The sequence below is a fragment of the Balaenoptera borealis genome (genome assembly GCF_965194805.1).
Source record: "Balaenoptera borealis genome assembly, chromosome: 16".
NCBI classification, from domain to species: Eukaryota; Metazoa; Chordata; class Mammalia; order Artiodactyla; family Balaenopteridae; genus Balaenoptera; species Balaenoptera borealis.
Window position 1 is genome coordinate 82296726 of NC_138872.1, and position 287736 is coordinate 82584461.

Genomic DNA, 287736 nt, shown 5'->3' on the forward strand with positions numbered 1-287736 from the left:
CAATGAGAAGCCCGTGCACTGCAACGAAGAGTAGCCCTCACTCACCACAACTAGAGAAAGCCCACGTGCAGCAATGAAGACCCAACGCAGCCAAAAATAAATAAATAAAATAAATAAATTTATTTAAAAAAAAAAGTGGAAAGGAGATACGATGAAGAAATCCAGGTAACTGAAGAATCATAAGAAATTTTGGAAAGCTGTTTGTCATAGAATATCCATGCTGATGACTTAGAAGATAGACTACATTCAGGCAGCCAACAGAGACTCTCAGGAAAGAGAGAAAATCAGAGCTGCTCTGGAGTCTGGATGCTGGGAGTCCAGCCTTTAATTCTTGGTAACCTGGGCTCATTTCAAGTCTAAGAGAAAGAATGCAGGAGACAGGTGATTCTGAAGTGGGAAAGATTTCCAGAGTCGAAAGGATCATGGTCCTCTGAATAAACTTGAAAGTATATCTTATCTGTTCTTCCTCACAGTTTTGCCATTATTGGTGTCATGGTGTAGACCTACAGAATGCTTGCTGACAGATGATCTCATTTTTGGTTTCTCATTTAGCATGATGCACACCCTTTCAGGTCTTGCTTCTTTATCCACTGTAAAAATCTCTGGCTTTTGATCTGAATCTACCTTCAAACAATATGTCACTTCATGTGTAGTGAAAGACTTTAGTCCATTTATACTTAATGAAAATTGATATCTTTGAGTTTAAATCTATCAACTTGCTTTTAAAAAATTTGCCCTTTCTGTTTTTTCTCTATTACTCTTTTCTTGCCCTCTTTTGGTTTAATAGAATATATTAAAAGTTTATTTTATTTCAGCTATTGGCTCTTTAAAGAGCTACACCTCCTTTAAAAATAATTTTAAATTTGACATTTTGGTTAACTATTCTTCAACACAATGGGGAAATTAAAAGGCTTTTCAATAAGTGGCTTTTGGAAAACTGGATATCCACATACAAAAGAATGAAGTCGAATCCTTATCACACACCATACACAAAAATCAACTCAAAATGGTTTAAGTATTTAAATGTAAGACCCAAAAGTATAAAACCCCTAAGAAGAAAACACAGAGAAAAAGCTTGAAATTGGCCTTGGCAATGATTTCTTGAATATGACACCAGAAGCACAGGCAACAAGAGCAAAAATAAACAAGCGGGATTACATCAAACTAAAAAGCTTCTGCACAGCAAAGGAAATAATCAACAAAATGAAAAGGCAACCTACAGAATGGGAGAAAATATTTGCAAAGCATAATCTGATAAAGGGTTAATAACCAAAATACATAAGGAATTCCTACAATTCAATACCAAATATTAAATGACCCTATTAAGGATGGGCAAAGGATCTGAATAGACATTTTTCCAACGAAGACATACAAATGGCCAATGGTTAAAATATGCTCAACATGACTAATCATGAGGGAAATGCAAATCAAAACCATAAAACTCACACTTGTTTGGATGGCTATCATCAAGAGAACAAAAGATTATGACAAACAGTATGGAGGTTCCTCAAAAAATTAAAAATAAAACTACCATATGATCTAGCAAACCCACTTCTGACTACATATCCAAAGGACTTGAAATCAGTACCTCAAAGATATACCTGCACTCACATGTTCATTGCAGCATTATTCACAATAGCTAAGACATGGGAGCAACCATTATCCATTATCCATTATCAGGTGAATGGATAAAGAAAATGTGGCATGTACATACAATGAAATATTATTCAGCCTTACAAAAAAAGGAAATCCTGCCATTTGTGACAATATGGATGCACCTGGAGGACATCAGCTAAGTGAAATAAGCCGGACACAGAAGGACAAATACTACGCTATATCGCTTACGTAACAAATCTTAAATAGTCTACCTCATAGAAGTAGAGATTAGAATGGTGGTTGCAAGGGGCTGAGGGAAGGAGAAATGGGGAGGATTAGTCAAAATGTACAGTGTCAGTTATACAAGATGAGTAAGTCCTAGAGATCTGTACAGCACAGATCCTGTAATTAACAATACTGTATTGTGTATAAATTTGCTAAGAGGGAGATATTACGTTAAGTGTTCTTATCACACAAAAAAATAATAAGGCAGGAGGAAATTTTGTAGGTGATGGGTATGTTTATGGCATAGATTATGGTGATGGTTTCATGAATGTGCACTTATCTGCAAACTTATCAAGTTTTACTTCTTAAATGTGTACAGCTTTTTGTATGTCAATCATACCTCAAAGTGTTTTAAACAAAATACCCCCTTATTTCTCTTTTGACTTATCCTTTGATATGAGTTATTTAGAAGTATGCTATTTAGTTCCCAAATATTTGGGATTTTTCTGGAGATCTTTCTCTTATGATTTCGAATTCTGTTGTGTTCTGAGAAAATACTTTGCATGACTTAAATTCTAAATTTATTTATACTCTTATTATGGCCCAGAATATGGTCTATCTTGATAAATGTTTCATATGCACTTGAAGGATGTGTATTATTCTTTTGTTGAGTGGAGTGTTCTCAATTAGGTCATTAGTTAATAGTGTTCTATTATTTCTTCAAATATTTTCTCTGTCCTTTCTGTCTCCTCTCTTCCAGTAATCCAATTATACGTATATATTAGGCCATTTGAGGTTTTTCTAAAGCTCAGATACTCTGTTCATTAATTTTTTAGATTTTTTTCCTATTTTGTTTTATTTTTGATAGTTTCTATTGCTGTGTCCTCATGAATCAATATTTTCTTTTGCAATGTCCAATCTGCTGCTAATTCCTCTGTGTGTTTTTCATTTCAGACACTAGTTTTCAACTCTAGAAACTCGTGTGTGTTTGTTTTATCTTCTTTGTCTTTATTAACGTGTTTAATCTTTCCTCTAGAATTTTGAACATATGGAATATGTTGTAATAAATGTTTTAATGTCTTGTCTTTTTTTTTTTTTTTTTTGTCTGTGCCTCATGGCTCATGGGATCTCAGTTCCTCAACCAGGGATTGAGCCCGGGGCTACGGCAGTGAAAGCCTGGAATCCTAACCACTAGGCCACCAGGGAACTCCCTTTGTCTTCTAATTCTGTCTGATCTAACCAACATAATCAATAAAATACCTCAAATTGTCTATTGAGTATCAGTTCTGAGTAGACTTCAAGTCACTGATTTTTCTATTCATTATATTTAATTGCATGCCTAGTTATTTTTTATTGAATGCCAGACATTGTAAATTTTATCTAGTGTGCTGGATATTTTTGTATTCCTATAAATATTCTTGAGCTTTGTTTTGGAATGCAGTCATTGGGAATCTGATCCTTTTGGATTTTGCTTTTAGGATTTGTTAGGCAGAACTATAGCAGGGTTTAGTCTAGGTCCAATTACTCCTCACTACTGAGGCAAGACCCTTCTGAGTATTACACCCAGTACTCCAGACTGGTTTTCCAGTTTGGCTGGTGGGAACGGGCACTGTTCCTGGCCTGGCTCAGGTCCAGGTCAAGGTAGTTCTTTTCCCTAGCCTTGAGTGGTTTCATGAAGCACATGTGCTGAATAATACTCTGCTAAATACCCAAGGGAGAGCTCTTGCACATGTCTGGGTTTGTCTCTCTGTGCAACTTTTTTCTCTCCATTACTCTGCCCTGCAAATTCCTGTAAGCTTGATCTCCCCTAGACTCTCAACTTTATCTTCTCAACTTTATCTCCTCAACTTAGGGAGGTGGTTTGGCTTTATCTGGTTTCTTCCTCCCGACACTGCAGCCTGAAAACTCTCAAGACAATAATATGAGACAACTGTAGGGCTCATCTCATTTTCCCCCAGCTCTCAAGGATCACTGTCCTATTTTGTCTGATGTCCAGTGTCTTAAACTGTTGTTTCATACATTCTGTGTAGTTTTTTTTTTTTTTTTTTTTGGGTTTGTCATATATGGCCTTTATTATGTTGAGGTAGGTTCCCTCTATGCCCACTTTCTGGAGAGTTTTTATCATAAATGGGTGTTGAATTTTGTCAAAAGCTTTTTCTGCATCTATTGAGATGATCATATGGTTTTTCTTCTTCAGTTTGTTAATATGGTGTATCACATTGATTGATTTGCGTACATTGAAGAATCCTTGCATCCCTGGGATAAATCCCACTTGATCGTGGTGTATGATCCTTTTAATGTGTTGTTGGATTCTGTTTGCTAGTATTTTGTTGAGGATTTTTGCATCTATATTCATCAGTGATATCGGTCTGTAATTTTCTTTCTTTGTAGTGTCTTTGTCCGGTTTTGGTATCAGGGTGATGGTGGCCTCATAGAATGAGTTTGGGAGTGTTCCTTCCTCTGCAATTTTTTGGAAGAGTTTGAGAAGGATAGGTGTTAGCTCTTCTCTAAATGTTTGATAGAATTCACCTGTGAAGCCATCTGGTCCTGGACTTTTGTTTGTTGGAAGATTTTTAATCACAGTTTCAACTTCATTGCTTGTGATTGGTCTGTTCATATTTTCTGTTTCTTCCTGGTTCAGTCTTGGAAGGTTATACCTTTCTAAGAATTTGTCCATTTCTTCCAGGTTGTCCATTTTATTGGCATAAAGTTGCTTGTAGTAGTCTCTTAGGATGCTTTGTATTTCTGCAGTGTCTGTTGTAACTTCTCCTTTTTCATTTCTGATTTTATTGATTTGAGTCCTCTCCCTCTTTTTCTTGATGAGTCTGGCTAATGGCTTATCGATTTTTTTTTTTCTTCTCAAAGAACCAGCTTTTAGTTTTATTGATATTTGCTATTGTTTTCTTTGTTTCTATTTCATTTATTTCTGCTCTGATCTTTATGATTTCTTTCCTTCTGCTAACTTTGGGTTTTGTTTGTTCTTCTTTCTCTAGTTTCTTTAGGTGTAAGGTTAGATTGTTTACTTGAGATTTTTCTTGTTTCTTTAGGTAGGCTTGTATAGCTATAAACTTCCCTCTTAGAACTGCTTTTGCTGCATCCCATAGGTTTTGGGTTGTCGTGTTTTCATTGTCATTTGTCTCTAGGTATTTTTTGATTTCTTCTTTGATTTCTTCAGTGATCTCTTGGTTATTTAGTAACGTATTGTTTAGCCTCCATGTGTTTGTCTTTTTTACGTTTTTTTCCCTGTAATTCATTTCTAATCTCATAGCATTGTGGTCAGAAAAGATGCTTGATATGATTTCAATTTTCTTAAATTTACTGAGGCTTGATTTGTGACACAAGATGTGATCTATCCTGGAGAATGTTCCGTGCGCACTTGAGAAGAACGTGTAATCTGCTGTTTTTGGATGGAATGTCCCATAAATATCAATTAAATCTATCTGGTCTATTGTGTCATTTAAAGCTTCTGTTTCCTTATTTATTTTCATTTTGGATGATCTGTCCATTGGTGTAAGTGAGGTGTTAAAGTCCCCCACTATTATTGTGTTACTGTCAATTTCCTCTTTTATGGCTGTTAGCAGTTGCCTTATGTATTGAGGTGCTCCTATGTTGGGTGCATATATATTTATAATTGTTATATCTTCTTCTTGGATTGATCCCTTGATCATTATGTAGTGTCCTTCTTTGTCTCTTGTAACATTCTTTACTTTAAAGTCTATTTTATCTGATATGAGTATAGCTACTCCAGCTTTCTTTTGATTTCCATTTGCATGGAATATCTTTTTCCATCCCCTTTCAGTCTGTATGTGTCCCTAGGTCTAAAGTGGGTCTCTTGTAGACAGCATATATATGGGTCTTGTTTTTGTATCCATTCAGCAAGCCTGTGTCTTTTGGTTGGAGCATTTAATCCATTCACGTTTAAGGTAATTATCGATATGTATGTTCCTATGACCATTTTCTTAATTGTTTTGGGTTTGTTTTTGTAGGTCCTTTTCTTCTCTTGTGTTTCCCACTTAGAGAAGTTCCTTCAGCATTTGTTGTAGAGCTGGTTTGGTGGTGCTGAATTCTCTTAGCTTTTGCTTGTCTGTAAAGCTTTTGATTTCTCCATCAAATCTAAATGAGATCCTTGCCGGGTAGAGTAATCTTGGTTGTAGGTTCTTCCCTTTCATCACTTTAAGTATGTCATGCCACTCCCTTCTGGCTTGTAGAGTTTCTGCTGAGAAATCAGCTGTTAACCTTATGGGAGTTCCCTTGTATGTTATTTGTCGTTTTTCCCTTGCTGCTTTCAATAATTTTTCTTTGTCTTTAATTTTTGCCATTTTGATTACTATGTGTCTCGGCGTGTTTCTCCTTGGGTTTATCCTGTATGGGACTCTCTGCACTTCCTGGACTTGGGTGGCTATTTCCTTTCCCATGTTAGGGAAGTTTTCGACTATAATCTCTTCAAATATTTTCTCTGGCCCTTTCTCTCTCTCTTCTCCTTCTGGGACCCCTATAATGCGAATGTTGTTGCGTTTAATGTTGTCCCAGAGGTCTCTTAGGCTGTCTTCATTTCTTTTCATTCTTTTTTCTTTAGTCTGTTCCGCAGCAGTGAATTCCACCATTCTGTCTTCCAGGTCACTTATCCGTTCTTCCGCCTCAGTTATTCTGCTATTGATTCCTTCTAATGTAGTTTTCATTTCAGTTATTGTATTGTTCATCTCTGTTTGTTTGTTCTTTAATTCTTCTAGGTCTTTGTTAATCATTTCTTGCATCTTCTCAATCTTTGCCTCCATTCTTATTCCAAGGTCCTGGATCATCTTCACTATCATTATTCTGAATTCTTTTTCTGGAAGGTTGCCTATCTCCACTTCATTTAGTTGTTTTTCTGCGGTTTTTTCTTGTTCCTTCATCTGATATATAGCCCTCTGCCTTTTCATCTTGTCTATCTTTCTGTAACTGTCGGTTTTGGTCCACAGGCTGCAGGATTGTAGTTTTTCTTGCTTCTGTTGTCTGCCCTCTGGTGGTTGAGGCTATCTAAGAGGCTTGATGGGAGGCTCTGTTGTTGGGTAGAGCTGACTGTTGCTGTCTCTGTGTAGTTTTTTTAGTTGTTTCAGGCAGAAGGGAAAAATCCCCTCTCCACCACCATGTTACTCCATCTTGGTCAGAAGTCCTTACACGTATGTTTTAAGCAATTTGAAAAGGATTCTTTTCTCACACTCAAACCATCTCTTTCCCTCTTGTTCTGATTCTATTTTCACTACACAACATGTTTTATTTAATTGAAATTCTTGACTACACTAATGCTTGTCATATTCTAATTAAATTACATAAGTTTAATGTGTAATATACACCATTATAAAGTGAATTCTAATGTGGCTGTATGATCAGAGAAATTCAAACAAATGTGTTAAACTTCTGGTTTGTTTTCTAACCAATCCTGGTAATATGGTTATATAAAATTGCTTGTGGTTAGAAAATTCAAATTTCGTTTTAGATACTGGGAATGCATCAATGAAGAAAACAGACCCCGCCCCCCAAAGAAAAAAGAAAAAGAAAAAGCAAAAGAAAAGAAAACATAACTTACTGGTCTCATGGAGTCTACATTCCAGTGGATAATAATAGCTTACTCTTACGTAGCACTCACATAGGCATCGTGACATTATCTTGTGTGTTTTAAACATATTGACTTACTGAATTCTCACAAACCCTATGAAGTATATATTATTTTTGTCATCATTTTTCAAAAGAGGACATAAGCACAGATTATTGAGGTAACTTGCCTGAGATCATATAGCCAATAAGTAGTAGAATTGGGATTTGAACTCAGTGTCTCTGGCCCTGTCATCCTGTGCTTGCTTAACTATTACAACACCCAGGTTCTCTCAGTAGACCAGTGAGAGCTATCTTATTGATTACGTTGGTTAGGTATCTCTCTCGCTCTCTCTTTTCAATCTTTACTTATATTTTTGTTCACTTAAATCTTTCTTACACTGAGAGAGGTAAAGTTTTCTTCTTCCAGTGAACTTCTGTTTCTCCTTATAGTTCCTGTAATTTGCTTTATTAAATATTGCTGCTCTGTCAGTGCTTACATTTTCATAACTAGTGTATCTTTATTATAGATTGCACCCATTTATACAGTCTTTTACAGATTTTAGTTTCACTGTTATATACACTTCAGAAAATGCCCTTTTAGAATTACAAAATTTTCTTTGTCTTTCATGTCTTTGGAATTGAATTCCAGTTTTTTAGATGATAAGATTAAAATCCTTTATTTTTTAAAATTTTAATTTATCTCTGCCCATTCTTTTATTTTTAGCTTTATGAACTACTTTTTAAGAGATAATTCTTTTATACTGTATAGAGTTCGATGTTGCTTTGTGACCTAATTTGAAAAGGCTTTTCTGTGAATAACTGGGTTAAATTCATTTATATTTATTAATAGTCCAGGTATCTTTGTCCTGAATTCTGTCACATTGTATTCATATGCTTTCTGCTCTTATTTAAAAAATATTTCTACATATAACTATTTTTTTTTCTTTTTTTAAAGGAACTCCTTTATTTATTTATTTTTTTTTGGCTGTGTTGGGTCTTCGTTTCTGTGCGAGGGCTTTCTCTAGTTGCGGCAAGCGGGGGTCACTCTTCATCGCAGTGCGCGGGCCTCTCACTATCGCGGCCTCTCTTGTTGCGGAGCACAGGCTCCAGACGTGCAGGCTCAGTGATTGTGGCTCACGGGCCCAGTTGCTCCGCGGCATGTGGGATCCTCCCAGACCAGGGCTCGAACCCGTGTCCCCTGCATTGGCAGGCAGATTCTCAACCACTGTGCCACCAGGGAAGCCCTGTCTTTTTTTTTTAATTATTAGCACCTTTAATTATTATTTATTTATTTATTTATTTATTTATTTGGCTGTGTTGGGTCTTCGTTTCTGTGCGAGGGCTTTCTCTAGCTGCGGCAAGCGGGGGCCACTCTTCATCGCAGTGCGCGGGCCTCTCACTATCGTGGCCTCTCTTGTTGCGGAGCACAGGCTCCAGATGCGCAGGCTCAGCAGTTGTGGCTCACGGGCCCAGTTGCTCCGCAGCATGTGGGATCTTCCCAGACCAGGGCTCGAACCCGTGTCCCCTGCATTAGCAGGCAGACTCTCAACCACCGCGCCACCAGGGAAGCCCCCTGTCTTTTTAATAGTTCTGAAATTTAAGAAAGCTGTATATTTTGTCCTAGTTTCCTTCATAATTAATTTTACATGATACTCTTAATCCTCTGTTTTTATTAAAGCAGTTTTATTAGTTTCCTATCATGAGATTCCATTATGTTCAACTCTCCATATTAAATCAATCGTTATACTAGGCTAATGACACTCTCCTAAAATATCTGGAAATTATTCACTGCTACGATCAGTCCAAAACACTATCCTCTTTTCTTTGGATGTAGCAGTAGCCTCATAATTGGCTACACTGCCTCCAGCCTTACCCAGTAATATATATCCACTATCATACATCATCTAGTGTGAGCTTTAAAACATGTAAGTTTTATCTTGATGCTTCCTTACTTTAAAACTTTCTAAGAACTCACATTCTACTTTGAATAAAATTTACTAGACCTTGCTTTCCTCCTTTCCCTTTCTTTCCTAACCCTAACCTTCCCTTCCCTTCCCTCCCTCCCTTCTTTCCCTTTCTCCTTCTTCTCTTCCTTCCTCCTCCATCCCCCTCCTTTCTTTCTTTATTCCATCTTCCTTCCTCCTTCCCTTCCTTTCTCCCTCTCTCTCTCTCTCTCTCTCCCTCGCCTCATCCTCATGCTTATATCCATCATGGCTTCTCCTACTTTGCTCCTCATTGTACCTACTGTCATACTGGCTTCCTTTCAGCTCCTTAATTACATCAAGAGTTTTCTCAGCTTAAGGATTTTGCACGTCTTTGACTTTATCTAGACCTCTTTTCATTTTCAATTTCCTGGATAACCCTTACCTCAATTTAGAGATCTTAGCTTAGTTGCCGTTTTTAAAAGAGGCTTTCCCTTATGACCCAGTTTACTGCAGTGACCTCCCTGTTTTACTCTAGCATAGTAAATTCTTTTTCATCATAGTTTAGCAGTGGACATGCATTGTTTTGTCTGTCACGCACTCCTTCCCTACTTCTGCTAAAGTCACCCCTGCACAACCACACTTTCTTCGTAATATTACGCCATTCCAAATCCATTCCAAATCCATGTTTTTCCTTTTTCTTTTTTTAAAAATATTTATTTATTTATTTTGGCTGCACCGGGTCTTAGTTGTGGCATGTGGACTTAGTTACAGCACGCATGTGGGATCTAGTTCCCCGACCAGGGATCGAACCCGGGCCCCCTGCATTGGGAGCGTGGAGTCCTATCCACTGGACCACCAGGGAAGTTCCCCCAAATCCATGTTTTTCTTATTCTATCACCACCCTACCTCTCCAACCCCTGCAAGAGATGGGCACCTGTCCCAGGGAAGTCTATCCTTTCACTGCAGGCTTTGGCACACAGTGATTGCTCCATGGTGTGGCCACAGGGCTAAACTGTTGAACAGATTTCTTCCCTGGAGTTTTCTCAACTGGAGGTGGAGGAGTATTAGATTTCAAGCCAAAAGTATGGCATCAGAGCTTCCAGCTGTATGGGTACCCTGCATCTAAAAATGCCTGAGAGAATGAGATCAAAACAGAGACCCAAGCCAAGATGAAAGATGGAAAAAGAAGGCATTGACATGATTCAAGTAACTGGCTCTAGCTGATTCTGAGATTAGTTCTACCCTAGTCATTGCTGTGATTCCACACCCTTCCCTTAAGATAGTATAAGTTTTGTTTTAATGTCGTTGGCATTTGAAGAGTATTGATCAATACAAATTATTAACCCAATATAATATAGTATATTTGTTTATTTATTTATTCTATCTCTAGGTCCCCCTGGGGGAGGGGACCATGCTTGCTTGTTTGTCACTGTACACAATACAGTGCTTGGAACTTAGCAGATGATCATCAAATATTGGTCAAATAAATTAATGCATTATATAAATGCCATAACTGCTTTAACTAGAGGGATATTATATTCTGGCAAGAATGAGAGCACCAAGTAAATCATTAGACAGAAGTTTTGAAGAAAGTGATGATACACTGAATCTACTCAAAGAATAAACAGCAAGATAAACTCAGTGAAATAAGACATTTTAGTATCTGAGTTGAGATGGAGAGCAAAGAATAGCTCAATAGATCCTTTAATGGAGAGGAAGAGCAGGTCATAAGACTGAGATGGGAGTAAATAAGGAGGAGATGTATAGATACGCTACTTTCTTTTCTTACTTCTGTATCTGAAGTCTTTGGCCATGTTCTATGAACGTAGTCTATAAAATTGGAGTATGACCAACAGAGAGGGTGGGAAGTACTAGTGGTAATCGCCTGCCTCCATTCCTTGACTTTTTCCTATGATATGGCACAGGGGGAAACCTCCACAGGCCCCCATGGGCAATAGAGACTATATCTTTCTCAGATTGTCTTCTCCAAAGGGTTGGATGGAAAGGGGCAAGAGTGATCTGGGTTCCAGGATGAAAAACAAGCCAGGGACTCTAGGAATTGCTTCTCTCCACGGCTAATTGGCCCTTGGAGAAGGTATTCCCATGTTATTTTCAGAGCCACAGTCCTCAAAATATCTCAGTCCCCTGACCCCTACAAACAAACTTCAAGCAAAGCCCTTTGGGAATGCTTATCTCATGCACAATGCAAGTCTAATTGGCATCTTGAGTAATGGTTTCCAGAAGAGATTCAGGATGTGTCCTTTGGGTGGGAATCCCTGATGCCATATGTTTAGTGTCCCCAGTTTGCCTCAGCTGACATAGGTCCTCTGGGTTGAGGGGTGTTTCATTTCTCACAGATGATGCTACTCTTCCTTCATGATTGACTCCTGTCAGGCCAAGTCTTTCCTCATTCTAGCCCCTATGATTCCTGCTGAGGAAACATTCATGCAGTCAGGAAGGGGCTTATTCTAAAAACACCAGTGCTAGAGCCAAATTCTTACTTTATTAAAATGGGAAAGGAGGTGTAAAGCTAAGAAGAGAGTGCCTTGAGTGATCCAATAGAGAATGAAATCCAAAACAGATTTTCTTTTGACTCTGGACTCATTGATGATTAAGCTGGTATTAAATGTAGCTTCTTAACCAGGTAACATTAATGCAAATTGTTATGACCCAGGCTCTCATTGCTATTTTTGGATGGAGAGGTGGCTCAGATATATTTTTGGAGGCAGAGAAATCGTATGCATGATTCAAAGGCTCAACTAATAGAGATTAAACAAGTTTACTTAATTTGTCCTAATGCATGCTGATGGAGTTCAAAATCTGAACACATTTTGCAAGAGTGTTTCAGAATTACACCTTCTATTGCTCCTGGTGATGCTCTGTCACGAAGAGAATTAGTGTAAACAATAAAGACTGTGTAGGACAATATCCTCTATGCTATTCCTCAGTCAAAGGAGATTTTCAGGGTTATGAAGGGAGTCTGATGAGCATCTCATAAAAGACTTGTTTGGATGTTCAGTAGCTAATCTGTGAGTCAGCGTGGATCTATTCTGCCCTATTCCACTTCTGTACTTGTTTTTCCCACAAGTCTCTGCAGAGGAAACTCCAGGCAAGGTAATGCTGGGGCTTGAAGTATTCAAGAAACCTTTATTTGAAACTAGGGCATCCTCTGGCATTGTCAGGGTCTTATTACTGGACCCCTCAAGTCAGAGGGTGATAATTGGTGATTCCATGAGGAAAGCAGCCTGAGAAGGCAGAGGAAAAGTCACTTGAGAGTCACAAATCAGAATGGGAAACTATTAGGAAAGTTGCCTGTGGGAGGAAGAGAGGCATGAATCAGACGATGGGAAAATGTTCTATGCTATGGAGATTTCCAGAGAAAGATGGAAACTAATGAGGAAAGAGAGGGGGAAGTATATAGATACCTAAGTAAAGGGAAATCTGTGGATGCGTTGACGGGGCTGGAGTGAGTAGAGGAAGCGTGGGGGAATGCTGGGTTCTTAGTCCACAGGAAGCTGAGTTTGAAATAACACTGTGAGGTGACAGCCCCAAAGATGCTCCTACGCTGCATAAAATGGAGAGTGATTACTGGTCAAACTATACTCGGAAGAATACATTCAGTTCTGAGTTCTTCACTCTAAAAAGTAAGTAATCTGGAATGCATGAAGATCCAGGGAGATGCTTAGAAGGAAAAACACAGAGAGGAATAGAGTGGATATTTGGGGATCAATTTAGAGTATTTTTTAAAGTTCCTTCTGATCAGTGTTCATATGAGAATTAGGTAAAGGACCGATTGGGAAATTTGGCTGATTAAATGTTATCATCCTAGTCTTATCAGCCTGATTTGTAATTTTCAGGCTCTCAGGTCTTCCCAGTCAAACACATAGTTTTGGTGGGTTTGTAATGTGTCAGCTTGGCACCCATGCACATTTCTTTAAACTAAATCTCCAAATAAAGACAGTATCACTTTATCCTTCCACCTAACTGGATACAACTACCCCATGTACAACCAAAAACATGTAACCCTCTCCCAAGAAGAACATATAAAACACACCAACGCTTTTCCCATAAAAAAGGTGAAATTAATTTTACTCCTATCTGATTCATACTTCCCCTTTTATATTCTGTGACTTGAATACTGAGATATGAAGTTAACTATATTAATATATCTTATGTTAGACAAGGGGATGACTGAGTGGGAAAAAACAGAAATATTTGGTAAATATATCTACATACAAAATATTCATATATAAATAAGAAATGCCTATAACTATTTCAAGTTTTGATTCTCCAGCTGCTCACATGGTCATGGCTGGAGCTCCTAACTACGTTCCTTCGCTACCCATTCCATATTCCCTTTGTCCGCAGTTGGTCATGGTTACTTGTTGGGTTGGGGAGTGACGCTAACCTTCATTCCTGAAGGATCTGGGCCATTAGTAGTCCTGTTTGAATTGGGTTGTTGTAATTTTCCACTGACTTTCTTTTTCTTTTTGGCTGCGTTGGGTCTTTTTTTTTTTGGCTGCGTTGGTTGCTTCACGCTGGCTTTCTCTAGTTGCTGTGAGCGGGACTCCTCTTTGGTGGGGTGTGCAGGCTTCTCACTGTGGTGACCTCTCCTGCTGTGGAGCATGGGCTCCAGCCACACGGGTCTCAGCAGTTGTGACACGCGGGCTCTAGAGCACAGGCTCAGTAGTTGCGGCGCACAGGCTTAGTTGCTCTGTGGCATGTGGGATCTTCCCGGACCAGGGCTGGAACCCACGTCCCCTGCATTGGCAGGCGGATTCTTAACCACCGTGCCACCAGGGAAGCCCTCCACTGACTTTCATCACAGGACATTTGAGTACAAGATGCACCCTAGAAAATCTCCTGAATTCCAGACATGTTCCCCCTCATTCCCATGGAGTAGTAGCAACTCAATTTCCCCTTGCTAGTCAGGATCAAACACAGCAATTAGTGTAGTAACTTCCTTTGCTTGTTGCTTCAGTGATATGAGGAGTCCAAAGTGGCAAGGTGGCAGTCTCAACTCTCAGTAAATGAAATCGTGTTGCCTGATGAAGGAATTCCTTTCTTTGTAATGAAGACCTCTAAACTAGCAGAGTCTAAATGTGTGAGAGCAAAACTTTGGTTTATAACGTCTGGTTATAAACGTTATAGTGGGAGGCTCACTCCCATTTCCACTTCTTGATTCCTGATCCCATGAACTGTTACGATAGGAGAAACAACACCATAAATTGATATAGAAATTTAGAGCATATAACACTTCCTGGAGGACATTGTCCCAGCAATGTGAGGTGTTGCCAACTAGCTGTTGCTGTAACTGAGTCTTCAGAAGTCTGTTCCACTGTTCTGTCAAGACAGTTGTTTCAGGATGCTGGATAATACGGTAAGACCAGTGGATTCCTTCAGCATGGGCCCACCCCTGCACTTTATTTGCCATGAAATGAGCTCCTTAGTCAGAAGTAATGCTTCATGGAGTACCATTATGGTGCATAGAGCATTGTGTGTGTCCATAGGTGGTAGTTTTGGCAGCAGCTCTGTGGGGAAGGGAGGCAAACCCTTACCCAGAGTGTCAACTCCAGTAAGAACAAAGTAATGTCCCTTCAATAATGGAAGTTATCCAGTATGATCAGTCTACCACCAAGTGTCTGTCCGATATCCCTATGGGATGATGTCATATCAGGGACTCAATGTTGGTCTCTGTTTTGGGCAGATTGGGCACTCAGTGGTGGCTGTACCTAGATTGGCCGTGGTGAGTACAAGTCCATGTTGTCGAGCCCATGTAGAGCCCACCATATACACAACATCACCTTCTTTAGATGAAGACCGGCCTTTGGTGTGGTTGGTGGTGGTTCATTTCGCTTGCCCCACGATCTCTTCTGTTCCACACTGTTGTACAGTGTTGTACAGTATCCACTTTTCATCACCTCTCACAATTTGTTTTAAAGACGGAACGTTTTCATTACGTTTCAGTAGAGAATCACATGCAGAAATATGGTCAAGAAGGTTTTTTTCGCCTAACTTATGTGGAACCCGAACATCAAAGCGATTAACATAACCAAGCTGGTGCAAATGATTTTCAGCGCTTGATTTGGACATTTTGAGCTTCGATTTGATTGCTACCATCTTCAACTGGTCTACCCAACCGTGGACCATCGTCCAGCGAGAAATCTCCAGCACAAAACTTTGCAAACCACTTTTGACATGTTCGATCAGTCACAGCACCTTCTCCATACACTGCACAAATCTTTTTTGTGTGTGTGTTTCAGTTGCGTTTTTTAACCTTTCTTGAAATAATAAAGCATAATATGCTGAAAATGTTGCTTTTTTTCTTCCATCTTCAATATTAAAATGGCCACACCAAAATTCACCAATTTTGATAAGTCTTTTTTTAAATGTACACTGATATGACACCTGTCACATACAATCTAACAAAATTGTTTTGAATGAAGTTAAAGACAACTAAGTGCTACTAGAGCCATCTTACAGAAAAACCAAATGAACCTTTTGGCCCACCCAATAATAGCCAAGATATGGAAACAATCTAAGTATCTATCTATGGATGAATAGATAAAGAAAATGTGGTATATATATACAATGGAATATTATCAGCCATAAAAAATAAGGAATTCTTGTCATTTGTGACAACGTGGATGGACAACGAGGGCATTATGCTAAGTGAAATTAGTCAGACAGAGAAAGACAAATATTCTACGCTATCACTTGTGTGTAGGACCAAAAAAACCCCTCAACTTTTAGGTACAGAGAACAGATTAGTGATTGCCGGAGTTGGGGCTGAGGGTGGGGGGAATGGGTGAAGGTGTTCAAAAGGTAAAAGCATCCAGTTGCAAGATAAATTAGTTTGAAGGATATAATGTACAGCATGGTGACTACAGTTAACAGTACTGAATTGTATATTTGAAAGTTGCCAAGGGAGTAGATCTTAAAAGTTTTTATAACAAGAAAAAAATTGTAACTATTTGAGGTGAATTGACTAAACTCATTTTGGTAATCATTTTGGAATACATACATCTTTCAAATCAGTGTGTTGTACACCTTGGACTAATACAATGTTATACATCATTTACATCTTAATAGTGAGGCAGGAGACAGATGGGCTCCAGGCTAGGCATTTACAACTGGCCTCTTGTTTACATTTCTTGGGGTGAGAAAAAGATGGGCTTCAGGCTGGACACTTAGAACTAGCCTCCTGTTTGCATTTCCTGAGACACGAGATAGGTAGGCTCCAGGTTAGATATTTACAAGCAGCCTCCTGTTTGCACTTCGACATAGAAATAACAACGGAAACAGGGTAAATAGCCAGACTTTGTCTCCTGAGGGCACTTTAATATAACAGTCATGGCAGGAACATAGAGGGGCTAAACCCTTTTGAGTAAAAGATCAAGACGTCATATATTTCCCTTCCTTGGGGCAAGGGAGACATTGCACAAGTGCAGAAAGGCTCCTTGGAGGTCAAAAAGGAGGGGGTACCACCCCATAATAGGTGATGTCAAGGCCCCCCCAGAGGGTGGGCTGTAATCCATCTTGGAAAAAAGTCGTGCACGCATGTTGGGGTGGATCCTAGGGTAGGGCAGGTGTGGAAAAAGAAACCAGATAATTGGCCAAAGGTAAACAAAGGCCCGGAAGAACTGCCCTATATAAATGAGTTAACCGCCTTTTTACTGGGCTTCTCCTCATTAGGGAGGACGCCCACACCCTTTCTCTCTGGGTGTGTATCTCTGCCTTGCGTTGGTCTTAACTAAACAAACTCTTTCTCTGTGTGCTCTCCGACTTGTGCTGTCTCTAATAATAGACTTTGTACCTGTTTTTATAGTTTTTGCCTCCTTGAGAAATGCATTTTTCAGTGGGGGGGCAAGGGCCAGGGAAAATTTGCTTCAGCCTCTAGCCCTTGCTAGTCTAGTGGCTAGGATTCCTGGTTTTCATCCAGGCTACCCAGGTTCAATTCCTGGGCGGAGAACTAAGATCTCCCTTCAAGCCAGCGCTCACTGCTGTCTCTCTGAGATCAATAGCAGTAGGAAAAATGAATCTCACCCTTTAATAAAAACAAACAAACAAAAACCACGATGAGATACCACCTCATGCTATTGAGATTGCTATTATTAAACAGCAGAGAAGGGCAAGTGTTGGTAAGGATGTGGAGAAATTGGAACGTGTGTGCACTCTTGATGGGAACGTAAAATGCTGCAGCCACTCTAGCAAACAGTTTGGTGGTTCCTCAAAAAAAAAAAAAAAAAAAAAAAAAAGGAATTACAGCAATTCCATTTCTGGGTATATGCCCAAAAGAACTGAAAGCAGGATCTCAAAGAGGTATTTGTATGCCCTTGTTCATAGCAGCATAATTCACAAGAGCCCAAAAGTGGAAGCAACTCAAGTGCCCATTGATGAAGGAATGGATTAGCAAAATGTGGTAAATACACATACAATGGAATATTATTCATCCTTGAAAAGGAAGGAAATTTTGACACATGCTACAACATGGATGAACCTTGAGGACATTATTCTAAGTGAAATAAGCCAGTCATGAAAACACACATACTGTATGACTCTACTTCTCTGAGGTACCTAGAGCAGTCAAATTCATAGAGAAAGAACCTAGAATGATGAATGCCAGGGGGTGGGGAATTGTTTCATGGGTGTAGAGGTTTAGTTTGAGAAGACCAAAAGTGTTCTGGAGATTTGTTGCACACAACGCCAAGGTACTTAAACACTACTGAAACTATACACTTAAAAATGGTTAAGATGGTAAATTTTATGTTATGGGTATTTTATCACAATTTTAAAAATTTATGTAAAAAACTTAGGTTGGGTTGAATACAGGCCACTCTCATCATTAACGAGATATTCATTTGGATTAACAAAAAGGTATGATCCAAAGACCTACCACAAACATAGATTTTAATGGAATAAAAAAACATTAGAAGTTTTCCCACTAAAGCCAAGACACAAAACTACAATTACTGCTACGATTAAGCATTATATTAAAGAATCTTGCCTATACACTAGGAAAGAAATGTTATCCTGAGCAGAAAGAAACCTTACAGTATTTTTCATACTTTAGAAGACCAAAAGAATCAATTTACAGTTAACAGGAGCAAACAAGTAAGCTCAAGAAATGTACAAGAAACAATACATTACTTAACAACCCAAATAACCAGTCAGAAACTATAATAAAACGTTAATAAATAAACTGAAAATGCTAAGATAAATAGAGATAACGCACATTCCTGAGTGGGAAACTTTTAATTGCAAAGAGGTCAGTCCTTCTTCAAATTAATCTTTGAATTCAAAATGATTCCAATCCAAATCTCTTACTGTGTATTATGGAATTTGCCAAGACCATTCAAAAAGTCAAAGAGAAAACTGTAAGAATAAACAGAAAATAACAGAAAAACAGCAATAACGAAGAACAGGTATTATCAACTGTCAGAACATACCATGAAATCCAGAAAGTTAAAACAGCATGGTATTAATTCAGAGAAAGAATCAATGAAAGAATAGTGAGTGCAGAACACAGATTTATATCTAGGAATTTAGTTTATAATAACCAGGGCATTGCAAATCAAGGAGGAAATGATGTTAGAACATTTAGGTACTCATGGCAGGGTGTGAGGCGTGAACTCTTCAAAGTATTGCTTAATTTAAAGCTTTCTAAATGTTTTATGAAATCCATGAAGTAAAGCCTTAAATATTTATTTTTACCCAGAGTTTGTTTTACCCCTTAATCTTGGCAGGGTATTCCTATCTTGCTTAAGGAGAATATTATAGCACTTGGAGGCAAAGATGCATCCTAGTAACCCAGCACTGGAAGCCAAGAAGGAAAAGATCTCCACAGCCACCATGACCTTCCCCTTGGTGCTATTATACACAAGGAGGAAGGTGATCCAGACACCGCAGAACACCAACACGCTGAATGTCAGGAACTTGGCTTCACTGAAAGTGGCAGGCAGGCTTCTGGCCAGGAAGGCCAAGGTGAAGCTCGAGAGGGCCAAGGAGCCCAAGTATCCTAAGGAAAGTTAGAACATGACAACGGAGCCCTTACTGCACACAATGATTAGGAGGGTACGCTCTGAATGTGTATCCATGTCAACGGAAGGGGGAGAGGTTCCCAACCAGACAGCACAGAGGGTCACTTGAATCAATGAGCAGATGGGAATGATCAAATTGGGTGCCCCTGAAAGCAACCACTGCCTCATCTTTCTCCCTGGGGTTGTGACCTTGAAAGCCAGGACTACAGTGATGGTTTTAGCCAAAATGGTGGAAATAGCCCTAGTGAACACGACTCCAAATGTCATCTGTTGGAGGATGCAGGTGGCAGTGTTGGGATGGCCAATGAAGAGGAAAGAGCAGGGGAAGCACAGGATGAGGGAGATGAGCAGGGTGCAGCTGAGAGCCCGGTTATTAGCTTTGACTATGGAGGTGTCCCTATACTTCACAGAGACGCCAAGAACTACAGCTGTGAGGACAGACAGACAAAGGGCAGTGCAGGCAAGGACCATCCCCAGAGGATCTTCATAGGACAAGAAGGTCACAGCCTTTGAGAGGCAATGATCTCGATCACTATTTGGGTACTGATGGTCTGGACACTTCATACACTGCTTTGCATCCAGCAAGAAAAGCAAGGTGCCATTACCTTGGGTTCAGTGATTCTCTTGAGCTCCCCAAATATTTACATGTGGTCAAATTTCTATAATTCGACACCAAATAAAGGAACATTACAGAGTGAAGAATTCTGAGTTAATGCTGTCTAGTGTTTCTTAGTATATCAAGGACCAAGGAACCTAACATCACCTCTTTTTTTTAATCTTACATATGCAAAGGAACATGTTCTTTCATATAAACAAAAATTACACCCAACTATTTGACTTAGATATGGGCAGAGTAGGACATATCCTGGATTCATTCACTCAAAAACAAACGTTTATTGATAACCTGCAGTGACCTAGAGAATATCCCAACTGTTGCACATATAGAGAGGACCAAGGCATAAACACTCACTTAAGAAGCTACAAATTTACATTATTTCTGTTATCCACATCATTGCAAGCCTATGTCCTGTTCATTATCACTTTCACTCTGTTGTTCCAATTTGAATAACTTGTATTTTAACAGAATAATGAGTCTCCCTGTCTTCTGTCTTGAATCCCTCTCATCTCTCATCCATTCAGTCACAGGTATTATTGTTTCTATTATTTAAATCCTTTCATACTACTTCTTGATTCAAATGCCACAATTATTCTCATGTTCTTCTAGATCAGTGATTCTCAGACATTAGCATGCATTAGAATCATATGCGGAGCTTGTTAAAGCAGTTTGCTGGTCCCTCACCAGAGTTGCTGATTGGGAAACTCAGAATTTACATTTCTAACACGTTCTCCAGCGATGCTGATGCCGTTGGTGTATGTACTACACTTTGAGAATCACTGTTCTAGATTGAGTCCAAACTCCCAACCACGCAAAAAGCTCTGTTATTATCTACATTCTACCTACTTCTCCTGCAACACCTTTTTTTTTTTTTGAGACTGTGGAGTAGGGAGGCTAAAGAAACCAATTCTAATGTGTACCTGTGACACTCCAGGCAATTTGTTTCATATAATATCTCCCCTTCAATTTTCACAGAATCTCGGGAGGTAGGTAGATAGAAGCAACCACTTTGCAGAAGAAAACTGTTGAGGCTTAAAGAGCTGAAGTAACTACCTGAGATCTTGGAGATAGGTAGAGCAGGGCTAGATGTAGACTCGTGACCAGGGGGCTGAATTAGGGTGAGCCAAATAGGACACCCACCGGGGCAAAATTCAAGCAGGACTCTGTTTCAGGTGCGAACCCTGCCCCTGCAAGACCCCGAGTGCCTCATTAATGTTTGTACCTCCTGCACCTCACTTACCTTACCGTAGTCTGGGCCCTAATCACGTTTGTCTGATTCCAAAGCCTGTGATCTTTCCCTTATACACCTTTTGCTAGTTTTCATGTTCATTACAACAGTTTCTCTTAAAAAGCTGTCATTCTCTTAGAATTACAGGGTTTAGAGAAATTTCTGTATTTTGATATTTATCTCAATATGAATTTCTCAAGATTTAATTTCATAAATTTATCATCGAAAAGAAAACCATAGGCCAATCTCATTTATAAAATGCTAATAAATTTTAAATAAAGCCTTAGAAAAGATTTATCAAGTACATTAATTAAATAGCACACCACAGCCAACCGGGGCTAAAATTTTTAAATGTTTTCTAACAAAAGAACTTGAAAGAACATTAGAGTCAGGCAGACCTGAGTTCACAATAGTCCAAATATTGGCAAGAATTTTTTACTGAATTATAATAAACAAAAGCAAACCATAAAATTTATGAAGCTTTCCTCTTTAAAAAAATTATGGTACCATTAAATTGAGTGAAAATTACCTGTTTCCTGAAGGTTTAGTGGAATCTTCAGCTCAACTGATCAGAACCTGGTGCCCTGTTGGGTGAGCAGCCCTTTGAGATCCTTCATTACTATCAAAACCTTGAAAGAAATCTACCTTCAGTTCTCAGAATGCTCCTTTGTCCTCATACCCGTGTGTCTCACACTTGCGTTCTCTTCTTCCTGGGGCATCATTTCCTCCCTTCTCCACGTAACTAACTATAAACACCTGTCTCTAGATTGCGCTTGAATCATCTCACCTGAGTAGCATCCCTTGCCTGTGTCAGGATTATCGACTCCATATTTCCCCAACAAATAATTTTAGAATACTTTTGTATCAGACTTGTGCACTTGCAGTTCATTACTACATATTTTAAATGCGTACCTACATTTTGGAATATTTTTCTGCCATAGAGTTAATACGGTTATTATTTGTCCATAGGAAAGCTACTGCACTTTTGTGTACTTATTTAGAGACTGGACTTACCCAATTGTGGCAAAATGATCATTTTTGTCTTGTTTTTAAACAAGAGTGCTTTAACGACGGTGAAGAAAGAGTAGTTTTAAATAACCTTCAATATCTTAAATGGGGTTTTCACCCTAATCACTCTCTTATATAATTATTTTCTTGGAATTGGTTTTTCTTACAAATGAAATTTGGAATGATTTTTGCCTGATTTCAAAATGAGGGTTCTGGCATTGTTATTTAAAATTTCTTTAAGCCTACTAATTATTTCTGAGTAGATTAGGATGTTTCCAAATTCCAAATTTGTATTCTGTAAAATAAAGAGATGTTATATAGACAGGAAGGGGGATCTATTACACAGGAAAGAGGAAGGTCATTGAGTAAAGCAGATAGAAGTAAGAGGAGTTAATTAGTGAATTCAGGAGAAATTATACTTTACAGCCTGATTTGTGGATACAGGGAGAGAAAACTGGCAGAACTTTGCAGTGTTCGGTGTACTTTTGATTCCAAATGTGTGCGAAGCCCAGAACATAGTAAAAATCGGATCAAGCAAAGCAAAGGGCTCTTTTTCAGGGCACAGGATCCACTGCAAGCTGCTCTGGCAATGACCCCCCAACTGATGACAATGAGCTTCTAATGAAAAAAACGTGCAAATAAAGCCAACACTAATTCGAAGGGAGCTAGTCAGCAGCCAAGTTTGCAAAGGGTTCATGCTGAAGAAGAGGTTGAGTTTCCCTAAAAGGATTCATTTGAGCTTGTGTGCTCCTGAGAGCTCCTGGGTGCACACCTGACCTAACAGTCAATTACCCGAGAAGTAAGTCATATCCATGGCATTTTCTATTTTACACTGTCATCACTGCTTGTAAGCAAACTTCAAGAGGCACGGAGTAGGGGCATGAGGAATTCTGCTCTTGAGGTATTCTACATCAATTTGCCAGAACTGAGCAAGCTAGACCACCTACTGCTTTTATAACTTTCCATGCTTTCACCATTGGCCCGAGGGTGAGCCCAGTCAGGGGGTGTAAAGAAGTCAAGGTTGGTTCTTTCATTTAATCAAGATATATACCTCTCCAAAAGTTTGCATTTCGATGATATAATTACCATGCAGTTCTTCTTAAGGTTATCCCGAGATATACTGTACATTGCTACTATCCGAACAGAATACTTTATCATTTCATCTACTTGATTATTTTTATAAAAAAGAAAAATCATGTATTTTTATATATGTATCTTGAATCAGGAGATTTTACATGAAAGTTTTAGCAATTACACTGTTTCAGTTGATTCTTTGGAGTAGTTTTGGTACAAAAGGATGTACTTTAATCTCTTGTATTTTCCTTTTCTATAAATATGACCCCTTTTGTTCCATGCATTGTTGTGCTGCTCAGAACTTCAATGCTAAATAACAGGAAGGAAAGTGACCAATTTATGTTGTCCACAAATTTAATTGGTGGGGGGTGTTTTCCCTCTCTCATCATTTAATTAGCTTGTCTGTTGGCAAATCCAAAATACTAACTATGGTGTGAAAAGTCTCCAGTGCAAGACTGTTGTCACTTCCCATCATGGGGTCCCACCATCCCACGCTATACTTGCTGTTTTTCAGCCACATTAGACTTTTTTTTTTCAGGTCCCTGAAGAGTGGGAAAAATGTGCCACTTATTTCTGACAAGGAATTCTTCCTCCCTTTATGTAGTTGATACAATCCTTTTCAACTTTCAGAAGTCAGTAATAAAATCTGCACGCTTTGTGGAAAATTCTCTGCCCTCCCAAAGTAATGTTAGATCCTCCCCCACATCTTTGTATAGTGGCCATGGTCCATGTGGTCAGCTCTCAGGTTCATCTCCTCTCCTTGCCTCTGAACTAGCAGAGCACAGGCATGATTGAACAAAGAGGGGTACCGGAATTTATCCTCAGCACAATATACAATACAGGCTCACAGCAGCAATACAGGATGTTTTTTCATTTGTGAAATCACACAAATTATTTCTGAGCACTTATTTGTGTTATGAATGGTGCTAGGTACGTGAGAAAGGAAGCGGAATAAGATACAACCTTCAGTGTGGTCAGGGTTTGGTTGAGAGTAACATATACAATAAAACCAAGATACTCATAATACTGTGTATTAAGTTTCCTGGTAGAAACAAACATAGGTCCTTCTGGGATGGTCCTTAAAAATATTTTCTTGAGAAGATAATGCTAAGGGTCAAAAAGATGAGTAGGGGGCTTCCCTGGTGGCGCAGTGGTTGAGAATCCGCCTGCCAATGCAGGGGACACGGGTTCGAGCCCTGGTCCGGGAAGATCCCACATGCCGTGGAGCAACTGGGCCCGTGAGCCGCAGCTACTGAGCCTGCGCGTCTGGAGCCTGTGCTCCGCAACAAGAGAGGCCGCGATAATGAGAGGCCCGCGCACCGCGATGAAGAGTGGCCCCCGCTCGCCGCAACTGGAGAAAGCCCTCGCACAGAAACGAAGACCCAACACAGCCATAAATAAATAAATAAATAAATAAATAAATAATAAAAAGAAACGTCAATCTTTAAAAAAAAAAAAAATGAGTAGGAATAAACCAAAGAGAAGAGTATCCTTTCATAGGGATATTAATTCATATCCCTTTCATAGGGATTGTTAACTTTAATAGTTAAATTGCTGAGTAAATGAGGGAACTAGAAGATTTCAGTTGTATTCTAGATCCTTTGCTTTGGGGGGACAAATAAGAATGTAAATGAAAGGGTGGGAAGGAAATTCTTCCTGATCGGTGCCTGTGTGATTGGAAATCTCCTTGTCTGGGCAGTGCATGCAGTCAAAGCAGCAGGCAGCCTGTCCCCACTGGGGAGCTTTCCTCCATCCAGGGCCACCGCTTTTGCTGCACACAGAGCGAGGAGTCTCGAGAAATCAGAGGAAAGACTTGTTGAAACCTGCACATGTGATCTAGTCCTGTGTAACCAGAGTGTTTCAGGGACAACCAACAAGTTTTATTTTGAAAAAGGAACCCATTCACTGACTGGATTGGATGCTCTTCTCTACTGCATGACACTAACTCTACCAAACGTTAGGAGCATATACTTGATTAGATGTATTTTTCCCAAATCCGTTAGGCACTAGGAAGGGAAAATTGCTCAAATTTGAAGGAAACTTAGAAAATTACTCAAGCTAGAAGGGGGGCGCTCGGTTTCTCATGTTGACCTGGAGGAGGTCACCAAAGTGCTCATGACCCAGCTCTGTTCTAAATACCTAAGTGTCATAAATATCCAGCAACCAACCTCTTTAAATCTGATGGCCCAATCGATCAACTCTTCATAGATGGAAAAATCTTGTCCAGGTGGAGCCTGTGGGACAAACTGTCCTACTTTCACCTGAAGCCCAAGTCCATCAGGAAAGTTCCACAAGTTGAGAATATCATACTGTTTCTCAGACATTCTTTGCTGATCCAAATATACCTGGTCCCTAGCACTGTTGTTAAAGTGAATGCTCTTCAGAAAGGAGTGGAGCTGGAAGAGATGTGGTTGGGTGGTAGAAAGAATTCTGATGAGGACACACAACATCTGTCAGCTGTATGACTTTGGAAAGACTCTTATCCCTTTTAAACTTCAAATTTAAAAAATTACACAATTTTTTGATTAAAAAATTGAAAAAATAAAAAAATTTTATTATAAAAATCAAATGAGGTAATTCCTATGAAAGCAACTTCATAAACTATAATGACAATATATATATCTATGTAAATGCATATATTCAATATTATATGATATGTATATTAATTGCATGTGATATGATATATATAGTACTATATATAGTATATACTATCAATAATATATATGTACTTAGATAAATTTTGTAAATTAACAACTGTAGTGTCAAACCCAACATAGGTATTTTTTGTCAGTTACTTCCTTGATGAAGTACTTGAGAACATGAGAACTGAAAAATATCTATTCACACAATTCAGAAAATATTGACCAGAGAGTCAAATTCAGCCTCATTTAGCTGTCATTATTAGTGTCTTATAACTTCACTTTACTCATCGGCAAAATGGGGGTAAGATACTGTCTAAAGTAATTATACAAGAAATCATATACATATATATGAATTACATAACACATACACACACACACACACACATATATATGCATAGGATAAAATTTTTAAATTTGCCAATATAGTGCCAGACCTGACACAGGCATGTCAAGAACTCTTGTTTTAAAAATTTCACAATTTGTATGGAAACACAAAAGACCCTGAATAGCCAAAGCAATCTTGAGAAAGAAAAACAGAGCTGGAGGAATCAGGCTCTCTGACTTCAGACTATACTACAAAGCTGTAGTAATCAAGGCAGTATGGTACTGGCACAAAAACAGAAATATAGCTCAATGGAACAGGATAGAAAGCCCAGAGATAAACCCACGCACATATGGTCACCTTATCTTTGATAAAGGAGGCAAGAATATACAATGGAGAAAAGACAGCCTCTTCAATAAGTGGTGCTGGGAAAACTGGACAGCTACATGTAAAAGAACAAAATTAGAACACTGCCTAACACCATACACAAAAATAAACTCAAAATGGATTAAAGACCTAAATGTAAGGCCAGACACTATGAAACTCTTAGAGGAAAACGTAGGCAGAACACTATATGACATCAATCACAGCAAGATCCTTTTTGACCCACCTCCTAGAGAAAGGGAAATAAAAACAAAAATAACAAATGGGACCTAATGAAACTTCAAAGCTTTTGCACAGCAAAGGAAACCATAAACAAGACAAAAAGACAACTCTCAGAATGGGAGAAAATATTTGCAAATGAAGCAACTGACAAAGGATTAATCTCCAAAATTTATAAGCAGCTCATGCAGCTCAATCTCAGAAAAACAAACAACCCAATTCAAAAAATGGGCAGAAGACCTAAATAGACATTTCTCCAAAGAAGATATACAGATTGCCAACAAACACATGAAAGGATGCTCAACATCACTAATCATTAGAGAAATGCAAATCAAAACTACAATGAGGTATCACCTCACACCAGTCAGAATGGCCATCATCAAAAAATCTACAAACAATAAATGCTGGAGAGGGTGTGGAGAAAAGGGAACCCTCTTGCACTGTTGGTGGGAATGTAAATTGATACAGCCACTATGGAGAACAGTATGGAGGTTCCTTAAAATCTAAAAATAGAACTCCCATACGACCCAGCAATCCCACTACTGGGCATATACCCTGAGGAAACCATAATTCAGAAAGAGTCATGTACCACAATGTTCATTGCAGCTCTATGTACAATAGCCAGGACATGGAATCAACCTAAGTGTCCATTGACAGATGAATGGATAAAGAAGATGTGGCACATATATACAATGGAATATTACTCAACCATAAAAAGAAACGAAACTGAGTTATTTGAAGTGAGGTGGATGGACCTAGAGTCCGTCATATAGAGTGAAGTAAGTCAGAAAGAGAAAAACAAATACCATATGCTAACACATATATATGGAATCTTAAAAAAAAAAAAAATGGTTCTGAAGAACCTAGGGGCAGGACAGGAATAAAGACACAGATGTAGAGAATGGACTTGAGGACACGGGGAGGGGGAAGGGTAAGCTGGGACGAAGTGAGGGCGTGGCATGGACAAATATACACTACCAAATGTAAAATGGATAGCTAGTGGGAAGCAGCCGCATAGCACAGGGAGATCAGCTCAGTGCTTTGTGTCTACCTAGAGGGGTGGGATAGGGAGGGTGGGAGGGAGACGCAAGAGGGAGAAGATATGGGGATATATGTATATGTATAGCTGATTCACTTTGTTATAAAGCAGAAACTAACACACCATTGTAAAGCAATTATACTCCAATAAAAATGTTTTTAAAAAATGGATGAGAACCAGTGCATTATTTCAAAAAAAAATTTTAAAACTGAGAGGGTTTAAGTGAGTGTCATGTGCATTTAGTGTTGAAGCAGTGACAGAAGGGATTGAGGAGGCATTTAATCTGCTTTTTCATCTGATTGACCATATTTCTCAGATGATTTCCCTTCTTCCCATCATGTTTTTTCAATAACACCTGGGTGGAGAAGGGATAGTGGTGTGGGGTAACTCTTTATATTCATGATATCACTCCAGCCTTAGTATTTCTTACATTTCCAGTTAAAATTCAGATTCTTGGGCCCCATCCCAGATCCTCTAGGTTCAGTGTGTTGGTGGGTGGAGTCAAAGACTGTATTTTTTTTTTGGCTGCCCCACGTGGCTTGTGGGGTCTTAGTTCCCCAAGCAGGGATTGAACCCGGGCCCATGGTAGTGAAAGTGCTGTGTCCTAACCACTGGACTGCCAGGGAACTCCCACAAAGTCTGTGGTGTTAGTTAACAAGCCCTCCCAGGTGGTTCGTATTTATACCCAAGCGTGAGAACCATTTTCTAGAGAGAGAACTGGGATCCACGATGAAAAAGTGACTCCATCCAGAGCTGCAAAGTACTAAATGTTGGAGTGGCAGTTGGAGCTGGGCCAGTGGTAATGCAAGGGCGATGTGTTCTGTCCACTTGATCATGTTGCCTTTTGGGGCTGTGCCAACTCAGCAGGGCCTGATGGTTTGTGAGGACTTGTTGGGAGAAGATGAAGAGGTACGGAGACGTAGAGCCTTCTCCCACTTGCTTCTGGCAAACAAGCACTACATGACCGCTCTCCTGCTGCTCTCACCAAACCTCCAACAGCTCTGAAAGGGAACTCCTGCTGCAATCAATCCTGGCCACTCTACAAGATCATCAAGTCAATTAGCCCACCTGGAAAAAATGTGCGCTAGAAATATCCAACAATTCTTCAAAATCAGAGGAATAGAATAATGAAGTAATTATACACAGTTCTACTGAAATTCTTGGCTTAAAAAAAACCCCAAACTCCATACTTGTAGACAGTGAAAAAAAAAAAAAAAAAGAACATAAATTGTTTCCCATTCTATTTATCTGTGCCCCCCAACCCTGTTTCCATAAAAACATATTAAATCCAAAACTTACCAAAAAAATTTCTGGCTTATAATTAAAAGTGAATCAATGAGAAAGGTATAATGACATAAATTTATGAGCACATATTAGAAGGGTCTGGAATTATGCATTTTATGCAATTAAAGGTGCCCTAAGGAAGAAAAAAGGAGAAAAGGGGGAGAGGGAGACACTGGACAGAAAGTGATGCTAGGAGTCCCTGGGCCTCAAAGCCTGGAGCAAAGTGATGACCTGTGACTCTCCAGGCCTGATTCAGACTGTGGACCCGGATACCTGGCGACATCTGGGATCCCTGGAGGAATAAGCCTCCAAAGCTTTACAATAGATGACTTCATCCTAAGAAGCTCTGGACTGAGATTGTCTTCCACACCACAGGGGGCACCTCATCATAACAAGTCTATCCAATGGAAGCTTCCAGAATACTCACCCACGCATTTTTCCATACTTTAAAAAAATTTTCTTGTCAAAATCCCAAACACCCTGTAAGAGAAACAGAATTAGATTATTAGTCTAAATATATTGAGCCCTACCTTTAACTGGGATAAAAATGATGTGAATGCCATGAAATCAGTCTTACTATTTTTCATTGGAAGTTGTAAGGAAGCTCTCATTCAGAGATATCTTAGGGGAAAGGAGGGTAAATGGAGGACGTATTTGAAATGGAGAATTTAGTCACTCTTACCCTTGTCTGTAAATACTAATTACTCCTTGTCTTTCTGAAGTGTTTTTGCTTGTGCATGTGTGTCTCCAAGATCTTATAACCCTCTGAGATAATCCTCCAGGGAAGCATGAGAAAACTGAAGCTGAGAAAAAGTAAGAGTTTCCTACGCACACTTTGATCTCCTAGTTAAACATCCTTTTCATTCATCTCTTGAGCCCTTTCTCGAATTCTTAAGAATCAGGAAGTTAAAGCACCAGTGACCTCTAGTGTCTAGCAGATTTAAATAAGTCTAAGCCATGTGTGTTGACTGAGAAAGTGAGTGAATGAATGAATGACAAAGTGGACTCACTTTCCTGTTTTCCAGCTCAACACTGAAAAGAAGGGGAGATGCCACAACTACACAAAGGACAGTGCAATGAAAACACTTGCCCTGAGTTTTCACCTCAGCGAATAAAAAATCTTGTTGTAGGGCTTCCCTGGTGGCGCAGTGGTTGGGAGTCCGCCTGCCAATGCAGGGGACACGGGTTCGAGCCCTGGTCCGGGAAGATCCCATATGCTGCGGAGCAAATAAGCCCGGGCACCACAACTACTGAGCCTGCGCTCTAGAGCCCACGTGCCACAACTACTGAGCCTGCGTTTCACAACTACTGAGCCCACATGCCTAGAGCCTGTGCTCCGCAACGAGAAGCCACCGCCCTGCAACGAAGAGTAGCCCCTGCTCGCCGCAACTAGAGAAAAACCGCATGCAGCAACGAAGACCCAACACAGCCAAAAATAAAAATAAATAAAATAAATTAAAAAAAAAAATCTTGTTGTAAAGTTGAAGTTGTGCTATTTTAACAAAAAGAAAGTCTAAGGAATGTGAATCTTGGTGTCCTTCAACTAAGGGGTTGACCTGAGAAAGCTGGAAATTTGCTTTTTCAGAGGGAAATAAAATTCAGGAAGTTTTTAGGCAATAATGAGACAATTTAGGCCTCTGTTGGGAGAATTAGAATCTGAGGAACAAGCCCAGGGCTGCAGGGAAGGAAATTTGAGGCAGAGAGCAGCTGGCACGGAAGTCTCTGCCTGATTTCTGTCTGGATGTGAACTTGAAACCTTCCATCCAGGGGTCAGGCCATGGGCAAAGCATTAGAACTGAATTAACCACAGAGGCTCCACTAAAATTCACAGTCTATGTCTCACCTAGCACATTCTGTTCCCTGATTTAAATTTCTAATAATATCATCAAATCACCTCATTTTTAGTGATTTTGTATAGGTGATTCTGCCTTTGTTTTAAAAAACCCCACACAATTCATTTAGTGGTTAAATAGCTGAAGTTGACACAGCATCTTATCTCAGTTATACTCACTTTCTGCTCTGACTCACCCATGAGGTGCCCCTTTGAAGGCCGAGAATCAAAGCAGAAAGCTCTTGTTCCATCTCTCAAACCCCAAAAGATGTCCTGAGTAGCAATAGAGCAGAGTCACAGAAACAACTGCAGGACTTAGCAGTTCTTGAGAGAATTTGAGTATGTGCAAACTACCTGATGATGAATACTCAGACTGCCTTAGACAATGAAGTTTCCAGTCAATCCAGAACGAAGAATAAAAGAGTACCCAGAGCTTATCCTACCAACAGGAAAGTCTGACTCTCGTTTACACAGCTAATGAGCCATAGTTACACAGCTAACCCCTCCATGCTTTTCTCCTAATGCTAAATAGGACTGATCCTTCCTGGGAATCTGAATCTGGCAGAAAGAAAATCCTCTTCACAATACTCACACGTTGGAACATCAAATCCCGTGCTGAATCAGCTAGAGAGCTGGGCTGTCTGACTGAGGAAAAAGTGAGGCTCCTAACAGCTGACAATAGATAAAACTGGCCATGTGCTGGGTGGGGCCTATGATGCTATTTCTGAAAAGTGTGAAACCTCAGAACTTTCTCCTGAGAAGGTACATTTTTGGGATGGAACTCAGCTGGGATTTGCAACCATAAGAATCAAAAGAGGGAGTTCAAACAGCACATACCTTAAGGTAGGATGGAATATTTCCAAAATAAGGCAGAGGTGTTGGCCCAGGAATCCCCAGCTTCTTAAAAAGTCCATGTGAATAAGTCCCATATCTATAAAGAAAGAGAAAAACCAGGTCACAGGAATTGTGGAATAAGTGCTGGAGCTGGCCAGTCACTGACTCAGAACTGGAACAGTCAACCTTGGGAGGTAACATGTGGGCAATAAATAATATCAGCAACTCCAAAAGCATATTATCTTCACTCATCATTTCCTTCCCCACCTCCACGGTGAGACCCACGGAATGATTGTGGGTGATTTTAGCTAATGATGATTAGCTAAAAGCAGCTGAAGTCTCCATGATCTCAATCTGAGATTGAATACTTGATAAATGTTCCCAAATTTGAGTGTTCCTGAGAAGCTGAGGCTGGAATTCTTCCAGAAAATTCATTCATCCTTATTTAGATTCTCATTCTAGGTTGAAAGGGGAATTTTTTTTTTTTCAGTTCTGATAATGATATCTTGCTTAACTTCATCCACTCGATAACAGACAGTTACTGAGAGCCTAATGTGACATTGTTCTTACAGATTGCTTGGAGACTTGCTTTTCCTTACCTCTATGCCCTGACCCCATTTTGGGATCTGATTCTTCTGAAATCTATTTACAGAAATAGGCCTTGGAGCAACCAGTGTTTTTATTTCTATAGAATGTAAACTGCGTTCAAGGCTTCCATTGCCATCGTAGAAATATGAGCCCCTTTCGGCTACACCCAAGTCTCTGTTGTCAGGCAATGTGGTCGACTTGGGCTACAGAGAAGAGTGATTAACCATATGTCCCATGAATGAAACTGTACAAAGGAATCAAGGACTAAGGGATCCATTTCCAGATCATTCCCCCATCATGGTACCTGGGCTTCCAACCAGTGACACTTGCCTGCTAAGTGCCCCAGGCACACTCATCTTTTGGAAGATACTCAGTAACAAAGCAGTTACTTTACTGACTCTCTGTGTTAACTGTCTCCACAACCCAGTAGGTTCTGGCACTCCCTGTGACAGACCTGCTGGCAACGCATCTTTACGTTTCCTGTGTGGAATCCCACAGCTGGGGGTTTTGAAATTTTGCAACCATTCTCATTCCTGTGTTTCTGAGAGATAACAGAGTGGAGGAGAAGAGAAGCTGAGCAAAGAGATTGCCAGCAAAGGTTTTAAACATGAACTTGCTAGGCCTCCAAGACTAACACCGTAGAGGCAAATTAAGAAGGTATGCTATGTATAATTGGTTCAACATGCTCTACAAGCGATTTTCCCTAAAAGATAAGGGGTCCTTCCAAACTTCAGGTACCTTCCTGTGGATAGCAAAAGACGTATCATGCAAGATAGAATGAATAAGCATAAAATATTCCAGAATGGTTGATTAAGACTTTGTCTCTTCCTCTTTGGAGTTTAGACTTTACGGTAGTACAAGACTCAAATATTCTCTACAAATCCAGCAAACCTTATAATACGTGATAAAATAAACCCCCAAATTGCATGAAAGGACGTGCCTGTGGGACAGGCCCAATAGGTACTTTGGCCAAGCCCCACTGGGTGTTTCGATCCTTCCTCCAGAGCAGTTGGTGGAGGTGTGAGCACCAACTGCCAAAAAAGGGGGTGGCCTGGGCTATTCCGCCCAGGTCCTTCCTTTGCCATCACAACCAGGGCAGATCAAATTCTGCTTCTGAACTTTCAGTGGGTTACATGAATTCAAAAGTGATACCAAGGGCTTCCCTGGTGGCGCAGTGGTTAAGAATCTGCCTGCCAATGCAGGGGAGACAGGTTCGAGCCCTGGTCTGGGAAGATCCCACATGCCGCGGAGCAACTAAGCCCGTGTGCCACAACTACTGAAGCCTGCGCTCCTTGAGCCCATGCTCTGCAAGAGAAGCCACCGCAATGAGAAGCCCACGCACCGCAACAAAGAGTAGCCCCCGCTTGCCGCAACTAGAGAAAGCCCGTGCGTAGCAACGAAGACCCAGTGCAGCCAAAAATAAATAAAGAAATAAAAGAAATAAATAAGAGAAAAAAGTCTCCAAGTATTAATAAAAAGAAAAAATGATGCCAAGCAATTGAGTGACCGTGTCAGAACACTGATCGCAAGGAAAGATCTCGTCTAGTGTCTAAACTCACAAGGCTCTACATCAAGGCAGAGGGTGGGCTCGGTGAATTCTTTGCTTTCTTTCCAGCTTCCCTCTTTTTGGTAGAGTAATGCTGCTTCGGGTAAAAAGGAAGGGGCTAACAGTAAAGCCAATCATTTTTATAGTCTTTACATTGTGTTGGCATTATGGAGAGCTTTGCCTGCAGCTACTGACTCTTGGCTGCACCACTGTCTTCTAAGGCTGCAGGGATGTTTGCCTCATGGTGACACTGTCTAGTGCTGGACCCGCTGCCAGATGGACCACATACAGTGTGACTTAGATGGTGTCCCTTCTCCCAGGCCTCAAGCAGATGAAGTGCTAAACCTGCTGACCTCCTGTGGAACCAAGGGAGGTCTGCTCTGAGGAATATTCTCCTTCTTCATCCTGACCCCACCTGGATGCCTCTCACATCATCACTGCCTCCCAGGCACAATTACTCACCTGCCCTGAGAGATTAAAATAACCTGTTGTCAGGTATATTTAAAACAATCTGTATCATAGATGTACATATGTATTTTACACTAGATTCATTTTCCTCACTTTGTTCTAGAAGTGTGAGTTTATATACCTACTTTATGGTAAAAAATACTGAACAGCAGCCCTCTTTTATCCCCCAGAAAGAATATGCTGGAAATAGTTTTACATCAATAAAAAAACTGGTATTAAATAGAATGAAATTAAACCATATCAATTAATTTTATAATGTTATCAGAAGGAAAATTTGTCACCACAATGCCTTGAATTCTAACCCATCTTTCAAAGAAGCGAAATGACGTATATATTATCTATGTTCATGTCATCATGATTTCCTACACTCAACGAAATTGAAGTGGAGAAAGAGGTCAAATGTGACATGGAGGAGGCTTTCCCTACCCACTCGGCTCTCCTACCCTGCTCCATGATGCCAGGAAAGGAATTCCTCTGCTAGATGGTTTGGATTCGTCCTCCTGTACTGTATTAAAGGGAAATAAATACTTTAAATACAAACTGGCTTTTAGGTCTCATGCCTTTGCAGGCTGTTAGCAGATTTCAGATCAAGGTGAAAATAAATGTATATACTAATGCTAACCCTCCCAGAGACTGGAAGAAAAGGTGAAGGAAATGACTAAAATTTCCAGATTTCTGCCGTGACTCCTCTGATCTAAAGACGTCTCATTTGGGGGTAGATAGTTCTGCATAGTACAGGGTGGGGGACTTAAATCCTAGGAAGGGAGTGCAGGTGGGCGCAGAGAAGGGGAAGGGCTGAGTCTGAAGAGAAAGGTGATCAGTGTCCAGCCCCACCCCCAACAAAGTCAGGGTGCACCAGGTGCCTTGTGTAAACGATACCTGTGATGGGAAGGAAGGAAGCAGGAACCCCCGAGTGGCACAGGGGCCAATCCTTCTAGAGGTCTTCTGCAGCAGACACAGAACCCAGAAGGTGAAAGTAATGAGACAAAAACCCAAGTTCCTTCTTCCTGCCTCCAGGATCCCGAAGCTTGGGAAGGCGTGAGGACTCCACTGCACATGGGCCAGTTGTTTCAAATCTGCCTTTGCTGGATTCTGGTTGGTTAGTCTAGGTCTATGCAAACTGGCAGTCAATCAGCAAATCATCCACAGGAGTAAATAATTGTCATTAAACCCTCTTAACTACAATAATAGGAACTTGGGGGTCTGGGTGGGCGTCAACTCCTTCAACAGATCTGGGTAAGGTCAATAGTAACCTTTTTGGCTTGTAGCACACAATTATTAAGCAACTTCCCTTCCACTAACATTGATCTTCAAACAGTAAAGGGAAAGGGGGACAAGATTAGCACACCAAGTCCAAGGTTACAGAGGACATGAGCCTGGACAGTTACCCACGAATTGAGGAGCATCAGGCTGGTTGCCAGGAGAACCCAGGTTTCCATGGAAAAGCTTGGGATCAGGTCCATGGCCACTTTCCTCCGTGCTTCCCTCCTCCGAGTTTCCCTTCAGCTGCACGTGCTGCTCTTTGCCTGCCTCTGAGTGTGGAGCTTCGGTCATGTCAGGTGGAGATTCAGTGAGGCTGGAAAGTTTGTGCTGAGAAGGGAGTGGAGCTGGAGCTGCAGCCAACAGAAGGGCCACCTGTGCTCCATCTGCAGAGCTCTGTGTGCCTTGATAGTTGGCAAAGCATCATGGACACTCCAGTTTGACCTCTCTTGAGTTCTTACTCTGTGGAAAATCAATAAACAACTCAATCAGTGTCATCAATAAGCCCAAAGGTCACAGAAAGTCAGCTAAACCCACTGGCCTTGAATCACTACTAATCTGCCTTTGTCTCCATGGCTGCCCACACTACAGAATACTTGAAATCCTTCAAACAAGAGAAGTCTACAGATTGTTACCCACGCAGCTGTTTTCTTCCTAGAAATGCCCCTGTGTCCCTTGTAGGCTCCTAATTATCCTCCAAAATGGAGCTCAGATGGAACTTTCTGTGTTAGGGTCATTGCTAACCAACCTCCTTGAGCAGATATAACCATTTCCTCCTCTTGGGACTCCTGTCCCCTGCACACAATCCTATTATCTCCAGCACCATTGTGGGTTTCCGCACGTAGTTCCCTCACCGGACTGAGAGCTTGGCCACAGTCTGGGTATTAGCCACAGTCATGTTCCTGGTACCTAGTAGAGTGCTTTCTGCAGAATTGGCATCCAGAAAGGTTGATGGAATTGAGTTGGTGGAGGTAAGACCACTGGACGCCTGCGTGTCCTTTCCCTGTGACTCTTTGGTGACCATGACATCTTCCTGGACTATTAATACAACAAGAGAGTCTGGCTGTACCTTGGCCACCATCCCTGCACATTCAGGGTGATCCATCAAGGTTCTGTCTACAAGAGGGCCCCTGAATAAGAGACAGGACATGGATGGGATGGTGATGGTTACACCAAGGAGTATAGATTTAGGCTGATTCACGTCCCGCTGAGAGGGTCCCGCAATAGACAGTAAGTTAGACAGATTCTAGACCAAAATATGTCTCCCTGCACTCGCTGGGAAGACCGCCAGTTCGCGAACAGTGGGTGTGAATGGAGAAAAGTGGAGAAAGCAGCCTGATGGCCAAGTGGACCCCAACCTCCTTATCCGCCAGTGATGTGGCACACACAGTACACAGGACTCCAAAAAGATCACATGAGGGCACGTTATCTCTGGGGCAAAGAGCTTCAAGAGCAAAGAAAGGCTTCTTGCTTTTAGATGAGTGGGGAATTTAAAAAATGGAACTGATAGGAGGAGGCCTATAGGAGAAGTCAGTGTCACCTGTGAGCACCTGCCACATACCTGATGGGAGAGACCCAAGGATTGAGGGACTGAAGATTACACTGAGCCAGGTTCTCTGTCTGCTTGGCAGAGAAACTGTGGATTATGTAAAAAGCAAAACCTCTGAAGTTCTTAAAACTCAACAGAAATGGAAGACATTTCAGCTGTGTTTGTGCACTTCCTTCTCCCTTTATCCTTTCTCACCTTCAGTTCTTCTGAAGGTCCCCAGGGCTGCCCAACACTGGCCTGAGTGGATGGATCTCACTGGTAAAATGCAGTAAGTCCCAACTGTCTCTCCTGCCCTCGTTTATTTCCTTGGGAGCTTGTCATGCAGCATGAAATTTCTACCGTTATAATTTGTCATCTTTGGGTTCAGGCTTTCTTGAGAAGGCAGCTGTTAAAATCCATAGCTGCCACTGGAAATCGTAATGCATGAAAATATCTATTCTTCCTTCCACTGATTCAAGTCCAAGTGGGCATATGCCTTGTGCAGGCATTTTGCTGGTCTAGAAGCCATCCATGCAGGTCGTTTCTTGGAAGCAGTCTCTCAGTGGAGGGAATGAGATAGTCAACCGAGCTCAGTATGGAGCATACCTCTGGAGTCTCTGGGATAATGGAGCCCTACAGAGAGGTGACAAAGGAGAGAAGTGGCTGTAAGCTTCCATACCAACAAAGGACAGACCTGGGAAGCTGGAAGATGATTCCCAGGAAAAGTAGGATGGAAAGTCCTAGGAATTTTGATTTGTTTCTGGCCCCTCATGGTGCCTTGTCTGGACACGTTTAAGTGGGGTCATGCTACAACCCCCAGTTTACAGATGTAGAAACTGAGGCTCAGGGACTGCAAGTGGCTTCCCAACAGCTTTGATCACAACCTGTCATATGTAAGCTAACATGAAGATAGATTGGCAAGTCTGCTGCTCTGAAATGTCAGTATTCAATGTTTGCTGTTTTGTGATAAGGGTCACTATGGGAAACAGTGAGACCCGAGGCTGCAGCAGCAACTTGGTTACAATTCTGGCTCCTACCTCCATGGCTACCCCTGCCCAGGAGCTCCCCCACGGGTCTCCAGAACCAAGGACTCTGCCTCACCTCAGCAGGAACAGAGACAGGTGCAGGTCATGAGGACACTAGGGTCTTGTGTGTAGGCTCCACCTCTGTATGTTCCCAACTGAGAGGAACACAAAATACATCCCGCATGGGATGACTGGGGTGTCGTCTGATAACTACTGACAACTTAATTCACTCAACTAAACCCACAGCCTTTCTTAGTCTTCTTAAAAACAAAACCCTTGTGGAAAGTACAAGCTTTCATCTTCCTCCAAAATATGTACTCGGCTACAATAATTTTCTCACTAAGCCTTATATGACCATCACCTGCCCTATTCACCTCAGGACCTGGTCCAGCTGGTTGGAATCTATCCCAATGGCGATAAGCTAGTCATTTCCTGGGAATAAAATGTAACCAGTGCCACGTCCTAACCAATACAAATGGCCTTGCTCTGCAAAGGGGAAAACTAGATGGCATGATCTTTGTGTCCCTTCATTCCACAGCAGGGAACACCTAACGTGAAAAGTCTTACCTACTAAGATTGTGAAGGAAGACATGTGTGCCTGAAGATCACCCCACACCCCACGTCTCTCATCTATTCACCTGTGTACTAATGGGCTGGGCATGTACTTTCAAAGCTCTGTTCTCATGCTTAGCATGCAGATATGACTAAGACCCAGATAGTATTCAGTTGAAGAGAGAAACAAACAGGTAGTTATAGTACAGCCAGGGTAAACTAATTATACAGGTAAGAGAACATGGTTCCCTCATCAGGTGTAAATGGCTTCTCAGTCCTTAGCACTCAAAGTTGAACCTTAAATAGCATTCTGGGCAGCATTAGGCTCAGATATCAGTATAGATGAAGCATCATGGTCTTATATTCCTGTCCTTTTATATTGTTAGCCCAAGTAACTCCTCTTCTGGGAAGCCTATCTAGACTTTCACGGCCGAGAGAATTGCTCACGGTATGAAGAGGCAGTGTTACTCTGGAAGGATTTGTGCATTACATTCAAATTTCACAATCTGGAGTGTGCAAACAATGGAAGCAAGATTATGTGTTTGTAACTCTGCTCCTAAGCCCTCATGCTTCTCAGTAGGGAAAAACTTGATCCTGCCATTTGGGGGTAACCAGGTGGTATTTAAGTTTTGGCAGCTGGGAGAAGGGAATAGCCAACTTTTCTTGGTCTCCTGGTTTGCAGGTGGTGCTGAGTGACAGGACATTCTCTCTTGGCCTTAGAGGAGGTGGGCTGTGCAGTCACTGTGGAAAACAATATGGATGTTTCTCAAAAAACTAAAAATAAAACTCCAATATGACCACGAAATTCCACTCCTGGGTATATATCAAAAAAAAGCAAAACAAAAATAGTAATTCAAAAAGATAAATGCAGACTAACATTTTTTTAAAAAATAAATTTATTTATTTATTTTTGGCTGTGTTGGGTCTTCGTTGCTACTTGTGGGCTTTCTCTAGTTGCGGCGAGCGGGGTTTACTCTTCATTGTGGTGTGTGGGCTTCTCATTGTAGTGGCTTCTCTTGTTGAGCACAGGCTCTAGGTGCATGGGCTTCAGTAGTTGTGGCACATGGGCTCAGCAGTTGTGGCTCGTGGGCTCTAGAGTGCAGGTTCAGTAGTTCTGGCGCATGGGCTTAGTTGCTCCACGGCATGTGGGATCTTCCCAGACCAGGGCTCAAACCCATGTCCCCTGCATTGGCAGGTGGATTCTCAACCACTGTGCCACCAGGGAAGCCCTGGCCTAATATTACTAGCAGCACTGTTTACAATTGCCAAGATATGTAAGCAACCTAAGTGTCCATCAATAGATGAATGGATAAAGAAGATGTGGTATATATAGACAACAGAATATTACTCAGCCATAAAAAAGAACAAAAATTTGCCATCTGCAGCAACTTGGATGGACTTGGAGGGCATTATTCTAAGTGAAATAAGTAAGACAGAAAAAGACAAATACTGTATGATACCACTTATATGTGGAATCGAAAAAAAAAAACATACCAGTGATATAACAAAAAAGAAGCAGATTCACAGATATAAAGAACAAACTAGAGGTTACCAGTGAGGAGGGGGCTGGGGCAAAATAGGCCTAGGGGATTGGAAGGCACAAACTATTGGGTATCAAAAAGTCTCAAGGATGTATTGTACAACATGGAGAATATAGCCAATATTTTGTAGTAACTGTAAATGGAAAGTAACCTTTAAAAATTGTATAAAAATAAATTTAAAAAAATAAGATGAGAATTAACTAAGAAAAAAAATGGTGGAACCAAGACTAGAAACAGCCAAATCTGTAATAAAGGCCTAATTCTGTGTAGGTAATGAGTTTTTATTACTATGTAATAATAACTGTGTAACAACTAAAAACAAAAAATCTGCTAAGAGACTGAAAAAATAAAAAATATTACCTTCCTGAAATTTGCTTTTTAAAACCATGGCCTAGATAAGAGTTCCTGGAGAAGACCAGGTAGAACATTTACACCTCAAAGGCATAGGAAGAGAAATGCAAATTCCTCCTAGGAGGAGTTTTGTTCCCTTAAGGGCTGATTTTTTTTTTTTTTTTTTTTTTTAAACTTATAAGCCTCTTAAGATAAATAGGGGAGGTTTGGGAGTGGTAAATAAAGATTGGTGGGCTTTGACTTGTTTCTGGAGCCACCCCTCTGGTCCTGTTAAGATTTATAAAACAATGTTGGTCAGCTGTTTTTAATTCCTCCGAGAATTGGGTTGCCCCCTAATGATATCAAAGGTCTGATATACCCATCCACCTATGTTTGAATGTTTTCTTTCCCTCTGGGTACATTTAGCTTAATGGAGAAGGCCAAAATTTTTATCCATTCATCCATGGATTTTCCTTGTTTCCACCCTTCTGCCTTTGTGAATAGTGCTGCTACGAACATGCAGGTATAGGTATTTGTTTGAGAAACTGTGGCAATTCTCTTAGGTATCTACCCAGGAGTGCAATTGCTGGGTCATATTCTATGTTTACCTTTCTGAGGAGTTGCTAAACTGTTCTCCACACTGGCTGCACCATTACATCCCTGCCAGCAAAGAATCAGTGTTTCAATTTCTACCCATTCTCACCAACATTTGCTTTTTTTTTTTTTTAAACAACAGCTCCTGTTTATTTTTTAATTTTTATTTATTTATTTTATTTATGGCTGTGTTGGGTCTTCATTTCTGTGCGAGGGTTTTCTCTAGTTGCGGCAAGTGGGGGCCACTCTTCATCGCGGTGCGCGGGCCTCTCACTATCGCGGCCTCTCTTGTTGCGGAGCACAGGCTCCAGACGCGCAGGCTCAGCAATTGTGGCTCACGGGCCCAGTTGCTCCGTGGCATGTGGGATCTTCCCAGACTAGGGCTCGAACCCGTGTCCCCTGCATTGGCAGGCAGATTCTCAACCACTGCGCCACCAGGGAAGCCCCCAACATTTGCTTTTTATCTTTTCTTTTTTGATAGCCACCTAGTGGTTGTGAAGTAGTAAAATTTCTGGAATTCTGACATTTGCAACTGCAGAGTCAAAATGGTTAAGAATCTGTGAGAATTTGCCAGAGATAGAGGAAGACAAGCAAACGTCGTGGTTGCAAACGTGCCCCACGGTGGCTCTTGAGCTTTCTATGGACTCCAGGGATATCTATGCTCCTATTGTGTAGACAGCTGGCTAGTAGGGATCCACTGAATGTGACTGATATGCAGGCCCTGGGTGAGTTATTTAAACTGTCTCAGCCTCAGTTGCCTAATCTATAGAATGAGTGTTAATTATGTCTTTCCCGGGACTTCCCTGATGGTCCAGTGGTTAAGACTCCACGCTTCCAATGCAGGGAGCAGGAGTTCGATCCCTGGTTGGGGAACTAAGATCCCACATGCCGCGGGGCATGGCCAAAAAAGAAAAAAAGAAAAAAAAAAAGTTATGTCTTTCCCTCCTAAAAGGGCCCAGACCACACCAGTCCCCGGTTCCATGACCCAAGGGGCTTGGGGCCTGGATCTGCAAGTCGGCCTCCTAGTGGCTTTGAGTGAAGAGAACATGTGACCTTGCCCATCAGATACCTGACCCTTACCAGACCCTCTAGAAATGTTCACTCAATACGAGGTCAAAAAGTTCAACTAGTGGCTAATACACAAGCGTTATAGTGTAGTCCAAGTTATGAAATGCGTCTTTTGTTAGCAAGAGGAGGAGACATGAGTTCAAATCGGAGTTGAAAAATAATTAAAAGGTTGGGAGTTTGCTGACTCTAAACTCCTTATTTTTTTCCTTCTTATTGATTGTGTTTAAATGACTCTTTTGCCACCTGCTGTGTGTGGAGCCACTGAGTCATAAATGTTCAGGACATTATTTCCTGGATTCTAATTAGGGCTGGGGGTGTCTGTCCAGCTGTGTGAGCTCAGGGCCCTAAGCAGGACCTCCAGCCCCACCTCGCCCCACCTCTGTAGGACCTCAAAGCCCCCTGGGATGATGTCCCTCCCACTCTACTCCTCCTACCCCGGGGCAGAAATTGTTTCTAAAAAGTTCCCAAAGTTGAGTCCATTGTTGGCAGAGAAAAGATAAATCCCAAAGGAACAGCAAAGAGCTCATTCCCTCCTTACAGACAAGGTGTGTTCATGAAATTCAGCCAGGACTTCCAGGCAATTACCAGATCCCTTACCCCGAGCTGCACGTTCCTCCCCCAGTTACTGGGAGTATTGGCTGCTACTGATTAAAGGCTGCCCTGCTCTCTAGAGAATCTCCCGGGGCCAAACTGAAGCCACTTCACCTGGGAGTTTGTTCATCCTGGGGGATGGGAGGACTAATCAATGACTCACTTATGGGGTGCAGAAGGCTGGCCCCTGCCTCCAGTTTGGATCCACTCTGGATTACAAAACTGTCTCCGAGCTCTCTGTGGGATTGGGCTCCAGAGTCCACATCTTCACTCAGCTTTTCCTCTTCCTGCACCCAGCTCCCTTCATCCAATTATCCTGAGAGCACTTTCTCAGCAAAGTATTTGTGCTAGAACCCCCGTCTCAGGCTCTGCTTTTGGGGAACCCGACCTAAGACAGTGGCTGAGCCCGAGCTAATATGTGCACAGTGGCATTCAGCTGAGGGGCACAGAAGCACTGAAATACAGCCAAATTCTGTGGTCCAAGCTATGCAAGGGATGCGGGGCTTGTCTCATTTGCCCAAAGCCACTGATTAGTCTAGACTCAGCTATGGAAGGTGCTAGGATTTGAAACCCAGGAGCTCCAGCTTCAGATCCCCCCATCTCTCAGTCACAGTGTGGTGCTGCCTCCTTAAAATAGAATAAGACAAAGAAAACTAAGGTGAGAGAGTGGGGAGAGCTGTATAAGCCCAAAGAAAGCGGCCTTTGTGACCCTCCCCCACAATCACAAACTTACTGAAGAAGCTGTTGAAAGAACCATTTTCCTGACCCATCTCAGAGTAAGTCGCCAACCTGATATTTCACACCCCCTGAATGACCCACAGACGACGACATCTCTACATGACTACAATATGACCTCCAAGTCAGGAAGTTAATGCTGACACATCACTGCCGTCTAATCTCAGAGCCCCCAGTTCCCCACCTGTCCCAACAAGGTCCTTGTAGCAGAAGGACCTGGCCCTCGAGTTGTGTTTAGACGTCGCCTCTCTGTAGTCTCCTTCTTCTGGAACATTTTCAGTCTATCTTTGGTTTTCATGACGTTGACTCTTTCGAAGATTCCAAACCAGTTACAGACGAGAAGGAGAATCTTCCTCCGCTTGGGTTTGTCTGACTCTTTTCAGGATTTCCTTCAGGTTTGCCTCCTTGGCAGGAATATCACACAGGTGAGGTGAGTTCTTCTCACTGCGCCCCATCAGGTGAAGCACGATCAAGTCATCGCATCCCTGACGCTGCTCTCTGATGAGGAAAGGGCTGTCTGCCAGGTTCCTCCACTCTGAAGTTACCCCTTCTGCTCTATAATTAACGCGTATTTTGAGCAGCACTACTTTGAAGCTATGTAAGTTTCCTCGTCAAATTGCAATTCATCCATTAACTTATTTACATATATCTGTATCTACTCATGTTTTCCTATTTTCTTGAATGGTGTAACAGCTCTTACTATCCTTATTTGTTATGATTCTCAAATGGTCCCTGATTGGTCAGTAGAAGCCCCTCAGGCTGGCTTCTGTGTCCTTTTGTCATGTCAGTGTTTAACATTTCCTTGCCTTCTAGCCCAAGATGTTCCATGGGCACCATGTACTTTCCCAGCCCTGGAATCAGCCATTTCTCTAAGAAGACCTGGCTCCTTTCAGTGGGAAATGATATTTATAAGCCAAGATCTGGGCACGAGGTGTGCTTATTGCTCTTTTGGTATTCTGTTTCTAAACCATATCAGTAGAGAAAAGTAGGGAATATGCATTTTTGTACACACACACATACACACATTTCTATCTATCATCTCTCTCTCTCTCTATCTTTCTATCATCTGTCTATATCATCTAGCTAGCTCTCTTCTATATATGTAGAAAAGCATGGATTTACACTACACATTCAGTTTCAATTGCTGACTCCACGGGATTTATTCTGGTTTCTCCCTCTCTGAATCAGTGACTCTCTTCTCCAACAGTGAGAACTCTGGCTTCCATCATCCTTTATATACTTACTTACTTGATCACTCCCCCTTTATATAGCCAGTCCTCACTTCATTCCTTTCCACTCATGGATGACCTCCTCAACCTACTTGCATTCTCCACACCCTATTTAGCCTCTGGCTGTCCTTGCCAGGCCACGCATCTGAGTGGGCAACATTCTCACCTTGCTTGGGTTCCCACACTCATGCCAGGCTGCTCTTCCTGTGGACACTTTCCCCTCCCTACTCAGTCTCTGACTTGGAGCCACTGTGCCTCCCTTCTCTGCCCCCACCCTTCATTGTGTGCCTGCCCACCTTCTGTCACCCCACCCCCCAATGGCTGTAGGACTGGATTATCCAGGAAGGGAAGGCAAGGCGGGAGAGGAAAAATGGAGGGAGGGGGCAGAAAAGGGAAAGGAAGAACCCTGGGCAGCTTCTGATACCAACTGAAACTGATCAGTGCTTGTAGCCTTTCTGCCTGAACAACTGACCAATTAACCGTCTGTTATTCCACATTCATTGTGTTAAGACAGTTGGGAGTTGAGGATGGAATGCAAAGAGGTGTGAAAAACATCTTTCCTGCCTTCCAGAAACATCAGGGGAGATGAGATGAAAACATTAAATCAAAACAAATAAGTTTCTCAGTTGAGTGTTACAAACAATATGTGCTCCAAAAAAGGTAGGTATAAACTACGAATATACTTTCTAAGCAATAGGCAAAGTCGCAGTGGATTGGCTCTTACCTATTTAGTAGGAGTCAAATTGGAGTTTTGATAAAGGCCCCAACCAAGCAGTGATTTTGATGGTCAAAAGCAAGTAGTCACTGAATCTCCCTGATTCAGTTGTGTACATTCCCCCCTAATGTGCACAAAGGCATCAGATTATACTTTTGTAAAGAGATGTTTATTGACTTGCTCAATACAATATTTAATTTAGAATATTCAAAATAAAATCTGTGATATAAATGTCACTACTTTAGTCATCACAATCATTCTTATTTTCATTAGAGTTTGTGAGAAATTTTCATTCTGATCAGTGCTCAGGAGGAGTAGATGGTACTAAGTGGGGTGTGGTGGGGTAGAGATAGTTCTGTGAGAACCAGATAAGCTGAGTTTGCATATCTGGCACTTATTAATCACCTCTTTTATATGACGCAATATATAACACTCTACGTAGACAGTGAGAAAGCTAAATGAATGTGCAGAATCTCTAGTCATCCATCAAGTGCAGTAGGTGAATCCCATCTTCATTTCTGTGTTTTATCACAAAGTAAATCAAGGTCTCTGTTGTCCTGGGACGAAGCTTCCTTGAAGAACAAAGCGCAAGTCCTTAGGGAAAGTCAGGCTCCAGTTAAGGTCCCATCTCTGGGCTCAACCATTAGAACAATGGGTTTTTCTAGTTGAATAAGTACCTGAGGGCTTAATGTCAGGGGGATCTGCAACAGTTAAACAAACACGTGAGAATCGAATAGTGAAGCACCGCCAGCAAGAGAAACAAAGTATTGATATATAAGATACATTATGGACAAGAATGCTTTACAAACATATAACAGCTAGTTTTAGCATCATATACCTTTGATTCTTTTTTAAAAACTACAAATTCCATGTATTTAATAGATACAGGGATGGTCAGCTTATCTGTTTTTCGTAGGGTGAACTTTAATAGTTGTGTCTTTCAAGGAACTGGCCACATTTATGTATAAAATATATGGAGTAAAGTTGTTTGCCACATTCCCTTATTATCTTTTTTATTAAATTAAAATTTCCACCTGTTGAGACATAGCCGTCTTACAGGAGTGCATAAGTTTAAGGTGCACAGCATAATGATTTGATGTACATATATCGTGAAATTATCACCACAGTAAGTTTCATTAACATCCATCAGCTCATAGATACAAAGAAAAAATATTGTTTCCTTCAGGTGATAGCTCTCAGGTGATAGCTCTCTTAACAACTTTCCTATACACCATACAGAAAGGCTAACTACAGCCATCATGTCGTACGTGGCATCTCTAGTACTTATATATCTTATAGCTGGAAGTTGGTAGCTTCATCCAATCTTCCCTCCTTATCTTTGATTGTTTATACTTATTCTTTAAGTTATGTCAAGACGAGATAGTGAAAGCATTCATCCATCATTCTTTCCACAAAATATCTATTGAGCGCTTATTTCATACCAGGCTAGAGACAAAAATCTGGTTGGCTTGTGTTCTTTTTTTGATTTAAATTTTAGGTACAAAGGATGAAGTTTTAAAATTTACCAGATTCTTAGGCATTATGGCCAACTGTCTTGAGCCATGTAAAGATAATTTTGTGTCCATTGAAACTTGCAAGGTAATCCTAGTAGGAATCACACATGTTAATTACATGGGCTTTCCTCAACTTCTGCAGAGTCCGATCACCTCTCCCAGTAGAACGCATCCAGTTTCATGATCGGAAGAGGTCGTTGTGAAGCATTATGCCTGTTTTTTTTTAACATTGCCTGTCTCCCAAATGTAGTGCAAATGGTGAACTTCTGACGACCTACAGTGTTTGGTCCAGTACTTTTAGCCCTTTTCTCACCCAGTCACTTCTTCAGTGTTGGGGGAACCAACAGAGTGACCTTCTCATCTCAGTTGACTGAAGGGCAAGCAAATTGTCGTGGAGGGAGAAGCCCCAGCCTGTGGATGCCTGGGTGGAGCTTCAGGGAGCATCTGCCCTTCCCAGGTGTGCCAGAGGCCCCCTTTCTCTCAGGGCTGAGTCCCCTGTCTGTACACACCTACAGGACGGCCACACAGATGCCCACAAGTAAAATGGAAACCGTCTCTATCCTCCTCTTCCCTGAGAAAGCCTACCCAAGGGGAGGAGCTGCTTATTAAATGTGTGACTCCTAGAAATAAGCCTTCTTATAGGGCCGTGTTTGAGATGAAAAAATGGTAACTGTTCTTTGTGTTCTTCAGAGGAGAGATTCCAGATCTTTCTATAAATGTAACACCTTGTTATTTTAAAATTTCAAATGACACTCATATATGTCCCCTGCAGATAGACATACACACGTACAACAGGCATGTACACAAATGTCATTTGTTAAATTTCAAAAGTTCAAATTATTCAAAATTTGTATCCAAGAACTCTAATCAACTGCACATCTAACTCCTTAAACATTTGCTGGGTGACTGGGAGGCATTGTTCAGAGTTTACAAAAGGAATAAAATGAGAGGCTACAGTTAAAGACGTTCATAGGTGTAAAGAAAACATAGGAACCAAACTGGATGGTTCCATGACAAAGTGTTAAGTTAGGTGGTAGAATCCATGATGCCAGACTGTGGGAACTGATAACAGAGCAGAGGGGAGAGTGGGCTCTGGACTGGGTGGGGAAGGCTCCAGGGAGGGGCTCGGGATTGAACTAGAACTTGAAGGGGGAAGAATAGAATGGGGGCGGGGAAGGGCACACAGAGAGTTATTATTAGAATGTAAAGGGAGCCCATCTTGATGGCAGCAGGACCCCTGGAAAGTGAGGGGGCTGTGGGAGTCCTTCACATCTGGCAGAAATGCTTTCCATCAGGGGTTCTCACCGTGACTGCACAGGAGAATCTGCGGGGGTGTTTTGAATGCCACACTCTGCGCGAATTATTTTAGAATGAATGAGATGACCTAGGCATCAGGATTTTTTAAAGCACCACAATAATTTCATTATACAACCAGTGGCTGAGGACCACTGTCAGGAGAGATTCTGTAAGTTCTGATGGAGAAGAGCATCCCTGAAAAGTCATGATGTGGTCATCACTAATCTCATGACCGCACACACTTCCCCTTCCTTCCGGTGGACTTGAAATGAAATTTAAAACATTGCTGAGGTTCAAAAGACTGCAAATAATCATGTCATGCTAACTGCATTGACTCTAGATGACCTTTAGAGTTGGGTCATTACAAAGCCACAGGCTTAGCCATCAGAGCTGAAGGACCCTTAAAGGTCACAGATGGCTCCAAATACATTCATGTCCAATATGACAAATTATTCCTTGAATAGAACACATTCATATATATGTGTGTGTGTGTATATATATAGATATTTGATATCTATCTATCTATCTATCTATCTATATCAGTTTTAAAAACGCACAATAAACACAATTAATGCAGCTAGGTAACTGTCTGACCTGTGTTTCTTTGCAAGGTTTGAAGGAGAACTTCTGCAGGACTTTGACAACAGCAAGTTTCACGTTCATGATACCAAGTCTCATACCAATGCAGTTTCGGGGTCCAGTTCCAAAAGGCATGTGCGTGTAAGGATTTATGCTCTCCTTGTTCTTCTTACTGAACCTGGTTCCACAACAGTAGATGAAACAAATTAATGAAATGGAAAAACCACAAGAGCTCAAAGTCTGAGGCTTAACACTCAACTAGTAGCATTAGGGATGCCTGTGTGAGCTAGTCATTGAATCCTGCTGTGATGATTTTGCTATGAGAAAGGTAAGCTCCAGATCCTTCCCATTCCCCGGACCCTATAGGAGCTTTCAGTCCTGTTGAGGAGATGAGATGAATGCTGTTTAAAAAAAAATTTATCTCTAAACACTAAAATTACATTCAGGCAGTAAGATGTTCATGCTCTGAACGGCAGCGAGGAAATGAGACTGATTGAAGGAAATGTGGGTTCCTGCCTCCACGCACACTTATGTCGGTCATGTGCTCATGGGGGAAGGAAGCAGGAGAATCATCTCCCAGGATTTAAATTGTCATTTCCCCCTTGTATTCCCTTCCTTCCCATCCCCTTGTGTCTGTCTGTCTGTCTGTCTCTCTCCCCCACAGCACAGAATGCTTAGGTCACATTTACATAACTATATGACGCTACTGTAGAATAACCACTGATTTCCTTGTCTATCTGTTCCACTAGCCTATAAATTCCCTGATGGTTAGACCTCTGTTTTATTCAAATTTGACTCCTCAGTATTTGAATATATTAAGGAAAAATATGGAATTGTGGAAAGTGATAATAGCATTGTGATTATGTATATTTTAAAGATCCCTACTTTGCAGAACATTTTGGAATATTTACAGACACTGTGACTTCAAATAATATGGGAAGATGGAGGAGGGTAGCAGTAGCATGTGGCTGGAGCAGAGACATGGGGTGGTTGTTGGTCAGGGAATGGGCACATATAGATACATTAAAAGTCTTCCACAGACTAGTGCCTATAGAATATACTTGTGTATATGTCAAAAATTCTCCATGATAGGCTTTTTTGTAAACATTTGGATTTCTCACTGCCTGGCCAAATCCCTGACACACAGGTGAGCACTAACTCTCTGCTTGACGACTGAATGAATCAAAAACGAATTGGGAGATTAGGATTGACATAAATACACTACCATGTGTGAAATAGATAGCTAGTGGCAACCTGCGGTATAGCACAGGGAGCTCAGCTCTGTGCTCTGTGATGACCTAGATGGGCAGGATGGGGGAAGATGCGGGGGAGGTCCAAGAGGGAGGGGATATAAGTATACATACAGCTGATTCACTGTGTTGTACAGCAGAAGCTAACACAACATTGTAAAGCAACTATACTCCAATAAAAAATAAATAAATAAATGAAGTGAACCAAAATGAACAACAGCAACAGCAAAAAAGAAATAACAGTGAGTGGTCTCTGGTTTTAGGTTCGTGAAGCTGCAGGAGAGGGAGCTACTGAGCTTCAGGGAAACACAGAGGTTCCCTGGGCCAGAAAACAGAGGATTTGGTCCACTCTGACTTCCTGTTTCAAGAAGTGCTATGTGTAGAGGCTATGCTAGCACTCAGGACACTAGGGCGAACAAGACAAAGTCCTTGCCATCAGGGAGCTTATAGTCAGGGGCTCATAAAAGTCTAGATCCCAGCTAGTGCCCTAAAATATTCATCCCAAATTTTGCTCACTGTACAATAAGTGGGAAAGCATCAACTCTTTCCAGAGTCCAATCTGTACCGAAACCAGACCTTGACTTTGAATTCCCAAAAGAAGATGCTCAACCCCTCCAAGGAGGAAGTCTCAGACATCTAGAGAGCAGAGGACTTCTCTTTGGAAGGTCACCAAGTACTGAGGTAGAAGGGAGCTGGCCCAGGTCTGCAGCCACAGACAGAACCAGGGCACCTGAGTGCACCTCCATCCTCAGTGAGGCTGCCTGAACCACCAGGGACGAGAGACCTCTAGGTCCCCAGCCTGCACTCTCACAGTAATTCTAGAGGAAATGTAGCCAGTGTTTAAAGAAATGGAAATGTGGGAACATTAGCGATGAATTCAAAGAGGTAAGGAGAACAGACAGAAAAACTTAAAGGAAATAAAAAGCCTATACACCTAAAATAAGATAGTGGTTAGGTAAATTATGGCATATGCATACAATCACTCATATACATTATATATATAGATATATAGATAGATACACACACAAATTCACATAGAATGTTGTTTATAGTTTACTGTTAAATCAAGTAAGCAGTTCAAAACCAAATTAAATATACTACCATTCTAGTTTAAAAAATCTATATATGCATAGACAAATGTCCAGGCGGACATACATCACATTATCAATGAGGCTTATCTTAAGGTATTAGGAATGTGGACAGCTATAATTCTTTTTTCTAGTCCACAGTTTGTAAAATTTGATTCAAACAATGATCACTCTTATAATAAGAAAGAACGTCAAACAATAAAAAGATGCAGAAATAAATGATTGTACAATCACTCATTTGTCTCCTACAGTAAGAGGCGTCTAATATGCTGGAACCACTCTGGATCAGAGAGGGTTCTCTTCCCTGGGTTCTCCTACCTTTCAGGATGGAACTCCTCAGGCTCTGGCCAGTGTTCCGGATCTCTGTGAATAGTGAAGAGTGGCACCATCACCACTGTCCCTTTGGGAATCAACACCCCATGGATTTCCACATCTTTCTTACAGACTCTCTCAAGTCTAGCAGTAAGTGGGAATAATCTGAGAGATTCATTCAGCACCATGTCAAGATATTCCATCTGTTCCAGGGACTCATAGGTGGGAGGCGCCTGGAAGAAAGAAATAGATTTTGATAAACTGAGATTGGGGATCAAACTTCAACTCAGTCTACATAGTCCTATGGAAATGGTAGGAGCTCCAGAGAATAATTTCAACTGGTAAAGGACCTTAACATTTATAGATGTTTTAATATCTATCATGTCCTTTGACCTGCTCAGTGGCCCACTGAGATGTGTGGAGTGGTTATGACTACACAAGAACATTGGGACAATCCCCTAAACAGGGCCTGAAATCCCGCACATTATTATGCAGTGTATTTTCTTTCTCACGAGAACAAACATGACTAATAGACTATGACCCTTAGTCTTAAGTGAAATGTGCCAAAGTCACTGTTTTCTTTCAAATGCGAGGCCACACATCTGTACCAAGGGAAGAAATGTATAAGTGCAAATCCTCTATTCAACATAAATTTTTTACTTGAGAAATCTCGTTTACTAATTCTTTTGACTATACCTATAAAATCTGAAAATACTTTATGATATTAAAACTCTATAAATAATTTAGGGAGAAACAAGTTGCTTTTTAAACCAAATATGCAAAAGAAGGGTAAAATGGGTGCTACAAGGAACACAATTTCAGATCCAGGGAAAGTTACAAGAGGATGAGACCCCTACCCTCAGCCACAGCCTCTGTTGCTGGAACAGTCTCCTATTGTCCCTTCAGGGGTGACTGTAAGGTCTGAAGGTCTAAACAAGCCACTCCAGCCCCAGAGGCCAGCTCTCCTCACACCACAAAGAATTCCACTTTTGGCAGAGATCTGAGACCAGTGGGGGTGACACGTGACTGTCACGTGGGGTTATATTTAAGGGGCAACATTGTAGAGGGTAAGAGTTGGCTCAGGAGACAGACACCCTGGCACATAGGTTGGCGTTTTCACCACTAGGTACACGACTAGTATGTGAAAGTATTTCATCTCTCTGTTGCTCAGGTTTCTGAAATGTTACATGGAGATAATTAGAGTTGACACTTCGTAGGCTTGTGTGGCAGAGACACTCACTGCTCACCCAGTATCCATGTAGTCCCTGTATTTCCCAGCCCACTTGAAGTTACAGGAAACCAGCTTTGCCAATGGGCTGTGAACTGAGGCGATTATGTCAGTTCAGGGACAAATCATTTGAAAAGCCAGTGAGCAGCGCTCGAGTCCCTTATTCCCCGGACAACAGGAAGTCCTCATGTTCCAGATAAGGCAGCTACAGGAAGGTGGAGACTCTTAGCCTGTATCCCTGAGTAACGTTGTGGAGCAGAGCTGCCCGCTCCCATCCTCCGCTAACAAGCCATGTTGGTCATGTAGACGTGGGTTAGAAGGAAACCTTTGCTATGAAAGCTCTGAGATTTGAGAGCTCATCTGCTACTGAGGCATAACTTAGCCTCTCCTGACTTATACAGAATTTTATGAAGATTAAATTCGTTTATAAATAGCATCTAGAACAGACATATAGAGTAAAAAAAGCAGATGTTGGCCAATAGTGTTCTAGTCATTGTATTATTATAAAAGAGGAAGAAGACAATGCTTTAGCAATTCTCTCTTGCCTGGTGACCATCTTATTACAATGAAAAGAATTGCAATATGTGGTTTATCAGAGAAGACAGATCATCTCTAATTTAGTTAGGCACTACGATCTATCCTTACCTTGTATTTGAAGGACCCAGGACTCTGAAAGGTCATAAAATTTGTCCAAAACCACAGCCAGGACTCAAACTCATGTCCTCTGTTTCCTACTTTAAGCCCTTTGTTGTTTAAAGGCTCCTCCTAGTCTGCAGTTTACCCAGGGCAGTAGACTGAATTAATGGTCCCAATTTTCCACCCTTTCCTGTGTCCATGCCCTTTGCCATCTACCTTTGTGGTTCCCTCCCATTCTGACTCTGGGGTTGGCCAGGTGGTTTGCTTTACACCAGTGGAAATTTGGCTAAGTGTGATGCTAGGAGAGTTTTGAAAATCACCCATATGATTGGACTTTTGGTTCTTGCCATCTACCATTGCCTTGAGAAGTAGACATGTGGAGATTGAGAGGCAGGAGAAGCAAGTGTGGAGTTGAGTCAGCCTAACCAGCTTAACCAAGGCCAGCCTAGATCAGCCAACAGCCAGAACCAAGCAAGTCCAGCCAATATCAGCAGATAACTATGCAGACACTAGAGCAATAGATGCTTACTGTTAGATGTCACTGAGGTTTTGTGATTTTTATGTGGCATTATTGTGATAACTGATATGCCAGGACCAGCACTTGTTTCAAACTACTTATATTTCTGTGAGTAGTACGCATTACCTATGTTTTCCCCCTTTGTGTTTGACTCTTGAGATCCTTCCTAAATAGCGCAAGTGAAAATTTTGATACTTATGCTTTTTGCAAAAATCTCCTGAGAAGTGGCAAGGAGACATTCGTACTAAGGCTTCACTTTCCCCCTCCCTCTCCAGGTATCATCACTCACCTTACTGGGGAGAGTTGCATCAATCTCCTCCTGCAGCTTCTGCTGGATGTCAGGGTGAGTGGCCAGTTTATAGAAAAGGAAGGAAAGAGCCTCAGTAGTGGGCTCATAGCCACCAAAAATAAAGATAATACCTTGGGCCACCATTTCTGGGTCAGACAGAGCTAAAAGGGGAGGAGAGACATTGTAGGTAAAGCATGTCAATATAAAACATCACAGGTTAGAGGATGAGACATCCAAATGAGACTCCCAAATCCCTAGGGAAAAAAATGTAAAAGCAATTCAGAGCAAAACTGGTAGTGGTTTGCACTCTCATGTCTGTTTTACAGAGCCAGAAACAGGCAAAACGTGTCTTAATCCAGTTTTTCCTCAAGGTCTGTACTATACTTGGCCCTCTGGCTCCTGGTTATGCCACACTTTCCACAAATACAGCTGAGTAATTTCAAGAGAAGCATTTCTGTCTAACACACACAGCATTATCAGTATGTCCCTTGGAGAATCCTAAATGTACTTTAGCTAGAAACAGTATGGGGTAGCCATGTTTTTCCTTTAAAAAATTATATTATTCTAGCTAAAGTATAACATGAATTTTTTTGAGAAAGTTTGCAATACTAAGGCTATACTGTAGGGAAAATTAATAGAAGACTTGGGGCACAAGTCTTCAAATGGATGATCACAGATATACAGAAACTACAGAAAGAAAAAAAAAAAGCTAGAAGAGTGCTGATTGATCCTAGTCTAATCAATGGCATTAAAATAGCAGAAGAAAGAATGTGTCCTTAGAAGGGCATTGGCCAGCACACAATATAGAAAAATAAGATCCAGGGAGTGGAATTAGCAATGCTTATTCAGTCATGACCTGAATGTCACCTTCCTCAGTACGAGCCCCCTCTCTTTGCTCTCCTTTGTGCTCAGCAAACAGCCCTTGTGATTATAAATTGGTCTCCATTTTTATTTTCTCCTGAGAAAATCCAAGCATGGTCAGGCTCCAATCTATTTGATGGGACTAGACTAGATACTTAGAGCACTCAGATCCACATGGTACCTGCCCAATCATGTAATTCACAACTAAAACAATACAAAATGAGTGGAAGAAAGATCTACAGAGTTCTGATTTCCCCATGATGATTTCTGTGAAGCTGTTGTGGGTAAATTCAACTATCAAATTCTTTCCCCCAGTTAGCATAAACCCTAGGATACTAAAAGTTTAGAGCTGTACTGTCTAATATGTGGCTATTTAATTTAAATTTTAATTGATTAAAATTAAGTACAATTTAACATTTAGTTCTTCAGTGGCATTACCCATATGTTCAATAGCCATATGTCTAGTGATTACTGTATTGAACAGTGCAGATATAGAATATTTCCTACGGAAATTTGTATTGGACCACATAGTTAGATAGATGTCAGATAGATAGATAGATAGATAGATAGACAGACAGATAGATAGGGACATAGTTGTGGATATATTTATAGTGGTGTGCTAGAGTCATCTCATCCCTCTCTCAAGAACCAATCTGTAAAAATCCAAGAATATTGTGAGATGGTTGTCAAACCATTGGTACCTTGAAATTAACCAAGTGGGAGTATTCATATCATGGAAATAAACTAAAAACCAGGGCATTCTTGTTTTAAAGAGACGCTCTGTTTACATCACTGGTTATGAGTAGATATAGAAATACTTGGGGCTTCCCTGGTGGCACAGTGGTTAAGAGTCCACCTGCCAATGCAGGGGACACGGGTTCGAGCCCTGGTCCAGGAAGATCTCACATGCCGCAGAGCAACTAAGTCCATGAGCCACAAATACTGACCCTGCTCTCTAGAGCCCACGTGCCACATCTACTGAGCCCATGCCACAACTACTGAAGCCTGTGCACCTAGACCCCGTGTTCCGCAACAAGAGAAGCCACCGCAATGAGAAGCCCGTGCACCGCAATGAAGAGTAGCCCCCGCTCGCTACAACTAGAGAAAGCCCGGGCGCAGCAACAAAGACCCAGAGCAGCCAAAAATATATAAATAAAATAAATAAATTTTAAAAACCAAACAAACAAAAAAAAGAAATACTTATGTTCATCAGTCTTGTGTAAATATATTTGACGATATGTTTGATGGTCTTATCTTTGTCCACCAAAAGGATGTAGAAGCAAAGAAACCATAGTAGAAATGACCATTCTTAGATCCCAGGTTTTGATTTCTAAATACCATTTCTCACTAAAGGAAACCAGAACTCCTTTCAGGGCTAGTCAAGGGAAACAGAATAGATACCTGGAATGTCTTGCATCAGAATAGAGACACAGATGTAGAGAACGGACATGTGGACACAGAGGGAAAGGGGAGGGTGGGACAAATTGGAAGATTAGGTTTGACATAAATACACTACCATATGTAAAATAGATAGATAGTGGGACCCTGTGGTATAGCACAGGGAGCTCAGCTCGGTGCTCTGTGATGACCTAGTTGGACGGGATGGTGGGGGATGGGAGGGACGTCCAAGAGGGAGGGGATATATGTATACATATAGCTGATTCACTTCATTGTACAGCAGAAACTAACACAATATTGGGCAACTATTCTCCAATAAAAAAAAAGAAAGCGAGGAAGTTCTCAGAAAATGATACTCTATATACTATAATGGTGGATACACGTCATTGTACATTTGTCAAAACCCATAGAAAGGACAACACCAAGAATGAACCCTAATGTAAACTATGGACTTTTGGTGGTAATAATATGTCAATGTAGGTTCATTGACTGTAACAATTGTACTTTGATGTGATCTTTTGATAGTGGAAGAGGCTGTGTGTAGGTGTGGGGAGGATGTATGTTTGAAATCTCTGTACTTTCCCCTCAATTTTGCTGTGAACCAAACTGCTTTAAAAATAGTCTATTGGAAAAAAAAAACATTTAAGAATAAAAAAAGACATAAAAAAGGATACAGGAGCCTACTTAAAAGGGATCCAGTGGACAAACCTGAGAGAATTTTAGAATCAAAGTTAAAAATGATAAGAGAGTAAATTACACATGAGAATGTATTGATATAGATAAATAAATAAATGATGGGGGAGAATGGAAAGCTCTCCCTTAAAATAGAACATCAACTGATAAATACAGAAGAATGATGAAATTACAAATTCATTTTGCAAACATCACAGTAATGAAGTTTTCAGTCAAAAACCATCCATGGATGATAAAACTAGTAGGTGACAATTTGAAGAGGGACACTATATTTCCAGTCTCAAAGGTTTCTCCCACCAGCTGCTTGTTAATGACAAAGGAAAAAATTGAACTTTACAGTAGACTAAGCTAGTGAACACAACTTTAACCAAGTGTTCCAAGTTAAGGTCATCAACACTGGGGCAATGTGCCTCCTGATGGGATGAAGCCTTGATGCAAATTTCCAGGCAGAGGTTCTGACTCATTGGGTCTGAAGGAGCCTGAGAATTGACATTGGAAACAAGCTCCCCGGAGGTTCGGCTGTAGGTGATCCACAGACCATGACTGACTTCTGGGCAAGACATCTTTGTTATACTTGCCCTTCGAGCTCTGAACAAGGTTGTGCCTGTGTACTTCTAGAAAGTACCTCTGGCTACCATTTCTGTCTGACCATGCGTCTTCCTTCAATTTGGCAGAAATCCCCAGCTGCCTGGAAAACATCCTGCACATTTTCAGAACCAACCCCTAGCTCTGCGCCTCCCCACAGCGGCCCCTCGTAAGCTCTCCCTGGTTACCTTTACGGGTGTCCACATCTTTGGAATTCTGAGAGTTAATCATCAGCTGAAGAAGATCCACTCGGTTCTAGAAGCAGAAAGAAATTTCAATGACTGAAAGTCATCTGTGAAGTCAGAAATAAATCAGGAGTGTATATTTCACCTCTTTCCTGAGAATACGGCCCCTTAAAGAGCTGAAGGCTGACGAGTACTGACTGAGGCCTCAGTGAGCAAAACATCCACCTACAAATCTTGGAGAGCATGATGTTTCCTTGAGAGAAACCCAGCCATCACGCCCAACTGCTTTTTGGTCCTCACTCCCTAATCTTTGTCTTCTCTGGCTTTTGAAACAGCTTCTTAACCAAAGAGTTACCTGCTCTCTCTCCTGTCATACCTGTTTGCTCAGGAGAGCAAGAAGAAAAAACCTCAATCTTTTTTTCCCTCCAGCTTTAATTCTTAAGGAATGGCCACATAAATTAATACCCAGACATTTGCAGAGTTCACTGGCAGCTTTTGTAGAAGCAGCTTCAAGAGCCCCATCCTTCCAGAATGCTACACAACTTTCACTGCTTTCCTGGGATACCCAGCCCTGTCCCCCTGACCTGCAGACATCCTTGTGCTGGCCTCCAGGCCTCATGAGGCAAGGCTGGCTTAACCAGCTTGCAGTCTCATTGCCAACAGAAGACCCCTGCCCACTCTAGCCTATGAGAGGGCTCAAATTTAACACAGACTACACTCCACCAGGTGCCTGATGGGGCATTCCATTGGAAAACCTGTAAAATAGGAGGCTTGGATTTGAAGTGATTCTTTGCCAATCTAATATTTGGTGAAATATGAGTAAAATCATTTATAAACAGTAATTTTTATCCTTTGACAATTTATTGAAGGGAAATGGTAAAGTCTTAACTCAACAATATTTATGCAGTGATATACTAATTGGCACACCTATTTTAAACTTAAACATTTCTCTCTGACTCATTTTCTTATCTTCTTCCCCAAAGAACTTACCCCCAAAGGTAAATTATATATTTATTTACCCCCAAAGTTTAGAACTCTTCTGCTCTAAAATCTATAGTTCTCTACCTACCTTAAAAAATGCTGAGGTGTGCATAAGTCATGTGTATACAGCTCAATAAATTACCAAAAGGTGAACACCCTCATGTCACCACCACCAGATTTTACCGTTTCTTTATCTTTGAGGCGACTTTCCTTGATCCTTTTTATAGATTTTGTGATAAAATTCACAGCATTTTTTGGAAACACAGAGAGATTTAATATTTCAAAGACTGGACGAAGGAACGGAAAAAGTGCTGTAAGGGAAAAGATAAAAGGAAAGCAGAGTAAAAATGCAAAATTTACCTGGAGCAATTATAATTTGCACTACCAATCAGAGAGTAAGAGACACCAGGGTTCTCAACCAGGATCAGTCCCTCTATGACCTTTGCTCAGACTTCCAAGCCAAGGCCTGAGCAAGGGCAAGTCCACATATAGGGGTCATCACTATAGTCATGAGATCAGTGGTCCTCCCTCTATCTTTTGCGTGACCAGAGGAACAGGATTACATTTTGGACTTCACTGACTTTTATCTACTGAACTACAGTTTCTTTGGATAAAACAGACCATAGTCTGCTACTTCAGTTAATCATGGTGTTCAAAAAAATAATGGGATAGATTTAATACAGTGTATGTCTTTCAACCATAATGGAATGTAATTTGAAATCAATAATAGAAAGAAAATTGGGAAACTCACAAATGTGTGGAAATTAAACAATACACTCCTAAATAACCAATGGGTTGTAGAAGAAATCAAAAGGGCAATCAGGAATTACTTTGAAGTGAAAAAAAATGAAGTCATGACATACCAAAACTGATGGAATGTTGCAAAAGGAGTGCTCAGAGAGAAATTTATGGCTTTATTTATCTACATTTTAAAAGAACAAAAATTTCCTATCAATAACCTAATAATTTTCCACCTTAACATTCTGAAAAAAGAGGAGCAAACAAAAACTAAAGCAAACAGAAGGAAGAAAATAATAAAGATGAGAGCAGAAACTAATGAACTAGAGAATAAAAAAACAATAGAGGAAAATCAATGAAACAAAAAGTTGATTCTTTTAAAAGACCTTTTTCGCTAGATTGACCAAGAGAAAAAGACAAAAGACAAATTGCCAGTGTCAAAACTAAAGAAGGGAGACTACCACTCACATTAAACAAATGAGAAGGACTATAAAGGACACCAGAAACAACTCTATGCCAATAAATAAGATAACTTAGATAAAATGGACACAAAATACAGAAACAGATGCAAAAAAAATAGACAAGCTGAATAGACCTGTAAGAAGTACAAAGTTTGAGTTAGTAATCAAGAAAAAAACCAACAATTTGACAAAGAAAAGCTCAGGTCCACATGGTTTCAATGGGGAATACTACCAAATATTTAAAGAAGGATTACAACAATTTTTCACAAATTCTTCTAAAAAATAGAAGAGGATGAAACACTTTCAAACTCATTCTATATGGCCAGTATTAATCTGATACAAAAACCAGGCAAAGATAGCATAGGAAAAGGAAACTACAGACCAACATACCTTATGAACATGGATGCACAAATCCTCAACAAATGAATCCAGCAAAATATAAAAAGAGGTATACACCACAACAAAGGGGGGTTTAATTCAAGGAATGCAAGGTTGTGTAATACACAGTTTCAATAGCATAAAGAACAAAACCATCTGACCATCTAAATATACAGTAAAAGCAACTGACAAAATCCAACACCCTCTTGTGATAATAACACTCAGCAAAAAGGAACAGAAGGGAATTTCCTCAACCTGATGAAGGCCATCTACGAAAAACCCACATATAACACCATACTTAATCGTCAAAGACTGGATGATTTCCTCTAAGTTTAAGAGCAAGACAAGGAAGCTTCTCTCACCACTTCTTGACTTTGTACTAGAGGTCCTAGCCAGGAGAATTAGGGAAGAAAAAGAAATAAAACGTATCCATATAGGAAATGAAGATGTAAACAATCTCTATCATAAGATAACATAATCTTGTATATAGAAAATTATAAAGATTCCACTAAAAACTTATTAGAACTAACTAACAAGTTCAGCAGGGTTTCAGGATACAAGACCAATATACAAAAATCAATTGTATTTCTATATCTTGCAATAAGTAATCCAAAAGTGAAATTAAGAAAATAACTCCATTTATAATAATGTAAAAAATAGAATACTTAGAAATAAGTCAACAAAAAAGTGCAAAATTTCTACTCTGAAAACTGCAACTTTGTTGGAATAAAGATCTAAGTAAATGAAAAACATCCCATGTTCATGTATCAGGACACTTAACATTGTCAAGATAGCAAATCTACAGATTTAACACATTCCCTATCAGAATCCTAGCTGGCTTCCTTGTAGAAATTTACAGGCTGAATTTAAAATTCATATGGAATTTCAAGGGGCCCAGAAGAGCCAAACCAATATTGGGGGAAAAAAAAAAGGAAATAAGTTGCAGGATTCATACTTCCTGATTTCAAAACTTATACCACAAAGGTGCAATAAGCAAAGTTCTATGTCCTAGCAACATCCAAATATATCATACAGCAGTTTTAACTGTAGTCACCTTGCACATTATACCACCAGTATTTATTTATGTTATAACTCAAAGTCTGTAGCTTTTGACCACCTTCATTCAATTCCCCCACCACCCAACCCCACTTCTGGTAATCAAAAATATGAAATAGTTCTTCTATGAGTTTGATTTTCTTCTTTTTGATTCAGCATTTAAGTATTTGTCTTTCTCTGTCTGACTTATTTCACTTATCATAATACCTTCAAGGTATATCCACATTACGCAAATGGCAGGATTTCCTTCCTTTTGATGGCTTAATAGAACTCCACTGCACGCACACACACACACACACACCCACACACACACGCACATACATATACATACCACATTTTCTTCATCCATATGTCAACAGACACTTAGGTTCTAAATATTATTGAATTGTACATTTTAAATGGGTGAATTACATGGTATATAAATTATATCTCAATATAGATATCTATAAAAGGAAGAAAGAGATGGAAGGAAGGAAGGAAGGAAATAAAGAAAAAGAAATATAGTAGTCCACGTACCTGAAAAGATAAGGAGTGGATCAAGGAAATCAAATCTTAAGAGCTTCTTAGTATGTTCCACAAAGGGATCGTGTGGGTTGCTGAGGGAATCAATCTTCACTCCAAATGCTGTGCTAGTAATCACATCCATGCTGTAGGCCCCAAAGAAGCTGAGTAGAGAGAGAAAGACATGGACAGTTCAGATCAGCACCTCTTCACCATCCTTGCCCAACACATGCAACAAGAAGTCCACGTAAAATCAGATGCCCAGACAAGACAGGTAAAGAGCCACACTCTTTCAGAACTACCTGTTGGACCATGGAAGAGTCTATGCTACTATCACTCACTCCTGAGGTGTGTCTGAGGTGCCAGTGATGCAGCTGGCCCTGTGCCAGGAGGGATGGGGACACTAAGGCAAGTTAGACATCCTCCCATAAACTCAAGGAGCTCAGTCATAGAGGGATAGACACCCATAATCAGACAAAGTACAGTAGCATGTTTTGACTACAGGCCATAATAGGTGTATAAGGACAGTGTCTGAGCAGAACCAAGGGTGTAAAATTAACTCATCCTGGGGGAGTCCAGAAAGGGGACGTTGATCTGGATCTTGCCTCAACACAGAACCTGTGCTCAGAGCTGATTCCTCTTCAGTGAATTACAGAAGAGCAGCACCCTGTTCTGAGTTGCCAGGAACATCATCCCTCACTGTCTTACACCTCTGCTAAGGATCCTGAAAGACCCACACTTCCTCAACTCCAGTGGTCTGTGGTTGCCCTGAGGGCAGACTCATTTCTGTAAAAGGTAAAGAGTAAAAATGTTTCTCGTTAAAAATAAATCACTCTAAAATTGACTTAGGGGATTGAACAGCTAAGTGATCCTATGTCCCCAGGTTTTCCAGGGCAGTCCCAGTTTACTTGTTCCTGCATAGTGAAAAAAATCCCAGTTTAGACGATCAATTCTATGGTCATCCTACCCACAGCCTGTACAAGGCCTTCTGTCTTTTTGGACTGACGGAAAGGGGAGTGGTGGCAAGATTTAACATTCAGTATTTGCAGGTGTCCTCAGCCAGATTGTGAAGAGATCTAAGTTGTTCCGAGTTCCATATTGTGATGATTGTATGTCACCCACCGCCTACCAGTATGCACCAAGTCCCTTCCCTGCCACCATTCCATGCCATCCACACTCAAAATTGGTGCAGTCACATTTCTTCCTTCTCTCCTGGCTGTCCTGCTTTATTTGGCGAGCCACCTCTCTTTCTGGGATGGGCCTTTGGGAGTTGTACCACCACATACCTACTTCTGTCTGGTCACTACAGTAACTCAGCAGTGGGAATCTGGCTCGCTGGCAGGCATCTGGAGGGTCTCAGTGGAGCTCATGTACCAGCAGCTTCACCCCTACTTACTCTTTCACGGTGATGGGCTTGCCTTTCTCTGCTTCCTTGCTCAGGTTCCTCACCAACACGTCTCCATACGTGCTAACGATGGGGAACATCTAGACACAAAATAAACACCACTCGAAGTTAAATGTGGAGACTCAAGTCCTAGAAGGACCTGGCTTTCCCATGAATGGAGCAGTGACATTTGATAAGGAATCTCATAAGGTCTCTTCTAGGAGGTGAAGATAAAAGGCTATTTTAGGAAGCTTGAATTTAGTAGCCTCCTCCCTGGAAAAGGACTGTGATTTTATTTTCTACCTTATTCTTTAAGTTTCTAATTGAAAGTCCTCTTCTTTTCTTACCTCCTTGAGCTTTCCACTGGTGAAGGTTGGACACAGCAATGTTCGTATTTTCTTCCATTGTTGATCCTCAGCCAGCGAGATGGCATTTTTCATAACTCCCACTGGACCAAACGTCTAGAGTTGAAAAAAACACATTTTATCCTACATAAGTTTTGAAAGTCTTGACATTTTTGGAAATTGTGTTAAATGTGCACCAATTATTCAACAAATATTTAGTGACTGTCTACTTGGAAGCAGGCCCTATGCTAGATGCTCAATAAATATTTTTCCCAAATTCATAGCTTCCTGTGAGGGTCAAGGAGACATGCAGCCACCTGACATCATTTCCAGACTTTATATGCCAATCTCCTTTTAAATGAAATGACCCACATAATAGGAAAACTGTTCTTCCAGAGGAATAGACAGGCATAAGACCTAGTTCATCCTCCTGGGCTGTGCAAAGTACAAGGGTATTGGTGATAGCCAGATAACCTTGGCAAAGTGTATGTTGACTCAGACAAGTTCTGTCTTTACATATATCTAAAGCCTGAGCAAGTGGAAAAAGGGATGTCTTGATATGGTGATTGTTTCTAAAAACAGTGCTTAGCACTTGAAAGATTAGGAATCTATTTACTAGTCTGAAGAAATAATGCAATTACACAAAAAAATTTTCCCCTACATTTTTTGCCCAGGATAAGAAGGAAAAAAGGTAATTCTATTTCTCAACTTGGGACTGGCCTATCAAACCAACCTGCTTGGAAATTTCCATATTCTTCCAAAATAAAATTTTGTTTTAAAATGGATATTTCCAACACCCATTCATGATGAAAACTCATAAACTAGGAGGAGAGGGAAACTCCCTCTACTTGATAAAGGGCATATGCCAAAAACAAAACAAAACAAAACAAAACAGAAAAACTATAGCAAAAAAAAAAAAAAAAGTCAGTACTTTGCAAAGATCAAGTAAATAATTTGAATTACTAACTTAAAATCTCTCCATAAAATATCCCAGGCCCAAATGAGTTCATTGCTAAAATATATAAAACATTTAATGAAAAAATAACCAACCAAGGATACTTTTCCCAAAAAAGGGATCCTTCAGAAATGAGGGAGAAATAAGGACATTTTTAGACAAACAAAAGCAGAAAGAATTTGTCACTACTAGAACAGCCTTACAAGGAAGGTCTTCAAGCTGAAAAGACAGAACACTAACTAGTAACATGAAATCATATGAAATAATAAAACTCATTAGTAAATGTAAATATACAGTCAAATTCAGAATAGAGTAATATTGTAATGGTGGTGTGCAAATCACTTATGACTCTAGGGTAAATGTTAAAAGACAAAAGAGTTTTTAAAAAGTATAGCTAAAATAATTTGTTAATAGATACACAATATAAAAAGATGTACAGAAACAAAGACCCAACACAGCCAAAAATAAATATAAATAAATAAATAAATTTATAAAAAGAAAAGATGTACAATTCACCCTTAATCAATTCAGGCTTGAACTATGCAGGTCCACTTACAGGTGCATTTTTTTCAATAGTAAATACTACAGTACTACATGATCCATGATTGGTTGAATCTGTGGATATGAAACCAGGGACGGAGGAACCTCAAATACAAAGGAACCACATAACAGAGGACGGATTATAAGTTATATGCAAATTGACTACAGGGAAGGTTAGCGCCCCTAACCCCAACACTGTTCAAGGATCAACTGTAAACTATGACATCAAAAACATAAAATAAGTAGGGGAAGGAGAGTAAAAACATTCAGCTTTTGAATGAGAAGAAATAGGCTGTTATATGTATATATAAGATGTTTTCTGTAAGCTTCACTAACCACTAAGTAAAACCTATAGTTGATAAAGAGATAAAGAAGAAGGAATCAAAGATACCACTATAAAAAAAATCATGAAATAACAAAGGAGACAAGAAGAGAAAAAGAATAAACAAAGAATCTATGAAACACCTGGATTAAGAAAATGGCAACAGTAAGTCCGACCTACAATCACTTTAAACGTAGATGAACAGATGAATGGATAAAGAAATGTGTGTGTGTGCATGAATAATTATATATATAATGGAATGTTATTCAGCTTTAAAAAAGAAAATCCTGCCATTTGCTACAACATGGATGAACCTTGAGGACAACACGCTAAGTGAATTAAGCCAGACACAGAAGGATAAATATCACATGATCTCACTTATATATGGAATCTAAAAAAACCAAAAACATTCAAACTGAGAGTAACATAGAGAAGAATGGTGCTTATCAGAGGCTAGTGGGAGATGGGGCAGGGGGAGGGGGAGAAGATATTGATCAAAGGGTACAAATTTTCAGTTATCAGGTGAATAAATGAAGACCTAATTTACAGTATGGTGACTCTAGTTAATAATACTGTAATGCACACTTGAAATTTACTGAAAGAGTAGATCTCAAACGTTCATACGACTCACACACAAAAGGTAACCATGAGGGGGGATGTATGTGTTAATTAGTTTGTGGTAATCATTTCACAACATATACATATATCAAAGTATCATGTTGAGTACACCTTGAGTATATACAATTCTTTTGTCCAAAATAAATAAATAATTTTAGGAGGTGAAAGACTGTATGCTTCCCCTTAAGATCAGGAACAATGCACCATTCTTTTCCTACATTATAAGAAGTTTGAACTAGTGCAGTAAGTTCTAGCTAGTGCAGCAAGACAAGAAAAATAAATGAAAGGCATACCGATTGGAAAAGAAAAATGTGTTCCTATTTTCAGCTGACATAATTGTCAATATAGAAATTCTCAAGGAAATAATAAGGAAACCTCTAGAACTAATAAATGACCTGAGCGAGTTTGTAGCATATAAGATCAACACACAAAACTCAACCCCATTTCTATATAATAACAATGAATATGTGACAACACATTAAAAACTCAGTACCATTTACAATCACTCTAAAGAAAATGAAATAATTTAGGTGTAAATAAAACATGTATGAAATCTCTATGCTGAATACTACAAACTGCTGTGAAAGGATCAAAGAAAGCCTAAATAAATTGAGAAACAATACTATGTTCATAGATTCAAAGATGTGACCTAGTAAAAATATAGATTTTCCCCAAGTTGATGTAAGGGTTAATTCAATTCTTATCAAAACCTCAGCAAGTATTTTGCAAACATAGATTAGCTTATCCTAAATTTGTAGGGAAAGGCAAAGGACCTAAAATAGCTAAAACAATTCTGAAAAAAATTAAGTGGAAGGAATATTCTACTTGCTAAGACTTACTGTGCAACTACAGTCATCAAGATTGTGTGGTACTGGGGGAGGGATAGATACATAGATCAATGAACTGAACAGAGAGTAAGAAATAGACCCACAGAAATAGGCCCTAATGATTTTTGACAATGGTGCAAAAGCTATTTAATGAAGGAAGGAGTCTTTCCACAAATGGTGGAGGAAAAACGCAGACATTTACAGGCAAAAAAACCCCCAAAAAACAAAAACCAAAAGAACTGTGACCTAAGCGTCACATGTTATACAAAAATCAACACAAAATGGATCATAGACTTAAATGTAAAACATAATACTATATACTATTTAGAGGAATAAGGGAGAAAAACTTTGGAACCTAGGACTAGGTAGAGGTTTCAGACTTGACATCAAAGGTACAACCCATAAAAGAAAAAATTGACAAAATTGGCCTCTTCAAAATTTTTAAAAAAAGTTTGCTCTGCTAAAGACCCTGATAAGAGGAAAAGACAAGCTACTCACCATGACTATAAAAGAATAGTAGGAGGGAGCCTTATGGTGATGGAACAGTTCTGTATATTGATGGAGGTAGTTACACAAACCTAAATACATGATAAATTTTCATACAGCAACACACGCACAAAAATGAGTGCACAAAAAACTGATTAAAACTGAATAAGCTCTGTGGATAGAATCAATGTCAATTTCCTGCTTTGATACTGTACTATAATTTTTCAAGATATTATCATTGGGAGAAACATGACGAGGGTACATAACATGGGATCTCCCTGTATTTTTTTCTTTTGAGAACATGCTGTGAATTTATAATTATTTCAAAATGAAACTTTAATAATTAATTAATTAAAAATTTAAAATGCATGCCTACCCGCCGGTTTGTGAAGACAGAATAACATTCTTTCACTAGCACTGTTTTGATCATGTCTGGATCTGTGATAGCCAACACAGGCTGTTGACCATCAAAAAACCTGTGTAGGGAAAACAGAGCTGATTAAACTTAATGAGCCAGTGTCTGCAGCTGGAGCCACAACTAGAAGTCCAGATTCTCAACTAGATGTTACATAATCCCTACTCCTAGAGATCATGGTTAGAAATAACATTAAAACATGGGTTAGGTCTAGGTGGTGTGTGTATGGGTATTTCCTATACCAACTTCATAATTCTTAGGGCTTTAAAATATTTCATATCAAAACATAAGTTAGCTTAGTAAATAATTGAAGGCAAGTTAATTAACTGGAAACAAAAAAATAATTAATTACGGCGAGTCCACCCACTCTGTCATTTTTGAAGATATATCAAAAGCATGAAAAATGCAATGATGTAATATCTGAAACTTGTAGACACACTGATCATAAATATGTACAATGTGTCTGCAAGTGGAAGAAGATTAAGAATGCTCAACAAGTGAAAGTAGGATTATGAAAGGTTTCTTTGCTTTATTTTTAAAAATATGCTTACTTTATACTTCTTTAAAGGAAATCATATTTTAAATAACAAGGAGATATCCTTGGTAGCATCAAGGATTTGAAACAAAAGGACTGAGAGAATAAAGTAATTCAGAGGAACAGGTATAAATTCATTTTTAAAATATTTTCTTTTCACTATTTATATTTATTCTTCGACATGGGTCCCAAGTGGGCCTAGGGCCCCATGTAGGTGACATCCATCAGCAGCTAGGCAGGCCCACTTTTGACACATGTACCACACAAAGCCAACTCCTCAGATGCGATACATCCCAATTTGGCCTGATCTCCTGACCGTCAGGATGCCCATTCATGGGAATGGGCCGCTGGCATGAGGCTGACTCTAACTTAATCACACTGTCTTCCGGCATTTTGTTTCCTCTGTCAATCAGTTGCAGTGGCTAGAACACAATGGAAGGTTTTCTACATGTTACCTATTATTCCTCTGACTTCACACAGGAATTTCAAATGGTTTTGTGATCACATATAAAAATGGATGAGAACTAAAACTGAGAGGGTTTAAGTGAGTGTCAAGTGCATTTAGTGTTGAAGCAGTGACGGAAGGGATTGAGGAGGCACTTAATTTGCTTTTTCATCTGATTGACTATATTTCTTGGATGATGTCCCATCTTCCCATCATGTTATTTCAAAAACACCTGGGTGGAGAAGGGATAGTGGTTTGGGGTAAACCTTTATACTCACGATGTCACTCCAGCCTTAGTATTTCTTATACTCTGAGTTAAAATTCAGATTCTTGGGCCCCATCCCAGATCATCCAGGTTCAGTGTTGCTGGTGGGTGGGGCCCAAGGCTTCATTTTTAACAAGCCCTCCCAGGTGGTTCTTATTTACACCTAGCATGAGAAACATTTTCTAAAAAGAGAACTGGGATCTACTATGAAAGAGTGACTCCATCCAGAGCTCAAAAGTACTAAATGTTGGAGGGGCATTTGGAGCTGGTCCAGTGGCAATCCAGTGCTATGTGTTTTTCCACGCAGTCACGTTGCCTTCTGGGGCCATGGCAACTCAGCAGAGCCCTATGGTTTCTGAGAACTTGATGAGAGAAGATGAAGAGGTATGGAGAGGAAGAACTTTCTCCCACTTGCTTTTGGCAAATAGTCACCACATTATACCTCTCCTGCTGCTCTCACCAAACCTCCAGCAGCTGCAAAAGGGATCAGCCACTGCAATCAGCTGGGGCCACTCTACAAAATCATCAAGTCCTTCAGCCCAACGGAAACACTCTGGGTTAGAAATATCCCACATCTCTTCAAAGTCAGAGGAATAGAGTAGTTAAAGCAATACCACTATACACTTCTACTGAAAAATCTTGACTTAAAAAAAAAAACTAAACTACGTAAGTGCAGAGAAATTTTTTAAAAGCTGAGCAGAAATGGTTTCCTTTTCTTGTTACCTATACCCCTGAGTCCTTCTTTGAAAAGGACATATTAAATCCAAAATTTAGGTAAAGGAATTTTGGTTTTTAATTAAAAGTGAATCATGTGGGAGATGATAAAAACATACTTTTGTGAGCAGATATTAGAATGTTCTGGAATGATGCATTTTATGCAATTAAAGGTGCCCCAAGGAAGGAAAAAATGGCGAAGGGGGGAAGAGCAAGATACTGGGCATAAAATGATGCTAGGAGTCCCTGGGCCTCAAAGTCTGGAGCAAAGTGATGACCTGTGACCTTCCAGGCCTGACTCAGACTGTGGACCTGGATACCTGGTGACATCTGGGATCCCTGGTAGAACAAGCCTCCAAAGCTTTACGATATATGACTTCATCTCAAGAAGCTGCCGACTGAGATTGTCCTCCACACCACAGGGGGGCGCCACATCATAACAAGTCTATCCAATGGAAGTTTCCAGAATACTCACCCCCACATTTTTCCATACTTTTTAAAACATTTATTGTCAAAATCCCAAATACCCTGCAAGAGAAAAAAATTTGGATTATTAGTTTAAATGTATTGAACTTTACCTCTAATTGGGACAAAAATGACTTGAATCGCATGATATCAGGCTTACTATTTCCCACTGGCAAATGCAAGGAAACTCTTATCAGAGACATCTTAGGGGAAAGAAGACAAAATAGAGGAGATATTTGAAATGGAGAATTTAAAATCACTCGAGGGCTTCCTTGGTGGCGCAGTGGTTGAGAGTCTGCCTGCCAATGCAGGGGACACGAGTTCGATCCCTGGTCTGGGAGGATCCCACATGCCGCGGAGCAGCTAGGCCCGTGAGCCACAACTACTGAGCCTCCGCGTCTGGAGCCTGTGCTCCGCAACAAGAGAGGCCGTGATAGTGAGAGGCCCGCGCACCGCGATGAAGAGTGGCCCCCGCTTGCCACAACTAGAGAAAGCCCTCGCACAGAAACGAAGACCCAACACAGCCAAAAATTAATTAATTAATTAATTAATTAAAAAAAATCACTCAAATTTTCTTTGAGTATTGTAGTTACTAAACACTTACCCTTGTCAATGAATACTAATTACTCCTTGTCTTTCTGAGGGGTTTTGCTTGAGCACGTGTTGTCTCTAAAATCTCATAACCCTCTGAGTTAATCCTCCAGGAACAAGTGAGAAAACTGAAGCTGAGGGTAAGAGTTTCCTACACACACTTTCATCTCCTAGTTAAGCAGCCTTTTCATTTATCTCATGACCCCCCCTAGAATTCTAGCAGAATAAGGAAGTTAAGGCACCAGTAACCTCTTTGGGTCTAGCAGGTTTAAAAACATCTAGGACGTGTGGTGAGTGAGAAAGTGAGTGAGTGAATGAATGAATGACAAAGTAGATCGCCTTCTAGTTTTCCAGCTCAGCATGGAAAGATGGGGAGATGCCACAACTACACAGAGGACAAAGGACAGTGCAATTAAAACACTTGCCCTGAGTTTTCACTTCTGTAACTTAAAAACAAACAAACAACAACAACAAACACCTTCCTGTAGCTAAGTTTCTGCTGTGATATTTGATGGTTTAACTATGAAAAAGAAAGTCCCAGAAATGTGGGTCTTGGAGTGCATCTACTAAGGAGTTCATCTGGGCAAGATGGAAAATAAATTATTGCTTTTTCAGAGAGAAAAAAGTTCAGGAAGTTCATAGGCAGTAATGAGACAATGAAGACCTCAGGTGGGAGAATCAGGATCTGAGAAACAAGCCTTATGTCTGCAGGAAAAGAAATCTGAGCCAGAGAGCAGCCTGCACACAAGGCTCTGCCCCCTGGACACATGGACGTAGCTCACGACCTTCAGTTCAGGGGCCAGGCCCTGGGCAAGGCATCAGAGCTGGATTAATATCAAGGCTCGGCCAGAATTCACGGTCCACCTGTCACCTAGTACATTCTGTTTGGTTAAATTAAAAATTTTTTTTTAAATTTTTATTTATTTACGGCTGTGTTGGGTCTTCGTTTCTGTGTGAGGGCTTTCTCTAGTTGTGGCAAGCGGGGGCCACTCTTCATCGCGGTGCGCGGGCCTCTCACTATCGCGGCCTCTCTTGTTGCGGAGCACAGGCTCCAGACGAGCAGGCTCAGTAATTGTGGCTCACGGGCCCAGCTGCTCCGCGGCATGTGGGATCTTCCCAGACCAGGGCTTGAACCCTTGTCCCCTGCACTGGCAGGCAGATTCTCAACCACTGCGCCACCAGGGAAGCCCTAAATTAAAATTTTAATAATTTTGCCAAATCATGTCCTTTCTAGTGATTTTGCATAAGTAATTCTGCCTTGCTTTTTTGTTTTTTAACCCACAGTTCATTTAGTAGTTAAATATCTGAAGTCGAAGACAACCACTATCTAGTCTCCATTATACTCTCTCTCTGCTCAAACTCATCCATGAGGTGCCTCCTTTGAAGACACAGAAGTAAAACAGAAAGTTCTTGTTCCATCTCTCAAATCTCCAAAATAGTCACTGGTACAAGAGGTGGATTAGAGCATGGAAATAACTGCTGGGGTTAGCAGTTCTTGAGGGAATTCAAGTATGTGCAAATTACTCAATGGTGAATACTAGGGTTGCCTCAGAAAGTGAAGTTTCCAATCAATCCAGGAGGAATTTTTTTTAAAAGGGTACCCGCAGCACACGCTAGCAAAAGGAAATTCTGACTGTAGTGTACACAGCTTAATGAGTCATGACTGGTCACCCCCTTCATGCTTTTCTCCTAAGGGGGATTGTACCTTCCTGGGAATCTGCATCTGGCAGAAAGAAAATCCTTTTCACAATACTCACAAGATGGAACATCAAGTCCTGTGCTGAATCAGCTAGAGAGCTGGGCTGTCTGAGGCGGCAAAACCTGAGGCTCCTAACAGCTGACAATGGAACCATGGGGTAAACTTGGCCATGTGCTGAGTGGAGCCTATGGTGTTGTTTCTGGAAAGCGTGAAACTTCAGACCTTCCTCTTGAAAAGGGGAATTTTTATTATGGGACTCAGCTGAGATTTGCAACCCTAAGAAGCAAAGCTGGAGCTCAAACATCACGCACCTTTCGGTAGGACAGAATATTTCCAAAATAAGGCAGAGGTGTTGGCCCAGGAATCCCCAGCTTCTTAAAAAATCCATGTGAATAAGTTCCATATCTATAAAGTGAAAAAGAAAACTAGGTCACAGGGATTGTGTAGTAAGTGCTGGAGCTGGCCAGTCACTGACTCAGAATTGGACAGTCAACCTAGGGAGGTAACATGTAGGCGATAAATAATAACAGCGATTCCAAAAGTGATATTACACTCACTCATCACCTCCTTTCCCACCTGCACTGTGAGACTCACAAAAAGTAATGATGATTAGATAAAAGCAGCTGAAGTCTTCACGGTCCCAATCCTAGAATGAATACTTGATAAATGTTTCCAATTTGAGTGTTCCTGAGAAGTTGAGGCAGGAATCTTCCAGGGAATTAATCATGTTTATTAGTTACTTGACTCTTCCATGATTTGGAGATTCTCATTCTAGGTAGAAAGGGGAAAATTTTTTTTGGTAGTACCCAAAACTTTAGCAACTTCCATTCCATTAACTTGGATCTTCAAAACAGACAAGGAAAGGGAGACCTGATTAGCACCCCAAGTCCAAGATTACAGAGGAGACAAGCCTGGACAGTTACTCACATATAGAGAAGCACCAGGATGGTAGCCAGGAGAACCCAGGTTTCCGTGGAAAAGCTTGGGATTAGGTCCATGGCCACTTTCCTCTGAGTTTCCCTCCTCTGAGTTTCCTTTCAGCTGTGTGTGCTATTCTTTGCAGGCCTTTGAGTGTGGAGTTTCCCTTCCTGGCCAGTGGAGAGTCAGTGAGGCTGGAAGGTTTATGTTCTGGGAAGGGGGTGGAGCTGGAGATGCAGCCAATAGAAGGGCCACCTGTGCTCCACCTGCATGAGCCCTCTCTGCCTTGATGGTTGGCAAAGCATCAGGGACACTCCAGTTTGACCTCCCTTGAGTTTATATCTGTGACAATTCAATAACAACTCAGTGTTATCAGTAAGCCCAACCATTACAGAAACTCACATAAAGCCACTGACCATATCTCCTCTAAACTACCCCTGTCTCCATAACTGCCCACGCTTTAAAATACCTGAAATTCTTCCAACAAGCTAGGTCTACAGATCTTTACCCATGCAGTTTCCTCTGCCTAGAAATGTCCTTATTTCCTCTATAAGTCTCCTGTTCATCCTTCAAATCCCAGCTCAGACAGAACCCACTGTTTTAGAGACTTTCCTAACCAACTTCCTTGAACAGATATAACCTCTTCTTCAACTGGCAAACTTCTGTCCTCTGCACACAATTCTAATATGTCCATCACCATTGTTGGATTCCTTGCCTAGTTCCCCCACCAGATTGAGAGCTTGCACACAGTCTGGATATTCGTCACCATCATGTCCCTGGAACCAAGAGAGTGCTCTCTGCCAAGTGGGAATGAGAAAGTTTGGTGGACTTGAGCTGGTGGAGGTAAGATCACTGGGCCACTCTATGTCCTTTTCAAGTGGCTCTTTGGTGACCACACCATCCTCCTGGATTATTAATACAACAAGAGAGCCTGGCTGTACCTCGGCCACCATCCCTGCATGTTCAGGATGATCCACCAGGATTCTGTTGACAAGAGGGCTCCTGAGGGAGAGACAGGACATGGAGGGGATGGTGATGGCACACTAAGGAGTATTGATTCAGGCTGATTCCTGCCCTGCCCTCAGAGGATCCTGCAATAGACAGCAAGTTAGACAGATTCTAGACCAAAGAATGGCCCCCTGTCTCTGGAGAGGCTGCAAGTCCAAGATCAATGGGTGTAAAGAGGAGAAAGCAGCCTGATAGCCAAGTGGGCCCCACCTCTTTATCCACCAGTGATGTGGCACACACAGTACATAAGACTCCAAAAAGATGGTGTGAGGTTTTTCTATGGGGCAAAGTGGGCTCAGAACAAATGGCTTCCTGCTTTTTGACAAGTAGGGAATTTATAATAGGTATGAGGACCTGGCAAGGAGGAGGCTTATATTAGAGGTCAGTGTCATCTGTGAGCCCGCACCCCATTCCTTATGAGAGAAACCTGAGGATTGAGGGTCTGGAAATTACATGGCCTCGCTGCCATTACTCTGACCCAGGTCCTGGGATTGCTTGGCCTGGGAAACCATGAATTATGTAAAAAAAAAAATCTCAAAGATTCTTAAACTCAACAGAAACACAAGACATTGAAGCTGTGCTTGTGCACTTCCTTCTCTCTTTATCCTTTCTCACTTCAAGTCCTTCTGCAGAAAGCGATACCCACCTTTCACCAACTCTTTCCCTCCCTCTGACTTGAAAGTCCCCAGGGCTCCTGGACAACAACCTGAGAGGGTGGAGGTCTCATTGGTCAAATGCAGTAAGTCCCAACTATGTTACCTGCCCTCTTTTGTTTCCTTGGGAACATGTCATACAACATGAAATTTCTACCATCATAGCTTGTCAAGTTTGGGTTCAGACTTTCTCCAGGAGACACTTGTTAAAATTCATAGCTGCCACTGGTAAGTAAAATGCATGAATACATCTATTCATTCGTGCATTGATTCAAGGTCAAGTGGGTGAATGTCAGGTGCAGGTATTGTGCTGGGCTGGGGGCTAGAAGCCATACAGTCTCCTTCCTTGAGAGCAGCTTCCAAGTGGAGGGAGTGAGACACACAACCATGCTTAGTATGTGACATACCTCTGGAATCTCTGAAAAAAAACATGGAACGCTACAGAGAGGTAGTGAAGGAGGGAAGTGGCTGCAAGCTTGAATACTGACAAAGGACATACCTGGGAAACTGGAAGATGATCCCCAGGAAAAGTAGGATAGAAAGTCCCAGAAATTCTGATACATTTCTGCCCTCTTTCAGTACCTTCTCTGGGCGCTGTTAAGTAGGGTCGTGATACAACCCCCAGTTTACAGATGTAGAAACTGAGGCTCAGGGACTGCAAGTGGCTTCCCAACAGCTTTGATCGCAACATGTCATATGTAAGCTAACATGAAGATAGATTGGCAAGTCTTCTGCACTGAAATGCCAGTATTCAATGTTTGCTGTTTCGTGATAAGGGTCACTGTGGGAAATAGTGAGACCCAAGGCTGCAGCAGCAACTTGGTTACAATTCTGGCTCCTATCTCCATGGCTACCCCTGCCCAGGAGCTCCCCCACGGGTCTCCAGAACCAAGGACTCTATCTCACCTCAGCAGGAACAGAGACAGGTGCAGGCCATGAGGACACTAGGGTCTTGTGTGTAGGATCAACCTCTCTATGTTCCCAACTGAGAGGAACATAAAATACATTCCACATGGGATGATTGGGGTGTCATCTGATAACTACTGACAACTTAATTCACTCAACTAAACTCACAGCCTTTCTTATTCTTCTTGGGAACAAAACCTTTTATAGAAACTATATGATTTCATCTTCCTCCAAAACACATAGTTGGCTATGATGATTTTCTCACTAAGCCTTATATGACCGTCACCTGCCCTATTCACCTCAGGGCCAGTCCAACTGGTTGGAATCTATCCCATTGGCGATAGGCTAGTCATTTCCTGGGAATAAAATGTAGCCTGTACCACGTCCTAACCAATGCAAATGGCCTTGCTCTGCAAGGGGAAATAATAGAAGCCATGATCTTTGTGCACCTTCATTCACAGCCAGGAAGACCTAACGGGAAGCGATGTATATACTAAGATTGTGAAGGAAGACATGTGTGCCTGAAGATCACCCCACACCCCATGTCTCTCATCTAGTCGTTTGTGTACTAATGGGCTCGTCATGTACTTTCAAATCTCTTTTCTCAATGCCTAGGGCACAAATATGACTAAAATCCAGACAGTATTCAGGTTGAAGACAGAGACAAATAGGTAGTTATAGTACAGCCAGGGTAAACTAATTATACAAGTTTTAGAAACACAGTGTCTTCATCAACTCTAAATGGCTTATCTTCTCAGTCCTTAGCAATGAGTCAGAGTTGAAAATCAAATAACACTCAGGGAGGCGTTAGGCTCACTTATAGGTGAACAGGGTGTCAGGGACTCAGTGATGCAAGAGGCACGGTCAGTCTGCTATTCCTGTCCTTTTATATTGTTTGCCCAGGTGGCTCCTCTTCTGGGAAGCCTGTCCTGATATCCACTGGCTGAAAGAATTGCCCACCGTATGGGGAGGCAATGTTGCTCTGGAGTGAGTTGTGCGTTAGACTCAAATTTCACAGGTCACAATCTGGAGTGTACAAACAATGAAAGCAAGATTATGTGTTTGTATTATATCTCTGCTCTCCCACGCCCTCATTCTTCTCAGTAGGGCAAAACTTGAGCATGCCATTTCAGGGTAACAGGTGATAGCTAAGTTTTGGTGGCTTGGGGAGGTGAGTAGACAACTTTTCAGGGTCTCCTAGTATCAAGGGTGGGGAGATAGTGACAGGACATTCTGTCCTGGCCTTAGAGGAGGTGGGCACCTCACCCCAGTGTCACTGTATGTTGGTTGGGATCCATGCCTGCTGTGTTCAGGCCACATGCCAAGCCCTGATTATAAAAAAGTCAAAATCTTTGCTCTCGTGAAACCTACACTTAAAGGGGAGAGAGACATAAACAAATAACTTCTCAAATAAATATTGAGTTACATATGAGGACATGTATTATGAAGTAGAAGAACCCCTTACTTAAGCTCCCTTACCATTGATATAGTTTTTTCTTTCTTTCCTTAAACTCTGTTCTCCTTGAAAGATATGAAGGCAACAGAATAAGCAGGACTTGATGCATTGGGAGTGTGTGACCTTGGGCATCCCTGGGCCTGTTTCCTCATCTGTCCGTGATGGAAATTGACCAGAATTCATCTAAAAGGACCTTATTTCAACCACGTGGTCCCTTCACTGCCTGCCTCTCTCAGCCTCTGTGACTGTGGAGGATTTTCTAAACATTCCCTCCATTATTCTTCTTCCCTTATATGTCATTGAGGGTCCCCAAGTCCCCCAGCCCAGGCAGGAACCAAGGGTTCTTGAGAGCAAGATGGAGAGCCAAGACGGAATAGGATGGACCTGGGAGAACACAACCAACCATTTAGGTCTTGAGCTCTAAATTCTAGAGTGGTTTCTCAACTGGGGCTGCAGAGAGGGGCACACACACCACACACACACACACACACACACACACACACACACACACCACACCACACCACACGCACGCATAGAGCAAGACCTAACCTCAGGCAAGGAAAGCTAACAATTCTTGTTATAAGTACTCAGGCTTCATTAAGTGATTCAATTCCCCCGACAAGCCCATGAGGTAGGTGTTGTTATGATCTCTCTTTTACAAATGAGCAAGCTGGGACACAGAAAGGTGAAGTGACCACTCAAGGATACATCACTAATTACTCACAGAGTTGGGATTCAAATTTATCTAGCTTTAGAGCCCAAGGTCTTAAATTAAACCAGGCTCAGCCTTGTCCAAGAATTTAATGGGAGGCTATCACTAAAACCCGGATCTTCCAAGAGGGTGGTGACCAGTGCTCTGCCCCAAACCAGAGACAAGGTGACGTCCCCTTGCAAGCCCATCGATGAGAGCTGGGGTGAGGTAGGAGAATATTTTTTCAGACCCACACACATTGCACCATAGAGAAAGCCCCTCCCCCATGCCCCGAAGCAGAAGCACTTCCATAGACTTCACAGCAAAGGGAAGAGGAGGAGGAGGACTTCCTCTGGCTGTTCACTTTCTACTCCATCCTGGAGGGTCTCTTTCCTGATAAACTAGCCACTAACATCTCTACCACCCTGTATACCATATAAAGTTCTTTCATGTCTCTCTTAATTGATCGTCATGAAAACTCTGTGAGATAAGTAGTATTGGGATTATTTAATTCCCACTTGACAGATGTGAAAATAGAAGCTCAGGGTTCAGAAAAGTCCTGCCCAAGCAATTAAACCATTAATACAGATCACAGAGCCAGATCTTGCGATTCAAAATTGTGCCTATGGCTTGTTTGCTTAGATTCAAGGGGCCTCCTGAAATAACTTTGCAGGTTATGTCATCTTCCCATGGGATAAATATTTCCTTCCACACATCCCATCATGCTTCCACTCTTGTTCCAAATGCTGCACAGCTGGTTGTGACTACAAAAACGATATGCACATCTTTCTACCCATTACTAAGTTGGGTATTCACTGCACTTTTGGTGTCAGCAGTTAGAGGATGTAGCAAATGGTTCAGACATGTCACAATCAGAATCATTTAGGTTTCCAGGAGAGCAGAAAGTAAAAAGTGATGAAAAGGAGTAAAAGAGGAATCAGAGAATAGAGGCAAATATCGTACAACCATATGGAAGGGAATGAATGAAACAGGAAGTGTAAGATGAAGGAAAAAAACGAGGGTCTTGGGGTATGTTGGAAAAGAAAGGAAAAGCATTGGTCTCTCCTCATTGCTGCAGTAACTTCCTAACAAGTTTTGCTTGACTGTGTGCTGGCCTCATCCAGGGAATTCCCTTCTTAAGCCACCTGACAGAGCCTGGTAAAACACAGAGCTTGCAACTTTCCTCTGTGGTTCAAATCCCTACAACCACTCCCATCATCCCCAAGATAAAATCTAAGTGCCTCAGGGTAGTATCTGAAGACTCTTCTTCATCTGGCCAAGAGTGGCTTCTTCAGACTTGTCTTGATCCCATCTCCTCATGCATTTGGCCAGAAGGAGAGAAGGGGAGAGGGCATTTCAGGATGTGAGAGTGGCCCATCTTACCATCATTATCATTGTTGAGTATGCTTCTCATTTCTTGGTTGAAAAAGACAGGGTCTAAATCAAGCCAACTCTCTTACTGCTAATAAAGGAGTGATCAGATCCCAGGCCAAGATAGGGATCCTCTGCTTCTAGGGTCGATGTCCCACCCTGGTCTGGTCAACAGGGGGCTGGAGAGCATGCAAGGCCTCTGGAAAGAGCTACTGGGCTTTGCAGGCACCATAGTGACCTGTCTTGTACTTGTTAGGGTACATTCCTGGGATTTGAACATTTTAACTGAGGTAAAACTCATATGGCACAAAATTAACCATTTTAAAGTGAACAATTTAGTATCCTTTAGCACATTCATCATGTTGTGCTACCGACACCGCTATCTAGTTCCAAAATATTTCCATTACACCAAAATAAAATTTGTGCCCATTAAGCACATACTCTCCACTCTCCTCTTCCCAGGCCCTGATAACCACCAACGTACATTCTCTCTTTATGGATTTGTTTATTCTAGATGTTTCATATAAATGGATTCATGTAATATGTGGCCTTTTGTGTCTGGATTCTTTCATTCACGTTTTCAAGGTTCACCCCTCTTGCACCATGCATCAGTACTTCACTCCTTTGATGGCTGAATACTATTCTATTTGTTTATGAAAAAATTAATTAATAGTCAATCTAGGGCTTCCCTGGTGGCGCAGTGGTTAAGAATCCGCCTGCCAATGTAGGGGACACGGGTTCGAGCCCTGGTCCGGAAGATCCCACATGCCGCGGAGCAACTAAGCCCATGTGCCACAACTACTGAGCCTGCGCTGTAGAGCCCGCGAGCCACAACTACTGAAGCCTGCGCGCCTAGAGCCCATGCTCCGCAACAAGAGAAGCCACCGCAATGAGAAGCCTGCACACTGCAAGGAAGAGCAGCCCCCGCTCGCCGCAACTAAAGAACACCAGTGCAGCAAGGAAGACCCAATGCAGCCAAAAATAAACAAATAAATAAATAAATAAAAATTAAAAGTGCCCTTAAAAAAAAACAGTCAATCTAAGAAAGAAATAGAAAATTTTATTCGCACCAATCTGAGGATTATAACCTGGGAGACAATCTTTCAGAAAGCTTTGAGGACCGTTCCAACCATTAGAGGTCAAAGCACATTTATGTAAGTTTTTGAGTCAAAGGGTTATACATCAAATGACATACTGACAGTTTACACAAGCCAGATCTGCACATTGCAACCCCTCACAAGATTAAAAGGATTGTTATCTCTAAGGAGTTATCTTGCTGGCACCAGAGAAAATTGCTCTTGACTATGAAGCAGGCATTCCTGTGTCTTCTAAGGAGGTCTGGTTAATGCACATGCACAATGCACTCTAAAGGGGGAGCGTGGCCCAAATGGCAGAGAGGGAATTTTTTTTTTTTAAGATTTTTTTTTTCTTTTGATGTGGACCATTTTTAAAGTTTTTATTGAATTTGTAACAATATTGCTTCTGTTTTCTGTTTTGGTTTTTTAGCCACGAGGCATGTGGGATCTTAGCTCCCCAGCAGGGATCTAACCCACACCCACTGCATTGGAAGGCAAAGTCTTAATTACTGGACCACCAGGGAAGTCCCGGCAGAGAGGGAATTTAATGTATGAAAATTTTTTTCTTGTCTTGCCTTAAAAATAAGTTTGTTTCATCATATTGTATACAACATATACAACCATTTGTTTATCCATTCATCCATGGATTTTCCTTGTTTCCAACCTTTTGCTTTTGTGGATACTGCTGCAATGAACATGAAGATACAGGTACTGGTTTTGAGAAACTGTTTCCAATTCTCTGTTCTCTCCCCAGGAGTGCAGTTGCTGGGTGATATGGTAATTCTATGCTTACCTTGCTGAGGAGTGGCCAAACATTTTCCATGATTGTTGCACCACTTTACAACCCCACCAGCAATGAATGAGCCGTCCAATTTCTACACATTCTCACCAACACTTGCTTTTTACCTTATTTTTTATAGCGTCCTAGTGGCTGTGATGCAGTAACATTTCTGAAATTTTGACTTTTTGTAACCACAAAATCAAAACGTCCAAATGGTTAAGAATCTGTAAGAATTTGCCAGGGATAGAGGGGGAAAACGGGGAGGAAAGAGTATGGATGGGAACCTGCCCCAGGAGGTCCCTTAGCTTTCTATGGACTCCAGGGACACCTATGCTCTCTGTTGTGTAGACAGCTGGCTAGTAGGGATCCACAAAATGTGACTGACATGCAGGGGCTGGGTGAGTTATTTAAACCCTCTCAGCCTCAGTTGCCTAATCTATAAAATGAGCATTAATAATTATGTCTTTCCCTCCTAAAGGAGCCCAGATCAGACCAGACCCTGGTCTGTGACCTGAAGGGCTTGGGTCCTGGATCTGCAAGTTGGCCTCCTGGTGGCTTTGAGTGAAGAGAACATGTGACCTTGTCCATCAGATACCTGACCCTCAGCAGACCCTCTAGAGATGTTCACTCTTATGAGTTCATAAACTGTTCAACTAGTGGCTAAAAAGGACAAGAATTATAGCGTAATCACAAATTATGGAATGTATCTTCTGTCAGCAAGAGGAGGAGACCTGAGCTCAAGTTGTAGTGAAAAATCATTAAAATGTTGGGAGTTTGCTGAACGTGAACTCTTCATTTATTTCCTCCTTATTGTGTATAAATGGCTCTTTTTACCACCTGGTATGTGTGGAACCACTGAGTCATAAATGTTCAGGACATTATTTCCTGGATTCTAACTGGGGCTGGAGGTGTCTGTCCAGCTGTGTGAGCTCAGGGCCCTAAGCAGGACCTCCAGCCCCACCTCGGCCCACCTCTGTAGGACCTCAAAGCCCCCTGGGGTGATGTCCCTCCCACTCTCCTCCTCCTACCCTGGGGCAAAAATTGTTTCTGAAAAGTTTCCAAACTTGAGTCCATTGTTGGCTGAGAAAAGACAGATCCCAAGGGAAAACAACAACAACAACAAGAATCAAGAGAGCTCATTCCCTCCTTACAGACACGGTGTATTTATGAGATTCAGCCAGGACCTCCAGGCAGTTACCAGATCCCTTACCCTGAGCTGCACGTTCCTCCCCCAGTTACTGCGAGTATTGGCTGCTACTGATTAAAGGCTGCCCTGCTCTCTAGAGAATCTCCCGGGGCCAAATTGAAGCCACTTCACCTGGGAGCTTGTGCCTCCTGGGGGATAAGAAGACCAGTCTATGATGGGGTACAAAAGGCTGGCCTGTGCCTCCAAGTGGGATCTACTCTGTATTACAAATCTCTTTCAGGCTTCCTGTGGAATCAGTCTCCACAGAGACCACATCTTCACCCAGCTTTTCCCCTTGCCAACCCAGCTCCCCTCATTCCCTTCCCCTGAGATCACTCTCTCAGTAAACTATTTGTGCCAGAGCCCTCAGGCCCTGCTTTTAGGGAACCAGACCTAAGACAGCGGCTGAGCCCGAGCTAATGTGTGCACAGTGGCATTCAGCTGAGGGGCACAGAAGCACTGAAATTCAGCCCAAACTTTGTGGGCCAAGCAATGCAAGGAATGGAGGGGCCTGTCTGATTTGCCCAAAGCCACTGATTAGTCTACACTCAGTCCTGGACGGACGGTCCTGGGATTTTAAGCTCAGGAGCTCCAGCTTCAGAGCCACTCATCGGGCACGGTGTAGTGCTATCTCCTTAGAAAAAAACAAGACAAAGAAAACTAAGGTGAGAAAGGGGGAGAGCCGTATAAGCCAAAAGGTACCCTTGTGACCCCCACCCTAAACAAACAATCACAAACTTACCGAAGTGTCTGTTGAAAGACCATTTTCCTGACCCATCTCAAAGTTGTCAACCTGATATTTCACACCCCCTGAGTCTCCCACAGACGACGACATCTCTACATGACCACAATATGACCTCCAAGTCAGGAAGTTAATGCTGACACATCGCTGCCATCTAATCTCAGAGCCCCCAGTTCCCCACCTGTCCCAACAAGGTCCTTGTAGCAGAAGGACCCAGCCCTCGAGTTGTGTTTAGACGTTACCTCTCTGTAGTCTCCTTCATCTGGAACATTTTCAGTCTATCTTTGGTTTTCATGACGTTGACTCTTTCGAAGATTCCAAACCAGTTACAGACGAGAAGGAGAATCTTCCTCCGCTTGGGTTTGTCTGACGCTTTCCAGGATTTCTTTCAGGTTTGCCTCCTTGGCAGGAATATCACACAGGTGAGGTGAGTTCTTCTCACTGTGTCCCATCAGGTGAAGCACGATCAAGTCACCCCATCCCTGACGCTGCTCTCTGATGAGGAAAGGAGTGTCTGCCAGGTTCCTCCACTCTGAAGTTACCCCCTTCTGCTCTATAATTAATGTGTATTTTGAGCAGCACTACTTTGAAGCTATGTAAGTTTCCTCCTCAAATTGCAATTCATCCGTTAATTTATTTACATATATCTGTATGTACTCATGTTTTCCTATTTTCTTGAATGGCTTAACAGCTCTTACTATCCTTATTTATTATGATGCTCAAATGGTCTCTGATTTGGGCAGTGGAAGCCCCTCAGGCTGGCTTCTGGGTCCTTTGGACACATCCCCCTCAATGTTTACATTTCCTTGTTTTCTAGCCCAAGACGGTCCATCGTCATCATGTACTTTCCCAGCCCTGGAATCAGCCATTTCTCTAAGGAGCCCAATTCCTTTCAGTGGAAAATGATATTTATAATCCAAGATCTGGGCACAAGGTATGCTTATTGCTATTAGGGTGTTACTGTTTCTACACTATATCAGTGGAAAGCAATAGGTGTTATGTGTTTTTGTAGCTACACAAACACACACACATACCTATCTATCTATATCTGTATCTCTCTCTCTGTCATGTCTATCTATCATCTATCTATCTATCATCTGTCTATATCATCCAGCCTGCTATCATCTATCTACATAGAAAAGCATGGATTTAATATGACCCTGCAATCCCACTTCTAGGCATATATCTGGAGAAAAACATGGCCCAAAATGATACATACACCCCAGTGCTCATTGCAGAACTATTTACGATAGCCAGGACATGGAAGCAACCTATGTCCATCGACAGAGGAATGGATAAAAAAGATGTGGTACATATATACAATGGAATATTACTCAGTCATTAAAAAGAATGAAATAATGCCATTTGCAGCAACATGGATGGGCCTAGAGATTGTCATACTGAGTGAATTAAGTCAGACAGAGAAAGAGAAATATCGTATGATAACCCTTATATGCAGACTCTAAAAAGAAATGATACAAATGAACCTATTTATAAAACAGAAACAGACTCACAGACTTAGAGAACAAGCTTATCATTACAGAGCGGGGGGATAGTCAGGGAGTTTGGGATTGACATGTACACACTGCTATGTTTAAAATGGATAACAAACAAGGACCTACTGTATAGCACAGGGAACTCTGCTCAATGTTATGTGGCAGCCTGGATGGGAGGGGAGTTTGGGGGAGAATGGATACTTTATATATATGGCTGAGTCCCTTTGTTGTGCACCTGAAACTATCACAACATTGTTTTGTTTTGTTTTGTTTTGTTTTTATAAATTTATTTACTTAATTATTATTATTTTTAATTTTTGGCTGCCTTGGGTTTTCATTGCTGCATGGGCTTTCTATAGTTGCGGTGAGCGGGGGCTACTCTTCGTTGCTGTGTGTGGGCTTCTCATTGTGGTGGCTTCTCTTGTTGCAGAGCCCGGGGTCTAGGTGCGCGGGCTTCAGTAGTTGTGGCTTGCGGGCGCTAGAGCTCAGGCTCAGTAGTTGTGGCGCACAGGCTCAGTTGCCTCGCGGCATGTGGGATCTTCCCGGACCAGGGCTCGAACCCATTCCCCTTGCATTGGCAGATGGATTCTTAACCACTGCGTCACCAGGGAAGCCCTCACAACATTGTTGATCAGCTATACTCCAATATAAAATTAAAAGTTTAAAAAAAAGAAAAGCAAAGCATGGATTTACACTGATACATTCAGTTTCAATCACTGACTCCACGGGGTTTATTCTGGTTTTATCCCTCTCTGAATCAGTGACTCTCTTCTCCAACAGTGAGAATTCTGCCTTCCACCATCCTTTATATATTTACTTACTTGATCACCTCTCCTTTATGTACCCAATCCATGATCCATCCCTTTCCACTCATGATGCCCCCTCCCCTTACCCTACTTGGGTTCTCCACACCCTAGTTAGGCTCTGGCTGCTGTTACAGGCCACCCCTATGAGTGGGTTATTTTGGGTTCCCACACCCATGCCGGGCTGCCATCCCTGTGGACACCCTCTATTCCCTACTTTGTCTCTGACTTGGAGTCACTGTGCCCCCTTCTCTGCTCCCGCCCTGCAGTGTGAGCTGCCCACCTTCTGTGTCCCACTTACTGGTTTAGGGCTGGATTATCCAGGAGGGCAAGGCAGGGGAAGGAAAAGGGAGGGAAGGGGCAGAAAAGGGAAAGGAAGAGCCCTGTGCCGCTTCTGATACCAAATGAAACTGACCAGTGCTTGTAGCCTTTCTGCCCAATCAACTGACCAATCAGCCACCTTTATTCCACGTTCATTGCATTAAGACAGTTGGGAGTCGAGGATGGAATACAAAGAGGTATGAAAATATACGTGCTCCGGGACTTCCCTGGTGGTGCAGTGGTTAAGAACCCGCCTGCCAATGCAGGGGACATGGGTTTGAGCCCTGGGTCCGGGAAGATCCCACATGCCACGGAGCAACTAAGCCCGTGCTCCACAACTACTGAGCCTGTGCTCTAGAGCCCACAAGCCACAACTACTGAGCCTGCGTTCTGCAACTACTGAAGCCCGTACACCTAGAGCCCGTGCTCTGCAACAAGAGAAGCCAATGCAATGAGAAGCCTGCACACTACAATGGAGAGTAGCTCCCACTCGCCGCTACTAGAGAAAGCCTGTGCGCAGCAAAGAAGACCGAACGCAACCAAAAATAAATAAATAAATAAATTAATTAATTAATTTTAAAAAAAGAAAGAAAGAAAACATATGTGCTCCAAAAAAGGTAGATTTAAACTATAAAGGTAGATTTAAAAGGCAGATTTCTAAGCACTGGGCAAAGTCACAGTCAATGAACTCTTACCTATTTAATATGTCAACCTGGGGTTTTTAAAAGGCCCCACCCACCAGGGATTGTGATGGTCAAAAGCATTTAGTCCCTGAATCTCTCTGATTCTGCTGTATACATTCCCCCTAATGTGCACAAAGGCATCAGATAATACTTTTGTAAAGAGGTATTTATTGACTTGCTCAATATAATATTTAATTTAGAATATTCAAAATAAAATCTGTGAGATAAATGTCACTACTTCAGTCACCACAGTCATTCTTATTTTCATTAGAGTTTGTTGAGAAATTTTCGTTCTGATCAGTGCTCAGGAGGAGTAGATGGTACTAACTGGAGGTGGATGGAGATGGTCCTAGGAGAACCCATGAAGTTGAGTATCCGGCACTTACTTGTCACCTCCTTTATATGACACAATATATAACACTCCACATAGACAATGAGAAAGCTAAATGATTGGGCAGAATACCTAGTCATCCATCAAGGGCAGTAGGTGAAGCCCATCTTCATTTAATGGTTTTATCACAAAGTAAGTAAAGTCTCAGGTGTTCTCAGATACAGCTTCCTTGAAGATCAAAGCCCACGTCCTTCGAGAAAGTCAGGCTCCACTTATGGTCGCATCTCTTGACACAACCTTTAGGACAACAGGTTTTTCCACTTGCGTAAGTCCTTGAGTGAGCAATTTCAGGGGGATCTGCAACATTTAAACAAACACATGAGAACCGATTAATGGAGCGCCACCAACAAAAAAAAGCAAAGTAGACGAGATACATTATGGACAATAATGCTTTACAAACATGTAAAAGCTACTTTTAGCATCATGTATATTTGATTTTTTTAAACTACTGATTCAATATGTTTGATAGATAGAGGGACAGATATAGGGACAGCCAGGATGTCTATATTTTCTTGATTGAATGTTAATAGTCTGTGTCTTTCAGAGAATTGGCCTATTTAACGTATATTATAAAACATATGGGAATACAGTTGTTCACAGTATTCCCTTATCATGTCCTATCAGACTTTAACTTCCATTTTTATTGCAATATAGTTGACTTACAGCAGTGCATAAATTTAAGGTGTACAGCATAATGATTTGACTTACATATATCATAAAATTATTACCACAGTTTTGTTAACATTCATCATCCCATATAGATAGGAAAGGAAAAGAGAAAGAAATAAATATTATTCTCCCTTTGTGAGAACTCTTAGGACCTACTCTCTTATACCATACAGAAATACTAACAATAGTCATCATGTTTTGCATTATAGCCCTAGTACTTATTTATAACTGGAAGTTTGTACCTTTTGCACACCTTCATTCAATTCTCCCTACCTATCTTTGATTCTTTATATTTATTCTATAAGCTGTGTCAAGAGGGATAGTGAAAGAATTCATCCATCATTCATTCTGCAAAGTATCTATTGAGCACCTATTCTGTACCAGGCTTGATACAAAATCAGGTTGGCCTGTGTTCTTTATTGATTTAAATTTTAAGCAAAAATACTGAGTTTTAAAAACATATCAGATTATTCGGCATTATGGCAAAATTTCTCGGAAATGGATATAGAGGTAATTTTGTGTATGTTGGAACTTACAAGGTAATCCTGAGTAGGTATTACAATTTTAATTGTAAGCACATTCCTCAACTTCTAAAGCGTCCAATCACCTCTCCCAGTAGAATCCACCCAGTTTCATGATGGGAAGAGGTCGTTGTGAAGCATTATGTCTGTTTCTTAACACCTCCTGGCTCCAAGTGTAGTGCAAATGGTGAACTTCTGATGACCACAGTGTTTGGTCTGAGACTTTTAGCCCCTTTCTCACCCAGTCACTCCTTCAGAGTTGGGGGAACCAACAGCGACCTTCTCATCTCAGTTGACTGAAGGGCAAGCAAATTGTCGTGGAGGGAGAAGCCCCAGCCTGTGGATGCCTGGGTGGAGCTTCAGGGAGCATCTGCCCTTCCCAGGTGTGCCAGAGGCCCCCTTTCTCTCAGGGCTGAGTCCCCTGTCTGTACACACCTACAGGACGGTCACACAGATGCCCACAAGTAAAACGGAAACCGTCTCTATCCTCCCCTTCCCTGAGAAAGCCTACTCAAGTGGGGCAGCTGCTTACTAAATGTGTGACTCCTAGAAATAAGCCTTAGTACAGGGCCGTGCTTGATATGAATGAACAATGGCAACTGTTCTTTGTGCTCCTCAGAGGAGAGATTCCAGAGCTTTCTATATATGTAGCACCTTGTATTTTAAAATTTCATATGACATACATATATTTCCCCTGCAGACAAATAGACACACACACACTAAGCATGCACTTACATGTCATTTTTTTATATTTTAAAAGTTCAAACTGAACATAATTTGTGTCCCAGAACTCTAAATCAACTGAAAGTCACTCTTCAAGCATTTACCGGAAGACGGCAAGGCAGCATTGGGAGTTTATTAAAGGAATAAAATGAGGAGCTAGAGTTAAGGGCATTCTTAGGGGCAAAGAAAACATAAGAACCAAACTGGATGGTTCCATGACAAAGTGTTAAGTTAGGTGGTAGGATCCATGATGCCAGCCTGTGGGAACTGATAACAGAGCAGAGGGGAGAGTGGGCTCTGGACTGGGTGGGGAAGGCTCCAGGGAGGGGCTCGGGATTGAACTAGAACTTGAAGGGGGAAGAATAGAATGGGGGCGGGGAAGAGCACACAGAGTTATTATTAGAATGTAAAGGGAGCCCATCTTGATGGCAGCAGGACCCCTGGAAGGTGAGGGGGCTGTGGAAGTCCTTCACATCTGGCAGAAATGCTTTCCATCAGGGGTTCTCACTGTGGCTGCACAGGAGAATCAGTGGGGCCGCTTTGAATGCCACACTCCGGGTGAATTATTTTAGAAAGTCTGAGATGACTTAGGCATCAAGGCTTTTTTAAAGCTCCCCATCAATTTCATTATACAAGCAGAGGCTGAGAACCGCTGTCAGGAGAGCTTCTGTAAGTTCTGGTGGGGAAGAGCATCACTGAAAAGCCATGACTGTTCAGTGTGTGCTCTCATGACTGTGCACACACTTCCCTGCATTCCGGTGGACTTGAAACCAAGTTTAAGATGTTTCTGAAGTTCATTGCACTGTGTATAATCATCTCATGCTAACTGCATTGACTCTAGATGACCTTTATAGTTGGGGCTTTATAAAGCCACAGACTTAGCCCTCCATGGATGATTGACAATTAAAGATTTCAGATGGCTCCAAACAGATTCTCTGGCTAATAGAATAAATTATTCTTTGAATTGATAACATGCTTAGATATATAGAGACCCATCAGTTAAAAAAAAAAAAAACTCCCAATAAAATGTTATTCATGCAGAAAATTAACTACTGACCTGTGTTTCTTTACAAGGTTTGAAGGAGAAGTTCTGGAGGATTCTGACGAGAGCAAGTTTCATGTTCATGATAACAAATCTCATGCCAATGCAGTTTCGGGGTCCAGTTCCAAAAGGCAGGTATGTGTAAGGATTTATGCTGTCCTTGTTCTTCTTACTGAACCTGTAATCATAAAAGTAGATGAAACAAGTTAATGAAAGAGAAAAACCACAAGAGCTCCAGATCTGAGGTTTTAACTTAACTCTTGGACCAGTAGCATAAGAGATATCTGTGTGGTCTAGTCATTGAATCCTGCTGTGGTTATTATGTGTGAGAATGGAAAGTTCCAGGTCCTTCCCATTCCCCTGACTCTACAGGAGCTTTCAGTCCTGTTGAGGAGATGAGATAAATGCTGTTTAAAGAAAATTTATCTTTAAACACTAAAATTACATTCAGGGTGGTGAGATGTTCACACTCTGAATGGCAGTTAGGAAATGAGACTGACTGAAGGAAACATGGGTTCCCATCTCCACACACACTTATGTTGGTCACGTGCTCATGGGGGAAGGAAGCTGGAGAAACGTTTCTGAGTATTTAAATTGTTATTTTTCAATTGTTTTCCTCTCCTTTCCCTTCCAATTCCCTTGTGTCATTCTCTGTCTGTCTCTCTGTCTTTCTCTCCCACACACAGGGGATGCTTAGGTCAGAATATGTACATGGGCATATGACTCTACTCCAGAATAATCACTGATTTCCTTGTCTATCTGTTCCACTAGCCTATAAATTCCTTGATGGTTAGACATCTGTTCTATTCAAATTTGACTCCTCGATATTTGAATATGTCAAGGAAAAAATGTATATTTGGGGAAAGTGATAATGGCGTTGCAGTTATGTATATTTTAAAGAGGCCCTATTTTGCAAAACATTTTGTAATATTTACAGACAATGTGACTTAAAATAACATGGAGAAGGGCAGCAGTGGCATGTGGATGGGACAGAGACATGGGCTGATGGTTGTTAAGCAGGGAATGTGCACATACAGGTACATTGAAAGTATTTCAGGTGGCTCCGCCCCCATTTCTCGCGCTTCAGCTGGGCCCGCGCTTTTTGCGTGTCACCTCAGGGAGTGCTCGCCTAGTGAAGAAGCTCAGGGTAAAGGCACAGCCGCCAAAGCAGGAGTGAGAGCCAGTTGACGCCGGGAGGGAGACCCCTAAGAGGCCACAGCTGCAGGAGGCCAGAGGCTGGGCTGCCGTTGGCCTTCCCCGAGGGCTTCGACCGGCCCCCTCAGGCCACGCACCAGCTGAGCGCCGCCCGCCTCACGGACCCCACCCTGCCTCGCTGACCCAGTCGCCCTCTTGCCAGAATGAGCTGAAGTCTGAAAATTGCTCAGCAGGACCAGGCATAGCACGGGCCTCTTCGCTTGTGGTTTCACTTGCCAGTGACCACTATCTTGATAATTCCGTGTGGCTGACAGGGTCTTGGTGCTCCGGACGGGTGTCAGGCCTGTGTCTCTGAGGTGGGAGGGCCGAGTTCAGGACACTGGTCCACCAGAGACCTCCCGGCTCCACATAATATCAAACGGCGAAAGCTCTCCCAGAGATTGCCATCTCAACACTAAGACCCAGCTCCACTCAACGACCAGCAAGCTACAGTCCTGGACACCCTATGCCAAACAACTAGCAACACAGGAACACAACCCCATCCATTAGCAGAGAGGCTGCCTAAAATCATAATAAGGTCACAGACACCCCAAAACACACCATCAGATGCAGTCCTGCCCACCAGAAAGACAAGATCCAGCCTCATCCAGCAGAACACAGGCACTAGTCCCCTCCACCAGGAAGCCTACACAACCCACTGAACCAACCATAGCCACTGGGGGCAGACACCAAAAACAGCGGGAACTATGAACCTGCAGCCTGCAAAAAGGAGACCCCAAACAAAGTAAGTTAAGCAAAATGAGAAGACAGAGAAACACACAGCAGATGAAGGAGCAAGGTAAAAACCCACCAGACCAAACAAATGAAGAGGAAATAGGCAGTCTACCTGAAAAATAATTCGAGTAATGACAGTAAAGATGATCCAAAATCTTGGAAATAGAATGGAGAAAATACAGGAAACGTTTAACAAGGACCTAGAAGACCTAAAGAGCAAACAAACAATGATGAACAACACAATAAATGAAATTAAAAATTCTCTAGAAGGAATCAATAGCAGAATAACTGAGGCAGAAGAACGGATAAGTGACCTGGAAGATAAAATAGTGGAAATAACTACTGCAGAGCAGAATAAAGAAAAAAGAATGAAAAGAATTGAGAACAGTCTCAGAGATCTCTGGGATAACATTAAACACACCAACATTCGAATTATAGGGGTCCCAGAAGAAGAAGAGAAAAAGAAAGAGACTGAGAAAATATTTGAAGAGATTATAGTCAAAAACTTCCCTAATATGGGAAAGGAAATAGTTAATCAAGTCCAGGAAGCACAGAGAGTCCCATATAGGATAAATCCAAGGAGAAACACGCCAAGACATATATTAATCAAACTATCAAAAATTAAATACAAAGAAAAAATATTAAAAGCAGCAATGGAAACACAACACATAACATACAAGGGAATCCCCATAAGGTTAACAGTTGATCTTTCAGCAGAAACTCTGCAAACCAGAAGGGAGTGGCAGGACATATTTAAAGTGATGAAAGGGAAAAACCTACAGCCAAGATTACTCTACCCAGCAAAGATCTCATTCAGATTCGATGGAGAAATGAAAACCTTTACAGACAAGCAAAAGCTAAGAGAATTCAGCACCACAAAACCAGCTTTACAACAAATGCTAAAGGAACTTCTCCAGGCAGGAAACACAAGAGAAGGAAAAGACCTACAATAACAAACCAAAAACAATTAAGAAAATGGTAATAGGAACATACATATTGATAATTACCTTAAATGTAAATGGATTAAATGCTCCAACCAAAAGACATAGACTGGCTGAATGGATACAAAAACAAGAACCATATATATGCTGTCTACAAGAGACCCATTTCAGACCTAGGGATACATACAGACTGAAAGTCAGGGGATGGAAAAAGATATTCCATGCAAGTGGAAATCAAAAGAAAGCTGGAGTAGCAATTCTCATATTAGACAAAATAGACTTTAAAATAAAGACTATTACAAGAGACAAAGAAGGACACTACATAATGATCAAGGGATCAATCCAAGAAGAAGATATAACAATTGTAAATATTTATGCACCCAACATAGGAGCACCTCAATACATAAGGCAAATGCTAACAGCCATAAAAGGGGAAATCAACAATAACACAATCAGAGTAGGGGACTTTAACACCCCACTTTCACCAATGGACAGATCATCCAAAATGAAAATAAATAAGGAAACACAAGCTTTAAATGATACATTAAACAAGATGGACTTAATTGAAATTTATAGGACATTCCATCCAAAAACAACAGAATACACTTTCTTCTCAAGTGCTCATGGAACATTCTCCAGGATAGATCATATCTTGGGTCACAAATCAAGCCTTGGTAAATTTAAGAAAATTGAAATTGTATCAAGTATCTTTTCTGACCACAACACTATAAGACTAGATATCAATTACAGGAAAACATCTGTAAAAAACACAAACACATGGAGGCTAAATAATACACTACTTAATAACCAAGAGATCACAGAAGAAATCAAAGAGGAAATCAAAAAATACCTAGAAACAAATGACAATGAAAACATGACGACCCAAAACCTATGGGATGCAGCAAAAGCAGTTTTAAGAGGGAAGTTTATAGCTATACAAGCCTACCTCAAGAAACAAGAAACATCTCAAATAAACAACCTAACCTTACACCTAAAGCAATTAGAGAAAGAAGAACACAAAAACCCCAAAGTTAGCAGAAGGAAAGAAATCATAAAGATCAGATCAGAAATAAATGAAAAAGAGATGAAGGATACAATAGCAAAGACCAATAAAACTAAAAGCTGGTTCTTTGAAAAGATAAACAAATTTGATAAACCATTAGCCAGAGTCATCAAGAAAAAGAGGGAGAAGACTCAAATCAATAGAATTAGAAATGAAAAAGGAGAAGTAACAACTGACACTGCAGAAATACAAAGGATCATGAGAGATTACTACAAGCAACTATATGCCAATAAAATGGACAACCTGGAAGAAATGGACAAATTCTTAGAAAAGCACAACTTTCCAAGACTGAACCAGGAAGAAATAGAAAATATAAACATACCAATCACAAGCACTGAAATTGAGACTGTGATTAAAAATCTTCCAACAGGGCTTCCCTGGTGGCGCAGTGGTTGAGAATCTGCCTACCAATGCAGGGGACACGGGTTCGAGCCCTGGTCTGGGAAGATCCCACATGCCGTGGAGCGACTAGGCCCATGAGCCACAATTGCTGAGCCTGCGCGTCTGGAGCCTGTGCTCTGCAACAAGAGAGGTCGCGATAGTGAGAGGCCCGCGCACTGCGATGAGGAGTGGCCCCCACTTGCCGCAACTAGAGAAAGCCCTCGCACAGAAGCGAAGACCCAACACAGACATAAAAAAAAAAAAAAAAAAAAAATCTTCCAACAAACAAAAGCCCAGGACCAGATGGCTTCACAGGTGAATTCTATCAAACATTTAGAGAAGAGCTAACACCTATCCTTCTCAAACTCTTCCAAAATATAGCTGAGGGAGGATCACTCCCAAACTCATTCTACAAGGCCACCATCACCCTGATACCAAAACCAGACAAAGATGTCACAAAGAAAGAAAACTATAGGCCAATATCACTGATGAACATAGATGCAAAAATGCTCAACAAAATACTAGCAAACAGAATCCAACAGCACATTAAAAGGATCATACACCATGATCAAGTGGGTTTATCTCAGGAATGCAAGGATTCTTCAATATATGCAAATCAATCAATGTGATACACCATATTAACAAATTGAAGGATGAAAACCATATGATCATCTCAATAGATGCAGAAAAAGCTTTTGACAAAATTCAACACCCGTTTATGATAAAAACCCTCCAGAAGGTAAGCAGAGAGGGAACTTACCTCAACATAATAAAGGCCATATATGACAAACCCACAGCCAACGTCATTCTCAATGGTGAAAAACTGAAACCATTTCCACTAAGATCAGGAACAAGACAAGGTTGCCCACTCTCACCACTATTATTCAACATGGTTTTGGAAGTTTTAGCCACAGCAATCAGAGAAGAAAAAGAAATAAAAGGAGTCCAAATCGGAAAAGAAGAAGTAAAGCTGTCACTGTTTGCAGATGACATGATACTATACATAGACAATCCTAAAGACTTTACCAGAAAACTACTAGAGCTAATCAATGAATTTGGTAAAGTTGCAGGATACAAAATTAATGCACAGAAATCTCTTGCATTCCTATACACTAATGATGAAAAATCTGAAAGAGAAATTAAGGAAACACTCCCAGTTACCAGTGCAACAAAAAGAATAAAATACCTAGGAATAAACCTACCTAAGGAGACAAAAGACCTGTATGCAGAAAACTATAAGACATGGATGAAAGAAATTAAAGCTGATACAAACAGATGGAGAGATATACCATGTTCTTGGATTGGTAGAATCAACACTGTGAAAATGACTATACTACCCAAAGCAATCTACAGATTCAGTGCAATCCCTATCAAACTACCAATGGCATTGTTCACAGAACTAGAATAAAAATTTTCACAATTTGTATGGAAATACAAAAGACCCCAAATAGCCAAAGCAATCTTGAGAAAGAAAAATGGAGCTGGAGGAATCAGACTCCCTGACTTCAGAGTATACTACAAAGCTACAGTAATCAAGAAAATATGGTACTGGCACAAAAACAGAAATATAGATCAATGGAACAAGATAGAAAGCCCAGAGATAAACCCACGCACCTATGGTCAACTATGACAAAGGAGGCAAGGATATACAATGGAGAAAAGACAGTCTCTTCAATAAGTGGTGCTGGGAAAACTGGACAGCCACATGTAAAAGAATGAGATTAGAACACTCCCTAACACCATACACAAAAATAAACTCAAAATGGATTAAAGACCTAAATGTAAGGCCTGACACCATCAAACTCTTAGAGGAAAACATAGGCAGAACACTCTATGACATCAATCACAGCAAGATCCTTTTTGACCCACCTCCTAGAGAAATGGAAATAAAAACAAAAATAAACAAATGGGACCTAATGAAACTTCAAAGCTTTTGCACAGCAAAGGAAACTATAAACAAGACAAAAAGACAATCCTCAGAATGGGAGAAAATATTTGCAAATGAAGCAACTGACAAAGGATTAATCTCCAAAATTTACAAGCAGCTCATGTAGCTCAATAGCAAAAAACCAAAAAACCCAATCCAAAAATGGGCAGAAGACCTAAATAGACATTTCTCCAAAGAAGATATACAGATTGCCAACAAACACATGAAAGAATGCTCAACATCACTAACCATTAGAGAAATGCAAATCAAAACTACAATGAGGTATCACCTCACACCAGTGAGAATGGCCATCATCAAAAAATCTACAAACAGTAAATGCTGGAGAGGGTGTGGAGAAAAGGGAACCCTCTTGCACTGTTGGTGGGAAGTAAATTGATACAGCCACTATGGAGAACAGTATGGACGTTCCTTAAAAAACTAAAAATAGAACTCCCATATGACCCAGCAATCCCACTACTGGGCATATACCCTGAGAAAACCGTAATTCAAAAGGAGTCAGGTACCACAATGTTCATTGCAGCTCTATTTACAATAGCCAGGACATGGAATCAACCTAAGCGTCCATCAATAGATGAATGGATAAAGAAGATGTGGCACATATATACAATGGAATACTACTCAGTCATAAAAAGAAACGAGATTGAGTTATTTGTAGTGAGGGGGATGGACCTAGAGTCTGTCATACAGAGTGAAGTAAGTCAGAAAGAGAAAAACAAATACCGTATGCTAACACATATATATGGAATCTAAAAAAAAAAAAAAAGGTTATGAAGAACCTAGGGGCAGGACAGGAATAAAGACGCAGATGTAGAGAATGGACCTGAGGACACGGGGAGGGGGGAGGGTAAGCTGGGACGAAGTGAGAGAGTGGCATGGACATATATACACTACCAAATGTAAAATAGATAGCTAGTGGGAAGCAGCCACATAGCACAGGGAGATCAGCTCGGTGCTTTGTGACCACCTAGAGGGGTGGGATAGGGAGGATGGGAGGGAGACACAAGAGGGAGGAGGTATGGGGATATGTGTATACGTAGAGCTGATTCACTTTGTTATAAAACAGAAACATACCATTGTAAAGCAATTATACTCCAATAAAGATGTTTAAAAAAATTTTTTTAATGAAGTATTTCATAGGCTTGTGCCTATAGAATATTCCTGTGTATGTGTCAAATCACACATACTTGTGAATATTTAAAAAATTCTCCATAATGGGCTTTTTTCCTAACCTTTGGATTTCTCACTGCCTGGTCCAGTCCCTGACCCACAGGTGAGCATTTATTCTCTGCTTGACGACTGAATGAATCAAAGGGAAGTACAGTGAGTGGTCTCTGGTTCCAGGTTCGTGAAGCTGCAGGACAGGGAGCTACTGAGCTTGGAGGAACTGCAGAGGTTCCCTGGCCCAGAAAACAGAGGACTTGGTCCACTCTGACTCTTCTGTCAATAAGTGCTATGTGTCACCACTGTGCTAGCACTCGGGACACCATGGCAAACAAAACAACTCTTGGCCATCAAGGAGCTGATAGGGTGTAATAAAGGTCTAGATCTCAGGTACTGGCCTAAAAAGTTCATTCCAAATTTTGCTTACCATACAGTAAATGGGAGAGCATTACCTCTTTCCAGGGTCCAATCTGTACCCATACCAGATCTTGGCTCTGAATTCCCAGAAGAGGATGCTCAAGACCCGTCCAAGGAGGAAATCTCAGACATCTAGAGAGCAGATGACTTCACTTTGGAAAGTCACCAAATACTGAGGTAGAAGGGACCTGACCCAGGTGTGCAGCCACAGACAGAACCAGGGCACCTGTGTGCACCTCCGTCCTCAGTGAGGCTGCTTGAACCGTCAGGGATGAGACCTCTAGGTCCCCAGCCTGCACTCTCACAGTAATGCTAGAGGAAATGTAGCCAATGTTTAAAAATGTGGAATGTGGGAACATGGGGTGAATTCAGAGAGCTAAGAGAGAACAGAGAGAAAGGCTTAAAGGAAATAAAAAGACAGTGGTTAGGTAAATTATGGCATATGCATACAAACATATACACATAGAATGTTGTTTATACTTTACTGTTAAATAAAGTAAGAAGTTCAAAACCAAATAAAGTATAATACCATCCTGTTTTTAAAATCTGTATATGCATAGAAAAATGTCCATAAGGACATATATCACATTATTAATGAGGCCTATCTTAAAGTATTAGGAATGTAGACAGCTATAATTTTCTTTTTCTAGTCTATAGGTTGTATAATTTTGACTCACATAATGAACACCCTTAAAGAGAAAAATCTTCCAACAATAAAAAGATATACAGGGCTTCCCTGGTGGCGCAGTGGTTAAGAATCTGCCTGCCAATGCAGGGGACACGGGTTCGAACCCTGGTCTGGGAAGATCCCACATGCCACGGAGCAACTAAGCCCGTGAGCCACAACTACTGAGCCTGCGCGTCTGGAGCTTGTGCTCCACAATGGGAGAGGCCGTGACAGTAAGAGGCCCGCGCACTGCGATGAAGAGTGGCCCCCGCTCGCCGCAACTGGAGAAAGCCCTCGCACAGAAACGAAGACGCAACACAGCCAAAAATAAATAAATTAATTAATAAATTAATTAAAAAAAAAGAGAGAATACTATGAACAATTATAAAAAAAAAAAGATATACAAATAAATTATTGCATGATCACCCATTTGTCAACTATAATAAGAGTTGTCAAAATATGCAAGCACCAAAAAGGATCAGGGTGGTTGTCCTTTCCTCAGGGTCTTGTACCTTTCAGGACGGAACTCCTCAGGCTCTGGCCAGAGCTCTGGGTCGTTGTGAAGAACGAAGAGTGGCACCACCACTGTCGTCCCTTTGGGAATGAACACCCCATTGACTTCCACATCCTTCTTACAGACCCTCTCAAGTCTACCAGCAATTGGGAATATTCTGAGAGTTTCATTCAACACCATGTCAAGATACTCCATCTGTACCAGAGCCTCGTAGGTGGGAGGTGCCTGGGAAGAGAAAAAGAGATTTCGATAAATTAAGATTTCGGATCAACCTTCAACTCCATCTGTGTAGTCCTATTGAAATGTTAGGAGCTCCAGGGAATAATTTAAATTGGTAGAGGACCTTAGCATTTATAGACATTTTAATATCTATCATGTGCTTTGACCTGCTCAATGGCCCACAGAGGTGTGTAGAGTAGTTATGACTATGGGAGATGTTAGGACAATGCCCTAAACAGGGCCTGAAATCCCGCACGTTATCATCTAGTGTATTTTCTTTCTCATGAGAACAAACGTGACCAATAGACTATGACCCTTAGTCTTAAGTGAAATAGGCCAAAGTCACTGTTTCCTTTTGAAAGTGAGGCCACACATCTGTACCAAGGAAAGAAATGTATAAAAGAGCAAATCCCCTGTTCAACATAAAGGTTTTTAGTTGAAAACTCCTGACTGCTAATTCTTTTCATTATACATATAAAGTTTGGAAGCACTATATTATATGAAAACTCTATAAATAATTTGGGGAGAAACGAGTTCCTTTTTAAACCAAATACGAAAACAAAGAGCAAGATTGGGTGCTACAAGGAACACAATTTCAGATCCAGGGAAAGTTACAAGAGGATGAGACCCCTACCCTCAGCCACAGCCTCTGTTGCTGGAACAGTCTCCTATTGTCCCTGCAGGGGTGACTGTAAGGTCTGAAGGTCTAAACAAGCCACTCCAGCCCCAGAGGCCAGCTCTCCTCACACCACAAAGAATTCCACTTTTGGCAGAGATCTGAGACCAGTGGGGGTGACACGTGGCTGTCACGTGGGGTTATGTTTAAGGGGCAACATTGTAGAGGGTAAGAGTTGGCTCAGGAGACAGACACCCTAGCACATAGGTTGGCGTTTTCACCACTAGGTACACGACTAGTATGTGAAAGTATTTCATCTCTCTGTCGCTCAGGTTTCTGAAATGTTACATGGAGATAATTAAGAGTTGACACTTCATAGGCTTGTGTGGCAGAGACACTCACTGCTCACCCAGTATCCATGTAGTCCCTGTATTTCCCAGCCCACTTGAAGTTACAGGAAACCAGCTTTGCCAATGGGCTGTGAACTGAGGCGATTATGTCAGTTCGGGGACAAATCATTTGAAAAGCCAGTGAGCAGCGCTCGAGTCCCTTATTCCCCGGACAACAGGAAGTCCTCATGTTCCAGATAAGGCAGCTACAGGAAGGTGGAGACTCTTAGCCTGTATCCCTGAGTAACGTTGTGGAGCAGAGCTGCCCGCTCCCATCCTCCGCTAACAAGCCATGCTGGTCATGTAAACGTGGGTTAGAAGGAAACCTCTGCTCTGTAAAGCCACTGAGATTTGAGGGCTAACCTGTTACTGAGGCATAACCTAGCTTCTCCTGACTTATACAGAATTTTATGAAGGTTAGATTCATTTATAACTAGAAAGTACTTAGATAGACATATATCGTAAGAAGCAAATGTTAGCCAATAGTGTTGTTATTATAAGTATTATTATAAAAAGGGGAGAACACAATGCTTTAGCTAGCCTGTCTCTTAGTGACCTTTTCACCTTATTGCATCAAAAGAATCCCAATATGAGATTTACCAGAGAAGACAGATCATCTCTAACTTAGGTAGGCACTGCAATCTATCCTTATCTTGTATTTGAAGGACTCAGGATTCTGAAAGGCTATAAAACTTGTCTAAAACCACAGCCAGGACTCAAACTCACATCCTCTGTTTCCTACTTTAAGCCCTTTGTTGCTACAAGGCTCCTCCTAGTCAGCAGTTTACCCAGGGCGGTAGACTGAATTCATGGTCCCAGTTCTCCAGCCCTTCCTGGGTCCATGCCCTTTGTCATCTAACCCAGTGGTGCCTCCCATTCTGACTCGCGTTGGCCAGGTGACTCACTTTGAACCAGTGGAAAGTTGGCTAAGTGTGGTGCTTGCAGAAATCTGAAAGTCACCCACATGATTGGGCTTCCTGCTCGTGCCATCTGCCATTGCCCTGAGAAGCAGACATGTAGAGTATGAGACACATGTGGAGCACGTGTGGAGCTGAGTCACCCCGACTGCGTAGCCAAGGCCAGCCTACATCAGCCAACACCTAGAACCAAGGAAGTCCAGCCATATCAACAGATAACTAACTATGCAGACACTGGAGCAATAAATGCTTACTGTTAGATGCCACTGAGGTATTATGATTTTTACATGGCATACTGTAATATATGATATGCCAGTACCAGCACTTTTTCCACAGTACTTATATTCCTGTGTGTACCACACACAACCTATGTTTTCCCCTTTGTTTTGTATGCTTTAGATCCTTCCTAAATAGCACAGGTTAAAGATTTGAGGTTCATGCTTTCTGCAAATATATTCTAAGAAGTGATGAGGAGGCATTCTTGCTAAGGCTTCACCTTCCCCCTCTCTCTCCAGGTATCATCACTCACCTTATTGGGGAAAGTTGCATCAATCTCCTCCTGCAGCTTTTGCTGGACATCAGGGTGAGTGGCCAATTCATATATAATGAAGGAAAGAGAATTGCTAGTGGTCTCGTAGCCAGCAAAAATAAAGATAATACTTTGGGCCATGAGTTCTGTGTCAGACAGAACTAAAAGGAGAGAAGAGACATTTTAGATAAACCACATCAATATAAAACATCACAGTTTAGATGATGAGAAATCCAAATGAAACTGCCAAATCCCTAGCGGGAAAATGTAAAAGCAGTTGAAAATTAAACTAGTAGTACTTTGCATTCTCATGTCTTCCTTAAAGAGCCAGAAAAAAGCAAGAATTGTCTGAATCCAGTTTTCCCCAGTGTCTATACTCTCCTCGGCCCCTGCTCCTGACTACGCCACCTCCCTCACGGCACAGCTGGGTAATTTCAAGAGACAGCATTTTTGTCTAACTTACACAGTACTATTAGTATGTCCCCTGGAGAATCCTAAAAGTGCTTTAGCTGTAATTAATATGGGGTAACATTCTCTTCCAGAATAATTTAAATTATTCTAGCTAAAGTAAAACTTGATTCTTTGGCAGATTTTACAAGACTAAGGCTATATTATAGGGAAAATGAATTTATCTTTTATCTAAACATGTTTGTGGGAACTTAAGAGAACAACATAAGGCTGTTTCTACTCAAAGTCTGTTGACGGACCATGAGCATCACCAACATCCGGGAACTTATGAGAAATTCAGAGTCTTCAATCCTAAACTAGAACTACAGAATCAGAGTCTGAACTTTCATACATATATATATATATATATATATATATATATATATATATATATATATATATATATATATATATATATGATGATTTGCGAGCAAAACCTGGCCTGAGAAGCATGGATTATACATTTGACAGGCATCAGGCAATGGAAGACCTGGGGCATAAGTCTTCTCTGGGGGATCTCAGATATGTACGGAAACTACAGAGATTGACTAAAAGCTAAAAGAGTTGTGATTGACCCTAGTCTAATCAATGGCATTAAAGTAGCAGAAGGAAGAATGTGTCCCTAGAAGGGTATTAGTCAGCACGCAATATAGAAAAATAGAGTCCAGGGAGTGGAATTAGCAACGCTTATTCAATCATGGCCTGAATGTCATCTTCTCAGCACACGCCCCCTCTCTTTGCTCTCCTTTAGCCTCACTAAACAGCCCATGTAATTATAAATAGGTCTCTCTTTTTATTTTCTCCCAAGAGACCAAGCGTGATCAGGCTCTTATCTATTTGATGGGACTGAAGTAGGACCTTTAGTTACTTAGAGCACTCAGATCAACGTGGTATCTGCCCCAACCAAGCAATTCACACACACACACACACACACAAACAATACAAAATGAGTGTGAAAAAGATCTACACATAGTTTTAGATATATTTATAGTGGTGTGCTGGCGTCAGCTCGTCCCTGCTCAAGAACAATTTTTTAAAATTCAAGAATTTTGTGAGATGGTTGTCAAACCATTCATAGCTTGAAATTAACCACATGGGAGTATTCATGTCATGGAATAAACTAAAGATCAGGGCCCTCTTGTTTGAAAGAGCAAGGCTGTTTATATCACTGGTTATGGGTGATATAGAAATCCTTATGTTCATCAGTCTTGTATAAATATATTTGATGTTCTTAACTTTGTCCATTGAGAGGATCCAGAAGCAAAGAAACCCTAGTAGCAATGAGCATTCCTAAGATCCCAGATTTTGATTTCTAAATACCATTTCTCACTAAAGGGAACCAGAGTTCCTTGGGAAAAAATGGCTGATTCCAGGGCTACTCAGGGGAAATAAAAGAGAAACCTGAACTGTCTTACATCAGAAAGTGAGGAAGTTCCCAGAAAATGATAGATTAAAGAATACTGGATACTCTGTGTGCTGTAATGGTGGATATAGCTCATTATACATTTTTCAAAAACCCATGGAATGTACAACACCAAGAATGAACCCTAAGGTCAACTATAGACATTGGGTGATAATAATGTATTAATGTACGTTCATTGATTGTAACAAGTGCACAACTCTGGTATCATCTTTTGATAGTGGGGAAGCTGTGTGTAGTTGGGGTAGGATGTATATACTGGAAATCTCTATACTTTCCACTCAATTTCGCTGTGAACCTAGCTGCTCTAAAAAATAGTCCGTTAAAAAAAAAAAAGATTTAAAAAGAAGAAAGAAGAAAAAAGAATACAAGATCGCACTTGAAAAAGCTCCAGTGGACAAAACTGAAAGAACCTGAAAATCAAAATGAAGAATGATGTAAGAGAGTAAGTTAGTTATACATGAGATCATGCTGATATAAATAAACAAATAAATGACTGGGGGAGAATGGAGAGCTCTCCCTACAAAAGAACATCAATTCATAAATACAGAAGAATGATGGAATTAGAAAGTCATCATATTGCAACCACCATAGTAACAACGGTTTCAGTCAAAAACCATCCATGGATGGTAAAACTAGTGGGTGACAATTTGAAGAGAAACAGTATATTTCCAGTCTCAAAGGCTTCTCCCATAAGGTACTTGTTGATGACAAAGGAAAAAATTGAACTTTACAGTAGACTAAGCTAGTGAACACAACTTTAACCAAGTGTTCCAAGTTAAGGGGCAACCAACACTGGGGCAATGTGCCTCCTGATGGGATAAAGTCTTGATGCAAATTTCCAGGCAGAGGTTCTGACTCATTGGGTCTGGAGGAGCCTGAGAATTGACATTGGAAACAAGCTCCCCGGAGGTTCGGCGGTAGGTGATCCACAGACCATGACTCACTGATGGGCATGACATCCTTGTTATACTTGCCCTTCAAGCTCTGAACAAAGTTGTGCCTGCATACACCTATGAAGTATCTTTGGCTACCATTTTTATCTGACCATGTGTCTTCCTTCAACTTGGCAGAAATCCCCAGCTGCCTGGAAAACTTCCTGCACATTTTCACAACCACCCCCTAGCTCTGCGCCCCACCGACAGTGGCCCCTCTGAAGATCTCCTTGGTTACCTTTATGGGTGTCAGTTTCTTTGGAATTCTGGGAGTTAATCATCAGCTGAAGAAAATCCACTCGATGCTGGAAACAGAAAGAGAAATGTCAATGGCAGAAAGTTACTTGTGAAGACAGAAATAAATCAGGAATGCATATTTCACACCTCTTTCCTGAGAATATGGCCCCTTAAAGAGCTGAAGGCTGACGAGTACTGACTAAGTCCTCAGTGAACAAAATATCCACCTACAAATCTTGGAGAGCATGATGTTTCCCTGAGAGAAACCCAGCCATCATGGCCAACTGCTTTTTGGTCTTCCCTCTCTCTGATCTTTGGTTTCTCTGGCTTTTGAAACAGCTTCTTAACTAAAGAGTTATGTGCTTTCTCTCCTGTCATACCTGTTTGCTTAGGAAAAGATCCATGACTTCAGTCCTTGTTTTCCCTCCAACTTTAATTCTTTTATTTATTTATTTATTTATACAGCAGGTTCTTATTAGTTATCCATTTTATACATATTAGTGTATATATGTCAATCCCAATCTCCCAATTCATCACACCACGCCTGTGAAGCCATCTGGTCCTGGGTTTTTGTTTGTTGGAAGATTTTTAATCACAATCTCAATTTCAGTGTTTGTGATTGGTATGTTTATATTTTCTATTTCTTCCTGGTTCAGTCTTGGAAAGTTGTGTTTTTCTAAGAATTTGTCCATTTCTTCCAGGTTCTCCATTTTATTGGCATAGAGTTGCTTGTAGTAATCTCTCATGATCCTTTGAATTTCTGCAGTGTCAGTTGTTACTTCTCCTTTTTCATTTCTAATTCTATTGATTTGAGTCTTCTCCCTCTTTTTCTTGATGAGTCTGGCTAATGGTTTATCAATTTTGTTTATCTTCTCAAAGAACCAGCTTTTAGTTTTATTGGTCTTTCCTATTGTGTCCTTCATCTCTTTTTCATTTATTTCTGATCTGATCTTTATGATTTCTTTCCTTCTGCTAACTTTGGGGTTTTTGTGTTCTTCTTTCTCTAATTGCTTTAGGTGTAAGGTTAGGTTGTTTATTTGAGATGTTTCTTGTTTCTTGAGGTAGGCTTGTATAGCTGTAAACTCCCCTCTTAGAACTGCTTTTGTTGCAACCTATAGGTTTTGGATCATCGTGTTTTCGTAGTCATTTGTCTCTAGGTATTTTTTGATTTCCTCTTTGATTTCTTCTGTGATCTCTTGGTTATTAAGTAGTGTATTGTTTAGCCTCCATGTGTTTGTGTTTTTTACGTTTTTTTCCCTATAATTGATTTCTAATCTCATAGCGTTGTGGTCAGAAAAGGTGCTTGATACGACTTCAATTTTCTTAAATTTACTGAGGCTTGATTTCTGACCCAAGATGTAATCTATCCTGGAGAATGTTCCATGCACACTTGAGAAGAAAGTGTAATCTTCTGTTTTTGGATGGAATGTCCTACAAATATCAATTAAATCTATCTGGTCTATTGTGTCATTTAAAGCTCATGTTTCCTTATTAATTTTCTGTCTGGATGATCTGTCCATTGGTGTAAGTGAGGTGTTAAAGTCCCCCACTATTATTGTGTTACTGTTGATTTCCTCTTTTATAACTGTTAGCAGTTGCCTTATGTACTGAGGTGCTCCTATGTTGTGTGCATATATATTTATAATTGTTATATCTTCTACTTGGATTGATCCCTTAATCATTATGTAGTGTCCTTCCTTGTCTCTTGTAACATTCTTTATTTTAAAGTCTATTTTATCTGATATGAGTATTGCTACTCCAGCTTTCTTTTGATTTCCACTTGCATGGAATATCTTTTTCCATCCCCTCACTTTCAGTTTGTATGTGTCCCTAGGTCTGAAGTGGGTTTCTTGTAGACAGCATGTATATGGGTCTTGTTTTTGTATCCATTCACTGAGCCTGTGTCTTTTGGTTGGAGCATTTAATCCATTCACGGTTAAGGTAAATTATTGATATGTATGTTCCTATTACCATTTTCTTAATTGTTATGGGTTTGTTTTTGTAGGTCCTTTTCTTCTCTTGTGTTTCCCACTTAGAGAAGTTCCTGTAGCATTTGTTGTAGAGCTGGTTTGGTGGTGCTGAATTTTCTTAGCTTTTGCTTGTCTGTAAAGCTTTTGATTTCTCCGTTGAATCTGAATGAGATCTTTGCTGGGTAGAGTAATCTTGGTTGTAGGTTCTTCCCTTTCATCACTTTAAATATATCATGCCACTCCCTTCTGGCTTGTAGAGTTTTTGCTGAGAAATCAGCTGTTAACCTTATGGGAGTTCCCTTGTATATTATTTGTCATTTTTCCCTGGCTGCTTTCAATAATTTTTCTTTGTCTTTAATTTTTGCCAATTTGATTACTATGTGTCTCAGCGTGTTTCTCCTTGGGTTTATCCTGTATGGGACTCTCTGCGCTTCCTGGACTTGGGTGGCTAATTCCTTTCCCATGTTAGGGAAGTTTTCAACTTATAATCTCTTCAAATACTTTCTCAGGTCCTTTCTCTCTCTCTTCTCCTTCTGGGACCCCTATAATGCGAATGTTGTTGTGTTTAATGTTGTCCCAGAGGTCTCTTAGGCTGTCTTCATTTCTTTTCATTCTGTTTTCTTTATTCTGTTCCGCGGCAGTGAATTCCACCATTCTGTCTTCCAGACCACTTATCCGTTCTTCTGCCTCAGTTATTCTGCTATTGATTCCTTCTAGTGTAGTTTTCATTTCAGTTATTGTATTGTTCCTCTCTGTTTGTTTGTTCTTTAATTCTTCTAGGTCTTTGTTCTTTAATTCTTCTAGGTCTTTGTTAAACATTTCTTGCATCTTCTCGATCTTTGCCTCCATTCTTTTTCCGAGGTCCTGGATCATCTTCACTATCATTATTCTGAATTCTTTTTCTGGAAGGTTGCCTATCTCCACTTCTTTTAGTTGTTTTTCTGGGGTTTTATCTTGTTCCTTCATCTGGTACACAGCCCTCTGCCTTTTCATCTTGTCTATCTTTCTGTGAATGTAGTTTTTGTTCCACAGGCTGCAGGATTGTAGTTCTTCTTGCTTCTGCTGTCTGCCCTCTGGTGGATGAGGCTGTCTAAGAGGCTTGTCTCCAACTTTAATTCTTAATGAATGACCACATAAATTAATCCCCTGATATTTGCAGAGTTCATCAGCAGATTTTGTAGAAGCATCTTCAAGCCCTTCACCCTTCCAGAATGCTACACATTCTTCAGTGACATCCTGAGTACCCAGCCCTGTCCCCTAACCTGCAGACATCCTTGTGCTGGCCTCCAGCCCTCATGAAGGCAAAGCTGGGTTAACCCACTTGTGGCTTCATTGGCCAGAGAAGACTCCTGCCCACTCCAACTATGAGTGGGCTCAACTTTTAAAATGACTACACTGCATCAGGTGCCTGACAGGGCCTTCCACTGGACAACCTGTGAAATAGGAAGCTTGGAACTGAAGTGATTCTTTGCCAAGCTAATATTTGGTGAAATACCAGTGAAATCATTTTTAATCAGCAACTTTTATCCCTTAACCATTTATTGAAAAAAAGTGGTAAACTCCTTATCTCAATAATATTTATGCAGTGACATACTAATTGGCATGCCTATTATTATATTTAAATATTGCTCTCTGGCTCATACTCTTATTTCCTCCCCCAACTTCCTCCTTATTCATTCCCCCCAAATTTTAGAGTTCTCCTATTCTAAACTCTATAGTTTTCTATCTACCTTTAAAAAATGTAGAGATATGCATAAGAAATATGTGCACAGCTCAATAAATTATCAAAAAGTGAACCCCCTCATGTAACCACCACCAGACTTTACCGTTTGTTTATCTTTGAGGCGACTCTCTTTTATCCTTTTTACAGACTTTGTTAAAAAATTCAAAGAACTTTTTGGAAACAGAGTAATATTTAATGCTTCCAAGACTGGGGTGAGGAATGGAAAGAATACTGTAGGGAAAAAGATAAAAGGAAGCACAGTGAAAATGCAAAGTTTACTTGGAGCAATCGTAATTTGCTCTACCAATCAAGAAAGTAAAACCACCATGATACCCAATCATGACCCATGGCCTCTATGACCTTTGCTCAGACTTCCAAGCCAATGACTGAGCAAGGCCAAGTCCACATATAGGGGCCATCACTACAGCAGTGAGATCAGTGGCCCCTTCTGCATCTTTGGATTGACCAAAGGAACTGGATTACATTCTGGGACCTCATGGCCTTTAATTCTTGGACTAGCATCTCTTTGGATAAACCAGACTGTAATCTGTTACTTCAATTAATTGTGCAGTTTAAAAAATAAAAGTCATGATATAAATAATATGGTGAGTGTCTTTCCACCACAATGGAATGTAATTAGAAATCAGTAACAGAAAGAAAATTGGGAAACACACAATATGTGGAAATTAAATAACACACACTTAAATACCCAATAGGTTGTAGAAGATATCAAAAGGCAATCATAAATTACTTTTAGATGAATAAAAATGAAGACACAATATACCAAAACTGATGGGATGGAGCAAAAGTGGTGTTCAGAGAGATATTTATGGCTATATGTTTAGATATTAAAAGAACAGAGATCTCAAATCAAGAAGCTAAATTTCCACCTTAATACACTGAAAAGAGAAGAGCAAACAAAACATAAAGTAAGCAGAAGGTAGAAAATAGTAAAGATAAGTGAAGAAACTATAATGAACAGGAGAATAAAAAACAATGGAGGAAATCAGTGAAAACAAAAGCTGATGTTTTGAAAAGGTTTTTTAGATAGATTGGCCAAGAAAATAAGAGAAAACACTCAAATTGTTAGCATCAGAAATCGCTACTGACATTTTAAAAATGAAAAGGACTATAAAGAAATCTACATATACTCAATAACTTGTAATAACCTATAGGAAAAGAATCTGGAAAAGAATACATATACAGGGACTTCCCTAGTGGCGCAGTGGTTAAGAATCTGCCTGCCAATGCAGGGGACACGGGTTTGATCCCTGGTCTGGGAAGATCCCACATGCCACAGAGCAACTAAGCCCCTGCACCACAACTACTGAGCCTGTGCTCTAGAGCCCGCAAGCCACAACTACTGAAGCCCATGCACCTAGAGCCCATGCTCCATAACAAGAGAAGCCACCACAGTGAGAAGCCTGCGCACCACAGTGAAGAGTAGCCCCACTCACCGCAGCTAGAGAAAGCCCGCGCGCGGCAACGAAGACCCATCGCAGTCAAAAATTAATTAATTAATTAATTGCTTTTTAAAAAAGAATACATATACGTGTGTGTGTCTGCATAGCTGAATCACTTTGCTGTACACTTGAAACTAACACAACATTGTAAATTAACTTAACTTCAATACAAAAGAGTAATCTATGAACAACAGTATGGCAATAAATTAGACAATTTAGATAAAATGGATGGATTCTTAGAAAGATACAAACTATAGAAACTGACTTAAAAAGAAATAGACAATCTGATATACCCATAAGAAGTTCAAAGTTTTAGTCAGTAATCAAGAAACCACCCACAGTTTGGCAAAGAAAAGCTTATGTCTAGATGGTTTCAATGGTGAACACTACCAAATATTTAAAGAATTAACACCATTTTTTTTTAACAAACTCTTCCAAAAAGTGGAAGATGTTGGAACACTTCCAAATTGTATGAATCTGTACTAAAACCAGGCAAATTGGATAAGATGGTTCTCTGGGACACTAGTCCACCATCTTCCTGGTCTATTGGCTTTCCAAATAAAGTCACTATACCTTGCTTCAATCAGTCAATCAATCAATCAATTAATCAATCAATCAAACCAGCACAAGTAAAGAAAGCTACAGACCAACATACTTTATACCATGGGTGCACAAATCCTCAACAGAATACTAGCAAACTGAATCTAATAATATTTAAAAAGTGATACACACCATAACCAAGTGGGGTTTATCCCAGGAATACAAAGTGTTATAATAAACCATGTCAAAGGAATAAAAAACAATGACCACATGATTATCTAATAGATGCATAAAAAGCATGTGACAAAACCCAACACTCTCTTGTGATAAAAAATACTCAACAAACAGGAACAGAAGGGAATTTCCTCAATTTGAGAAAAGACATCTACGAAAAACTAAGCTAACACTATACTTAATAATGAAAGACTGCATGCTTCCCCTAAGCTTAAACTTTCCCTAAGTTTAAGAACAAGACTAGGAAAATCATAAAGACAGAAAGTAGACTGGTGGTTACCAGGGGCTGGGAGCAAGGAATAACAGGGAGTTATTGTTTAATGCATATAGAGCTTCAGCTTCACAAGATGGAAACAGTTATGGGGATGGACAGAGGTGATTTTTACTCAGCGATGTGAACGTATTTGATACCGCTGAACTGCACACTTAAAAAATGGTTAAGATGGAAAAAAAATGTTTATCATGAAATATATCAAATACAAAGTGTAAATAAAATACATATGTATAATTTAAAGAAGAAGAAAAAAAAACAAGACTAGGAAGCCTCTCTCATCGCTTCCACTCCACATTGTACTAGAGGTTCTAGCCAGGGTAATTAGGCAACAAAAGGAAATAAAATGCATCCGTATAGAAAATGAAGTAAAACTCCTCTACCATCAGATAACATGATCGTGTATATAAAAAATCCTAAATAATCCACTAACATCCTATTAGAACTAATACACAATTTCAACAGGGTTTCGGGAAACAAGGTCAATATACAAAATCAATTCTATTTCTACACACTGTAATAAATAACCCAAAAGTGAAATTAAGAAAATAACTCTATTTATAATAACATAAAAAAAGAATATTTAGGAATAAGTTAACAAAAGAAGTGTAAAACATCTACCCTGAAAACTGCAATATTGTTGAAATAAAGAAAATCTAAGTAAATGAAAAACATCCCATGTACATGTATAAGAATACTAAACATTGTCAAGACAGCAACTCTACAGATTTAATGCATTCCCTATCAGAATTCTGGCTGGCTTCTCTGTAGAAACTGAAAAGCTGAATTTAAAATTCATATGCAATTGCCAGGGGCACAGAAGAGCCAAAACAATCTTGAAAAAAAAAAAAAGAATGAAGTTGTAGGACTCGTACTGCTGATTTCAAAATTTTTCATAAACCTATAATAATCAAGGCAATGTCATACTGGCATAAGAATGGACATATAGATAAATAGAATAAAATTTAGACTCTGGAAATAAATCCACTTGTTTATGGTAAACTGAATGTTGAGAAGGGTTACAAGACCATTCAATGGAGACAAAATTGTCTTTAATAAAAGGTTCTGGGATAACTGGATAGCTACATGCAAAAGAATGAAATAGACCCTTACCTTACACCATATACAAAAATAAACTCAAAATAAATCAAAGACCTAAACATATGAGCTAAAACTATACAACTCTTAGAAGAAAACCAATGGGTAGATCTTCATGACCTCAGATTTGGCAATGGATTCTTAGATATGACACCAAAAGCACAGGGAAAAAAAGGAAAATAAAGAATTCGTGCATGATGAAAATAAAAAATTTTGCACTTTAAAACAAACTATCAAGAAAGTGAAGAGACACCTACAGAAAGGAAAAAAAAAAAAACAACTTTCCAAATCATGTCTGATAAGGGACTCTTACCTAGAATATAAAAAGAACACTTACAACTCAACAACAGAAGTACTGAATATAATCCAACTATAAATGGGCAAAATATTTGAATAGACATTTACCTAAAAAAGACTGTGGGGAAACAGTTTGGCAGTTACTTATAAGTTAAACACAGAGTTACTATATAACTCAGCAATTTCACCTCTGACTACATACCCAAAGAATTGAAAACAGGTATTTAAACGAAAACTTGTACATGAATGGACATAGCAGCACTGTTCATAATAGCCGAAAGCTGGAAATGACCCAAGTGTCTGTCAACTGATGAATGGATAAACAAAATGCAGAATGTCCATATAATGGGATATTATTTGGCCATACAAAGAAATGAAGTACCGATATATGCTACAATTTAGATTACCCTTGAAAACATCATGATAAATGAAAGAAGCCAGCCACAAAAGCCCACATATATGATTCCATCTATACGAAGTGTCCAGAATAAGAAAATCTAAAGAGGTAGGAAGTAGATTAGTGGTTGCTTAGGGCTAAGAGGAGTGAGAGGTGACAGTTATCAGGAACAGGGCCTGTGAGTTGACAAAAATGTGCAACAATTGACTGTAGTGATGGTTGCACGTATCTTTGAATGTACTAAAACCCTTTTTTTTTCAACTTTGCTGAATTATAGTTGAGATACAGTACTGTATTAGTTTGGGTACAGCATAATGACTTAACATACGTATATTGTGAAATTAACCCCATAAGTTTAGTTAACATTCCTCACCTCATATAGTTACAAAAAAAATCTTCCCTTGTGATGAGAACTTTTACGATTTACTTTCTTAGTAATGTACAAATATATCATACAGCAGTGTTAACTATACTCACAGTGTACATTACACTTTCAGTACTTTTTATGTTACAACTGAATATTTATACCTTTTGACCACTTTTATCCAATTCTCCCACCACTCAACCCACACCTCTGGTGACCAAAAATCTGATCTTGTCTTTCTATGAGTTTGGTTTTCTTCCTCTTCTTTCTTTTTTTTTTTTTAGTTTAGTTTTTTTTTATTCTACATATAAGTATTTGCCTTTCTCTGTTTGACTTATTTCACTTAACGTAATACCCTCTAGGTCCTTCCACTTTGTGGCAAATGGCAGGATTTTCTTCCTCTTCTGGGTGAATAATATTCAATTGTGTGTGTGTGTGTATATATATGTATATGTATATGTATATGTGTATATATATATATATATATATATAGAGAGAGAGAGAGAGAGAGAGAGAGAGAGAGAGAGAGACTCAAGTCCTAGAAGAACCTGGCTCTCTCATGTATATATATGTATATATACATATATATACACACATATATATGTGTGTGTATATGTACACATACACACATACAATATCCAGTTGTGTATATTGAATGTTGTATATATTTTGCCTGTCCATTTCATCTGTTGATGGGTAGGTAGGATGTAAAAACCAATGAATTATACATTTTACAGTGGTGCATTATATGGCATGTGAATTGTATCTCAATAAAGCTATTATTTAAAAAAGAAAGATAGGGCTTCCCTGGTGGCACAGTGGTTAAAAGTCCGCCTGCCAATGCAGGGGACATTGGTTCGAGCCCTGGTCCAGGAAGATCCCACATGCTGAGGAGCAACTAAGCCCATGCGCCACAACTACTGAGCCCGTGAGCTACAACTACTGAGCCCGTGTGCTACAACTACTGAAGCCCACACGCCTAGAGCCCGTGCTCCACAACAAGAGAAGGCACCACAATGAGAAGCCAGTGCACCACAACAAAGAGTAGCCCCCGCTTGCCACAACTAGAGAAAGCCTGCGTGCAGCAATGAAGACCCAGTGCAGCCAAAAATAAATAAATAAAAACAAAAATAGTTTAAAAAAAAAAAGAAAGATGAAGAAAGGTGGAGAAGGAGGAAATGAGGGAGGGAAGGAGGGATGGAAGAAGGAATAAAGAAAAAGGAATAAAGTAGTCCACATACCTATTGAGAGAAGTAATGGAGAGAGGAGATTAAATTTTAAGATCTTCTTGCTATATTCCACAAAGGGATCTTGTGGGTTGTTGAGGGAATCAATGTTCACTCCAAATGCTATGCCAGTAATCACATCCATGCTGTAGGCCCCAAAGAAGCTGAGTAGAGAAAGATATGAACAACTAAAATCAACACCTCTTTACTCTCCTTACCCAACACATATAACAAGAAGTGCATGTAAAATCAGATGCCCAGACAAGGCAGGTAAAGAGCCACACTCTTTCAGAACCATGCTGGACCATGGAAGAGTCTATGCTACTATCACTCACTCCTGAGGTGTGTCTGAGGTGCCAGTGATGCAGCTGGCCCTGTGCCAGGAGGGATGGGGACACTAAGGCAAGTTAGACATCCCCCCACAAACTCAAGGAGCTCAGTCATAGAGGGATAGACACCCATAATCAGACAAAGTACAGTAGTGTGTTTTGACTACAGGCAATAATAAGTGTATAAGGACTGTGTCTGAGTATAACCAAGGGTGTAAATTTAACACATCCTGGGGGAGTCAAGAAAGGGGACGTTGATCTGGGTCTTGCCTCACCACAGAACGTGCACTCTGAGCTGATTCCTCTTCAGTGAATTACAGAACAGCAGCACCTTGTTCTGAGTTGCCAGGAACATCATCCCTCACTGTCTTACACCTCTGCTAAGGATCCTGAAAGACCCACACTTCCTCAACTCCAGTGGTCTGTGATTGCCCTGAGGGCAGACTCATTTCTGTGAAATGTAAGAACTAAAAATATTTCTAGTTAAAAAAAATAATAAATTACTCCAAATTTGACTTAAGGAATCCCATAGCTAAGTGATCTTATGTCCTCAGTTTTCCTGTGACATTCTCAGTTTATACCTGTTGTTACAGCAGAATAAAAAAAAAAAAAATCTCAGTTTAGACAACAAATGCTATGATCACTCTACCCATAGCCTGTACAGGGCCTTCTCTCTTTTGAGGCTGAAGGAAGAACAAATGGTGGTTAAGAATTAATATTTAGCATTTTCCTCAGGAAAACTGTGAAGAGATTTAAGTTGTTTCAAGTTCCATACTGTAACATTCCTGCCCAGTGCACTGCCTGCCAATATGTACAAAGAGCCTTCCCCACCTCCGCTCCACACCCCCTACACTCAGTACTGTGCACAACAATGTTTCTCCTTTCTAAACTATGTGTTTTTGTCTTCCAGAATATCCAAAGTGACAGTTACGCAGATAAGCTCATCCTGGCTCATGTACACAGGAGAAGACCCTTTCTCTCCCAGCTGCCCTGCTTTCTTTGGTGAGCCACCACTCATTCTGGGGTGGCCCATTGGAGTGGTACCACCACATACCTACTTCTGTCTGGTCACTACAGTAACTCAGCAGTGGGAATCTGGCTCCATGGCAGGCAGCTGGAGGGTCTCAATGGAGCTCATGTACCAGCAGCTTCACCCCTACTTACTCTTTCATGCTGATGGGCTTGCCTTTCTCTGCTTCCTTCTTCAGGTTCCTCACCAACATGTCTCCAATCTGGCTAATGATGGGGAACATCTAGATACAAAGTACAACATCACCTGAAGTTAAATGCAGACTCAAGTCCTAGAAGGACCTGGCTTTCCCAAGCATGGAGCAGTAAGTGGCATTTTATAAGGAATCTTAAAATGTCTCTTCTAGGATGTAAAGATAAAAGACCATCATTAGAAAACTCAAATTCAGCAGACTCCTCTTTGGAAAGGGACTATGATCTTATTTTCTACGTGTCCCTAGAGTCATTCCTTAAGTTTCTAATTGAAAGTCCTCTTCTTTTCTTACCTCCTTGAGCTTTCCGCTGGTGAAGGCTGGAGACAGCAACGTTCGTATTCTCTTCCATTGTTCATCCTCAGACAGAGAGACGGCATTTTTCATAATTCCCACTGGACCAAAAGCCTAGAGTCAAAAGCAAAACACAGAGTCTTATTGGCACTGTCCCAAGGTGACTGACCAGATCTGGGAGCCTATTCCTGAAGCTCCAAAGAAATAGCTATCTGGAGAGGGCAGACAGCAGAAGCAAGAGGAACTACAATCCTGCAGCCTGTGGAACAAAAACTACATTCACAGAAAGATAGACAAGACGAAAAGGCAGAGGACTGTGTACCAGATGAAGGAAAAAGATAAAACCCCAGAAAAACAACTAAAAGAAGTGGAGATAGGCAACCTTCCAGAAAAAGAATTCAGAATAATGATAGTGAAGATGATCCAGGACCTCGGGAAAAAATGGAGGTAAAGATCGAGAAGATGCAAGAAACGTTTAACAAAGACCTAGAAGAGTTAAAGAACAAACAAACAGAGATGAACAATAAAATAACTGAAATGAAAACTACACTAGAAGGAATCAATAGCAGAATAACTGAGGCAGAAGAACGGATAAGTGGTCTGGAAGACAGAATGGTGGAATTCACTGCCGCGGAACAGAATAAAGAAAAAAGAATGAAAAGAAATGAAGACAGCCTAAGAGACCTCTGGGACAACATTAAACACAACAACATTCGCATTATAGGGGTCCCAGAAGGAGAAGAGAGAAAGAAAGGACTCGAGAAAATATTTGAAGAGATTATAAGTCAAAAACTTCCCTAATATGGGAAAGGAATTAGCCACCCAAGTCCAGGAAGCGCAGAGAGTCCCATACAGGATAAACCCAAGGAGAAACATGCTGAGACACATAGTAATCAAATTGGCAAAAATTAAAGACAAAGAAAAATTATTGAAAGCAGCAAGGGAAAAATGACAAATAACATACAAGGGAACTCCCATAAGGTTAACAGCTGATTTCTCAGCAGAAACTCTACAAGCCGGAAGGGAGTGGCATGATATACTTAAAGTGATGAAAGGGAAGAACCTACAACCAAGATTACTCTACCCAGCAAAGATCTCATTCAGATTCAATGGAGAAATCAAAAGCTTTACAGACAAGCAAAAGCTAAGAAAATTCAGCACCACCAAACCAGCTCTACAACAAATGCTACAGGAACTTCTCTAAGTGGGAAACACAAGAGAAGAAAAGGACCTACAAAAACAAACCCATAACAATTAAGAAAATGGTAATAGGAACATACATATCAATAATTTACCTTAACCGTGAATGGATTAAATGCTCCAACCAAAAGACACAGGCTCAGTGAATGGATACAAAAACAAGACCCATATACATGCTGTCTACAAGAAACCCACTTCAGACCTAGGGACACATACAAACTGAAAGTGAGGGGATGGAAAAAGATATTCCATGCAAGTGGAAATCAAAAGAAAGCTGGAGTAGCAATACTCATATCAGATAAAATAGACTTTAAAATAAAGAATGTTACAAGAGACAAGGAAGGACACTACATAATGATTAAGGGATCAATCCAAGTAGAAGATATAACAATTATAAATATATATGCACACAACATAGGAGCACCTCAGTACATAAGGCAACTGCTAACAGTTATAAAAGAGGAAATCAACAGTAACACAATAATAGTGGGGGACTTTAACACCTCACTTACACCAATGGACAGATCATCCAGACAGAAAATTAATAAGGAAACACGAGCTTTAAATGACACAATAGACCAGATAGATTTAATTGATATTTGTAGGACATTCCATCCAAAAACAGAAGATTACACTTTCTTCTCAAGTGTGCATGGAACATTCTCCAGGATAGATTACATCTTGGGTCAGAAATCAAGCCTCAGTAAATTTAAGAAAATTGAAGTCGTATCAAGCACCTTTTCTGACCACAACGCTATGAGATTAGAAATGAATTACAGGGAAAAAAACGTAAAAAACACAAACACATGGAGGCTAAACAATACACTACTTAACCAAGAGATCACAGAAGAAATCAAAGAGGAAATCAAAAAATACCTAGAGACAAATGACTACGAAAACACGATGATCCAAAACCTATGGGTTGCAACAAAAGCAGTTCTAAGAGGGGAGTTTACAGCTATACAAGCCTACCTCAAGAAACAAGAAACATCTCAAATAAACAACCTAACCTTACACCTAAAGCAATTAGAGAAAGAAGAACACAAAAACCCCAAAGTTAGCAGAAGGAAAGAAATCATAAAGATCAGATCAGAAATAAATGAAAAAGAGATGAAGGACACAATAGGAAAGACCAATAAAACTAAAAGCTGGTTCTTTGAGAAGATAAACAAAATTGATAAACCATTAGCCAGACTCATCAAGAAAAAGAGGGAGAGGACTCAAATCAATAAAATTAGAAATGAAAAAGGAGAAGTTACAACAGACACCGCAGATATACAAAGCATCCTAAGAGACTACTACAAGCAACTCTATGCCAATAAAATGGACAACCTGGAAGAAATGGACAAATTCTTAGAAAGGTATAACCTTTCAAGACTCACCAGGAAGAAATAGAAAATATGAACAGACTAATCACAAGTAATGAAATTGAAACTGTGATTAAAAATCTTCCAACAGGGGCTTCCCTGGTGGCGCAGTGGTTGGGAGTCTGCCTGCCAATGCAGGGGACACGGGTTCGAGCCCTGCTCTGGGAAGACCCCACATGCCGCGGAGCGACTAGGCCCGTGAGCCACAATTACTGAGCCTGCGCGTCTGGAGCCTGTGCTCCGCAGCAAGAGAGGCCGCGATAGTGAGAGGTCCGCGCTCCGCGATGAAGAGTGGCCCCCACTTGCCGCAACTAGAGAAAGCCCTCGAACAGAAACGAAGACCCAGCACAGCCATGAATAAATAAATAGATAAAATTTTTTAAAAAATTAGAGAAATCTTTTCCACTGACAGCTAAACTTTGAAGCAACCTCTAGGTAAAAAGAAACCATGAAAAATTCAGATTGTTTCAAATCTAAAAAAAAAAAAAAAAAAAAACAAAAAACAAATCTTCCAACAAACAAAAGTCCAGGACCAGATGGCTTCACAGGTGAGTTCTATCAAACATTTAGAGAAGAGCTAACACCCATCCTTCTCAAACTCTTCCAAAAAATTGCAGAGGAAGGAACGCTCCCAAACTCATTCTATGAGGCCACCATCACCCTCATACCAAAACCAGACAAAGATACTACAAAAAAAGAAAATTACAGACCAATATCACTGATGAATATAGATGCAAAAATCCTCCACAAAATACTAGCAAACAGAATCCAACAACACATTAAAAGGATCATACACCATGATCAAGCGGGATTTATCCCAGGGATGCAAGGATTCTTCAATATATGCAAATCAATCAGTGTGATACACCATATTAACAAATTGAAGGATAAAAACCATATGATCATCTCAATAGATGCAGAAAAAGCTTTTGACAAAATTCAACACCGATTTATGATAAAAACTCTCCAGAAAGTGGACATAGAGGGAACCTACCTCAACATAACAAAGGCCGTATATGACAAACCCACAGCAAACATCATTCTCAATGGTGAAAAACTGAAAGCATTTCCTCTAAGATCAGGAACAAGACAAGGATGTCCACTCTCGCCACTATTATTCAACATCGTTTTGGAAGTCCTAGCCACGGCAATCAGAGAAGAAAAAGATATAAAAGGAATACACATCGGAAAAGAAGAAGTAAAACTGTCACTGTTTGCAGATGACATGATACTATACATAGACAATCCTAAAGATGCCACCAGAAAACTACTAGAGCTGATCAATGAATCTGGTAAAGTCGCAGGATACAAAATTAATGCACAGAAATCTCTTGCATTCCTATACACTAATGATGAAAAATCTGAAAGAGATATTAAGGAAACACTCCCATTTACCATTGCAAGAAAAAGAATAAAATACCCAGGAATAAACCTACCTAGGGAGACAAAAGACCTGTATGCAGAAAACTATAAGATACTGATGAAAGAAATTAAAGATGATACCAACAGATGGAGAGATATACAATGTTCTTGGATTGGAAGAATCAATATTGTGAAAATGACTATACTACCCAAAGCAATCTACAGATTCAATGCAATCCCTATCAAATTACCAATGGCATTTTTTACGGAACTAGAACAAAAAAATCTTAAAATTTGTATGGAGACACAAAAGACCCCGAATAGCCACAACAGTCTTGAGGGAATCAAAGCGGAGCTGGAGGAATCAGACTCCCTGACTTCAGAGTATACTACAAAGCTACAGTAATGAAGACAATATGGTACTGGCACAAAAACAGAAACATAGATCAATGGAACAAGATAGAAAGCCCAGAGATAAACCCACGCACCTATGGTCAACTAATCTACGACAAAGGAGGCAAGGATATACAATGGAGAAAAGACAGTCTCTTCAATAAGTGGTGCTGGGAAAACTGGACAGCTACATGTAAAAGAATGAGATTAGAACACTCCCTAACACCATACACAAAAATAAACTCAAAATGGATTAAAGACCTAAATGTAAGGCCTGACACCATCAAACTCTTAGAGGAAAACATAGGCAGAACACTCTATGACATCAATCACAGCAAGATTCTTTTTGACCCACCTCCTAGAGAAATGGAAATAAAAACACAAATAAACAAATGGGACCTAATGAAACTTCAAAGCTTTTGCACAGCAAAGGAAACCATAAACAAGACAAAAAGACAACCCTCAGAATGGGAGAAAATATTTGCAAATGAAGCAAATGACAAAGAATTAATCTCCAAAATTTACAAGCAGCTCATGCAGCTCAACATTAAAAAAACAAACAACCCAATCCAAAAATGGGCAGAAGACCTAAACAGACATTTCTCCAAAGAAGATATACAGATTGCCAACAGAGACATGAAAGAATGCTCAACATCATTAATCATTAGAGAAATGTAAATCAAAACTACAATGAGATATCATCTCACACCAGTCAGAATGGCCATCATCAAAAAATCTACAAACAGTAAATGCTGGAGAGGGTGTGGAGAAAAGGGAACCCTCTTGCACTGTTGGTGGGAATGTAAATTGATACAGCCACTATGGAGAACAGTATGGACGTTCCTTAAAAAACTAAAAATAGAACTCCATGACCCAGCAATCCCACTACTGGGCATATACCCTGAGAAAACCATAATTCAAAAAGAGTCATGTACCACAATGTTCATTGCAGCTCTATTTACAATAGCCAGGACATGGAAGCAACTGAAGTGTCCATTAACAGATGAATGGATAAAGATGTGGCACATATATACAATGGAATATTACTCAGCCATATAAAGGAATGAAACTGAGTTATTTGTAGTGAGGTGGATGGACCTAGAGACTGTCATACAGAGTGAAGTCAGAAAGAGAAAAACAAATACCATATGCCAACACATATATATGGAATCTTTAAAAAAAAAAAATGGTCATGAAGAACCTAGGGGCAAGATGGGAATAAAGATGCAGACTTACTACAGAATGGACTTGAGGATACAGGGAGGGGGAAGGGTAAGCTGGGACAAAGTGAGAGAGTGGCATGGACATATATACACTACCAAACATAAAATAGATAGCTAGTGGGAAGCAGCTGCATAGCACAGGGAGATCAGTTCGGTGCTTTGTGACCACTTAGAGCGGTGGGATAGGGAGGGTGGGAGGGAGGGAGATGCAAGAGGGAAGAGATATGGGGACATATGTATATGTATAACTGATTCACTTTGTTATAAAGCAGAAACTAACACACCATTGTAAAGCAATTATACTCCAATAAAGATGTTAAAAAGAAAAAAGTAAGTGATTTCATGAAGTGTTTTCGTATTGATAAAATAATAAACTATAAAAATACAAAAAGGGGCTTCCCTGGTGGCGCAGTGGTTGAGAATCCGCCTGCCAATGCAGGGGACACGAGTTCGAGCCCTGGTCTGGGAAGATCCCATATGCCGTGGAGCAACTAGGCCCGTGAGCCACAACTACTGAGCCTGCGCGTCTGGAGCCTGTGCTCCGCAACAAGAGAGGCCGTGATAGTGAGAGGCCCACACACCGTGATGAAGAGTGGTCCCCGCTCGCCACAACTAGAGAAGGCCCTCACACAGAAACGAAGACCCAACACAGCCAAAAATAAATAAATATATAAATAAAGTGTAAAATTAAAAAAAAAAAATACAGAAAAAAAATTGGTTTACTAAGACCCTGATAAGAGGAAAAGACAAGCTACTCACTGTGACTATAAAAGAATGGTTAGAGGGAGATTGATGGGGAAGTAACATTTCTATACATTGATTGTGGTGGTAGTTACACAAATCTACATCTATGATAAATTTTCATAGAGTAACACACACACTCACACCAAATGAATGCACATAAAACTGATGAAATCTGAATAAGCTATGTGGATAGTATCAATGTCAATTTCCTACTTTGATATTGTACTATAATTATGCAAGATATTAACCTTTGGGGGAAACAGGATGAAGGGTTTCCTTCAGAGCACCTTCCTGTATTTTTCTCTTTTGACAATATCCTGTGATTTTATAATTATTACAGAATAAATATTTAATAAATAAATAAAATGTAAACTTAAAAAATGGATGTTTACCCGCCGGTTTGTGAAGACAGAATAACATTCTTTCACTAGCACTGTTTTGATTATGTCTGGATCTGTGATAACTAACAGAGGCTGTTGACCTTCATAACACCTGTGTAGGGAAAAGAGATGTGATTAAATTTAATGATCCGGTTTCTGCAGCTGGAGTCACAGCTTAAGTCCAGACTCTCATCCTGACATTACATAAACCTTACTCCTAGAGATCATGGTTAGAAATAACATTAGAACATTTGTTAAGTCTAGGTGTTGTTTACATGGGTATTTCCTATGCCATTCTCCATAACTTCTATAGGTTTAAAATATTTCATTATCAAAAAGGAAGTTAGCTTAGTAAATAATTGAAGGCAAGTAAATCGTCTAAGAATGAAAAAAATAATTAATTAAGGAGAGTCCACCCACTCATTTTTGAAGATATATCAAAAGCATGAAAAAGGCCTATGAAACTTATAGACACACTGATCATAAATAGGTGAAATGTGTCTGCAAATGGAAGAAGATTTGGAATACTCCACAAGTGAGAGTGGGATTATGAAAGATTTTCTCTGTTCTATTTTCTAAAATTTGCTTTCTAGTTCATAATTTTTAAAAGGAAATATTATATTAATAAGGAGATATCCTTGGTAGCGTCAAGGTTATAAAAATTTGAAACAAAAGGACAAAGAGAATAAAGAAATTCAGAGGAACACGTATAATTCATTTAAAAAATATTTTCTTTTCATTACTTATATTTATTCTTTGACATGGGTCCCAAGTGGGCCTCAGGCTCCGTGTAGGTAACAGCCATTAGCAGCAGGGCAGGCCTACGTTTGACCCACCTAACCACAAAAAGCCAACTCCTCAGATGCGATACATCCCAATTTGTCCTGATCTCCTGACTGTCAGGACGCCCGTTCATGGGAATGGGCCGCTGGTATGAGGCTGACTCTAAGTTAATCACACTGTCTTCCGGCATTTTGTTTCCTCTGTCAATCATTTGCAGTGGCTAGAACACAATGGAAGGTTTTCTACATGTTACCTATTATTCCTCTGACTTCACACAGGAATTTCAAATGGTTTTGTGATTACATATAAAAATGGATGAGAACCAGTGCATTATTTCCCCCCCCCCCCAAAATTCTAAAACTCAGAGGGTTTAAGCGGGTGTCATGTGCATTTAGTGTTGAAGCAGTGACGGAAGGGATTGAAGAGGCACTTAATCTGCTCTTCCATCTGATTGACCATATTACTTGGATGATTCCCTTTTTCCCATCATGTTTTTTCAAAAACACCTGGGTGGAGAAGGGATAGTGGTTTGGGGTGACGCTTTATATTCAGATGTCACTCCAGCCTTAGTATTTCTTATACTACCAGTTAAAATTCAGATTCTTGGGCCCCACCCCAGATCATATTGATTTGGTATGCTGATGGGTGGGGTCAAAGTTCTGTATTTATGACAAGTTCTCCCAGGTGGTTCTCATTTACACCCAAGCATGAGAACCATTTTCTAATGAGAGAACTGGGATCCACCAAGAAAAAGTGACTCTATCCAGACCTCACAAGTATTAAATGTTGGAGGGGCAGTTGGAGCTGGTCCAGTCGTGATCCAGGGCTATGTGTTCTGTCCACTCAATCACATTGATGTTTGGGGCCATGGCAACTCAGCAGGGCCCTATGGTTCTTGAGGACTTGATCAGAGAAGATGAAGAGGTACAGAGAGGCAGAACCTTCTCCCACTTCCTTTTGGCAAATAATCACTACATTACACCTCTCCTGCTGCTCTCATCAAACCTACAAAACTCCTAAAATCTCTGAGCCCACATGATACACTCTGGGTTAGATATATCCCACATCTCTTCAAAGTCAGAGAAAAATAGTAGATAAAACAATAATTGAATACAATTACATTGGAAAGTCTTGGCTGAAAATTAAAAACAAAAACAAAACAATAACCAAAAAACCTCCATACTTGTAGAGAAAGTAAACAGCTGAGCAGAAATTGTTTCCTATTTTCTTTACCTATAACCCCCAGCTCTTTTTCCAAAAGGACATATTAAATGCAAAACTTAAATAAAGGATTCTTGGCTTTTAATTAAAAGTGAATCATGTGGGAAAGGGTCAAAAAATGCATTTATGGGTGCATATTAGAATGTTCTGGAATAATGCATTTTATGCAATTAAATGCAACCTAAGGAAAGAAAAATGGAGAAGGGGGGAAGCATGACACTGGACAGAAAGCGATGTTAGGAGTCCCTGGGCCTCAAAGTCTGGAGAAAAGTGATGACCTGCAAATCTCCAGGCCTAATTCAGACTGTAGACCTGGACACCTGGCTGACACCTTGGATCCCTGGTAGATAGAACAAGCCTCCAAAGCTTTACAGTAGATGACCTCATCCCAAGAAGCTCTGGACTGAGATTGTCTTCCATACCACAGGGGGGCGCCACGTCATAACAAGTCTATCCAATGGAACTTCCCAGAATACTCACCCCCACATTTTTCCATACTTTTTAAAACATCTGTTGTCAAACTCCCAAAGACCCTGCAAGGAGAAACAAAATTAGATTATTAAACTAAATGTATTGAACCCTACCTCTTTTGGGGACAAAAATATCTTGAAACCCATGAAATCAGGTTTACTATTTTCCACTGGCAGTTGGAAGGAAGTTCTTATTCAGAGACGTCTTTAGGGGAAATGAAGGAAAATAGAGGAGATATTGGAAACAGAGAATTTTAAATCACTCTTGCATTTCCTCTGTTACAGATACTAAATGCTTACCTTTGCCTGTGAATACTAAGTACCTCCTTGTCTTTCGTGAGAAAACTGAAGCGAAGGGTAAGTTAGATCGGCCTGTACACACTTTCATCTCCTTGTTAAGCAGCCTTTTCGTTTATCTCATGAGCCCTCTCTAGATTTCTAGCAGAATTAGGAAGTTAAAGACACCAGCGACCTTTTTAGTCCAGCAGATTTAAATAAGTCTAAGGGGTGTGTGTTGAGTGAGAAAATAAACGAGTGAATGAATGAATGACAAAGTAGATCACCTTCTAGTTTTCCAGCTCAACACAGAAAAGATGGGGAGTTGACACAACTACAAACAACAACGCCAATTAAAACACTTGCCCTGAATTTTCCCTCTGTTGCTTAAAGGAAAAAGAAACTTCCTGTTACTAAGTTTCTGCTGTGATATTTGATGGTTTACCAATGAAAATGAAGGTCTCAGAAACATGGGTCTTGGAGTGCATCTACTAAGGAGTTCATCCGGGAAAGGTGGAAAATAAATTATTGCTTTTTCAGAGAGAAAAAAGTTCATGAAGTTCATAGGCAGTAATGAGACAATGAAGACCTCAATTGGGAGAATCAGGATCTGAGAAACAAGCCTTATGTCTGCAGGAAAGGAAATCTGAGCCAGAGAGCAGCCTGCACACGAGGCTCTGCCCCCTGGACACATGGACATAGCTCATGACCTTCATTTCAGGGGCCAGGCCCTGGGCAAGGCATTAGAGCTGGATTAATATCAAGGCTTGGCCAGAATTCATAGCCCATATGCCACCTAGTACATTCTATTGAGTTCAGTTCAATTTTTAATAATTTTGTCAAATCATATCCTTTCTAGTGATTTTGTATATGTGATTCTGCCTTACTTTTTTTTTTTTTAAACCCCACAACTTATTTAGTGGTTAAATACCTGAAGTAACTAGACAACCACCATCTTGTCTCCGATACACCTACTCACTGCTCAGATGCAACCATAAGGTGCTTTCTTTGGAGGCACAGAAGTAAAGCAAAAAGCTCTTGTTCCACCTCTCGAAACGCAAAAGATGTCAGGGTTAGCAAAAATGGAGTAGAGCCACAGAAATAACCGCAGGCATTAGTAGTTCTTGAGATAATTCAAGTATGTGCAAATTACCCGACATTGAATACTCAGGCTGCATTAGAAACTGAAGTTACCAAGCGATCCAGGAGGAAGAAAAAAATGCTACCCAGAGCTTATGCTACCAACAGGAAAGCCCGACTGTAGTGTACGCAGCTTAATAAGCCACGACCAGGCACCCTCTTCATGCTTTTCTCCTAATACTAAAGGGATGGTGCCTTCCTGGCAATCTGCACCTGGCAGAAAGAAAATCCTCTTCACAATACTCACCAGATGGAACATCAAGTCCTGTGTTGAATCAGCTAGAGAGCTGGGCTGTCTGAGGCGGCAAAACCTGAGGCTCCTAACAGCTAAAAATAGAGGCGTGTTGTAAAATTGGCCACGTGCTGGGTGGGGCCCATGATATTTCTGGAAAGTGTGAAACCTCAGAACTTCCTCCTGAAGAGGGGCAGTTTTACTATATTATTCAGCTGAGATTTGCCACCATAAGAAGCAAAGCTGGAGCTCAAATAACACACACCTTTCGGTAGGACAGAATATTTCCAAAATAAGGCAGAGGTCTCGGCCCAGGAATCCCCAGCTTCTTAAAAAGTCCATGTGAATAAGTCCCATATCTATAAAGTGAAAAAGGAAACCAGGTCACAGGAATTGTGGAATATTGGTGCTGGAGCTGGCCAGTCACTGACTCAGAACTGGAACAGTCAACCTAGGGAGATAACATGTAGGCAATAAATAATAACAGCAGCTCCAAAAGCAATCATTACATTCACTCATCATCTCCTTGCCCACCACCAATATGAGACCCATAAAAGGTAATGATGAATAGCTAAAGGCAGCTGAAGTCTTCATAGTTCCAATCTTAGAGTGAATACTTTATAAATGTTTCTAATTTGAGTGGTCCTGAGAGGTTCAGGCTGGAATTCTTCCAGGGAATTCACTCATATTTATTTAGTAACTTGACTCTTACATGATTTGGAGATTCTCATTCTAGGTAGAAAGGGAAAATTTCTTTTTCTGTTCCAATAATGAGATTTTGCTTAACTTCGTCTGCAAAATAACAGTTATTGAGAGTCTACTGTGACATTGTTCTTACAATTTGCATGGAGATTTTTATGTTTTTCTTTCCCTCTATGTCCTGACCCCATTTTAGGATTTAATTCTTCTTAAATCCAACGTCATAGTCAAGCCTTAGAGAATAACAGTGTCCTTATTTCTATAAAATACAAACTGCGTTCAAGGCTTCCATTGGCATCATAGAAATGTGAGCACCTTTCAGCTACACTCAAGTCTCTGTTGTCAGGCAATTTGCTTGACTTGCCCTACAGAGAAGGGTGACTGAACATATGTTCCCTGAATACAACTGTATAAGTGAACCAATGACGAGAGGATCCATTTCCAGACCATTCTTTCTCAAATGGCATCTGGTCCTCCAACCTGTGATACTCACCTGCTAAACACAGTACCAGGCACACTCATTTTTTTCAAGATCCTCGATCACAGATTAGTTTGTTTACTGCCTCTGTGCGCCAACTACCTCAAAAAGCCATTAAGGCTGGTGCTTCCTACAGCTGGTGTACATGAAACTCATCTACATGTGTTCTGTGTGGAATCCCACAGCGGGGGGGTTTGAAATCTTGCAGGTCTTCTCAGTCTGGTGTTTCTGAGAATTGACAGAGTGGAGGAAAAGAGAGGTTGAGGGGAAGAGGTTGCTGGCAATGGTTTTAGTGATGAAGTTGCTAGGCCACCAAAACTAACTCTGTAGGGGCAAATTAGAAAGGTATGGCTGAAGAGTATGTTATGTATAAATGCTTCAATATGCTCTGCAAGCACTTTTAGCTAAAAGTGGGCCTTGCAAACTTCAGATACCTCCCTGAAGATAGCAAAAGAGGCATCGTGCAACACAGAATGAATAAGCATAAAATGTTCCAGAATGTTTAAGACTTTTTTCTTCTTTGAAGCTTAGTTTTTAAGGTCTCACAGGTTCCAAATATTCTGTACAAATCCATCAAATCTTATAATGTGTGATAAAATAAACCCAAAAATTGCCTGAAAGAAACTGTGCTTGAAGATGCAGCAGAGGCACTTTGGCCAAGCCCAGCTGGGTGTTTAGATCCTTCCTCCAGAAAAGTTGGTGGAGGTGTGAGTACCAGCTTCCAAAATGAGAGTGACTTGGGCTATTCCCACCCCAGTTCCTTCCTTCGCCTTCACAACCAGGGCAAATCAGTTTCTCTTTCTGAACTTTCAATGTGTTCTATGAACTCTCACATTTCTATGCTGATGCTAAAGCTCTCAGAGACGAGAGGAAAAGCTGAAAGAAATGAATATAATTTCAAGATTTCTGCCAAGTGTCCTCTCCTCTAAAGATTTCTCATTTGGGGGTAGATAGTTCTGCATAGTACAGGGTGGGGGAATTGAGTCTTGGAAGAGGGTGCAATAGGAGGGACACAAGAAAGGGGGAAGAGCTGATCTGAAGTGAAGGGTGATCAATTTCCAGCCCCTGGGTGACAAGGTGCCTTGTGTAAATGACATCTGGGGAGGGAGGGAAGGAAGCAGGAACCCCCTGAGTGACACAGGAGCCAATCCTTCTACACAACTCTTGCAGCAGATACTGAAACCAGAAGGTGAAGATCATGAGACAAATCCCAAGTTATTTCATGTCTCCAGGATCCCCAGAGCTTGGGAAGGGGACAGCACCCCCACTGCACAGGGACCAGTTGTTTTAAATCTTCCCCTGCTGGATTCTGGTTGATTAGTCTGGGTCCATGGAAACGGGTAGTCAATCATCCCCAGGAGCAAATAACGTCACTAAACCCTCCTAGCTACAGAAGATAAAAACTTGCGGGGTGGTGGTAGGGGGGGTTGTTGGTTGGTTACTCGTTCAACAGAACTGGGTTAAGATCGATAATAACCCCTTTGGTGTTTGTAGCACCCACAGCTTAAGCAACTTTCCCTCCACTAACTGATCCTCAAAACAGTAAAGGGAAAGTGGGACCTGATGAGCACCTCAAGTCCAAGGTTACAGGGGAGATCAGACTCACAGATACTCACAGATAGAGGAGTACCAGGCTGGTAGCCAGAAGAACCCAGGTTTCCGCAGAAAAGCTTGGGATCAGGTCCATGGCTACTTTCCTCGGTGATTCTCTCCTCTGAGTTTCTTTTCAGCTGTGTGTGTTACTCTTTGCCTGCCTGCTTCCTTTCACATCCAGTGATGATTCATTGAGGCTGAAATGTTTATGTCCTGGGAAGGGGGTGGAGCTGGAGTTGCAGCCAATAGAAGGGCTACCTGTGCTCCACCTGCATGAGCCCTCTCTGCCTTGATAGTTGGCAAAGCATCACAGACAGTTCAGTTTGACCTCCCTTGCCTTCATATTCTGTGGCCATTCAATAACAACTCAATCAGTGTTATCAGTAATTTCAAAGGTTACAGAAACTCAAATAAAACCACTAGCCATAAATATCCTCTAAACTGCCCTTTTCTCTGTAACCGCCTGAACTCCAAAACTTGAAATCCTTCAGACACGCTAGGTCTACTAATCTTTACCATGCAGTTTCCTCTGCCTAGATATCCTTGTTTCCCCATAAGGCACCTACTCATCCTTCAAATCCCAGCTCAGAAAGAACATTGTTTTAGAGACTTCCCTAACCAACAGGAATAACCACTTCCTCTTCTGGATGACTTCTATCGTGCCCCCTACCCCCACCCCACCACACACACACACACACACACACACACACACACACAAAATTCTATTACTGTCCTTCTATCCTCCAGAATCATTGTTGGTTTCCACACCTATTTTCCTTAACAGATTGAGAGTTTGGGCTACAGTCCGAGTATTAGTCACCCTTATGCCCCTGGTACCTTGCAGAGTGCTTTCTGCAGCATGGAAATCAGAAAGGTTGGTGGACTTGAGTTGGTGGTAGTGAGAACTCTGGGCCCCTGTGTGTCTGTTTCCTGTGGCTATTTGGTGACCGCATCATCTTCCTGTATTGTTAATACAAGAGGGCCTGGCTGTGCCTTGGCCGCCATCCCTGCACGTTCAGGATGATCCACCAGGATTCTGTTGACAAGAGGGCCCCCGAGGGAGAGACAGGACGTGGACCCTGTGGTGATGGCTGCACCAAGGGGTATCCATTCAGTCGTCCTGTCCCGCCCCTCAGAGGGTCCTTCAGTGGACAGCAGTTACACAGATTCTTAACCAAAGAATGACCCCCTCTCTCTGGAAAGGCCACAAATCCAAAATCAATGAGAGTGAAGGGAGTGAAGCGGAGAAAGCAGCCCAGTGACCAAGTGGACCCCAACCTCCTTATTCACCAGTGATGTGGTATACACAGCAAACAAGACTCCTTAAAGAGGACATGAGGTTTTTCTATGGGGCAAAGGGGGGGGGGCGGTCAGAGCAGATGCTTCCTTATCATTGACTAGATGGAAAATATTTAAGGGGTAGCAAGGTGTTACTAAGGAGGAGGTCTGTAGTAGAAGTCAGTGGCATCTGTGAGCCCCCACCCCATTCCTCATGGGAGAAATTAGAGGACTGAGGGTCTGAAATTTACACTGGTTCATTGTCTTCCCTCTGACCAAAATCCTGTATCTCCTTGGCCTGAGAAACTGTGCATTATACGAAAAACAAAACCTCAAAAGTTCTTAAAACTCAATAGAAACACAGGACATTTAAGCTGTGTTTGTGCACTTCCTTCTCCCTTTATCCTTTCTCATTTTCAGTCCTTCTGGAGCAAGCGATACTCACCTCTTGCCAATACATTCCATCCCTCTGGCCTGAAAGTCCCCAGGGTTGCCCAACACTGGCCTGAGAGGGTGGAGGTCTCATTGGTAAATTATAGTAAAGTCCCAACTATGTCACCTGCCTTTTTTATTTCCTTGGGACCTTGCCATGCAACATGAAATTTCTACCATCATAGCTTGTCAAGTTTGGGTTCAGACTTTCTCCAGGAGGCACCTGTTAAAATCCATAGCTGCCACTGGAAATACAATGCCTGAATATATCTGTTCATCCACGCATTGATTCAAGGCCAAGTGGGTGAATGTCAGGTGCAGGTATTGTGCTGGGCTGGGGGCTAGAAGCCCATACAGTCCCCTACCTTGAGAGCAGCTTCCCAGAGGAGGGAGTGAGACACACAACCAAGGTTAGTATGTAGCATACCTCTGGAACCTCTAGGATAATGGAGCCCTACAGAGAGGTGATGAAGGAGAGAAGTGGATACAAGCTTGAGTACCAACAAAGGACAGACCTGGGAAGCTGGAAGATGATCCTGAGGAAAAGTAGCTTAGAAAGTCCCACAAATTCTGATACATTTCTGCCCTCTTTCGGTACCTTCTCTGGGCACTGTTAAGTAGGGTCATGATACAATCCCCAGTTTATAGATACAGAAAATGAGGCTCAGGGACTGCAGGTGGCTTCTCAACAGCTATTGATCACAACATGTCATATGTAAGCTAACATGAGATAGATGGGCAAGTCTTCTGCACTGAAATGTCAGTATTCAACGTTTGCTGTTTCATGATGAGGGTCACTATGTGAAATAGTGAGACCCAAGACTACAACAGCAACTTGGTTACAATTCTGGCTCCTACCTCCATGGCTACCCCTGCCCAGGAGCTCCCCCATGGGACTCCAGAACCAAGGACTCTGCCTCACCTCAGCAGGAACAGAGACAGGTGCAGGTCATGAGGACACTAGGGTCTTGTGTGCAGGATCCACCTCTGTATGTTCCCAACTGAGAGGAACACAAAATACATCCCACATGGGAAGACTGGGGTGTCATCTGATAACTTCTGACAACTTAGTTCACTCAACTAAACCCACAGCCTTTCTTATTCTTCTTGGAAACAAAACCATTGTGGAAACTATATGCCTTCATCGTCCTCCAAAACACATACTGGGCTACAATGATTTTTCTCACTAAACCCACAGGACCATCTGCTGCCCTATTCGCCTCAGGGCCTGGTCCAGCTGGTTGGAATCTATCCCAAAGGCGATAGGCTACTCATTGTTTAGGACTGAAATTTTGCAAGTACCCTGTTCTAATCAATGCAAATGGCCTTGCTCTGCAAGGGGAAATAATAGAAGGCATGATCTTTGTGCCCCTTCATTCCACAGCAGGGAACACCTAACTTAAAAGTCTGACAGGCTAAGATTGTGAAGGAAGACGTGTGCCTGAAGATCACCCCACACCCCACATCTCTCATCTACTCATTTGTGCACTAAAGGGCACGGCATGTACATTCAAAGCTCTGTTCTCAGCGCTTAGGGTACAGATATGACTAAGACCCAGACAATAATCAGGTTGAAGATAGAGACAAATAAACAGGTAATTATAGTACAATACAACCAAGTTAAAGTAATTATATAGATATAAGAAACACAGTGTCCTCATCAACTGTAATTGGCTTATCTGCTTTTTCAGTCCTGAGTAATCCAGGTGGAGTTAACAATTTTGTATTATAGTCTTGAAGGTTACTGAGAGAGCAGATCTTAAAGGTCCTCACCACACACACACAAACTGTAATTATGTGAGGTGATGAATACGTTAACTAACCTTATTTTGGTAATCACTTTGCAATATATACATGTATCAAATCAGCATGTTGTACACCTTAAACTTACAAAATATGTGTCCCTTTTTCACAAATAAGCAAACTGGGGCGCAGAAAGGGTAAGTGACCAGACAAGGACGCATAACTAACTCCTAGCAGAGCTGGGATTCAAACCTAGATCTTCTAGTTTTATAACCCAAGGTCTTAACTTTACCAGGCCCATCCTTGCCCAAGAATTAGTGGAACGACTGGGTCTAGAGCCCAGGTCCTCTGAGAGGGTAGTGACCCAGGGCTCTGCCCCAACATAGAGACGAGGCAAGGCCCCCTAGGGCTAAGGCAGGGCTATGCTCTTTCTGACCCACACATACCTCACCATGCAGAAAGCCCCGCTACACACCCCCTCCCCTAGGCCCAGAAGCAGAAGCACTTTCATAGACTTTACAGCAAAGGGAAGAAGAGGAGGAGGAGGACTTCCTCTGGCTGCTCACTTTCTCCACAATCTCAGAATTTTTATCATTATAAACTAACCACTAACATCTCTACTGCAAAGTACAGTTTATAAAGTTCTTTCATGTCTCTCTTAATTGATCCTCATGAAATCTCTGTGAGATAAGCAGTGCTGGGATTATTTAGTTCCCGCTTTACAGATGTGGAAACAGAAGCTCAGGGTGGGGAAGGGTCTTGCCCAAGCAATTAAACCATGAATCCAGGAAACAGAGCCACATCTTGTGATTCAAAATTGTGCCAGTGGCATATATGGTTGGGCTCCAAAGGGCCTCCTGAAATAACTTGGCAGGTTATAACTTATCACATGGGATAAATATTTCCTTCCACTCCTCCCACCATGCTTCCACTGTTGTGCAAATGCTACAGAGGTGATTTTGGCCACAAAAATGACAGCACACCCTTCTGCCTACTAAATGTTATGTATTCACTGAACTCATGGTGTCAGCAGATAGGGGATGCTGCAAACAGTTCTGACATGTAGCAATCAGAATCATTTGGGTTTCCAAGAAGCAGGAAGTAAAAAATGATGAAATGAATAAGTGGGGCTTCCCTGGTGGCGCAGTGGTTAAGAATCCGCCTGCCAATGCAGGGGATATGGGTTCAAGCCCTGGTCCGGGAAGATCCCACATGCCACGGAGCAGCTAAGCCCGTGTGCCACAACTACTGAGCCTGCCCTCTAGAGCCTGCAAGCCACAACTACTGAGCCTGAGTGCCACAACTACTGAAGCCCGCACGCCTAGAGCCCCTGCTCTACAACAAGAGAAACCACTGCAATGAGAAGCCCGTGCACCACAACGAAGAGTAGCCCCTGCTGGACACAACTAGAGAAAGCCCGTGTGCAACAATGAAGACCCAATGCAGCCAAAAATAAAATAAATAAAATAAATAAATTTATTAAAAAAAAAAAAAAAGAAATCAATGAGTGAAAGGGGAATCACAGGCCGGGAGGCAAATTTCAGAAGACCATGAGGAAGGTAATTAATGAAACAGCAAGTGTCAGATGAAGGGAAAGATGAACATCACAGGTTATTTTGCAAAAGAGGGGGTGAAGGGTTGGCGGTCTCTCCTAATTTTTGCAGTAACCACCTAATGAGTTTTGCTTGACCCTACGCTGGCCTCATCCTGAGAACCCCCTACTCTGCCACCAGATGGAACCTGTTAAAACACATTAAAATGTTACACTTATAACATTCTTCTGTTGTTCAAATCTCTCCAACCACTCCCATCATCCACAGGATAAAATCCAAATGCCTTGTGGTGGCAACTCAAGAACCTTGTTGGACACTTAGGTTGCTTCCATAGCTTGGCTACCGTAAATAGTGCTGCAGTGTGCAAATTTATGTTTTCATATTCTTGGGATAAATGTCCAGAAGTGGAATTGCTGGGTCATATGGTAGTGCTACTCTTAGTTTATTGAGGAACCTCCATCCTAGTTTGCATAGTGGCTGGACCAACTTGTATTCCCACCAACTATGCAGGAGAGTCCCCTTTCTCCATTTCACTGCCAACACTTGTTGTTTCTTGTCTTTTTGATGATAGCCATTCTGAGGGGTGTGAAGTGGTATCTCATTGTGGGTTTGACTTGCATTTCCTGATGATTGGTGATGTTGAGCACATTTGCATGTGCCTGTTGCCATCTGTATTTCTTCATTTGGAAAATTAAAATGTCTGTTCAGGTCTTCTGCCCATTTTTTATTCAGGTTGTTCTTTATATATATTGGGTTGGTCCAAAAGTTCGTTTGGGTTTTCCATAAGAGGTTATAGAAACACCCGATTGAACTTTTTGGCCAATCCACTGTATTGACCTAGAGGTCAATAAGACAGAGAAAACCAAGTATTTTATGATTTCACTTATACGTTGAATCTAAAAAACAAAACAAACAGCACAGAAACAGACTCATAGACAGAGAACAAATTGGTGGTTGCCAGAGGGGAGGGAGATGGGGGACAGACATAATAGGCCAAGGGGATTAAGAGCTACAAGCTTCCAAATATATAATAAATAAGTCAGAGGGATACAATGAACACATAGGGAATATAGTCAATAATATTGTACCAATTTTGTTTGATGACAGATGGTTCCTGGTATTAATGAGGTGATCAAATCATAATGTATTAGAATATGGAATCATTATGTCATACACCTTAAACTGTGTAACACTGTATGTTAAGTATAACTCAGTTTTCAAAAATGATAAAAAATAAACAATAAAATAAAATAAAGGGTGAAAAACAAAGCCCCATGTGGCTCTGGGCTCAGCCGGCTTCCTCAGTCTTGTCTCAGTACACTTCCAGTATGCACATGATGTTCTAAACAAGGTATGATCTGCCAGTTCCCAAGCCCCCCAAAATGAGACATAACTGTTTCCCCTAGGGTCCGAAAAAAGACTGTTCTTCCACCTGGAATGGGCCCAACCCATTTTCCATCTGGTGAATTCCTTGCTCTGGGAGTCAGTCAGGATATCATCTTCCCCAGTTACCCTCGCCCACTGCCTCAGCATGTAGGTGGCGGGGAGAGTCCCGCTTCTGCATGATCACGGTTCTTACATAGAAACACATAGTGACTCTCAGACCATGATGCTCATTATAATCCACGTGCAGCAGGAACTTTTAAAAATACACATGCCTGGGTGCACCTGAAATCTGAAACTGATGGGATGAAGTCAAACTCAAGAAAATCATACCTATTAATTTATTTGTTGCTAAGAATTGCGAAAAACATTAGTTGAAATATTAGAAGCCATAGGCTAGTTCCTAGGAAAACATAATTGACCAAAACCAACCCAAGAAGAATAGAAAGATAAACAGTCAAAAAAGTTGTAAAATAAAATTAAGTGGAAGTCAAAATCTTCCCACGAGGAAAACATCATGTCCAGGGAGTTTTATGTTACCCTTCAAAGAACACATATGACTTAGCTTGATTTCCCAAGAAAGGAGAGCCCGAGACACGGGCTTTTGCGCTACTATCTTATGGGAATTTGCACCCAGGGAAGCAAGAGTGAAGGAAAACAGGAACAAAGCATGGAAGGAAGGAGAATCTATACCAGGTTCCTTAACCAACCTGGCCAACACTTGGTATTGAAAGCAACCAAATCTTTGATCAACAGAGACCATCTTCTGAGAGGCCATGTGACCACTACATCCAGAACAGCCCATCCAAGGGAAGGAAGGGGGAAGGGGGTATCCACTGATTTCCTTCTCCCTTTGGGAAAATGTTCCTCCCGTGGGGAAGTAACTCTCTAAAACTTTGTATTACACATGATTTGCTAGGTTGGGAGGCACTGCCAGGCTTCACCTACACAAGTTAAATTGGAATCCATGCAAAGATGGTCCCTGCAGCTGTGGCTGGAACAGAGACCAGGATAGGTACACTAGTTCTCAACGCTGTCCAACAGATTATCCCCAAATGTAACTGCTTGAAACAACAAGGATTTATGATGTCACAGTCCGTTGGGGTAGGAGACCAGGTGTGGCTTAGCTGGGCACCTCTGGCTCAAGCTCTCTCATGAGGTTACCGTCCTGATGTCAGGCTGCGCTGCATCTCATCCAAAGTCTCAACTCGGGGAGGATCCACTTTCAGGTCCTCTAGGTGGTTTGGCAGGATTCAGACCCTCACAAGCTCAAGGACTCAGTTCCTTGCTGGCTGTGGCCCAGAAGCCCTCCTCAGATCTCTGCCACCTGGTTCTCTCCACGTGGCAGCCGCTTCCCTCAGAGTGAGGGGGTGAGAGGGGGAGCCCAAGGTGGAAGCCACAGGCTTTTCATAACCTAATCTCAGAAGTGGCATCCCATATCTGTGGCCATATGCTATTTATTAGAAGCAAGTCACCTGTCCCAGCCACACCAGTGAGAGGGGCTAAATAGGGCATAACTACAAGGAGGCAGCACTATTGGCGGCCACCTTAGAGGATGCGACCACAGAGGTGAAGCCAAGGGCTTCTGAGTCGTCACATAAAAACAATCCAGTCATGCCCAGCTCATCCTAGGAAGATAGTATCAACTTGATCTAAATCAGACAAAAAACAGGACAAGAAAGACAGACTGCATGCCAGTCTCACTCATGGGTATCAATGCAAAACTCCCCTCCCCCCCAAAAAAATAGTAGGAAACCAAATCTAGCAGTGATGATAATCATGACTAAGCGGGATTTGACCCTGGAACTCAAGGATACTTACCAGAGAATAAATATAAATAATAGTTATCATATTAACCAATTTAAAAAGTCATATCATCCCGATAGTTTCAGAAAAAGCATTTGATAATATTCAAATCACATGATATAAGATGATCTTAAACTACTGACAGCAGGGAATTTCCTTAATCTAATGAAAGTATCTACCAGAAAACCTAAGAAAACATCATTCTTCATAGTATAAAAGCATTGCCTGCTTATATCATTTTAATGTTTTACCACATGCACATATAGCCTTTTCAAAATTTGAAACTTTTTTTTTAAAGCAACATTTTTTTAAAACTTTATTTTATTTATTTTTGGCTGTGTTGGGTGTTCACTGCTGCACGCGGGCTTTCTCTAGTTGCAGCGAACGGGGGCTACTCTTCGTTGCAGTGCGCAGGCTTCTCATTGCAGTGGCTTCTCATTGTGGAGCACGGGCTCTAGGCACGCAGGCTTCAGTAGTTGTGGCGTGCGGGCTCAGTAGTTGTGGCTCACAGGCTCTAGAGCACAGGCTCAGTAGTTGTGGCGCACGGGCTTAGTTGCTCCACGGCATGTGGGATCTTCCCGGACCAGGGATCAAACCCATGTCCCCTGCATTGGCAGGCGGATTCTCAATCACTGCACCACCAGGGAAGCCCCTGAAACTTTTTTTTAAGTAAAGAAAATTCCCTGGTGGCACAGTGGTTGAGAATCCGCCTGCCAATGCAGGGGACACGGGTTCGAGCCCGGGGAAGATCCCACATGCCGCAGAGCAACTAAGCCTGTGTGCCACAACTACTGAGCCTGCACTCTAGAGCCCACGAGCCACAACTACTGAGCCCGCAAGCCACAACTACTGAATCCTGCGGGCCTAGAGCCCGTGCTCCACAATGAGAAGCCACCGCAATGAGAAGCCGGCGCACCGCAATGAAAAGTAGCCCCCGCTCGCCACAACTAGAGAAAGCCCGCACACGGCAATGATAGACCCAACACAGCCAAAAATGAAATAAATAAAAATAAATTAATTTTTTTAAAAGGAAAAAAAAAAAAATTCCATCAATTTAACTTTTTGCTGTAAATGAAAAGAATGTCATTGCTTGTTTTTGTCAGAAATCCAGCTTGTGGATCCCAGGGTGAACAATTGCAAAATCACTGAATAAATTATATATATTCTACCTTGTGAGGCTGTTTGAACTGACCAAACAAGGGTTCATTCAGCAGGTTCACTCAGCAGAGATCACATAGGTTCACAAGCTGAGTTCTTTATCTTTAGTTAGAACACAGGCTCCTGTGATAATCAGATGGGAAAAATAAACCACATCCCCAGAAAATAAATGAACACCGTTCATTTGTGCGTGCAATTCCAAGAGGTTCCTAAGTACACGTCACCATGGTGCCTGCCAAGTCCAGTGACATTTTCCAGGGACCCCGCCCAGCCAAGTTCAGCCCACACCTGGACTCCAATACAAGATGCCCTATTCCATTGGTGACACAGTTATCCCCAGGGTCATAGGGCCCTCTCTATCAGTCTTCACTGGTCTTCACTGTGCCCGGTGCGTCATAGCGCCGTCATGGGGACAAAGTGTGAACAGGACTGTCAAGAAGGGCACTTACCTAGGTGGGATGCTCCATGCAAGCAGACACCTCCAAAGGCATCAGGAGTCTGGGGAAGGCAGAGATAATGGGATCTGGAGCCACCGTGGCGATGGATGGGCTTCCCAGAGGAGGCGATGTTGCTCGCACTGCCATGGACACAGCGATGTTGGCCAGAAGGAGAGAAGGACACAGCACTGTGGGCTGTGAGAATGGCCCATCTTACCATCATTATCACTGTTGAGTATGTTTGTCATTTCTTGGTTGCAAAGCACAGGGTCTAAATCAACCCAATTTTTACTGCTGCTAATAAGGAAGTGATCAGATCACAGGCCAAGCTGGGGATCCTATCATTCTAGGACCAAGGTTCCATCCTGGACAGCTCAGCAGGGGGCTGAAAGTTGCTCAGGGCCTCTGGAAAAAGCCACTGGGCTTCGCAGGCACCATAATGACCCGTCTTGTACTTGTTGGGGTACGTTCCTGGGATTTACATTTTTTTTTTTTTTACTGTGATAAAATTCACATGACATAAAGCTAACCGTTTTAAAGTGAACAATTCGTTGTCATTTAGCACATTCACAATGTTGTGCCACCACCTCCTCTAGTTCCAAAACACTCCCATTACACCAGAGTAAACTCCTGCGCACAATAAGCAGTTTCTCCCCACCCTCTCCTCTCCCCAGCCCTCACAACCACCAAAGTACATTCTGTCTTCATGGATTTGCCTTTTCTAGATGTTTCATATAAATGGAATCATGTACTGTGTGGCCTCTTATGTCTGGATTCTTTTATTTACATGTTTTTGAGGTTCATCTCTCTTGTACAGTGTATCAGTACTTCACTCCTTGGATGGCTGAATAATACTCTATTGTATGGATACACTGCAATTTGTTTATCCATTCATCCACTGATTTGCCTTGTTTCTACCCTTCAGCTACTGTAAATAGTGCAGCTATGAACATGCAGGTACACGTATTTGTTTGAGAAACTGTGTTCAGTTCTCCTAGGTATCTCCCCAGGGGTGTAATTGCTGGGTCGTATGGTTATTCTATGCCTAAGTACCTGAGAGGCTGCCAAACTCTTCTCCACACCGGCTGCACCATTTTACATTGCCACCAGCAAACGATGAGGGTCCAATTTCTCTACATCTTCACCGACACTTGTTCTTTTCCTTTTTTTTTTTTTTTAATAGCCATCCTAGTGGTTGTGAAATAGCAAAATTTCAGGGATTTTGACTTTGTGCAACCACATTAGTTAAGAATCTGTGAGAATTTGCCAGAGGTAGAGGGGGACAAGCAAAGGGTGTGGTTGGGAACCCGCCGCAGGAGGTCCTTGAGCTTTCTACGGACTCCAGGGACACCTATGCTCTCTGTTGTGTAGACAGCTGGCTAGTAGGGATCCACAAAATGTGACTGATATGCGGGCCCGGGGTGAGTCATTTAAACCCTCTCAACCTCAGTTGCCTAATCTATAAAAATGAGTGTTAATAGTTATGTCTTTTCCTCCTAAAGGAGCCCAGATCAGACCAGACCCTGGTCTGTGACCTGAAGGGCTTGCGTCCTGGATCTGCAAGTTGACCTCCTGGTGGCTTTGAGTGAAGAGAACATGTGACCTTGCCCATCAGATACCTGACCCTCAGCAGACGCTCTAGAAATGTTCACTCATATGAGCTCATAAACTGTTCAACTAGTGGCTAAAAAGGACAAGAATTATAGAGTAATCACAGATTACGGAATGTACTTTTTGTTAGCAAGAGGAGGAGACATGAGTTCAAGTTGTAGTTGAAAACTAATTAAAAGGTTGGGAGCTTGCTGACCCTGAACTCTTTACCTTTTTCCTTCTTATTGATCGTGTTTAAATGGCTCCTCTTACCACCTGCTGTGTGTGGAGACACTGAGTCATAAATGTTCAGGACTTAATTTCCTGGTTTCTAATTGGGGCTGGGGGTGTCTGTCCAGCTGTATGAGCTCAGGGCCCTGAGCATGACCTCCAGCCCCAGGTTTCCCCATCCCTGTAGGATGTCAAAGACCCTGGGTTGAAATCCCTCCCACTCTCCTCCTCCTACCCTGAGGCAGAAATTATTTCTAAAAATTCCCAAAGTGAGTGCATTGTTGACAGAGAAAAGACAATTCCCAAAGGAACCAAAAAACAGGAGTAAGGAGAGCTCATTCCCTCCTTACAGACACAGTGTATTTATAAAATTCAGTCAGGACTTCCAGGCAGGGCAGGAAATAAGGCGAGGAAAGTAAGACATTCCACTTGAGCAGAAAATTGCCAAAAATCTGTGATCAAGACAAATTATATTCTAACCTACTATTTAAAAAAATCAATATTAATGCAAAAAAATCTAGGAAGAACAAAATATCATAATTTTAAAGGAAGATAGTATCAGTAGATCAGTTTTATTTACTCATCATGGTTCATCTAGTTAATGACACTCATGCTGCAGTGTTCAGGGGTAAAGTATTCTCATTCTGCACGTACATTGAATTGAGTCAAAAAGTGAAATGGGTTGATGGATGGATAGAGGGATGGGAAGATGGGTGATGAAACAGAGAAAGCAAAATGCTAATTATTCAGTCCAGAAGGTGGTAGATAGTTGTTTACTATAAGATTTTTTCCATCTTTCGGTTCAAATTTTCTGTATTTGAATTTTTTTTTAATAAAATTTTAGGAAGGAATAACTAACAATATTTTTAAGAGTTTCAATATCTTTTAAAAATTTCCTCTCTTCTCACTCCCCTCCCCCATGCAGACCCTCACCATTTCTGACCTAGACAATGACCACAGCCTCCTGTCTGATCACCTATCACAGGGCAGTCTTTGCACATCTAATCAGGGCGTCCCCGATTGAACCCTCCCACAGTCCCACACGGCCTGTGCCTCATCCAGGTGACAGGTGACACCCCAGCTGTGTCCCAGACCCCCCTCCTCAGACGTTATGCTGCATGAGACTGGAGTCTTTGCAGGTCCCTGCACAGCCCATGCTACCTCACACCTCCCCACCTTTGCTCAGGCTGGTCCACCTGCTTATTCCCTCCTGAATGCCTGTTCATCTTTAAGATTCCTCTCAGAAGCTTAAACACGGTGGGTTTAACACAAGCATTTACTTCTGAAGCTGCCTGAAGCCCCCGTAAAATGCACTAAAGAGCTTTCTTTTTTTTAAATAATTTTTTAAAATATTTATTTATTCTTATTTGGTTGTACCAGGTCTTAGCTGCAGCTCGCAGGCTCCTTAGTTGTGGTTCGCTGGCTCCTTAGTTGTGGCACACGAACTCTTAGTTGCAGCATGCATGTGGGATCTAGTTCCCTGACCAGTGATCGAACCCTGGCCCCCTGCATTGGGAGCGCAGAGTCTTAACCACTGGGCCACCAGGGAAGTCCCTAAAGAGCTTTCTTAAAAGGCATAAATCCACAGGGACAAAGACAACCAGACAGGAGACCACAGCCACCAACTGTTTGAACCTACAAGTAGATGTAGCCAAGAGTCATCAAGAGCTCTTTGTGCAAGACACCTTCCTAAGTTCTCTCCTTAGTCCTCAGAATAACAGTACATAGAAGGTTCTCTCATTATCACCCCCTTTATACAGGCACAGGGGAGTTAGGTCACTTGGACAAGGTCACACAGCCACACAGCCAAGCTTTAAACCCAGGTGGTCTGGCCCCAGAGTCTATGCCCATGACCACTGTGTATCTGCCATGAAAGCACTCACTTGGCAGAGCAGAGAAAACTGAAGCTGAGCCCACAGCACTCGGGAGACCAGAAGTAAACAGAACCACGCCACTGGAGGCCAGAAAGAATCAGGAACTGCATGCACCAGGTACCTCTGTAATTGGAAGTGTTAAGTGAGGGTGAAAACAGAGGACTGTTTAAAGTCTATGTAATAAAGTATTAGACTTCCCTCTTGTACTTGGTTGAATAATGTTCCCCCCAAATTCATGTCAACCAGCAATTTCAGAATATGACCCTATTTGGAAATAGGACTTTCAGATGTAATTAGGTAATTAAGATGAGGTTATACTGGAGTAGAGTGGGCCCTAATTCAATGATTGAAGAGACACACAGACACACACAGAGAGAAGGAAGCAATATGAAGATGGAGGCAGAGACAGAAGTGATGCTGCCACGAGCCAAGGACACCAAGGATTTCCAGCAATCACCACAAGCTAGGAAGAAGCATGGAGCAGATTCTCCCTCAGAGCCTCCAGGAAGAACCAACCCTGCTGACACCTTGACCCTGAGCTTCTGGCCTCCAGAACTGTGAGACAATAAATTTCTATTGTTTTAAGCCACCCAGGTTGTGGTACTTTATTATGGCCACCTCCCCTAGCCTGTAGAAGACTGGGGGATATTCTCTGCACATGTTGAACTGGACGTACTCTGGACTTGGAGACGCCTGGCAGAGAGGAGGTCAGGATGCATTACTGAAAGCAGAAGGAATCATGAGATTTCCACCACCCTCCGTCTCCTGGGCAGAAGACTAGGGAATTCCTTCTTGGGAAGCTGAACAGCCCAAAGGATCTACAGATCCTGATATTCAGGGATCCTCCAGCCAGATAGCTCTACACCGAAGCCCACCATTGACAACTCCCACACATCCTCAGAATCAAGCAGACAGGCAAGGACTAGCCAGCATTCAAGGGAAAGATCCAAATAAACAGAAAAAGGAGCTCAAAGGAACAGAAGCAATGTGGGAGGAGGAAGGGAGCTTTGGAAAACAGTCACAGTGGCCTGAGTGCTGTGCTGACGTGAAATCAGAACGGAGAGCAAAAAGGCACTCATAGAAATAAAAAGAACACAAGATGTAGCATCCCATTGAAAGGTATGAAAGTGAAGTTAAATGATTCATTCCAAAAGAAAAATAGAGACAAAGATGGAAAATGGGAGAGAAAAAATAAGAAAAATAAAGAATCGTTGCAGGAGTTTCATCATCTGACCAATAGGGGTTTCAGAACAGAGAATTTTTAAAACTTAAAGAAATAATTCAAGAAAACTTCCCAGAACCAAAGGGCAAGAGTCTCCATAGTGAAAGGTCATTGAAGTGCACTATCCAATATGGTAGCCCCTGGTCACATATGGCTAATTAAATTTAAATATAAATTACTTAAAATTAGATAAAACCAGACAAGCAGTTCCTTGGTCACATCAGCCAGATTTCAAGTGCTCAGCAGCCTCAAGCAGCTGGAGGCCACAGTATTGAACAACACAGGTAGAGAGCATTTTTATCAGCGCAGAAAGGTGGATTGGACAGCTCTGGCCTAGAACAATGGATGAAAGCAGATCCACCAGGACACATAGTCATGACATTTCAGAAGACCAGGGACAAGAAGAAAATCCCAAAAGCTTCCAAAAGGGAGTGGGGACAAGAAACAGGTCACACACAAAGGAACAGAAATCAGAAGGGCATTAAACTTCTCAACAGCAATACCAGAAGCAAGACTCTGTGTCTTCAAATTCAGACAGAAAATTCTGCCCCACCTAGAATTCTACACCGAAACAAGCATGAATGCAAAACAGAACATTATTCAGACATGCAAGTTCTTTAAAAAAAATTTACTCCTATGTATCATTCCTCAGAAAGTGACAAGATGATGCCCTCTACCAAAACAAGGGACAAAACCAAGAAAGAGACAGATCCAGGTAATTCAGTGCAGCAGAGAGGCAAGGGGGATGCCCAGGATGACGGCCATGTAGAAGCAGGAACAAGCAGCCTAGGCCTAAGCAAGGAGAGAGCCTGGGGAGGGCTTGAACGTCCTGAGAGGGGAGTACACTTCTGGTGGAAAACAGGTGATAGATTGGGACACAGAAAACTCATCATTACTAGAGGAATTATTGATTCCAAGGAAAATGAAGATGTCAAGAACAGAAACAGAAGCATAGACGTGTTCATGGCTTCAGTGTGAATGAGAACTTAGGTCATAATGAGGCAAACAGCAAATAAGAATTCCATTCCTATCCCTGTTTTGGGAAAGCAGGAAGTGGGTGTGAGGCAAGAAGGATACCGGAAACCTGAACTCTCATCTCCCAGAGTAATCAAGAAACAGTAGGATAAGCATGTCATTTAATGACATGGCAACAAACACCAGAGGAAACTTCTAAGTGGGGTGAAAATGGACACTGGCAGGAAAAACCAGAGCGGGGAACAGGTAGAGCAAGGCAGCACTAATTTTGCTGTAAACTGGGTAGGACTGTTCCACTTTTTAAAGCGTGTATGTCTATGAATTTGGTTTTTAACAATAAATTTAAAAAGCGCCAGCTCAGCGGTCACTTCCTCCCAAACCCCTTTGGGACGAAGTGCTCCGTCTCTTGCTCTCAAAGCCCCAGGGCCAACCTCTCACCATATTGAATTGGTCTGTTCATGGGTCTGACATTTCCCCACCAAACTGGAAGCATTTCATGCCTGACCCAGAGAGGTACCCAGGAAATCTCTGTAAATCCAAACAGAAGCCCGGATAAGAACCCCCCTGCTGACCTCCCAGGCATGTTTGAGGTTCAGATGAACCTCCTGATAGTGGGTGCTGGGAAATCCCCAAATGGCATAAGGATGAGCGGTGCCCCTGGGCGTCCACAGGGTGTTTCACAAACAACCAGGAGATGTTTCTGCAGAGGGTCTGCAATGTGCTTAGCAGCGGGCTGGGCCCTAAAAGGACACCCATGGGGCCAACATTAGCCTCAAAGCCCCCCTGCTCTTTGGGTGGTTCATCCCAGCAGGGGGACTAATGAGATCGTTTGGAATGAGCACAGCTTAATGACAAAGGTCACAGATCTGGTTGTATCTGGTCTGAGAGTCACCCCTGCTGACCTGGGCCCTTCTCGCTGGCGCGGGTCCCGGCCCCCCCACCCCCCAGCCTTGATGACAGTGCACATTCACTGCTGCAGGTCTCCTTCGCCCTCCTGTGACAGCTATGTGCAGGCCCACGGGCTCTCTCCTGAGATCCTGTTCTGGGCTGAATTGGGTCCCCTCCAAAATCATAGGTTGAGGTCCTAACCCCCAGTACCTCAGAATGTGACCGTGGTTGGAGATGGGGCCTTTAAAAAGGCAATTAAGGCTTAAACAGGTCATATGGGTGAGTACTACCCAATACGACGAGTGTCTTTTTTTTTTTAATTAATTTTTATTGGAGTATCGTTGCTTTTACAATGTTGTGTTAGTTTCCACTGTAAAGTGAATCCGCTATACGTATAGATGTATCCCCTCTTTTTTTGACTTCCTTTCCATTTAGGGCACCGCAGAGCACTAATCAGAGTTCCCTGTGCTCTACAGTAGGCTCTCACCAGTTATCTGTTTTATACACAGTTTCAAGAGTGTATACATGTCAATTCCCATCTCACAACTGACTGGTATCTTTATAAGATAAGGAAATTAGGACAGACAAGCACAAAGGGGAGACCATGTGAAGACACAGGGAGAAGACTGAAGGAACCAACCCTGCTGACACCTTGATCTTGGACTTCCAGCCTCCAGAACTGTGAAAGAATACATCTCAGTTCTTTAAGCTGCCCAGTCTGTCGTACACTGTTATGGCAGCCCTGCGAAACTAATACAGTCCCTTCTCCTTCCCTCGGGGGGCACTTCTGGGCCTGTCACCACCCTTGGAGCAGAGGCTCCTGGGGACACGCAGGGGAGGGAGCGCCCTGGGCTTTCTGCAGACTAGGCTCTGCGAGCAGGGCCGCGCTCCAGACGCCTCGGCGCGGCCGGGGCTCACGCTGCCCAGCAGCGCCTCCCCCGCCGAGACGTCTAGGTGCGGAGCCTCAGCGTCCCACCTCCCCTTCAGCCTGGAGGCCCCTCCCTCCAGGCTGGGAGCCCCAGGGCGGCGCTCGAGTGAAGCCCACCCCTGACCATGGAGGCCTGCGAGGCCCACTTTCGTATTCCCGAAAGTCCTAACCCCTCCCTACACACCAGACATCATCTTGTAGGATTTGGGAAACGATGAGCCAATTGCCAAGACTGAACTCGAGGAGCTCAGGTTACCCAACCGAGGCTGAGAAGCCGCTGACTAAGCACTTTAAGGCATGAAGTGGGCGATCCAGTTCCCCTGCCTGGCCTCTTGTTCCACTTTTCTGGGCTTTAACCTCTCATAATGGAGCCCCAAAGAGTCAGACCTGAGTCCCCAGAGCACAGCAGGTATGTATGGCACAGGCCGGAAGGGAAGCCACTGTGAGTGACGACAGGCTGCTCAGGCCAGGACCCTGGGCCCCTCTCTCTCACCCCCACCTCCAGTCCATCCTCAAGGCCTGTCTATTCCTCCCACAGGACGCATTTCTGCTGTGTCTGCTCTGAACCACCTCCACTTCCTGAATCTTTCACCTGAGTACCTGGGCAGCTCCCAGCCAGCCCCCCACTTCCACTCTGCCCCCTCCCGGCCAGTCTCTCCACTGCCCCTGCAGGGGAAGCACCCTGTGTTGCTCTCCTGCTAAAGACCTACCGGTGGGTGCCAGATGCACTTATTAAAAATCAGCCTCCTGCCACTGGCCCCTGAGGTCCCTGCCCACCCCTCCAGCCTCATCTCCTTTTACTACCTGCCTCACTCGTGGCCCTCCAGACACATGGTCTTCTATTATTGTCAGACAAAGCCAAGACCTTTCCTGCCTCAGGGCCTTTGCACTTGCTGTTTCCACCACCTGGAATGCTCCTCCCCTAATTCTTCATGTCTCAGCTTAAAATACTGCCTCCTCAGAGAGTCCTCCCCTGACCCTCCAGACTAATTGGATCCCCCATTACTTGCCATCTCAGCACCATGTTCATTTCCGTCTTGGTGCTTAAGTGATATGTAATTGCTGTATTTGTCTCCTCGTTGTCTGTCTCTCTCCCCACTGGGATGTGAGCCCCTCGAGGGCAGGGACCCCGTCTGTCTAGTTGGCCCTCATATCTTCAACACTGAAAAAGTACCTGGCACACAATAAGAGTTCAACAGGGGCTTCCCTGGTGGCGCAGTTGTTGAGAATCTGCCTGCCAATGCAGGGGACGCAGGTTCGAGCCCTGGTCTGGGAAGATCCTACATGCCGCGGAGCAACTGGGCCCGTGAGCCACAACTACTGAGCCTGCGCGTCTGGAGCCTGTGCTCCGCAACAAGAGAGGCCGCGATAGTGAGAGGCCCGCGCACAGCGATGAAGAGTGGCCCCCGCTCGCCACAACTAGAGAAAGCCCTCGCACAGAAACGAAGACCCAACACAGCCAAAATTAAATTAAAAATAATAATAATAATAATAATGACTGAAGTAGCTAGTGGATTAAAATTAAAAAAAAAAAAAAGAGTTCAACAAAGATTGACTGAAGAAACTAAAACTCTGGAATGCTATAGAACATATGCAAGATATGTCCACATGGCTCCAGTCTCCTTTGACAGAACCGACTGCCTAATAGCCTTCAGAACTTTCAGGTAAAAAAATCATGGGAAAAAGTCTTTCTTTACAAGAACTCAAAATCTAGTTTAAAAAATATGAATACTTTAACTTGATTAATGGTCGCTTAAAGTTAGAAAAGATATTAGAAATCAGCCTATGGTGGTCCAGATTCCTTCATTGAGCAAAAAGTGTTTATTATTCATGACTATTCTTTGCCATCCTCTGTTCTTGGCATTTGAGATACAACATGATCAACAAAATCTCCACCCGCAAAGAATCTGTATTCTAGAGGAGAAGGTAGATGATACACAAACAAGAAAACAGATGGCAAAGAGCAATGATGACACAAAGCAAGGCAAAACGGTAAGAAGTGATGAGGGGAGTTCAGGATGGTTGGTTGGCAAAAGCCTCTAAGGAAGTCGTGTTTGTGCTGGGTCTTGAATGACAAGAAAGAGCTATGAAAGTGTGCAGTAAAGGATTAACTCAGCAGACCTGAGTTGTCCAAACCCTGCACATTCCAAAGAAAGGTCTGATCCTGTCCAGCTCCAGGGAGATAACCTTTAAATATGTAAATGAGATTTAGGCCAAGAACAACCAAGGGGTCTGCCCAAGGTCACACATTGATGTGGAGGAAGAACTGAACCCAGAGCTTAGGTCTGCTGACCCTGACGCAGGGGGTTTTCCCTGAAAGAGCAGAAATGGTAGAAATGGGACAGGCTTAGGAGTCACACATAGTTTCCAACACTGGTTCTACCCTCATTAGCTATGTGACCCTGGGGAATATTTTAACCTCTCTGAACCTCAGCATCCTCATCTCTAAGAAGGATTCGATGCGTATTCCACGGCTTGTGTGAAAAGTATATAAGAAAATGGATGTAAGACCCCAGGTACATAATAGGGCTCTTAGTTTTAATTTCCCCCAAACAGACCCGGAGATAAATACTTGGATATAAATAGTTAATTTAGAGGGTGATCCCAAGAAGCATTTTGAGAGGATAAAGAAGTGACTCAAGGAAGGTAGGAATGCAAATACAGTGTAGTCATACCTTGGAGATATTGCAGGTTCGGTGCCTGACCACTGCCATAAAGTGAATATCGCAGTAAAGCAAGTCACACAAATTTTTTGTTTTCCCAGTGCATATAAGTTATGTTTACAATCTGTTGTAGTCTACTAAGTGTGCAATAGCATTATGTCTTTAAAAAAAAAAACAATGTACATACCTTACTTTCAAAATACTTTATTGCTGAAAATTGCTAAACACCATCTAAGCCTTCTGCAGGTCATAATCTTTTGCTGGTGGAAGGTTTGAAATATCGTGAGAATTACCAAAACGTGACAGAGACACGAAGTTGAGCACATGCTGTTGGAAAAAAATGGTGCTCATAGACTTGCTCCACGCAGGGAAGTAAGTTTGCTTTTATTTCTCCACCATCAAGCACCATGCCTGGCAAGACAGCTTAGGAAGACATGCTTATCCAACTGAATGACAGTGAGGGCCTTTTGATGCCCAGCCTTTCCCTCCTGCCCTGCCAACTGCTGACGCTGGCCTTACCTCCTGTTCCAGAGCCTTCTACAAGCCACTCTCGAGTGCCTACAGCTCTCCCCATGGAGCCCGGCACAGCCCTGGAAGGCAAAGTCTCTGCAGGGAGACAACACACAGAATTGCTGGGTTGGAACAAAGGACATGTCTAAGAGATGAAAGATGGAGCAGAAAGGAACAGGGCAGCAGCTTGAGTGAGCACTGCAAGATCAGCCAAAGGGTCAAGTCTGACCCTCTGGATCAGATCTTTTCAAGCGAGGACCACCCCTAAAGGTGGGAAACAGACGTCAGAAGATGATGATGCCAAGTGGACAAGGCCCAGGCCTCCCATCGGCTTCACCCAGAACAGCTTTGTAAACTGAGGCTAAGCATTCCTTCTAAGAATGTAGTCAAGGGCCACAGAGGGTCTCTGAGGCACAGAGTGACCTATGGAAGGGAGCATTGGAGAAGGCAGGGAGTGGAAAGCAGGAATCAGCTGTATCTGACCAGACGTGAGATTATAGAAGAAATGAAGGAATAACTGCAACAGTGTTGCTGGGAGGAAGTCATCGTGAGAGTCCAGACCCCAAGGTCCCACTCCAATCTGTCGCTCACTCACCTGATGGACAAGACCCTTGCACTCTCAGCTCCCTATCTGTCACATATGGAGGTTGTACAACATGTTCTCAGTGCCAGGTACTAGGATTCCATGAGCTAAGTTCAAAACTTCCAAGGTTACAGACCTAGAAGACAGAGATACAAGGCAAGGGTGGTGACTGAGATCATTAACCAGGTGGAATATGTTGCAACACAAATCAAGTGACACCAGTGACAACACTTAACTCATGTTTTCCTGCAGCACTACTTTGCTGGCATAATCCTTGTTGAATATTAAACAACGACCTCAATGTGGCACATGAACCTTATGAAGTTCAGATTATAATCAGACTAGTTCAGGAAAGTTGAGAATACGCATTCAGCTCACCCCAGGAACACACTATTATGGGACAACTCCGGTGCCAGCCACTAAAAGTCAAGATTTCTTTGACAGTTTCAATTCTCTAAGAATATGTACATTGAAAGACAACCTAAAAGTTTGTTACCTGCATGCCCAGAAATTATATTCACCCAAAAAAAGGCCTTATGTATATTGCCTGAAATATTATAGGCTCATACCCATTAAATTATTAATTAAATTATTAACTTATTTAATTAATAAGTCAATGCTTATGAAGTTACTTTAGCAGTAACAGAAGCCAGAAATTTTCAAATACCTCTCAAGAAGGAGGCCTTTACTCTCTGATAGGCTGGTAGAAATGGAGTCACCTTTTTTTTTCTACACAGTAACTCAAAACCATACAAAAATATATAGATCTACAGTAAAGGTAAATATATGGACAGATATAAATACCTGTGTTATTGTAACTTTGATTTCTAACTCCACTTTTTATTCTATTATAGGATTTAAAAGACAAATGCATAAAAAATAACTATACCTCTATATTAATGGGTACACAACATATAAAGATATAATTTATGACATCAATAACATAAAGTGGGAAGGTGCAGAGCTGTAAAGAGGTAGAGTTTTATGTAAGTGAGGTTGAAAATAGGTTGTTACGGGACTTCCCTGGTGGCACAGTGGTTAAGAATCCACCTGCCCTCAATATCAAAAAAACAAACAACCCAATCCAAAAATGGGCAGAAGACCTAAATAGACATTTCTCCAAAGAAGATATACAGATTGCCAACAAACACCTGAAAGGATGTTCAACATCACTAATCATTAGAGAAATGCAAATCAAAACTACAATGAGGTATCACCTCACACCAGTCAGAATGGCCATCATCAAAAAATCTACAAAAATAAATGCTGGAGAGGGTGTGGAGAAAAGGGAACCCTCTTGCACTGTTGGTGGGAATGTAAATTGATACAGCCACTATGGAGAACAGTATGGAGGTTCCTTAAAAAACTAAAAATAGAACTACCATATGACCCAGTAATCCCACTACTGGGCATATACACTGAGAAAACCATAATTCAAAAAGAGTCATGTACCACAGTGTTCACTGCAGCACTATTTACAATAACCAGGACATGGAATCAACCTAAGTGTCCATCGACAGATGAATGGATAAAGAAGATGTGGCACATATATACAATGGAATATTACTCAGCCATAAAAAGAAATGAAACTGAGTTATTTGTAGTAAGGTGGATGGACCTAGAGTCTGTCATACAGAGTGAAGTAAATCAGAAGCAGAAAAACAAATACCATATGCTAACACATATATATGGAATCTAAAAAAAAAAAAATGGTTCTGAAGAACCTATGGGCAGGACAGGAATAAAGACGCATATGTAGAGAATGGACTTGAGGACATGGGGAGGGGGAAGGGTAAGCTGGGATGAAGTGAGAGAGTGGCATTGACATATATACACTACCAAATGTAAAATAGATAGCTAGTGGGAAGCAGCCGCATAGCACAGGGAGATCAGCTCCATGCTTTGTGACCACCTAAAGGGGTGGGATAGGGAGGGTGGGAGGGAGACGCAAGAGGGAGGGGATATGGGGATATATGTATACATATAGCTGATTCATTTTGTGATACAGCAAAAACTAACACAACATTGTAAAGCAATTATACTCCAATAAAGATGTTAAAAAAAAAAAAGAATCCACCTGCAAATGCAGGGGACATGGGTTCAAGCCCTGGTACAGGAAGATCCCACATGCCATGGAGCAACTAAGCCCATGCGCCACAACTACTGAGCCTGCACTCTACAGCCTGCGAGCCACAACTACTAAGCCCACATACCGCAACTACCGAAGCCCACGCGCCTAGGGCCTTTGCTCTGCAACAGGAGAAGCCACCACAATGAGAAGCCCACGCACTGTAACAAAGACTAGCCCCCGCTCGCCACAACTAGAGAAAGCACGCGCGCAGCAACGAAGACCCAACAAAGCCAAAAATAAAATAAATATTTAAAAAATAGGTTGTTATAATTTTAGGATGTTTTATCTAACCCCCATGGTAACCACAAAGAAAATATCTATAGAATACACACAATAGGAATGAGAAGGAAATCAAAACATGTCACTACAAAAAAAAATCAACCAAACACAAAGGAAGGCAGTAAGGGAGGAAATGAGGGTCCAAAAAAGCTAGAAGACATACAGAAGACAAATATCAGAATGGTAATAGCAAGTCCTCCTCTATTAGTAATTACTTTAAATATAAATATAAATGGATTAAACTACCCAATCAAAAGACAGAGATTGTCAGAATGGGTAAAACAAATAGAATCCAATGATACTGTGTCTATAAGAGATTTGTTTTAGATCTAATGACATACATGGGTTGAAAGTGAAAGGTTGGAAAAAGATATTCAGTGTAAATTATAACCAAAAGAAAGTAGGGATGGCTATTCTAATATCAGACAAAATAGACTGTAAATCAAAAACTGCAGGCTCCCGCAGATATCTCAGTGGAGGGTCACATAGTGTTCATCAGCATGGATCCCAATGACCTGCTTTGCAGAGGACACAGGTAGCCTTTGAGACTACAGACTACTTGAAGAGGGAGACACCACTCCACACCCCTCCCAAGAAGGAGTTGTTGTTGCACCACTTCAGGATGAGGGCTGTCAGCCCTCCTTAATCTTGTGAATGTCCCAGGCCCCAGAGCCATGGTTGCTCTGCCTGCACCCACGCTTCAGACCCTGACTCCATGACCACTCTGCATGCACAGAGTAGCTGAATGGATTAAAAAATAAGACCCAATTCTATGCTGCTGATATGAGACTCACTTTAGCTTTAAGGACACCCATAGGCTGAAAGTAAAGGAATAGAAAAAAATATATTCCATGCAAATGGAAACCAAAAAAGAGCAAAGGAGTTATACTTGCATCAGACAAAATAGACTTTAAGTCAAAAACTGTAATAAGAGACAAAAAAGGTCATTATATAATGATAAAGGGGTCATTTAATCAAGAAGATCTAACAAGTGTAAATATACATGCACCCAACCTTGGATTACCTATATATATTAAACAAATATTAACATATCTGAAAACATACAGTGATATACCCCACTTTCAACAATGGGTAGGTCATCCAAACAGAAAATCAATATGGAAGTATTGGACTTGAATTACATTTTAGACTAAATAGACCTAGCAGACATATACAGAACATTCCATCCAACAGCAGTAGAATAGACATTCTTCTCAAGTGCACACAAAACGTTCTCCAGAATAGATCATATGTTAGGCCACAAAAAAAAGTATTAACCAACATAAGAAGACTGAAGTTATATCAAGCATCTTTTGTGACCACAATGGCATGTAACTAGAAATCAATAACAGGAGGAAACCTGGAAAATTCACTAATATGTGGAAATTAAATGACACATTCCTGAGAGTAGCACTGACATATATACACCACCAAATGTAAAATAGTCGGCTGGTGGGAAGCAGCAGCACAGGGAGATCAGCTTGGTGCTTTGCAATGACCTAGAGGGGTGGGACAGGGAGGATGGGAGGGAGGCTCCAGAGGGAGGGGATATGGGGACATGTGTATGCATATGGCTGATTCGCTTTGTTGTGCAACAGAAACTAACACAGTATTGTGAAGCAATTATACTCCAATAAAGATCTATTTTAAAAAGTTGAAAGAAGTCAATGACACATTCCTGAACAATCAATGGGTCAAAGAAGAAGTCATAGGGAAATCAAAAAATATCTTGAGACCAACGTAAATGGAAACACAACATACCAAAACTTAGGGGATGCAGCAAAAGCGATTCTAAGAGAGAAGTTTATAGCAGTAAATGCCTACATTAAAAAGAAAAAAGAACAATCTCAAATAAACAACCTAACTTTACACCTCAAGGAACTAGAAAAATAACAAGCTAAGCCCAAAGTTAGGAGAAGGAAGGAAAGAACAAAGACCGTAGCAGAAATAAATTAAATAGGGACTAAGAGGACAATAGAGAAAAATCAATAAAACTGGTTTTTTGAAAAAATAAAATTGACAAATCTTTAGCAAGACTAAGAAAAAGAAAGAAAAGAAATAAATTAAATAAAATCAGAAATGAAAGAGGAGACATCACAACTGACACTGCAGAAATGCACAGGTTCATAAGAGACTACTATGAACAGCTGTACATCAAAAACTTGGCTAACCTAGAAGAAATGGATAAACTCCTGGAAACATACAACCTACCAAGACTGAATCATGAAGAAACTGAAAGTCTGAACAGACCTATAACTAGTAAAGAGATTGAATCGGTAACCAAAAATATCTCAGAAAAGAAAACTCCAGAACCAGATGGCTTCACGGTGAACTCCACCAAACATTTTTAAAAATTAATGCCAATCTTTCTCAAACTCTTCCAAAAAATCAAAGAGGAAGGAAGACCTCCAAACTCACTTTTATGATACCAGCATTACCTTGATACCAAAGCCATGCAAAGACACGACAAGAAAGAAAACTATAGACCAATACACCTAGTGAATACTGATGCAAAAATTCTCAACAAAATACTAGCAAACAGAATTCAAAAGAACATTATAAGGCTCATACACCATGACCAAGTAGGATTTATTCCTGGAATGTAAGGATGGTTCAACACACAAAAGTCAATCAGTGTAATAGAACATATTAACAGAATGAAGGGGGAAAGAAATCACTTAATCATCTCAATTGATACAGAAGAATTATTTTACAAAATTTAATATCCTTTCACGATAAAAACACTTAACAAATTAGAAATAGAAGGAAATTACCTCAATGTAATAAAGGCCATATATGAAAAGCCCACAGCTAACATCATACTTAATGGTCAAGAGTTAAATGCTTTACCTCTAGGATCAGAAACAAGACAAGGGCCTTCACCACTTCTGTTCAACATAATACTAGAAATCCAAGCCAGAACAATTAGTCAAGAAAAAGAAATAAAAGGCATCCAAATTGGAAAGAAAGAAGTAAAATTATCTCTGTTCACAGATGACAGGATCTTATATGTTGTAAACCCTAAAGATTCCACACACACAAAATGTTAAAACTAATAAACAAATTCGGCAAAGTTGCAGGATATAAAAATCAACATACAGGGACTCCCCTGGTGGCACGGTGGTTAAGAAACCTCCTGCCAATGCAGGGGACACAGGTCCGAGCCCTGGTCCGGGAAGATCCCACATGTCGCAAAGCAACTAAGCCCATGTGCCACAACTACTGAGCCTGCGCTCTAGAGCCTGTGAGCCACGACTACTGAGCCCGCATGCCACAACTACTGAAGACCTCACACCTAGAGCCCATGCTCCACAACAAGAGAAGACACTGCAATGAGAAGCCCGCACACCACAACGAAGAGTAGCCCCTGCTCGCTGCAACTAGAAAAAGCCCATGTGCAGCAACAAAGACCCAATGCAGCCATAAATAAATAAATAAATAAATTTTTTAAAATTACAAAATACAAAAATCAGTTGTGTTTCTATACATTAACAATGAAGAGTATGAAAAGGAAATCTTAAAAACAATTCCATTTACAATAGCAGCCAAAAGAATAAAATACTTAGAATTAAATTTAACCAAGGAGGCAAAAGACCTGTACCCTGAAAGCTATAAAAATTTGCTGAAAGAAATTAAAGACACCAATAAATGGAAAGACACCCCATGGTCATGACTGGAAGAATTAATGTTGTTAAGATGTCAATACTACCCAAAGCAATCGACAGGTTTAATTCAATTTCTATCAAATCCCAAACAGCATGTTTTTTTCCCCTAGAAATAGAAAAACCCATCCTTAAATTCATATGGAATCTCAAGGGACCCTGAGTAGACAAAACAATCTTGAAGAACAAAGTTGGAGGTCTCACACTTCCAGATTTTGAAACTTACTACAAAGCTACAGTAATCAAAACAGTGTGGTACTGGTATAAACGCAGACATATAGACTAATGGAACAGAAAAGAGAGCCCAGAGGCAAACCCTCATAAAAATGGCTAGGTGATTTTTGACAAGAGTGCCAAGACCATTCAGTGGGGAAATAACAGTCTTTTCAACAAATGGTGCTGGGAAATGTGAATATCCACATGCAAAAGAAAGAAGTGGGACCCTTAACTTATACCACATACAAAAATGAACTAAAAATGGATAAAAGCCCTAAATTTAATATCTAAAACTACAAAACACTTAGAAGAAAACATAGGGGTAAAACTTCATAACATTGGATTTGGGAATAATTTCTTGGATATGACACCAAAAGCACAGAAAACAAAAGAAAAAATAGATAATCTTGATCATCAAAATTAAAAATGTCTCTGCATCAAAGGACACAATTAACAGAGTGAAAAAGCAACCTATGAAATGGGAGAAAATATTTACTTATATCTTATAAGGGGTTAATATCCAGAATACATGAAGAATTCCTACAACTTAACAATAAAAAAAATTTTGATTTAAAAATTGGAAAAGGATTTGAATAGACATTTCTCCCAATATATACAAATGACTAAGCCATTTGTTTATTCAAACATGAAAAAAATGTTCAACAGCACTAATCATTAAGGAAGTACAAATCAAAACCACAATAAGGTACCACCTCGCACTCATTAGGATGGCTACTATTATATATATATATCTATTTTATATATATATATATATATGTATACACACACACAAGCATACCTCAGCAATATTACACTGCATGTTTGGTATCAGAGCACCAAAATAAAGCAAGTCGCACAAATTTTTTTGGTTTCCCAGTGTATATAAGAGTTATTTTATACTATACTGTAGTCTATTAAGTATGCAATAGCATTGTTTATTCATATATATATATATATATCACTTTGCTGTACACCTGAAACTAACACAACATTGTAAATCAACTATACTTCAATTTAAAAAAATCACAATTTTAAAAAACGACCATCAACATGAACATTGGAGTTCTGATCTGATTGAATAAACAAGATGAGTTCCCTGGACTGAAGATTAAAAGAAACTATTGATATCCCCTGTAGACAAAAGTTACAAATTAAACCATTAAAGCAATAACTTTCCAGTAGAAAAACCCTAAGGAGATGAAGTGGAGCCCAGGAGAACTGTGCCCAGCCACACCCAAGGTAATCACTGCACATTTATTTTGAACAATGCCCATTGGGTACTGCTCCCTAGAGGCCACGAGTAGCTCTGCAAATAATCCAAGTGTGAGGCCCACATACCTCTCTGAGGCCCAAGAATCAGGGACTAGAGCCTCCTTGCTCACCCTGCTTTCCAGGCACAGATGCACTCCTCGCCCTGCTTTCCATGGGGCCAGAGGTTGTGTCTCTGGCTGTAGGCTGCTTCTGAGCTGTCTGCCCCTCCTTAGGAAGAGGAGCAAGTCAGGAGGAGGCCGATTCCTTGGGTGGGGTTGGCAGAAATCAGAACAACTGGACAGGACAGTGCCAGTGTAGGGGCGAGAGGAGACACTCCTCTCCCAATGCCCCAAAACATATAAGCCCAAAGGCATCTCCTCCACTTCTCAAAGATAGGCAGGACCAGAGACCAGCAGGGGACCTTGGAAACCAGCTAGGGTTCCAACCCCATCACTTTATAGAGAAGAAATCAGAGCACAAACTTCCTAAAATCACACAGGATTCAATTCCTGGACAACCTCACTCAGCCCCTGCCCTCATTCCTGACTATGGAGGCCTATCCAGTAATTCCACCCACTGCTAATGCTTATCCCTGGCAGATACAATTGATAATGTTTGCTGACATTAAGACCAGCTCAGAAGCAGAGCAGGTACTGCCCACCATGGCCTATTTCACATCACGTTGAATGTAAGCAACTTAGCAAGGAAAGAACCAGTGGAAATTAAACCTCAAACTGTTCCTATTACCCTCCAAATTAACATCTTATTTTTGTTGGCAGATGTACATTCTGAAATAGATGTCATCTGTATGTACATGCTATCTTATGTTCTGCTTTCAAAGTCTGTATCATAGACAAATAGTCACATATTGACACATTCTTTCATTTTTAGTATCTGTATAGTATTCCACTGCATCGATACATCGTAGCTGCAAAGCTATTCTCTTATTATTTTGAGCATTTGGTTGTTCCAATTTTTTTTGAATTTAGGAAGGAATAATGTTTCAACAAATATCTGAATTACCTTATTTTTCCATAGGATTTGTTTCCTGCTGTACAGTCCCTAATGTAAAATTCCTACATTTATTACACTTACTTAACTTGTAAACCTCTGTAAGTTAGATAATAGTACCTATCTGTTGAGTCTGGGGTAGAATTTAAAAGCTAATATTTAAGTACTTAGTACAGTGCCTCCTGTAGAGTATATATTTATTATTAATTTATTACTACTAATAAAATATCTATATACTTACTTGGAAAGCATGATCACGTAAGTATACCTAAACCTTTCAATTAAAATCTATTTATATCATATATATACCTTTATCCATTGCAACTTTCTTTGAACAAATATTTCATTTTCAAGTTGAATTAAAATCCAAATAATCTATTTTATCATTAGTGGGAATGAAATCATCTTTTTCAGTGCTTTTTTTGTGGTTTTATTATTGATATATCAGTTACCAATTTACTGATTTTTGTGTGATATTATAGCCTACAACTTTACTCAACTAACTTTATTTTTAGCAATGACTTCATTTCTATTAAGACTTTAGTTATAAGAGATATTGTGTAAAAAAGTTATGTTTTTATCTCTTTCTTTTAAGATAACCATCACCAGCATTTCTAGTGAAATATTATATAAGGAATAATAACAGAGAACATCCATTTCTTGTTCTTTTGAGGGAAAAGGTTTAAGTCTTCAGTAAACAGATGTTGAATCTTGTTTTTAAAAACACAGCTTACTACATTAAGAAAAAACTCTCCGAATGTTTTCAGAGTTTTAATCTATAAGGCAATGATACATTTATCTGGATGCTTTATCCAGGTCTAATTACACTATTTTTACATTTTGTTCATGGTGAACTAGGTTATTGGATTTCCTTGAGTTTAACAGTTAATTCTTTTAATGAGCTATTTTCTTTGCAGATATTTTACTTGGGGCATTTATATCTATATCTATGAACAAAATTGGTCTAAAATATTCCTTTCATTGTCTTTGTTTAGCTTGAGTTTAAAATATTTGCCTCTAAAAGCAGGGCTTCCCTGGTGGCACAGTGGTTGAGAGTCTGCCTGCCAAAGCAGGGGACACCGGTTTGAGCCCTGGTCTGGGAAGATCCCACATGCCGCGGAGCAACTAGGCCCGTGAGCCACAACTACTGAGCCTGCGTGTCTGGAGCCTGTGCTCCGCAACAAGGGAGGCCGCGATAGTGAGAGGCCCGCGCACCGCGATGAAGAGCGGCCCCCGCTTGCCGCAACTAGAGGAAGCCCTCGCACAGAAACGAAGACCCAACACAGCCAAAATAAATAAATAAATAAATAATAATTAAAGGTGCTAATAATTAAAAAAAAAAGACTTTAGCCCATATCAATTTCATTCAAAAATCTCCCACTAAATTTTTTTTAAAAAATACATAAATAAATAAATAAATAAATAAAAGTGAATTGAATAATAATAGTAATAGTAATAGCCTGGTTAACTGCTTACTATGTGCAATGCACTGTCCTATACAAGTTATGGGTATTTTCTCATTTAATCCTCACAACAGCCCCTTTAAGCAAATATTATCACTCTATCCATTTTACAGATTATTAATATGCTATAATTTTCTATATTTAAAAAATTTTTATTACTGAATGAATTATTGGTTCTTAGAAGATTTTGAAGACATTGGAATCAGATGCCCCTTTAGAAACTATTTAATAACTTTATGTTTCTTTCTCTATTATCATTATATTCATGTTCTCTAATTCATTTTTGCATCTTTGGGGATATTTCATACATTTGTAAGTAGCCATCTATTTTTCATTTGATAAGATGTATTAGCCCACAATTGAAAAGAATATTCAACTTAAATATAAATCTTTTGTATTAAGTATGTTTTCCAAATCCTGACTTCATTTTAATTTTCATTATCATTATCAAAATTGATATTGTTTATCAATTGTTTTTCAAATAATCAATTATCAGATTTCTACTTTAATTATTTTTCTTCTTCTATGTGGTTTGTTTCCATTTTTAGTTTTATTATCTATATTTTGCTAGCACTTTTAATTTGTTGTTCCCCCCTCTAAATTATTTAAACAGAGTTAATTATGGCTCAATGATTGGAGAAAATTAAACCTGAGAACCTCGAAGTCAAAGACAAGCATTTTTCTCCACCCCTTGGGCTTTCATAAAATAGGTCCAGTGTTCAGGCTGACACAAACCCCAGAGCTGCGGTGGTCACCAGAGAGAGACGCAGAGCTGCTGATGATGCAAGAAAACAAAGTCAACCCATGTGCTGGCTGCCCAAGGATCAGGAACAGAAATGAGACCTGAACAAACAGGTGCCCAAGTCCAGGCATGTATGGGTTAGTGCAATGTTGCCCACAGTGTAGAGCCCATACCTACAGGGGTCTGAAAGTTGGCATTAGGTGGTTTACAAAGATGGAGACAAATGGCACCAAATAGCCTGGTGAGAAAGTGATTCCCTTTTGAGTTCTTTCTACTTCTCCCCCAACCCTTCTGACTACCTCTCAGAAAAACACTCAGGTTGGTGCTATTTCTCTAACTCCTCTCTACAACTTTACATTCTCCTTTTTTAACCAAGAAAACGTGGGTTTCATGCTCAGAACCCTCTGCAGGTAATGGTACTGGCTAAAATTCAATAAGCGATACCGCTTTCTTATGCTATAATGGTGTACAAACTTTCTTTTCTAATAAAAGAATTACAATTAACAAAATTAGTGAATTAAATAACTATTAAGGAAACAAAAGTACAGGTAATAAGTAAATATGATTGACATTTGGAAGACACTAGGTTGATATCAGGTGAAGGAGGACTATCTTTAAGGTCTCACCCAATCTCAAAGGCATGAGGTCACAAAGGGGGACATTAAGAACAGCTACCCATTCGTTCAACAACGTTGAATGTCTCCTATAGTCCAGACACGGTTCTAGAAACTGGGAATATGGTAATACATAAAAATAAAGTTCCTGCTCTCATTCTCATGAGCTTACATTCTAGAGAAACACAGTGATGATAGATAGACAGATAATAGATGCTTAGATAGATAGATAAAACAGATGATAAGAGAGAAATGGTGCTGAGAATAAAAACAAAGCAAAAGTCAGAAAGAAGACAGATTCAGGGGTACTATTTTAGATAGGTGGGGGGGGGGAACCCTGAACAGAGGTGACATTTTAGCAGAAATCAAACTGAAGTAAATCATAATGGAACAGAATTCTCGGCAGTGGGATAACAAGTACAAAGACCCTAATGTAGGAACGTGCTTGGTGTGTCCAGGTACAGTGAGGAAGCCATCGTGGCTGGCCTGCCAAAAGTGAGGGGCAATAAAGGAGGTGAGATCAGAGAGAGGGCAGAGGCCCGGGTCATGCGTAGCCCTGTGGAATTTGGCGAGAACTCTAGGTTTCGTTCTGAGTGAGATGGGAAGCCACTGGAGGATTCTGAGCAAGGAAGTAACATGATCTGACTTACATTTCTTAACATTCACCCTGGATGCTGTGTAGAAACAGACTGCTGAGGCTTTAGGGAGCCCAGTTAAGAGACTATTGTAGGGCTTCCCTGGTGGCGCAGTGGTTAAGAACCCGCCTGCCAATATAGGGGACACGGGTTCGAGCCCTGGTCAGGGAAGATCCCACATGCCGCGGAGCAACTAAGCCCGTGCGCCACAACTACTGAGCCTGCGCTCTAGAGCCCACAAGCCACAACTACTGAGCCCATGTGCCACAACTACTGAAGCCGGTGCACCTAGAGCCCATGCTCCACAACAAGAGAAGCCACCACAATGAGAAGCCCGCGCACCACAACGAAGAGTAGTCCCCACTCGCCGCAACTAGAGAAAGCCCGCGCGCAGCAACGAAGACCCAATGCAGCCAAAAATAAAAATAAATAAAATATAAATTTTTTAAAAATAAAGAAATAAGTAATGAAATCACTTTACATATTAAAAGAAAAAAAGAAGAAAAGAAGGGGGACGTGACCAGCAGCGCTGGCTCCAGCTTGTTGGGTTTCTGCTGGGTTTCGGGAATGGAGCCTGAGCAGACGAGCAATGGGGGCCTTAAGGAGGGAAGTTCCAGGACTTGGTGGGGAGGCCTGAAAAGGGGGCTACGTGAGAGAACAGGAAGGCGGAACTGGAGAATGAGTACTGACCACATTTTGAGGACTTTTGCGGAAAAGGGGAGTAGACAAATGAGCTGATGGCCAGAGGGGAATGTGAGGTCAAGGGTGGATTTTTCAAACTGGGGGAGGTCTGCATGCTGACAGGAACGGTCCAGAAGCTATGCGGGTGGCGATCCTTTCTGTTTGAAGTTAGACGTTTTGAGCTTTGGTGTTCTTAAAATAGGAGTTCTAGGAAAGACTATCTTCCCAACCAGTGGGACATAGTAACAAGGAAATTTTCTTCTCCCATATCTCTGGGGAAATGGGAGGATGGGAAGGAAAAGAGAGGATGGAGACACCCTGGTTCAAAAGGAACATTAGTCAAGAAAGGGACAGAGCTTTTGTCACTGCACCACGGCTCCCATTCACACGTGTGTCAGTCTCCGCATCTATGCTGCAGCCATACGAACAAGCCCTCTCTCCCTAGTACAGGCGACCCTCTTCCACCAAGTCCCTGCCCGATGCAACCTGCTCCACACTCCCCTCCTCCTGCCCCTGTGCTGGTCACTGCAGGATTCCCTGATCCATTTACACTGATGCCCCAAGTTTAAGTTTACCCAGTAGCACTTCCTTGGTCTTTTTGAGAAAATCAAAGTACTGCTTTGAAATCAGACTGACCTGGAATCAAATCCTGATGTCTTTCGGGGAAATTATTCAAACCCTCTAGGTGTCAGTTTACTCATCTGTAAAATCAGAATAATAACACCTACCTTATATATGTTGTGAGGATTAAATACATGCACATACATGCACACGCCTAGTCCTGTATATGACACGCAGTAGGTGCTCAATTAATGTCAGCTCCCTAGGCTAAGGACTGTTACCTTTCCATTCAACTAGAAGCTTCTTGGGAACAAGAACAATTTCCTTCATTGTTTTCTCATCTCTCACATCACCCAGTTTTAGAGCTGTTTTAATCAGTACTGATCAAATGAGGATTTAACCCATATTAAATACATGTTTCCCTTCACTCTTACTTTTCACCAAACAGATTTCTCTTAGCCTCCTGCATTTATATCTTATGGTTGCCCTTTACCAAAGATTCTTGCCTTTGGGTCGCCAAATACTCAGATCCTTTAAAAATAAAATCACATCAGTAAAACATTAATTCAAAATGAGCCATTTATTTTCCATACTAAGGCACAGCTCAACAGAGGCCAAGAGCTCAGCTGGGTCCTGCTGCAGAGCTGAAATCTCCACCCCTGCTGTATGCTGCCCAATTGAGCTGGTAAGCTCCTTTGCTCCAAGCAAAATGGCGGCACAGACAAAGCCTCCCAAGACCGTTTACCCCTTTCACTGCCTGCCCAGTTCCCAGGTGGGCCATACCGATTCCCATAGCTTTTCCAGACTGATTTCCCCCGTCAGCTGTTCCCCATCCCCCAGCAGCACAGTAACTCCAGTTGCTTCTTTCTCCCCCTCCCTCTTGATGATTTACATTCCATAGGACCCAAATCCCAACTAACTATGTCTTGTGAAGCACTGAAAAATCATTTCTATCTAATGAAACTTCAGCTGAGCTCACACTGAACTGTTACGAACTCCAACTTTGAGGGGTCCCTATGCTGCCCTGCTGCCCACTCTGTCACTCTGGGCAACGTTACACCTTTAGTTTCTCTTTGTTATCTGCAGGGGCAACTCTTTCCCTCCAGCGGTGAGGCGCTTCCTGGGTCAGTCCCAACAGAAGGGCTGGCTGAGCCGTCCCAGTCGGCAGGCTCTTGTGTCCAGGTTTGCTCTGGCCAACTCCATCCCTCAGCATCATCACCAGGACCAAGGTGGCCCAGAGTCGGTGACGAGTGGCAGCCGGAGCATCTTGATCCCTGGGCTCCATGTGGGTGGAAGAACAGGGGAGATAAAATGCTGGTGGGGAAGGAGGTTTGTGCGGAAGGAGGATGTTTACGAGTATTACCCTCAGGTTCCACGTATGTGCCATTGTGGTTCCAGAATTCTGTATAGCAAGGGCCTTCGGGTGGCAATCCTATTGGGAGTGGGAGGAAATTACATTCCTATAGCTCTTTACTTAATACTGAGACAACATCACAACAAAGAATGAGAGTACGACAGAATTTTGGGGGGCTAAGACACCCTAAGTACCCCCCTTGTTGCCACCACTGAGTACCGGGCCGTATGTCACAAGGATACTCCTTGGAGAGATGGCACATGGGGCTTTGTGGGGCTCAGGATCAGTAGTATTTTGGTGGCAAAATCATTAAAATCCTGACTTTGGGATCTGTTGAGGCCACAGGACTCCCTGGTTGATAGGTAGAGAGACTTCTTTTGGGTTTCTACCAAATGAACACAGAGATGTGAGCTGAGGGATTATATGGGGGAAGGAGGGAGGCATGGGCGCCTCCATCTTCTCTAAAGTCTGCTCCTGGTCTGGATCTCCTAGCAGGACCAGCCAACCATGGAGAGGGGAAACCGCACACAAGCGCCTCTGAGCTCATCCTCCTAGGGCTCTCCAGCCAGCCCGAGAGGCAGGAGCTGACCTTCGGGCTCTTCCTTGTCACGTACCTGGTCGGGGCAGCGGGGCACTTGCTCATCATCCTGGCCATTGGCTCAGACACCCACCTCCACACGTGCAAGGACTTCTTCCTCAGCAACCTCTCCCTGGTAGACTTCTGCTTCATCTCCGCCACAGTCCCCAAGATGCTGGTGAACATCCAGACACAGACTCAGTCCATTTCCTATGGCTGCTGCCTAGCCCAGATCTGCTTCTGCATTTTGCTTGCCAACATGGACAACTTCCTCCTGACGGCCATGGCTTATGACCTCTACACAGCGACCTGCCAGCCCCTGCACGACTCCACGATGATGAGTCTGCCAGCCTGTGCCCTGATGCGGGGGAGCTCCCGGCGCCTCGCCAACTTCCACTCCCTGCTACACACCCTCCTCATGGCCCGGCTGGAGTCCTGTGCCAGCAACGTCATCCCTTACTCCTCCTGTGACCTTGCTCCCCTGCTCCAACACCCAACTCAACCAACTCATGATTCTGCCGGAGGGGGATCTGAGGGTCCTCATCCCCTTCCTTGGCGTTCTCGTCTCCTACATCCACATTGCGTCTGCTGTGATCCAGGTCCCATCTGCCCGGGGTAAACCAAAGGCCTCTTCCACCTGCGGCTCCCACCTTGCTGTGGTCATTCTCTTCTATGGGACCATCACAGGGGTCTACCTGAGTCCCTCATCCTCCCAGGCAGCTGACAAGGATTCTCTGGCTTCATTAATGTAGATGGTGGTCACCCCCATGCTGAATCCCTTTATCTACTGCCTGAGGAACAAGGACATGAAGGGAGCTCTAAGGAAACTGGTCAACCTGAAGGCTTTATCCCGTGGGCTGTGACAGCAGAGCCCTCCTTCAGGGCCTCTGTGCTAGGAAGAGGGTGCACCCCAGGGACAGGCTCCACACAGAGAGGGTGGGAGGAGCACAGCCCTCATCGTCCTGGGTTGTCACCACGGCCAGGGAAGCCTCTCGTTGCTCCATAAGTAATCTGCACGTCCAAAACTTCTTGGCCCCTGCACTGACTGCCCAGACTACCAAAGGGGAAAAAACTCTCCCGTAAAGACAGGACCACATAAACAGGTATAAACTAGCTCTATCTGCGGACCTTCTGGAGAGGGTTCATGTGAAGGGTGAGCTCATAGGAATCTGTGACCTATGCTGACAGCCTGTGCCAAAGAGATGCCCTCTGAGTGCCCCCACGCACCCCACAGAGCCTCAGACCCTTAACCCTCAAGCATACCAGTTTCCAAACTCCTCCAGTTCCTCCACCACCACCCCACACTCTGGGTTGAGCCTAGCTTTGGAGACAGGCTTCACGGTCCTCCTCAAAGCTGTCCCACTCTCAGCCTTGGGTCCTGCCGGGTGGAGCTCCACAGCTCTACCTACTTGTATCAGGAATGCCTATAATGACTGTCTCAGCTGAACACCTACGCAGGCCCCATACTGTCCCACTTATGTGCTTTTCTTAGGAAAGAGAGGTCTGCTGGCCACACGGTAAAGAGAGAAGAGAGGCTAGACTTAGAGCTGGTTCTCTGGGTGTGAAGCGCATAAAAGGCATGAGCCACAATAATCCTTATGAAGGTGCTTCTCTACGAGTTGACCTGGAGAAGGAGACAAAGTGGAAAGGCCTCATGTAACGAGTTTACGGCTGAAGAAGTTGTATGTGGCCTCCTGAGCAACAGGATGATATCCTAGGCTGCAAGGGGTATGGCGGAGCTGGGAGAGCATTACCCAGAAAGTCAGCGCAACCGGCACCCAGGCCTGGCCCGTCCGATTACCAGCCATTTGACTCAGTCCCTCTGAAACTGACCGTTCCACACCGTGCATTTTTGTCCCTCTCATGCTATTCCAGCCATCCCATTTTGCTCATTTCTATCAAAACTCTAGCTGTCCTTCAAGGCTCGCATAAAATACCATGCCCTTCGTGAAGCCACCTCAAGTCTCCCCAGTCAAAAGGAAGCATTTTTTTCTCCTCTGGAACTCCATATAATTTGAATTCTATTATAGCCCCTTTCGTGCTCTGCTTTGCATTCTTCCACTTTGCAGAGTTCACCTCAACTCTACCCCAAACAGGATTGTTGGAGTTTAAAACTTTTTTAAATTTTAATGTTTTGATTTAAATTGACAGCAGACATGGAAAAAGAACACTTATGGCCTTTCCCCCCATGATTTTGCCTTAACCAATACTTTTATATTTCCCCAACACCAGACAAGGAAAAAGAGTTACCAAGCTGGTTGATCACAGCCCAAGGAGTTCACTGGTCCATATTTTATGAAGGGCAGTGTGCCCTAAAGGGTCATCATCCAGGCATGAAGCTCCCTTCCCTCCAGCCTGGCCCCGACTGCTCATCTTCTATCCGTATGTCTGGTTGGAGTCTCCACTTAGGTCCAGTCACTTCTCTCGCTCTCTGTCTCTCTCTCTCTCTCCCCACCATGCCTGAGCACACAGGTCCTCAATTCAGATCTGGGGCTGAGAGTGGGAAGCAAGGGAGGCCAAAGCTACTTTTCAGCCCACCTTTTACCAGTGAGCCCATGATGGAGGTTACTGGGTGTAACTCAGATACTGACAGAGTTGTACTTTGGCTCAAAGTTTGCTATTGTTCCTTGAACATATTGTTTCCTTGGGATCCCTCAGAAGTTGGGATTATTGGATTTCAGCTTTCCTGGGTCTCTAATCATAAAACTACAATAATAGCAATAAAATCTCACCTCAAGGGGGCTTCCCTGGTGGCGCAGTGGTTGAGAATCCGCCTGCCAATGCAGGGGACACGGGTTCGAACCCTGGTCTGGGAAGATCCCACATACCGTGGAGCAACTAAGCCCGTGAGCCACAACTACTGAGCCTGCGTGTCTGGAGCCTGTGCTCCACTACAAGAGAGGACGCGATAGTGAGAGGCCTGCGCACCACGATGAAGAGTGGCCCCCGCTTGCCGCAACTGGAGAAAGCCCTCGCACAGAAACGAAGACCCAACACAGCCAAAAATAATTAATTAATTAATTAATTAAAAAAAAAAATCTCACCTCAAACCCATGAAAATGATGTGAAGAAAAGCTGACGTCAGCATGGAGAAGAGGTCTTCTTATGCATTTACTATAATGGTGAATAATACAATGGTTTGGTCTCAAGGTAAAAAAAAAAAAAAAGAACAAGAAAAAGATTTAAAAAAAAAGTTGGGGGGGAGGCAGCAACGAATAAATTTAAAAGACCTTCAACTGACCTTGCTCATCGGTGGGTTGTGCGGACACTTCCTGCTCTGAGGCCTACGCTTCCAAGGAAGGGCGTAGGATAAGATAACCCTTCTCTTACAGCAAACACCTTTTCAGCCTGGCTCTAGTCCTGGCCTGGAGGCTGCTTGCTGCAGGGTAGATAAGAAGGAATGACCTGCACACAGGTCAATTATAAAAAGTTCAGAAGCTCAGCCACTCTTATAGACTTGGTAGCATAAACCCAATCCTGTGAAGATACCAACATGTTAATTTCTATTTAAAAATAAAATGTTCAAGAAGAAAGGGGAGGGGACTTCCCTAGTGGTCCAGCGGTTAAGGCTCCAGCTCCCAATGCAGGGAGCCCGGGTACGACCCCTGGTAGGGGAACTGAGATCCCACATACCACAACTAAGCCCGCGTGCCGCAATGAAGAGCCCACGCACCGCAATGAAGAGCCCACGCGCCACAAAGAAGACCCGGTGCAGCCTAAATAAATAAATAAATAATAAATTAAAATAAATTTTAAAAAAAAAGGGGAAAAAATAGTTCCATTATCTACATTTTTAAAATAGTATTATTAAGGACCACTAGTAGGAAAGTGGAAGTATCTTCGAGAATAATTAGAATAATAAATATCTCCTACATCACATTTTCCAAGTCACATAACACTTCCTCTGCTCACGGCGGGTGCCGTCTCCACACCAGGGGCCACAGGTACTGCATCCATTTAACAAATGTAATTTGAGCTCAAGGGACAATTACGTCCCAGGTACCTTATAAGCACTGGGGATATATCAGCAAAAAAAACAAAGCTTCTACTTTCATGCAGCAGCTGATGTGCCAGGGAATAGGGAAGGAGAACAGAAAAAAAAAAAGAACAAATAAACATACAGTATGTCAGAGAGTTCTAAGTGCTATAAAGAAAAATAAATCCAGATCAGGGACCAGAGGCTGACACGAAGCGTGGTAGGGCTGTGCTTCAGTTATCTACTGCTTCATAACCAACCACCCAAACTCAGTGACTTAAAATAATAGCAATCATTTATTTGCTGTCTCGTATTTCTGGCGGTAACTGGGCCCTCAGAATAACTTACAGATGTGGTTCTGTGAGAGTTCCTGGTGAATCCTCCCCAGCACTCAACTCTAACCCCATCATACTGGCTTTGCTGTGCTCTCCATACCCAACCCAGCACCTGGTCATGGATAAGCACAACCTCCTCTATAAAAGAATTCAAGTGTTTACTGTAGAGCTGCATTCCTGGGATGCCCAAAGAAAAGTGCTTCATTTGCCTCCCTCATCATGGGTCGTAAAGTGGGGTGGAGCGATGGCAACCGAGAAAATTAGGGAAGGGGCACCAGGCGGAGGAGATACTAGGTAGCTACTGAACAAATGGATTCATTGAAGAAACCTTTATTAAGCACTTTTATTAAGCTCAGCATTGTGCTGAGTGCTAAGACATAGCAGTAAATGAACTTCGGATCCCCCCACAAAAAAAAATCAAAGTCTTTTTCTAGTGCGAAATCACGATGTGACTACCCTGTGTTGTTAAAGAGATTCCTGCGTTATGGCTACCAGCTGAAAGTATTAACAGCACTTTGCCATGAAGATCATGCCTTGTCGTTCGTTTGTAGGACCATCTCATATCTGCTTTGGGCTGGTGGGGGGGAAATTCCTGGATTTGTTCAAATGTTTCCATGAGTGCTCTGGTGAAGCCACAGTGTTCCACGCGATTATACAGCAGTCTTTCTCAAAATTTACATGCATATTATCACCTGAGAAGTTGGGTAAAATGAAGACTCCTAGGTCCCAACGGAAAACTGCTCCATCCCCAGTTACATTTTAAACAAGTTCCCCAGGTGATTTTGATGTAAGTGGTCTTCAGATGACACTTTGAGAATCTCTGTTGAAAAGCATTGTTAAAAGATAAACTGAGGCACAGGAAAAATTTTAAGAGTTTATCCGAGCAAAAATCATTCCAGCCACAGGAGGTAGGGGCAAGACATTCACAGAGAAGACAAGAAGGCAAAGGGAGGAAATTATTTGAGTGGCTATAGCTTAGGCTGCCTTATACAGGAAAGTCAAGTTGGCTGTTTGTGACTGGTTGTCCTTAGGTTTCGATTTTTTTTAACCTTGAGGCATTTACAGGCTGAGGTTTTGGTTTGCTCATATTAAGCTGCCAAGGCTTTAGAATCATCTCTAATGGTCTCCTTGTTTAATGAATTTAACAGCATGAACCCTAACCTTCCCCTCAATCCGGAATATCCTAAGGACAGTTTTCCTCTTGAGCACTGAGCATGACAGGGACTGGCCAACCCCTCCATTAGCAACGCTGTAAATCACACATCAGCAAGCTGACAGAGCTGATTTTATTGAGTGTTGAGTACCACCCAGAGGCAGCAATATCCCCTGCGGTAACGTGGAAAGCAAGGGAATGTTCCAAGACAATGGATCTGGTCATCTCTAGATCCCCTACATTGACTTTTTTGAATCAGATGCCATTATTCCATGAGAAAATGATCTTCTAGAGTTAAACCCCACTAGTTACCTGCCCCACTGCTCCCCAGAGTTTCCTGAAATATAAAGTACTTCCATGTAGAGATGTGATCAGTGCCAGGTGGGATTTACCAGGGAGGTGTGTGGGGCACATTTGGGGTGGGGAAGGGCAGAGAAGCTAGGGAACGGTGTGAACCCTGCAATGTTGCAGGCCTCTAGGTGTGGCAGCTCCTGCTGACCTGACAGCACGAGAGGGTACTGGATGTGGGCTGGGGCTGAGCTCCTCGAGGTTTCTTAGGGCCTGGTGTTGGGGAAGCTTCCAGATGTACCCTCACAGTCACTGGGTGGTACATAATCTCTGTCACACACTGGAAGTGTGGAGCCAATGCTTTCTGGATGCTCAATTCCCAGCCTAACAGCTGAATTTAAGACAACAAAAAACTGGACCTTCAATCCTGACCTGCCTGCTGGTCTGGTCCCCAACATCTAACCACCTTTCCGTTATTTCAGACTCAACAATCCTAAAATTAGACTAACTTTTCCCTTTTAACTCATTGCTGCTCAAACCAGTTACCCTTCCAGATTTCATTTATTTGACCATCAGTTTTGCCCTGTTGTAAAGGTCTGTCATGAGCACCAAGTAAGTCATAAATTGTGAAATAATTCCCAAACACTGTGAGATTCAATGTCCACAGGGACATCTGCATATATGCATTAACCAGAACACACATTAATTACAAAAGATGCTCACTGAAGCAATGTCTTAAAACCAGCAGTTTTTGGAAAGATAGTCTCTAATTTGGGGCAGGAGGTGTAACATGGGTGAGAGCACCTACAGAGACCATGAAGCCTTAAGCAAATGATCAGTCTAAGGGCTGGTGAGTTGACAGTATTTTGTGAGGACACCAACACAAAACCAAGACCAAGGATGAATAAAGACACTGAAAATGGGACTATCTATGAAGAAAGAAAGCTGCCAGCACCAGAGGTCCTCCTGCAGTCACCATGTGAACGAGCCCCGGCCAACCAGGCACACAGTGAAAACAGGATAGGCGTGAATATGCGGCCCCGGTGCAAGACCAGGTGTAATTAAATCAGCACATCTCATGCACATCTCATTAGTTATAGTCGGCTCCACCCTCCCGCTCCCACCTGGCGCAAGTATCATCTGACAAGGGCCTGGAACTCTTTTCCTCCCACAGTAACTGGTAAATCCTGTTCTTTTTTTTTTTTACGTTTAAAATTTTTATATGAAAATAATTTCAAGCTTACAGAAAAGTTGCAATAAGAATAGTGCAAAATATCCATATATCCTTTACCCAGATTCACTTATCATTAACTTTTTTACCCCATTTCCTGTCTTCTTTCTTCCTTTCTCTTTCTCCTCTCCCTTCCCATCTCCCTCTCCCCCTCCTTCTCCCTCTCTCCCCACCCCCACCTCTCTACCTCAACACACACACAAACACACACACACACACACACAAAACCCACACAAATGGTCCTTTATCCCTAAATACTTCTGTATTTCCTTATAGGGATATTCGCTTGCGTAACCACAGCACAGTTATTAACGTTAGTGCCCTTACCCTTAATACAATAATTTAATCTAGATCCATATTTCAATTTTCTCAAATGACCCAATAATGTTGTTTTTATAAGCTGCCTAATACTCCATCGTGTAGACATGCCATAGTTTTTCCAACCACCTGTCTTGCACCTTTAGGCAGTTTCTGGTATTTTTGCAGTTACAAAGAATGCTGCAATGAATAATCTTGTGCAGATGTATTTTCATATTGTTAGAGGTGTGCCGTCAGGGGAAATTCACACAGAACTTACAGGTGTGTCACAGAGTAAATTCTGTCAGATATTGCTAAATTCCCCTCCACATGAGGTTGTACCATTTTGCATTCCATCAGCACTTAAGAATTCCAGTTTCCCCACAAACTCATCAAGAGCATGTATTGTCAGGCTTCTGACTTTTGACCAACCTGATGGGATAAAAAATAATATCTCAGGGTAGTTTTTTTTTAATGATGGAATTTGCCTTTTTTTTTTTAATTTTATTTAATTACTTATTTATTTTTGGCTGTGTTGGGTCTTCGTTTCTGTGCGAGGGCTTCCTCTAGTTGCGGCGAGTGGGAGCCACTCTTCATCGCGGTGCGCAAGCTTCTCACTATCGCGGCCTCTCTTGTTGCGGAGCACAGGCTCCAGACGCGCAGGCTCAGTAATTGTGGCTCACGGGCCCAGCTGCTCTGCGGCATGTGGGATCTTCCCAGACCAGGGCTCGAACCCATGTCCCCTGCATTAGCAGGCAGATTCTCAACCCCTGCACCACCAGGGAAGCCCTCAGGGTAGTTTTAATTGGTGTTTATTTCATTATGAGTGATGGTGAACAACTCTTCATATGTTTGAGAGCCATTTTTATCTTTTTTGTAAATTCAAGTTTGTCAATTTTTCCATAGGATTTTAGGTCTTTTTTTTTCCCCCTTGGTATATGAGGAATATTAGACTTCTGCATTATGTTGCAATTATTTCTCCCAATGTGTCATTTGTCTCTGCTTTTTGTTTTTGCCATTTTTAAAATTTTTTACATAGGCATTCATCAATCTTTTCTTTTATTACATCTGAATTTTGAATCATACTTTAAAAGCCTTTTCCTGAACCTATGTTTTAGGGGAATTCATTCACACTGTCTTCTAATACTTGTATAGTTTCATTTTTTTCACATTTAGATTCCTGATTCATTTGAAGTTTATTCTTGAATATGGTGTGAGAAATGGATCTATTTTTATCTTTTTCCAAATGGCTATGTGGGTATCACAGTACCATTATTTTATTTTATTTTTTTTTATTTTATTTTTTAAAATTTATTTATTTATTTATTTATGGCTGTGTTGGGTCTTCGTTTCTGTGCGAGGGCTTTCTCTAGTTGTGGCAAGTGGGGACCACTCTTCATCGTGGTGCGCGGGCCTCTCACTATCGCGGCCTCTCTTGTTGCGGAGCACAGGCTCCAGATGCGCAGGCTCAGTAATTGTGGCTCACGGGCCTAGTTGCTCCGCGGCATGTGGGATCTTCCCAGACCAGGGCTCGAACCCATGTCCCCTGCATTGGCAGGCAGACTCCCAACCACTGCGCCACCAGGGAAGCCCACAGTACCATTATTTTAAAAATCAGTCTCTGACCAGTGATTTGAGATACCATCTTTATTATATGCTAAATTTCCATATAGAACTGGGTCTATTTCTGAACTCTGTATTCCACTCCATCCCTCCATCTGTGCTACCACCACACTGTTTAAACTCTTGGTTTTTCCACCTCTTATTTTCCATTCTTTCCATTAGCACCTTAGAACGCTTAGAACCGCAGACTGGGAAAACCTAGTGGGAACACTGGTTCTCAATGATAAACTGCTTATCGTTCACTCTGCTCTTCTGGTTCACAGCACTTGCTGAGTCCTTCCACAGGAGTCAGTGAAATGTCTAGATGATAGAGACCAGATTTTCTCAAATTCTTCACAGACCTGGAGATGGTGTAAGACTCAAACAGCTTCTACAGGTGGGACTCAAGAAAGCAAATACAGACTTCTACCACCACTTTTTCCCAGTCTCTCTAAAAGCTAATACACCACCTTCTCAATAAAACACATTTTTTAACTAGGAAGGGAAAACATGAAGCAAGCTCTTACGTCTGCCCTATTTCCTGGTCTCTGGCCACTTAGACGATGGTGCACGTGGCAGCGATTGCAGCCCTTCTACTGGAACCTCTCTGCTCTTCCAAACTGCTGCTCCTAAGTCCCTCTGCTTCTCAGGGCCCAACACCTGCATCACCCACCCCTCCCATCCTCACTCTCCCAGCAGTTTAAATTCCCAGCGACAAACACAAGGAACACAATTGCCTACCCTCCCCACTTTATAACAAACGTTTCCTGAAATATTTTATTGAAACAGGTCAGTCCTGGGAATGGGCTGGACAAGACCAATCTCTAGAAATATGCCCTTCACTGAAGATAATAAAGGAAAATAAGGCAAGATAGGAATATGAAATTGTAAGAAGCCCAAGTGAATTTCTTTGACTTGTAGAATTTCTAAGTGAATTCAACGTAACTGCAATTGGCAGGACAGCAGCTACAGATGACTGCCCGATCGGGGTCCGCTGGGGGGCAACTTGCTGCAGGGTTCTTCCCTCCTAAGGCACCCTCAAGAGAGCCTTCTAGCTACGAAAAAGGTAGAAATCCAAGTCTTTCATCCATTCAAGTATTTATGACTACTGTGGGCCTTCGGAGACCTTATCATAGAGGCAAAAAAGTTGGAACTGGCTGCACCGTGCTTAACTGGCTCTCACTGCGCACATGCGTTCACTGAGGACGGTGAACCTAGCCCCAGGCAAAAGCTCACGGCTGTGTGGAGGAGTGCAGCAGGTGCTTGCCTGAAAGGAACCCAAAGCAACCACGCAGGCTGCCTGTGATAGACCCCAGCATCCCATCCTGAGATTCCACTTCAAAAGCTCTTGGGCTCTGCTTGGCAACACTACATTTAACCCACATGATCTCTAGTAACTCCTTTGTTTTCTAGAAATTAGGCCAGGGCTCTTTAAGGTTAGCAGGAAATAGCTCCAGGCCTTGGAAGCCCAGTCCTTTCAATAGCTAAACCATCTAATTCGTTTCAGCTCCTACCCTGAACCCTAAGGGCAGGGGTTCTCAGCCAGAGTCAGTTTTGCCCCCAGGAGACATTTAGCTAGGCCTGGAAACATCTAGTAGATTTAGGCCAAGGATCCTGCTAAACAGCATACCACGCATAAAAAAGCCAGGGCAGCCTCCAAGACAAAGAATTTCCTGACACAAAGCGAGAATAGTGCGGAGGTTGAGAAACTTGGGCAGACTTTAAAAGAACAAGTAGACTCTAGAGAAACGTGTTCTGCCAGTTCCTTTCCCTGTTTCAGAAGTAGACTTGAAACCAGCTTATTTTTTAAGAAACAAAGGTTCTCCTACTTTTCCCTAGGCCGGGATAAAACAGGTACGGAAAGTATTTTTAGCACACTTAATGAGCCTGCAGACAACATTCACCCTGGCATACATTTTGAGAAGCAATTTTTTAATGCGTTAGCTCCCCAGGACACACCTTGGGCAGAAAGTTACCTGGTTCTGTTAACACCCAGGGGATAAAAAGGGGTTTCTCTTACAAAGGTCACACCCCTTGGGAGCGGCAACTTTCCTGTCACAGCAGCATGGCCCACGATGCGCAGCCAGGCCCTGAAGTGCACGACATTAGCCCTGCGTGAGGGAACTGCAGACACCCAATCATACACAGTGAAGGCTAAATATAAAGTGACCAAATATCCCTGTTTGTCCTGGAGTCCCATTTACACCACTGTCCTGACATAATTAACAGCACTTTCCTTCACTCTCAAAAGGGGCAGGAAATGTACAAGATGATCTTGTAACACCCTGTCACACCAGAGAGCAAAGAAGCTATCAAAGATGATTAGGGTTATGTTGATTTAGGAGCCAATGTGAAGAGGCTCCCACTGGCCAAAAGCGAAATGATTTGAGCATCAATAAGAATAACAACTGTGGTGGATTGGTTTAAATTCATTAATGCATTTTGATTAAAAAATAATAATAATTGATCACTTTTATAAGAAGCAAAGCCACCAGATCATTATTATTGTGAAGACAGGTAAATAAAGGGAAGAATCAAGCATTTCCTTTCCTCTATGAACTGTATCTAATAGTGAGGGGAAATTTCTTACAGAAGCTTTCCAGCTAATAAACAAAGAATCTTTTATAGAATTAATGAAATAAATGCATTTAGGCTCCCAACATCATATAATGAGAAACAACCAGACATGCCACCATCTGCAATGTGTTCTTGCCAAAGTGTGAAATACAAATCTGGCTATATACCGCTACACCTATAAGTTTTTAGTTAATCAGACGGCAGAGAACTATATTAAATTATGCCATGAGTATGCAAACAATAAAATTCAGAGTGTGAGAAACTCTACAGGATAAATAATCCAGTTGTTTCAATAAATGAATTTCAAGGGGAGGGGAATTTCCCTGGCAGTTCATTGGTTAGGGCTCCGCACGTCTATTGCAGGGGGCGTGGGTTCGATCCCTGGTCGGGGAACTAAGATTCCACAAGCCATACAGCACGGCCAAATAAAAAACTAAAATTAAAAAAAAAATTTTTTTTCAAGGGGAAAAAGGGATAGGAACTATAGATTATTAGACTTACAAGACAAAGCAACAAATTAAAATTTACAGATCTTACTTTTTTTTTTGGCTGCATTGGGTCTTCGTTGCTGCGCACAGGTTTTCTCTGGTTGTGGCGAGTGGGAGCTACTCTGTTGCAGTGTGCGGGCTTCTCATTGCAGTGGCTTCTCTTGTTGTGGAGCACGGCCTCTAGGTGCGTGGGCTTCAGTAGTTGTGGCTCGCGGGCTCTAGAGCGCAGGCTCAGTAGTTGTGGTGCACGGACTTAGTTACTCCGTGGCACGTGGGATCTTCCCAGACCAGGGCTCGAACCCGTGTCCCCTGCATTGGCAGGCGGATTCTTAAACTACTGCGCCACCAGGGAAGTCCTCTTACTTTGACCTTAAAGAAGATTTTTTAAAATTACGTGTTTTTTTTAAAAAAACATTAATTTGGAATTAAGGAACTGCTCAGTTTTTTAGGTATGATAATAGTATTGTGGGTTTGTTTTTTTTTTTTAAGAATCCTTACCATTTAGAGGTATACACTGAAATATCTATAAACAACATTTGGGATTTGCTTTAAAATACTTCAGCTGGGGAGGAAGATGAGGAGCAGGATGGGGTAGAGATAAAACAAGATTGGTTATGAGTATATAATAGTTAAAGTTGAATGATGAATACATGAGGATTCATTTATATATGTTTGAAATTTTCTATTATGAAAAATTCCTAAATAGAAAAATACAGAAAACAATATTTGACATTTGAATAGATACCAAAAACAAGGCTACTACAACTCCATGGGGAAAGTTTTCTTCTGAGACTCTTTTGAGGAACTGTCCATGAGCTTTGGTCTAAAGCGGACAGGGAAGCCCAGGTGGGAAAGACAGCAAGGCCTGACTCTTACAGAAGCTCCCTCAAGAGATCTCAACTGACTGGAAACCCAGTGTATGATCAGAGAATCTACCACTTAATTCAGGTAAACAGAAGCCCATTGATGAGCAACTCGGAGGCCATGCTGGCCCCAAACTGCCCGCCTAGCTTTGGAATACAGACCTTCCAGAAAAGGCCAAACTCAGGTCAGGTCAGCCCCCACATCACACAGACTACAGGCCAGAGGCGTAGGAAAAGCCTCTCATTGGGTTTGGCCTCCAGGTGGCTGTAAGCCTTGCCTGGCTTGCCTGGGGCGTGGGGAAGAAAAGAGCTGACTCTGCATCTGGACCTCGACGTTGCTGAGAAGTAGCAGCCCAGCATCTCAGAGCTAACACCTCACAGCGCCCTGGTCAGCCCAGCCTCGTGGGGACAACTGAAGGGCCAGGAGGTCATTCGCTAAATCAAGAGTAAACACCACGGTTATCTGCCAAGAAATGAGTGATAAAATAATGTTTTTCAAGGGGGACTGAGTAATGCAACTCTCTGTATTAAAGTCATTACCATTTACCTTATTTACAATGGAAAATGGGGGGAAAAAAATCCCAGTGAAAGAATATCAAGAGGCACCATGAGACAAATCACATCTTGCAATTACAGGACACAGTCCAAAGACAGACTAACTTACAGTCCCGTCAGAAAACTAATCACTCAGCAGCCGGCGTCCAAAGGCACAGCATTACGACACTGCAGCGTGGTCCAGGCTAGTTAGGCAGTTTCCAGAATGTCCAAGAGAAAGGAAAACCTTTAACGACGGCAAAATAATATAAGAAAGCTTAAACACGTTTACAAACACTGCATCTTCTCATTTTTTAAAAAATGTGTTTTTTTGATGCCTACAAACATCTTTGTTTTTCCTAAATTGGCACTCATGCAAAACAGACTGCTACCGTCTCATCATCTCCAGGTGGCCCTGAGGACCCCAAGTACCTCTCAGATGACAAGGACCGAGATGCACTGAGGATGGAGATGATTCAGGAACAAGAGGTAGGTGGTGGCGAATGCATTTCAGGGCCAGCTGACAGGACCGAGGCACAGGCTCAGATGCCAGGTCCAGAGGGTCCCGGGGAGCAGCCACGGGTTCCACTTTGGGTGGTTCTGAAGATCAAATACATTGACCAACACGTAAGCTCCACGAGGACAGGGATTTCCCACCCCACCTCCACACCCCGCCTATTTTATTCACTGACGTACCTCAAGCACCTAGAAGAGTTCCTGGCACACTGTCGGGCCTCAATAAATATTTGTGGAACGAGTCAAGTGAGAAAACAGGGAAGCAGCGCATTTTATATATTGTAAAGTGCCATCAAATATAGGGTATTAATACTAGTTCATCTTTTGGCCTCATTTAATTAGAATTTTATACAGACCTGGATGTTTTTTAAAATACTCTGTTTATACAGTGATCAACAGCAAAATATTAATTTCCTAACAGATGTGTGGACAGTTGTTATTGTTCAAGGAGTAATGGAATGGGGAAACTACCAACGAGAGTAGACTGTCACAGAGACAAAGGGGGCTGCAAATAAAGTAAAATAAAGGAGGCTGCCTGAGCGACCCCAGCTGGGAGGAAAAGATCGGGCACCTGGAAGGGCAGGGCAGAAGGAGCACAGAATGAGCCTGAGAGGACTTCCTCTCGCTCGGCGCTCGCTGTGAAGGGAACTGAGGGCGCTCTGCGTTACTAACGAGTCTGCTTCCAGGGCCCAATCACAAGCTCCAGGGGAATGAGGTCTCATCTGTCTCGTTCACTGCACTCCCAGGACCAGGCGCACAGTAGGTGTTATTTACTTAACAAATAAATATCTGTTAAATGGAAAAGAGAATTGGGGGAAGGAAGGGAGACAGAGCTAATGTTCTTGCAGGGACACAGCCCTCAGAAAAACGAGGTTCAAGCTGCCGACACGGGACAAGATGTCACCTTGACAACCAGACTCACTCAGGAGGTGGACGTGAACATCCACTGAAGGAGAAAAACCGGGACCTGAACTGAAACTCGGGATACCGCTCCCTCAAAAAGTGTAAGAGAAAGTACGAGCACCACTTGGGTAGGAGACGTGAGATGCTGTGCCCTCTGGCCTCTCAAATAAACCAGGCCTCTCCCTTCCCCCATGTTTGAAACGAGTGGAAAGAAAATGGGTGAAAGTGCCTCACTGCCCTCAACGTCCCTCGAAGCCCCCAACCCTTCAGTGAGTAAAGGGGGGCGCATCCTCCAACGAGGTCTCCCTCCGCCTGGTGGTTCCAGGAGGCCCCGCCTTCTCCGGCACCTTCTGTGAGCAAAAGAGGGGCATTTCGGCCGGGCGCCCTCACTGCCCTGGGGTCTCCTGGCGATGCTGCGTTTTCTGGTGCCGGTTGAGGATGGACCGCTGGTTGAAGCTCCGGCCGCAGGCGGCGCAGCAATAGGGCTTCTCCCCCGTGTGGATCCTCTGGTGCCTGACCAGCCGCTCCCCCTTGCTGAACCGCTTCCCGCACACCTGGCAGCCGTAGGGCTTCTCCCCGGTGTGGGCGCGCCGGTGCACGGCCAGGTTGGCGTTCCTGCTGAAGCGCTTGCCGCACTCGCAGGTGTAGGGCTTCTCCCCGGTGTGCGTCCGCCGGTGCACCTGCAGGTGCTGCCGGCGGCTGAAGCTCTTCCAGCAGTCCCCGCACTGGAAGGGCTTCTCGCCCGTGTGGCTCCTCTGGTGGACCTCCAGGTGGTGCCGCTGGCTGAAGGTCTTCCAGCACTCGCCGCACGCATACGGCCGCCTGCCCAGGTGGGTCCGCTGGTGCTTCAGGAGGTACTCACGCAGCGCGAAGCCTTTCCCGCACTCCCCGCAGCCGTAGGACTTGTCTTCTTCGTGGGTCCGCTGGTGTCTGACCAGATTTGAGCTCCGACTGAAGCCTTTTCCGCACTCGGGGCACTGGAAAGGCTTCCAGAAGGAGCTGTGGGTCTTGAGGTCATCAGGCAGGGGGGCAATGCTGCGCTGGGGAGGGGGCGGCCCGGGAGCGATTCCCACCGAGCTCCCGGCCTCCTGCTCACAGGTTCTTCCGAGCTCCGGGACCTGGAGAGAGGCTTCCCCAAACCTCTCTGCCGGCCCCCGAGCAGGCGGCGCCTTGGGGTCTGCTGGCTGGGTCTTCGCCTCCTTCTCCTTGCTCCCCAGGCCTACAGGACAAAGGAGATACAGACCGATACTGAAACAGATCTGAAGGTAAACTTCCATGTTAGAACCTGGCTTCTAAGGGTGTCCCACTAACAATTCCTTCTTTTTTCCTTTAACCCACAACCTCAGTACATTTGACTTTCTCTGACTCTAAAACCAGACATTCCTTTACTTCTTTCCTTCTGTTACGGACTGTTTGTGTTCCCTCCCAAATTCACAGGTTGAAGCTCTAAGCCCCCAGGTGCTGCTGTTAGGAGGTGAGGCCTTTGGGCACTAATTAGGTGAGGGCATGAGGGTGGAGCCCCCAGGATAGGATTATGTCCTCTAAGAAGAGAAGCCAGAGCTGGCTCTCCGCACACACAGAGGTCATGTGAGCATGAACCCTCATGATGGGATTAAGGTCCTTATAAAAAAAGGAAGAGACACAAGATGTCTCTCTCCCTCCGCCACGTGATGACATGGCAAGAAGGTGGCCACCCATGAACCAGGAAGAGAGGCCCTCACCAGACAACAAGTATGCCAGCAACTGGATCCTGGACTTCCCAGCTTCCAGAACTGTGAGATATAAATGTCTGTTGTCTAAGCTGCCCGTTCTCTGGTATTTTGTTACAGCAGCCCAAGCTCAGACAATCTCCATGCCCTTTTGCAGAATAGTCTGCTAAATTTTAATGCCCTCCTTCTTAACTTCCTACTAAGTCAGACTTTGCTTTCCTTCAAAATCTAACTCAATGTTTTCCTCTAAGGAACTTGCCCCGATTACTGCCCCATCCTGGGTCTCGTCAGCACATATACTCAATTAGCACCGTTTATTCCACACTTACTAACGAGTGACCTTGTTGCACGTGCTATTCTACAGTCATCTGAGATGTTCAGCTTCCCCAGGATCACAGGCCTGTTCCAGCAACGGGGAGCTCCCGGCACTTCACGTCCTCCCTCAGCTCAGTGTCCCTGCTCGCGCTGTGCCCTCCACCTCACCCTGTTTTATTAACCTGGGTCTCTGGGAGCCTGGCACAGGGACTGACTCAGGGGAGACGCTTCATGACTGCCGGATGAGTGAATGAACCCAGTCTGTAGCAGACCACCTCTACAGCGGTGTATTTATTAGGACGGAAACGCCCTTCTACAAGTCCTTCCTCTGATCCCTCTTATGCTCTCTCTAAATTAACAGTTGTTTACAGAAGATCAAGAGGAAGGGAAGGAGAAGAGAGGAAAGAGGGACTAGGGAGCAAGAAGCCAAAAAGAAAAGAAGAGGGAAACGACAGGTGATGCTTAAACGGGAAAGAGTCCTTTCAGGCAAGCCCATTAAAAGATAAAGGGAGGGACTTCCCTGGTGGCACAGTGGTTAAGAATCATCCTGCCAGGGGACTTCCCTGGTGGCGCAGTGGTTAAGAATCCGCCTGCCAATTCAGGGGACATGGGTTCAACCCCTGGTCCAGGAAGATCCCACATGCCGCAGAGCAACTAAGCCCATGCGCCACAACTGCTGAGCCTGCGCTCTGGAGCCCGCGAGCCACAACTACTGAGCCTGCGCTCTAGGGCCCGCGAGCCACAACTACTGAAGCCCATGCACCTAGAGCCCGTGCTCCGCAACGAGAAGCCACCGCAATGAGAAGCCCGCGCACCGCAACGAAGAGTAGCCCCCGCTCACCGCAACTAGAGAAAGCCCGCGCCCAGCAATGAAGACCCAACGCGGCCAAAAATAAATAAATAAATAAATAAATAAATAAATATTTTAAAAATAAAAGATAAAGGGGAAAAGGACATTTCATGCCTCGTGATGTGATAAAATATGAAGGACACAGCTCTCACTTCTGATGCATTCTTTTATTTTGCACCTTTCACAAAAGTAAGTGTGCAAAACATAAAGAGCTGAAAGAATTTTCATAATGAAGATGACCATTAAATAGTAGCCACTTCAAGAAATAACATCACTAGCACCCAGAAGCCCCTCCCGTGCCCTCCGGTGACTGGTGACACCATCCTGCCCCCAGGGTAAGGTGTTATCCAGGCTTTTATCACCATAAAGTATTTTCGCCTGTTCCCAAACTTTACATATTCGATTCACACATTGTGTCGGCTTCTTCTGCTCAATATTACGCCTGTGTGATTCACCTATATCGTGGTGTAGCTGTAGTTGCACTACATTCTTTCTCATCGGTGTATGATGTTATACTGTAAGAGTATATTACACTCTACTTATTAATCTGGCTGATATTCATCTGGGTAGTTTCCAGGTTTGAGGTGTTATGAACAGCAAATTAAAATTAAATGCAATGCATGAACCTAACTGGACGTGGGGAAATGTGAGTACGAGCTAGATATCATGTATCATGGAATTTATGTTTATTTTCTCAAGCCCAATCCTAGACAGTTGTCAATGCAAGAGCTGCAATCACATGGGAAGAACTCTCAGGAAGACTCAAGGCTGAGGCGGCTAGAGGATGCTATGCTTGGGAAGCGGACCTCCGGCTCACTCAGTCTCAGCGTAAACGTTAGGGAAGTACGTGGGTTGTTTTGAAACAGCGAGCGGATAAGAGGACAAGCATAAAGCCAGAGTCTCTAGAACAGTCAGAATGGCCAGGAGGGTGTAAAAACTTGCTGGGAACACAGTGGCGTCCTTGGCAGAGGCCCGTCCCCAGAGCCAGGATGAAGGCGCTAGGATGCTGGCACCTCCATGGGTGCCCCACGCACGGCTCCTGCGCTCTGCATTTACCTCGGAGGGGTTCCACGTCCTTTGCCATCACAGAAATCGCACATCTCTTCATCATGGGTGACAGCCTTGTACTGGACCCAGGCCTCCCGAGCCCCACCCACCCCCAGTATACTGCCACTGACACTACTCTGTGATGACCGCTAGTCAAAAATCCACATTTAACTTTACAGTCGGCCCTCCGTATCCAAGCTTCCTCATCCGCAGATTCAACCAACAGCAGATCATGCGGGACTGTAGTACGTTTTCATTGAAAAAAATCCACATGTAAGTGGACCCACACAGATCAAACCTCTGTTGTTAATGGGTCGACTGTACGATACTTTTGCATGTTTTAAGATGAAACATGTTTTAACATGTTTTAAGATGAAAAAGGACCAGGAGACGTCAGTGCAGGTGAGTGGTCAGCACATGACTTACAAAGAAGTGATGAGAGGAGGAAGGAGAGAATCAGAGGGAACAAAGGAGGGGGCCCTTCGCAGCCACGGTTCCCCTCTTCCCACCGCCCACCCCATCCAAGCCGCGGGGCTGTCACCCCTCGTCCCTAGCCCCCCCCCCCCGCAGTGTTCACCGGCTGTCCCCAGGGGGCCCTCAGTGCGCACTTCCCAGGCTCACCCTTCCCTCCTACCTTCTCCTGCTGCTCCTCCCCCACAAGCACCTTTCCTCCCAGCTCTGACCCCAGGTAAAACCCGGCTGCCACCTGAGACGCCCGGCCGGGGCCCTGCTTGCTCTGCAACACCAGCCCACACCAGCCCCTCCCACTGCTGAGATCCTACTGCAGCCCCGTGCCCTCCTGCACCCACACACTGTGGGCTCCGAGGTTTATGAACATCAGTCCTGCCCCAACACAGAACTGCTAACGTGGGGCCTGCACACAAGGGAGCGCTCCATAAACACAGGCTGGAGAAAGAGATCAGAGGATCCCTCTTTTGCTGCTTTCCTCTTGCTCTCAAGCCCTCAGTCCCCTTCGACCACAGACACAGTAGGAGCTCGTTCAGGGCATCCTAACGACCGACCTGTCTCATTTCAGCCAGAATAACTACCTCGCGTTTTCTTGTTCCTTGTCTGCTCCTCTCCTGACCCAGGAAAGCACCTCGCCCGCTCCTTATGTGCCTTGGTTCACGCGCTTTCCGCAGGCCCATTTACTCATCTGCCATGATACTCCCTTCCTTTATCGGTAGCATCAGGTTCTGAAATCTGGGGCAAGGACAAGAACCCTGACCTACAGCTTTCAAAGCTCCTCAGTTTCTTACCTCCGGGATGGAAACAGTCTTACCTGGAGGTGAGACCCCGCAGTCCTGGGGTTCCACGTACTCCCCAAGGCAGTCTATCTGGGCTGGGGTCACGTGCCTCCACTCCTCCTCGGGGAAAGCCAGGGCCATGTCTTTAAATGGGCCCAACCCCTGAAACAGCACAGGAGATGGCTATGATCCCAAGGTAGGAGCAGTGGAAAAGCAGAGAGACACAGGGGACAACACTCCAGGGGAGAACAGAGCAGGAAGACAGAAGGAACGCGGGTCCCTAGATGGTTCCAAGTGGGACCAGAAGTGCCTCCCTCTCGACAGTTTAATGGCAGAGAACGATGGACTTGTCTGAGCCACTGTACTTTTGAGCCTCTGCTGCAGCCACTTGGCTGGTACCCAACAACTGCGGCCTCTAACTTCCACTGTTCAATCACCTCCACTCGATCCTCATGTTTGATGGAGACCGGGGGCTGCTGTTTAGCCCCTCAACCAGAACTGACTTTCCCTCAGAGATAAGTAAAAACTCGGGCTGGCCCTGCCTTAAGAACAACGCTGTGTTGAAATCAGTGTGTCGTCGTCATGACACCGTGAAGAAGAACTACTATGGTAGAAGGAGAGGGTCTGACCAAATTCAAAAACTTTGATGTCCTTTCTTCATCTCCTCTAAACAATATGCTTAGGAAACAGAAACAGTAAACAGCACAGGCATCAACCCTTGCCCAAATACTGCTTTAGTGAGCTCAAACTTGAGTCACTTCTGGGAATTCCCTGGTGGTCCAGTGGTTAGGACTGTGCTTTCACTGCTGAGGGCCCAGGTTCAGTCCCTGGTCAGGGAACTAAGATCCCAGAAGCCACGTGGCGCGGCCAAAAAAAAAAACCAAAAAACTGGAATCACTTCTTTTTTCCCGCCAAATGACATCTTTTCTTCTATAAGGAGCTCTTCATTTTAAGACTCAATGTGCCCTTCAGGAAAGTGCCACAGTGGAAATCCCCCACCTCCCGGGGAACACTGGGCATCCCATGGGAGAGATTTTCACCATGGCGGGAGTGCCCCACCTGCGCTCCGGTGACCCCCATCTGTGGCAGGCCAAGAAGTGCTAACAAGGCCAAAACTCCTGCAGCGGCCACAGGAGGGGCCAGAGAGACCACTCGGCTCGGGGCTCCTGGGAGCGCCCACGCGAGTCGCTTCCCTCCTGCTGACACGGGGGGAGGATGGGGTCCAGGGGAAGAGCAGCCGCAGAAGTATCCGTAAAGCGTGTCCACAACGGGCTACTGGTCTCCCGGCCATCCACCACACCCTCCATCACACCTCTGGCACTTCCACCACTAACGTCTTCCTCCTCACAATTACCAGAGTAATACTGAGTCGATGGAGGAAAAAAAAGAAAAAAAAACAAAGAGTAATCCAAATGAGTGAACTGAGCCTCATGCCTAGACCCTAAGGCAGGGGTCCCCAACCCCCAGACCGGTACCGGACAGCGGCCTGTTAGGAACCGGGCCGCGCAGCAGGAGGTGAGCAGCGAGCGAGTGAAGCTTCATCTGCCGCGCCCCATCGCACCCCATCGCTCGAATTACCGCCTGAACCATCCCCCCACAGCCATCCATGGAAAACTTGTCCTCCACGAAACCGGTCCCTGGTGCCAAAAAGGTTGGGGACCGCTGGCATAAGGCTCAGTTCAAATTAATAACTGAGGATGTAAAGTGGAGAGAATGAAGCTGTCACATCCATCAGAACAAGAAAGGCAGAATAATCCAGCTCTGCAGATGGTGCTCTGCTGCAAGGAGAAACCACGGGGAAGGTGAGCCTCATTCGAAGCGACACCACCATCCCTGAAGAGCAGTCGCAGCTCACCTGGGATCCAGCCGGAAGGAACCCCACTGCCATCTCCTGGTCTCTGGTGCTCACTGCAGGGAGGCCAGGACCAGCCTGAAGAACCGGCAGAGCTGAGCAGGGAAATAAACCAGGAGCAGGATTAGCGCCGCCCTGCAGTAGCTCGTTCACAGGCGTCTAGTGCCTGACACGAAGAACCCCAGGAACCATAAGGAGACTCCAGACAGGTAGGTGTGGGTGGACCCTGCCCTGTTCTCAGCTGGGAAGAAGGGCCCAACCCAATATGCGCTGCCCTTCAGGGCTGTTCACGCTCCCAAGTCACACTACGGCAATAACCCCCCTTGAGATTCAGCAACCCAGTAAGTCACATATTACTTTCAGGGATTCAGTTTATCTGCCCACTTAAAAAAAATATCCCTACATGTCAGCTACATATTTCCTGGCGGTTTCTAGAAGGGATGTGAAGGAAAGGAGAAGAAATGATAAGAGAGCATGATACCAGATATCCCCCGCAGAAATCAGGAGATCGAGCTATAGAAAACAATTTCACTTCATCTGTTCCCTACTGAAGTCCAGGAAGTAGCCAGGAAAACTCAGAACTGCACGCTACAGGTAACTTAGTTTATCAACCACAGGGTTTGTAAAGGAAAGGGGAGGGGGCCGGGCACGAAGCACCCCTTTCTGTGCCCTTTCTTCCTTGCTGCTTGCATCTTACCCTGCTCCTGGAAGGCCTGCGTCCCCTCTCCAGGGTCCTGGGCGAGATGCTCCTCAGTGCCTTGGTCGAGGCCTTGAATTCCTTCCCCTTGGGGCAGCCCCCACTCGGGCTTGACCTCCACTGGCCCCAGGTGGACACTTGGTTCCCAAGGACCTCTGCAAAGTGCTGTCTCCTCCTGCTCTCCTTGCACATGGCACGGAACCTAAGAACAGGCCCCAACACCTATTAGAATGAGGCCTGCATAAGGCTGTTATGAAAGGAGTTGAATTAAAACCTAAAAAAGAGACCCACTGCAGCTGCAGGGGGGAGAAAAGACAAGCCGGCTCAGCTCTCCCCCAGGACGTGAGTGAGAAGGTGAAAAGGAGGCTAATCTGTCTTCATCAGGCGCTGAGCAACTTCTACGCATCCATATGCCATTTTACAAGGGTCCCTTCTGCCCACCTCAATACTGATCAAATTCCAGCATGAACAGTATCACAGAGAGATGTTATTGTTCTTCCAATGAGAACTTTAGCCCAAAACACTCACTATTAGAAAAAAGATTCCCTAGTTACAGATGCTGAAAGTAAAAAATACAAAGCCTAGACTGTGCAGTGAATCAGTGAGAAAAAAACTGCTCTAGAAATAGCAAGGAAAACCAGAACTCACAAGAACAGGCCTTTCCTGGTCCACTTTTAAGCTCCTTGATAGGGAGTAAAAAAACAGAACAACTCTCTTAGGACTATACAGGAAGTCAGGGGTGACTGCGGTGGGAAAAGGGAGAACAAAATGAAGACAGACTGTTACCTGCAAGCAAAACAGTAACGTTCAGTCCTGCCCTCTCTTTCCCAGATGGCAATCGGGAAACTGTACCAGAGAGGGACAGGCACATGGCCAGAGTCCCAAGGGAGCATCTGAGATGCAAAGTCACTCACTACGTGAGCCGTCTGAGCCAACGTCCCAGACGTGGAAACGGCACTGTTCCAGACAACGCTTCTCGGGAAGAATACTCACCAAGTGGAATTCCGGAATTCCCTGCATCCCCACGTGCATCTCTGCCCAAAGAGGAATGAGTCTACCAGGGCCCTTGAAATAGATCACCACTGCCTTCTTTGGACCCGAGGCTCACAAGGGAAATATGGCCAGGCTTCTGCCCTGATGACCAAAAAAGGAGCTGACAGCCCTTCGACCGGCCCTGCGTCTTCCCTGGGAATGGCTTTCCTTGCTGAAAACTCCTCTGCCCTCCACAAAGTACCCCAGATGGTCTGGGAGCAGAGGAGGGAGATTCTGCACCTCATCCACTCCCACTGCTTCCTCAAACCTCTCGCTTCCCGCACCAACAGAACGAGACCCAGATCCCCCTTCTCACCCACCGCCTTGGCCTCCAGGGCTCCCTCCGTGAAGCCCTCCACCACGGCCACAAGGGCCTTGCCGCTCTCCGGGCTGTGCTCCCGAATCCAGGCGTAGAACTCCCGGGGCAGGATGGTCAGGAACTGCTCCAGCACCAGCAGCTCCAGGATCTGCTCCTTGGTGTGCAGCTCGGGCCGCAGCCACTGGCGACAGAGCTCCTGCAGCTCCCTGAGGGCCTCCTGGGGACCTGCCGCCTCCTGGTAGCGGAACTGCCGAAACCTCAGGCGAAAAGTCTCCGGGCTGGGGCCTTCCCTTGCCCTGCCCCATGGCAACTCTTTCTCCAGTTTTACCACAGGGACACCCATTTGCTGCTGACGATCTTCTGCCATCCCTGGACACTCTTTAAGCATCTTCACATCCCCTCCCAGAAGACTGAGGGTCTGTTGGGAAGACCAGACAGACAATGAGAACAGCATAAATAAGACACAGGGAAGGTCAGGTCATCCCAGTTCTGTCTCTACATCAATGAAATTAGGACTTAGCTTCTACCCACAAATAGCTTAAAATCTCAAGAGAGAGACAACACTACAATCATAGAAAAATATAAGACAGGTTATAACTAGGTTAGTCACCAGGGCCCACTCTTCCAACACTAAGTATACATTTGACATGTATCTATGCCTGACCCACAGAAACTAGAAATACAACAGAGAACAAGATAGACAAGCTGCTTGCCCTTTGAAACTCACATACTGGTACAGCAGACAGGAAAAAAAAAAAAAAAATTAGGGAATTCCCTGGTGGTCCAGTGGTTAGGATTCCGCACTTTCACTGCCGAGGGAACAAGTTCAGTACCTAGTGGGGGAAACTAAGATCCCCGCAAGCCCCGTGCGCTCGGCCAAAAAAAATTAAACAAATAAATTTAAATTATAAATGGGGATAAGTTCTAAAAAGGAAGTAAGGAGGGTGTTAATGGGGACAATCAACTTGGAGACTTGGGGACTTCCCTGGTGGTCCAGTGGCCGAGGCTCCTCGCTCCCAGTGCAGGGGGCCTGGGTTCGATTCCTGGTCGGGGAACTAGATCCCACGTGCCACGACTAAAGATCCCCCACGTGGCAACGAAGATCCCGCGTGCTGCAGCTAAGACCCTGCGCAGCCAAATAAATAAATATTTAAAAAAACAAAAAACAAAAGAAAACTTGGAGACTTGGAGAAAGCTTTTCTGAATAAATAGTGCTTAGGCTAAGACCCAACGAATGAATGAGATGAGCCAATCATTGAAAGAGCATTCCAGGCAAAAGCCTTGGGGCTAGAAATTACTCTGCAGTCTGAGAACAAGCCCCAGTGCAGTGTGGCTTCAGCAGGGTGAGGGAGGGAAAGAGCTCAGAGGCAGGCGGAAACCACATTATCGAGGGCCTGGGCACACACTAAGAATTATGGGCTTTACTCTTATTCCTTATTTTAGTGGGGAGATACATGTTCTTCAAAGGTCACTCTGCCTGGGAAGTGTCAATAGAGAATAGATAAGAAAGGTCAAGAAGGGAAACTGCACTTACCGTGGTCCAAGCAGGAGATAAGAGACTTAGATCAGTGTGGTGACAAAGAAGCAGACAAAGTCAAGACATCTGGGAGGTAAAACCAATAGACTTGCTGGTGGCTAAGATGTGACGGTGTACTCAGCCTAAAGAAAACAACAGAACAATATATATGTATCATTACTATAATTGATCAAAAGATTTCTAACTTGTGTAGGCTTTACCATTCAGAAAACATGTGAGCACATACTCTCATTTAATACTTACAACCATCCTATCGGGTGAATACTACTTCCCCTGCTTTTCAGAAACTGAAGACGTTAAGAGGTTAGATTGCAGGCCAACGTCAGCCTCCCAAAACATACGGTATAGATGAGAAACATGGGAGGCCAAAAAGACAGAAAGGTTTACGCAGGTTCAAGTACTCATGAGAAAGAAGAGGCTTGTAGTAGACTTGGGGCGGGGGATGGGGATCACTCTAAAGGAAGCAGAGAATAAGCAATCGGCAGTTATGTACGTCCCAAGTGTCTGCTTAATATTCTATTGGAAGTTTCTGTATCTACCTATCTTTCTTAAATCTATTTACATTTTCAGTCTATTCATTTTCTCTGTTGCATCAATTGAGATTTCTCTTTCCTGGCTTTCTAGCTATTGCGTTTGTTCATGGTTGCATTTGTCGCATTATAGTACGAATGTTTACTCCTGTGTCTCCCTCCGTCTGCCAGATTCCCTTCAGTCAGGAAAGGTGCTCACTCATCTTTTACCCCTAGCACTTGACAAACAGGCGTCCTCCCATGGTTTCTTTAAATGAGCGTCTGGTTCTAAAACGACCACTTTCACTCTTCACAGTGTTCCGCTTTGGTTCAAGAGATCAGGGTCGTGGACACCCCTCCGTTAAGGCAACCCTGGCCGGGCGGGATCAGCCTGGCTCCTACCTGAGCCCAGCGCGGTGCGGCCCCCCGGGTCCCGACCCGCAAAGCCTCGGTGCCGCGGGAGTCAGCTCCGGGGAGACGCGCCGCCCGCAGCGACAGCCTCGCAGCCGCCGAGGCCCGCAGCAGGCCCACAGCCCGGCCCCAGCTCCCCGGCCACTGCCGCCCCGCAGCCCCGCACCTGTGCCGGGCTCGCCCGGGCCCGCAGCGGACCGGAAGTGGGCGACGGACGCTGTCAGACAGGTGCGTCAAGGAAAGGCCCCTTCCGTTTCCCCTCTAGGACTCTCGGAGGCCGGTGCGTCTCGATGGTCGCTCGTCCCCGGGGACCGTTCGGGAGCCCGCGGTGGACCACCAGGGGCTCCTGCCCCGCCTACCTACTCCCCTCGAGGCTCGCGGTCACCAAGCCCCTTTGCGCCTCCGTGCCTTTGCACCTGCGTTCCCCCGGTGGGAAGGACCCTCCGGACGCACCGCCGGGTACCGCGCCTCCCTCAAAGACTTTAGAGCCCTGTCGGTCGACACGTGTTTATTGCAGCCTCCGGTGCTTTGTGCGAGGGTTAGGGGCGGAGGGTGATGGAGGGTAGCACCGAGTATTGTGGGTTCACATAAGGGGTCTCCACCCTGGGTAGTGTGTGGGGGCGTAGGCGTAAGCGCTAGTCAGGGGAGCCTTCCTGGAGGACCCGGCACCTGAGCTCAGATTTGATGGATGGACCCAAGGGTGAGGTCAGGTGCCCCCAGCGGAGGGAGCACGACGAGCCCAGCAAATGGTGGGGACTGGTGGCTTTCCCGCACCCTCAGAGTCGCTAGAGCAGGCGGCTGAACTAGGTAACCTGGAGGCAATGGGAAGCCGCGGAAAGATTTAAAGGCGGGAAGGGACCGATTTTAGAAAGATACTACAGAGAAACCTGCAAGAGAGACTGAGCAAGAGGCGAGGGAGGTGGGGAGATGAGAAGACTGACTGTGGGTTAAACGAAGCTAAATAATGCAGTCCCCGAGAGAAAGGATGAGAGACAGGACTGGGGCAGTCGTGAGACTAGAGATCGCAAGGAGAGTTTGGATATCAAACATATTGGGAAAGTAGAATTGGCAAAGTTGAGGGATTGATTGGATCTGGAGGATGAGAGAGAAGGTGGAATCATTTGGTAAATGACAAAGGCCACATCTCATATCAGTAAGAATGGATTTTTAGAAAGCAGACAACTGGTTGGTCATCTGGAAGAAGGTAACATTGGGTCCATTCCTTATACCACATGCCAGGGCAAAGTCCAGCCCTACTCACAGGGTCTCCCATCCCTTTATATTACAAATTTCGTTATCAGTCCATCTTGGAAATATTGTTGGCTAGCCTCCTCATTCACTAACATGCCCTCACATCCAAGAGGGACAAGGCTGAACCTTGTCATCCAGGACCAAGAGAAACAGCCTGATGGACTTAGTCTGTCTTGGAAAACTGAACTATACCTAGCGATATCAAAAACCATCGTTCAGCTTGCCATGGAGAAGACACAGGGAAGAAGGCATTCTGGAAGAGGCAAAGAGAGATTGGATCAGATCACAGGTTTCCAGGTCAGCCTTGGAGAAGAGAAAGGGGCTCCTCTGAACGGGGAAGAAAAGAATCAAAGATGGGTTATGGTCTAGGTTAGGGCTCAGCAAACTTTTTCTATGAAGGGCCAGATGGTAACTATCCTAGACAGAACACATAGTCTGTCGCCTGTTCTTCATTTTTACAATCCTTTAAAACTGTAAAAAACATCCTTAGCTCACAGCCAGGGCTGGATTTGACCCAAGGGCTGTAGTTTGCTTACCCCTGAAATAGATTATTTTAAAATTATTCTAGAGAAGTGTTTAAGGAGCTCATTCTTAACCTCTTTTCTCAGTGATGTTACCTGCTGAGGGTGCAGGGGACAATGAGAGGTTGGAGCCTAAACAATGGAGTGAAGATTAGAATATCTGTTGTGAGGAATGATGTAGGAAAAAAATCATAGAATGAATGAAAAGATTGTCAAGCAACACTGAATGACTGATATTGAAAACAAAACAAAATAAGTGACAGAATCAATCCACACAATTGTCTATGCAGTCTGGGGGCTAAGAAAACAGCTGGATTAATCCAATATTAGGATTGGTCATAAGGATAATTATGAAAGAATGCCAAGGGGGAGGGAATGAGGGCTCTAGTGGGAGAAGGTTGTATTGAGTGACCATGGAGTCCAAGCTGAGTGGGGGAGGGACCGAAACTAACAAGAAAAACATGGAGACCTGAGGAATCAGAGGTTAGGATGAGGCCATGAAGCAGGTTTCAGGAACTTTTTCGGAAATGTTATAGGCAAACTAAGCATAAAACGCATTATCCTGTTTGTTTTCCATAAACAGAATCATACTATGTTCTGCTCTTTGCTTTTATTCAATAAACAACATATCTTTCCACATCTACACATACTGATCTACCCCACTCTTTACCAGCTGTACAGTATTCCACTGTATGTTCTGTGTTCCCCATGATTTATAAAGCTTATCAGTGGACATTTAGGTGGTTTCCAGCATTCGGATTTACCAGAAACCTGGATGAACATTGTCATACAGAATTCCTTGTGCACGTTTTGGCAAATAAATCTAAAGGATGAGTTCCCGTACATGGAATTACGGGAACTAAAAGTCACATGCATTTGAAATTTTGTCAGCTATTGCCAAATTATCCTGCAAAGAGTCTGCACCAATTTCCACTCTCACAAACAGTGGGGGTTAGCGTTCATTTTCGCACAGTCTCATGAACGCTGGATGTCATCAAACTTTTTCATCTTTGCCAATCTGATAAGTGAAATCAGTGATGCCCACGTTTTTGTTTGGACTTTTTAATTATAAGTGAAGTTGTTTTTCCTATCTTCATTAGCTACTTGTATTTCCTTTTCTGCAAACTGGCTATTTTTACCCTTTCCTCTGTTTCTGTTGGGTTGTTTATCTCTTTCTTACTGATATATGAGTTTTTTGAACATTAAGGAAAATAGCCCTTTTTCAAATGTTTTGCAATTATTTTCCTATTTGCCTTTTGTCTTTCTTAATGGAACTTTGTGCACTGCAAAATATTATATGTTTTACGTATTCAAATTAATCCTTCCTTTTTCTTTAAATCTTCTCTTTTTTGTGCCTTCCATCCTCCAAGATGATTTTTTAAATCCCCTTTATGCACTTCCAATACATTTATTGTTAGGTTAAATCTGAGATCTGTCTGAAATGCATTCTGATCAAAGGGAAAAAAAAAAAGGAAATCCAGCCAATCTTTTTTTTTTTCCAAATGGCTAGCAAGTTTTCCTCAATCATTTATTGAAGGATCAATAATCCTTCCTGATTTAAATGGTTAATTTTATCAAATATTATATTCCTCCATGAAGTAGGCTTTATATTAGGACTCTTATTCTGTTCTGTAATCTATCTGTATCCTGCGTCAGGACCTGCCAAACTGTTTTAATTACTGCAGTTTTATGTTGTGCTTTTGCATCTGGAAGAGATTTTCTATATCACTGACCCTACTTTCCCATGGTTTAAAGAAGAGATTGTTGGAGAGAAATTAAGAATGGTACCCTGAAAACTGCAAAAGAAACCAGATAAATTCTGACCTCATGCTCCTGGCCCTGAGAGACCAGACTAGAACTAAGGATTGCTAGGGAAATGGCATTGTCAGAAAGAAGGCAGATTTCAGGAAGATGAGCAAATGGAGGCTTTTTTTTTTTTTGGCAAAGAACATGGTACTGAATGAATTGAGAGCGTGGGGGCGGGGCAAGAAGGAAGAAGGGAAAAAGGGAAGAAGGGAAGGAGAAAGGGACAGATGCAGAGGGAGAGAGGAAGAAAATTATCTGACAAGAGACAGAAGAGATGAGGTTACTAGGTGAAATACAGAAAGCCGGGAGAAGTTGTCATGACCATAAAGAGGAAACAGGTTAAGAGGCAGCAGAGTTTACTTTAAAATTTTGAAAGCCTGTACTGAACATCAGAGAGCTTCCCCTCTCTGGTTCTTTAATAAGAAAATGGGTAGAATTATAGCTGGCCTGTCTTTAGCAGGACAGAGTGAAATGGCAGACGTGAACGTTTTAGCACTAACTATAGAAATGAAGGTTACAGGAGTTCAGGTGCTGGTATGGACAGTGCTGGATATTTGACTCATATTACCCGACTTCACCCTTTAAGATTTAATATGAATTTTTGAATAGGTAATACATGTACATGATTCAAGAGCCCAACTCATATAAGAAGTTACACACAGAACTATTACTCCTCCCTCTGCCCACTCCACCCATCCCATTTCTTTTTTTTTTTTATAAATTTATTTATTTATTTTTGGCTGTGTTGGGTCTTCATTGCTGCACACGGGCTTTCTCTAATTGCGGCGAGCGGGGGCTACTCTTTGTTGCGGTGCGCAGGCTTCTCATTGCAGTGGCTTCTCTTGTTGTGGAGCACGGGCTCTAGGCGCACGGGCTTCAGTAGTTGCAGCACGTGGGCTCAGTAGTTGTGGTTCGCAGGCCCTAGAGCGCAGGCTCAGTAGTTGTGGCACACGGGCTTAGTTGCTCTGCGGCATGTGGATCTTCCTGGACCAGGGCTGGAACCCGTGTCCCCTGCATTGGCAGGCGGATTCTCAACCACTGCACCACCAGGGAAGCCCCCACCCCATTTCTTAATCTACCCCCATCTCTAAAGATTCATTCATTTATTATACGGTCTTCAAGTGTTTATTTATTTGCAAATACTAATATTCACATATTTCCCTACCTTCTCCCCTTTTCTTACACGAAAGGAAATATACTAGATACCGTGCTTTTTATCATGTAATATGCCCTAGAAAATATTCCATATCAGTACTTAGAGACCTTTCTCATTCTTTTTTTTTTTTTAAGCTGGTGTGGATGTAACATAATTTATTTAAAGTGTCCCCTGCTGATGAGCATTTGAGTTGCTCCTAATCATTTGTTACTGCAAAAGCTGCAGCAATTAATCACCCTGCACCTATGTCATTTTTAAAGATGTGTGCAGGTATATCTGTTGGATAAATCCTTAAATTGAGACTTTGGGTTGGGTTAAAGCATTACTGCTTCTGCAGTTTTGTAGGTATTGCCAGATTCCCCTCAGGAGGGCTGTATCATTTTGCACTTCCATCTGCCATGTATGATGGTGCCTATTTCCCCACAGGTTAGCTAACACAACGTGTTGCATCAAACTTTTGATTCTTGCAAATCTCACGGGGAGAAATGGCATTTCAGTAGAGTTTTCTCCAGTTTTTGAAAATTTTGCACTTCTTCTAATTTCTTTAACACATTAATAATAGTTTAATAATAGTTATTTTAAAGTTTGTGTCTGCTAAATCCAATATTTGGATCATTCTGTCATCTGCTTCTATTGGTTGTTTATTCTCTTGTTGGTCACATTTCTGCATGTCTAGTAATTTTGCATTGTATGCCAGTATTTGTGCATAAAGAAAGAGGCTCTAGGCCTTCCACGATGGGGCCATGCTTTGTTCCAGAGTGTCTATTCCAGTAAATAATAATAATAATAATAAAGCATTGCCCCATCATGGAAGAGGTTGATCATCTCATATCAGTTTTCCTAAGCAGATGTTACTCCTTCCAATAGACTCCTTTTCAATAGAAAGGAACTTTATTTCAGTAAAGTTTTCTTGAATTTTAGTTTTAAATACTTGTTCTGTTCCTTTATTTCCATTTTCTTCCTCAGGGACTCCGATCCGATTTTACCTGTGTTGGACATACACACCTGAGAAACAGGCACTAGGTGTTTTAGTTAGATTGTTTTTAGTTTTTTATTACATTTCTCTCCAAAAGGTATCTTGGGAGTTTCTTTCTTATAGGGAGATGATGACAGCCTAGTTCCAGTCTTTTCACTTTTCCACCTCACAAAACCCTGTAGGAACAATATAGAACTAGGCATAGAGAAAATCTACAAACTCTAAAATATGTAACGGTGGGCCAGACCACCCTAAACCAGCAGAATGAGTATGGAAAGCCACAACTGGGAAATCAGCATGGCTGCAACAGTGGGGTGGTTATAGTCTGTTCAGTTTTTATTTTACAAAACTCACGACACTTGATCATTTCCTAATATTCCTCCCTCCCTTGCTGCCCCCTAGGCTGCAGGCTGGTGTTCTGTTTGTTCATTTGTTTGCTTTTTGGCCATGCTGTGTGGCACGTGGGATCTTAGTTCCCCAACCAGGGATCAAACGTAGTCATCGTTTTATTGAAAACACTTGTCCAAAAAAATCACTCAGAAAGCTCAGAAGAATTCAGAAAACTTTTAACAAATTTCAAACACACGCAAGATAGAATCACTTTGAGTAGGGGAAGTGGAGGGTTGATTTGACACTCAAGAGCCTCATCAAAAGTAGCAGAGACTGGTGGAGGTGGGGGAGCCACATACACCGACACGTGTGCACTCACACAGCTTGATGAAGGGCAGGGCACAGACTATCTTGGTCTAGATAACTGTTTCTTCCTTCAGCAGTGTCTCCCTCTGTATGGAGCTCAGTTCTCCTCCCAAACTCTCCACGTTTTCCAGGTGCGAGATCTCTTGGGTCTCCTCAGTACTCTGGGAAATGGGCAACAAATGACAGCTAAGGCAGGCTGTTTCTTGAACGAGGCAGATGGCACCTGGGTGACAGCAAAAGTTTGGGTCAGGTGAGAGAGAGTGTCAAGCTCATAGTGGGGAAATCTAACAAGAGTCGGCCACATGAAACTGGAACTGCAAAGTTACCTGCATTGACTGAGATTTCACAAACACAGGCTAGCTGTTATGTGGGTCTGCAGCTAAACTAACAATACCTAAGTATTTTGGTTGTGATCCTAGGGTAGTTCTGCACCCAAGCACCGGGCAGAAGCAAATGCAAATCCTTTTTTGAGGAAACACTTTAAATACAGGCCTCAAATAATTTCCAACAACGACAACAAAAAAATATTCCAAGGAAAATGAGTTCACAGTCAAAATCCACAGACCATACCAAGAAACAAGGTACCACAGCAAGAGCCTATAGAAACAGCTGTAGAAACAGCAGCAAATAATTCAGTTGTTAAACTTATAAGACACAGAATATAAAATAAGTATGTTTAACATGTATAGTAAAAATATATTCAGAGAACAGATTTTAAATATGAGGGAAAAAAGCATAAAAATAACAAGATTTACAGGAAAATACAACTTCTAGTTATAAAATAGATTAACTGAAATAAAAATTTAATGGCTAGGTTAAATAGATCAGACACAGCTAAAAAGTGAATGGGTAGGGACTTCCCTGGTGGTCCAGTGGTAAAGAATCCACCTTGCAATGCAGGGGATGCGGGTTTGATCCCCGCTCAGGGAACTAAGATCCCACATGCGGTGGGGCAACCAAGCCCGCGTGCCACAACTACTGAGCTCGCGTGCCTCAACTACAGCCTGCGTGCCGCAAACCACAGAGACCACGGCACTACAACTATAGAGCCCACACGCCCTGGAGCCTGTGCGCCACAACTAGAGAAAAGAAAACCCACATGCCACAACTAGAGAGAAGCCCACGTGCCACAACTAAGACCCAATGCAGCCAAAAATACATTTTAAAAAATAATGATAATAATAAATAAATCTTTTTTAAAAAAGCGAATGGGTAAAATTGAAGATACATCTATATAAGTTATTCAGAATGCAGCCCAGAAAGACAAAGACAGAAAATATGAAAGAGAAATTAAGACACACAGGATAGAGTAACAAAGTCTAACAGAAATCTTCCTAGAGTTCCACAAAGGACAAAGAGAAAGGGAAAGAAAATGGGGAGGAGATAAAAATGTTTTAGAAATGCTGAAAGATATCACTCCTCAGCTTCAGTTCACACATCAAATCATAACACAAACATCCATACCCTGCAAAATACCAAAAAAATTCTCAGAGAAAAAAAAGTTGCCTCAAAAAGAATGATATGTTTAAAGAGAGCCAACTTCTCAACAATAAGAACAGAAGTGGGAAAGTAATAGAATAATGTCTTGAATGCTGAGAGAATAACTGTTAACTTCAAAATGTATATTCAGGGCTTCCCTGGTGGTGCAGTGGTTGAGAATCTGCCTGCCAATGCAGGGGACACGGGTTCGAGCCCTGGTCTGGGAAGATCCCACATGCTGCGGAGCAACTAGGCCCATGAGCCACAACTACTGAGCCTGCGCGACTGGAGCCTGTGCTCCGCAACAAGAGAGGCCGCGATAGTGAGAGGCCCGCACACCGCGATGAAGAGTGGCCCCCGCTTGCCACAACTAGAGAAAGCCCTCGTACAGAAACGAAGACCCAACACAGCCAAAAATAAATAAATAAATAAATAAAAATTTTTTAAAAAATGTATATTCAGCAAAACTAACTTTAATAAACAAAAATGAAAGATAATTTCATACAAACAAAATATGAGATAGTGTATCTCTAACTGACCCTCATTAAAAAAGCTAAAAGAAAAAAATGATATAAATGAACTTATTTACAAAACAGAAACAGACTCACAGACATAGAAAACAAACTTATGGTTACCAGGAGGGAAGGGTTGAGGGAGGGATAGTTAGGGAGTTTGGGACTGACAGGTACACACTGCTATATCTGAAATGGATAACCAACAAGGACCTACTGTATAGCACAGGGAACTCTGCTCAGTATTATGTAACAACCTAAATGGGAAAAGAATTTGAAAAAGAATAGATACATGTATAAATGAATCACTTTGCTGTACACCTGAAACACAACATTGTTAATCAACTATACTCCAATATAAAATAAAAAGTTAAAAAAAAAATCATTATAAAGGATGTACTTCAGGATAATGATCTTAGATAGAAGGTCTGAGGTTTGATGAGCAGCTAAATGGGTAAATATGTGGGTAAATTTAAAGAAGTATTAAATGCATAAAATAATAATAATAATAATGTATAGAATTTTTAAAAAAACAGAAGAAACCAAAACACTGGACAAAATAGCATATAAGTTGGGGAGGAGGGTCCTTGAACTATTTATGAAGAGAATAAATATGCTGATTAACTAAGCATGTTAAAATGTCAAGAGTAACTATGACACAAATGAAAACAGACCATATAATTTCCAAACTAACGAGGGAGGAAATGTAATGAGAATTATATACATAAAATTCAATCAACCCAAAGCAAGGCAAGTGAGGTAATGGGTGGGGAGCAGAAAAAACTGAAAGCACAAACTAAGGTGGTAGAAAAGATACAAATACATCAGTAGTCACAATAAATGTAAATCAACTAAATGCTCCAGATAAAAGACAAAGGTTATAATAAGACTAGATGAAAAAATCCAATCATAAGCTATCTATAAGAGACATCCAAAACGTGAAGACAGAGACAGGTTTAAAGTAAAAGACATAACAGGCAAATAATAACCTAAAGAATGTAGAGGTAGTTATAGTAATATCAGATAAAACAAAAAGCATTATAAGAAATAAAAAGTATCACAGCATGATGATAAAAAGTTCAATCCACTAGTAAAATATAGCAATTCTAAATCAAGGTTTAAACAAGATAATAAAAAAGCTTGATATAAAGTTTATAGATAAAAGGTTGCATTCAACATGAGACATGAAAATGGACCTCAGACTAGGCTATAAAGCAAGTCAATAAATCTGAAAATATTAGGACTATATAAACCATGATCTCTCATCAAATTGAAACTAAGTTAAAATCATTATCACCAAGATACAATAAAAATTCTATGCTTAGAAATTTAAAAGTATACTTTTAAATAATTCATGAATCAAAGAAAAAATCATAAGGGGAACAAGAAAACATCTGAAATCGAACAACAACAAAAGATATTACACATCAAAATGAGAGCCGCAAATAAAGATGCAATTCTTAGAGGGCAATTGAAGCTTTAAATGCCTACTTAGAAAAGAAGAAATAATCAATGAGCTTAGATCCTGATTTAGGAAGCTGAAAAAGGAACAGCAGAATAAACACAAAAAAAAGTAGTAGGGAGGGAAGTTCAAAATAAGAAGCAAAAAGTAATTAAATAGAAAACAAACAAGGTTTGTTTTCAAGAAAGCTAAAAAGCTGGTTCTTTGAAAACACTAAAAAAAACTGATAAACCTCTGACAAACATAGCAATGAAAAAAGAGAAAATTAGGTATGAAAAAAGTACATAACTACAGGGACTTCCCTGGTGGCGCAGTGGTTAAGAATCCACCTGCCAATGCAGGGGACACGCTTCAATCCCTGGTCCGGGAGGATCCCACATGACACGGAGCAACTAAGCCCACGCGCCACAACTACTGAGCCTGCGCACTACAGCCCGCGAGCCACAACTACTGAAGCCCGCGTGCTGCAACTACTGAAGCTCACGCACCTAGACCCCGTGCTCCACAACAAGAGAAGCCACCACAATGAGAAGCCCGCGCACCACAATGAAGAGTAGCCCCCTCTCACCGCAACTAGAGAAAGCCCGCGCGCAGCAACGAAGACCCAACGCAGCCAAAAAAAAAAAAAAATTAAAAAAAAAGTATATAACTACAGATGCAGCACAAATTAAAAGTTAAAACAGAAAACATTTTGAGTAATTTTATGTCAATAAAATTTAAAACTTAGATAAAATGTAAAAATTTAGAGAAATATATAAATTACCAAAACTGACTCAAGAAGAAATAAAATATCTGAATAGTCCTATAATCATGAAAGAAACTCAGTCATAAACTTAAAATTCTCCCATAGAGAAATGCCATGCTTCTATAGGAAAGCTTAGTTATACAATTAAATACTCAAGGTGGTAAAAATGAATGAAGCTTAGTTCCTCATATTAACATGGAGGAATCTCAAGATTATGCTGATCAAACATAGCAAACTCCAGAAGAAAAAATACAGTTTGATTATATTCATATGAAGTTTTAAAGCATGCAAAACTAAATAATACATTGTTTCAGGATATATATGTGTAGTAAACATGATTGGCATAAATTTCTGAAGAATTGAATCCAGAGGGGAGAGAAGAGGAAGAGACCAGGAACAGCCACATGGTAGAGGGGGGAAGACTTCAAAGATATTGAATACTTAATGTTCTAACATGTTTCATTAATTTTCGCAAACCCATTTTTTTCACATTTTAAAATCTCTGAAATGAGGATGTACCTTACAAGCTCTAGCACCTTAGAATTATACTTGGTATCAATTTTTCTTTCTCAGTGGTACATAAAATAAGGATGTAACTTATAAACGATGGATTTGACAAAACGTGGCTAGTTCTTAAACTATATGGTGGAAATATGGATGTATAGTTTATTTATAATTACTTGTATCTTACAGATATATTATAAACATTCTTTGTTATATATTCAATGTATAATAAAATCAAGTTAAAATAGGCTCTGATCATGGGTCAGGTTAAAATAGTGGGAAGAGGATTAGGAGTAGGGACAAAATTAGATGGGATTAAGAATTTCGATGATGATGGTTGGTAAAGAAAAAGCGATTGAGTGAGGAATAAGATCACAGATTTCAAGATAAAGAGACAGGAATAGAAAGCCTTAGGAACAGGGATGGTGGTAAGGGAGAGTGTGAAAGTGTGCAAGTTTGGTTCTGAAGTCAAGGAGCATAAGAATGGGCAGGACGAGGGTGGGGGACAGGGCTGAGGCCCTAGAGCAGTGCTGTCAGTAGAACCTTCTGCATCCGCACCATCCAGTGTGGAAGCCACTAGGCACATAATAACGTGGTTTTTGAACATGTGAAGTGTGGCTGGCGTGACTGAGGAACTCAATTTCTAACTTGATTTCATTTTAATGAAAGTTAAATAGCCACAAGTGACTACGGTTTTGAACAGCACAGCTCTGGAGCGTCCACAGCTCCTGAATCCAGACAGAGGGCAGGGAGAGGGCACCAGCCCTGGGACACTCACCCGCCACTAGGAATAGAAGGATGCTAAAGCCCAGGACGTAGTAAGGCCACTGCACGAAGGACTGCGGGGGGCTGGGCTTCGTCCGCAGGCTCCGGATCTCCAGGGCGTGCAGCGACAAGGCCAGGAAGGCACAGGCCCCTGTGGGTCACAGGGCAGCAACCTTGCTCTCCTCCCGTGGCTCCCACCTCCACTCCAGCCTCCCTGCACCTGTGTGGCTCCTGCCCGCACCCCTTGCCCCTTCAGAGCCAATAACCTCCACCCCACATGCCTGTCTCGCCCTCCTTCCCAACTCATCTCAAAGCCCGTGTGCCTCACCTGCCAGGGGCCCCATGATCAGAAATCCCTTTCCCGGGTACCCTCTGTGCCTGTGCTCTTGGCTGACTCCAGATGGGGCCCCCTGGGTGTGACGCTTTGGACGAAACTCAACCTGATTTTCCCACTGTGAGCGTTCCACCTCCTCCATCTGATGGGAGCCTCCCAGGGTAGGGCCTTGGTCAGCCTTTTAAAGTCAAAAGGTTCCAGAGGGCAGAGATGATCTCTTCCATTCGTTCATCCAAGAAACATTTGTATTTCATTTATATTCTATATTTCAATTATATTATAACCCTGTACCAGATTCCATGACAGTTGCTGGGATAGAGATTATGGGAAAAAGACCCCCAGACAGATGACACCAAGGCAAGGCTGTGAGGACTGTGCCCGCTGGGAGTGCAGAGCTAGGATGAGCCCCAAAGCGGGGGGGTCACAAACCCTGAGGGGGCGGGCTGGGGTGGGCTACTTCACTGAGAGGGCAGCGGAGGAGAGGGGCCCTAAAAATCCCCTCTCCAGAGACCACCCCCCCCTCCGTCTCCGGCTGTCTCCCCAGATCCCCCACCCACACGGCTGGGGCCCGCCTTTTGCTCCCCACCTGTGAGGAAGCTGATGAAGCCTGACACAAGATTGTGCTTCCGGGTCCTCGGAAAGAGCCGAGATGCAAAGGACACCATGACGACGGTGGTGAGGAAAGACAAGATGACGGCGGACAGCAGGAAAACACGGCCAATGATGATGTAAACTGCAGGGGAGGGAGGGAGGGTGGGCTGGCGCCGGGCACCCTGGCCCAGAGGGCAGAGCCCTGCAGAGCCTGGGCAGGGGTGGCCCCGGAGCCTGGTCGCCATCAGGTCCCAAAGCGTGGCCTGGGACCAAGGCTCCGACCCGGCAGCTTTGCCCCCAAGCATGCCCTGGGCCCACCATCTTGTTCCCCATGACATGAAAAAAAAATTAGATGGGCAATTTCAGACACTGAAATTATTAACCAATTCTTAACAAATACTGTTATGTGAATCTGGTTGTATCAAAGCATATGGGAAAACCATGTATTGTTTGGGAAAAAATGGTGGCTTTAATAAACAACATAAAATGAAACTGTCGTGATAAAATTTGTTGCATGTGGAAATGTGAAGAATTGCATCTGCATCGGTCACACTGAAATAAGTCACTGGTGGAAAGTCAGAACTTTGTGAGGTCAGGATATTCTGAACTCTGCAAGGGAGTCCCTCACACCCCTATTTAATTATCCACGTTACTAGGAGTAGTGAAACAGACCGAGGATCGAGGGGAATTCATTCTCCTGCTGTTGGCATGATTCAGACCTTGTTAAGGTGAGTCTGCATGACCTCCTGAGTGTGCAGAGGTGAGCGGCTGGGGGAGGGACAAAGGTGTTGAAGACCCAGATACTCTAGAACCTACCCTGGGGTTAAACCAGAGGCTCTCTAGTAAGGGCAGTACTGCCCCCACAGGGGATGTCCGGCAATCCCAGGAGGTAACGGTGGGCGTCACAACTAAGGGGGGGCGCTAATGGACTCTAGTGGGGAGAAGAAGGCAGGGGCGAATTCAGTTCTGTCCTAGCTGCCCCCACAGTCCTCTGTCACCCCCCAACGCCCATGCTGGCCCCGTCTCCCTCGCCCCCATCCCCGCCCCCATCCCCGCCTCCATCCCCCCTACCCGGTAAGGGTCGAGGCTTCCAGCACTTGATATGGAAGCAGTTCTCAAACAGGCCACTGAAAAACACTTCCTGGGACTCCTCGTTCACCAGACGAACCCAGAAGGGGAAGATGGAGACCAGCAGTATAAGCAGGTAGCCCAGGGAGGTCAAGGCAGGGGCTATGGCCCAGGTGAACCCCTTCATGTCTTTGTCCTCTAATGTCAGCATCACCTGGGGAGGGAAACAATGAAGGGGGGGGGTCTCACGCGGCACGGGGTGAAGGAGATGATGCCCATGGACATGTTAGCACACGTGAGGCTCGAGAAATGTTGATTTCTGTGCCTTGATTAACCTTACAGCCTTACAGACCTCTTCAGTAGGCCTAAACAATGCATAAAACATTTTCTGCCACTAATTCACTGGGCAATCTTGAGCGTGTGAGGTCCCTTCCTTGAGCCTCAGTTTCCACCTCTTTAAAATTTCCACCTCTCCCAGCTCTAACGTTCTAACCTCTCAGTTCTGTGGACACCCACCCACTGGCCACAGAAGAACCTCTCCAGTCAGCTGTCAGCTACTATGTGCCTTTTGAGATTTCAGAATGAGGACCAGGGCAGAGATTAAAACCAGGGCCTGAAGTGCCTTTACTCAGTGACTGGCCTTCTTGCCTCAGGACCTGGGGTGTAGACGGACAGGGGTCCACCTGGCCTGGAGGAACCCTCTGCTGAAAAATGAGCAGAAAATATGCACACAGAAAGTTTTAAAAATAGTTTTAGAGTTTCACAGACCCTCCTGAAGCCCTAGGTACCCTCTAGGCCTGGAGGTCAAGACCCTCAGTTAAGGATCCCTCATAACTCCTCCATCACCACCAGCTGTCATTAAGGATGTCTTCTTGGAAGGAGCACCTGCGATGCGGAAGCAAAGTGCCGACAGCTGGATTTGGTTCTGGAAGCCCGTGACCATGTCCCAGCTTTATCACTTGCTGGCTGGGTAACCTCGGGGAACTGGCTAAAACTCTCAGGACCTTGGGTCCCCATTTGGAAAAAAGAGGAAATAACACCTGCCTAGTAAGGTCCTTGCGAGGGCCAAGTGAAATGGTGCCAGCGAAGTGTCAAGCACAGTGCTTAGGGCCCAGCGTTGGGTTAAAGTTGGAGGGTGAGGGGCCGCCCACTTCTCCTAAAATGCAAACATTCCTGAGGGAAATTCACATTCACAACCTAAGGGCAAATGTATTCAACCAGTCTGCTTTCCTCTCCAGGCTAGCAGGGGAAGGAGAGGGGCGGTTGGAAGCCTGGGTGCGGCAGGCAGGGCGGGCCCTGTCCCGGTGGCCCCCAATGACCCTGGCCACACAGCGGCGCAGAATGGCGACATCAGGGGGTGAGAGAGAGACAGGACATGGGAGGTGGAGGACACCACAAGACAACAGCCCTTCTTTCCAAGTCGTGCCCAGAGCCAGGCCTGGAGGCTCCTGCCTAAGCAGACTGCTTGGCGGCACCAAGCTGCAGCTGCGCGCTGCTGTGGGCAAGACGAGGCCCTCGGAGTGAGGGGTTTCCCCCTCCTCTCTGCCCCTGTGTGTGCCCACGCGCCGGGGCCCCTCCACGCTCCCCATGCAGACGCCCCTCTCACTGCAGCCGGGGGCAAGGAGTGTCTCTGAGGCTTTGAGATCTGCTGATCACCACAGCAGAACAAGCCTGGTGGTACAGGGCAGAGGAAATCTGCCGTCTATAAGAGGGTTAACAACTGTTAACCTTCGACTGCTGTCAGAGTGCTTGGAAACTCTCTAAGGCACTCTCTCCTCTTTCTGTTGTTCATTACTTTCTTTTTTTCAGGGCTTCCCACCTGAAAAATTTATCCTGCCGTCTCTGCAAAGCTTCCCTTTCGATCTTTCCTCCACCCTCTGGGCAGTACTGATGAGTCACCTGAACTTCAGGACCTCAGTGTCCTTTACTCTAAGAGGATGAAGACCAGAGAGTCTTGAGTCCTGGCTCTAAAGCTCTCCAGGTAGGAGTCATGGCGGCATCTTGACCCCCATCCTCTGGATGGAATGGAGAACCCTGGACATTTTCCGTTGATGGTCTGAGCCTCTTCCTGTCCCCCCCCCCCCGGCCCCCACTGAACCTCAACGTGTCTAAAGCTGACCTCGGTGTCTTCCCTGTTTTAGTCACCCTCTCCACCCCCACGCTCTAGCCTGGAGCTCATGCTGGCTTCTCTGTTCCCCCCACGCTTCCACCTCGTCAGCATTCCTCACCTTCTCAGTTTTTCTTTCATAAAGTTTCCCACACACCCAGCCTCCTGCCTCCACACCCGCCATGTCTCCCTCCGTTCCCAGAACACCACAGTCACCCCAAGAACCTCCAGCCTTTCCCGGGGGAAGGGGGGTGCTGTGCCCTCACTTCACCTCTAGACCTTTTAAATCCCACATCTTCTGCAAAGCTCAGCTTGGTCCTGTCCACTCCACGGACGCTCCCAGCCACCAGCCATTAACGATTCATTCCACAAAAGTGAACTGTGTACTTACCGGGCGCCCCATGCCCAGCTTAGGCCAATGGGGAGAATCAGGGATGAAAAAAGACAGGAACTCGCAGGCTCTTGGTAACTACTGGGGAGAAGAGACACAGAAACTTGTCACGAGGTACAGCGCTTTCCCTCCCACCCCCCAGGGTGACTGAGAGGCCAGGTGCCACCTCCTAGCTGTCTGTCCCCTTGCCCACCCCAGGCTGCTCTCCCGTGAGCGGGACCTTGTGGGCCTTTCTCCGGGGATAGGCCAGCGTCCTGCATGGAGCAGCCCTCAGTGCTGGTTCTGGACGACTGTGCGCCAGGGATATACAACTGGGGGACACACTGATATAAGCCAGACTCAAAGGACCATAGACATGTTCATATAAAGGGGGATTTGCAGAGCCCTTTGTACTGATGGGGAAACAGCTGGAAAGAAGAACGGACTGGTCCAGGATCCCAGGCTCGGTCAGAGTGGAGGCAGGGACCACAGTCCTGCACAGCTGCCCCTCCCTCCTCACCTCTTCACCAGTCGCCACTGGCCAGCGGTTCAGTTCGGGATTCCCAAAAGCGGGGGTCAGGGAGAGAGAATGGGGGGAACAGAAAACTGCCAACTTTTTACTTTGCCAAGGGCATTCAAAACAAAGCAAAACTACTGCCATCTACTATCACCAATTGTTTTCATTATTATTTTGAAAAGGACCTATGGCACTGGAAAGTAGAAGAGCTGCATGCTCCGTGGGGCCTGGGTTCCCGCCGGCAGAGTCTCCCTGAGCCATCGCGCCGCAGCCCGAGGGCAGCCCTGTCACCGGCCCAGGCCCTGCGCATGCCAGGGACAGCTGAGAACTACACAGGGCGAAGACCGCGAGGAGCAGCATAAAGTGCATCTCAGGCTGGACCGGGAAGAGACCAGGAGGGAACCGTCTGGGCCGCGAGGAGCCTCACTCCCCACTTTTCCCGCCAGTAATTTGCGGCTACTTGGGCTGCAGACTGGCTTAGGTTCCGTCAGAGGTTCCTTCCTGCTGACCACCCTCCACCCTTCCGTGGCCCCAAAGCCCCAGTGACATTTTCCAGACCCAAAGATGGGTCCTGACCTGGCCATCAGCCCCCAGATCCAGCCCCGCAGGTCCCAACAGCCGGCCGGTAATGTTTGGGGTTTGGGGGGCCTCTTCCTCTTCCTCGCCCTCCCCCTCCCAACCCGTGGCTCCACCTCCGCTCGCCACCGCCCCCCCACTGTTTCCCGTCCCTCTGCCGAGGCACCGTTGGGGTCTCCCGGTCTCCCGCTCTCCCGGGCGGGGCTTCCCTCCAGGCGGCCCGCGGTCCGGCCCTTCCGTTGGCCCCCGAGGCCCGGCGAGGGTCTGCTCCGTCTCCCGGCAGAGCCCACCGAGCCCTCGGGGCCATGCAGGGGAGGGCGGGGGTCTCACCTCTCGGCCCGGCCGCCGCCCGCCGCTGACCTGGCCCTCGGCTGGGGGAACCTGGCCTCCGGGGTGCTTCGCGGTCCCGGCCTCGCTCACCGGTGTGCGGAACAGAGTGGGGGCTGGAGCAACCTGAAGTCCGCGGATCTGAATTCGGATTCCAGCTCTGCCATCACCAGCAGGATGACCTTGGGTGAGTTACTTCTCCTTCCTGGGTGTCAGTTTTCTCATCTGTGAAACGGGAATGATAATAGTAACTCCTCCCGTGGGATGGCTGGAAGTGCCTGGAAGACACGTCGCTGTGGACTCCGCAGAGAGGCAGCGCTACACAAACAGCAGCCTGGACCGCGAGCCTGGAAGAAGCCCGAGTTTCCTGACTACCCAAGGCCCTGCCAGTTCGCTCCCCTTCCCCAGGACCCTCGCTCACCCCCCTCCCCCACTCCCAGGCCCTCCCTCGCCCTTGCCCTGCGCATGCGTTCTGATCGCCTTCAGGCCCCCGCCCCCGGCCCTCACATTCCTCCGCTCTTCTCTGCCCTCGCGTCTTAAGGCTGACTGCACCTCTCACCACGTGGGCTGGTTTTAAACTTTTAAACTTAGGCTCTTCCAAGAGAGGCACTCTGGCTCCTGGCCCTGGGGGTGGGGTGGGGGCCTGGTTCGAGTGGCAAGAGCGGCCACACTTGGAGCCGGATAAGTCACCAGCCCCCCTTGCTTTGAGTCTACGCCCACCAAGGAAACGCATTTGTAACTCCTAAGATTTTTAAAAGCCAGGACCATGTCTGCCACCTCCTCACACCTCTCCACTAGGGCCAGCACATATTCAAAGACAACAGGAAGGGATGAGAGCTGATGAACCACTAATCTATTGAATCACCTATCATGTGAGAGGCATAGGAAAGGCCCTTTTACTAGTCAGGATTCTATCTGTCCTAAGGTTCAGACCCCGATTTGTAAGCGCTCAGGCAAGACAGGGGTCTTTATTGGCTTAGCTGGGGCAGGGCAGAGTACAGCTGGGGAGGCCTGGAGCCAGGCCAGGGAGACCCCCTCTGCCCTGATCTCAGAGAGATGGCTTTGATCCCCTCCACCCCATAGGCTATCATCCTCCAGGCGGCAGGGGATACAGTCAACTTCCAGACTCACATCCCCACATTTAGCCACCTGAGGGAAAAAGAATATTTTCTTCACCCTATTCCCACCCCTACTTGGTTGGAAATTTCCCAGGGAAGCATTCTGATTGGCTCAGCTCTGGTCAAAAGCTCATTCCACTCTGGCCAAAGAAGATGACTCAGCTGTGCCCCACAGAGGCCGGGCAGGTTGAATCATCTAAGAAGCCGGCGATTTGGACCACTTATCTGGAGCAGCGTAGAAACTTTCTAAAAGGAAGTGAACACCTTTGTAAATGGTGTTCTCAGAAGAAGGGAGAAGTTATGGCAGACCGTGACATCATCATCATATGCACTCTATGTCATACTTTTTTACACAGCAAATCCAAATCATGGGCATTATTATGCCCAGGCTGCAGATGAAAAAACTGAGTCTCAGGTTAAGAACATGCCCAAACTATCACGTGGATGGTTGCTAAAGGGTCATGGATGACTACGAAAACCATCAGGCTGTAGAGGAACAGATTCTTCACATGGTGCTGGAGTTTATCATCCTCACAAATTACTAATTGCAAAAGGAAAACATATCTTTACATAGGAGAAATCTAGCAGTCACTACCTTAAACAAGTGAACAGACAGCGCTACTTGGGGTGGAATAATCTGACATCATGTGCCTCTTGAGGTGATAACAGTATGAAGGAGACATCACCTGTGAGGTATTCTTGCCAAAAATGTGTCATCAGGCCTCTAAACCTCTTTTCAGTTAAGAGAAAATACAGCGGGGCGAGAAGGAAGCTAACTACCACCGGAGGAAAACAAGGAAATCAATTTTGTAGAAAATTATAAAGGATAACTCTTCTTGACTCCTCCAAAAGTCACTGTCATTTAAAAAAAAAAAAAGTGGAACTATTCTAGATTAAAAGAAACTAAAGAGATATAAAGCCAAATGTAATGTGACCCTTGATTTTTTTTTCTGATTTGAAATAATCTAACTATAAAACACATTCTTGGGGCAACTAGGGAAAATCTAAATAGAGAGTCCATTTTAGATGGTATTATGGAATTAAATTCTTTTTCTTAGGTATGTTAATAGTGTTGCGATTATGTAGGAGAATGACCTTACTCTTAGGAGACACATGCCATAGTATTTAGGGTGAAGGTTATATCTGAGCTTACTTTCAAATGATTCAGAAAAAAAGCATATAGATAGAAAGCAAATATGGAAAAATGTTAATACTGTCCATCTAAGTGGAGGATATATAGGGTGTTCATTATTCTATTCTTTCAAGTTTCCTGTATATAAATCAGACCAAAAAGTCAGAAAAAATAAAAAGAGACCTTGTCTAAGAACACAAATAGCTGGAAGCTGAACCCGGGTTTATCACTCAGCCACTCAAACACAAGTGCTTTCTCTAATGACAGAGGCCAGGATAGGTGAATATGGTCCCTGCCCTCATCGAGCTTGCAGCAAGCGCAGAAGACAGGCAACTGAATAAATCATTTTTTTAAAGTGTGCTTGGTGCGCAAAAAGCATAGCATGCTACGGCAATTGCAGGGGGCAAACAATTCAGTCCAAAGGAAGACCTGCCAAGAAAGCCCTTCTAGACAGAATCTTACTCCCAAAAAAGGATTGCAATGTGCGAAGACTTTTACCTGCTCTACAGCAAGAAATACTGTACATTATACTCTGCACACATGCTCCCTTGTGCACAAACAGAAGTCTGACTTACCTTTGTGATGGATGTTTTCTACTCCATTCTAGTTCTGCCTACTTTTTCCTTTTACCCTTTGCTACTCTTAACTCATTACAATAAATTAATTTTAAGACCCCCTAGTGGCTCTTGACTTACATTTGAAAAATACTATGTTCAAGGACCCAGTGAATTTCAGAATGACTGGGAGAAGGGGAGGCCACAGAGGGCTGGAGAAGTCAGCGGGCAGAGCTGGGATTTGAAGGGTCTTGATTTCATCCTGAGGTCCATGACGGGCCTCTGGTGGGATTAAAGCAGTCCCATGTGGGTGCCACTGCCAAAATTCATCTTCCTCCTCCTCCTATCTCCCTGAGAAATGGACTATTTCCTGCCAGATCAATAAACAAAGGATGTCACAGTCGTCAACGATTGCAGCCCTCCAACGTGAGCTGAGGAAACTCAGGGCTGAAAAGAACACCTGCCATCTAGCAGCCATCAGACTGCAGCCTCTCCCTGTGATGAACCCTGAGGAAACTCAGGATGTCAGACTACTGGCCCCAGATAACTGAGGTGCACAGCAAATGAATGATTTCAGTGAGCCAAGACTCTTGCATCCTCCCATACATAGAAAAGCTAAATTCCTTGAGATATTTGGTTTTCTTTAACAATAATCTTTTGATGTCCCAACAACCGGTCCTTTGTTGCCAAACTCCTATATATCCTGGCTCCCCCTTACCTCCTCGGAGCAGTTTCTCAGAGTTATCTGAAACGCTGTTCCCCCGGGGCTGCAGTCCTTATTTTGCCCCAAATAAAACTTAACTCGCAGCTCTCACGTTGTGCTTTTTTTTTTTTAAGTCAAGCTCCTTATTGCCCAAAGACTCCTACCCCTTCAACCAGAGCATAGGAAATGCCTCTCACCCCGGGGGCCCAAGGCTGTGTTCAACGTATGGCTTGGGACTGCCAGGCCAGCCCCTCCCAGGACTGAACGATTTAGAAAGTGTGTATAAGTTTAGGTTATAGTCTCCTCTGGAAGCATTTTCATGTTTTCCCGGGTCTAGGGTAGGGGGAGAGGCAAGGGAACAGGGAACTGTCTGCTGGAAAAGTAGGTAGAGAGCCCATGAGCTGGGGCTGGAGTCTTTAGAGTTCTGACTCCCCCAGGCTCTGTGCTTCCTTGGTCCCGAGCTCCAAAGGGAAAACCCAAAGTTACCCAAACCATAGCTTTACTGCACAGGACAGAACCAGAACCCGGCAATGAGCAGGACCTGAGGGCGCCCACCCAATAGCTGGTTCCACCCCCAGCACAACAGTCCCTCCCATTGCTCCTTCCACCTGGCCTGGGACACCCTGTCTGTCTCCTCTCACACAGGCCCCGGAGTCTCTCCGTACTCCCAGCCCAGCCTTCTTGCCAGCCCCTCAGTGACTAAGCCACCAGATCCTGTGTGGTCTCTTTGTGTCCTCTTAGCACCTGTGAAGCATTGGTAACCTCTACTGTATAGATTCTCAACCTTGGTTGCACATTAGAATTACTTGGGAGCTTACAAAACCCCGAAGTCCAGGCCATACCCCATACCACATGTACACAACCTCAGAGACTGAGGCTCCAGTGCTTTGAAAGCTCCCCAGGTGATTCCAGTAGGCAACCCAAGCTGAGAATCTCTGCTCTACTGGGTCCTGCTGCAGCTAGGAGCCATGAGGGGCGGGGGAATGAGGTCACGATAGGTTCGGGTGATCCACCCTCCTGGTTTGCGGAGGACTGAGCGTTTTACTGGATGTGGGACGTTCGATGTTACGGCTGGTAAAGTCCTGGCAAACTGGGATGAGCTGGTCACCCTCGTGTTCACCTGAGCTCTAACGGCTTGATGAACTACTCTGTCCACTAGTAATATTTGTGCCTAAAGAACCAGAGCCCCGCTTGAGTGCTTTTGATACTGCTAGGCAAACTCTTTTCTCCCCTCTCCTGGCCTCCAGGGACACCTCTGCTCTTGAGGCCTGGCACGTGACCCCACACACTTACCTTGTCCTGGGGTGCCCTTCTCTGCCAGTCAGAATCCGACCTGGCCTTCAGACCCCACTCATCAAGCCCTGCCTTATTCCAGAAGCTTCTCAGACCCCACAGAAGGAAAGGGCCCTTTCTGTGGTATAAGGGGGTGGGAGGGACTCAAAGAGGGTCACATGCCAGATGGAGTAAGTGGGCCCACTGACTGAGGGCTCAGACCTGGCCTCACAGAGTCTACTCGGTGTCCAGATGTCAAGGTGACCCTTGTGTAGTGTGATAATCACCTACAGGAACAGGGGAGGAAGGTGGGGGAGTGCAGAGAAGCGTGGAGACAAACAGGAAGACTTTGGCTTCCAGTAAACAGATTCACTCCACAGCCACTGAACACCTGTGTGCATAGCACCAGACCAGGCAGGGAAAGGTATACAAGACAGAGGCAACATTCAATTTCAAGAGTCTACAACATTAAGTATAGTTTTCACCGATATTTTAGATAATCACTCATCCAGACTAACAGGAGGAAAAATAATCTGATTTTTTGTAATCAAAACATAAGCGTTTAGAACAAAGTAGATATTTCTCTCAGATGCCTAGAATAAATCTAAAATATACTGCCTACTAGAGGTACTTTGGGAATCTCCTTTAATGATTAAAATATTCATGATAAATTTGTGCTCAAATTTTTGATTTTTTAAAATTTTACCAATCATGTATCACACTATTCAACTACTTTGCAAACTTTTCCCTCGATAATTACACGGTAGTGAAGCTCTGCCTCAGGTTATGATGGAAGTTTTGTTATAAAGGAGTCTGAACAGTAGCTTTCCTGATAGGAAATCTTGAAGCTTATTATTGAGGTTCTTTTTTAAAAACAGCCAGAAGCTAACCATTTCTCTCTACCTAAACTTGAGATAAATGTGTACTTCTCATAGGATAGTAAGCATGTGTATGACTAGATTCAATCAGAGAAGGAAAACCACGGCCCAGTAAAGGCAAAAAAGAATCCTGGGGAAGGTAGACTAGTTTCATGTCCAGCTCCAGTGAGGTGAGTCAGCAGATCAGTGACATGTGTGAGCTACAAAATTACTGCTGCTTCTGTTCTGCCCTCCAACTCTCCCAAGAATCTCCCTTGTAGACCACACAAACCGAAAAATACAAGAAAGGGAAGTCTGACAAATGCAGTTCAGCCTACCAGAGTTGACACACAACAAAGCCCATGACATGTTATACTGAGAAATTATTGGGCTTAGAAAATTTGCCCATTTATTAAAAAGCATCTATGAAATATAAAACAAAAAGAGATTCAGTAGTCTGCAGGACACTGAGGAGCGAAAATGCTGGTCCAAGAAGACCCAAGATCCACTTCCATGTATAGTTACACCCAACAGGACAGATGAGATACAAGGAAAGCTATTGAATTCAAAGGTCACATTGCAGCTTTCCTGATCTATGAGTCTGAATCCAGAATGCCCTGATTCTTTCTTCCCTGGAATGGACCTAACTCATTCCATTTTTGGCAGAAGATTATGGAGATGTGAAAAAAAAACATAGAATCTCCCTCTGATGTAGATCCTCAAAATCAAATAAAAAGTAGTGCTGACTTAAGCTTCCACTTTAGTCATTCCTTCTGTAGTGTCACATGACGCCCCTTTCATGCCCCTCTCCGACTCATAGCAAGGCTCTCCCCATACCCATCATTCCCCCAAAGGAAACTGGCTAATGCTGAGTAAGACAGGAACTCTGTCTAAAGGTATTCATGCACTGAACACATCCATGAGATCTGTCCACATCCATGAGATCTGTCCACTATGTGGATTTTCAGGCCTTAGTAAGAGTTGAGCTAGGACTGAAGGCCGTCTGCACTCACTACAGCCAAAGGTTTTCTCCCCAGCGTGAGTTCTCTGATGTTCGCTAAGAGCTGAACTCCAACCAAAGGCTTTACCACCTTCACTTCATTCACAGTTTCTCTCGTGAATGGATTCCCAGGTGATCAATAAGGTATGAACTGTACTTGAAGGTTTTCCCACATTCTTTACATTCAGAAGGTTTTACCCCACTGTGAGTCTTCTGGTGCTGAATAAGGTGGGAGTTCCGACTAAAGGCCTTCCCACATTCACTACACTCATAGGGTCTTTCTCCAGTGTGAATTCTATGATGTTTGATAAGCAGTGAACTCCTACTGAAAGATTTCCCACACTCATTACAGTCATAAGGAGTCTCCCCTGTATGGACTCTCTGATGTTCGATGAGGTGTGAGTTACGACTGTAAGCTTTCCCACAGTCGCTGCATTCATATGGTCTCTCTCTGGTGTGAACTCGCTGATGTTCTGTTAGATTTGAGCTCTGACTGAAAGCCTTCCCACATTCGGTACATTCATAGGGCTTCTCCCTAGTGTGGATTCTCTGATGTCGAAGGAGACTTGAGCTCTGACCGAAAGCTTTTCCGCACTCATTACACATGTAAGGCATCTCCCCCGTGTGGATGATCTGATGCTGGATGAGGTGTGAGCTGCGCCGGAAGGCCTTCCCACACTCACCGCATTCATAGGGTTTCTCCTCGGTGTGAATTCTTTGATGCTGAATGAGATTTGAACTATGGCCAAAGGCTTTTCCACATTCATGACACTCATAAGGCTTCTCTTGCGTGTGGATTTTTTCATGCTGAATACGGTATGTATTCCGTCTGAATAGCTTGCCACAAACGTTGCACATTTGAGATTTCTCTTCCATAAGAATGTGTGTCTGTCGGATAAAGTCTGAGATATGACCAAAGTTCTGTCCATACCCATAGGGTCCTGCATGTTTGTTTCGTTCACATTCATCTCCTTCGTGTGGCTGTGTCCCTATTTCAAGAGATTTCTGCTTTATAATTAATTGATCCTCAGTCCAGGTCTCACCATCTGACGGAAAATACAAAAAAAGTATATGTAACAATAAAAACTCCCTGTGGGAAACAGGACGATCAAAGTATTCCAGGGTATCTGGTTCAAAAAAGTACGAAAAATGGCCTCACAATAGGAGGAAAAGATGGATAAAAGCTGAGCAGATTTGGAGAAAGTGGTGGGGAAACTAAAGTGAGGATTTATATGTGAAGTCCCTGACCAGACAGATACACTGGAATTAGCAGAATAGGAAAGCAGAGTTTGAGGGAAGTGGGATTATCTCAGAACACAGGAACGGTGATGCTGGGGGCTCTGTGTGGGGAGGGGCAGGGACTGAGCGGATAAATAAAAGAACCTCAGCAGAGGTTCTGTCCACATGGTACCCTGGTCACATGGGTTGTCACTGTGGTAACAGGAAAGGCTCCCTTCCTGTAATCACACACCAGCACCTTCCTCACTCCTGTTGAGAGCCTCTCTCTACAAACAGATGCTCACATGCTCATTCATGAACATGACATACTCGGACCTTAGATGCACCTTTTAGAAATTGTACAAACTGGGAAGATTTGCGAGAGGAAGGGAGGGGAGAATAGGAGGAAAAGTTGTTTAAAATATGAAGCACGGGGTAGTGAGAAATACTTCCAAATCTTTCTCAACTCTAAGAGAACATACAAAAACCAATTCTGGGGACTTCCCCGACAGTCCAGTGGTTAAGAGTCTAACTTCCAATGCAGGGGGCGCAGGTTCAATCCCTGGTCAGAGAACTAAGACCCAAGATCCCACATGCCACGCGGTGCGGCCAAAAATTAAAAAACAAAAAAAAAAATTCTGCACCCTAGCTGTATCTAAGGGAGACCTTAGAAAAACATCTCCTGTTTACTATAATACATTTCTCCTCTTAAGTTTTACTTTTTAAATATGGCTTACCAGAGTGCAGTGATATTACAGAAAGAAGGCCCTCTGCTTAGGGGGATCTTTCTGGAAGAAGGGGGTGCTGAGGAATATACAATGTAGTTATCATTTCCATCAGCAGTGAAAGTCTAAAACATATGCAACCCTGATTTTAGTAGGGAATGGTCATTGTTTTTAAAGAATTTAATAAGTATCTGGTCTCACAGAACCATATTTACATGTGTTCTCCACCTCCAGATATGCCCTCATCTTCCGTACATTCAATTTGGATACTGGATTTCTTACAAATTTTTTTGTGATGAGAACTTTTAAGATCTACTCTCTAAGCAACTTTCAAATATACTACACGGTGTTACTAACTATAGCTGTACCTTACATCCCTGGGACTTATTCACCTTACAACTGTAAGTTTTGTACTTTTGGACCCCCTTCATCCAGTTCTCCCACTCCCCACCCCCCGCCTCTGGCAACCACCAGTCTGTTCTCTGTATCTATGAGTTTGGATTTTTCAGATTTCACATACAAGTCAGGTCATACAGTGTTTGTCCTTCTCTGACTTATTTCACTTAGCATAATGTCCTCAAAGTCCATCCGTGCTGTTGCGATGGCAGGAATTCCGTGTTTTTTATGGCTGGATAACATTCCACTGTGTGTACAGATAGCACATGTTCATCCATTCATCCGTCGATGGACATTTAGGTTGTTTCCATGTCTTGACTATTGTAAGTAATGCTGCAGTGAACCTGGGGGTGCAGATATCTTTTCGAGAGAATGATTTCTTTTCCTTTGAATAAATACCCAGAAGTGCTGGATCACATGGTAGTTCCATTTTTAATTTTTTAAGGAACCTCCATACCATTTTCCATAATGGCTGCACCAATTTACATTCCCACCAACAGTGCACGAGGGTTCCCTTTTCTCCTCATCCTCATCAACACTTTTTATTTCTTATCTTTTCGATGTTAGTTATTCTACCAGGTGTGAATGGATTGCTGGTTTAATGTTTTTACGTCCCCTTGCACGTGTGTTTACCTTACTTGTCAGACAGTTTGCAAGCTCCTGAGGAGCAGGGACTAGGGTTTCTTCTCTACCTCCCTGACCTGGCCCCCATCTGTCTTTCCAGCCTCATTCTGATCTTCTCCCTACACAAAGCCTCTTTACTATCTGTTGAACCACTCTAGTCATAATATGTGAAGGCTGAGATGTTGTAGAGGATGTGCCTTTTATTTGGCCCACTGCCCGAGATTTGACAGCTTGCCCAACGTAGTCGAGAATATCAATCTCACTGCTCTCAGGCCCTGTTCAATATCACCTTCTCCATGAAGCTGAAGGTGATTCTTTTCCTACAGCTCTTGAAATACTCATCTTTAAGTCATGTAACAGTCAGTACGTTTTTTTGTTTTTTTTGTTTTTTGTTTTTGTTTTTTTTTTTTTGGTTGCTATATAACTTTTATTTCTGGAAGGTAAAGTAGATACAACAATATACAAAAAAAAAAAAAAAAAAGAGAAGAAAAAACCCACAATAATATAAATTTTTACACTATTAAGTAAGTATACATTGGAATTTGAATGCAGTGCTCAGGACAGCATCTCACAAACCACCGTGTGGGTAGCTTAGGCATCCATGGGAATCCCTCGGCTGGGCAGGTCAGGCAGGCAGGCCCTGGAGGACTGGGTTTTTTAAGGGAGGGGCCAAAACAAGTCTCAGCTCCTCTCAGGGCTTTTGCTATAATCAGGGTTAAAACCAGAAACACATGCGACCTAAAAGCCACGGGGTTTTAGTTTCTGCTCCAGCGAAGCCGGGATCCTCACCCGAGGTCCCTCGAGTTAAGCTAATTATGATCTAGAGAGTGTTGCTAAAGGGAGATTGCTCCATACTACCTATCAACCCCTGTTTGTCTTGAAGAGACGGTCTCGTCCCCTTCCTTCAAAAACTGGCGAATTTGGGTGTAACGCATAGCATTCCCTAGAAACTCTGGTCGACTGAGACAAGGTGGTTATGGACCACCCAATCTGGCCGTGCCTCTGGGTCTGAGGAGGCCCCATATCAGAGACCACCTCTCATGCTACTAAGTGTTCTGAGATGCACAGAAAATGCGAGTTGTTCTGCCTCACCGCGGGGGCCCCCATGTGGAGGAGACGGTCACCAGCGCTGGGGGAAGGCTGGGGTGTACACTCCCTCACGTGAGGGACAGACCTCGAGCTTATCACTAAGCCTCCGCCCCTGGCTTAACCAAGTGAAGAAGTGATTACAGGTGCCGCAGGAAATCACCAAGAAGCTGGGATAAGAACCATATTCCCTGAGCTCAACTAGACCCTTGACTGGGGCCCCACAGTCTGACTCATGTTCGACCTGTAACTCTCTCCCTCTTATTCCAGGAGGTCCTGAGACCAGGATGCCTAAAGCGAACAGGACAAGGGACCTTTAGACATGGGAAGGAGCCACGCCACAAGAGGGGCTCAGGTAAACTGGGGGAGAGGAAGAATCATCCCATCCCTTAGAAGGCACCCACAGAAACCACGCAGGCTCGGAAACAGGGGCAAAGTCTGGGGAGGAAAGGCGAGCAGGTTGAAAGTGCCCCTCTGCCCAGCCTCACCTACTAATAGGCCAGTAGGTGAAAGGGGAAAATAAAAACTTTGTTTAGCAGAAAAAGTCTAAAATGTTTAGGGTCTCCTTCAACCTTCCTATATGAAAACCAAAGGCCAAGCCACATCTTCAGATGTCTGTTAAGGGCTGGATCTGAAGCTCATGTCAAGGTTTATATAAATTATCAGCCTGAAGAAAGCTGAATGCCTAAAGCACCAAGGAGGAAATTAACTGAGTTTTCTTAAATACAGAAAAGGCTATGCCGATACGGTGCTTTTTGCCCTTTAAAAAACATGAAGAACCTAGTGGCAGGACGGGAACAGAGACACAGACCTACCAGTCAGTACGTTTTATTGATCACTAACAACATGCCAGGTATAGTTCCAGACTCTGAGATACATCAGTAAGCAAAACACAAAAATCCTCAAAGACCTTTCATTTTACTAAGGGAGATGGATAGTAAACTATGTCAATTACATACTGTTAAAAGGTCATAAAAGTGTTACAGAGGAAAAAAGCAAGGAACAAGGATTAGAGTGCCAGGGGGCAGTGGGCAAAAGGGTTGCAATTTTAAATATCACAGTTAAAGGAGGACTAAGAAAATGACATTTAAGCCAAGACTTGAAGGAGATAAGGATTATGCGGGGAAGAGCATTACACATAGAAGAAACAGCAAGTGCGAGACCTTGGGTGCTCAAAGAGGCAAGTGTGACTGGAGCAGAATGAGCAGGGGGAGAGGAGAAGGGCTGAGGTCAGAGACACAGAAGGGGGATCAGAGAACACACGACCCTGTGGGCTACAGGTTTGTACGAGGTTTATTTCAGAGTGAGATGGGAAGCCACTGGAGGGTTCTGACCAGAGGAAGACAAGAGCTGACACTTTACCAGGATCACACTGGCTGCCATGTTGGGTAGAGGCTGGAGGGAGGCAACTGCAGAGGCAGGACAACCAACCAGGCTGCTGCGATAATCCAGGGGAGAAATGATGGCGACCTGAACCAAGACGGTGGCAGAGGAGGTAGTAAGAAGCACTTGGGTTCTGGAAAGAAACGTTGACGGTCGCATGGACAGGATTACTGGCTGACGGATATGGATATGAGAGAAACAAAAGTTTCTCTCTGGGTTGTGCAGCTGGAGGGATGGTGTTCCCATCTACTGGGATGGGGGATATTCGTAGACCAGCTACAGCATCTCCAGTAATCGAAAAAGACATTTCCACACGACGGCTCTCATACCAGTTTCTTGAGATCAACCTATCCCAAACCTGCACATACACTTCCGGTGTGTGAGTACTTGGTACGATAGCCTTGCAACTCTCCTGTAGCTTTAACATTTTTCAAAATAAAGGGGGGGGGGCGGTAAATAATGACCAGTGACTCTCTTCTCTGTCGCCACATCCACTCAGTAAACAAAAGTACTATTGCTTCTACCTACAACGTAGCAATACTTCTTTTTTTCCCCTGCCTTCCTGTTATCACTGTTAATATCCTAAAGTCAGATCCTAATCACCTCTCACACTAAACAAACTAGAATCTCTTCCTTGATTTGCAATGCTCATCTGCTAGCCTCCTATTAAGCAAAGCTCACATACTTCAATTTCTGCCAAGCAAATCTAAACTCTTTGGCGTGGCATTCATTTTCCACACTTGTGCTCCGCTCTGCCTTTAGTCTCATCCTCTGTCAATCTACTCTATGCTCCGGTTACTCTGAAATGTTTCCTGAACATTTAGCTCCCCACGCCGATTCCTTCTCCGCTCGACCTTCTTCCTCCACCTGGATCAGCCTCCCTTCCAACTTCACTGATCAAAATCCTATCCACCCTGCAAGACCCAGATCAAAGGCAGCCTCCTTCCCCAAACTTAACCCTGCTCCAGCCCCCGGCTGGAATTGATCGTTCCTTTGAATCTCTAAAGCATACAGTTCCTACCCCCTCCTCGTGGCATTTAACCACATTGACTTTGGGCCTCTCCTTAGAAATATGTTTAGTTTTTTGTATGTGTGTATTCCCTTCAATTTATTTTGAAAGTACCTCTAGAATAAGAGGTGTCTTCCATTTCTTTTCCTCCAACCCCAGTACTATGTAAAGAACTCTGCCCACATTAGGGGCTTTAAAATGCTCCTGATTATTTCCTAGCAATCCATTATAAGGAAGTTCTACTCCATCAAAAGAAGAATCTATAAATCACGGAGGGCCCCACGTTGACCATTTATAAAGTCTTCAGGACTGAAACTCAAATAGAATTCAGAGAGGTATATCTCCTCATGGGTTTGAGCCACTTATACAAGAAACATCAAAAACTTGGATCCAAACTCTGATGGACGCAGGACCCTCTGGAATACCTCTGCGGACAGTGGCCAGCCTGAGACAGAGCCAGAGAAGCCCGAGAAGAGAGCAGCCGCCCTCTGGGATATCTCTGCGGACAGTGGCCAGCCTGAGACAGAGCCAGAGAAGCCCGAGAAGAGAGCAGCCGTCCTCTGGGATGACAGGCTCATCAAATGTGTCCCTGCGGACGAAGGTTTAAAAACACATTTCTAGACTGATTTGCTTCTAATTTAAAGGGAGGGGGAAATCTACACAGTTCTTCAAGCAGCTTAACTACAAAGCTGTGTGATCCCAAGTACATTTACTTCTAACAGCAGAAGAAATGAGCAATGCTTCCTGTACTAGGTCAAATAGAGCCCTCACCCCCAAATTTATGTATACCTCAGAATGTGACCTTATTTGGAAATAGGATCCTTGCAGAGGTAATTAGTTAAGATGAGGTCATAATGGATTAGGGTGCACCCTAAATCCAATGACTGGTATCTTTATAAGAGAAAGGAGAGGAAGATTCAGACACAGAAACACATGGGAAAGAAGGCCATGTGACAATGGAGGCAAGATTGCAGTGATACAGCTACAAGCCAAGGAATGCCGAGGATGGCTGGAAGCCACCAGAAGCTACGAGCAGTCAAAGAAGGATTCTTCCCTAGAGCCTTCAGAGCAAGCCTGGCCCTCTTGGATTTCTAGCTTCCAGACCTATGAGAAAATACAGTTGTTTTAAGCCATGCAGTTGCAGTAATTTGTCATAGCAGTCGTAGGAAACTAATATACTTCCTGTTTGATTTAATCACTCAACAAACATATGTACCGCTGACTATGCACAAGATTCTGGTAAAGAGATTATAATGCTGTTTCAAAGCACAATTAGGAATGACAACCCCTCCCTAGGTGAACTGGGGACGGCATCCTCAAAGAATGACGTTGCGCTGCATCTTGAACTATGATCAGGACCAACAAGGTAAAGAGAATTGCAGGCAAAAGCAACAGCATATGTTAAGGCTCAGAAACATAAAAGGGAATACTAAGTTTAAGGAGTAGTGATAAAAAATTCAATGAGATGTATGCTCCGTGTGGGCAGGCAGTAGGACATAGAGCAGAAAAAATAGAGTAGAGCCAGATAATGAAAAGACAAGAAAACAATAATAAAGTCACTCTGAACAATTTTTTTTGAAAAACATAATGAAGAGACATATATGCCACACTCAGGATTTTAGACTTTATTCTACAGGCAGAGAATAATATGGGCAGCCGAGAGTGGGGGAAATTACCAACAGCACAGGGATGTGTCAATACTCCAAGGAAATACAATGGGCCTAAAATGAGGAGGTGGTGGTGACAGGCAACAGAGTCAGGCCTTTCTGAAGAAAAACTGACAGGATTTGGTGGCCAAATGAATACAGAGGGAAGGAGAATGTAGAGGATGATCCAAGTTTTCTGGCTTGGGAAAAGCACCTACTAAAATTAGCCAAGGGAGTCACTGGAAGGTAGGGAGGTGGGGGATGGCAGAAAAGAATGAGTCCAGAAGTACACTTACAGATGTCTGGTTCAGCACAGAGTGCAACCTGAAGTCTCAGAAGGGGACAGGATCACCCACGAGGGTGAAAGAGAAGAGGGTTGAGAACTGCTTTGGGGACAATCAATGTTTAAGAAACGGGTGGAGGGACGTCCCTGGCGGTTCAGTGGTTAGGACTCTGTGCTCTCACTGCAGTGGCCCGGGTTCAATCCCTGGTCGGGGAACTGAGATCCCGCAAAGCACATGGTGCAGCGAAGAAAGAAGGGAAGGAGGGAGGGAGGGAGGGAGGAAGGAAGGAAGGAAGGAGGGAAGGAAGGAAGGAAGGAAGGGAGTAGAGAAACAGGAATGGGAAAGACCCTGAGAAGGCAAGTGGCAGGACCAGGAGAAAATAGTGCTTCCAAAACCAAAGAACAAGAGTTTCAAGGAACAGTGATCACATCAACAGAAATACTAAAGGGTCAAAAAAAATTAGGGATGGGACTTCCCTGGTGCCGCAGTGGTTAAGAATCCGCCTGCCAATGCAGGGGACACGGGTTCGAACCCTGGTCCAGGAAGATCCCACATGCCATGGAGCAACTAAGCCCGCACGCCACAACTACTGAGCCCATGCACCGCAACTACTGAAGGCCGCGCGCTCTGAGGCCCATGTGCCGCAACTACTGAGCCCGTGCTCCACAACAAGAGAAGCCACCACAATGAGAAGCCCGCACACTGCAGCAAAGAGTAGCCTCCGGTCTCCGCAACTAGAGAGAAAAGCTCACACGCAGCAATGAAGACCCAACGCAGACCAAAAAAAAAAAATTAAAAAAGAAAATTTTTTAATTAAAAAAATATATTAAAAAAAAAATTAGGGATGAAAAAAAAATATGTCCAGTGGATTCATTAGTTAAGCCCTGGCAACCTGGATATAATCAGTGTCGATAGAGCAGAAGCAGTGCCCTGCGCCCAGTGAATGGCAGTTACAAAATTAACAGCAACTGGTGAGGATTTTTAAGAGGTGTGACAGCAAAGGGAACAAAGGTGATTACACCCAACTTCCCTCCATTACTTAGTCAACCACCAAGTCCTGCAGGTTTCCGTACCAACGTCTCTAGCATGTGTTTGTTTCCTTCCTGGCAGCCTCCAGACTGTTTCAGAAACCTGATGGAGGCTGCCCTGCACTGAGGTTTCAAGCATGGGACACTGGGATGTGTGGGGTCTGGGTAGGCAGAGAATGTAGGGGACAGCGACGCAAAAAAAGACACAAAGGCACAATGGTGGATAGTGCAAAGTGTTTTCGGCATTACCTCGTGCAGACACACCAGTCTTGCGGGGTCTGTCTGGGGGAACACTGAGATAAAGACTTTAAAGTTGGGTTGAGACCCCACTGCAGAGGACCCTGAATGCCAGGTTACAGAGAATGAACTGAATGCAGTGGGCACTGTGCACGAACCCAAGTAAATATTTCAGGATGGCAACTAAGGCACTTGGCCTTAGAAACACTAGCAGCAAGGAGCCTGTGATAAGGGCCTATCCCCTCTTACCTAAACTCTGATTCTTTTCTTATTCTAAATTCTTTCAAGGCCAAATATATGACTTTCTAAGGCCTCCTGGGCCAATACCCAGTTGATAGGTGAACGTCCACATTGTTTATTGTCCTGTAGTCTCTCACAGATAACTATTCCAACTCAACTCTAAGCTGGTGTGTGGTGGGGGGGCGGGGGGGGGGCGATGGGGTAAGCTTTCTTTCAACTTAGTCTCAGCACCTTATAATAACAACTCAATAGAATATTTGAGTTAAAAATCAGCCTAAAACAGAATTAGAAAGCTAAATATGTGAAAGAAAAATCCTCCAAACGTTAGCCATCGCAAAATCCATGATGTGGATTATCTAAGCCTTTGTCCCTCAATTAAATAATCCAAATCCACCTTTTTTTAAAAGCCAAGCATATACGAGATAATGGTGGGATGGTAGATTGAAATTTAAATGTTGATGTTTACAGTTTAACCTCATTTTCCACCAGCAGGTGGCTGGCCTGTCTACTGTACTCCACAGGCAAGGTACCCTCTCGAAGTTTACACCCTGGGTGGAAAATGTATCTACCCTAATGATGAAAGACAGGTTCAGGGGAGAAGCCCACTCTTTTCCTGGTACTTGGGGTATAGGACACACTTGGCTGGGTTCATTCATTCTTTTATTCACACAACGTTTACTGAGCCTCTCAAAGGACAAGCAAGTTAACACGTGCTGGAATGACAGATCCCCAAGACTTAGTGCTATGGACAGTGCTGCTGCAGGTCTGCAGATCTGTCTGCTCCACACATGAAGAGAAGAAACATTAGTGATAGGCTTTATTTACATGTAATAACGTTTTAGGTTAAAAAAAAAAAAATCAGTGTCTTGCACCAGGGTAATTCTAAGCGCACGGTTAATCGTGTCCATCTGATCTGAGGCCGCGGTGGGAAGAACAAAGTTTAGACAAAGAAAGCAGCTAGGTCAGCTCTCCTCACCCTTGCTCTTTCGAGGCTCCTGCTCGAGGGACGGACACGGGGACTCCGGGGACGTCTGTTCAGGCAGCTTCTCCATGGGCCGGGTCCAGTCCCCGGTGCCGCACCAAGGCCAGGATCTTCTCTAAAAGGTCTTCAGAACCCGACCCAAGGGACGGGCAGTCACTTCAGGACAGAGAGCGAGAAGAGGACAGATGCAGGGAAAGCTGCAGGTGCCGTAGGTGCCGCTTCCTGAGCGGTTCCCGGCCTGGGGGCTGTCGGGGGAGCCTCGTCTTCCCTGCAGCGGGACTGGGCCCCGCCGCGGGGAGCGCCCCTCCGTCCGGCAGCGCGCCCCACCCCGACCCCACGGGATCCCCCCTGCCCGACCTTCTCCCGCCGCCCCGGCGCCGAACCGCGACACTCACTCGCTCACCCGGCCGCGCGTTCCGGCGGCGTCGGCGACCTCGGCCTCCAGGGGGACTAGAATCGCCTGCTCCTCGGCGCGCACTTCCGGGGCCCGTCTAGGCAGCTCGGAGGTCTAATCTCGATCGCGGGTTCCCTAGGGGCCGCTGGGGAGCTGGGTCCAGAGCGGAGTCGGGTGGGGGGCCTCCTTGGGCGTTTGTCCTCCTTCCCAAGGAGGGATTGAAGGAGGACGGAAAAGATTCTCTATTTGCCCTTCATCGCCCAAGTGGACTTACGATCTAAATTGGTTGTCTCCTCTTTCTCATCCCCAGTGTCCCGTGTTCACCCCATTTGCCTCCTCCGCTCTGCTCCACCCATCTCCACATTCCTTCTTCAAGATCACAGGCCACGCTGACCCTGCTGGGCCAAAACCTGTTATCTATGCCCTCTGTCCAGCCTGTCCTCCTCTCCCTTTGTCGCTTCAACTCAGCTTCCCAGTTATGCCTGGAGCATATAAACAAAGAGGAGGAACGTACTGGTACCAAAGGGCTGAAAGGGGAAGAAAAGCCGTAGAGATAGGATCAAGATCCAAACACCTACTGCACCTGGAGTACAGGTTTGCAGAGGCGTATCTGATATGCTGAAGCAGGAAAAAAGGATAAGGATAAAGAGGATTTTCCTGCTAAACTCAAACATAACAGCCACCAGTTATGGGGCACTGAAACCGAACATTATCTCATTAACCCTCACAACAATCCCACAAAGTTGATACTTTTTTACTATCGTACATGCCAGAAGCTGCACAGCTAGCGAGCAAACTAGAGGCAGGATTTCAACCCTGGCGCGTTCAAACCAGAGCCTGGCGGCTAACCACACTCGGGAGAGACAGTGGAGGAAGACGGGGAAATGCTGTCTGCGGGACGTAAGCAACTGCGGGAAAGACGCTCGTAATTACGTCCAAGTTGTAAATTTATTAACATGGATGAAATACAAATATAAAAGGGTAACCATTTTCTTAAAGAGAGTGGGATGAGGCAGCAAAATAATTCCAAAATCAATATTTTCGTGTTGATTTGTACAGAGCACCATCTATTTGAAACCATTCTTAAGTCTTGGATTTAACATTGGTTCCTTCATGCACTCGTATTTTGAAGGGAGTGTTAAGACTTGATGCCGCATGATAACGAATGTTAGAGGCGTGTCAGTTTGCAGGAAGTGCCCGTCAGGAGGCAGTTCCTACCACACAGACCACAAATGCCTAGTGATTTCTCTAGTCGTATTTTAAGTTCTCCAAGCTCAGTGTGTCCCTCCCTGGACAATGCTAGTCCTGCACTGGTTAACGCTTGCTCGTTGATTTCCTCTTTTTTAGATTTTATGCTAAGTATCTCTCCTCTATTGTAGCGTTTTTTATATTAGTATTTACATTAAAAACTTCTGGGCATTTAGTATATGACCAGTAGCTTTTACATTATCTCATTTAATTTTCATGCTATTAACAACCATACTGTACACACAAGAAAACTAGAAAGGCTAAGTAAAATGTCCAAAGTCATATAGCTAGTAAAGTTCAAACGTTATGTCTCATTCCAAAGTCATTGCTTTGACTCATCTGTCTTCTTTACTCAGTGGATTGTTTAATGCATCTGATTAGGTTAACTGTATCCACCGGCTACCACTAAATATCATATTGCCTGCCAACTGTATTACTGAATGAATGAAAGGACATACGAGGTTACCTATTTGGACGTGAGAAATTCCATTGCTTCTGAGATAACACCCTACGGGCTTCCTTTGAACTTCGTTCTCAAATCCTCAGTTACCCATGTACTATTTCCTAAGGTGAGGCATTCTCCAAAGAGCTCATTTATTACTGCCTTGAAAATGCCATACTCTTTCCTCTGCAGGCCTTCTGACATGCTCTTTTGCCCGAAATACTCTCCCTGCTCCACTCTCAGCACTCTCCATCTCTAGTCTACCTCTACCCACTCTTGCTCAAGCCAAAAACCTAGGAATCAAACTTGATTTTCCCATTACCCCCTGTGCTCCACCACTATAATATAAACAGAGGTGACAGTAAACCTTGGTAAGGATATGTATCCATTAGTAAGTCCTAGTTGTCAGAAAAATTAAGAATGCATTTGGGTCACTGAGAAATGGAAATATAAATCTAGTGATGGCAGTGGGGGTGTCTTGGCAGAAGGTGGGAATTCGGGAGATTTGACCTGTAGCCTGTCGTTGTCAAAATTGTCAAGCCTGTTTCAAAGGGTGCGGCGGGGGGGTTCTAACTAGCTCCCAAAAGACACTGGGATATTTTCTCCCAGCTTCCCAGAGAGCTCTGGGAGCATTTAGGATCAGCTGCAAACTAATGGTGAATCACTGGGTATGTAACAGGGAACAAAAACTATCAAAGAAAACGTCTCTTCTCTAGGTTCTGGGATGTGTCCGATACCAACATCATGATGATGGAAAGCTTCGGAGTGAAACAGCCCTGACTTTGAGCTTACTGTGTGACCCTACAGGTTTTTCAACCTCTCTACACCTCAGTTCCTCTATAAAACGGAGCTGGTTCCCTTGCAGAGTTGTTGTGAGGACTGTTTGAGTATGTGCATATATACATACATGTGTACGTAGGTAGGTGGACAGATAGATAAAATTAGGTGTCCCAACTATTAGATTTCTTCTCTTCCCTCCCCCATCTTCAAGGCTAAAAAGACTAAGAACACAGACTATACTGGACCAATTAAGTATTAGCAAGCTTAAAGAGACAAGTTACTTGCCCTCAAGGATTATTTTGGTTTCTCATTTTTTAAAATGTTTTTATTTATTTAAAAAATACATTCTGCCTAGCTCTACTGAAACCTCAAACTACTTACCCTTACTTTATGTGCCAAGAGCATCCCAACCGAATAACCCTTTAAACTGTAAACATTCAGACTTTATTCCAGAGGTCTGTGGAAGAGCAAGCTTTGCACCTGTACGAAGGAGAGTGATTTATCCCTGCTGTGAAGCAGGTTTCTAGAAGGAACTGAGTTGCAGCCAGGAAGGTGATTCTAAGATTCCCAAATGCTTCTGGCTGAGGACTTCAGATTTTATTTAAAACAGATTCTCAGAGTACCAAACACACCTTTATTCAAGTGGAAGTACAAAAGCACATTCCTAAACCAAATGCATACATGTGATTTTTACATTTTCTGCTATTTAGAGATTACTTAATCTTCTGTTTCATAATCACCGGAGGTGACTACCCGTGGTCTCTATCCATAGGGTATACATGTTCATAGACAGGAAAATGAAAACATGCATTTTTCATATGCTTTGCATTTAGATCAATTCATTTAGGTCCCTACCGTGCCCTGATGAGATCCTATGCTTGCTGATGGCTAAGAGGTAAAATACTGTGGTAGAACTACCCTAGAGGTTATTAGCCATAAGAGGCTTACAGAGTAAGCAATGAATTTTTATATATTTGTTGAGGATCCCTAGTGAATATTTTAACATATGAATTATGAAAGCCTCAATCGCTGGAACAACAACTAGAATTTTAAATAACACTTGTCTTATTCACAAAATATTTTGATGCTTAAGATGGAAAAATACAATAAAATGCTTTGATATCATCTAAAGAATCATGAACTCTTGCTAGGTGTTATGACAGTGACCCTGAACTCTGGAGCCAACGTCTGTGCTCAGTTTCATCAATCAAAAAAAAAAAAAAAATGTTATTTTATATGGCCTGTAGACTCTAGTAAAATACAAAAAATATGATGTGTAAACAATTCCAAACAGGTAATGAAAAACTGTAATGGTTAAATTTTACAGGCATATCTGCCATTCTTGAAATACTCTCTCTAAAGGTATTACACAAGAACAACAATACCTTTGATGGAAGGCAGCATTATTCCCTTACGAAGATCTCTGATTTCTTAGTATATGTGCTTTACGTTTTGCCCTATCAAAAGCAGACTTGAGCATTCTGCTGGCCTTCAATGGACATATATAAAATAATTCTGAACTTAGACATGCAGAATAGGTGCTGAATATAGCTAGGCTACCACCAGTCTTGTTGGCTTCCTAAGGTCTTTTTCATCTCTTTTAGAAGGCTGTGAATGCTAACACAGCTAAGAACCTGGGTGTCACTTGAAAATGCTGCCTGCCACAAACTCAGGGGAAACAGAATCCTTCATACTCATGGATGGACAGGGTGTGTAAATCCATTTCTTTTAAAGAAAGATACTTTGCATTAGGACAGAAAACACCAAAAAAGCAAGTAGGGGTGGCATACCTGCTGGTGTAAAGCTTAAAACTAGGAAACCATCATTGAAGGTGCTTAAGAGAATGGAGAAATCAATAGGAATCCAAATGTTACGGCTGGAAAGAAATAGGGTCCTCAGAAAACAGCAGGCCTGAGTCTGTTTTGGAGAGAACTTCAGCTGAGAACAGCAGAAAAAGCTAAATGAGAAACTTTCCAGAAGTTGACATGTTTTAACATTGGTGTATCAATGTATCTTAGGGAAGCTGTGAACAATAAGAACGAATTTCAGGAAAAATAAAAATGTTTATAGGCCACATTAAAATAAAAATAGCTTAAATGAGTTCCATAAATAAAGCATACATACCTACTTATAACACCCATTAAATAAAAGAATGCCACGAGAAAACAGAACTGCATTCATCAAGTCACCCCTCTGACTAGATTCTCCTGCAATGAAAAAGACTGGGACTATATATTAACGATTTCATATGCAAATAATAATTCTCCCTTCAATATTTTGATGTTGAATAAAGCCTGAAATATGGTGCTAAATGCTTCCACTTGCATTATATCAAATTCTGGTCTGGTGTGGATATTCTGATGATGAAAAAAGACTTGAACTCCTAGACTTGTCATTTACTATATACCCAAATGACTTCTCTTGGGTATGGATTCTTTGCTGAATGAGGGTTGGAATATGGCTGAACCCTCCACACATACACATTTATTACATTCATAGGTATTCAGCATGAAATGAATTTGATGCTCACAAAGTAGTTTCTTTGACTGAAGGCTTTTTCACGTTTATAGGGTTTCTCTCTAGTGTGTATTCTTTTATGTCGACTAAGACTTGAACTCTGATTTTTCACATTCTTTGTATCTGTAGAGTTTCTCTCTAGTATGAATTCTCTGATGTCTAGAAAGGGCTGAGCTCTGATGGAAGATATTCTCACATGCATCACATTTATAGAATTTTATTCCAGTATGAATTCTCCAATGGTGACTAAGGTATGAAAATAGCATGAAGCATCTACCACCTTCAATGTATTTGTAGGTTTTCTCATTGGTATGGGTTTGCAGGTGTCAAAAGAGTTTAACACGGACTAATAGCTTTCCAATGTTCGTCACATTCAGAAGGTTTCTCTCTGGTGTGAATTCCCCAATGATGAATAAAGGTTGAGCTGGGACCGAATCCTTTACCACATTCAGGACACACACGATTTCTCCCTGGTGTGAACTCTCAGATGCTGAATGAGGCCTGAACTTGACTAAATGTCTCCCCACGTTCATCACATTCGTAAGGTTTCTCTTTGGTATGAATTCCTTGATGGTGGACAAGGTGTGCTCTCTGACTGAGGTTCTTTTCCCATGCATCACAATCAAAGCCTTTTTCTCTGGTGAGGACTTCCTGTTGCAGGACAAGATCTGAGCTATGGTTGAAATTATCCTGATAATCATTACACTCATAGGATTTCTCTTTCCTATGAATTTTGTGATGCTGAATAAGGCATGAGGTTTGACTGAAAGCTTTTCCACATTCATTACATTCATGTGGTTTCTCTCCTGTGTGAATTCTTTGATGCTGAATAAGATGGGAATTCAATCTGAAGTCTTTTCCACATTCATTACATGTATAGGGCTTTTCTCTGAGACGAACTCCTTGATGCTTAATAAAGGTCAACCCACATTCGTTGTATTCATAGGACTTCTCTTCACAATGGACCTTCTGATGTTCAGCTAAGTGTGAGGTATGACAGAAGTCACTGCCACACACAGTACACTTACAAGGCATCTCTCTGTGAACTCTCTGATGTTGAGTGAGGTGTACACTACGACTGAAGACTCTTTCACAAGTGCTACATTTATAAGATTTTGCTCTAGTGTGAATCTTCTTATGCTGAATTACGTCTGAGCTCTGACTACAGGATTTGTCAGACGCCTCACAGGATTTATCAGATGCTTCACATTTATAGGGTTTCTCTCTAGTGTGTATTCTTTTATGTCGACTAAGACTTGAACTCTGACTGAAAGATTTTTCACATTCTTTACATTTGTAGGGTTTCTCTCTAGTATGAATTCTCTGATGTCTAGAAAGGGCTGAGCTCTGATGGAAGATTTTCTCACATGCATCACATTTATAGGATTTCTCAGTGGCAGGAATGCTCTCACATTTATTAAGGTGGGAGAGTTCCATTAAACTTTCCTTATATTCATTACTCTGAAAATCCTGTGTTAGATTTATTTGTTCATGTTTACCAGCTGAATTCTGGTTGAGGCTCATGTCATACTTATCAATGTCATCAACATTCTGTATTCTAAGAACTCTCTGATCTGCATCAAGAGTTGAGTCCAGACTGAAGCTTTTTTCAGGTTCATTACATTCACTGTTCTTCTCACTGGTGAAGGTTTTCTTACTGATTGTTATTTGCCTGAACTCTCTCTCCAGGAAGAGAAATTTCCTTAAGATTTCCTGAAGCCTTTCTAATCTGTCCTCAGTCTTATACACTTCTCTAGTCTCAGGAACTTGGGCAATATCCTTTTTGAGTCTTCCTACTCTCACTTTGTATGAATGTACTTCTTCTGGAATTTTCTGCTTAGGAATCAACAGCTTGTTTTCTTCTCTGGTCTCTCCATCTGATTCAATATATAAATAGAAAATGCAAATGTAATCTGTACCCTGTGCTTAGAAAAACAAAACTTAGAGAGGAGAAAACTAAATAATCTACAATCTACCAGGGTAAGAGAAGTTTATTTACTCTGAAACACAGGAACAAAATCTCAACAGCAGATGGAAGGGCATGAATAGGAGCAGTGAGATAGGATCCAAGTGGTCCAAGGTGTGGTAGAAATAGAGGGCAGGTTCAGCAGAGTAAGAAGATAACCAATTAAGGTGTTTCAATGGAGGTTAACAGGGAACTAGTTCAACAGAATTATAGATAAGCAACTTGAATAGGGACCTAGTACAACTTACGGATAAGGGACGAAATAAGAGTTCATCAAAACTGAAGGGAGAAGGAAAGAGCTCTCCATTCTGGGATACAGACAGAGCTCTTCATTGACTGCCAAAGCAGCTACAGCTTGGCTCAACAACTAGACTTTATTTCCCTACTAATTCATCTGATTGATTCTGCCTTACTCACCTGAGCAGTCATCTCTTAAGACTTCTCTATTCTTAGTTTCCAGATCAAAGACCTGTAGATCTTGTTCCAGCTGGGAGATCCCATCAGGCTTGGAAATTGGAAATCCTGCTCACAGAGAAGGAAATGGGATGTGGCAATTTATCCCCACATACTACACCAGCCACTTTTTCTCTTAATTAATGGCTAATGGAGAGAGAAAGTAAATTCTTAGAAGACATTAGGAAGGCCTGGAGAGTGAGAAGGCCAAAGACCTTCTACAGGGAGTTCATATTTGTGCTCTAGAAAGAGGTGTGCTAAGGGGCAAGTTGATGACTTTTGGGAGCATAAGTATTCACTTAGACATACTCAGGGAATTTGGCATGAGTGTGTACCTGTCTTCACAGAAATTATCATTATCACTCCTCATCTGTTGCCTACAGATGCCTACAGATTACTCTTTGTATTAGACCTGGCCTACAAGTATTAGACCTGGTCAAAATGGAGGTCATCAAAATATAACTCTGCTGGACTGGAGAAAGGTGAATTCTCAAGCACCTGTTGTGTGGTGAGCTAAACTGTAGCAACAGAATCAGTGAAGGCTGAAAAAATATTCCAAGGACCAATCTCAAGAAACAATTCATTTCAGGGCACATGAGGAAACAAATAATAATATGACACATCCTTACCCCTTAGGAGCTTATACTCTTGTTTATTCAACAAACATTTATGGGGTGCCTCCTATATGCAAAGTATGTAGGAGATAAAGAGCCCAAGCAGATAAGGTCCATCCCCTCAAGGACCTTACACTCTAACTGCAGAGACAGATACAAACAACTTACTGTAATATGATACAGTGAGGAAGATGCAATAAAAGTGCATTTTCACACAAAATGGTCTTTCTCTGGCTTGCATAATGGACTGCTAGGATCTCATCTCTTTTAAAGCAAAAGCAAGAGGCAGTCTGCTTCTGAGGCGGGGCAGAACTATTACAGTATCAAAGGGGCAGTTTTTACACATATTCAGCCCATAAAGCTTCTAGTAGCACACATACAAGGTCTAGCTCAAGGCCCTCATCTCCAAAAGCCTTTCTCTCCACTTACTGAATGTCTACAAAATGTATTATGTGTTCCTCTTATCCTGCCATGTCTCTATATAATGAAGTTTACAGATTTTTTAAAACTGTTTTCAGGTATTATCACCCCTACCTGATTTATAAACTCTTTGATAGCAGGGACCATGTACCTTGTATCTTGCACTTCTTTTCATTCATTTATTTAAGAGCTACTCATTGAGTGCCAATTTTTTGCCCAAGTGTCAACAGATAATCAATGTTTTAAAAAGGGCTCTGGGCCTGAAAAGTATGATAAACCAATAGTTGTCCTATGGGATTCCACGTGACAGCTTAAGAGCAGGGAGATCAGAACAGATATAAAAAAGGCATTTACTGTGTTTCTGAATTCCTGTTGGGCATAAATAGAGCCAATTCTCTTTTTGGACACATTTTAGTTAAGGTCCTCCATGTCAAATGAAATAGTTTTGCAAGTTTAAAAAAAGTTAGTATGGCATGACACAGCAACTACTCTGCTCAGAATTCTGATAACATAATTTGCAACTTTTGACAGATATTTATTAAGGTGTTTCTAAGTATTTGATAGTTGAATTTTGGTTATTTACTCTATATCTACACTTAAATCACTTACACACAACAAAAAAGATCATCTTCTTGTTGGATTAGGGGTTTGATTTTAGACACATGTTTAAGGTAACATAGGAAGGTATAGAGAGAATGTCTAGCAGGCAGTTAAGAGATACAAGACTGCAGTTTAGAAGAGAGAACGGGATTTAAGATACAGACTTAAAGTCACTTGTATTATCAAAACATTAAGCTAAGATTCACTAAGCATTTGGTAGGTGCAAAGTACCACACCGAGAGCTTTATAAGCTTTCACTCACTTAATACTCACCATACCTTCAGGAGATAGGAATTATTACTGTACCAATTTTACAAATGGGAAAACTAAGATTCAGAGAGGTTAAGAACATTGCCCAAGGTCATGATAACTGGTGAAGCTGGGGCTCAAACAGACAGTCTTATTTCAGAAACCGGCTTTTAAATAATCTACTAGTAAAAAATAATGACTGTGAATGAAATCCATCCCTTCCTCTAAATATGTACAGAAAGAGAACAGAAGACCAACATAGTGACAATGGAGCAAAAGGTGAAAATAATAAAAAGAACAGAGAAACAGTAATTAGAACAATACACGGAGAGCCAGGATCCAACAGATTTAGAATCATGACGTTTAATTAAAAGGGACCTGAGAGAACATTTAGTGTCAAAGGAATGAAAATCTCTTCGTAATAGGCACAGCCTGAGCAACAGTCAATCTGAGAAAACTCCATTATAAACAAACAATTTGAACACTCTCCTGAAATCTTTGTCTGTATTAAGAAATCTGGTCCATAGCTCCCACCACTTGCTGCCCCTTCAGAAAGAACATGTAAGTAACCAGCACAAGCCAGGTGCTTACGCACATAACCTGATTTAAGCCTTGACACAACCCAGGAAGCAGACATTATATTTTGTTTTATAGATGAAAACGTCATTATAATCGGTTTAAATAATCTGCTCAGTCACAGATGGTAAATGGAACCCACAGTTAATATTCTTTCCTATCTATACTAAGGGTCACAGAAAGCATTAAAGCAGGTTTTCTCACCACTGGCCTGAATGCCTTTTTCCTAGATTTAAGTCAAAAATCTATGCTTTCAAAATATGCATTTTTCCTATCGAAATTTGAAATTTTTCCTATCTAAAATTAATTTTTTATTAAAACATTTTGATTTTTAAAATTGAAACCTTGACAGTTTTCTAATTAGATTTATTTTTAACTTAATCTGATCTTTAAAAATAACATTTAAAATTCACCTCATTGTTTGTTGCCTATACCAGTGCTGTGCTAAGATTTTAGCCATCTGAAAGCTTCATGCTTTTTTTCCTGGTCCTTAATAAACACACAAATAAAATCTCTCCTTAGCAATATTGTTCCTGTGTAGATACCTATTATAATGGAATGTATCCTTTAACAATTTTACTTTTTCTTGAATGTATGCCCTTTCTGCTCCCAAACTGTACAACCTCCTGCCTGTCTGTCCAACTTATTGTGGCCATTTTAAATTACCATCATAGTACAGAGCCATAAAAATATAAAAAAACACTATACGTGGCTGGACTAACTGTCCTAAGGCACAAAACAGTGAAAAAGCATGGGCTTCAGAGTCAGATCTGAGTCCACAGCCTAGCTTTGACCCTGGATGGATCACTTAACTCCTCTTAGCCTCGGGTATAAAACAGAATAATACCTGCTCACAGGGTTATGGTAAGGATTAAATGAGATATATGTTAAGTACTTAGTAACATACTGGTTGCTCAGTAGTGAACTGTGGTAGTGAAAGACATTCTATACAAAATCATTTTTGCCCTCACGACATCAACTTCAAAAAGCAAGGGGTATGTGCCAAACATTCCTGATTTATCAGCTCACTCACCATCCAGTAGAGTTCTGGGAAGCAGCTTTCTAATGCTGTCACCTAACAGGGCACCTGCCACACTGCCCCATGTGAAGTGTAATCCAAGCTTTTTTCCCATTCTTATTATTCTCCAGCACTAAGTCACAGATAACTTCCCTTTGGGTATGACCCCCAAGCCAGTAATTCACTCACTGGCAATAGTATATGCTTCTTTTTAGATTTGGTAATGAAAATTTTTACCTACTTTTTAATTCTTTTACTCTGTTCATACTCTGTATATTTATTACTGTGTAGTGGAAGCACTTAACCAAAAGACCAAAGTTCTGATATCTGTGACAAATACAACTCAGAGCTACTATCATGGGAAAAAGATATGAACTGGAAAACAGGGCTGCTAAATGAGAGACTGAATTATAAAGTCCTTATTTTACAACACCAAACATTAAGCTAAGTTAACTAAGTATATAAACTTAAATTTCAGGTGGAGTTTGCTGAACCCCCAAATATGAAAATTACTTCCTAAAGATTGTAAAAAATAATTACTGAGGAGAGGCTGCTGATTTGGTCACAAAAACAAGTTGAGTAGGAGGGCTTCTTTTACATAATTGTGCCCAGCACGTGTGAGTGTGCATATGTGTCCTGTGTATGTGCAGAGATGACAGAGGAAATGGGATAAAATTCAGTCTAATAGTATGCTGTGCTGTTAGGCTGATTGAACTACTAAGAAGTTTCTTTACTCCAAAAAGTAGACAGGTTAACTGTTGGAAAGTATGTAATTATTAGATATTAACAGTAGTTTACAATTACATATCACTTTACAATTTACAAGTTGTTGAATATACATTCAATTTGACAGCCTGAAGGAAAGACAGCCTTTCCGCTCCATCGAGGAAAAGCTAAGGAACACTTGATCAGGAAAGGTCATATAAACGCATCAATCTGTACAGCCCCACAAAGAATAAACGGGACGAAGGCAGGACCCTGGAGGGGGCCACAGGGATTTAAAGGAAGCAAAAGACTAGAACATTAGAAAGGCCCAGGGGTCTCAGGAGATTTAGGCAACAGAAGGGGCAGGTCATGTTCACTACAGAAAAGGAGGGGCACACAGTGTATGTTCCACAGTCTAAAATAACATGAAAAGATCATAACCGAAGAGCTGGAGTCGAACTTTGTGGTTTCTGAGAACACAAGTCGATGACCACCAACCATGGCTTCTGATTGAACTCAGAATTCAGGGTTCAAAATTCTGGTTGCAACGGAGGGCTTCCTTGGCCCTTTGAAATTTATCAAAGGTCATCTGAGGAGCTGCAATTTTACATGGTGGTGGCATCCTGAGAAGCATCTACTCCATCAATCAAGTGCAATATCTCATAATCGTGGAAAAGGAGTTTCCGAGCGGGGGCGAGCACTATCGATGGGAAGCCGATACCTGGGCCACCTCTTGGAGATTCCTGCTGAAAGGACTGCAAGAGTTTCTCCAGAGAAAGCACTTGCCTGGGTATGACTCAGGGCCGGGCAGGAATTCACACTATGAATCCGGGTGGTGGGAAGGCGGAGAAGTATGCCTACGAAGATCAAAGAGCCAGGAATGGAAAACACACTACAAACCTTCCCAGTGGGCAGGCTGCCTCCCCACAGATAAGAAGACCTCTTTAATCCTGAGTGTAATCAAGGAGACAAGACCACACCCTGGGTGCCACCAGCACAGGCAAAGCAGAAAAGAGTTAGAGAAAAAAAAAAAGAGAGAGAGAGAAAGAGAAAAGAAAAAGCGTGATTAAGTACACACATACATAACAAATAAAAGAGCAGCAGAGACAGGCAAAAAAAGAAAGAGGAGCAATGCTCACACCGAGGGGGAGGCCGACAACTCCCGCCGCTCCTTCCCTACAGCGCCACAGGTCGCCTAATCTCAGCTGCCAACTGCACCATCCAGACGGCAAAGGAGAGACTCGGTCTAAGTCTGAGACTTCTGCGGCTCGGGCGAGGTTACGCAGGATTACCTTCTAGGTGACTCACTGAAATGTACTCGCAGTGAGTCATGCCTTGAAATCAAGTCTCTCAAATTCTGCCTACTTGCAGATGAATTTAGGGATCTTAAGAGGTGAGGGATTATTCAACAAAGACTTTAGCCTATCTTAAAAAAAAAAAAAAAAAAGGCATTTCTTCTTCTGAGAAAAATGGGAAACTCTCAGATACAGGGGCACTGAATTACCAGGAAGGAAAGTGTCTGGCTGTGGGTTGGGAGGCCCTAGAGTCTCTCTCATAAAAAAGGAAAAGACAGGGAAAGTGAGAACTTGCAAAGCACCAGCAAGTTTCCCTTTTCTAACAGGGAACAGATGCCCCACAAAAGCAAGAAACATTAACTGAGGTTAAGGAGTAGAATGTCTCCTCTTGAAACCCCCAAAGGAAACCCACTCCCAGAGGAGACGACCTGAAAGGAGGAGGAATCGGAGGTTCTACGACCGGGGATTTGAGCCACGCTCAGAGACCTCACGCCTACTCAAAAACAAGGAAGTAAAGAAATCCTAAGCAGTAAACTGAATAATAAGAAAGGCAATCCTTACCCAGTGAGACCAGGTTCCCATAATTCTCTAACATCACTTCTCTGTAGAGAGCCCTCTGAACAGGGTCCAGGCATCCCCATTCCTCTCGAGTAAGGTGCACAGCCACATCCTCGAATGTCACAAACTCCTGAAATAACACAGCCTGGCTGCTCTGGGGAAGGAGGCCACCACAGCATCATGGCCAGAGAATGAAGGAGATGACACAGAGGGTCTGCAGGGTGCATTTATGTTGGAAAGGAGGGAGAACAGAGCAGAATCTAGGGAATAGGTTCCACAACCCTTTAACATCTAATAAGCGCCCATGACAGCACCAAGGATAAAGGAAGTGTTTGCTGGTGGTATTGGGGAGATGGAAAGGTGGTTTCTGTGAAGTCCAGGTCTCTGAAGATGATCAGCACCCAACCTGGGGTCTGCTATTAAAAAAAAAAAAAAATTCAGGCAAGGTGTATGGATGGGATGAGGAAAGGACCGCACTCAATCAGCAGCAATAGTCCCTGAGGAAAAGCAGAGGGTTCCTCAGCTCACCTGGTACCTGGCTGTCAGGAGCGCAGCTGCCTGGTCTCCTGGGCTTCCCTCGTGGGGAAGAGCAGGCACCTGGGGGACAGGTGGAGCTGAGGGACGAGAAAGGAGCCAAGAGTGAGAGCAGCCCTTCCCCAGGGCTCCCTTACGAAAGAGAGAGTCAGTGGGACCCTTCCTCACATCAACATTACGGCAAAACCAACGAACGTTTATCGGGTATTGACCATGTTCTGCACCTTCTCAGCACCTGCATGCCCTCCTTACACATGCTTGGACCCGTGACACAGGATTTTATTATGAAATCTCCTATTGTACATTATCCCCACGACATGACATACCTCTAACAGAAGGGTAAGCACTGTTACCCGTTTTGCAAACGGGCAAAGCAAAGCATAAAGATTTGCAGTGACTCATCCAGAGCCATAGTTATTTAGTAGACTTCTGACGCTCTCCCAGACACTGTTCTGCACACTTCATTAAGCCTTTCTTTTGAGACCGGGCACTGTCTCTGCAACCAGCGTGTAAGGCCCTCGGGGATAAGGCACGGCCATCTGTTTCCTCATAATCCTTTCCACACTCTCACGACGCTCCACAGCACTCTACGCACCGCGGCACTCGGCTGGTGCCCCCGACACACAGGTTACTTCAGGCACTGCAGGCGGCCACCGGTAATCTCATACAAACTTCATACACGACAAAGGCCGTACAAGACAGATCAACCTCTCTATATAATACATGCAAATGTTATTCTGTGGTCAACATGTGATATGTATACGTTGTTATTGTATGGTCAATGTGTGATATGTATACATGGGGCTCAACCAAGGAATTAGATGGTTGTTTTCTTAATCAAAATTAGATTAGTCACGAACGCCGCAGTTGCAACAGAATGGCAGCTGGCAAAGCATAAAAGATCAAGGAGGGAAGAAACTAAGTTAAGGGAACAGGGGGGAGGGACAGGCCCTAAATCTAAGAGGAAGTGAAAGCAAGGCAAAGGGCGGTGAGGTGCGGCAAAAGCAGCATTTCTTAGAAATTATTCTGAATGTGGTAACTGGGATGAAGTGAAAGTTGCACGAAGGGAAAACAGCCAGGGCAGAGGGAGCGAAGACCACTCGGCCTATTAAAGAAGGACAGGCTGACCTCAACAGAGGGACCCAGACCAGGACCTAACCGAGTCACGTCTGTGCCGCCCTTCAAGACCTCCCTCTAGGGACCACTCTCTCACTGAAATCCCTGGCCTCTCTCACGCCAGGCCCAGGAGCCCCTCTGCACGCCCATCCTCCTGGATGGAAGTGCTGTCTCCGCCTTACCCCCAGTGAGTCCCTGTTCCATGTCGGTGTCCTGCACGAACTGAGGCTCTGGGGACAGACCCTCAGAGTGGGTCTCCAAAGGCTGAAACTGGACCCTTGGAGATCCTGCTGCTTCCTGGGCCGATATTTCCTCCATCCCTGTTCTGGAGAACAATGACCATCACTGTGGGGGTGAGATTAGGAGAAATTATTGTAACAAGTTAAAAAACAGCCCGTCCTCTTACATCCTCAGGACTTAGCAAAGTATCTTGCACGCCGTAGACACAATGAAACTAGTTAATGATGATTAGCCACCTAAAATAAACAGCAGGAAGAAGAATGGACATTATTCACTTTCAGATATTTAAGAACCAAGTCAAATGGTCCAAGTATGCTGGTTTATTTGAACTCCACTAATCAGGAATTTGTGGAATTTTTTTTAATCAAGGAAACACAATTTAATAGCCTAAAATTTTCTGTGTAAATTGAAAATACTTGACATTTACAAACTTCTTTCAAGGCTCAGGTATGCACCCAGAGAAATATACTAGCTCCGATTACTCGTTATTTTTTTAAAGCAGGCCCCGAAGAATTTTTTGGTAAACACCCTGTCAGCCCACTCTGAATTACTGAATGGCCTTGACCGATAACCAAATTCCACTCTGAGGGGGGGTCAGACCCTTCGATAACTCAGACCAGGTGGGCAGGCCTTTCCCACAGTCCTGACAGTAAGCCAGGGAAGGGCTGCGACTGGAACACGTCTGACTGGTTGTCCTTCACACCCAAGGACGCGGCAGCGCTCCGTCCCCTTTCCACACCCTCAGAAAGGGCCCTCGCGCCCGGCCCTCAAAAGGCCTCGCCCGGCGCTGCCCTCCTCCCACTTCCCTGCTAGGTCAAGACACTGTCCCAAAAGGGCGAAGCGGGCCCCAGAAACCCAGCTCACAGCAGGGCACGGTCACCGGGTCCTGACGGCGGGGCCCTCCGTCCGCGGGGTGTCGGGGCGAACCCTGACTGAAGAGAAACGGGCCCTCGCACCCCGGCCCCGCGCGCTCCTGGGGACGAGAACCGCAGTCAGCCGGGGACAGGAGACTCCTCCTCCTCCCCGGGAGGCTAAACAAGAGGCCGACCCACCGCGACCCCAGAACGCCTTCCGGAGACTCACCAAGCGGAGGGGCGGGCCAGGCAGCCGTCCGGTCGCGGACACCCTGGCTCGCGGGGCCACCACAGCCTTTCGGGGATCGCTCTAGGCCGCTCGGAGGCCGGCGCTTCTCTGTGGTACTTCCGGAGGCGGAGTCCGATGGCTGGGGGCAGGGCGGGCCCCGGATGAGGGCCCCGGATGAGGGCCCCGGGTGAGCGAGTGGCAGTCGCTAAGGCTCGTCTGCGAGGCTTTTGCATCCACGTCCTTCTGCCGGTCTAACCCTCTCTGCTGACCCCTGCTGGCCGTTCTGTAGCCAGTACATCGGTAGTGACCGCAACAGCCCCGGACTTGGGAAGGCGGCCCCGCTCTCCCTTCCCCGGCTCCAGCCAACCTTCGAGACTCCCCGCGGGGTGGTGGCTCTTGCGCGGGGCTGCGTGTCGGGGAGGAGGACGAAAATGTCCAACCTAGTGGTCCGACCTCCGTGAGTCAACCATTCGGGAACTAGCACAGGGGTACAAAATACGCTGATTACAGCCAGGGTTGAAGGCGCTTCGGTTGTATGAGAACCTCAGAAAATCATAGGATCGAAACATAATACGGTTCTTGGGGGAAGGTGGGGGCATTGAGCAAGTTGGAGTGGAAGAGAGACTGGAAAAGAGCTGTGTTCCTGGTGGAAAGACGGGACTCTGCAGAAGGAGGGATGGGTAAAGCACGGTGCACGTGGACAGGCAGGCCCAGGGCTAGCACAGAAGCCCCTAGGGCATTAGGACCTCCTGCATCCTTAGAGAATGTGATGTCCTGTGGTGGGACTAAGTCCGCCAGGGACTGGCAACTCGACTAAAGAATCAAAACAGTGATTTGGAAGGGACTTTAGCTACTACTCCTTTGTTTAAGCTCACAAATCAGATATTACCGTTTAATGATATTTGACGTTTACAGTTAAATATAAGAAAAATCAAGTGTGACATGCTCCATGCTTTTTCAAACTACATGAGCCTCTGGGAGATTCTGATATGCCTTCCCTTTCTCTCCTTGAGTATCTCATGGATCTACAGCAACTTCCTACTAAGACACAATCTCTCTAGGCTATAGTATCTCTGTCCCAAGGGAGTCAGCATCACGGATAGGAAATGCACTGCTTAAAAAAAAAAAAAAAGCACTGCTTGGTCAATTGCTTGTTGGACAGCTCCAGTTAGAAAGTTTTTTGTGTGTTGAACAGAACTATACCTCCTGGTGATGTCCATTGTTCCTGTTGCAATCCCTGGGACAACAGATGACACATTACTTCCTGCTTGTCATTAACAACTTGTTATGAACCAGGTTCGTTTGCCCAATGGGCAGCAAGCCAAACACTGAGAGACTGAGGTTTGCAGCAGAGAGTTTATTAACACGGAAGCCAAGTGAGGAGATAGGAGAACAAATCTCAGATCCACCTCCCTGAAGGTGAGGGGCTTGAGATTTTTATTGGATAAAGAAGCACGTTGGTCTTAGGTGTGGGGTAAGGTGATAGGAGGTCGGGGAAAGGTGAGGTAATCAGTGTTCTGCAAAGGCATATCTGAGTTACAGCCTTCTTAATGGAATGCATGTTCAAAAATGCAGGCACTTAGCATGATCTGAGCTTCGAGTTTTTGGCCCTCTGATGTCAAAAGTTCATTCGTCAGACACCTGCACAGGCCGAGTTTTAGGATCAGTGGTCCCAACCAGTCTTAGCCAGCTTGAACTGGAAAAAGAGCTGACTCCAAGTTTCTGAAAAACAGCTTTAGTCCCTGTTACTATAGCCACTCATATGTCAGAGGTGTTATCTATAGGGGTAGTTGAGGAATCTCCTGGTATATTATCTAGGCTACATGAAGCTTGGAGGGTATGTAACTTGAAAAAAATAATTTAAGCGAGCTTGTTCAGTGAAGGCAGAGGGTTTTTTAAACAAGTTGTTCCTTTAGCTGCTGTTCTGTAAAACAAGCTCAAGAATTGGGCACCATTTCAAGCTCTTCTAATATTCTAGGATAGCTATAAGTTTGAGGTTCTTTCCTGAGTTGCCATTTCCCCAAAGGTTGTACCTCTCAGCAGAGTGTTGCATTTCTACAGCAGAGGTGAACAAACTATGACAGTGGTGCATTTGTGTCTAAGTTTTGCCTGACTCGGGCAGTTTTCTCCAGCGAGAGGTCCTCAGGAGGCACCCATTTAAGAGTCCATGTCCCACCAATAGGCACCAATCCCTAACAAAGGATGGTAAGAAACAGTAGCTACTGTTTTGCTCTTGAGCACAATTTTCTTTCAACCGTTATTCAGATGATGCAGGTGGAAACAACGAACTCACAAAATTTATGATTTTTAACTTAAACTATATTGCTTTAAAGAAAATGTAGGAGCCACTATTCCCAAGGGATTGAACACTTCCCTACTCTTTCCCACATGCCCACCATTGCACTAGGCATGGATAGATACAAAAGAAGGGAACTATCACACCAGAATCGATACATGCTCTGAATATGGGTTTGTCTTCCCTGAGTGCTTTGCCTCCATCCACACCATCATCTGAGGGCTTATAGGATGCCTTATCCACTGGATATACCTTAAACCAAGGAACCCATTTCATAGTCAAGGAGGTGTGACAATGAGCTTGTAACCACAGAATTCACAGTGTTTACTCATCAGCCAGAAACAACTAGCACGATGGAACTGTGGAATGCCACGTTGAAGACTCAGCTAAATTGCTGATACAAGATACAGCACCTTGTGAAGCTGGGCAGCTGTCCTCAATGATACAGTATATGCATTGAACCAATAACATATATATGGTATTGTGTCTCCAATAGAAAGACTACATGGATACAGGAACCAAGGGGTCAAAACAGGAGTGGCCCCTATTACCATCATAACCAGCAACCTATGTGTGGAATTTGTGCTTCCTGTCTCCCCAGTCTAGAGTCTGTTGGGTATGATCCTGATTCTCAGGAAGAACATTTCTCCTAGGAGATACCTTGAGTGTTCCACCAAACTGGAAACTGAAAATGCCACCAGGCCACATCAGTTCCTTGTGCCATTATATCAGCAGGCAAAGAATGGAGTTATTACAAAGGCTTCCTACAGTCCCTTCGACACACAATACATAAATACAAAAACATACCCAGCTGGCTGCACTCAACAACCTACCTTCCTGGATCCTTTAGGGGCTTTAAAGTACGAACAGGGGTGGGAGCATAGGGGAGAAGGCAGATTTAGACAAAGAAGAAAAATACAACATACAACAATGTAATGGCTCTTAGAGATGACTTGCAACACTGGAAGGAAATAGGAGGAAGAATCTGGAGGCAGAAGTTCTGGGAATATGTCTTCAAGGAGGACCATAGGTCAGGGAGCCAGCCAGTGATAGAGGAGCGAAAACTTACTCAAGTGGATTACTGAAGAGTCACAGGGAAGTAGAAGGAGAAAACAATGGCAACCACAGCAAGGTCAAACCTCGCTGGGAATGGAACATTACTCAGGGCTTGGAACATCATTCAGAACATCACCTAGTCGTTGGTAGCCTCTGTAGTAGGTGGCTGTTCCTTTTGGGCTTTCCATTGTTGCCCTCAAATTCATCTTGGAACTTAAGAGCCATGTCACGATCATTCAAGGTCTCTGTTACTGTTTTATAAAAAGTGAAGTTATAGCAAATGCTGTAATTACTGTGATAACATTTTGATAGCAAAAATGCCTCAAATTCGAATTACTATAGTAATTCCATTATTATCACACTCAAAACTCCCTGGAAACATTAGCCAAGCTCAGAATCTTGTAACTATCTAGTATTGGAAAGAATATCTGTTGCCTATCGAACAAATATTTGAAAATACTGTCGACTGAAGAAAAAAAAAAAAAGCACAACCTAAAAGTTGAGAATTATGTTTTATTTGGCAGATAAAATTGAGGACTTAAGCCGGGAAGACAGCCTCTCAGCTCTAAGGGGCTGCTCCGAAGAGGTAAGGGAGAAGCCAGGATATGTAGGAGTTTTGCAGCAAAAACCTCGTAGCCAGAACATCAAAAGATTACTCTTAATTGAAGAAAACCAGAAATTTCAAGTTAATGATTTTAGAGCTTTTCTATATATGGGAAGATGCAAGAGTCTGGGCTCACTGAAATCATTCCTTTGACATGCACCTCAGCTGTCTGGGGCCAGTACCCTGCTCTTCTCCATCCTGAATCCCGTCAGGGTACACAGTTGGGGGCGGCTGCAGTGATTGCTGGCTTGAAGGCCGCGGTTTACTGCTATGGCAGGCAACATTATTCCTCCCCAGGTCCGTTCAAGTGGCAATACGCAATCAGGGTCCCCGGAGAAGCAACCACTTTGGTTTTTGAAACCATCCATCCTTGACTTCACTTTGCTCTACTGTCTACATTTTTGTTTCAGTTCCTCTGCCACAGACACACAATCACCTTATTGTTTGATAATAACTAGAATTATTACGATTACTGCCATCAATAAGAAAAAGTAGGAGAATTGTATAAGTATCTGAGCAGGAGGGTACCGAGGGAAACTTAACCCCCGTTTTCCCGGATGGGAAAAGCGGAGCTAAGACATCCCCAAAGCCCGACCCACGAATTGGGGAACAAGAACCAAAGACCTCCCGCTTTCCTAGAGAGGACCAACCCCACCCCCACCCCCCCACAGACACCCCCACCCCCGACACACACCACCAGCGCAGCGCAGGCTCGGAAGGCGGATGTTGACGCACTTCCGGCTTTTGTGACACTCTGGGGTCTGGCGAGCGGAGGGCCTGGCTCCAAGTCCACTGCCCTTTGGTCCCCAGAGTCACCTCCCTTTTCTATCTCAGCACCCCAGGCTTCTCCGGGGTTCACGGTGAGACGGGGCTCCAGCCGGGGAGGACGGGCGGGGACGCAGGTGGATGTGTACGGCCGTGTTCCGCGATCCCCCTCGCCACGACCGTCCCCAGACGGGGTGGAGGGTCCGTGTCCCTGTCCTTCGTCCCAGCCTCGGCCGTAGGAAGCGCCGTCTCCCTGCAGATACAGCCTTGGATCCCTGGTTTCTGGACTGGGATGAGATACCTCTGGGACCGGGAGGAGGCAGCCTGCGTGCCCCACCTACGCCGCCTCGTCCTCGGTTTTCACCCCAAATGACCCTAGTCTAATTTCTGTGCTCCCCGATCGTCCTCCTTTGCTTTCCTTCTGGTGAAAGCTTGTCTCCTGGGTTCCTAGGGACCTCGCGGTGTAAAATGAGAAAGACCCTAGAGGCTACCAAGCTCCACGGTTTTGTTTTTGATTTTTTTAGTGGAGAAGTTTAAGACTCATAAGTGTTTGCAGATCATCTGCTCACCCCCAAATCCACCACCATTAATGGCAGTGATTAAAGAATGTTTGAAGCTTAGTGAATAAAGTGAGTTGAACGCAGTAGGAAAAGGTGACATGCACTTCACCCTCTTCCTTGCAGTTTCCGAGCTTCCTGAAAGCTTTTTTACAGGAGTAATTTGAGACACCAGGTGAATTTTTCAGTTGTGGGAGCCAACCGTGCTTGACTCAGGGCTGAGTAGTGAGGGGCGTCTGCCGTGGTGCGGCGGCAAGAGCAGAGCGCTGGGCCATTTGCCCACTGGGCACTGGCACCCTCTCTGCCACTGGTTAGCGGGATGCTCTTAGACAAAACACCAAGTCTCAAATTTATCCTAAGTAAAGTAAACTAGACTGCATATCTCAGAGGGCCCTTCCAACTTGGACATTCATCGATAGAGGGAAAGTAACTGAAAAATGCAGCTAGGCCAAACTTAATGCCCCATCTCCATTTTCTGAAGTGCCACCAGTATACACAAAGACACTGTCATTATTGAGAGAGGCTGTTAAGTAGCAGAGGACCAAAGAAAACACTTATACAGGCCTGTGCTACACAGATCATTTGCAATCAATAAATAAGTTGCGGAGAATATCTCGTAAGCAGATCAATGAAACCTTACTATTTGCTGGAGAAGTAGGTTGGTTACATACTGTAATGGGAGACATAGGTAACTTACCCATGGACACATTATTTACTCATGTATTTTAAACCTGTGCTGCTATAGTATTCCTCCCATTCTTACTCAGATGTCTCATAAGTAACCTGACAGTTGCAATAGAGTAGCATCTCTTAATTTCTAAATGACATGCCCTTCCAAGTATTGCAATACCAGGCCTATAATGAATTTGTTGAACTTTCTCCAAATGGGCAAAAAATGTTGACATTGCATTCATTCAAACAAATGTTTTTTAAAATATCTCCTGGTTGCAAGGAACTATGTCATGTGACTTAAGGGCCACAATGAAAGTAAAAGACAGTCTTTATTCTTGAGGAGTAGTCTAGTTGAAATAAGGCATGAAAGCATTAAAAATTAAATTTCAGGGTAAAAACTATCAAAATATTGCATACCAAACTGGAGACAGCTAGTGAGCTTAAAGTCAAGAGATGATTGAGTGCTGGAATCATTCAAGAAATGCAAAATAAAACCCAGTCTTTCTACTGCTACTTGCCTAGAACATGAGCAGGAAAACACTCCAGAAGGGCCTGTCCATGTCCTGACCTCAGCCCTGTATCTTTGAGTTTCACTCCCTTGGAGTCACTTCATTTTGATTCATACTGCCAGTGGGAGGGAAGGCCTCTAGGAATGCGTTATTCCCCATACCCCACCTTTAAATCTTTGATGAGATGTCAAAAACCAAGATTCCTTTTCCTTGATCTTAAAATACCTGAGAAAGAATGAGATTTTCGACAACATATCACTAAAAATGAAGGGAAATGAGCAAAGAAAATAAAATAGTTGGAAGGTGAAAATAAGAACGGCAACACAAATGATGACAGAATATAAATGCTATAAGATGGCTATCAGGAAAGCTTAAGTGGGTTTCAGTGTTTTTAAAAAATAAATACAAGTTTCAATTGTTTTCCCCTGTGCCCCAATGGATGGTCTTGTACACCGTACTTTGGTGATCACTTTCTAAGAGTATCTAGATGGCAGTGTAGCAGCATAGTTAGGACTCTGGACTTCAGACTTGGGTTTGAGTACTGGATCCACTACATTATGTTGTTAGACACATTTTAAAATCTTTCTCAGCTTTTAAAATAGGAATAATAATTGTGTACTTCATTAGGTTTCCATGAGACTTAAATGAGCTGTGTATGTAATGTACCGAATCTGCCTGGTACACAGCTAACATGAATGGCAGTTACTCAGCATTTACTATGTCACATCATTGGATCTAGTGACTTGTCTTCATGGATGAGGTGTAAGCAGCATAGCAACACCGGGTTACCTTTTAATACTGCTATTAAATTTTTCTACCCTGCAGGACAGCAAAAACTGATCTCATAAAACATCTAGGACAAAAAGGGAAGTCCTGCAGACAGACCCTGTTTGGATCAAGTGAGCCAGTTCTTTGAACCTGAACAATGACTGCTGAATCAAGGAATGCTACAGATTTGTCTCCCCGGGCTACCCAGGAGATGGAAGGCACAGTGATAGTGAAAGTGGAGGAGGAAGAGGAAGAAGATGAGGAAGACCATTTTCAAACAGAAATAAATAGCCTAGAGTCATCACCCCGATTTCTTAGTCGTTCCACAACTATGAACGAGAGAGCCTTATTATCATCGTATTTAGTGGCGTATCGAGTGGCAAAAGAGAAAATGGCTCACACAGCTGCTGAAAAAATTATTCTCCCAGCATGTATGGATATGGTACGTACCATCTTTGATGATAAATCAGCTGATAAGTTAAGAACTATACCTCTTAGTGATAATACAATATCTCGTCGAATCTGTACTATTGCAAAACATTTAGAAGCAATGCTTATGACACGGCTACAGTCTGGTATAGATTTTGCAATCCAACTTGATGAGAGCACTGATATTGTAAGTTGTCCCACACTCTTGGTATATGTCAGGTATGTATGGCAAGATGATTTTATAGAAGATCTGTTGTGTTGTTTAAATTTAAATTCACATGTAACCGGAGTAGATTTATTCACTGAATTAGAAAAGTGCATTGTTGGTCAATATAAATTAAACTGGAAAAATTGTAAAGGAATTTCAAGTGATGGAGCAGCAAATATGACTGGGAAACATAGCAGAGTTATTGAAAAATTGTTAGAAGCCACCCATAACAACTCTCTTTGGAATCATTGTTTTATTCACCGAGAAGCTTTGGTATCCAAAGAAATTCCGCCGAGCCTAATGGATGTATTGAAACATGCAGTGAAAATTGTTAATTTTATTAAAGGAAGCTCATCGAATAGCCGACTTCTTGAAATATTGTGTTCAGAGATTGGAGTGAACCATACCCACTTATTGTTTCATACAGAAGTTCGTTGGTTGTCTCAAGGAAAAGTATTGAGCAGAGTATACGAACTCAGGAATGAGATTTACATTTTTCTCATTGAAAAGCAATCGCATTTGGCAAATATTTTTGAAGATGACATTTGGGTAACAAAATTGGCATATTTAAGTGACATTTTTGGCATTTTAAATGAATTAAATTCGAAGCTACAAGGGAAAAACAATGATATATTTCAATATCTTGAACACGTTCAAGGATTCCAAAAGGCATTATTGTTGTGGCAGGTAAGACTTAAAAGTAATCACCCCAGCTACTACATGTTCCCAACGCTGTTGCAACACATTGAAGAGAACGTTATTCATGAAGACTGCTTAAGAGAAATAAAATTAGAGATATTAGTACATCTCACTTCTTTGTCTCAAACCTTCAATCATTACTTTCCAGAAGAGAAATTTGCATTGTTAAAGGAAGCTATTTGGATGAAAGATCCATTTGCTTATCAAACTCCAGAATCAATAATTGAGTTACACTTGGTGCCTGAAGAAGAGAATGAATTACTGCAGCTCAGTTCGTCATTCACACTGAGGAATTATTATAGGACATTAAGTTTATCAGCATTTTGGATTAAGATTAAAGATGAATTTCCACTGCTAAGTAGAAAGAGTATATTGCTATTATTACCATTCACATCTACCTATTTGTGTGAACTAGGATTTTCGATCTTGACACGATTAAAAACAAAGAAAAGAAATCGGCTCAACAGCGCACCTGACATGCGTGTTGCCTTGTCTTCATGTGTGCCTGACTGGAACGAACTCATGAACAGGCAAGCACACCCATCACATTAAGTACAATCTTTATGAAATTTTGTTTTTGTACGTTCTTAGGCACTTTTTGTATATTGTATTTAAATATTAATAAAATTATGGTTGGGATTTACTAGGTTTCATTTTCTTATATAGTAAGTATTGTTTCGTGAAACTTGTTTGTTACATGAATATGTGTGTATGTGTATGCAGAGTAATGATGTAAAATACATTTCTATGAATTGCTGTCAATTTGGAAAAATAGTGCTCTTAACACTCTTAGTTTTATACTCCAATCTGTCGCCCTGTCCACTGCTGCTGCCTTGCTTCTTTCAGGCAGAGCCCCATTCAGGTTCAGTTTCTCACCATTTATGTGCCTATGTGCTCTTCCTTGTCGGTTTTGTTTTGTTTTGTTTGTTTGTTTTTTGCCACACCACGCGGCTTGGGGGATCTTAGTTCCCCGACCAGGGATCAAACCCAGGCCCCCTGCAGTGGAAGCACAGAGTCCTAACCATGGGACCACCAGGGAATTTCTGTCTGTTCTAATTCCAGGAAGTGAATCTTGATGCTGATCATGGTCTAACACCATCCTCGTCGCTGGGTTTATTTATGCATGTGCAAGTGTTATAATTCTAGCTAAGGATATATGTAGGGCAGTCTATCAGGATATCTTTGTGAAGGTGTCCCTTGCTCTCAAGAAAGGACACAAGAGAAGATAATGATGATAGTGCCGTAGTTTTTGTATCTCCCCAAATCCCTCCTAAAAAACACACAGAGCACCATATGCTCCTGCAATCCCACTCCTGGGCATATATCTGGAGAAAACTCTAATTCAAAAATATACGTGTACCCCAATGTTCAAAGCAGCACTATTTACAATAGCCAAGACATGGAAGCAACCCAAGTGTCCATCGACAGATGAATGGATAAAGAAGGTGTGGTAGTTACATTCAATGGAATGATTACCCATAAAAAGAATGAAATTATGCCACTTGCAGCAACATGGATGGACCTAGAGATTATCGTATTAAGTGGAATAAACCAAAGACAAGTATCATATGATACCACCTATATGTAGAATCTTAAAAAATGATATAAATGAACTTATTTACAAAACAGAAATATACTCACAGACACAAAAAACAAACTTACCAAAGGGGATGGTGGGGGGGGGCAGGGGAGAGATAAATCAAAAGTTTCAGATTAACAGATACACACTACTATGTATAAAATAGGTAAACAACAAGGACCTACTGTATCGCACAGGCAACTATACTCAATACCTTGTAATATCCTACAATAATGGAAAAGAATCTGAAAAAGAATATGTGTCAATAGATAGATGTATGTATAACTGAAAAAAAAAAAACAAAGAGCAACTAGGATTGCAAAGCTGAAACCCATGGACATCTACAACAAAACCAGGTGGTGGAACCAGCAACAGTTACAAAACTAGCACGGTCTCAAGCAATTCTGTAAAAGGAAACAGAAGCAACAAGCATCTGACAGATTAAAGAACTGCAAATAGTCAACAGGTATTCCTGCAATATTTCAGTGAGCTATACTGAGAACAGCAGCTGAAACCAGGATGAGTTTGTCCATTTCTTTTTTTTCTTTTTTTTTTTTAAATTAATTTATTTTTGGCTGTGTTGGGTCTTCGTTTCTGTGTGAGGGCTTTCTCTAGTTGCGGCGAGCGGGGGCTACTCTTCATCGCGGTGCGCGGGCCTCTCACTATCGTGGCCTCTCTTGTTGGGAGCACAGGCTCCAGACGCGCAGGCTCAGTAGTTGTGGCTCATGGGCCTAGCTGCTCTGTGGCATGTGGGATCATCCCAGACCAGGGCTCGAACCCGTGTCCCCTGCCTTGGCAGGCAGATTCTCAACCACTGCACCACCAGGGAAGCCCTGTCCATTTCAATAGAGAGGAAGTGTTGGGAATTGGTGGTAAAGTCTGGGAGCAGTGTAGACTCTGTGAAATAGAATCCAAATTGACCAAGATGGGGACAAGAGAGATCAAGACTTATCTCTGTGTCCTTGAGGCTTGCTTTGCCCAGAATCAAGATCTGTTTGGCTCCTGTTAGTGAAAATTGGCCTTTGGCCAAGTTCCAGGTTTGTACAAGCACCATCCTGTGGACCATGGCAGTTTTTGTGGGGTCTTTTCTATCTAAAATCTTGCTTCTTCTTAGTCAAATACCTGCTTTCTTCATGTTTTCTCACTGTAAATTAAGACGTATGTATAGCTCACCAGCACAGTTTTTCACCAGGGACGATTTGGAATCACAATGGCCACTTTCAGGGAACTTGACGTGAACAAGGTTGTTCATTTGAGAAGTGCCTTAAACGAAAAGGGAAGAAACTCTCACGAGAGTTCTGGACTCGTGCAAAAGTGGTGGTGAAGCAGCTGGCCCTGGCCTCGCGGTGCTGAAATTGAGGATTTTTAACACGAGAGATGGAATTGGAGTTAGAAGGTGAGTGATGGCAGAAGGTCCCACAGATGAGAGTCAGGAGACCGAGTCCAGTCGTGGGCCTGTCACTCCCTAACTGAACTGACCCAGGTTTGCTGTGAGGCTATCCTTTTTATCTAAGGATGCTTTGCAAATGGTCTCTATACATTATATGGTGTAATGATTATTGTTATCATCACCAGACACTGACACTGTGTCTTGGGTGGGGGTGGGGGATGAGTCTACCGCGTGCGCAAACCCTTCTTACATTCTTACAGTTTCAGGTAATGACCAGGTCTGGAGTGTGACTATGGGAGCATGTATTGTAGGATGGAGGACAAGATACTGCAGGAGAAAATTCAGAGGACTGACAGGCCAGGATGTTAGAGAACCATTCATGTCTATATAGAAATTACCAAGAATGCAGACAGAACTAGTTTTAAAGAGTGATGGGCATCCAGGAGCTAAAATCAAGGAGAAATAAAATGATACACGGGCCAGTAGACCATAACAATGGGGGAGAGGAAGTAAGAGTGTTAAAATCTGATGACGATGCAGACATCCTTCCCCCTGTACCACACTGGCTCCCAGTTCCTGTTAGGTTTCTTGTTACTTTTTGGGAAAATAGATTCTTGTAATTCCAAAGGCCATCTGCCATGTAATCTGTCTCCAGTTTTTCTAGGTTTTGAAGTCAGGAGCTTCGGCTTTCTCCCTCACAAGGACTTTATCAGGTTCACCGTGCAGGATCAGCACCCCAAAAATTGTTCTCACTAGGTAAGGTTTTTGGCTTTTCTAGACCATAGCCTGGGGGTTTTGGTCCTCCCTGGTTTGTCATGACCCTCTGGGTTTGAGAAGGTAAGCAGGGTTACCATTGTGGATTGAGGAAAGAATCAACTATAGGACATTTCTCTAACGTATTTCCCTCTGGGACACATGAGATCTCCTCCCAAACTAACAATCTCAGTACTGATGCCCCACTGCTCAAGATTCACTCCCTAATCAACTGAGGGTGATGGCAGATACAAGGCAGCAACAAGCGCCCCTCTGTTTCGATATGGAAACAAAACCAGAAGCTGAGGGGGACAAGCATGGGAGAGAGGTAGGAGGGAAGGAAGAAAACTCACATTTTTCAAGTGCCTACTATGTGTCTCACACTACATTAGATGCTTTCATTTTTTTGTTTTCACAGCAACACAGTAGGAAGCTATTATTTTTGTATTTTTACAGGTGAGGAAAATGCTCAGAAACTAAGTAACTGGCCCACTGTCACATTTACCAAATGGCAGAGATAGGATTCAGACCAAGGTCTAACTGATGCAAAAGGCTACGCTGTATGGCGAGAAAGCACCTGGAAATTACGGTATAACAAGGACCAGGGAATACATAGTGATACAAGTCAAAAATCACATTACAACAATCTTCTAGACCATCGATTATCTCCATTTTTCTCATATACCATAGTTTAATTGATTAGTATATAACTTGTATGGCTTAGTGTATAACTGAAAAATCAATTGGGCTTATTACTGCTTTTAGTTTTATCATTAAAATAAAAAGAAATAGCTGAAGATCTGACATATGCAACTATATTTATTCATAAGCCCAGTCATTTCCTAGCCACTCATCTCTGCATGGAAGAAAAATAATGCCTCTTGATAAATAAATAAATACAGTTACAGTCACATTTTATGTCTGTGCCCCCTCCGCCCCAAGGTATGTATCTCCCAGAGATGTACATTATGAGGATGTACAGAGAAATTGGCATAAATAAGTAAACACACACAAAAATTAGTAGGAAGATAAGAGGAAAGATATGGGTCTTTGAGGAAAGGGAAAAAAGGGTAGAAAAGTAGGTGGAGAGCAGTTAGAAAAGTGAGACTTTGGAGACCTCAGGTTGGTAGCAGAACAAAGAACACTGTGACCAGTTCACAATGCCAGATCTTCAAATAGATCTTTAACTTTATGATGATTCCCAATAGATTTAAGAGAGGGCCCATGAGTCTCTCTCTCGTGAGGGAAAAAAGGTAATCAGGAGTCCCAGGCTGGGTTGCCAGAGCCTGATTTGTTCCATTGCTTCTGAGTATTCAATTTCAGCCAACAGGAGAACATCTCATCTTCAACCAATTTGAAGGATTCTGCACCCTTCCTGTTAAGCACGTAATATACCTTTTTCCCTAGGGTTTCTGCAGATATATATTTAGACTCTATGAAGCACTCAAAAAAATCAGAGGCATGATACTTGGTGTTCAAAACTTGCTTTCTAAGCTTGAGAGATCAAAACCACCCAAACAGGAAGGTTGAAGAGTACAGATTCTGAAGCCATTCTGCTTGGGATAGAATCCTGGCTCTAACACATGTTAGCCTGTACTTGAGCAAGATACTCAACCAAGTGTGTGCCTCAGTTTTCTCCTCCATAAAATGGGAACAATAATAGGCCCTACCTAATAAGGTTGCCATAAGAATGAACTGAATTTATACATATATGTGTGTATATATATATATGTGTGTGTGTGTGTGTGTATATATATATATATATATATATATATATATGGCACCTAGGAGAGTGCCTGACATATAGTAAGTGCTACACACATGTCTGAGAGAGAGGAAAGAAAGAAAGAAAGAAAGAAGGAAAGAAAGAAAATAAAGAAGGGAGGGAGGGAGGGAGAAGGGAGGGAAGGAGGGAGGAAAGAAAGAAAAAGAAAGAGAAGAAGAAAGGATTACAAATGAGTAATTTCAATTAAATGAGACACTGTAGAGCAAAGTGAGGTGGAACTAACCAAATAAGGCTTCATAGAAGAGTTGAACACAAAACAGACTATAAAATGAACATTCAGAACCATCCATATGAACACAGCCTATGAAAAGACCTTACTCAGGGGCTGTTTGGACAGAGTCACCCAAGCATCCCTTCTGCTATCTTTGCCTTTGAACTCTGTAAATTCCTGTATTCAGAGGAACTTGTACTTTAACTTAGTCTAATGTAATTGCTCCAACCATCCTTTCCCTCCAGTTCCAAATCCTATTTCAAGACTAACACCTTTACTTCTTACGTTTTCCTTTAGATTCCAAAATGACAAAAAGAAAGAAAGAAAGGAATGAAAAGGCTTCAAGGCAGAAAATGGTGGGAAAAAAGTGAAACTTCCAGGACATGATTAGGAGAAATCAAACAATATGCCAGTGATGATGGGCAAGGCTGTGAAAGTTTTGGCAATGTGCAGATGCTTACAGAGACACCTGGGAAAATAACCCAGAAACAAGATGTTTGTTGTTTTCATAAACCACACAGGGGAGAATGGGAAGAGCTTTGGCAGAGTTCTGGTGCCATCAGAAGACACATGCCAGAGAGAAGCCCTACCAGTGTAAGGAATGTGGGGAAAGCTCCAGCCAGAGCAGAGCTGGGAGTCCACGCCCAGGAAAGGCTCTGAGTGTGTGGTGAGCGCAGGAATAGTTTTAGTTCTGGCTCATGCCTCACCATGCCCCACACGAGGGAGAGGCCACATCATTGCCTTGACAGTGAGAAAACCTTACATGCACCACCCAGAAGGTGCATCAGAGAATCCACACTAAACCACAAAAGGTTGTGAGAGTGGCAAAAGCTTCATGCAGAGCTCAGCACCCTCATCACCACCAGGTGGCCACACTGAGGCGAAATCCCGTCCTTGTGGGGAGTGTGGGAAAAGCTTCAGGTAAAGCTCATGCCTCACCATGCACCAGCGAAACCAATTGTAGGAGAGACCCTACAGTGCAGTGGGTGTGAGAAGGCTTCCAACCTCAGCATAACTTTGTGATGCACAGGAGAGAAACCCTGCAAATCATGGATGTATGGCACCAGCTTGATTTTACATTACAGAATCTACCTGGGAGAGAAAACTTACCAGTGTCGTGCATAGGAGAAGAGGTTTGATGGCAGCTCTTATCGTTTACGTGAGATACCAGAAAACTCACAGCTCAGGAATGGTTTGACAAGGAAAAGTTCTATAAGATTAGAGTTCCTTGGTCATAAGCAACTACACTGGGCAAAGGAAAGAATCCACGACCCAAAGGTGACCTGTGAATAAAATACCACAGGAGCAAAGCTATCTATTATTTTCCTTTACCCCAGGATAAAGGGCATGGTGTTGGATAGATAGGCCAGGAACCCTCACGTACAAGTGTGTCTTCTCACTTCCCATTCCCTACCTTTACATTTCAGTCAGTGGGTTGGGGAGGGGGGCGAAATACTGAGCAAGCATCAGAGGTGTTGAGACCAAAATCCATAACCTGATACCCCAAGAGAAAAACACCCAAATACAATTTTACAGAGTTCACTAAAAAATGCAAATGAAATTTAATCATATAAAAACTTCGAGTGCAATCATATTAAAAGAAACACACATTAAAACTATACTGAGTTTCTTCTTCTGGCCCTGATGCAGTTTCTAGGACTGGACTGACTTATTGGACTCACTGTAAAAACTATCAAACTAGACAGAATATATGAAAAAATGTTCTCAGACCTTGGACAACAGGCAGGGCAGACCCGTGATCCCTGGGAAAAAGGAAACACATCAGGTGAGGCCTATATGGCCCTGACTTTCTAACTGGAGGCACTTTTCAGGCCCCAGTGCCGGGGAGGAGGACCCCAAACAGATCACAGCAGGCTCTCAGATGAGGAGACAGAGATTTGAGTTCAAGGAGGCAGAGGGAGCTGGGATTTGGGTAGCAGAAGCCTAGAGAGCCAGAAGCTGCACAGAGAAAAAGCTCTAGAAATCTCCATAACGGGTCCTCCTGAGTTTGTTCCTGGCAGAATCAAGCCAGGAGAAGAACAAGCAGGAAGCTGTAAGCTGAGTAATTCCCAGAGCTCACACAGAGCTGGGAGATGTTCATGTCCTGGCCAGCTATAATGGAGTCCTCACTGAACACCTGAGGCAGCCAGTAGAGATCCTACAAGGATAATGCCTTAATAAAAGGACTGAACCAGGCCTGGAGTACTTCAAGATTAGCTCAAGCTTTCAAGCCAAGATCACACTCTTCCAGGCGGTGATACACCCATACAAAGCTTCAAAGTAAGCCTTGAAAGAATCCAGGTGATATAAAAGTACTTTGAACTGTTGGCCAGGGGGAAATTTTTTATTATGGTAAAATACATGTAAAATGAAATTTACCTTTTTTTTTTTTTGAAATTTACCTTTTTTAATAATTTTTAAGTGTACAGTTCAGTGGCATTAAGAGCGTTCACGTTGTTGTGCAACCACCAACAGAGTCCATCTCCAGAACTTTCTTCATCTTCACAAACTGAATCTCTGCACCCATTAAACACCACCTCTCCATTTCCCCCTCCACTCAGTCCCTGGCAACCACCTTTCCACTTTCTGTCTCTATGAATTTGACTATTCTAGGTATCTCATATAAGTGGAATCATACAATATTTGTCCTTTTATGTCTGGCCTATTTCATTTAGCATAACATCCTCAAGGTTCATCCATGTTATAGCATTTGTCAGAATTTCCTTCCTATTTAGTGCTGAACAATATTCCATTGTATGTAGACTACCATTTGTTTATCTATTCATCTGTCCAGGTCACTTGTTTTCACCTTTTGGTTATTGTGAATAAGCTATGATGAACACGGGTGTACAAATATCTGTTTGAGTTGCTGCTTTCAATTCTTTGTGGAACTTACCCAGAAGTGGAATTTCTGGACTGTATGGTTCTAATGATTTTTAAAAGAAGACAACAAACTCTAACATGCAATGTAAACTTCATAATGTCTAGCATCCAATCAAAAATTAATAGATATGTAAAGAAGCAGGAAAATGTAATCCAAAACCAGGAAAATAATCAGTCAGTAGAAACAGATTCAGAAAGAACAGAAATTATGGGGTTTGGAGACAAGGACTTTAAAATAATTATTATGGGGTTTCCCTGGTGGCGCAGTGGTTGAGAGTCTGTCTGCCAACGCAGGGGACACGGGTTCGAGCCCTGGTCTGGGAAGATCCCACATGCCGCGGAGCAACTAAGCCCGTGAGCCACAACTACTGAGCCTGCGCGTCTGGAGCCTGTGCTCCGCAACAAGAGAGGCCGTGATAGTGAGAGGCCCTCGCACCGCGATGAAGAGTGGCCCCTGCTTGCCACAACTAGAGAAAGCCCTCGCACAGAAACGAAGACCCAACACAGCCATAAATAAATAAATTAATTAATTAAATTAAAAAAAAAAAAAGAACTCTGCCTACCACACTGGGATTATAATCCAAGATTCTGACAAAAAAACATGGCCTCATCAATCATGCTGAAGTCACTATCCCCTCAGGTTACATCAATAGTTTCCTAACTAACTCCTCTCCCTAAATCAACATTTGTAAAAAATAATAATAATAATAATTATTATTATTATTATGGATATGCTGCTCAAGGATTTAAAAGAAAGCATAAACATAATGAACAGAAAAATACAACATAATAAAAAGAAACAAATGGAACTTGTAGAGATTTTAAAAAGCACCAATATCTGAAAGGATCAGCAAGCTTAAAGAGTAGCAATAGGAACTATTGCTTATAAGACTTACAATTATTGATCTCCTCTCCATAGTGGTCTTTATCTCATAAACACTGGGAGACTGGAAAATTCCTCTCTTCCTTGTCCAATGTTCTAGTATAGCTCTTTAGCCTTCTGTTCCATGTAGCTTCAGATATCAGTAAATATTTTGATAGGGAAACTATCCCTGAGTTTGAGGCCCCCAGGTCTCCAATGTCGTCACTTTAGCACAGCATGATTGTCAAAAGCTCAACTGTGTGAGCATTTTTCTGTCTGAGTTCAACAGCTTTTTGCCTGGACCAAGCCCTAAGTGCTTTGAGTAACATTTAAATGTGTACTATTTAAAATCTAACAGTGCCTGGCACATTCTAGGCACTCAATAAACATTAATCAAATTAATGAATTTCATTGTATTTCCTGATTTTTTAAATTCTCCTATGGAAGTTCAAACTGCTACAACACTGAGTCAATGAATGTCTGTATTCATCTAAAGATGTTTGGAAAACTGAAGGTTTTCACTCTAATACTTGAGGAACATTTACTATGTGCCAGGCATTGTTTTAAGCACTTCACACATATTAACTCATTTAATACTCATAACTCTATGAAATTCATAATACTGGTATCCTCATTTTACATCTCTGGAAAATAAGGTACAGAGGAGCTAAGTAATTTGTCCTAGGTCAAACAACTAGTATGATACCGGGGATATATATATGTATATCCTGTGGAAATCAGGACTTAAACGGAGATTTCACACAATACCTCAAAAGGCTTTTTTTTTTTAATCTGTAGTCTCTCTTACTTCTTTACTAAACATATGGAATCATATAAAAGATTAATTAGTCCTACTATCAATTACAATTAATTGCCACTAAGTCCTCTGTTGCTTTAAATAACAGCATTCACGTCACAGAAAAGTAAACAATTCTGAATAACATAGTTTCAGATAAGTATCTATTTTAATGTTTTTATCTTAATAACATATATGTGTATTATAATTCATTATATTAACATATTTTTTTTGCCTGGTAGGGCTGTGTCCAGGGTCGGCTCTCTAAAAAGTTGGTCACTCTACATTAGACTACCAGGAGGAGCTTTTAAAAATACCCAACTGCACGAGGGCTCACTCCTAGAGATTTTGCTACAATCGGTGCGAAGGGGAAGGACTTGGTATTAGCCTTTTTAAAGCCCCTACCCTCTTCTTACGAGAGATTCCAGACCTCCAGGGTAGGCTGGAACGGGTCGGGGCGGGGCCTGGAAGTCACGTGGCCTAGTCAACGCCCTCTGCGGCAGTTGATTGGCTCCGGCCAGGAGCGGGGATTACGAGAGACATGAGCGCCCCGCCCCCTTACTCGCACACTCCCCCCCACCCCCGCCCCACCCCTTACCCCCTATCAGAGAGTTGCGAAGCCTCCGCCGTTCCTAGAAGGTACTCGGGTGGGGACGCTCTGCTCGGTGTGCGCCAGTGATACGGCCGACGGGCACAGGGACCTTCTGCGTCGCGCCTTCAGGTGCGGGTTAGCTGAGAGGCTCGGACCTGATTCCGGGTCCGGCCCAGCACCTCGAGAGGGGAGCCCAGCCCCCATGGCAGCCGCAGGTGTATCCTGAGGACTTCCTGGAGGAGGCGACGCGGCTGGAGTCGGAGGCAGCGAGGTTTGGGGAGAAAGGAGCTAGTGTGATGGGAGGATTGGGTGCCGCGGGGGAGCCTCGGTGGCCCCGCCATAGAAGATGTGAGGGCTGGAGAGACACCCCCCTCCCCCCGTGCCCTCCCCCCGATTCCCACCCCGATCTTCAGGGCACTTACTGAGCGTCTTCCTGAAGACGCCAATCTCTGAGTATTGAGTATGTTAGGTCTTCATTAGGGAAGAGAGAGTCCGACGAATGAATGGCTGGTTAATACTGTTGTTTGCTTTGGTATTGTTATAGATTAACAAATTGGATTATGGGTTCTGACTTCCAAATGCACAATGCTCACAGAAGATAATATAGTTTAGATAATTAAAGGGTCGAGGTCCCTTCCCCTGATCAGGACCGTCTGGGGAGCGCCTCCTTGCTCAAGAGGCAGGAGCGCTTAGGAACAGTGTTTTTAGGGAACGTGAACGGTGTGTGAGGGACTTTCTTAAAGATGTACTTACATAAAGCAAGGTTCGCCGGTAGCCAGAGAAGCACCATTAAAAAATGAAGATCCTCCGTATCCCATCATTTGTGTACTCCCTGAGAGAAACAACACCGAATTTACTGTATTAAAAAAGAAGCAAAGTGGAGGCCACAGTTTGGGTATGTCCCCTGGCCAACCACCCATAGCTGCGGAACCAAAACTTAAAAACTGTCCTAGTTTCCCCAAAATGCTGGCTCTGTCCTTAAAGGAAACAAGCTTTCTTCATGTCAGGGTGACCTTGCAGCTTCCTAGCCAATCAGCTACAAACAAGTAAACTTGTCCGGTGCTACTCTTCTAAAAGGGATGTCAGTTTCTAGTAACCAGTCCCAATAGAAAACAATGTACTTCCTCATTCATGTGCATGGGAGGAAAATAATTTTCTCTCTACCCTTCTGAGTACTTAGTTGAGATCCCCGCAATAAAAGATGAAAACAAACAAGTTTCTTAACATGTATACCTCATGTAAACATGGGAGATACCCAAGGAAAAATGACTAACCCCTGAGATGGCTTAGAATTCAGGCCTAAATACTATCTTCATAGGGAAAGCGGAGGGAGGTTCCATACCTGGAAGAGGCTGAAACGGCAGTTAGGTTAAGTATTAAGTGTTGGTTTGCTGACATGGGGCTTACCATGAGTGAATCCACATAGCTTTCAGGATCTTAGTTCCCCGACCAGGGACGGAACCCGGGCCCCGGCAGTGAAAGCCCCGAGTCCTAACCACTGGACTGCCAGGAAGTTCCCCTGTTGCTTCTTTTTTAAACAGCCGTTTTTTAAGTCCCACAGCTCAGTATTCTAAAGTGGTATATTTTGGGGTGGCTTATTCTGCCACCCCTTCACAGGCTTTATAAACTGAGCGGTAACTGCTGAGAGCCCAAGACTTTCAATTTTGAAGTCTCCTTGTTCACAGTTTGGGTTTTGCTCCATAAAATGTTCGTATCAAGTAAAGTCTTCTGAATTTTCTTTTGACCACAATTAGCTCTTTGTATATCATATGTAGCCTAAAATCTCTAACTGCCCTAAAATCATTTTTACACTATCTGAGCTGATTCTGTGTGATGTAGAAATACATGAAGACCACCCAAAAGAGAACAAGCAAAGGCTCTTCATTCCCTTCATGGCCAAGGGAATTGGCCACCATCACGTGTGTCTGGCAGAGACTCAAAGGCAAGCAGGGGAAGTTTTATAGTGGAGAAGAGGGAAGACTCAAATATGCTGAGTTTGGAGGTGATTGGCTTGGAAAAGCTGGAGGCAGGTTAAATAAAAGAAGCGGAACATCCTATGTGATTGGGTGCGGGAGCATATTTGGCTTTTCCTGTCGGCCCTAGATGGAGGATGGGGATACATGTTAGAGAAAAGCTGGCACTTGTAGACCAAGTCCTGATGTAGGGCCTATTGCTGCATTGCTTGTGGTTTGGGTTCCAGGCGGGTTGCTGCAGGTTGCAGGTCAGAGTTCTGTTTTTTCCTATAGTCTGGTCCCTTGGTGTATTGAGTCTCTCAACGAGGTGCTGCAGAATATACTCTAGGGAGGAGGTGAGGGCAGAGCCACAGGTTTCCTTGGATAAAGATTGGAAATTGATTTAGGTTCAGAAATTCCTAACAAGAGTATTCTAGCAGTTGCTTTCATTTTATCACATATTCCAACACCAAACACAGTGACTTTGTGCTAACTGAGGTTTGTTGGCCCCATTGGAATTCCCTGTCCCAGGGCTGCCTGGTGAGAGAGCTTCAAATCGGGGCTGGCCTTACGTGTTCTCTTGTCCTCTCCTTCAGCTTAGCCTGATGGCCGGGATCCTGCACCACCTCAGAGACCAGGCCATGGAAGCCGTGTTCCTGCCAGTCCTGTGGAAGGTGAGCAGGTCTCCTCCTCCCCTTCCTTGGTGTAGTCTCAGCGCCAGGCGATGGCTTTCACATGGTTTTAACTCCTCTGTTCAGGTCGAGGCATCTTTATCAGCTGGGGGTTTTTCCTTCTTGGAAGGTAGGATGTGAAGAGCTTAAACTTTGGGGCCAGACGGGTTCAAATCCAGACTCTGTTTTAGATGTGTTACCTGATCTCTCACGGTTTCCTTTTCTGGAAAATGGGCTAATGATAGTAGCTGTCGCAGAGTTGTGAGGATTCTGTGAAACGGGGCATGTGGAGTATCGGCAGGGTATCTAGTGACATGTGGAGCGCTCTGTAAGTTTTAGCTGTTGTCACCACAGTTGCTCCTTGTTTCTGTCAGTGAGCATTATTGTGTACCTACTGTATACCAGATAGTACTGCCTTTGTGCTGGGAGAGAAGCTCTCACCTAAGGCACTTACAGGCCATTTGGAGAGGGAGCTATGGAAACAAACTCCTGCAACATAGGATAAATTCTGATCTGTTGGCATCAAAGGGTACACTGGAAGCTTAGTTACTGAACTCATAACATGATGGAGGGTGATTGTGAGAAGCTGAGTGGAAAAGTGAGGAGACACGTGAGGAACCATCGCGACCATTTGGAAAGAACAGTCTTGGACGGGAGGGCGGCGAGAGGGAGTTCGAGGGGCAGTGGTTTGACCCGTTGGCCCAGTGTGTCCGCGTTTGCTGAGGGGTCGCAGAGCTCTGTCTGCCTTTCTGGTGGCATCTCCCGCCTTCCCTGACGGCCAGAGGACCTGCCCGCAGGGGTGTGGACTCCCTTCTGTCCCCAGCCTGTGTACGTCCTGGTCTCCCTGTCCACAGGCAGACCCACCTCTGCATCTGCTGAGACTCAGCTCAAAAATCCCCTCTGTGAAATCTGAGGTCCCGCATTAACCCCATTACTCTCCCTTGTGTCCCCACGTGGGCGGAGGGCTGGGCTGGGCTCAGGAGGACAAGCTGCAGAAGAGCCAGAGAGGGTGGGTGTGGGGTGACTGGAGGTGACTGTGTAGGGTTTTCTTTACAGAAAAGGCCCAGTAAGGGAAGGAGAGGGCGGAAGCGAGAGGGAGCAAAGCACCCGGAGCATCTTTGTGAAGGCAGGAGAGGCGGCAACATCCTTGCGGGCTACGGGCAGGAGGGATAGTCTGGGAAGGAACGCGGCTGTGTTGCTCTGCTTCATGACGCCTCACTTCTGACCGTTCTGACGCCAGCTGGGTGCCCGCAATTTAACTCATTCTGACACTGTCCCCCTGGGGTTAGCATCGGACCCACAGGGTAAGGGCTCAGTCCCCGCAGGACCGCCCCCGCCCCGACCTCAGACGCCAATCACAAGTGCGGGCTGTCACCTGTGCTTCTGACCCACCGGCTCTAAATTGGGGTTCCCACAACCCACTCCGCGGGTGCCATTGATCTGGTAGAGTGGCTCCCGGAACTCTGAAAACGGTTTACTTAGCAGATCCCTGGTTCATGTAAAAGGCGACAACTCAGGATCAGCCCGACGGAAGAGAGGCACAGGGCAGGGGGAGTGGGGGAGGGGTGCAGGGCTTTCCTCTCCAGGCAGACACCCCCCAGCACCTCCGTTTCTGCGTTTTTATGGGGGTTCATTACGTAGGCGTGCTGGGTCGAGTCACTGACCTTGGGTGACTGGCTGAACCCCAGCCTCCCCCCGCCCCTCAGGTGCTGGGGGTGAAGGTTCTCACCCTCTCGTCACATGCTTGTTCCCCTGACATCCAGCCCCATCCTTAGGAGTTTTCCGCATTAACATGAACTCAGGTGTGGTTGAGGGATTTGTTACGAGTAACAAGACGTTCCTCTCACCTGTATGGCCCTGGAGCTATTTCAGAAACTGAGGACAAAAGCCCAAATATTAAAAGATGCTCCTCTGTTCCTATCCCTTAGGAAAATCCAAGGGTTTTTAGGAACTCTGTGCCAGAAGTAGGGAGGAAGACCAAATATATATTTCTTATTTAAATCACAGTATCACAAGGGGGAAAAGGGCAAAGACAGAAGAGTCGTGGTCATTGGATTAAGACCCTGGAGGAGACAGGAGAGAATGGAATCGGCCCGAGGAGGAGGGGTCACCAGGAGGGAGAGGAGAGGAGGGGTGAGGCCCGATGCAGGGAGTGTCTGGGAGCCGGTGGGGAGGCGGGAGGAGGTGAGGGCCATGTGCCCCGGGGGCTGTTTTCTGGGATGTGACTGGCAGTGCCTCCTGAGAGGAGGGGGTGGGGTGAGCCCCTGTCCTCACAGCCCCCGTCGCCCCCCGTGGACCCCCAGATCGTCACCGTGTTGACTTCTCCCGCTTCCCCACTGGACCCTTCACTCCCTGAAGCGGGGCTGGGGCTCCGTGGGTCGCACAGGCTGTGCCCTTAGCAGCTCTGGGGGCCCCGTTGTCACAGCTGCCATGTGAAGTGTCCCCTAGAGTCGAGCAGTGCGCAGCCCGAGGAGCTGGTCCTGTGGGCCCAGCAGGAGCTGTCACCTCTGTGCGTTCACTGTCACTGGCGTGTGGCCCGGAGGCCGGCGACTTCTTGGTGCTCAGTAAATGTTTCCTGAAGGAACGGGGGTGATAAAGGGGGAGAAGACCACTGGTGAGGACCATGAGGGCGAGAACTGTGGGGCCACACAAAGGGCCCAGCTAGAAAGCCCCACGCGCAGAGAGAACTCTGCGGGTTTGAACCGTTGTATCCCAGCACCTGGGAGCCTCCACGCAGGTGCAGAGAAGGCAGCGGGCGGGTGGGGCAGGTGAGGGCGTCTGCAGGCAGCTCTGGGGATGGAGGATGTTGGGGATCGGGGGAGGGGGCGTGAGACCCTAACCCTGGAGCCAGGTGTGGGCAGGAGGGAAGAAAGGCCTGTCATTTGGGAGACTCAGGGTCTGTCTACAGAGGGGAGTGATGTGAAGCATCTCGGGTGGGGCTGGTATTCCTATTGCTGAAGCCCTTCCGCACGAACACCCTGAACCACAGCGAGTGTGGGGGGCAGACGCCAGGCCTCTCGGCCCCCGGGAGCTGGATACACAGTTGCAGATGGAAACTTCTGCCGTGGGCACGGTGCTCAGCGGTCTGCGTTTGGCCCCGTGGAGACGCTCTCCACCGTTCCCCACTGTGTCTGCGCCCTGGGAGGCTGGCCTTTATCTTCTCCATCCACGGGCTCCCTTGCTCTTTCTTCGGGTTGGCTTCTGGCAGGGGGATGGGGTGGGGCCCGGAGGCCTGGAGGGGATCGCTGCTGGGGGTTTATCCCTCAGTCCCTCCCCGCTGGGCCGCCCCCCCCTCAGGTCTCGCTTCTCCAGCAACTTTCTGGATCCCAGTGTCCCCTCCCGTCCTCCCCCTTCACACCTAGTGGGTAGCGGTGCCCACGACAGCCAGCCCGCGAGCTGCAGCCCGCCTGGTTGGTTCCCGTTAGCCTGTCCATCCCTGTGTCCCGTTAGCCTGTCCATCCCTGTGCGAATGGCCCGCACGCTGCCCCGTCCTCAGTGACCTCATGGGAGTGAGCCATCTCTTTCCTGAGAGATCCGGGCAGAAGAAATACAGGATGTGGAAGGTAGGGTTGTGCAGAGCAGGGTCGGCCAACTCACCTGGAGCTGGGAGTAGTTTTATTGGGTCACAGCCACACCCGTTTGCTCTCCTGTTGTCTGTGCTGCGTCTGTGCTACCAGAGCAGAGCTGAGTGACTGCGGCAGAGACCCAACGGCCAGAGAAGCCTCCAGTGTTGACCATCTGTAATAGTAATACTGTAGCTCACGAAGTTATTGTAAGAATCGCAGCTGCAGTTAGTCGCTGTGTTTCCAGGGGTTGCTGGCCTTTGAGGACGTGGCTGTGTACTTCACCAGGGAAGAGTGGGACGCACTGCACTGGGCTCAGAAGGCCCTCTACAGAGACGTGATGCTGGACAACTACAGAAACGTGCTCTCCTTGGGTAACGAGTCAGCTTAACATTTCACTTTGAGTGTCTGCACATCTCCTCAGTCTCTTTTCTGCAATTCCAGAAGCAGAAAAAGCTCTGAAAACCAGTCGTTTTTTCATAACTCATTTGGCTGTAAGACCCAACCTGAAGTCATCAGGTGGTTCAATCTGATTTTTATCGTACAGGAAGCTATTTATCATCTGCTATTTGTCATCCTTTTTCTCATTTGGTCTTTATATATATATATATGGCATCAGAAATATCAGTGTGTTGATTAAGGTTTCAGCTCCAACCCCTGTTGGGGGTGGTGCATAAGAGAAAATATACCCACCAAGGCACCTTCCTGAAATCTGGAAAAATTCTGAGTCATGAAACACATCTGGCCTCAAAGTTTTCAAATGAGGGATTGTGGACAATGAATAGTTTCCTTTTGTTTTAGAGTTCAGAGACGATTAGCCCATTCCCCGCCCCGACCCGAATCCTCCACACCTGTTAAGACCCCTAGGAGCTGAAAAGACTGTGGCCGCTGCAGATTCCAAGTCTAGCATCTTGCTCCCTTGAAGAGTCTTTTTCTTCCTTCTGTCTGAAAATGGTTTCCCTCCTTGTTTACAACATCACTGGGTGCCCAGGAAATGATTCTTCACTGACTTCACTTCTGAACCTTCACAGCTTCCATCTTCCCAGGAGCCTGCCTTTGTCTTACTCCGATGCAGAGTCTCCCTAGGGTGGGAGGTTCCTGGGTGAATTTTTCCTTCTGGGGAGTGTTGGCTCCCATGCTGACACTCGTGGCACAGGGTCTTGACCACTCTTGTGAGACTGTCCACCCACCACTGGATGTTTTACTGTTTATTTTTGTTTTAAAAGCATTACAAGAGCATACTTGAATATATGGAAGATAGAGGAAAGCATAAAGGGAAGGGGAAAACATTCAGGGCTAACACTGTTAATATTTTGGAATATTTCCTTCCTGTTTTTTTTTTCCTGTGAAAAAGCTAGCTGAGCATAGTCTATGTATAATTCTGTAATCCCTTTGAAACTTAACATTATAGTATCAGCATTTTCCCTGTTATTAAAAACCCTCATAAAGCAGAAAATTAAAATCATCTGCATGCCCACTGCCCAGCATTAACCCTATTAACATTTTGGTTACTTTTATGGATGTATACACACAGTCCTATTTATGACGGTTCAGCTTAAGATTTTTTCAACTTTACAATGGTGTGAAAGCAATACGCATTCAGTGGCAAGTGCACTTTGAATTTTTATCTTTTCCTCAGGTAGCGATATGCAGGACCGTTCTCTCTGGTGATGCTGGGCTCAGAGCCGCAGCTCCCAGACAGCTATGTGATCATGTCATCACGAGGGCAGCCAACCAGTACACTTAAAACCATTGTTTCTCACTTTCAGTACAGTATTCATCAAGTTACAACAGATTTTCACCACTTTATTATAAAGTAGGTTTTGTGTTAGATGATCTTGCCCAACTGTGGCGTAATGTAAGTGTTCTTTGCGTGTTTAAGGTCGGTGAGGCTAAGCTATGATGTTCGGGAGGTTAGGTGTAATAAATGCATTTCTGACTTAGGATATTTTCAGTTTAGATTGGGTTTATCAGGAAGTTACCCTTTTGTAAGTAGAGGAAGATCTGTACACACACACACACGCACGCACAGACACACACGTAGTTTTTAAAAACAAAATTTGGATCATAATTTACATGAGTTTTGTATTCTGCTTTAAAATATCTAGGGAGCATTTTCCTATTTTAAGAAACATTCTTTGAAAAATGTATCAGATGCACTGGGGGGGAAAAGAAATATTCTTTTTTTTTTTTAATATGAAACTTCAGGGTTTTTTTTTAATGTATTTTCTTTCTTTCTTTATTTTGGCTGTATTGGGTCTTCGTTGCTGCACGCGGGCTTTCTTTAGTTGTGGCTCGCGGGCTCTAGAGCACAGGCTCAGTAGTTGTGGCGCACGGGCTTAGTTGCTCCGCGGCATGTGGGACCTTCCTGGACCAGGGCTCGAACCTGTGTCCCCTGCATTGGCAGGCGGATTCTCAACCACTGCGCCACCAGGGAAGCCCAAAAGAAATATTCTTTGAACACAAGGATTTTCAGTATCTGCCTAATACTTCTGCCTTCCTCGTATTCATGTGCTACACTTTAACCATTCACCTACTGACATTTAGTTTATTTCCAGTTTGCACTGTTTGTTAGAACTCTGCTGAACATCGCTGGTACATTAACCTTTGTCCTAATTTTCCTTAGGCTATATTTCTGAGAGTGAAATTACCACGTCCCAGAGTGTGAATATTGATCAGGCTTTCAGTAAAGATTGTGCCAGGTCTCCTCCGCACCAGCCCTCTCCATTACTGTCCTGATCTCTGCCTGTCACCGTCCCCCCACCACGCAGACCCCACGGGGTAAAATGAGCTCTGAGGCACCTCCTGCTGCTCACTAACCAGCACATCCCATTTACTTCCCCACGAGTAGGATTTCAGTTTCCCAAACCTGAGGTGATCTGTCAGCTGGAGCAGTGGGAAGAGCCGTGGATCCTGGATCTACCGCGAGCTGGGACTAGGAAGGCTTCCGGTAGTGCTTGCCCAGGTGGGTGAGGAGAAGACCCGGCCCTGTGGGGGTCTCGCAGAGGGAGGGACCCCCATTCACCAGGCCCCTCCTGCGCCAATACCGAGCCGGGTGTCTGGCGTCTCTCCTGCTCATTATCCCTTCTGCCGCCTGCAGGTGTGGGTATGATCGTCAGCCCCATTCCCAGGTGAAGAAACTAAGGGACTGCGGTGTCTGTCACACGGCTAGTAGGTTGAGAGTTGGGATTTGACATCAAGTCTGCAAAGCTCACCCTCTTTCTACTGCAGTTAAAGTGCTTCTCTGAGGCAGCCGGCCTGGTGTTTTCTGACAGCTCTTGTGCCATCCTAGATACTCCTTTTTTCTACCCTCATCACTTACCCTTCCTCTATACTTGCTCTTGTTCCCTTGCTCTCATTTTGTTTTCCAAATTCTCTCGGTGTTTACTGATGTTCCTTTTTCCTACATACTGATTGCTGCTTCTACCTGTTTTCACATCCCTCCCTCCATGGTTTCACAGCCTCAGCACCGCTGACGTTTTAGGCTGTTTAACTCTTTGCGGTGAGGGCCGTCCTGGGCCCCGTGGGATGTTTGGCAGCATCCTTGGCCTCCGCCCACTAGGTTCCAGCAACACCATCCCTGGTTGAAAAACCACTGCTCTAGTCCATTGGTTTTGTACTTATTTCTCTCTGGTTCCTTTTCTATTCTATCTTACACACTTTCTCCATTTTTAAGAAGTTGTTTCTCCCAGAATTATTAAAAACATGCTTATCTAGAAAGTACAAGATGCTACCTCTCTCCTAGTTATGTGACATTGCTGGGTACTGAGAGTAAGTTGTTATCCCACTAATGATGATGGATTTATTCAATTCTCACATTCTCTGACATACACTCTTGTGCACATTTTAGCTGGTTAGCTGATGTCAAGAGCTCTTTCTGATATGAAAGCTGTGGGTCCTATGGAAGGAAATCAGAATACTGGCCTCTGTAGTATGATGATGTAACTAGGTGGGCACTTCTTAGCCTCGTTTGAGCCTCTCGTATCACAGACTTCCTGGCTTCTTTCCTTTTTTTTTCCTTCTATGGTGGTCAGGTCATTTATATACTTTCTTTTTTTTTTTGGCTAGGTCCTGAAGCCAGATTCAAGATGAAAGAGCTAACTCCAAAGCAGAACATTTCTGAAGATTTAGAGTCATGTAAGATGTCACTGGTAAAACAGAAAATGGCCAGGAAACCCTTAGAAAAGTTACTTGAATGTAACGAATTTGTGGACATTTACCGACTTTCACTCCCTACTATTGGTGATGAATGCTGTAAGGACTTCCTTCAAAACCTTAACCTTATTCAAGATCGGAAAGCTCAGGCAAGGACGAAGCAGGGCAAATATGATGAGTATGGAAAACCCTTCCATCAGAGATCACTGCTTTTGAGGCATAAGCGAATTCTTACAAATGCAAAATCTTATGAATGCAGCGAATGTGGAAGAGCCTTCCAGCGTCAGGCAAATTTTGTTCGACATCAAAGAATTCACAGTTCAGAGGATCCCTTTGAGTGCGACATATGTGGGCAGGCCTTCAAACAGAAGTCTGCTCTGATTGTCCACAAACAGTGTCACTCACAAAAAAAGCCATATAAATGTCATGACTGTGGCAAGTGTTTCCGTCAGATGGCGTATCTTGTTGAACATAGGAGGATCCATACCAAAGAAAAACCCTATAAATGTAGCGAATGTGAAAGAACATTTAGTCAGAATTCAACCCTTATTCGACATCAGTTAATCCACAGTGGAGAGAAACCCCATAAATGTATTGAATGTGGAAAAGCCTTTGGCCGGCATTCAACCCTTATGAGCCATCGACAAATTCACAATAAACAGAACACTCATAAATGCAGTGAATGTGGTGAATCCTTTGGTCGGAATGTAGATCTCATTCAGCATCAAAGAATCCATACCAAGGAGGAATTCTTTGAATGTAGAGAATGTGGGAAAACTTTTAGTTTTAAGGCAAATCTTCATCGACATGAGGTCATTCATACTGGAGAGAGACCCTACAGATGTGACAAATGTGGAAAATCTTTCAGTTGGCGCACAAGCTTTATTAAGCATCAGGGTACTCACAGAGAGCAGATACCTATGTGACAGTAACCAGAAAAGCTACCATTTAAAGACCAGAACTTAACCACTCTTGCAAGTATGTGTAACTCAATTGTTTTATGAAAATTAATAAACAGGAACTGAAATGGTTTTTCTGTGGGGACCCTCTCTTCGTAGCTAACTTTCTTGCTACAGTCAAGAATTACTTAATAGAGGACTTCCCTGGCTGTCCAGTGGTTAGGACTCTGCACTTCCAACACAGGGGGCATGGGTTCGGTCCCTGGTCAGGGAACTAAGATCCCACATGCCGTGCAGCACAGCCAAAAAACAAAACAATAAAACTGGATTTAAATCAAAAAAAAAAAAAAGAATTACTTAATAGAAATGTCATAGGCTGCCGTGTCCAGTCTCCCTGGGTCCCCTTTACCTTCATTTCCCTGAGTTAAGTCAAGGCAGATGGAAGGCTTAGAAGTTTTACTCTGTGGTCCCCCAGGCTGGAGACCATTTTCTGGATCGTGAACGATCTAAGAATGCCTTTCTTGGTTTCATACTGAAAAATCACCTGAGATTGTATAGACGTTTTAAAAATAAAGTAAGGGCTACCCACTAGTACTACTGAGAATTACTGAAATTTACCCAGAAACTAAAATTAGTGTGCTACTGGGTTCTACTGAGAGTTCGAAGTTAGTGTTCAGAGCAGATGCTTGTTAGTGCCCCGCCCCCCCCCACCCCCCCCACGGCACCGGCCTTGCCCCTGCCGTGTGCTCATCCCACTTGCACTATCTGTGTCTCTTGGGCTGCGGGCTTTTTCGAAAACCACGAAAGACCACTGCTCTGGGGGCAGCCCTCAACCACGCTTGATGGGATTCTGACGAATACCAGATCTCCCTCTCCCCTAGGGTGGAACATCTGTGAAGCATGTGTTTCACACTGTTTTCAGAGTCTTTCCATGGGATGACGCACATTCCCTCTCCGTGGTAGCTGCTTTATTAGCTGTCTGCCCTTCTCTGTGTCCCTTCTAACTCCCCTACCGGTATTTCAACACCTCTTCTCCCCACGAGTAAATTGCTGCTGTTAGACCCTCTCATGTTAATCAAATCCCTTGATTTTATTATTTTCTGGTCCTTACCAAGTTCCATGATTTCTTACCCAGCACATAAAAACAAAGTTCTATTGGGAATGAGAAGAAAGCAAGTGGCACCCCATAAAATGAAGGAACCTTCAACTTTGCAGGAGGAAAATAATAAGTGTTAGATTATATACTGGGTTCAGTATCAGTACTTTTGTACCAAGCGGCAGGAATTGGCTGGAAGGAAAGGCTGCCAAACTGTATTTCCCCGAACAAAATTAAGAAGTCAAGGCCTGACAAGAGGAAGTAAGCCAATGAGAGAGAATTCTTGCTCACAACCACCTTTGGAGTTGGGGACCTGTGAAAGCAGATCCAGGCTTGAGTACACAGTCTGGCTCAGGCTACTGAATCTATTTTGTGTAGATGATGTACATGCTTCCAGCTTTTCAGAAAGAGAGAGGGTACAGCTAAGGATCCAGGGGTAACATGGAAATGCCTACCTTCAGCCACATCTGTCCCAAGGAGGAGAAAAGAGCTGCACTCTTCAATATGGCGGCCACTAGCCATATGAGCCTATTTAAATTAAAATTTTAAAAAGTTAAAAACCGTCCTCAAATCAAAAGCCACATTTCAAGATCAGCACAATGACAACATTCCCGTCATCCCAGGCTTATTGGACAGCCCTGCTGGAGACACCCTAAGGACTTCTTATGGAGGCACAAGGGAGCTTGTATTTGGTGCCACTTCCTTCTCTACAACTAAATTAAATGGCCTTCCTTTCCCTTTATAAATGGCCCCTATAAAATGTTTTATTTGCTGAAAATATTTTTTTCAGTAGAATTCCTGGGACACAAAGGAGGGGACGGGTGGGGCTGGTCTGGAAGCCTTGCTGAACTAACTTGCCGTGGGAGAAAGGGGTCCCCAGCTCAAGAGTGCCGGCGTGCAGGGCAGGCTTCCTGCCTTCCGCAGAGGCTGGACGGTCACCAGGCCGGGAGCACAGATCAGCGATGTCATCGTCAGTGTATGGTCATGTCTGTCAATATTTAGCAGTAGGGCAGGAGCTCCGAACTAGCCCTCCAGGGAAGGTAATGGAGAAGAAACGCTCAAGTTTTGGCTTTTCTATTTAGCTAATGGGCTGGACCCACTGTCCATGCCTGGCCACACAGGGCAACCATTAGCTCATACTGCAAAGGGCAGAAGAGTCTAGAATACTCCACTGGACTAGAAAAGGTGCACCTTTTTTTGACAAGACCAGTGAAGCTTTTTACACCTTATTTAAATCAAGATGAAAAATAAATAATACAAATGTTATTTCCTTCTTTAGCTAATAATGCTAAACTATAAAAAACAGACTGTTAAAACTCAAATGACTAAAAATAAGATGTAAAAATTGTTCAGTTCTTTCATTTTCTCCTCTTTTTACACATTTGGATTACAGTTCATTAAAATGTCACGTAACATGGTCAGATGACTAGTATGCAGCTCACACCTTTGACAACACCTGTGTGGGTCCAGATCTTGTGCAAGTTCACACTCAACTGTAGCTTTTATCAAGGTGGCTTCTCTTTCTGCCAACATTTCTTAGCTGGTAGAAATGAGGAGGGGAAGCATAAAGGAAAATACTACATGAAATTCTACATTTTAGAATAAAACAGTAATAGATGACTTCCTGTCAAAATATACATTTTCAGGTAAGTTCTTAGATTTTTTCCAAGTAAATTTATGGTTAGTTATTTCTGTCATTATCATAAATGGATATTTCCCCCACTTCCATTTCCAAGTGCATACTGCCAATATAAATGACTCAGTAGTGATACTGTTATTCTGAAATAATTTCCAAATTGCAAAAATAATACAGAGAATCCTTTACACCATCTACCCAGATTTACCAAATTTAACATTTTTCCAAGTCTCTCTATGGAACTAATTTACAGCAGTTTGAATAAACTGGATCTATTTATATACAGAAACATAAATCAATCTTAAAATGGCAAATCAAGTTCCAACATGACAGAATACAATATGTCTGCATAAAATTTTAAATCCTGCAACACTACATATATTGTTTATGGATACAAGATCTTGTGGTATAAAATGGGGAAAAGAAGGACACAATTTCAGTATAGTTATTCCTTCTGATGAGGGAAAGGAATGGGAGTCTTTACAGTACATATTATTTTATTTCTTAAAATGATATGAGGGATTTCCCTGGTGGTGCAGTGGATAAGACTCCGTACTCCCAATGCAGGGGGTACGGGTTCGATACCTGGTCAGGGAACTAGATCCCACATGCATGCCGCAACTAAGAGTTCACATGCCACAACTAAGGACCCCGTGTGCTGCAACTAAGGAGCTGGCAAGCCGCAACTAAGAAGCCCGTGAGCCACAACTAAGGAGCCCACCTGCCACAACTAAGACCCGGTGCAACCAAATAAATAAATAAATATATTTTTTAAAAAGATATGAAGCAATTATGTTAAGAATTGATTAATCTGGTGCATATGTGAATGTTCTTTAAAATCAATCTCTATTGTCTATACTTGTCTGTATGTTAGCAATATTTTACAGTAAACTTGTTCATGTTTATTGTGAAATAATACCATAATTCAAAAGTATCTGAGGATATATGACAGTAAATGATAATAAAAAGAACACCCATGCATCCTCATACTAGGTAAGAAATAGATCCTTTTCAGAATCACAAAAGCCTCTTATATTCTGTCCAATCTTCTCTCCCTCCCTCTTCACCAAAGGTTAACAAATACTCTGAGTTTATGTTAATCATTCCCTTGTATTATGTAGACGTACCACCTATCTATTTATGTCTGGATGATGTATTACTTAGTTCTGCTTTTTCAGAACTTTACATACATGGAGTCATACTCTTATTCTTTCACTGCACATGTGTTTCAAGAATCATGCATCTTTCTGTGTAGCTGTGGTTCAACCACATTCACTGACAATAAGTATCCCACTGCAGGAATACAGCACAATTTATGAATCTATTCTTTTGTTGATGGGTTTTCAGGATGTTTCCAGTTTGGGGCTTTTATAAAACAGCATGTCAACATGCCTCTTGGTTCCCTGTGAAAAGACCTAGAAATAAGATATATACATGTTCAACTTTAAGAAGTATGGCCAGGGACTTCCCTGGCGTTCCAGTGGTTAAGACTCCACGCTTCCAATGCAGGGGGCACAGGTTCGATCCCTGGTTGGGGAACTAAGATCCCACATGCCACGGGGCAACTAAGCCCATGCCACAGCAAAAGAGCCTGATTGCCGCAAACTACAGAGCCCATGAGCCCTGGAGACCTTGCGCCACAGCTAGAGAGAAGCCCGCATTACAACGAAAGATCCCACACGCCTCAACAAAGACCCCCACATGCCACAACTAAGACCCGATGCAGCCCCCAAAATAAAATAGACAAATAAAATAAATAAATATTTTAAAAATTCATTAAAAAAAGAAAAACTGCTATTGTGTTTGAGCAGCTAGACCTCTGTAGGTCTACTTGTTAGAGCTGTTATCGTTAAACTGACTTAATACATGTTTAAGATATTCTTCATTAAATCTGAGATTAGAACAATACCTCCTGCATTTTCTTTTTCAAAAGAACTGAAGAATTTCAACAAAGAACTGGATGGATTATTGGGCTGTAACCAAAAGCTAAGCGATATAGTCTGGCAAGTGGGGCTCGTACAATTAAACATCATTAAAATGGGGGGCCCAATTATGATAAGCCCTTTGCTCACCAAAAAGAATCCAGCGTGGGTTCTGAAGGGGACAGGATGCCAAGACAGATGTTCTAGTCCAATCGTTCAAAGTGGCAACGCAACCTCTGCTCACCAAGATGAATGGCCACGGAGGCCCCCAAGCCATGCTGTGATCATCCAATGATCCCACATCCACTGTGACACCTGCTGGGGCAATACCGGTTACCGCAGGCTGTTCAGAATCCCGCCAGAAGGTAAGCTTGTGAGAAGCAAGGGCTCACCCGCTCCACCTCGGCTGACTCCACCGCACCTGCCTGGTAGACAGCCCCACCCCGAACCCTCGCTAGGAACCACAGATGCTTGTTACACTGCTGGGGTTACTGCGAGGACACAGACCCTGCCCCTGCAGCTCCCACCCCAGAGGCCCCAGGAGCTTCCCTTTTACCTCTGTGCCATTGTCCTGGAGACTTTGAAGTTCCAAGCAGGAACTAGGACCTTCCAGAATAGAGCTCAGAAATTTTATAAACAAAGATGAGCTAAGACAATAGATTTAAATGACGTCATAACTCCTCTCCCAGTTCCCATCAGGTCTTCTATCACTTTGTTAACAAAAATCTAGATTTACCATTTTGCAAGGCGCTATGCTAGGTGCTATGGGAAAATACAGAGAGTGACAAGATAGTTCCCAACTGTTCTGGACTGAATTGTGTGCCCCTCGCAAAATCCATGCACTGGAAGCCCTAACCCCCAGTGTGACTGTATTTGGAGACAGAGCACTTAAGGAGGTGACTAAGGTTAAATAAGGTCATAAGGGTGGGGTCCTCAAGGATAGGACTGGTGTCCTTATAAGAAGAGGAAAGAGACACCAGGAGTGCACAGGCCACAGTGAGAAGTCAGCCGTAGGCAAGCCCAGGAGAGGGCTCAGAGAAACCGACCCTGTGGACACCTTAGAAAACGCTAGTGTCTTGTTTTGTCTCCAATTCCTTTCCTAATCGATCTCATCATTTAGGTTAAGTCAAAGCACAAAGCTGGGCTGGGAGTGGGTGAGGGAAACGTGGGAGAGAGGCATCTCCCCACATCCTGCCGGGGGTAGTAACTACGCATCTCTTGTCCCCTACGCTACCCGCGGCCGGCAACTCCGAGTCCCGGGGACGGTGCGGGAACCAAGAACCTGCAGACGATACAACAACCTGTAGAACAAATAGAACGCGTTCCGGAAAGCTTACCGGAAGCCCGTCACGCTTCCGCCCCCCCGGAACTCCACCCCTATTGGTGTTCTCTAGGAATCTAGGAGGTCTCGCTGTCTCGGTGGTTCCTCTATAAATCTAGGGAATTTAACCCCCTCCTCAGTTGAGGAAAAAGACCGAGATTTAGCGGCACGTCCTCACTAATGGGAAAGAAGTAAGGAATTGATGGGGAATCTAGCCTCCTGGGTGGAAGGTGCAGGTCACAAGTTTTGAGAACTAGCACATGGGTGTCTCTTTCTAGTTGTTCCTTCTGCAGGGAAAGGACTCCAAGCTGATGACATTGACCTGGTTGCACTCAGATGGCTCTGATACTTTTGTGAAAACAACAACAAAAAATTCATAGAATCAGTCACAGGCTTCCTCCCAGCCCCAATACCGTAGCAAAAATTTCTGTAGAATTCAACCAACGTGCTCCGGGCACGCATTTACTGATGTGATTGGAATGCAGATTCTACTGTCCTGTTCCTTTTCTGCCTTTAGTCCTTTACAACATTTTAATGTTAAAAAACGATAACAAAACAGCGTCTTGAGCAAACAGATTTTGCTCTAACTTGCTGCAAAATTGAGGAAACAAAATACATGACCCTAACGTTTTGTTTCCCTTTTCTTTCAGAGGTTTAGAAGGTAAGGTGATGATGGATGTGATGAGTGAAAGGCAGAAAAGAACCTGACAGTCGAATGTTCAAATCATAAAACTCTTCTAACTTTTTTCTGCAACCAGGAGATGTAAGACCCCAGATCACCATAGTTTTCAGCTCACTAAGAAGTTTCTGGCAATCAGAGCTGTTTTTAAATGGAAGAGGCTGCTCTGGGAAGCAACGAGCTCCCCATCAGTGGAAGGATTTCATGCAGAAACTGGATAATCAGATGCCAGGAAATGTTTTCTCCAGCTCAACAAAGTAATTATGCACTTGGTGCCTGCACATACCTACAATTGAATGGCGATTCCTCCATTGGGTGGGAGGAATGATCGAACCCTTTACAATTCTAAGATTCTATTACTGTATGATTTTATCATATCTTGGATCAAAACTGTCTTTCACACAAACTGACAAGAACAGCGTTTCATCACTTAGTAATGTTTGATGTTTAATCATCTAAGACATAGTAGAGTTTGGTGCTTAAGAGCTTAGCTTTTGGAGACAAAGTGATCTTGGTTCAAATGCTCGTTCTGCCACTTATTGGCTGTGTGACCTTGGGCAAGTGAATTAACTATTCTGAACCTCAAGTTTTTCCCAACTGTAAAATGAGGGCGCTAAAAAGTGAAACCACCTCATAATGTGAGGATTAAGTGAGGTGATCCACATAAAGCACTAAGCATGATGTTTAGAACACAGTAAATGCTCAACAGACACTAACACCAGGCTTTACTGAAGTTGTCATTCTCATTCAAGTCCTATAACACCTTTAAGTCTTAATCACCTTTAACTCTGTAATTGTTTGCAGGCAACAAGAGTCTCCTTAAATGCTACCAACGAGGCCCTCTGACACTCACAGGTTGCATTAAGTTGGTGGGTATTTGTGCTGTGTCATTTTCTCTCTTCAAGCAATCAGTGGCTTTCAGCAAGAGCCACTCTATTCCATAATCCTTACATTATTTTCATTTTGTTCCCCAAACCTTACCCAAGTCAGTGCATCCACTTCTACCTGAATTCCATCCCAGTTCACCAAAGTGAATGTCTCCCAATTGAATGGCTGCCACATGCCAGAAACTACCAGTGCCCTGCCCACCATCAGTGATGTGGTCCTCGTTGCCTCATGGTGAGTGGCCAGCTCCACAGTCCATTCTTACAGGACCACTCATGGTGCCACACATCAGATCAGGTTCCCTAAAGCAGAGCCTGAGACAAGGATTCAGAGTCATGTGATTTGTTCAGGGCATGGAGGGGATGAAGGGACGGTACATGAGCATGGATGTAGTCTAATAAAGTCTAGCCTCAGCCTGATCCACAGTGGGTGGGTCTGAAGCATAAACTGCACCAGTTTCCCACCTTGAGGCATGTGAATCAGCCCTTTGTACCCCCATATCAATCCGTCATTGGCTGGGGGGTGGGGAGGACAGCTCCTGGATGGGGCAGCTCTGACCACCTGAGGGCAATTCCCTCAGAGTCTCTGGAGAACAGGGTGAGCTGTGAGCACTTGGCAGACAAAACTCAGAGCAGTTGGGGGATGGATATGGCAGCCTGGTAAAGGGGATCTGGACCAGGTACCAGTGTACAGCACACACAATCAACAAGTATTTATTGGGTGTTTATTGTAAGCCAGGCAGTCAGCAGAAGCAGGACTTCAGTGGTGCCCAGAAGTGCCTCTCCCTCTCTCTAGCAAACAGGCTCAAGTTAACCATCTTTTCCATGTCATCATCCTTCCCCCACAACCCCTACCCAGACCTTCCCACAGGCAGGGCTCACCAGACCAGGACCTCCCTGCATCTACTAATGTTTACTTTCAAATCCAGCTGCAACTCCTTCTCTATGCCATTATCCTATGGGGGAGATCTATCTCCCGGGCAACTGGGAGTTGGTACATCTACTGCTTGGACAATTCTTGATTCAACCTGGTCCAATTCCTTCTATGGATATAGCTGCCCTCATCCTTGTGGGTAATAGAATAACCAGTCCACAGTCTGGCCCGTCTTCTCTTCTCTATTCCCCTAAGGTCCCGCTCCCCTCTCCCCACGCTGTGACTGACCAACACAGTTTCTCCCGAATTTACAGACTTAACTTCTCTTTCTACTAGCCAACCATGATGCCAGGAGAATCAAGGCAAAACAAAAAGGTAGAGTGTGTTTCGTGGAGAAGTTGTAGGTTGAATAAGGCAGCGAGAACACATACCATCCAGCCTCTGAACCTCAATTTTGCCAAAACAGAAATACCTTAAGTCAATTTCTTTTCAAAGGGTTTAATACTCAAGATGAGAACATCGCCTGGAGCATTCCAGTGTCTGGCATCACCACGTCTAGAAAAGGTTCATTGCTGAGGTACCAAAACCAAGATCATGCTGAAGGGTTCTTTCTTTCACTGTGCTCTTCCCTGAATAGATAAGCTGTCAAACAAGGCAGAAACTACAAATGAAGCTTATTCCTACTGCATTTGTGAGGCTTTTCCCACCGTCAATGTTCTGAGAGTCGCATGAAGAATGAGTGCCATCTGAAGGTTTCCCTTCGTCCCCTGTATCCTTAGGTTCTCTCCTGTCTAGACTCTCAAGCTTGAAGATGCAAACGAACGCATTTCTCAAGGGAAAAGCAGCTATCTATCTGCTGTGGACGCTCCAGTGTCCTAAGTTCTAACTGAAGGATCTCAACAGATCCGTAGGTTTGATGGTTAAGTTGGAGGAGATGCTTGAAGTTGTTATTACATTCGTTATAGGAGTAGGGTTTGTCTTCAGCAAGGCGTCTCTAAAATCGTGTAAGAGCTGTTCTACAATAGAAACCTCTAGACACTTAAGGTATTTATGGGATCTGTCCTCTCGTGACTTCTCAGATGTTTAAAGAGGCTACAACTCCAACTGAAACTCATTCCGCATTCTTTACATTGAAAGGGTTTCTCACCAGTATGGATCCTCTGATGTTGATTAAGATGTGCCTTCAGAGCAAAGCCTCTGCCACATTCGTTACATTGATGGGCTTTCAGGTTGGAATAGCTTTTTGGATGTTGTTTTGTGTGGGAACACTGGCCAACGCTTTCTCTACACATATCCCATTTATAGGTTTTCTCTGCGGTATGAGTTCTGTAATGCTGAATGAGCTCTGAACTGTAATGAAAGGCTTTGCCACACACATCACACTTATAAGGCTGCTCTTGCAACTCAGCCTTCTTATCCTCAATCACCGTTAAGTTCCAGCTGTATGCTTCCCCGCGGATGTTATTTTGTTCATTTTTCTGGCCCATGTGGAGGACCTGGTGTTCAATGAGGCTAACGTACTGAAAAAAGATTTCTCCACATTCATGACACTGATGGGATTTCTCTCTCGAGTGGAGCCTCAGATGCCCAGCAAGGTGTGAACGTCTCCCAAAGCCTTTCCCGCACTCATTACACTTAAAGGGCCTCTCCCCACTGTGCACACTCTGGTGCTGAACAAGGTGGGACCTCACTCTAAATGCTTTCCCACACAAGGGACAGGTGTAGGGCTTCTCCCCAGTGTGGACCCGCTGATGCTGAGTTAGGTGCACACGCTGATTGTAGCTTTTCCCACACTCGTCACACCTAAATGGTTTCTCCCCGGTGTGTATTCGCTGATGCTGGATAAGATGTGCACTCTGAATAAAGCTTTTCCCACATTCGTTACATTTATGCGGTCTCTCTCCGGTGGAGGACTTTTTGTGGACATACGTGACTTCGCTGAAATTCATCCTCTTTGAAGAGGGTTGTCCTAGTATCTCTTTCATGGGAATTCCCTGCTTTCTATCCAATTTGCCCTGGTGTTCATGGCCTTCTCCAAAATCTTGAACCTGAGAAACATTTCTTGGGATTATTCCTGTTGGTTCCATGTCTGCTTCTGAAAATTCTGAAATTTTCTTCTTAACATTCAATTTTGTATTCTTACTTCTTTTATCATTGCCTGAAAAGATAAAGAGGAAACACAAATGTTATCCGTTCTTTTGTAGAAGAAAAATAAACTATCAGGCAAAAGAGGACAATCAAATGAAACTACGATGTAATAGGAGTAACAAAGGCAGGGTGATGGGTGCATGGACGTGCTTGATGCCAACAGAAATGAAAAGAACCTTTCGGTGTCTGTCCAGTGAAAAGAACAAAATGAAGAGAAAGCTTACTTGGGATGGTGGTGAGAACGACTGAGGTTAGGCAATCATAGGGGAAAGCCAGACACTTTTATTACACAGGAAAGAGAGAAGGGAATTCTGAAATGGGAGAGGAGGTAGGAAATGTGGAAGGGATCATTACCCCAACATGAGTCAGGGAGACAGAATGAGACAGAACAAAGATACACAAGTGGGGAGTTCCCTGGCAGTCCAGTGCTTAGGACTCTGTGCCTTCATTGCCATGGGCCCAGGTTCAATCCCCTGTTCAGGGAACTAAGATCCTGCAAGCTGCGTGGCAGCAGCCAAAAAACAATTTTTTTTTTTTTTTTTTTTTTTTTTGTCTCTCAACAACAAAGGAAAGCCACCATACTGAGGTCATTCTAATTACTCATCTGTACTCGAGAAACAGTCTTCTAAAGGAACCCATTCCACCCCTCTTTTAATTATGATTTGTTCTCTAACACTTAAGAGATTAAATTGAAGGTGTCAAATCAAGGTAGAGAAATGACAGCCCTTAAAGTGCATTGAGACAGTGCTTAAGCAAAATATGATAGCTTTTTAAAAAAATCTTTAACCATGACTTAAAATGAGCTAAGAATTTACAGAGATATTGTTACCACTTTTTAAAAGATTGGTTTAAAATCGTTGTTTTTTTCTTATGCCACCAAGTATACCAAAGAGTGAGAAAACAGACTTGTTTCATGAATTATGGAAGGCAACTTAAGCTACAGAGAAAAAACAATTTTTTAATAAAAAATAAATTAAAAAAATGAAGATATACAAGTGGCCAGTGAGAATTGATGAGAACTAGAATAAAGGAGTATGAAGAGGATACGGACTTGGAAGAATACCCGGAATACCTAGTCTTGGAAGACTAGGAGCCAGGAAAAAAGAGAAATGAGCCAGTAGAACATATTGTCAATACGATGGGTGACACATCAACCTCTGCTCTATGCCCTTAGCCAACACCCCAGCTTCCTTTTCCCTCCCAGGGCACCCAACACTTCTTTGGGAATGCTCATCACCTTGAATGCTCCTCCCATCAGACCTTCAGCTCCTCGAGGGCACAAACAGTGTCTGTTCTGCTTACTGCTGAATCCCAAGCACCTAGCACTGGAGGCGCTCAATAAATACAGCTGCATGAGCACACAAAGTATCCCTCTTTCGATCAAAAAAGTGGGGGAAGTATTAACTAGGAAACTAGGCCGAAGAACAATTACAGGGAAGATATAAAAGATACTATTTTAAAGCAGTTGCTTCCCAGGTTCGGAGTGCTATTGGATGGATTTCCCCCAAGAGGCAGTCGCCAAGGAGAATGGGATCGAACTGGCTGAGGAGACGGCTCAGCTCAACCCAGACCATAAAGACACCATGAGCTTCGTAAGCTTCTATTCCATGTTGGAAGAGGTGACAGCAGCTGTTAATGTGAATGACAAGTAGCTGGGCTTGGGTACACCAAAGGCATAATTTAAAAATAAACACTTTGGCCAGTCTTCGAGTTTTCTGAAGAACATTAATAAACGCCTTTAAGTTCACAGCACAGTTTACAGTGATCTCATCCTTACAGAAGTCATGTGAGCCGATAAAAAAATAAGTACAAGCAGCCTGA

The 287736-nt window shown here is 43.0% G+C and overlaps 7 protein-coding genes, 2 long non-coding RNA genes and 1 pseudogene across 49 annotated transcripts in view; 3 read left to right on the forward strand and 7 right to left on the reverse strand.

Moving 5' to 3' along the window:
• Positions 1–15367: 15367 nt before the first annotated feature.
• Positions 15368–24859, reverse strand: LOC309613885 (vomeronasal type-2 receptor 116-like). Its single transcript, XM_082361397.1, is given in 2 exon segments — positions 15368–19348; positions 19352–24859. Coding segments are annotated over 2 exon segments (891 nt in total). The 5' UTR covers positions 19925–24859; the 3' UTR covers positions 15368–19030.
• A 10195-nt stretch (positions 24860–35054) lies between these two features.
• LOC309613880 (cytochrome P450 3A29-like) lies at positions 35055–86913 on the reverse strand. Its single transcript, XM_082361388.1, has 13 exons — positions 73690–86913; positions 73074–73167; positions 70483–70535; positions 68010–68109; positions 63889–64002; positions 63554–63642; positions 62173–62321; positions 59207–59334; positions 58046–58112; positions 54321–54481; positions 51657–51883; positions 49016–49178; positions 35055–46312 (listed from the first exon to the last, which is right to left on the reverse strand). Exons 1-13 carry the CDS (start codon positions 73758–73760, stop codon positions 46217–46219), a joined length of 1512 nt encoding a protein of 503 aa, XP_082217514.1. The 5' UTR covers positions 73761–86913; the 3' UTR covers positions 35055–46216.
• An 88-nt stretch (positions 86914–87001) lies between these two features.
• Positions 87002–130107, reverse strand: LOC309613879 (cytochrome P450 3A24-like). 2 transcript variants are annotated; one of them, XM_082361386.1, is made up of 13 exons: positions 129940–130107; positions 127412–127505; positions 125509–125561; positions 123037–123136; positions 116356–116469; positions 116006–116094; positions 114528–114676; positions 108726–108853; positions 104931–104997; positions 101891–102051; positions 99219–99445; positions 90215–90377; positions 87002–87541 (listed from the first exon to the last, which is right to left on the reverse strand). In XM_082361386.1, exons 1-13 carry the CDS (start codon positions 130008–130010, stop codon positions 87446–87448), a joined length of 1512 nt encoding a protein of 503 aa, XP_082217512.1. In that variant the 5' UTR covers positions 130011–130107; the 3' UTR covers positions 87002–87445. The 2 variants fall into 2 exon arrangements, with proteins under 2 accessions (XP_082217512.1, XP_082217513.1); XM_082361387.1 differs by lacking the exon at positions 127412–127505 and having other exon boundaries at positions 129940–129990.
• A 21206-nt stretch (positions 130108–151313) lies between these two features.
• On the forward strand, positions 151314–167597 carry LOC309613184 (putative olfactory receptor 1F12P pseudogene; annotated as a pseudogene). The gene is made up of 2 exons: positions 151314–167250; positions 167582–167597. The product of its transcript is annotated as a putative olfactory receptor 1F12P pseudogene (transcript).
• A 7659-nt stretch (positions 167598–175256) lies between these two features.
• ZSCAN25 (zinc finger and SCAN domain containing 25) lies at positions 175257–192903 on the reverse strand. 11 transcript variants are annotated; one of them, XM_082361379.1, is made up of 8 exons: positions 192627–192852; positions 191959–192169; positions 191713–191837; positions 190180–190596; positions 188828–189029; positions 188134–188225; positions 186314–186461; positions 175257–182329 (listed from the first exon to the last, which is right to left on the reverse strand). In XM_082361379.1, the coding sequence occupies exons 4-8, from the start codon at positions 190564–190566 to the stop codon at positions 181497–181499; spliced, it is 1662 nt and encodes a 553-aa protein (XP_082217505.1). In that variant the 5' UTR covers positions 190567–190596; positions 191713–191837; positions 191959–192169; positions 192627–192852; the 3' UTR covers positions 175257–181496. The 11 variants fall into 11 exon arrangements, with proteins under 11 accessions (XP_082217505.1, XP_082217506.1, XP_082217502.1 ...); XM_082361380.1 differs by lacking the exon at positions 191959–192169 and having other exon boundaries at positions 192802–192903; XM_082361376.1 differs by lacking the exon at positions 191959–192169.
• A 5987-nt stretch (positions 192904–198890) lies between these two features.
• ZNF655 (zinc finger protein 655) lies at positions 198891–249228 on the reverse strand. Of its 18 annotated transcripts, none has more exons than XM_082361351.1 (9): positions 243560–243697; positions 228288–228489; positions 227887–228048; positions 210492–210623; positions 209000–209077; positions 206505–206715; positions 205429–205575; positions 204522–204659; positions 198891–199264 (listed from the first exon to the last, which is right to left on the reverse strand). In XM_082361351.1, the coding sequence occupies exons 5-9, from the start codon at positions 209009–209011 to the stop codon at positions 199092–199094; spliced, it is 681 nt and encodes a 226-aa protein (XP_082217477.1). In that variant the 5' UTR covers positions 209012–209077; positions 210492–210623; positions 227887–228048; positions 228288–228489; positions 243560–243697; the 3' UTR covers positions 198891–199091. The 18 variants fall into 18 exon arrangements, 17 of the variants coding, with proteins under 17 accessions (XP_082217477.1, XP_082217476.1, XP_082217475.1 ...); XM_082361350.1 differs by having other exon boundaries at positions 209000–209080; XM_082361349.1 differs by having other exon boundaries at positions 209000–209080; positions 210402–210623.
• A 125-nt stretch (positions 249229–249353) lies between these two features.
• LOC309613033 lies at positions 249354–261350 on the forward strand. 2 transcript variants are annotated; one of them, XR_014235470.1, is made up of 3 exons: positions 249354–249516; positions 251985–256238; positions 256888–261350. It is a non-coding gene; the product is annotated as an uncharacterized lncRNA (long non-coding RNA). The 2 variants fall into 2 exon arrangements; XR_014235471.1 differs by having other exon boundaries at positions 251985–255365; positions 255674–261350.
• Positions 261351–264142: 2792 nt separating this feature from the next.
• Positions 264143–275488, forward strand: LOC309613030 (uncharacterized protein). 3 transcript variants are annotated; one of them, XM_082359427.1, is made up of 5 exons: positions 264143–264386; positions 266664–266741; positions 270549–270675; positions 273153–273266; positions 274370–275488. In XM_082359427.1, the coding sequence occupies exons 2-5, from the start codon at positions 266673–266675 to the stop codon at positions 275380–275382; spliced, it is 1323 nt and encodes a 440-aa protein (XP_082215553.1). In that variant the 5' UTR covers positions 264143–264386; positions 266664–266672; the 3' UTR covers positions 275383–275488. The 3 variants fall into 3 exon arrangements, with proteins under 3 accessions (XP_082215553.1, XP_082215554.1, XP_082215555.1); XM_082359428.1 differs by having other exon boundaries at positions 264143–264244; XM_082359429.1 differs by lacking the exon at positions 273153–273266 and having other exon boundaries at positions 264144–264386.
• LOC309613032 lies at positions 270683–281335 on the reverse strand. The gene is made up of 5 exons (XR_014235469.1): positions 281305–281335; positions 280566–280615; positions 280160–280324; positions 276907–277991; positions 270683–271383 (listed from the first exon to the last, which is right to left on the reverse strand). It is a non-coding gene; the product is annotated as an uncharacterized lncRNA (long non-coding RNA).
• A 2247-nt stretch (positions 281336–283582) lies between these two features.
• ZKSCAN5 (zinc finger with KRAB and SCAN domains 5) overlaps positions 283583–287736 on the reverse strand; it is a 20249-nt gene continuing 16095 nt past the window's right edge. For all 9 annotated transcript variants that reach the window (XM_082359423.1, XM_082359418.1, XM_082359417.1 and 6 more), the window contains one exon: positions 283583–285925. In XM_082359423.1, coding sequence (XP_082215549.1) covers positions 284799–285925 — 1127 coding nt within the window. In that variant the 3' untranslated portion in view covers positions 283583–284798. The remainder of the gene's footprint in view (positions 285926–287736) is intronic.

What these genes read in the sequence shown, in the direction of transcription:
- LOC309613030 (XM_082359427.1), top strand. Translation starts at nt 266,673, where the DNA reads ATGGCCGGGATCCTGCACCACCTCAGAGACCAGGCCATGGAAGCCGTG. An exon ending in TCCTGCCAGTCCTGTGGAAG is followed by an intron (nt 266,742 to 270,548) that starts GTGAGCAGGTCT and finishes CTGTGTTTCCAG; the next exon opens with GGGTTGCTGGCCTTTGAGGA. An exon ending in TTCCGGTAGTGCTTGCCCAG is followed by an intron (nt 273,267 to 274,369) that starts GTGGGTGAGGAG and finishes TTTTTTGGCTAG; the next exon opens with GTCCTGAAGCCAGATTCAAG.
- ZNF655 (XM_082361347.1), bottom strand. Translation starts at nt 244,933, where the DNA reads ATGCAAAAGCCTCGCAGACGAGCCTTAGCGACTGCCACTCGCTCACCC. An exon ending in CTGGCCCGCCCCTCCGCTTG is followed by an intron (nt 243,723 to 244,700) that starts GTGAGTCTCCGG and finishes TCACCCCCACAG; the next exon opens with TGATGGTCATTGTTCTCCAG. An exon ending in GGAACAGGGACTCACTGGGG is followed by an intron (nt 241,858 to 243,559) that starts GTAAGGCGGAGA and finishes GTGTTATTTCAG; the next exon opens with GAGTTTGTGACATTCGAGGA.
- LOC309613880 (XM_082361388.1), bottom strand. Translation starts at nt 73,760, where the DNA reads ATGGACCTAATCCCAAGCTTTTCCACGGAAACCTGGGTTCTCCTGGCT. An exon ending in CCAGTGGAAAGCTCAAGGAG is followed by an intron (nt 63,643 to 63,888) that starts GTAAGAAAAGAA and finishes TTTTGTGTCTAG; the next exon opens with ATGTTCCCCATCGTTAGCAC. An exon ending in TCCACTCCTTATCTTTTCAG is followed by an intron (nt 59,335 to 62,172) that starts GTACGTGGACTA and finishes TTTCCCTTACAG; the next exon opens with CACTTTTTCCGTTCCTTCGT.
- LOC309613879 (XM_082361386.1), bottom strand. Translation starts at nt 130,010, where the DNA reads ATGGACCTGATCCCAAGCTTTTCTGCGGAAACCTGGGTTCTTCTGGCT. An exon ending in AAGTATGGAAAAATGTGGGG is followed by an intron (nt 123,137 to 125,508) that starts GTGAGTATTCTG and finishes TTCCCTACACAG; the next exon opens with GTGTTATGAAGGTCAACAGC. An exon ending in TCCATTACTTCTCTCAATAG is followed by an intron (nt 108,854 to 114,527) that starts GTATGTGGACTA and finishes TTTTCCCTACAG; the next exon opens with TATTCTTTCCATTCCTCACC.
- ZSCAN25 (XM_082361380.1), bottom strand. Translation starts at nt 190,566, where the DNA reads ATGCTTAAAGAGTGTCCAGGGATGGCAGAAGATCGTCAGCAGCAAATG. An exon ending in TCCTTCCGGCTGGATCCCAG is followed by an intron (nt 186,462 to 188,133) that starts GTGAGCTGCGAC and finishes TTGGGATCATAG; the next exon opens with CCATCTCCTGTGCTGTTTCA. An exon ending in CTGCGGGGTCTCACCTCCAG is followed by an intron (nt 182,330 to 186,313) that starts GTAAGACTGTTT and finishes TTTGTCCTGTAG; the next exon opens with GCCTGGGGAGCAAGGAGAAG.